We start from the raw sequence: 283,461 nt of genomic DNA, 5'->3' as shown, positions 1-283,461 counted from the left end.
ATGAAACCTCCCTTATATAAGAAACACATGTATGATATATCATTTTCAAACTTCAAACTCATCACATCTAAAATTAAATAAAGCATCAAAATATATCAATTCTTATGATACTCTCAAGTTTTTCCCCATAAAGTTTTGCCCATCTATCCAAAACATTTTACTAGTGGAGTGTTCACATTGGCTGTGAGATACTGTGAGTTCAAACTGAGTGAGAGATTTTCTCCCTGGACTACAACACATCCTGAATCTCTTATCTTAATAAACTGTACGTGTCTCCAATCAACCAATACAGACTAGTTAGTATGAGGTTATTGTTATGCTATGATGTGCCTCTAGCTCAAATGCACTGAAATACTCCTTATAATTTCAGTGTAATGGGCGTGGCTAAACTGCTGTAGGCTGAATAGGTGGATAAATTGTTTTTTGTGACCTCTCGCACACACACACACACACACACACACACACACAATCTACACCGCTTATCTTTCTGGGTCACGGGGGTACTAGAGACTATGCAGGTGGTCTTTGTGTGGAAGGCAGAAAAAACCCTGGACAGGATGCCAGTCCATCACAGGGCCTCACAGAAACAAGGAACTCAAATGTTTTTTGCAGCTTAGTTTTCATACATGGGCTGTGGAGTGAATGGAATAATTAGAAACTTTAACAATGTTTACATCCTGCATCAAGCTCCTTAATTACAAGAAAGTGAGGAAATAATTTTTTCCATTATATGAGTCCTTTAAAAATTTTGATAGCCACAGTGCAAGTTGTGCAACATAGCAGACGATGAGTGCGATCACACAGGCTGCATTTTACAACTTCTACAATCCTCGAAAAACACGCCCTAACTTAATACACCCCTAAATCTAGCTGCTGGATACCTGAAACTTTCTGTGAGTGTTACTTAATGACTTTAATGACTAATTAGTAATTGCAAAGCAATTGTGTTAAAAGCTTAATTATGATTTTTGTCAGAATTCTGCACTGCAGTCAAAACTCATTGCACCACTGGGATTTGATATCCTAGGGTTGTCCAAAACAATGATTAGAAGTATACACTCATTCAGATCATTCTCTAGCGCACACTCCATGTAGAGCTTTGTATCATTATTGTGATAAATTACATCACAGTTTCTAATTGGTTCATGGGTATTGTAAGTACTTCATTTGTTCAGTGGAGCACTGAACAAATGCATGTATCATAAAAAGAAAAATTACAGAGAGACTGCAAGCAATAACCAGTGTACGGTAACTGCATAATCAGCATAGCAGCAATATCTCATTGTCAATCTTTTCTGCCATTATCTTATTTTATTAATTTATTTTTACCAGTTGTTTGATTTTTTTCATGTTCCTCTGAAATAGTTTGGTCAGAGCCTGACCAAGTCCAGCAGGACTGGTCAAAGCTGCTAGACAGCTGAGATTTTAGCAGAATAATGCACATCACTGGGGCTAATATGAAAAAGTTTGATGAAAGATTAGTACAATCAAAGCCTTCATAGGAAAGTCTGTCTGTCCACCAGGCAACCATCCTGGCAACAACCACAGACTGTGTCCAAACCTGCACACTACCATTGTAAATAGTACGTCAATGTAGGGTAGAAAGGTATAGAATAGTACAGAATAGTGTAGAATAGCATCTGATTTTGGTTGCAGCTCGAGTCTCACAAAACTTTGAGAGTGTCAGATAATCTGGTGGGTTTTGTCACGAGACACATCAAGCTGACTTTTAACTATTGTAGTTATAAGTAAGAAGTCTGTCACTAGATTGTGGCAAGATCAAACCATTCAGCTCCTTAAGTCAATCATTACATGGCAGCTAGTGGATGTTATGCATGTTATGGATGTTGTGAAGCTGCAAAGCCAAGACACCAAGCTAAAGAGATCCAACTTGTAAGGAATGCTTCCAGAACAGGCGGCTCTGAATCAGCTGTCCAACTTGAGCAGTCTGCTTATATGACCAAGACAAACACTTCTAATATTCCTACCTACGCTGAACCTGTTTTCAACTCCTCATTAAACTATCAAGACCCACTTTCGGTCCATCATTGTGTGTACTTCTTCACTTCTGAGAACAAACTGGCCCTCAGCTGTCAGGGAATGTTGCACCAAGACAGGCCTTTCTTCTGTTGTCTGTGCTAAAGTATAAAACAAAATGTTCTTATGAGAGGCAACAAGTGGTCCCTGCTGTGCTGGTTTTGTTTTGCAGAAGCATGTACCCAAGCACAATCAACCAACTGACCAAGTCAGTTATTCAGTACACAACTGTTTCTATGTTGACAATCAACAATGTCAGCTGCCAGCTGTCAAATACAGTGATGCAGTCATCGTGCTGGAGTCATTAGAGTCAATGATTGTGCTAGATGGTTATGTAATTTCCAAACAATACAACCCATTGAACAGGACCAGGTGCACCTAATGGTACAAATAATGTTTCTTCATGTGCCCATGTTCCAAAATGATAATGTCCCCATGTACTAAGATGAAGTCAAATGCCTCCCAAATCAACAGCCCTCTAAACATCCTTGATCTTTACAGAATGTTCCAGAGTGCAGATTACGAGGTAGATTTCCTCATGATCTCGCTGGATATTCTTTCTACTATTCCCACAAAGAGATCAGATCTGCTGATTACACAGCTTGGCTCATCTTTTGCACTAAGACAAGGAATACCACTGACCAGTCCTTTATCAAACTGACCAGGTTCGATCACTTCGTGTGATGACTCACCTCTGGTTATCAGCACTAGCAAGTTTAGAGACAAGATGCAAATGTATATTTAGAAAACCTATTCATGGCGGAGAGGTACATACAGGATAGGACAAAATCATACTCAAAGAAAACTAATTTTTACACTATTTTACTATTATAAACATTATTTATAAAATCTCAGAAGGCACATGTAGATTCACAGGCCTTTTGAATAATAAATGAAATGGCTATATTTGAACTGTAGATATTGTGACCCCTGGTTTCTATAACCACCACTGTACAGAAATAAGTTATACAGTTGGTAAGAGTCCCTATGGACCATTTGACATCAAACTCTGATCTCAAATGACTCTGATCTCAATGACTGAAAAATACAGAAATTTTTAAAAAACAGTGGACTTCCCCTTTAAAACTCCCATCTAACAACAGACGTCAGTAATATGAGCACTGCTGTTGTAGCATGCTGGTTCTATTTGTCATGGTATTGCTGCACATCACAAAGTTGTACTTGCGTGATGGGCTTAGACAGAGGTTCTTTCACGGGTGCCAACACAAATTTAATAAAAGGCATGCCTGATTAATTACTTTAGCGGAGACAAATTTATCTGGTTATGCAAACCCTGCTACCTAAGTAGTTGCTTTGGAATGTAACAGAATTCAAAGAAAAAACATCCAGTGTAACAGTTTTTTGCGTGATTATTTGAATTCCAAGCTAAATGTTTGCTATCTTCCAATCTGTTGGGTAACCTAAATGGCAGAACAGTATTTGTGATGTATGTATTGTTACACTCTTATTACAGATGTTATGTATATCTGTAGTATATAGTATTTATTTATAGCATTTAATATGTATTCACAGAATATACACCTGTAGTATACAGTATGTATTTAAGTGCAGTATACATCTAATAATATGTGTTTGTAGTATACAGATACATACACATATAAAAGTATCAGTAGCATATAATATGCAGCATATAGCATATAATATGTAGCATCCATTTGTAGCACATAATTTGCATTTGTAACATGCAAATTATGTACCATGTATTTCTTTTGAAAAATACATTTTATTTTTAGATTTTTAGTATACATCTGCACTGTGTTTTCTGCATTCATGTCTTATAGGTGGTATGCATCTGAACAGTTATGGAGATTCATAGAGCTTTCACAACTCATCATGGTATTCAACCTGTTAGGACTTACTGTGTGGAACTGCCTCACCTTCCGAACTGAATGAAAACAGGTGTGACATATATACACACAAATACGCTCATATGCACTCTTCCTCATTGAGAAAGGATAATGTTTTCTTGCTAGGCACTGTATTTTTTTGTGTCTCCAGGGGCATGTTGAGTTTGATTCAAAGCTGTTCTGTGCTGCTGAAGTATAGTTAAAAGACCTTTTAAGCAGTTAGTTATTCAATTTGTAATTTTTCAGTACAGGTTAATTTCTGTACCTTGTAAAGCACTTCATTCAAAACTTGTTTCACTGTAAAAGGAATTACACTGTTTCATTAATAGTCTGGTTTCAAGCATAATTAGTCAATCAGATGATAGAAAATTCTGTTAAACGTCTCAAAAAGGAATTCCACTGATTTTTCAATATTTCTGCATAATTCCATCACTAAGAAACAAAGATGTTTTTATTTTTTTCACCCAGAGTGGTTTGATATGAAATGATTCATTGTGGAGAAACATACAGACTCAGATTTCTTTATAGTGGTGGTGATAGGAACCAGGGGTCATAATGTCTAAAACACAAATATCACCATTTTATCTACTATCCAAAACCGCAGTGAACCTACACATGTCTTCTGAGTCTTATATGTAATGTTAATGATGGTATAATAGTCATAAATCTGAAAAATAAGTTTTCTTTGGGGACTATTTTGCCTAACAATGCTCTGCATGTATTCCTCCACCACGAATGGATTCAAATAAATGGAATACATACAATACATTTTAAACCAAGACTTTATCAAAAAACAAATCATAAAACAATGTCTCAGGAATCAGGCAGCACATTTATGAGCATTTCATTTAATAGCTTTCTGTGAGAGAGCTTTCGGAAGCAATAAACTCCTCAGACGCCTGGTTCCTATCAGCACCACTGTGAACAATTCTGACTCAAGTTTCTCTGGAATGGAGCAATTCACACCAAACCACTGTGAATGACATTTTTACATCTGAACTATTTAATTATCTAGAATTTTTTGCAAAATTGGTGGAGTTCTCCTTAAGCAACTACAAATTGACCTGATATCCAAAAGTTAAAAATGACACATTTTCAGCAAAATTACTTCTTTATTTTCATCTTTTGCAGTTTCAAAAATAAGAAAAAAAGGAAAAGGGCCTGAAACAAGCATTTGGGCACCTTGCGTGGTCAGTATTTAGTAGCACCCCCTTTGGCAAAAATCACAGCTTAACACTTTTTGTAGCCAGCTAAGAATCTTTCACTTCTTGTTTTGGGGGATTTTCACCAATTCTTACTTGCAAAAGCGTCTTGCACGCACTGCTCTTCTGACGTCTATTCACAGGATTTCGATGGGGACCTTTTAAACCTTTGAAATTTGCATCACCTGACCTTTCCTAACGATGACTGTGAGCAAGCCAAAGTGGCCATGACTTAGTAAGGCATGGGAACAAGATCCTAATGCGTGGCCACAACTTAGTAAGGTGTGGGTACAAGATCCTAATGTGTGGCCACAACTTAGTAAGGCATAGCAACGAGCTAATGCCCTATAAAGCCGTGGTCAAGGCTTAATTTTCTCATTTCCTCGCCTTACTAAGTCGTAGCCGCGCAGTAGCATCTCATTCCCATGCCTTACTAAGTCGTGGCCACAACTTAATTATCTCATTCCCAAGCCTTACGAAGTTGTGACTCTGCATTATTTTAATTTCTAAGGGATGTCTGTCACCAGCAGGGCTCCGCATGATGGAGATTTTAGCGCCATTAAAGGATCCAGCCGTCTGGTTCCTATAAGCGTCGCTGTGAACGAATCCGACTCGGTTTGTCCAGACTGGCTCCTTTCACATCAGATCGCTCTGAGTCTGAATGTCTTTCTTTACATCTAAATAATTTCATTATGCGGTACATTTTATAAAGAAAAAACGGTGGAGTTCCCCTTTAAACTGGCGCTGTTTTAGTCGCACATTTTTAGCGCCATAAAACCGGAATATATACACACAGCGGCGTTGACAGGAAAGCGGCTCTTCAGCGGGAGCTCACCGTGAGAATGCTCGTGCGGTCCTGTGATAAACATAATGGAGCTCTGTCATGAGGCTCGTGCGTAGGCCAAACAGTATGAACCCAAAACGCGGCGGGAATTCCCTTCACTCGACACACTTTTGTACGCCCACATGGACATTTTCATAGCCTCACTTCAACAAACTTCCTCAAATATGCCGTTAAGCCATACTTCCTCTCTTAGCGGTGCACTCACTTCCTACATAGTTCAATAACCACATCCACAGCGCAGAGAGGCTGACTGTGTTTTCGGAGGGATCCGCTACTCGCGTTCGGAAATACGAGTCTACAGAAAGAGCATGTTCGGTAAGACTGACTTCTTTATGCACGGTCGTCGTGTAATGAGTTCCTTCATTTTACTTGTGGCGAGCATCTTGACGTGTTTTAGGTCCGGGCGTTGACTCTCCTGTGTCAGTCCGTTTACCAGAGCAGGAGGGCAGCTGTGTGCACGTAAAGCGCCGAGAGGGGCTACAGCTGTTGTTCATTTATTTATTTATTTTGGTTGATTTACCTTTACTTGATATCGTACTGTCTCCACAATTCTTCCCCCGAGACTTTATCAACAGATTTGGTTTCGTTAAAGTGGTCGGTCCATAGAGAAGCTGCTGCCACTCCCAGACACTAACGCACGGGTTTCCGATTTCGCGATGAGGACCTATAATGACCTGTCATCAGCTCCGAGATTAACAGTTAAAGCCCGCTGTTTGATACCTCCGCATACTCAGATTTCTGTTTTTGTAGTGAACGTTTCGCACAAGTGGACTAAACTGTTATACTACCAGGACATTCATTTCAGGGGTAAACTAGTCAGCATCAGGTCACAGTTTATGATACTGAAGTGTCTGAATGGATTCCTATCTGAGACAAACAGCACAGACCTAAGTTGGTTGATGCTAGTGCTGGTTGAGCTGGCCACCCAGCATGGCTATGTTGGTTGACCAGCATACCAGCATCCAAAATACAACATATGCTGGTTTTGGTGGTCATCAGCATAAGAACTTCCGTTGATGCTGTCCAGCATACCTGCATCCAAAACATAACGTCTGCTGGTGCCCAGCTATTCTGGTTTTCTCTATGAGACAAAACAGACACTGTCTATTCCACAAGGAAAAGTGGAACCATCCACATCCTCATTCTCAAAGTTGCAGTATGTGTTTCGCTGTCACAACTTTGTGAAGTCCATTCAGCTGTTCACATTCACTTCTCTCAACTGAAGCAGGCCGACTATGCCCTGTTTTACAAGCACAGTGATCTGCTTTGGTTCTCCACAATACAGTACTTATGAGAGCGACTGGCCGACTGTGTGAACTAATCTGAGGAGAATGAACCTTTCTAAAAGAACATTCTTTACTCAGCAGTTTATAACACCAGAGGGCTTGTGATACTAAAAGGAGTTCCTGATTAAGGCTTCCTCTTAACATACGCCCTAACTTAGCCCTTCAGCAATTACAAAACAATGGGCTAACTGCAAGTGGAGCTCATGGGTATACAGTCAAATGGTGCATGTTGAAATGCAGACAGGTGGTGTCTTTACATAAGTTTGGTCACTTTAATTTGGAAGAAATTTGTGGCAATAACATGTTTACACATAGTTAATTCACTCAAGACACAATTCACTGGTAACTAAGTGAAAGAACCAATACTTATTTAGTCACTACACTAGTGTTTTAGCCATCATACTGCATTCTTCCTTTTACTGGAATAACTCTGACCTGCTACATCATATTTTCCTCAATGCATTTGCTGTCTTTTACATGTTCCCCCAAAATGCACAGATAAGTTCGGTTTGACACACCAGCTTTCCATAAACCATTTGAGTAAACTCAGCATGTGGGTTGTAGTGAAGAAGTGGTTAAGGACATACGGTATAGCAGACACTTCCAGTTTTTATTTCTTTTCAAAAGCAAGTACGTCTGCTTTAGTTCTCGTTTCTCTTTTCAGATTAATGCTGTATAGCATAGCTTAACATGTGGCCACAGTTTAACACACCCAAGACTTTCAACTGAGCTCATTAACAGTTTAACACCTAAAACCATATGTTTCATTAAATGTCATTTGAGTTTTAGACTATTAGATTTCACTGTTCACAGTCATTATTGTTTTCTCTTTCCTCTCATTTGTCATACAGATCTTGCTAACATGCAGCTTTATTTTGACAGCAAGTATTGTCTCAATGGTGACATCATTAGTAACATTTCCTGTAACTAAGTAGCACTGAACAAAATATGTGAACATAAAATATGCCCCAAACTTATCACACCTATTTTTTTTAAACAAGTTCGCTATAGTCAAAACATTTTTTGGTAGATTGAACTTCTCGCAACATTGTTTATATTTTAATCAGTGTTCCTGTCACACCCTCTTCTCAAGGCTCATATTATCACTCTTGCCTTCAGGCTCAGCAGGCCGATGCAGCTCTGGCCAGTAGAGAGTGAGTGACAGGAGAAGATAGAGGTTCAGGCTGTCTAACAGTGTTGTTTGGCTAAGCTCTTGGCTTGCTAACTCCACTGGCTAACGCCTTACAGAAAAGGGCTGGGCCCTGAACTGCACTCTCTCCCCCCCTGCGTCCCTGGAGATTGGGCAGAGACAGTCTTGCTTCATTCTCCCGTGGTCAATTATCTGCTGGACTCCGGCATGCAGAAAAAGAAAGAAAGAAAGAAAGAGTGAAAAAACAGGGCAGGAGAGACAGAAAGATGTTGTTCTTACCTCTTGAGCAGTGTGCTGAACTTTAAGCTACTGTAACCCCAAACTAAGTAAGATTCTTCCGTGACTGTGCACTGAAAACTGTGATAAAACATATTACATCAGCATAGCTAATGGCAAAAGCAAGGTTTTATAAGATAAAATTGTGACCCAGGAGGATAAGCAGCTTAGGCAATGTGTGTGTGTGTTGATGTTATATCTATATCTATGTATATGTTATTAATGTGGAAAAGAAGTACATATTTCAATGAAGTAACTTCAATACATTACATTTTTCATTGTATAAATAAGACAAGCAAGAAGCAAAACAAAAAACAAAAAACATAGAGATTGAACATATAGAAAAAATGGCTTTAGGGTAGTTTAATAAAACAGAAGTGCTCATTATTTTAAGTTCATCTTAAATGAGCTAGCCATTTGCTGTCCCTGTACTGACCTATCCTTTGTGCTGGACACATCTAAAGCTTTTCTCCAAGGCTTTTCAACATAAAAATTCCACTTCCTCTTTTTAATCTGTACTTTCTACAAAGTTAATGCAGCTCCAAACACTTTTATAAAGTGCACTTGGTACGTCTTTAAACATTGCCTCTAACCTACTCTTGTTCTTCAAACATTTGTGATGTGTAAGTGTTATCTATGACTCTGTGTTACTTCCCCCTGAATATCAGTCAAACAGTACTGAAGGAGATTCTGTGAAACTGTGCTTTTGCACTGTGGTTTCACAAACACAGCTCTAGCAGAGAATTTGGCTCTAATAAGGGACAACGACAATGCATATTTCTGAATTGGAAGACTGTTATGATGTGCTGACCATTATTTTCATACATGCTGTTTGAATTTCTGCTATTAGAGTTTGTGATAGTAAAATAAAAGGCTGCATAAGGGGAAGTGAGAGGAACTGGTTGAATCAAACCATATATTCAAAACATTGTTTCATGAAAAGACAAATGACATCAATGCCAAAACCATTTGCATGAACACAAATATTAAGTTTACCATTACCTTTCCCTGTTGCTACCCAGCCGGTCACTCTGATACAAGAAATACAAGAAATCTCCCGCTTGTCTGCCTGTTAATCCATTCATTCATTCATTTGGTTGTTCGTCCACATGCAGATCTAGCCACGGAAGCAGACCACTCAGCACTCATTTCTCTATGCCTAAAGTGCTGTCCAAGTTGGCCATTTCATTTGGCAAAGACAACACAGAAAGTTATCTGAACCCCCCCTCTCATCAAATGAGAGAATAATATATATATATATATATATATATATATATATATATATATTACTTTTATTTCTTCTTTTTCTTTTAAAATTGTATTTTGATGTTTTTTAGTAACAAAATATAGTGTAATGTTGTTAAATAAATTTTAAAAACTTGTTTTGAACCTATCACTCGTAAAAAAGATGGTTCTTCAAAGGTTCTTAAATAAAGAAAATGGTTCTATATAGAATTCAAAGAACCATTTGCATGATTAAAGGATTCTTTGCATTGTGAAAGTGTTCTTCAGATTGTTGGAAAATGTGCTGTAGATGGTTCTTCATAGAACTTTTTGAGAAAGGTTCTATATAGCACAAAAAGTGTTCTGCTACTGTGAAGATGTCCTGCTTGTAACAATAGCAGAACCCCTGTTGGTACCATATAGAAGCCTTTTCAAAAAGTTCTATGAAGAACTATCTACAGCATATTCTCCATTAATCTTTAGAACCATTTCACAATGCAGAGAAACCCTTAATCATGCAAATGGTTCTTTGAGTGTTGATGGTTCTATATAGAATATTTTTTTTTTACCAAAGAACCCTTGAAGAACACATCTTTTTAAGAGTGTGCCTTCTCTATTTGTATATCGTTTTGGCTTTTTTTGCCCCCTGGCCCAAAACAAGCATTACACTTTAGCCCCCCAAGGCAAAAAAGCTTGAGCACCCCCATTTACTTACTCTGTTATTGTCTTCATTTCTCACCTTACTTTACCAGTATTGCTTTTAAGCCATGAACAATTACTCAATTTCACAAACTCATGAAACAGATGTGCCTTGTGCTGTTTCTTGTCTCATCACGTGATTTGTTCTTTTACAGCACAATTAAACAATACAAGCCAAATTTCCCCAATATGTCCTTTAGTATATTGAAGTCTGTCAGAATGACCATGTGTACCATAAACATGTTACTGAACATAACCCTACTGGTGGTTTCTCTCTGAGAGTAATATGTTGTGGTCCTCTTCTTCCCTCTGTCAGATTGCTGAAGATTAAAGTGCTCCGTCCCCTCCCAGCATGCAGAGCATTAAGTGTGTGGTGGTGGGCGATGGTGCGGTGGGAAAGACCTGCCTGCTCATCTCTTACACCACCGGAGCCTTCCCCAAAGAGTACATCCCCACCGTCTTCGACAACTACAGCTCGCAGGTGACCGTGGATGGCCGGGCCATCAGCCTCAACCTGTGGGACACGGCGGGTCAAGAGGAATACGACCGCCTGCGCACACTCTCCTACCCGCAGACCAACGTCTTCGTGATCTGCTTCTCCATCTCCAGCCCGCCCTCCTATGAGAATGTCAAGCACAAATGGCATCCTGAGGTCACGCACCACTGCCCCAATGTGCCCATCCTGTTAGTGGGCACCAAGAGTGACCTCCGTAACGACCCGGAGCTGCAGAAGAAGCTGAAGGAGCAGAACCAGGCACCCATCACAGGGCAGCAGGGCCAGGCGCTGGCCCGCCAGATCCACGCCATCAAATACATGGAGTGCTCAGCGCTCAACCAGGATGGCATCAAGGACGTGTTCGCCGAGGCCGTTCGCGCCTTCCTCAACCCCCAGCCTGCTGTGTCTAAAAAACCCTGCGTACTCCTCTGAGAATAGAGAGAGAGAGAGAGAGAGAGAGAGAGAGTATAGCCTTATTTTGAATTACACAGAGATTTATATGCTAATGTTATAATAGGAAATGTAAGCCGAATCTAAAAGAATCGAAGTCCTGTGAAAACACAGAAACATATCGCCGCTGTTGTAAGAAAACCTTGTCTCCTTGAAATGGTAACTTTATAGGACAATGTTCTTAAGACAGTGTTCTTAAAGAAACAATTTGGAGGAAGATCTAATTCGCACAATTTTTCCACTCCCAAAATGTAGTCGAGCAGCCAAGTTTGGTGTTCAGCTTTTGTTTCTTTAGTTTAGAACTGGAGCTACGAGATTACGAGGCTAACATTGCTAACAAAACTACAAGTCAATAGACACCCAAATCTTTTCTGTAAATACATGCCCAAAACTTCCCTAAACTCATATAAACTGCATCCAGGTCTTAAGTAAGGTCAGGCAGACTGTCAGTGTGGTGTAGGGTACAGTATGACTTACTGTGAACTATAAAAATGGATGCATTTGTGGAAATGAGTTGGGTGTCTGTTGACTTCTAGTGTTTGTTAGTAATGTTAGCTCTAGTTCCAAACTAAAGAAGCAAAATTTGGACACCAAACATGTCTTGGCTGATCGTCTACATCTGGGGTAAGTGGAAATTTGTCAAAATTAGATTTTTGATAATTCCTTCAATTTAGCATCTGTATATATAGCCAGTAGAGCTCAGGACATTTTATTCCAAGTAATTTTGGGCCATTTCTATTTACCCACTTCTCATGTAATGTTTCTGCAATATAAAGGGCAGCTGGTGTTTTCAATGGTTTAAAAATAAAAAAACAAAACAAATAATATGTAGTTACGAAGTTTCCTTCTAACAGCGACGATATACTGTAGAAATGGAGTAAACTAGCAAGGCAAGAGAAATGTACTCTTTAAGTGAAAATGGCAATAAATACTGTACCCCCAAAGACACGAACTGATAAACAAATAGATAGATAGACAGACAGACAGACAGACAGACAGATAGATGGATAGAACAGTACATGCCAAATGTGAAGGCAATTTGAATCACATTCTTTGACAGTCTCTTTTAATGGAATACAGAATAATATTGTGACATCTATGATTTAGCTGTAGATACCTGTGGATTTCATGACCTCATGAAATAGCCGTGTGCCTTGTTTTGAAACATATCTGAGAAATACATACTCCTTCAAAATAAATAAAATAACATTTATAAAGTGCAGGTTCGAGCAGCTTTAATGAATGAAGTCCCATTAATCCTATGCGGTTTATTGATTTTTATCAAAGAGGCATCTGAGATTGTACTTAGTTTAGTCTAATATTTATGACAAAGTTTTTACGTGCCTCAAGTGTTTGTTCAGCTCTGGGGTTACATCCCTAGCAGAGCAGGCTTCCAGTGCATTCATTGTCTGTGGTCATTTAACTTCTGCTGGAGATAGACGTCAGATTTCAGCAAGTCTGTAAGTACGTCAGTGGCTTTAGCAATTTCTGGTTGGAACCTGCAGTTTTGCATTAACCACACTACTTCCTTATGGTGGGGGAAACAGCATCTTGGCAGCCCATTCAGGAAGCAGAGGCTCCAGCATGCATCACACTCCATTCTACACACTCACTGTTTCCCCACAAGTCTGGGTGGAGCTTAGCTGTGAAGCAGCTAGAATTAGAAAAGCTCTCTCGTTTTCAGATCTTGACTGATTTGGAATTAGCTCACAGTATCACTGCAGGCTAATCGAGGCCACACTTGTGCGTCCTAAGGTAGTTTTATTTATTTAACAATGCTTTAAAAACCCTGAGAAACTTTATTACCTGTTCACTCATAAAATAAAGGTTCCTAAATGGTTCATGGCTTGGATGCATGGCTTAAAAACATTAATATAACATAACTTTTATATTGTATGGAGGTTCTTTGCACTCATACATCTCATTTACTAAAATGGTTCTTCAAGAGCTATGCCAAAAGGAACTAGAAGTTATTTCATGGCATCACTGCAAAGAACCCCTTTTTGGGACCTTTATTTTTAAGAGTGTTTGTGAACTGATGTGGGAAGGTTTTTGAGTCCATTATATATGAACAGTAATGATATAAATTAGAGGTGGGCAATATGATGATATTTATAGTTAGAAATCATATCACATAATGCTTTTTCCAAGCATATTGTCAATATTGTTAGTAAATTGTTTAATTGTTTAAATGTTTAATTGAATTTAGAGCAGTGTGAGATGTTGAATAACAATCACTCTATACAGTTTTAGATGTGAAGTGTTTTCCTGTGGCACCTTTTTTTTTGTCTGTTTCAACTCATCAAACCTCAGAAAAACTAAATATCACGATGGATGTTATGTATCAAGAAAATGTCAACTTGTCAACTGTGATGTTATGTTTTTTTGCCATATTGCCCACCTCTTCTTTAAATGCAGTGTTTAAGCATGTTTCATCAAGTTACTGACAAATGTTCACTGCTTGAGCTGTGTCTATGAATTTGAAGCTACAAACATGTCTCCAAATCAACTTTTCAGCAAATGAAGTGGCAGGCTTCTTCTAAAAATGAGTGTACTTTTTGTGGACGGACAAAATAAAGCTCTGAGTGACTTGCAGAATAGCCATTATTTGCAGAATTGAAAAATCCTAAGAACATGCCAGCATGACTTTGTGAATTTTGATTGAATAGTTTGAGCTGAATCTGATAATATTACATCAGATTCTGTATCTGCCTCTGACTCTACATTTAATGGATGAATATCTTGCCTTTGAAACGGTGTATAGAAGACAGAGTGCACGCCACTGTTTGTTTAACATTTCAAAGCATGAAGTAAATAATAGAACTCATACCGAGAGAATTCCACTTAACTAGAGTGGCCCTTTAGCAGCTGTTTTTCTCTGGCTTATTTTTATATGCTTGTTGTTTTGTTAATCTGTTTATTTACATTGCTAAGGTACCATGCTCAAATGAATCGATTTTTTTAGCTGATCGAAATATGTCATGGTGTCAAATGCAGTAAGAATGTACAATGGTGATTGTCCTTTAGACACTGAACCAATATTAGACACTGCGTCCAATATTAGGTGAAATTCAATGTCTGGGAAATTATGCATAACTGAAACATATTTAGAATACCTACGTGTACATGTAAAGAAGATGCAAGTTGAAAGCATGCGCAAGGGTGAATCTGCTCTATATAATGCATTTACATAGTTATTTCCTGAATTTTTAGTTGTTGTATGCTTAATACATGTTGCCCAACCCAGACACAATAAGGTTTTACATCATTGTAATTGCTCCCGAATGTATGGAGCACTGAAGACAAAAGGCCCTCAGTCCGTGAAGCCGGACACAGAACAAACTTGTGTCACTGATAAACAATCCAGCCTTAGCAGCTAAGAAAAGCTCGTCTTTTCCTCAGGCAGTGACCACGGCATGTTGTGGTGTTCCATGGGAAGTAATCCTCCTCCTGGAAACAGAGCAGGGAAGGGTTTACGTTTCCACACACTTCCGCCCCGATCCGCTCACCCTCCACAACAACTCCACGCCTGGCCTGCCTCAACTGCAATGCCTATACAACTTACTCTGATCATTTATATTACCAAAGTATGCCACGTCAGAGGCACTTTTGTCATTTTAACTCTCATTTCCCCCATCGTCTGTTGAAGCTTTAATGTGAATTACATGTACAGTGTTTAACTGTTTGTAATTTATTCACCTTAATTTTTGATGAATTCCTGTTTAAAATGTCTTTTAATGCAAATAAATTGAACACGGCTTTGATATCATGCCTTGTAAAATGAAGGCCACACTGAATTCACTGTCGCCACAGACTGTAACCTTCTCAATAATATTATTTAATTGACTTTGATTTTGTGAATATGTTCATTTAACTACTTGCCCAGTTTTAATTGCAGTTATCATCTAATACCTGGTTTGGCTAAAACAGTACTTTGGTACATTAAATAAGGTGTGCTGCTGGTGGATTTGAACAGTGGATGTAGGCATTGAGGAGAGATCTGGAACCAAACCTGTGTTTTTCTAACTATCACGAACGATATCAATTATATCAACTACTTTTTAGAACATATTTTTCTAATGGCTATGTTTATGTGTATGTATTCTAATGTTATACAGTGTTCTACTGGCAAAAATTGATTTAAAATATGTATACGATTTTTTCAATGGTGACAATACATATATAAACAGAAGAAAACAGACTACAGTGTATTAAAGCATAAAAAATACAGAATTTAGTAACTGTTTACAGTTAGTAACTGTAACAAACAGTTTCTTGCATGAATGACTATGAAGTGTGCAAGGTTTTATCCACTGAGTCATGCAGTGACTGCGTTGTGCCAGAGATGAGTGTGTAGACTGAAAGAGGAAGCATAGATACTGACATATTTAAATAGACCCACATGCTGCTCTCTGATTTCCCTATCGAACTGTTACTGACACAACATTTAACACAGGAGAGGAACGGAATGGGAATGCACGTACTGTAATATCTGAGCTACTTCCCTCTGTGCTACACAACTTTATTCTTTCTGTTATTTCTCTCTGTTCCTTCTTTCTTTCTCTCTCTCTCTCTGTCTTTCTCTTGGCCTCAAGCCCTTGCATTCAGTGATGAGGCTGTTAACATAAGAGGCATTTTAGAAATACTCAGTGTCTGCTTCCTGAAATTGTCACACTTTTTGTTGTTCTATAGTTTATGTACAAATGCTCAAATTGTGAACAAACCATCTGGTGAAACTCTAGTGATTATCAATAGCATCGGGGTTAAGGTTCAGGTTTTGAGCTGAGGTTAGAGCTACAGTGAGTGTTAGATTGAAGATTACAGGAAAGTTAAATATCACTACGCTGGTATGTAGTGTTAGCACAGTAATACCTAAGGCTTGCTTACTGCAGGAGAAGTTGCATACTGAATAACAAAAAACCTACAAAATAGGTGTTGCGTTCCATTCTGTACAAACATAAGAAAGAAACTGATGCAGACACATGCCCATTGTGGTCTTTAGACCACAAACTAGCAAGAGACACATTCAGTAAATTTAGCCTGCAAAGTCTCTGTTCATGTGGTGAACATTTTTTACCTGATGATTACAAGGAAGGTCTCCAGCAGGATATGCTAAAACCTAAAGCTGCACCAAATAAATTCTTACAGAGGGCTCCTCAAAGAACTGAATCTGAGGTAAACTCTGTTTACTTTCGTCTTCATTGTGCTCACTTACTGTTATGCTCTAAGAGTCACTGGGTCAGTCCAGCATCCAACTGATGCATTTCTTCATGTGTTTATTCAGGTTCCAGCATATACAGTTAAAGCTCATTTGTGCAAAAATGTGGTCCTCAAATTCATAACTGGACATTGTATTGGTTTTCTGAGTTTCTCGCTTAGCTTCTCCATGTACATTTCATTTACGGTCTGTCTGTGTTGTGAATTCCCTTAGAATCGTCTTTGGTCATCTTGCACAGGATGATACCAATTGTGCTCAGGAAAGCAGTGATTCTGGTTCTCCTAAATGGCTGCCATTCTTTTTCGTTTTAATTGTTCATAATAAGTTCATAGTAAGTCATACCTGTATCAACCTGTCTACATGACCTGAATTAAGACCTGGTGCAATTTGAGTAGGCAAGTTTTAAGCAAATGGGTATGGAAACATTTTGGGTGATTATTGACTTTCAGTGTTTGTTAGCAATGTTAGCGTAACAACTCCAAGTCTAAACAAAAGAAGAAAAATATAGACACCAAACATGTCTTAGCTGATCGACTGCCTTTGGGGTGAATGGAAAACCATGCAAATTCGATTTTTTGCCAAACTATTCCTTTAAAGACAAAGTGAGCCTCTACAATGCATCTACAGTGTACTAACCAAAGAAAGTGTTACTGAAACTTGCACTTGCTACAGTTTTTCTAGGGGAAACTTTTCACAACATCTGTGTTACTGTCACTGCCTGAATCTTATCTGCTCAGGCCTTTTTGTGTTTTGAGTGCAAAAGAGGTCAATGATCATTTGGGGGAATTAACCAATGGAGGAATTTCCCCCCCAAGAGCACTTCTGTATGCCCACTTCCTCCATCTCTGTCCCTCTTCATAAGTAAATAAACAGGCTGCCGTTATTTGGCAGTCCACCATCAACATCCCACTTTTCTTGGGACAGAGACAGACTTGCCTGTGTCTATTATGGGTGGAAGTTTGTATTTTGATTTGTATAAGACTTCCTTCTACAATGACAAATGTACACACCTTATGTCTATTTATCCATCAGCACGTCCCTCACTGTAATAAGAATAGTGTTCACTAGCCCCCGTCGGCTGACCAGTTATTTGACAGTCAAATGAGCTCTCAGTACTTCCATTTGTTTTTCAGGTGATAACAGAGATGCTTTGTCCCGGCAGTTTCATTCATTTGTTTACCTGCCATGTGGAGGAGCTGTAAACCTGAAGCTTATTGGCTGTGACAGTAATCCTGTAATAAACAGACAGTAGGTAAACACACTGTGAATACATTATTGTTCTGCTATGTCATGTTTTGTGATCATCAAAAGGATGTCATGAAGTAGATGTAATTCTAACATGCCTACTGGATTTCCTTTACCTCTACCCCATTACATTTAAAATAATTACAGAAATAAAGTAATAATAATTATAAAATATGAAATTTAAATCCTCGTAGAAATAAATGTAGTTTCCTAACAGTTTTTGAAATCTTACTTTCACTTTCAATACTCACACACATTTATCATCTATCATATATCACCAATATCATTTCACGATACTGCTTTAACAATTTGCATTCACTTGTCTTAATCCTACAGCTATGGAATTATGGAAAGACGTGCGGAGCCATAAAATGTGCAGTATACTCTTGAAAATAAAAGGGTTAAAAAGGGTCATTTAGAGCAATAACATAAAAGAACCAACGTTTAGTTCCCTACTGAAACTTTCAATGAAGTGGTTTTACAGCCCCTTCCTGCAAACCCCCTAGCAGCCAATCTGCCAGTGGAATCAAAATTGCTAGGGTCTTTTAATTACTATAATCAAAAAAATATATATTTCCCCCATATCTGTTGTTAGATGTGAAAGGGGGAGGGTTAGAATCTCAATTCACACCTCTCCACAAAGACAGTCACACCGAGATAAAACTGATAGCGCAACTGTAGCTTTCTACATATCATGTACAACTGCCACAATGAAAAAAAGCATTTCAACACAATACAAATAGAACAGTAACACAGCTGTTGTGAAAGCAAAGGAACACATAACTGAGGGACCTTCAAAACAAGCAGAAAATGCATTTTATGGTTACAATGAAAAACGAGTTAAAGAACAATTATTCTAAGGGAGAGGTGTTTTTTACTTTTTCAAGGACCTATACATAATGTCAAGGTTCTACACCATTTAAAGGTTTTTCCTAGAACTATACATCCAAGCCAAGACCCGTTCAAGAACTTTATTTTTAAGAGGATTTCATCTAGTAGCTACATGCTTAGGAACATGTTGGAACACAGAAATTTATTTTACACTTATCTGAAGCGGTTAGGTACATAAAAATTACCAGAATTACCTCACTGTATCAGGAATTACACAGGAAGTGCACCGCTTTGATACTCATACATTTAAAGAATGGTTCACATTGAGAAGTATTTTTAAATTCTCGTATGATGATTGTACTTAATCTATGTGCAGAATTCAATCATGTAATATCTATTAAACTCTAAGGATCTATAGATTACTTTTTGAAATCTGTTTCTGTCCAATTCTCCAAATTCATCAATTTTTTAACTGCCAATAAATTAAGTATAAAAATGGAAAGCTATATTAGTCAGTATTAGTGATTCACACCACTAAATACAAAAGAATTAAACACCAATGGCGTTTTATTAGCTATATTATTAATCAGTGCTTATTTGCCTACGTTAAGTACTTTAATATATACACCGGCAGTGATGGTTGTGCTTGATATGAACTTAAAATACAATCCACTGTCATAGTTCATCTGCTACTGCTACACCTCAGAAACTCACAAATATGAGGTATGTATTACAGAGGAAGTTTGATTTAAATGCAAAGGATTTCAGCAAAAAGTTAGTTCTGGTTATACAGGAGTACCGAAAACAAGATTTGGGACCAAAACGTCTCTATTTTTGTGCTTCTGCTGGGCTACTTTCCAGTTCTCTTCTATAGAGCCAAAAACTAGAATTATTCTTCTCAGGGGAGGAGAGACGGCTTAACAAGCAGAATCTACTAGGTTTGTTATAACTTTCTAATAAACATGGATTCCTGTTGTGGCTCAGCATGTGACACATGGGAGCACTGAGTGGTCAGTTATGAAGATCCATCGTAACAGAAACTGCAACACCTGGAATCCAGACTACAGCCCTGGTGCGTGCATTGGGATGCATGGAGAACAGAGAATTTTGCAGTTATGAGATCTAATCAAGTCATATAAGTTAGACTTGGAATCAAGTACATGAAAGTTTTCCTAAAACTTGTAAATATTCCAGGTAAAAAAATATCAACAATCTGTGCATAAACACTGTAAATACAGGACATCACTGATACAGCAAATAATGTTTATCAACAATATTAATTAATTTGTATATTCAATCAGGTACATTTAGGAATTTTATAAACATTCTCATAAAAACAAAAATACACAAACATGCCACGTCCACTTGATCGCAACATCTTCATCACAAGAGTGGCCTTTTGGGGTATTTAACCTTGGAGCTCTTTTGGTTCCCATGATAATGTTTTTTCCATCTTCTCTATAGTCAGATGCGCTTGCCCTCCGGCACAGTTGCCACCATAACATCTTTACTTCCAAAGTCCCAGAAGGCAGTCATATGGAAGGCCATGTTGGAGAGCACAACCAGGTACTCGCATAGTGCGAATAATGTGTAAACTAAGAAAAGAAGAAAGAAATGAATCAGAATCAGTCTCCAGCTGTTCAGATAGTTTGGAATGATTAAGGATTACAAAGCACTAAAGCCTAAGCCTATAAGGAATGTCTGAAACAGTGCTGGAGGCGCTCTGAAGACGGGATCTACAGGAAGCACTGTGAATATTTTTCCAGGGGTGTGTAACCTCCTACTTTTGTTGTCGAACACTTGATCCAATATCAGAAACCACACTGCCATTTGTGGCAATTCCTAGATGTATTTAACCCCTTTAGCTTTTTAATTAATCTTAAGACGTATCATACAGTAGCCACTATTAAATATTCTGGAACATCTGTGAACTAATGTGTAAATTACACAGTATAGGGCCACATAGAGACCGGTGTTACAGCCTCAGAAGGAACGCAGAACCTCAAAGCTGCTACCGTCGACCAAAGTCAATCAAATTCTAAAATTCAATAAGTAAGATAAAGTAATCTTGAAGAAATTAAACAATGAATACTTGACTTAGCTGACAATAAAAAAACAACTTCCATGGTAACATATTTTGCTACACAGACCATTATACTGAATTAGTTCAAATTGCGGTCCCACAGAAAAATAAAACCTATTTTTAAATAATTTCACATTCAAATATTAGATATTTACAATGATTATTTTATGATATATTTAAACCCAAGGCATCCACTGAAATAGTAATAAGCCAAATATACACAAAACCAACATTTTAAGATGAAGATTTAGATCATGAGTTTAAGGTTTAAACAACAAAAAACGACAACATAAAAAAACGCTATGCTGTCTCTACCATAATACATTCTTTCTGTAACAAAAAACTTTGTGTTTTAATGAAAAATATTATGATTTTATATGTATAACTGTTTAAAGCTTTGTTTGCTAGTAATTTACTGGGTAGTATTTTTGAGTTCTGCTCATAAATAGAGTTCATTCCAAATATGATTTCTATATTTTAAGAAATTTAGGTAATTATGGTTTTTTAAAATGAGATTTCACACTGGACAAGTATTTCATATTTAACCATAGTCTTCTAATTTATTTATTCAAATTTATTTATTCCAACTGATCACCGAAGACATCTTAGGTATCATCTTATTATCTCAAAATTACTTGAAAATCTGACGTTTTGAAATGAGATACTTTCATTTTAGAGGGACTTTATCGATAGTGGTCTGGACATGTCAGGCTAACACCCGATCCGTTTAACAAGGTCAATATCAGTGCATCAGTAGTATTCACAATATGCTCAGAAAAGCATACTGTGGCATTATTTATCACAATAATGACACAATACACTGCCCAGCCCTATTATATAGCTACAACTTAAATCTACTAGCAGATAGTCAGGGTGCCAAGATACCAATTAAATAACTCTCAATACATCTTGATTTTTGCATTCTTTAGCCTATATTATGTTGTAATTAACAAGTACTAAATCTAAATGTAGCCCACTCTCTGCACACTTGTTAAGTCTACAGGCCTGTTTCCTCATCTAATAGGTGTTCTTTGTGTCAGTTATTGTATACATTACTGCTTGTAGCAGTACTGTTTATTTTTCACCAGCAATGTACCAATGAAACATTTCATAAAAAATAAATAGAATTAACTGGAGTACTCCAAGTTGGGCTGTGCCAAATTACCCAATTTTATAATGTCTCTGGGTGTGCACGAGTTTATTTTACATTAAAGAGCTTATATAAAAGAGATTACTTAAAAATCTGAATATGATGTTTTGTGATTCGATTCAGATTCTTTTAAGACAGAATCTGGCCCGCCCTTGTTCACTGGTTTCTATATGGAGGTCCTTTGCATGATGCTTCAGCAGCAGGCCCCTTCTCGTCCTAAATAAGGGCAGACCTATAGTGACTGATACTCAGAAAAAGTGGCAAAGATGGCTAAGAGAACTCACTTCCTGGTTCACAATACTTGTTGTGGCGCATGAAGAAGTAGCCAGCAAATAAACACAAGCCAACGTTGAAGAGGAAGAGGCGGACCTTGTAGCGGTATGATGTCATCTCCTGTTTCAGAGACAGGACAAAGAGAAGGAAACTGAGAGATGCTAATAGAGAAGGAGAAAGGCCAGCCTCAGAAAGACGAGGAGGGAGTAGAAATCGTTGAACGTTTCACCACTTCTCCTCTGCAACTTGCAGTGGTGCAAGCAGCTGGCGACAGGTTCTGTAAAAGCTCAGTCTATCTAAACCACTTCCCTTGCACATTGTACATTACACACATGCTGCAAGTGCACTTTCACAGCCTTAAAATAAAGAGCCACTGCGGTCTCCAACACATCCACTCCCAGTTCACAGATACAGCTACACCTCTCATTATCACAGTATACATGCTATCATGTCAAGGGCAAGTCAAAACGTTGAACAGTAAATAAATGTAACAAACACAGCTTAAAAAGTCAAGTACTTGAGCACACTTAACCATTACAATCACTGTAGTGTTCTGTATGTGCAAACTACAGAACAAATCAATACACTTAAAGAATGGTACTGAATATTTCACAGTCTCCAGTAATTACAAACACAAAACTAAATCTAAAGCAGATGAAGTTTATAACTGTTTTGCTGTTCCAATGTAGTTTTTATTTCTATTTTTTATTCTATTTCCATGACATTCAGTCTAGATTTTCCAAGAGGATTTTTTTAACACATGTTGATTTTCTAAATGAGAATAATAAATAATAAATACACACACACACACACATATATATATTCACTAAGTCACTATTTTCACAGCCTACTTCTCTCCTGTAGTCTTTTCTATCTACTTTATATTTTTACAGACAGTACATATAAACTCAGCACAAGGAGAAAATATCAGCTGTCTATTAATAGTCGTATCAGCTCTATTATTTATCCATCAATTAAAGCACAAATATTTTGGTAACTCTAACATAACAGGTCATAATAAACAGCAACTGAATCATTATCTAATAGTTTGATGACTGTTAATGATTATATAATAGTTACATATGGATTAATAAATGGCAGCACTTGAATTATTAACTACACATTTAGTGACATACAAATAATCCATCATTACTGAATCAGAGAAACCAAAAGACCTTTAGTTATTTGATACTCATAATTAATAAATTACACAACTCGAAATATTAAGCACTTACGAGGTTGTCTGAAAATAATTACTATAAACATGAATATAAAAATTGGATCCCTATTGTAAAGTGACTTTATAATGTATTTAGCCCTTTTCACTGGATGTTTTGGAGGCCCCTCAGTTCAGCCTTTAAATATTCAGTTCAGACTTTACATATTTTTAAGAAAATGTGAAAACATTTTATTTCAATTTTACTTATACTTTAAACAAAAATATATATTTTGATATATCAATAAAAAATATCCAATGAGTCCATTTCTATTCCACCAGCAGAACAGAGTATTTTAATGGCAGTGGTTATTTTCATTTTCTTTTCAGATTTCAAACATATTTATTCTTTAATAGTTTTAGCTTTCATTTTAGTTTTACTTTAGTATAATACAAATTGTATATACTCAGTTGCTGACACCTTCATCTGAGTAGAACAGAAACGGATGAGAAGAACAATTAGGCATATTTGCACTGATCTAGCAATAGATAAGACTACAGGTGCAAAGTAGGCTGTGAAAATTGTGCCCTCTGCTGATCACAGGATCACAAAACAAATGCAGTCAACCAAATTCAAGAGTACAGGAAAGTTACATTACCTCAGCACTAACAGGATACTTCGTAATCACCTGCCACAGCCTGCAGGTGCACATCATGTGCAGCAGGGAGCTCCCAATGAACACAATGAAGCCGTTCTTATGAAGACCTGAGAACCAACAAAAAACCAACCCCATCAGCCAGCTGTCTCTATAGTCTCCTGGCACAAATTCTTATCTGTGTAAAGAGAGGAAGCCAAGTGCATTTAACCTATCAAATAGCATGAGTGGCCAACAATGAGTTTCGGACTTTGGGCAATAGGCTATAAATAATGTCAAAACTTACCGCTTTATACTATCTTGATTGTGTGTACACATAATTATTATTTGCCTTTTAACGCCTAAAACAAGCATGTCAAATTGGGTTCCCTCTAGGATGGAGCTGAGATTGTCACTTTCCCTCATCTAATGCTATTATCCCAATTAACAAAGAACTTGCTAATCAGTTGAGGGTTGAATCAGGTGTTTTAATAAGACAGACCACTGAGGTCTGCAGTGCTGTGGCCCACAAGGACTGGAGTCAGACAAATGTTAGTTAGTAAACAACTTGTTTCTTAATCCTAACTTTGAAGAAAATCTCAAGAAAAGTCACTCCAGTGTTCATCTCGAGGCTCTGATTGAAAAAGTGTGTTAAAATCTAAAACTGTATTACAACTGTGTCACCAAGCCGCTCCTCAGTCTGTCCTGAGGGTCTCGCGTTTGCTGTCTTTTGTGGAAACTATTGTCAATGATCAAAACTAGACATCTGGATTCGTCCATCTATTACTGTGTTATTTATAGCTCAGTTAAGGGAAATAGCTGTTTTGTAAGATCATTATTTTGTACAAAAACCTATTGCTACTTTATAATATTTTGTTTTTTGGAAATAAAATTTGTGCTTTTCTGAGCCAGACCACTTGCGGTAGTATATAATTATTTTTAGTAATAAAAATTTAGTCGAAAATCAGATCAAATGTTGAACTTAAAATCAAAAATCGTATCAAACCTGAAAATTTGTGTACTCTTACACTCCTATAGATTAAATATGTGACAGGATGACAGTAAGGATTTTACAACATACAAAAAGAAAACGGCTGAGCATTGCCTCTATGACATTTTATAGTAAACTGAATTCAAGACCTAGATACAGAACCACTCACTGTAAGTTTCAGTAGAGCAGACATAGGTGAGCAGTAGCAGCCCTGCATTTTCACTCAGGGCACAGAAAAGAGTGAAGATGCTCAGCAGCTGGTCTATGAGCTGCCTGCCAAAGCGGCCTCGGTAGAAGCTGAAGTAGGCTGCCGCCACCAGGAAGCGTGGGGCAGAATGTAGGCCGATACAGAAACGCCAGATATATCGCTCTGGTGTGAGGCTAATGGCCGCACTGATGGATGGGAGGTAGTTGTGGACCTGTAGAAGAGAAGCCACACAGTAGTTAAGGAAGACTGTTGGATGAGAAAGCTTCTTTTTGAAGATGCAGTAACAGCTTAGCTATATGTTGACCAAATTAAGCAGACAGACATGACTGCTACCACTACACACTGTGTGTCTAAAGGTCAACATTTCTTCTGAAATAAAGGACATCATTTTTTTCCTATTTGCTGCAGTAACAGCCCCTACTCTTCTGGGACATCTTTACACTAGATTTTGGAACTACAAGTAGGTAATAGATAGACAGATAGATAGATACTTTATTGATCCCAAAGGAAATATGTTGTCTGTATTTAATATGACAATACGTTATCACTTTGTGCTAAAATTTATAACGATACATAATATGCTTTTTTGAGTATATTGTGGATGTTGTCCGTGTTAAAAGAACACATTAAGCGTGTTTCACTAAATACGAGCATAATTAATGCTGTTTAAGTGGATTTAGTGCAGTATGTGAATTCTGAATAAAATAACTGTGCCATGCAAATTGAGTTTGTATAGCTATTTCTAAATGTGGCATTACAGTAAAGTATATTTTGGAAATGTCTAAGTATAGTGATGTGATATTTTAGCCATATTGCCACCCCTAGAAGGAACATTGCTGTGAGGATTTGATTACATTCAGCTACAAAAGCATTACTGAGGTCAGGTACTAATGTTGGACGATCAGTTCAGGATCACAAATGCACTCCAACACATTAAAGGTATTGGATGATTCTCCCTCACTCTTCCACTGCTCCAAAGTCCAGTGCTGCGGGACTGTATAGCCCCTTAGCCTGAAGCCTGGCATTAAGCATGGTGACCTTAGACTCATGTAGAGGTGCTCCAGAGCGTCCCATTCTGTTGGCAATGCTTTTTGTTAAGAATATACAAGCTACGTGCGCGCAATGCCAGCTACCACAGTACATCTTGTCAGTAACATTAAGCTTGAAAGCTAACGTTAGTCTCTTACAACTGAAGGCGAGCTTTTACTCACTAACGTGGCAGAGCGGACTGGCCTATACTTAGCATACACACCTGGCAGTGGGTATAGGTGGCTTCATTGTAGTGATACAGAAGCGAAACCGTAATGCAAGTGATGAGTCCAAGCAACGGCAGACAGACAGTCACAACAGCGAAGAAGGTGAAAGGCAGGCGGATGAGAGGTTTATCACGGTCAGGAGAACCGTAGGGCACCTGTAGCATCCTGACAGCGACTTTCACCAACTACATATTAGCTACTAGCCGACTCCTTCACCCTAATTAGCAAACAGTTTAAAATGATCCCAACTGGTATTCTGCGCTCCATTTCACTACGCTGGAGCGTTTAGATACACATTTCGCCAGCAAACGTAACCTAGTCAGTTATATCTGAGGGGGAAAATAAACTCCGAGCTCCCACCGAAATTAAATTAGCACCAGTCAGCATGAAGCTACTTCCGTTACTGCTAGCTTAGTTAGCTAATTGGCTACTTATCTTTGACTCCGAATTGTCTTATTTCAGACAGCGAAACACCACAAGCCTGCAGTAAACTAACATGAACAATAAATGCACAGCAGCCTGTACTGATTTTAATATATATCTAATTTCAGTTACAGGCAGTAACTGCTGAAAAGCCTTCCCTAGCGCAGCGTGCAGAGGACGGTGATACAGTAACTTCCGGCTAGCGTTCGGTCAGGAGTTTTAGTCTGACAACCAAACTTCAAAATAAAAGTCCGGCCTAATTACGAAATACGTAAGAATAAACTGGGAGATTTAAATCTGTAGCTTGTAGTTCTATTCAGAGGTGGGCAGAGTAGCCTAAAGCCATACATAAAAATATTCCTTTTTAGAATTAAATAATGACCCAAGTACAAGTACCTTTCCAAACAACTTGAAAAGGATAAAAGCAGAAAAGATGCCACCAATGTAACATTATTAAACAAAGTAAATAGTGATAAATATAAAATCAGTAAAATGTAACTGAGCAGTAAATTATTTTTCTCAGAATTATACTTTCGTGTAAGTACTATCATTTGAAATTCAGGAAATGTAACTGTGTAAACAGAACTTGTTACTACTCACTTCTGGTAATAGGCTGAAAAGCTATTCCTTCATTAAGAGTCCAAGAAATAAATGGCACATTTCATAAGATTATGTAAAAAATGTTTATTTTCACATACAATATACTTTTTTTCCTATGTTCTTGCATGTTGAACTCACTGACCACGTTTGGGAATGTAGGCCATTCCTTTTTAGGAAACACGACCATAATATTGGCTACAGTATTGTGCACCATTTCCAGTACTGAATTTACAAGACAGTACTGATCAGTCTGGGTCCAATGCATTTTCAAAGTGGCTTGCACCAGGGGAAAAGATGCATAAGCCCAGAATTCTGTTCCATATTAATAACCCAATGATTTCTATAATTAGCAATCAGTCTTAACATAAAACGGACTGTTCTCACTGACAGCATACTCACCACAAAAAGTACCGCCTGTAGACAATTTATCACATTGCTTGTTTTTCAGTCTTATACCAAGGCATGAGATCTACTGTAAATTTCAACCTGGTGCAATCGCCATAAAACGCATAAGGGCCCTGAAGATGTGTTAAGATACCACAACCAATTACAACATTTTCTTTCAAAGAAAGACCAAAAAAGAAAAAGGGGAAAAAGAGTGATTCTTCCTTATTGACCCTTCTTTAAACAAAAACTCCAGTATTCCCCCTCTTTCAGGGGAAAAGACTCTTTCTGAGTCAAGTCAGTTAGGTACATATGGAAAGAGAGAGAGAGCAAAAAAGGATGTCACCAGGATCCATGTTTGGACTAGGGCTGGAGAGTGAAGATATCTACTTGTAAGGGTTTCGTCAGCAAGTCAGCAACATATGTTTCATCTCCTCTCTCTTCTTCCTCTTCGACTGACTCTAGTTTTAGTCCTTCGTTCTTTCTCAGGAGTCACTGTCGGAGCCGTTGCTGCTGTCTCGGCTGATCTCGATCTGCAGTGAAGGGAGGTTATCTAGTCGGCTTTTCTTCATTTTGCTGGACTGCTGCTCCTTCTGCTTGATCATGGCCCCCCACATCTTCTGTAGCTGAGAATCATCATCTTCGTCATCATAATCATCGACTCCATCAGAATCCACTTCATCCCGCTGCCGGGTTCCCCGTGAGAGGGAAGCACTGCTCCCTAACCGGCCAGAAAGCTTGCGATCACCTTCGCCATCTTTAGATGGTCCCAATCGGCTCCACAGACCACCTAAGAGAAATTAGAGCAAGGGCAGTTTGAGAGAGTGCATGTGCATAAGAAAGCACAGACAGAAAACAACAAAAGTTGGTCCAAATATGAGAAAAGGAGATGCGTTACCTTTTGCCTTACCTGACTTTTTGTCTTTGGATGATTCTGAGTAGAGGCCTCTTGTTTCTTGTTTAGTCACCCCCAGTCTGCTGTGAACATCTGTCAGAGGTTCTCTACGAGGGGCTGTGTTTCTCTGGGGGACAGGAGAGACAGAGCGCTGTCTGTCGGGAGAGTGTGGTCTCTTCCCCAACCTTTGTCTCACGTCTGCAATGAGAAGAATATGCCAAAATAGGAATCAAATGCCAAGAAAACCCAAAACAATATTTTTAGTTGCTTACTTTTTCCTCCCTCTTATTGTTGTCATTATTTAGCAATTTATGATAGTGTTGGACGATCTGTGGAAAACCTGTGTGATTTTTTTCTGAGCCACATTGTTGCTGTGATTTAAATGCAATTATTTTATTTAAATTAAGCTTCAGCTTTTTTATTTGCCCGAAAGACCAGGACATTCATTTTTCACGCTTGAGGCTTGAACGCTGAATGTGTTGGTTCACAAGTTCAGCATTAAGGTTACATTTCTCCACCTAAAAGTTGTTAAGACAACTGTGAATAATGTAGAACGTAATTATTACTGCAGCTCTTGCAATCTGAAAATTTCATTCTTTCAAACTGTGATTCTGATCTACATCATCTAAACCGCTTATCCTTCTGGGTCACGGTGGGGTGCTGGAGCCTATCCCAGCTGTCATTGGGCGGAAGGCAGGATACACCCTGGACAGGTCGCCAGTCCATCACAGGGCAGACAGACAGACATACACATTCACACAGACATACACATTCACACACACACACACTCACACCTAGGGGCAATTTAGCGTGTCCAATCAGCCTGACTGCATGTTTTTGGACTGTGGGAGGAAACCAGAGTACCCGGAGGAAACCCACGCAGACACGGGGAGAACAAGCAAACTGCACACAGAAAGGACTCTGGTCGCCCGGCCGGGAATCGAACCTAGGCCATTCTTACTGTGAGGCGACAGCACTACCCACTGTGCCACCGTGCCGTGATTTTGATCTAAAAATGATTAATTGTTCAGCTCTTGTTCATATGCCTTTCACAAGGTGGGCAGTCAATCTATGATCTTTCATTATTATGTCTATAGTTGCTTACTTAGTAAAATGGATATTTGGTGGAAACCCCTTGGTTCAAAAGGAGGTTTGAGTGAAAAGACGTCAATCTCACCTGTCTTTCCAATGGAGGCCACAAGGGGGGGTGTTCTCTGATGAGAGGTTCCCTGCCTTTTCTCCTCCAGTAACTGCCTGACATCCGTAACCTTCTCTGAGGTAGACTTGGTCACACCACTACCAATGCGACTCCTTACACTGCTACTGGACGAGCCTGAATCACTCCGGATGGAATTTCTGGAGAGAATGATAAGTTAAAGTTAATAAGGCATGTTTTTGTTAAAAAAAGAAAAAAAAAAAGAAGAAGAAACAACAACAACTGTCAAATAGATGAAAGAAAGAATCTGATAGATCACAATAACCATTAAATGTCAAAAGATTTCAGGAAAAAGTCTGTTAAACAATTATTCACTTACCGGAGGCTCCTGAGGTTGCTCTCAACCTCATCAGCATACATGGTCATCTTCATGCTTTTTTTAGGTGAAGGCGTCGAGATCATCTTCAGCTCTAAATCATAGTCCATTTCATCCGAATCTGAAGATGCTGATGAGGAGCCTCCTAAACGACTGCGCAGCCCCCCTTCCCCAATTCGTGACCCCCGCTCTCTGTCTCCCCGTTCTCTGTCTCCCCGATCTCTGTCTCCCCGATCTCTGTCTCCCCGATCTCTGTACTCAACGACTCTGTCATCAGCGTCCATGTCTTCCTCTCTATCCTCCTCCTCCTCCTCTTCTTCTTCTATTGGCTCTTCTGGCAGATTCACCAGATCAGCTGTTATTGGAAATAAAGATGCCACGAGTTAGTTAAAGTGATGTTACAAAAAAAAAGATCTTTCTGCATTCTGGGATTGATTAATGAGATGTCATATCAAATACCAGAAAACATGAATCTAATATTCAGCCAAACAAAATCCATCACATTTGCATGACCCTCTTCAAATATGATTTATCATACCTGAATGTCTGTGCGTGTAGGGTGGTGTGTGTCCCATACTGTCTCCAATTAATGTCTTTTTGGTCTTTAGAACATCACGCTGGATTCTTCGTGTATGATACCTACGTTTCCTGAAGAAGTGGATTATAGGAACAGAAAATGAAAAAAAATTTAATTATGAAAGGACTGCTGATTAAGCATAACTACTAATATATGTTTAGTTCAACAACAGCTTACCTACCCTAAAACTATAAAACCTAATTTCTGCACACAATACATCAATTATACTTGTGACTCTTAATTAACACTTTATTTGGAGTGGTTCTTTGTAGATGATTAATAAACTCTTAACAGATTATTAGGAACACATCAACAACATATCAGTGAAGTAGCAGTAATGCAGCATATGAATACACTGAAGTAAGTATCTTGTAGATGTTCTGCTGATTCATTACTTACATTAAGTCAATGTTACTTTCATTACACTAAACCTAACCTTACCAAAACCTAAGCCCAACCCTAACCTTAACCTCAACTCAAAACCTAATCCTTACTGCCATGTTTTTGACATGTTACTGAGAGTCCGTTGAGTGTTCATTTCATCTAAAATGGACCACTCAAAATAAAGTGTCACTGTTTCAAGATGTTCAAAAATAGTGTTCTTCCAAAAGCATAATCAACAAGTGACTAAAAAATCTTTACTAATGATCAGCACTTCAAAATTCAGTGCTGAACTAATCATAACTTCCTCTTACCAAGAATTACTGAGGATGCCTTTCATGCCTCCATAGTTAGGATTGCCATATTTCATGTAGTACCGACTCCGCCTTGCTGCACCCAACTCCTTTTTGTCATCTGTTGAAAGCACACATTAGCTACATCACCCCAGACAATGAATTCACAACTGAGCCCTGATTTAAAGCATCTGTACTAATGAGCACTTAAGTATTAAATTGTCATATCGTATTACTGTGTTTTCAGGCAAGTTAAATATTATCTATTGAAAGCCGTAGTGTCAGTTATGAAGCACCAGGCACAAAGTATAGGGCTACTGTGTTCTCTCACCCTGTGTGGCAAAGCGCAGAAACAGCTTGTTGCCTTTAAAGGATTTGGTGGTGGGCCGCAGGTCATTCCGGAGCAGTGAATCTCGCTCTGCCTGAGTGAACAGGTCTGTCTGAGGGCCAGAAAGAACATCACCCCTCATTTCCTAGCAAAAACGCTCAATGTCAGAAAAAACAGACTGAAACCTGGTCAAGTTATTATAAACGTTTATGCCAACTCTGTTGATCCTTTTACCTCAGAGCTTTCCTGTGTTTCTTTTTTCTCTGTCTCCTCCTCACTTTCACTGGCTTTTCCCTCACTGTCATCGCTGCTTTTGTTTGCTTTTTCCACCACATCATCATCATCGTCAACCTCACCTTCCTCTTCCTCATCATCAGAGCCACGGGTTCGAGCAGCTGTAAAACCAAATGGAAAATATCCATGTTCAGTAAAGCTGAAAGTCCAAACGTATGAGAATTTCCAGCCAAAAAGCTAAACCGATTCATTAGTGAAAAATTCAAAACTAAACAGGACTAACAGGACTAACCTCTCTGATTTCGGATTGGAAGGTCAGTGGTCTTTGGGCCATCAGTATTGGAGACCTCTTTGTCAGGCATTCGGCTCATGTTAATAAGAGCGCGCGTTGAAGTCACGTCATCCAACCAAACTACATTACCTAAAAACAGAACATGCATGATAATTCTCTTTGTTTTACATGGTACCTATTACATGAGTGCTTTAACTAAATGGCACTGAACTTACAGGATGTGTCGTCAATCCACTCAATGTGGGCTGGAGGATACTCCTTAAAGTAACCAAACACATCCTGGGTGCTCATGTCATCCACACCAGTAAGGTGCAAGGCCTCCAGTCGTATCTTTGGAATAGCTAAAAAGGTTAAAAAAGACTAAATTAATTTAAATCACTCAACAGGTTTTTCACCAGAACATAGAAGCAAACCACAATAATCAAGTTACTCAACTTCAGTGACATCTGAAGTTGCACTTTAATTTATTTTAAAAAAGCAAGTGAGCTTCTCCTCATTACTAACAATGGCAAACCCATACTTCATTACAGGTTGTAGGAGTGTGTGCATTAATTTCCTGCAATGAAGAACTAAGCATTAAGAGAGACCACATCTAATGATTTCGTTGCAAGGAAACATGTAAATTAGGATTAAATTAAAGAAATCTCCGTGGCATTAACCACAACCAATAACATGTTACTTTGTCACTGAAATATATCTTAAGATTCTGGACCTAAAGCTATCATCATCCTAGCTTATTTAGCAATAAAATCCATGCTGTCTTTGCCTTCTCAGTTACAACCTTAACAACATATCCTTGGCAAAGTGCCCATGTAAAAGCAAAAACCCAGACATAACAACTAACCCACAAATATGAGCAGAACTATCACGTTTTACAGTTGTTAAAAAAAAAAGATGTCTTACTGAATTGTTAGTCTGTAACGAATACCCGAAAAGTGGTTTCAATATTCAATATACTAGCACTTCGAATGGTTAACCAAGTACCTGTGCACATCCCTAACTGAAGTGCCGTGAACTTAAGGCATATTAATATGAAAATAATTTGAGTGAATAGGCTACAAATTTAGAGGTGACACATAACACACAAAATATGCTGCACTCATGACCAAGTGCAGGAAAAATTCCAATTCAACGGTCATGCAACTCATAATGCCCACCAGAAAGAGTTACTTAAGATCTCAGACATTTCATGAAACAAGAAATAATTGTGTATGATTAGTTTTTAAAAAACAGACCTTTGAGTTAGCATTAGAACAAACAGTGCTTCATCATAAGACCTAAAGAAACACAAATGCTGTTCAATTTTACTTCAGCTCAAGTGGACTGCTTACCTTTTTTCATCAGCTCTCTGTCCAGAACCACATTTCTCTGAGTAAGATTGTCCTCTGCGCGGAAATGAAATCGCCTTGCTCTCTTCTCCTTTTTCTCAATCGCCTCCTGAATAAATGTGCATCAGAACATGACTCACAAACAAAACTAAGGCAACTAACATTTGGCTACAGAAACAACAGAGACTTACCTTGGACGTTACATCAATCCCAGTAATAAAGGCGCCAGCCTTGTTTTCATATCGTCGGCTTGTATCCTGAAGAAAAGACAGTACAGACACTAAAGTAGGCAGCTGTAGTAACCACTTAACTATGTAAGCATATCTATGTTACATATCTTAACACATTTAATTCAGTATGTACAATTACAGGCTGAACAATAACGGATTTAGCAACCGTGAACCTAAATATATGCGGCATATACGCATGAGAGACTTGCAAGTATCAAGTGTTGACAGTTCACTGAATAAATAGGTTAAGATTTTAACGATTCAACCAGTTAAAATGGTGTCTCGACCATCGACCACCTGTCTCCTTAGCCGTGGTCCCACCGGAGATAACTTGGGTTACCTTTGCTGAAGGACATGTGTTCGGTTATTGCGTTCATTAAAGAAGAAAGAAGAGTTAAGGCAAAATCACTCTAACGTTAGCTGGCTAGCTACCTAGCTAACGTTAGATGCTGGCAGCGACAGACTTTTATTTCTCACACTACACCACAGCGTTTCTCTGCGTTTTTGGCTCAAATTCTGGAGTGCCATGTTACTTAAATCAGTGAAACGGAAACATTTTATCGTAATGAAAGAGGGAAATACTTGTGAAGGTACATTAAAGACTACTATACAGCAACAGTCTAAATCTCTGGCTAGTTGTGCCAAATCTCTCAAGAAACCGAGGAAGAGAATTTAGCAAGCAGCCAGGAGGTAACGTTAATAGTTACATGTAAGGTCAGACACAGACAGCGCCAAACAGGTCATTACTGGACAGTACTAGACAGTATTGAGCAAAGTACCACCAATAAAAAGCGAATGAACGTTTCCTTTTGTAGTTTTCTTTAAACAAATAATTTTGCGCTATTACCCAACTCTCTGAATCAACAATTAAAACACAGCTAGCTAGCTACCTGGCTAATGCTAATGCTACGTCTGGCTGCGGCTCCCAGCTATCATAAGCTAGCAAGATTGCTATTGGTTAGGTAATGTTAGCTTATGTTAGCACTAGCAACATAACTAAGGGCCGGAGCTTCACAATTCGTGATCATTAACGTTAATATTATGTTACAGTCAGCACTAAACGTGATAAACGCCTTGGTCCCAAATGTAAATGTATTGTTTTTACGGTAACACTGTCAATACGCAACGCATCAGACACAGCATTTTACAGTAGATGTGCTAATGTAAGGTTGGCTGACGCAGCGCCTCCATGCACTGTAGCGGCCGAGCTGCGACCTCCAGTCGGCTTGTTCAGCAGGACACAACCGCGGACTGAGCGAGGTAGTTGCAGCTAAACTTACCGGCAGCAGTTCTTTCAAACTTCGGCGAACGGGAATAGACTCAAACTCCAGCTCTCCCTCCTCCACCTCCATCGGCTCCGCTTCTCTGGCATTTCGATCGGAGTCCGAGTCGGAATCCGAGTCCGAGCGGTCAGAGGCGCTTTCAGGTTTCACAGACACCCGCAAACTGCGAACAGCCGCCATGATATCCAGCTAACAACAGGAGCCCACTGCTAAAGTCTCCCTCGCATTGAACAATGTGGAGTGAAAACCAGCTAACAGTGCTAGCTAAGGCGGAGCACGCTAGCGAGCTTCCTAGCCAACTAGCATTGGGCTGAAGCAGCCAGACAGACGAGGACACCACTTGTTAGAGGGTAACATTACAACCCGCCCTCTTCAAATGAGTGGATCTTTAAAAATGACTTATTCTCCATCAGAGATGAGTAGAGTAGCCTACATATCCTAAAACCACACCCAGGTATTTTTAACGTTGTTCGGTGGAATAATGACTTAGAAGAAGTGAAAGTAGTTACCAAAACAGCTTGAGCAGGAGTAAAAGTATTGGGTCAAACTCATCCAGCATCTGACAGCATAGGAACTGTGTGTTAGGTGCTTTTCTTCTGGTACGTTTGGTCTAAAGTGAAAGGCTAAAGCTTGAAAGTGATGAGTATGAGCAACAGGTACTGTCACCACCAGAACATACATAAATCAATGTTACTATCATTTCCATACATAAGAACCTATCAGCAGATTAACATATTGACGTATTATGGATGGTAGTAATCTACACCAGGGGTTCTCATCCTTTTTCACCCCAAGGCCCATCTGCTTATAACTATAAAGCATAGCGACCCACAGAAAAACTAAAATAGTTTTTTTTAATAGTTTGCTTTTTTTTTCTTAATTGCTTACTCTGAAAACCTGTGAATTATGGCCTGAAAAAGATCAGATCGTCCATTTCACATCAATCACAAACCAACCCCAGATAGCAAAGTAACGTTGAATCAACGTTGATATCGCGTCATTTTCGTCTTTTTTGGTTGATGACCAAAAATCAGCTACACATCAACGTTGCCATAGGTTGAATCCTTAAACCTTGTTTCAACGTTGAAAGCAAGACGTTGAATCAATGTTGAATTGTAGTTACTGTCTTCAACCATACTATCTCTGCTAGCAAATAGGCTGTTTTGCTGAGTGTTGAAACTGACGGCTGACTGAGACTCGCGCAAAAACAGCATCTGACCCATGTATGGCAAAGCTCTATGAGACCTGCTTAAAAAAGGTATTGTTTTCAGTGACGTAGGCATTTCTCTGTGGGCTTGGTATGTATACCATGGTATATGAACAATATGTGCTTCTAATTGCTTGGCTCTACTAAGGTTTTTTGGGTTTTTTGATGGTGCAATATGTATTTCTAAATGTAAATTATGTTGCATATAGTGTTTTCTGACCAAAAACCAAGATGTATTCCTTATGCATGCTAATTTATAAGCATATATTTAAAACAATCAAGCAAGTTTTACTTTGTAAGAATTCTTGAAATAAGCAAAAAAAAAGCAACATTGCTTTCATCTTTTATCAACTTCATAGCACATGTGAATACACTACCTTTGTTAAAAAGGCCGCTTTTAAGAATCATAAAAAACAACTGAATCCCCTGAATTCAGTATTGCCAAATACCATCTCAAAACCATCTCAAAATCCCTGAAATAAAACAATGTAACATGGGGCTACTTCTTTAAACAAATAAAAAAAGTTGACTATAGACACAACATTGTAACAATTTAATCATTGACTTTCTGTACTTATTTTGTGCCATAAATTACTTAAATAAGATAAAAATCCTTAGTGAGAGTTTCAGCGAAGAAAAGATTATTTCAGACCAGTAAAACACGTAATGGGCGGAGCTGTCCGGCCTGACTCCGCCCCCTTGTAGCGCGAGTCTCGACGTGACCGTTAAGCCAAACGCGACCGTTTCGAGCTCTGTATATTCAAATCATACTCACCAAATGAACGATACCTGTTTAACTACCATTTTTATTAAGCTGGTGCAGTAAAACCTCTTCACAACATTCGCTTATGCTCATTACTAAGATGACTGATGCGTGATGACAGAAACTGCAGCTCCAAAACACCGAAGACTCTTCTCACCGAGCGCCAACGCGTATGCGTTACTGGATCAAGTGGAATGAGGACGAACTCACTTCTTCTGCTTGTGGTTTAAAACCACGGTCACAACTGAATTTCAGCTTACATACTCTTAGCTGTGTCTGTCAGCTGACACTACCTTTTGGGTAAGTTAGTTAACGCTAGCATAATCTTAGTTTAGCGAAAGCTAGCTCGCCTGCCTGTAACCCTTGATGTTGCTTAGCAACCCCACAGCGCGGCTACGGCATTTAGGAAGAGCCGGAATCACTCAGAGCTGATGTGGAGCTACAGCTGAGTAAGCTAACAGCTGGCTACGTTTGTGTAGGTAGCAGAAGGCAGATAAAACATTTAGGAAGGTAAATCAAAGAAACATCCCTCACACAGAGAATTAGGATAGTAAATTAAAGTGTCTGATGTATAACTTTATGCTAGTTTAGTCTGCACTACACTGACATTTTAGGAGTTTGGCTTAAAGTACTAAGTTAAGTCACTTTGTGGTAAAACTATTATCAGTATGGTTTGCTGCAGTATATTAAAATGCTTAATGTCTGCATTTTATTTCACAGAGCTTTGGAAATCACCAGCAGAATGACTGGTAAGACTGAAATGACGTTTTGACTAATATGGACCTAACAGTCAAGCTGATTATTATAAAAATGTGTGACAGTGCCTTAGAAATACAGCACCTTCATAAAATTTTAAAGCTACTTTCGTTATTCTAACACTTTGTTGTGTTACAGCCTTAAAATAAAACTGATTACAGTCGAGGGGCAGGAATCTCTTGGCACAATGTGATATGATTTGGTTTGATTGGATTTCAATTTAAAATAATGCCAAGATGCAATTATAAAACCATTCTCGTTCCCTGTTGCTACATGTTGATGTGTCTTCATTTTTATTTCTAAAGTCTATGATTTTTAATCATTATCATTAACATGGTTTGATCCAGCTTATTTTTTGGCTTCTGTATTTTTAACATCAGCTGGTTTAATTAAATTGTTTTATGAAAATCATTTTTTTATTTTTCTATTTTACCTTGTTTTACTTTGTTCTTTAGTTGATGTGCACAAAAGCAACTTGTGTGCTAGAGAAACCTTAGACTGCTACATGGGCTCTGCTTGAGTAAATGAGTAAGTCGATATGCTTAAATGACATAAAAAAATGTTTTCCATTGTTATAGCAGAGTTGCTTTGGAGTTCTGCTACAGATGACTGTAGTAAACCAGCAACTACCAGTACCATTAATTGATTCCAGCACCGTTAATTGATTCACAAAGGGTTGAGATTTTACCTGGAAAGCATTTTTTTTTCAGACCCCTTAAAATCCGAACACTGACTCAAACAAACATATATCCAGAGATTTTTATCGCTAATAACACCAGAGAATTTTGAGAAATGTTGTACATGTTTGCAACTTCATCATTGTTTACAAGCTTTGAAAGGGTCTCTTTCAAGTAAATACGTACTTTATTCAAAACATACTTATTTATATTGATTTCTTAACACAATTGGAAGTGTACAGTAGTAGTATTATTGTTAGTAGTAGTAATGATAATAATAATAATAATAATAATAATAATAATAGAAGGATGTGATTATACTTAAGTAGCACATAGATTATATTCACATAACACTGAGTGAAAAATGTTTGTTTTTTGTACAGATTAACTCTGCTGAAGGGGTACCGTTTCACTAAAGCAGGAAAGAATCAATGGAGATGGAGTCTGAGGTTTAAAGAAAATGACCAACAGGTGCTTGATGGGCAGAAGCTATCCCACCACAAGTGAGTGTATGTATATATATATATATATATATATATATATATATATATATATACATATATATATACATATATATATACACACACAGTCTGCGTTATTTGGTACACCTACCTACACTCAGGCTACACTCACTGTCAATTTTTTAGGTCCACTTACCAAACAGGAGCACTTTGTACATCAGATTGTAGTCCATCTGTTTCTCTGCATACTGTATTAGTTTCCTTTTACCCTGATATTCAGTGGTCAGGACCCCCACAGGACCACCACAAAGCAGGTATTATTTGGGTGGTAGATGATTCTCTGCACTGCAGTGACACTAACGTGGCGGTGACATGGTAGTGGAATGTTATTGCGTGTTATGTGTGCTGCACTAAGTGGATCACACACAACAGCTTTTTTAACTATTCAGAGTCACTGCTGGCTGAGAACAGTTGGCCAACCAAATATGTCCACTGTTTTGTGTCCAGAAACTGACCACTGATTAGATCAAGAGGAAAACTAATGCAAACTGTGCAGCAACAGATGAGCTGTAGTCTACTACTTTACATGTACAAGGTGGAACGACAAGGTAGTTGTGTCTAAAGCAGCAGACAGTGGAAGAGGAGCTAACAAAGTATGCAGAGAAACAGATGGACTACAGTCTGTAATTGTAGAACTACAAAGTGCACCTGTATGGTAAGTGAAGCTGATACAGTGGACAGGGGTTTTACCTAATAAAGTGGCCACACACACACACACACACACACACACACATAGTTGTATGCAAACATTGGGTTAATTTTCTGAGTGAAAATAAGTTCATATTTTTATGCACAAATACTGTGTATTTACTAAATTTAACATAAGATAAAAAAAACAAAATGTGGCCCATGCAAATGTCATAGTGTGGTAAGCGTGGTCAATTTGTGGTGTTGTGGTCAATAAGTGGTCTGGAGGCTCCCCATTCAACACTCTTGGACATCAGAACTCAATTCCACAGTGCTCTGAAGTTTATTGTGGTTTTTGCACACAAAAGTATTTACACTCGCGAGAGAAAAATGAAAAGAAAACAAAACTGTAGCCAAATGACTCCACGGACTCCGCAGTCAGCATCCGGCAGCCATTTGCCTCACACAGAACTAAAGCGATTCTGTTGCATTGGGTCTGAGGCTGCGAAGCCACACAGACCTTCCCCAAACATACTTCAACTCCTCCATTGTCCCCCTTCCCTTTTAACCTGGTAGCTCCGCGCACATTAACTCTGGGTCATACCATTATCCACAGTCTAGGGCTGACAATAGAACAGACAATACACACATAAATCACCTATATACATACATACAATGGCCATTTACTTCATATATACACGTGCACATTTATCTTAGAAATGATTGCTAAACTAGCTATATTTAACATTATATTTTCTTCTTTACAGGTACCAGCGACCTGGCTCCCACCTCGCCTGGGTCCCCCTGGACCTCAGGTAAGTATAAGTTTAAATTAATACAAAATCAAAAAATGTCAAAAAATGCCTGTCAAAATAAAAGTCACCATAGTATTTATTGAGGAAAGGTGAATTGTAGTCCTGGTGATGTGTTAGGGTAACCTAACATCATCACACATAGCACATTTTATATTTTGTGTTTTATTTTTTCCAACATGTTAAACATGTTAAACAGGGATATTCAAACCTTTTGTACACACAGCCCTATGTTGATAATATTATGTTAGTAATATTATACCGAGTGAAAAATGTTTGTTTCTTGTACAGATAGGGGGGAAACAGTACCTTTTCAGTGGAACAGAGGAGAATCAATTGAGATAGAGTTCTTGTCCAAAAGCTAATTCTGAGGTTTACAGCAAAACAGCCAACAGGAGCTTGGAGGGAAAAAGCAGTCCCACAACAAAAGCCCAGCTCAAGACCCCCTAGAGACCAGAGAAGTTTGGAGCTTTAAAAGGTACGCTCTCTGTCTCACACACACACATTGCCATTCGCCTACAATACAGGTTCCAAACCCTGGTCCTGGAGAACCCTTACGCTGCACATTTTAGTGTAATATATATGCCCATTTTGAATTCAACACGAGTCAAAAAAGTTCTGACAGGGGCAACAAGAAGACTGGTAAATTTGTGTAATGCTAAAAAAAACCACAGTGGAACATCTCACAAGTAAAAAAGAGCGTCTCAGAGGCTGAGTCCTCAGAAGTAGAGAGGGGTAGGTGGTTCACCACTCTGTGAAAAACTGCACAATCAAATAGTGCAACCATTCAAGTACAAAAAGTTTCTCAATGTAATACAGCAAAAAACTTGGAGATTTTATCATCTAGGGGACATAACATCATTAAAAGATTCAGAGAATCCAGAGAAATCTCTGTATGCAATATTGGATGGCTGTGATCTACAGGCCCTCAGGCAGCGTTGAAACGGAGTTGATCCAGCATCTAGTTTCAACGGATTTTCAACGTTGATTCAACGTGGAACAGTATGTGCACTTTTCCGTTGAATCAACGTTAAAAATCAACGTTGATTCAACAGTTCTGCGTTGAACTGGACAACTGTGAATCACCTTTGATTCAACGTTACTTTGCTATCTGGGACATTTGCAGTTATGTTTAAAAAAAAAACGTTTGCAGAGATGTATGTCAAAAAGGGGAAAAAGAAAAAAAGGTAGATGTAGATGTGGACTGTGATTTGGAGCTGCAGTCCATTGCGATTTCACTGAAAATACTCTCGTGTCTTTCCCACAGGAGTCACTATTTAGTCTGGAGTCTCTTTAGTTTTGATGGTTTTAGCGCCTCATTTGAAATAAACCTCACTCCACTCACACTTTTGCATCTTTGTCATTGGTTTATCAAGTTGAGTTTAACTACTCAAGTCGCTGATGCTCAGTTAGAAATCAAACGCAGATCTACGATATTATTTTATGGCTCGTCTATCGTTTTTATCAGCAGGAACAATATAAAACTTGTTCCCTCGTTTCATCATAAAACGCGTTCCCACCAGCAGTGAACTAAATAGGGTTAGGTTGGAAGCAGTTTCAGCTGTTTGTTTCAGACCCGAATACAGGCGGAGTGTTCACACACGTCAAAACGGAGCGAACTAAAGAACCGAACAAGGGAGGAGAAACACAATGAGGAACCTATCCGTCTCTGGCTAACCGGGCGAGATTGTCGTCGCTGCAGAACCAAAAGTCCAGGGGGCACGGCTGGATCTGATCCAACTCCTCCCTCGTAGTGTTTTAATTGGTCTGAACTAGATCCGACTCCACTCCGCCCCGCTACACTCGCCCGTCAGGTTCAAGTAAAACGTAATCAAGTGCGAGTGTGAAAGTAAGTACATAACACACATTTTTTCGTGTTTTGAACTAGAACTCGTCTATCATAAGTACACTTGAGATGTAGACCTACAGAGCGGACGTTGTACCGGAATGTGAAAAAAGCTTTTCGGGCGGCTGCATTCTCTGCAATTGATGACGTCTAATTAGCCTGCGACTGCGGTGTTTTTGTTTATACGTCTCTGCCGGACTACTACGACCTCCTGCCTCCCCCCACGAGTTCAGACCCACGGCCCACTGGTGTTCCGCGGCCCACAAGTTGAGAAACCCTGATCTATACAAGTGTTAAAATTACACCCAAATGAACGTGTCTGCAAAACTGGACTAAATTCTTACATTTTTTATGAAAAGATAAAAATCAAAACATATGCAAAATACAATTTTATTCAGGAAAATCAGCAGTCATAAAGATACATCTAAACATGTAGCAGAACAATCATTGTGAAATAAATTAATACATCTGAGGAATTATTCAGAGTACAAGAAACCAAAATCTTCTCAATACAACTTTCTCATAGAATTGAAGGACATTCATTCTCTCTAAAACAATGTCACATGTTAGAGCTGTTTATCAGTATGTGTGATTTAATTTCTGTTTGGCCATATTCAGATCCCATAATCTTGCTTAAATTAATGTACACAATAAATATACATATCAGTGACTTAATCAAACATTTATACAGCAATGTCAGTCATGGAATTAAGTTGAAACGGTGGATACTTCAAGTTAACAATATTATACAGTACAGCCAATAAAAATGCAAGTGATATTTAAACCACTGCTGTGTCGCACTGCATTAGCAGAATGGTTGAGAAGATGCAGTCATATCCATTTTACGGTTGATGTCAAGGGTTGTACAACTTTTGGAATGTGTGCAGATGTAGGTAGGCGTACAAATAAGTTATTTCAGGTAAGAATGACAAACATGACGGTTTCATCAGACTTTCTCAAATCATAGTGCCATTTTTCCAAACAAGTGCTTTCTAATAACTTCTATGTTTATATGGTATCAGTTGTTAAAAAGGAACTATTCAGAAAGCTATGATTCAGTGCTTTGTTGTGCCATGTCTGCATTTGTCTAGATATAAACAATTACTGTGCTCAAAGACAGCCTTTGTAAAACTAGAATAAATACCAGGTGTGGACATCTTGTTGCCTATAGTAGTCTCAACTTCATTGGTCTTCCACAAGAACATCTGGATGCAGTACCATTTCAATGAGTACACTCAGTGAAGTTAATCTCTTTGGAGCCACTGTGTAAACACTGGAAAAGGTCAACTAATTGCATTAAATTCCACATTGCTGTAGTTTTATGGGTTGATAGAGGAAAGTAACTGACATGAATTCTCCAAAATGGGACATTTCGTTGGTTTTATGTGTTCAGAAAATATCCATTTCCTGTGAATAAAACCTATATCTCTTGTAACTTGAATAAAAAAAAAGAATTCTTTGATATATACTGACTGGGTCATTAAAGGGAACACTGACTGTTAAGACATATGCCTTAAAATAGTGCACATGTCTAATATTACTAAAATATAATGTATAAATCAAATGGAAATGAGGACAGGCTCAATCCATCAGTCCTATGGAAAATATGACAATCAAATGTTTTTCTCTTGGGTTATGTCACAGTCCAGCTAAAGTCGGAAAGGCTGAATATCTGAGTTTGGTTTGATGTACTTGATATTAAGGCTTACATGCCTTAACGCCTTATTTCTACTGCCTAAGACATACATTAAACTAAATAATGTGCTATAATGTACTTCATCTCGTTTCTTCGGACTGCATGCCCTTTACCAAGCATAGAAATAGATATAAGGAAAAATCACATAATTTTCTCATCTCATTCCCCTGAATTGGCAGAGGCAGTTTCTCGCTGGCTTGCCCGCCCCAAGCATAAAATGTGACAAATGTGCACAATCTGAACAATGGCTGCAGATGAATGAGTAGATGGGGGGAATGTTTTGTGCTTTTGAATAAAACATATATTGCTTTTATCCTAATTTGCATGACCATCACTGTCCACTGTCAACAAAATATATCTATTGCTATCAAAAGCTCTAACATCATCCTTGTAGGAACTTATCAAAAGCCTTTTTTGTGTAAGAGAAAGGCATAGGCAAAATGTTCCACATAAGCAGGATCTGTAGTGGGGCAACGTTCAAAATTTTAAGCATGGTGTATAATTTGTGTATATAAAGTGTGTGCAACCAACAACAAACGCTGCCTCAGAGACAGCTCAAGCTTTAGAAATATTTTTATGTCCAGTGGCCTCCTCAGTGTGTTATGGTCCCATTCCACAGCCAGTGTCTGGTGTGACTTCACACAGTGCTCCTGGTCTCTCTTCTCTGTCCTTTCATTACTGCCCCTGCCAATCACAGCAACACAGTCATAGGCTGATAATATATTGACAGTCATGAGAAGTTACTCAACTTTTTAGGTTGTTAGAACTAGACTCTGCAGAATTGTTTACTCCAGGATCAGGGTTGGTGACCACTGCTATATATGGTCTCTGATTACGACACTCCAACTAGGTAACATTTGTTTCTCTCACTGATATTTTAATCAGTATTTTTATGTGATATCCAACATTCTTTTAAGGATTGTGCATATTTTTAATTATATTGGTCTAGAAGATTTACAGAATTGCAGTGATGCAATTTTATAACCATCATGATTAAAGTACTGTTTGGACAGGATTAGTTTTATAAGGGGAGAAGGGATAATGTAATCATTACTAGTGTTTCTCAGTGATTTTAGTCCCATCCACATCCAACATTTCAATCATTTTTACAGAGTGTATGGTCCCGGATCAGGAAAGGTTCCGGCAGCTTTTACCTACTATAAAATGAATCACAGAAATGACCTCAGGTTATATTATTGCCGTGTTGCCACAGTGATAAATATTCCATTATATCCTGTGGAAAAGGAGTTTTTGCATTTTTTACAGTATATCACTCAAAGATGCCTTTACTTCCATTATTTGTTTCAGGAATCAAGCTAATATTTTTTGTTCTACCTCAAGTGTTCTACCTTACTAAACATTAAAAAGTAACGTCAGAAATAAAGTTCGATTTTATGCGGTTATTTTCACTGTTGGATAAAAATGTTCGAAGTTAATGGTAGTGCTAATGACACATTCACTTAACACAGCTAGGTAGATGGTTAAGATAAATAATATGAAATGTTTGGATGTGGTTTCAGCTAATGAGAACTTTTTCGGTATGACAACATCATATGTATGTGTAAATCAAGTAGCCACTCTCATCTTAGTAATTTATTTCTTATGCCACACTAATTAGTCATATGTTACAGATGTCCTGTTGTAAAATTACATTACCACACCTTCCCCTGTAAAACTAACCCTGTCCGAATAGTACTTAAGAAACAGTACCGAAGGTGGATGACTCATGCCTGGCCAAAATACATTCTGTTTAATAAAGTCAGAATTGTTTATTAAGGTGCTGATACCAATCCAGTATAATGAATGAGTGCATCACTAGTTTCATCCCTTATTAGGGTTCCCACTCTTTTTTTAGGAAACAATTTTCCAGGCCTTTTTTATTAGGACAAATTTTAGGTCAATTTCCTTGGCTTACATTCACAACAACTCTTGCTTGTGAATCTTAAAATGATGCACAACTTCTGATATCTTCGACAGTAGAGTAAACAATACTGCCCTTATTCATATCCTTATTAACAGAGTGATATACTGAAACACCTTTACATTCACACAAACCATTCATCAACCACTCATTATACGATCACAAGTTCTTCTAAAATATTAGAACTGAGCTTTACATGCTGCAAGAAGCTGGTGTGTTAATGTAGCCTCACTCTACTAGATGTTCTGAAACAGCGTCCAGGTTTCTGTCCATATGTGATATTATGGCATTCCAAAGTACAACAGGTATGAATGGACACTCAAACTGAGCATTAGTAGCTACAAAATTGATGACATTGCTTGACATTGCTTGAAATCTCTTATTTTCCAGGTGTTTTCCTTGACTGGAAAGCTTGTCTATACATTGCTGTGTCTTTCAGGACATATGGGAACACTGCTTCCATTCACTTAAAGGAGGAAAACTGCTGGCCATCAAGGCTCAAAGAGGACCTACACTACTGACAAACACTCCAGCTGTCCATTTAGTCTGTGTGTATCAGTGAACACTGCAAAAATGATCAAGCAGTTCTTTTTGACTGTCAGTGTAAATAGACACATTCACAGGAACGCACACACTCACAAACACACACACGACAGACTCAGGAAATAATATCTTACAGCCGTGTTGCTCAGCTTGTCGAAGCGGAACTTCAGATTGGATCTGGGGGAATTCCTATTCTTGAATTCTTTTGGATGTGAGAGAGAAAAGATTTGATTGTTTAAATAATGTCATCTCATATCAAGGAAACTACATGCTGTGAGTAAACAACAGGGAAGAAACAAAGTACACTGATCACATTCTACACTGTTTTGACAGTGTATGAATAGAAAATACATTCAAAGTAAAAAACCTTTTATATGGGCAATTAATTACCTGTTGGACTGCGGCACATAATAACAGGAGTTCCTACATTCTGACCGTCCACACTCAGAGAGGGACCACATACAGGTGAGAACGTTGGAGAAACTTGGAGATTGTTCTAAAGATAAAAAGAAAAATGACACTTTGCTTTTAAATTCTTCTCTTAAAACGTTTAAAAAAAAAAACAGCGATGTCTGTTCTGCCACTGCTACTCTTCCATGAACTTCAAGTTCAACTGTTGGAACATGCTTATATTTACACTGCATTGCATGTCACAGCTGGATGTTGAGTTTCGATTCCTGAGTTTCGAACATCAAAAAGCTGATGTAAACTCTTCTCACACACCCACGCACACACTCACAGGGTCTCCTTCCTCTAGTGTGTCTGTGTCTCCAGCAGCGCTGCTGAAGCTACTGGTGCTGGAGGACGAGCGGGAAATAACTGGCCTTCCACTGCACTCCTTCAGTTTCAGAGATGGCCTAGAGTGAGAGATATAAAAGAGAGACAGTAAAAATATTCTTAAAAGAAGTATTAAACTATTAAAACATAAATAAATAATTCTAACAAACTTGCTGAACATTAGAGTTGAAAACATGACAACCGACTTGGACTTAAATCCTCTTACTTTGAATGACTCTGTACCTTAATTATGTTTGTTTTATTAAAACAAATGACAGGACTTTCAATTTTGTTACTAACAAAACAATCATAACACTACTGAAATTTTACCAAATGTTTCAGTAGTGAGTGTTTCGGTAGTGACAGTTGTTGCTAATTCTGAGTGTAATTAAAAATGTTAGCCTGTACTAGCAAACACATATTTGAGCAAATCGTAATATTCTTATCAAAACACAAAAAAGTTTTCTTAATCATGTTTTCGTAAATGTATGTTTCAGTAGTGACAGTTCTTACTGGTACACACTGATTTTCAGACTTTGAGACACATTTATTTCTAAGCAATGAGATCTAACTGCTCACCATGTGGCCATGAGGGACAGGGATGCAGTCTTACTTCCTGCTCTAAAAAGCAGGGATATGGCTAAAATAAGGCTCCATCTATAGACTAAGACTCTTTGTGTTACGGTAGCGACATGAATGTGTGGGGCAGCATTTTTTGAATAATGTTTTCTTATTTAAAAATTAAACTCATGATGAATCTAAATATTTCAATGTCACTTTAAAATCAGAAAGATCTTAAAAAAATACGAAATCATAAAAATTATATAACAAATGTAAGTATTACTTTCACGAGTTGAAATTTAGAGTTTAGGGTTTGGATCAGTCTCCTTCCATTAGAAAATACCTTGTAAATGATAATTTTGTATATAATTAGACTATTACTATTTGAATCCAGCATTCAAACACCTGCGCTCTGGAAGCTAACAGAGATGAAATTATGTGATATATAATCTATAAATACAGCACATAAACAAAGAAGACAAGTCTACCATAAATAATACATGCTTTTAGAAATCTAGGACAGGAATGCATGTGAGAGAGTGTGTGACAGTACCTGTCTTTACTCAGGCAGATCTCTGGAGAGCTCGGGTTTGAGGATGTCTCTGACCTCACCTCCTGCGAGAGATGACCGCTGTCCAGACTCCTCTGATCACACAGCACACTAGAGTAATGTGAAAACAACAGAGCAAGTGACTCAGCAGTTTTCTTTCCCACAATGTAAGTAAAAAGCAGTTTGTGTACATCCATTTGTCAGTGTTTTATGTTGGACAAAGGATGAGAAACACAATTCATTTACTGCGTTCTACACTACCTTGACAGTGTATGATTAGAACATATATATTTAGAGTGTATTTTGAAAAGCTTTTAGAAAATCCTTCAGTGAGCAGACAGTGAAGTGCATTCAGTTTGAAGTAAGTTTCTAGTGAGTGAAGTGAGTCTGACCTTCGTGTTGAGCGATCGGACTGCCCATCCATGCTGGTGTGAAGTCGGGGGAAAAGACCAGAGCGTCTTTTCACTGGACTCTTCAGAGGAGATTTAGTGGTAGATGATACGGGGGACTAGAGGACAAAAAACCATGAAATGCAGAGGCAAATGCCAACCTATTCAACGTCAACAAACAAGGCAATATGTACATTAAAGCATCAGAGAAATCACAGTTACCAGTATAAAACTGTATAATCCCAACAGTAAACAGTTGTAGTGGTGCTAACAATTTCATACTTATTTAAATTCTAGTTGCTTTTTGGTATTATAAAAGTCAATTTATGTAAAATCTAATTTATTATTATATTATATATTATATATTTTTTTAACAGTGCAAAGCTAAGGCCATGTTCACAACGACATTTTGGTATCTGTAAAAATCACCCCTCGTCAATGATTTCAATGAGAACTATGCATTGATGGGCAACAGACAGCAACTGTAAAACATAATTTCACAAATTTAATTTGTTTTGGTTCATTCTACTGTTAAACTTGATCATGCAAATCTTGTAACGCTACCTATTTCTAGTATAATGTCTTAGTTACTTAGGTAGATCAAGTTAAGATCGATTCACCTGAAGAGTCTTTTGCCCAAAAAACCTCCCAGCATTCTTAGCAGTTTTGTTGGTTTCTATTAATTAAAGGAGCAACATGTATTACTGACAGCAAGTGTTTTAAATGGGTACTGCACTTCCAATTCAAAACACTGGAGAGAGTTGCCTTCCCCTGCCTCCTCCTCCCCATACTTGAAGCTCATGCAGGTTACCAGGTTGAGTCAGCTTCTTATTCGCCAGCTTTTTGTTCAAATTTGCCTGTTTCCACCTTAATGGTGGTGCAGTCACATTCTGGCACCTCAGCCTATTCGCCAGATTCTTGGTTGAACTTCCCCATTCCTTATTTTCCAGGGGAATAATTCTCACATTTTTGAGTTGGGCTCCAGTTTGTTTCCTTGCTTTCTTGGCTGCAGCATGCTGTGTCTGCCTGCCAATTTGTTTTATATCTGGCAACCTGGGGTTTCGAAATGGTAGTGGGAAATGGCCAGTGGGCCAGATCACAGGTCAAAACACAAACAGACGAAATGGAATGGAAATTTCAAAGAAGAATATACAGGCTGTAGCACTGTTGTCAGTGAAGCCAGTATTTTAACTCAGCACGTTATCTTAATTTCTGATGATTTATCACAGTCATTTTATGATTTAGTACAGTAAATATATTTCATATTGTTCCTTTAACTCTTTATTTTTCATTAGCTCTCTTCACATAATGTTTTTTTTGTGTCTTAGCACATTCATATGCTAAGAATGTGCTATGAAAGAACTACAGTTGATATTAAAGCACTGCACACAGATAAACCATTGCAGCACATTACAATTAAATGAGAGGTTAATCTAACTATACTGTTTCAAGTTAACATAACTAAATCAAGAGTAAACAGAACTATAAAAATTCCATACTGTCAGCTCAACCTTTAAATTTATTGGGCCTTTTGAGTTGAACTTGCTGAAGATGTGTGGATCACTGAAGAATATAAAGTATGTATAACTAAAACATAAAGTTGGTTAAGCTTGTGAACATGTTAAGTAAAATGTTTGCCTGATTTTTTAAAGTAAAGTCCATCCATCCATTCATCTCCCTAAGCCGCTTATCCTTCACGGAGAGTGCTGGAGCCTATCCCAGTGTTCATCAGGCCGAAGGCCGGAAACACCCTGGCCAAGTCGCCAATCCATTGCAGGGCAGACAAACAGACATATACGTTCACACACACTCACACCTAGGGGCAATTTAGCATCTCCAATTCACCTGACTGCATGTCTTTGGACTGTGGGAGGAGACCGGAGCACCCGGAGGAAAGGCACGCAGACACTGGGAGAACATGCAACTCTACACAGGACCCTGGTCGCCTGGCCAGGGAATCGAAACCCAGGCCCTTCTTGCTGTGGGGCGACAGCACTTTTTTGTTAAAATAAATTTCACCAGAATTAAACATTTAACGGAACAACTCTAATGTAATCATGCGTCAGCCAATAGGAGAAGATTTGGGGTGGGGCTTCAGCCAGTCATGTTAATACTGAGCATGATGGAGGAGAAACTAATCACTGCCTAGCTGACATTCAGAGCTCTACAAACCAACTTTAAAGATCTATTAGGACCATGACAGTATTATAGGACCTGGAGAGAGTCATTAACATTAGAACCTATACATGTCAATTGGATTAGCACAGCAGCGCATATATCACCAGAACTATGTGTCTTGGATACCAACATCTTTGTTCATGGACATCTTTTCCAGCATCAAAATGATGAAATAATGAAAAATAATCAAACTGCTTTTTGATGTTTAAGTGCCCTAAAACAAATAAATAGGGCCTGAAACATTGAAAAAAAATCAGAAAAAGAACGTAAAATTTGAATGCAAGTCTGTGGCAAAACATACTTTTTGGCACCAGGCATGATGTATACCATTTGGTCAATAAGCCAGGCACACTCAACCAGCCAAACCCTGTACCCCTGATCAGAACAACTCACAAAGAGCCTTGTCTTTTTCACTTCCTTCTGTAAAGAAAAACAGCAGCCTTCAACAGTTTTCATTTATGCGCATCTGATTACCATTTACCTGGAAAAACGTTGATCTCTGCCCACACACTTACAACAAACAGTGTGTATCAATGCATTTTTGATGGATACCAAGATGTCTCTGTGAATCCAAAAACCTTCATAGTTTTGGTCACTGATTCTCTAAATATCCAGCATTTTCATACTGTTCTATCCCTAAAAGCATGTACTACTATTGTCATCACCCCGTGTGTATAATTGTGCTGCGATCTTTGGCATGTGGTGCTCACCGAGTTTTTATTGCACTCAGCACTGCTATGGGTGAGGCCCGCTCCACTTAGACTGGTGGGCACTCCTCCTCCCCCTGCGGAGGAGCGGCTGTGTTTTTGAGAGCCCACCATCGTGTCCATGGAGTGACTGCGCACACGCATTGCCCGCTGAGAGAGTGACAGAGGGAAAAGGGAGGAAACCTCTGTCACTTTTCTTTCAGAACTGCAGATTTGTCAAGTAAAAAAAACAGCAGAGAATAACTGAAGCTTATAGTTTTTCTGGCTAAGCCTGACAGAGCATGATGGCTATTTTAACTTAAAGACCTGTTGGAAGGTCCAGACTTTCATTTCTCTCCTTCATACAAAATCTGCACAGTAGTTTCATGGTATTGAATGATTAATAGTGGTAACAGAATAATTTATGATAGATACTGAATAATTAAATTGTAACTAAATAATTTATAGTAGTAACTAGACAATTCATAGCAGTTATAGAATCATTTAAAGTAGTTACTAAATAATTCATAGTAGTTAATGATTATTTAAAATAGATACTAAACCATTCATGGTTGTTATGGAATGATTCATAAGAGTTACTAAATAATTCATAGTAGTTACTGAATAATTCATAGCAGTTACTTAATGATTCATGAAAGTTACTAAACAATTCATAAATCATTCACAGTATTTATTGAATAATATGTTAGTAGTTACTCATGAATTTATAGTCGTTACTGATAATATATAGTAATTATTAAATACTTCATACTATTTACTTAGTAACTCATATTAGTTTCTGAAAAAGCCATAGTAGTTGCTGAATAATTAAGTTAACTGAAAAATTTGTAGTAGCTATTGGATAATTTATAGTCATGCCTAAATAATTTATAATACTTCCTCAATAAGTCATATTAGTCACTGAATAATGAATAGCTATAACTAAATAATTTCTAAGAATTACTAAATAATTCATAGTAATTACTAAATAATTATTAGTTATATATTATAACTATATAATATAATATATAATAACTGAAAAACTCACAGTAGTTACTGACTAATTAATGGTAAATGCTGAACAATACACTTTTAAGCTTTATAACTGAATAATAAGCCTAAGGTTTTAGGGCTTAAATGAAATTTGCCTGTTTGAATGTGCACCTTGATAGACTCCAGTATTCCTCCATGTCCTCCATTCTCCATGCGCTCCTCCTCACTGCTCACTGCATGACCCAGCATGGCCTGAGTCTGTTTGTGCAATTCATTATGAAGGTTATCCAGCAACGCTGTTCGCGTTCTCTCCTAAAGCACACAAACAGATACACACGGGGGACATGTATACAAATTCATGCATGCGTGCATATACTCAATTCAGTCAGGTAACAACATGCCTACAGAATTTTACATCAACTGTATTTATCCACTCTTGCTCGAGTACAATTCTGTTGTCCTTTTTATGCTTACCTCAAGCTTGGCAAATCGGTCTGACCGGTAGCAGGCCAGCTCAGCATTGATCAACTTGGTCAGCAGAAACTCTCGAAATTCTGGACCCTATGGATGGACACAGTGAGACAGCAAATACAGTGACAAGGTAAACAACATTCAGAAATGATGTTAGCATAAAATCCTCCAAGAAGCTGAATATTTGTCCTCATTCACCTTTTTGAAGACTGGTGGGTTTGGGAGGGGGGGGCCAAACTGTGGCACATCATCTCGTGCTGTGACAGACACCTGTAACCCATCACCCACATTTAGCCAGTGGATAAATGTACTGTCAAAAACATTTGGTCTGGGTATGAAAGTGCTTGTGTTCTTTTTGAAGCTTGACTGTAAACTGATTTTCTACCTTGTAGGTGGTGTTGTCTGTACAAGGATTCTCCACTTGGACCAGGATGTAGGCATGGAGGAAGTTGGAGGCAATCATGTCGGGAACAAACGGTGTGGCCTCCTCTTGGAAAACTGCTGCCACAATGTCATTCCCTATGTGTCTCTTCCTTTGAAGCTGTGTGTGAAAAATGGCCATGGACATTTTGTAACAGACAGCCAGACTAATAACTCACTGTGCAGTTAAGGCAAGTGCAGTGTAGCATGAGTTTCCTAGTAAATCACTGTGGTGAGTAGTAGCAGATGGCTAGAGCTGTAGGTGTGATCCCTGGCTCAGGCTAAATCTACACCTGTTGTGTGTCTCCTTCTGTGTAGGGCAGCTTAGTAGAGACATGGAACATCAACTCCTGTCCTCTGAAAACAGTGTAAACAGACTCAGAACCTGTCTGCCCATGACAGACATCCAGACCACCTCGGAACCTAACAGAAGAAGAGAAAGATCACTGAGCAAGAAAAGGCTTTGGCTGACTTATCACAATCAGAATAATCTTCATTTCCCAGTATGTATCTGGAATTTGTCTTGCCACTTTTCACCACATTTGTCTTCTTTGTTTTGTTTTCTAAATGTTCACCATATTGAACATTTAGAAACTAAATCACACCATATGTAGTACAGATCCCACCATATGTAGTACATAAGAGAGGTGAATGTTTACCATGCATTTTACTATTTATACAGTTTTTGATAGGGGCCATATATAGATTATAAACAGTATGTGCAGAAGTCGGAGACCACCTTTCATTTATTTAATTTCCGGTCAGAGTCAGGAAAAAAAGCAGAAACATTTAAAATTACACAGAAGCATCAACAACTAAACATATCAAATTTGTCAGTATTTAGTGTTTTTACTTTTTGTCTTTTTATAGCTTCCATTCTTTTTTTGGGAGAATTGCTTTCAGTTTTTGAAACAAATCTGCAGGGATATTCTTCCACACCGCCAAAGTTTAGTCTTAGATGTTGGTTGCATTTTTTGCTCCTCACAATAAAAAAAAACACATTCCATGATGTTGAGGTCTGGACTTTGGGTCAGTCCAATGTTCTAAGAACACCCGCAGCATCTTTGTTTGACTTGTAAATGTTCTTTTTTTTGTCTTTTTGCTTCACTGAAAGCTTTTTGACAGCTACACATCCTTTCAGACCCATTGCGATGTCATCTTTTCACAGTGGACAACAGACAGAATAATCTGTGTATTTTAACTGGGTCTTGCAGGGTTGTTAGAAGTCCAGTTTTGGAAACCTATTTAACTTATATTTTTTTCACTTATTTTCCTTTGACTTTCTTCTTTCTTATGCAAGTGAATTAACTCATCTATATTATCCTCAGAAATATCCCCAGAAAAATTAATAACCTTTTTTACTGTAAATTAAATAGTTAAGGGTGGTTTCTGACCTTCATTTATATGCACTAACTGAATCTCCTGCACCACCACCTTTGACTTTCAACTTTAGCTGAAAACCTAGCACAAACTTAGAAACCCCTTCCTTCGTTTTGTTTTTAATACAGATAGATGCACAAATATACTTTTCATTGTCAAAACCTTTGGAGATAAAAGCTTCCTTCTGAGTGTGATAAGGTGTCATTGTGTCTGCAGGTATCTTTTTCACCTTCTGCCTAACCATCACTCTTACCCTTTAAAATTCTGCAGCTCTACACAGTCTCCCAGCATTTGGAGAAACTCCGTGAAGGCTGGCGTTTCCTCACTGTTTCCAAACAGCTCCTCTTCTGAAGTCTGCACAGATGATAATAATAATTCAATGTCGATTAGCCAAGACAGGGTGACTACTGTAAAGTCATGTGGGGGAGGTCCCCCAAGGGGCAGAAACAGAAGCGCTAAAGTACAGAAATTACAGCGAATCTGAATGCAAAAGTGATTCAGACTCAAGCACTGTAATTTGGAACTGTGTTTTTTGCAAGGGCCTTGAAATACAGTCTACACTGGAATTACAATATTGATTAAATTTAGGGATGCACAGTGATATTGGAATCAAATCGATATTGGCAGACATTTGCTTAAAAAATTGGAATCTAACAGATTTGACTGATATTTCGAAGAGACATTTGATGAATGATGACCTATTGTACTCTGAAAGAGCATAACATTTAGGCGATGCTGGGTTACTGTACTAAAATGTGTGCATTTTATTAATTTCACTGCATTTTCAAACATTTTCTAGCTATAACTGTTACATTTCTCTGTAATGCTAAACCCAGAAAGACATAGTCCCAATTTCTCTTTATAATAAATAAATAATATAAATATTTATAAATGGTTTTAAATCGGCATCGGCATATATGTACATGATATCTGATGTACAAAATATCGGCATCAGAACACAATTCCTATATTAGTGCATCCCTAATTAAAAATCATACAGCTTCCCTGACATTTGAATTTGCATATTTGCACTGTATGTGGAGCTGGATGGTATGCTGTATTCCCACTCACCTGACCAAACTTCTGGTAGATGACACCAAACTTGAACGTATTGTTAACCTCATGCTCATCATAGCTCACTATTAACTGAGAACCCTAGGAAATGAGAATGTTTCAGCTGTTATTTCCTGTATTGTCCCAACTGAGATTCAGTAATCAGATCACACTAAAGTAGTGTTTATTAAAACTTGAATAATCAGATTCATCACAGGGCAAATCACAAGTTCTCAGACTGCTTCCTGTATTATCTGGTTTCATGACACCAGTGTCCTTTGTCACTAAAATATTTGTGCTTACTAGCAGGAACTGCTACCACTTCCTTTTCCTAACACATGTCCTAAAAGGACAGCTAAAAGATATTGCCAAATGAAGAATAATATTTTTATTTTTGAAGTCTTAAAATATAAACATTGTCCAAAGTTCCTTGTTGTGTAGACTGAACTCACCCTTGGGTACAACACAGGACTGAATCTCAGGCCAACAATATCTTCACAAAGCAACTACAAGAAGAGAGAACAACAGCACTGAAATCTGTAACAGGTACACCAGGTTCGGTCCAAACCAAGTCAATGCACTCAAACAAAATATGAAAGTAATAGTTAGTAGTAAAAATCTTCTTACAACAAATGTAGTCAGTCAGCAATATTTGGCTAAGTTTTTGTCTTTAGTTTTACTCTGGAGCTGTAAGGCTAATGTAGCTAAGGATAATGGAAGCTTATACTCTGTTAGCATTATGCTAAACTGCATGCCTATATCATTGTACAATTGCTTTACTCTGCATCAAATTGTTAAATAATTTCAAATAAACTTGCTTATGTAGTTTCCGACATAGTTATCCATAAAAATAGAAAAAAGTTTAGACAAAATTCTGCCTTCAAGATGTTTTTAGCACCCTTTAGCTAGCTTTGTAGCTCCAATGCTAAAGATGTAAAATTACACATCAAACATATCTTGGCTGATCTTTATAGGGATCTAGGAGCAAATTGTGTAAAATTTGATAAACTAAACACACTACTGCCTTACGTTTTGCATGTACCAGCTTATAAGTAAAATGGTTAGAAGTTTTTGAAAGGAACATCCGTTTAAGTCATTTTGGCTTCAAAGGTCAGTAACTATAAATGACAGTCCAGCACAGCAGCATCATCACCTTGGCTAACTGAGGGACACTGGGGAGCTCGGTCAGACCTGCGAGAGAAATCCTGTCATAAATAGTCTTTGATGGTGTCCTGAGAGAAGGGGAGAGCAAGAGAGACATCCACAGAATTTAATGAAAAGATGCAATCAAACATGTAGGACATAATACACTTGGATGTATAGAATGTGTCCCAGGGGTGTTATTACCTCAGTATGATGTGCAGATACTCCTGATCCTTTGTCTCCTCTTGGCGGAGGGACAGTATGAGGTTGCCATGGTTACTGGCTGTGCAGTAGAAGTTGAGGTGTTCCTGTGAAAGGGTGAAGTGTGAGCGTTTTACGGTCACTCTTATCTATCCAAACAGTCTGAGCTGCTTTAATGTCTGTCCTATTAGCTCAGCTCCCCAAGGTCCCCTTTAAAATTAATTAGACACCATATCTCCATTATTGGCACCATATCTCCATTAAATATATTTGCTGAGGGATTATGTGCTTGCAGCATGTAGCAGGGATGTTGCCCAGGCCTCATTTTTCAGAGCTGAATAATCAGTGGTTGCTATGAATCGTTGATTGTCTATTGTCTGTCGTGCAAGTACAATATAGTAGATTTCATTCTTTAAAAACAAAATGCTACTGATTTATGGGATACCAGGACAAGTAGAGAGTGAAAAAGAAAAAAAAACAAACACCAGGTTTACAGGTGTGATCAAAGCTTTACTCCCTATACTTCACAGAACTAGCAAGGTGCCAGTTCTTCTTAATCTGTTTAACCCTTCAGCTTCTTTATATGTACACATCCTATGATTTAGCAAGCATTGTCATTCAGTAACAACACAGGAAACAGTGCAAATTATTGTATTATTATAAACTTACGGAAGTGAAAAATGGAACCCAACAAAGCAGTTCTGGTTACACTCATGTTTCCTTAGATTTTCAGATATACATGATCAGTCAGGAGACTGTGAACTTCACCACACCACTACGTTTGTAACACATTACACCTAAATCTTCGATCTGGAAAACTGGCCCCACCTCTGACAGAATGAATTACAGATTTGCAACTTAATTTACAAATTTACATGCTTTCTTTTCCTTTGTAAAGGTAGGGAAATGCGTTAAAATCACTGTCTGTGGTAACTGACCATATATATCCTACTGATGCAGCACATACAGAAGGAGTGTCAAACTTTTTTAGGTAATTCAGTAATTTTAGGTAACAGACCACATTTCACTTAGTCCACTGTTGGGTGGGCTGGACGCAAACAAAAAATCAGTTTAGTTGGCCAATAATACATCAACAGCTCCTCAAAAATGTGTTAATTTGCAGCTGAATTTTGAATGAACAAACTGATTGACCAAATATAATTTATAAAACAAATTAGATGGTCAGACTAAAATTAATCACTGCATCTTCCGATGATGGGGATATGTTATCTTTTGCACAAGGTTTTTTAGCAAACTTCAAAGAATGTGAGTGCATAAATATTTATCTCCAAATATGATGTTTTAATCACAAAAGTGAACGCTATGGACTGTCAGCAATGCCCGGCAGCTAAGATCAGACAAGTTAACTTAGCTGGCTAACTGATCTCAACATTGTTCTGCAAAGTCATTTATCATTAGAAACTTTAAAATTAAAACAACATTAAAAATGATGTTAGCAAATACAGAAACGTGGATAAAGTTAAGCTTCCCTCAGGGCTGCTTGTTCATAGTTCTGGCATTAGCTGTGATTGTGGTCTTCCACACAGATTAAGCCAAAACTTTTTCAGCATCAATAATGAAATAAAAACATCTTTATTGTCCAGATGATCAGGATGTCTGAATTACATATTTGTCACATCTCTTAGCCTAATAATTGTGTTTAAATTACTACCATTGCCATTCTCACCCCAGGGATGTTCTGAGCAGTTTTAACAGAGTTTTTCAATCGCTTGTTGGAAGAAGTATTGCTTGGACATGGATGCTAAGCAATGATTATTTTAGTGTTGTGTCAATCATTCATTTGCAAATGGTCCAAGACAATTTGAATTTAGAACATGGATTTTACATTCATCTGGCATGCCTGATAGTAACCATGACTGGGCCAGTCCAGGCCCATGGGCCACATGTTTGACACCTCCGCAATAGGGATTAGGATTAAAAACTCTTAAATATTCCTTTAAGGGGTAAAATTGGTTAAAGGTGTTTAGTTCCGTTTTTATGACAACCAATTCACACCTTCTACTAGGTATACTATGATTTCACATTAGTTCCTATGTTTTATTAAACATCAGACAGGCGCTTACTCTGCCCAGAAAGTGCTTGCGGTAGGCTCGTATGGCGTAGTTACTTTCCAGCCGGTATCCAAACTCGCCACCTGGATTCATTCCTTCTTCTTCCTCCTCATAACTGCAACAGTTTTCCCATGTGTTTGGGGTGATGGCCGAAGCCTCGGGGTCTTCTATCCAGTAACCCCCAAACTGTGGAAGGATCACCTGAGGGTATGGCGCACCTTGCTGCAGTACCTACCATGCCGAAAACAAACAGTACTGAGTACTTCAGTGTACTGATCATCTTGGATGATTATCAGCTTAAGCCCCAAAAAGTACAGCTGGCCTTACCTTTTCTATACTTGGATATGGAATATAATCATCCTAAAGAAACAAAAAACAGTGTTATGGTTTTATTCTCACAAAATAACCTTGCATATACTTTCTGTACATACTTTCTCACACATGCGCACACTGAATAAAACACAGACACACAGGTACAAGAAGTATGCCAGACACATTAACACACACACAATTCAGAAAAAGAACAGATAACCACAACAACAACGTCACAAGCTAATGATGGAGAACCTTAAAATCTTATTTTTTAAAAATCATAGAACACAAACATGCACAACTGGAACTGTGTTGGGGTATTAATGGATATGAGCAAGTGAAGGGACAAATATTGGCCCAAAGGGACACTTCAAGGCTGCGTTAGTGTGATTCATGAGAAATCACTAATGCTAAGGTGCTAATAATCAGCTACAGCAGTTAACATAATGTAAGATGTACATATGTAATTTGTAAACAGTTAAAAACCATCTTCAGTTAAAAATAGCATCTTCATACCACTAAAGCAACCTGTGATCTGAAGTGTAGCCCTGGGCTCGTAACTCATACTCTGCAGACCTTCACTCTCTGTGGGCCTGGCCTCATCTCATCCACCTCTGACACCTGCTATAGGTCAAGGTCAAAAGGTCAGCTTTCAAGAGGTCTTGAGTCATGAAAGTCAGGATGAGAAGTAGAGCATTTTCTGAGGCTTTATGGTGATGTTCGTGTTCAATGTAAACTCGTATTAGCAAATGTATAAAAAACTGAAGTTACTGCGAGGGACACTGACCCTGCCTGATGGTAGAATTATTGTAACTGGCTCAAAAATTAAAGATTTTTAATGTTTTACTTCTTACCTCCATCTTTTCTAGTGAGTCAAAGAACGGTGCAGTCTGTGGAGAAAGAGAACAATTAGACAGACAGACAGACAGATAGATAGACAGATATATAGTAGCGATATGCATTGCAACTAATTTTGATGTTCGAGTATGCGCGAGAGTTAATGAACGGATATCCAGTTAACCACGGCGAGGGAAAAACATGGTAAACGGCCAGAAAAATGGGCTGCAGTCCGAATTAACGTAGAGGTGAAGAGGTAGAAGCTTACTCTTTTAGGTGTAAGTGTTAAGAGGTTAAAAAAACAGCAGCACAACCATTTAGCAAAGAGGGGAAAACATTAGAAAACATGTTTTATTATTCAAAAAGGCCGAAGAAAATCATTTTCGTGTTGGGTGAAATGGCTGCGTCTTTGAATAGGAGCTACAACTACAGCCAAGTTAACTGGTTCCAAACTGGATGCTGATAAGAATTCATTGTCTTACATGACATATCTACCCTCAGTGGATGATGTGCCAACATGTTGGTTTGTTAGAGAAATATATTTACACTGTTTGTGGACCCAGCTAACATCAGCCTGAGCAGTTAGCCTAGTTAGCGACAGAGCCGCGCTCCTCAGTCACGGCCTTAACAGCGCGTTTCCACGCTCGCGTGATGTGAAACGGAACGAGTGATTTTGAATTTTGGCGCCTCGAACCGAGTCCTCCTGTGTCCGTATTGCATAATCAGGAATATTGTGTATAATACAAATACCGAGTAGCTCGTTTTACCTTCATCATAGGCTACACATTGAATGAGACCTGCACAGCCTGGCCTGTCTTTATTCTCAGACTGTCCCGTGTTTTGGTCAAGCAGTAAGAAACAAAATGCAATAGTTTGCAATGTCTTATTTTCAGTTAAAGGGCTTTACCCTAACAGAATTATTAATTATTATTTTATCACTTTTGCATTTCTTGATTGGCTGCTGTTTAATGTAGACCTTTCTTTTAGGTGTTCATGACATTTTTAGAAGCAGGCAATGTATTAGATCTTTCAAGGACTACCACAGTGTACTTTCCTTATATATTTTGTCTCTAAGTTCAACTTAACTTTTCTTTAACTCTAACCCTAAAGACTCACTCTAACCTGTACTCAGCCTCTTCCTAAAACCTAAACCTTTACCATGATCCTAGTCTTAATGCTGTGGATAAACCAAATTACCAAATAGTTTTACCAGACTGACTAAAAATGTGTTTTTTATTATTATTTATTTTGTGTCATTCTTATTTTATTTCCCTTATGCCCCTCACTATTTTATTGGTTATTTAGGTTTTATATACATTGTTTATGTCCGACATTGTGCACTCTTATAGTTCTCTTTTTATACATTTTATTGTTTTTTTTGAGGAACCATTCAACATTTACATATGATTTTCAATTCTTAAGCCAACATGACCACATATCTGAATAGATATTAAGAGATAGAGAGATGGACTGCTGATGTGTCTGGAAAGCCCAGTTTTCATCTTGACATATTACATTCTTAGTGACCTTATTTAAAATGTCTTCCTTTCCTTTTTCTTTATCAATACACAGAAGACCACATCACTGGGGACTGGCCAGGTTATGGTCCACTGAGCAAGCAGGACAGCACTTCTCCACCTTCGTAAGCTCTTTTCTCAAGGTAAAAGGCTAATGAGATAATAGTAATGTTTCATTAATAGTGTAATTTAATGAAGAGTGAACAGTTAATAGAGTCTACATGAATGCTTTAACTTTCTGGTCCATCATACTTTCTACACTTTGTGGAACCTTTTTAGAGCTCTTTTTAGAACTTGTATATGTGCAGAAAAAGGTTTTAATAAGATAATTGTTGGAGACTTGCAAGAAATACAAAAATTCAGATACCTAAAAGAAGATATCTGTAGTGAATTTTTGGTAACACTTTATTTACCGCAGATGGGGACTCCATGACACTTACATAAGCGTTAAATAACATATTTATTATTATTATGAACATCTTATGCCGGTATTTGCAAGATGAAAAATGTATCCACATAAGTGCTTTATACAAAAGTGACAGACATTTGTTCCATCTATAACCCTGTTATGAAGCATCATTGCCAAGTAATGGAACCTATATGGCTGGAACCTACTTATGAAAACACCCTGCATTCATCAAATGTTTTGATTTGCATACATATTTTGTCCATATATAAATGCCAGTGGTGGACAAAAGCAGAGATAGCCTTGGGTCATCTTGCAAATACTGGCATATGCTGTTCATAAATCCTCAAAAATTGCTTTAAAATATGTTATTCAGTGTGTATGCATGTGTTAAATGCCTATGCGGGAAGCCTTCGAGTGTTCCTGAATTTTCTTAACCAGCTCCAGCAACTCAGCATACAGTTTGTTGTGAAGGCACTGAGTCAGAAGACCTAGAGGTCCTCAGCTTACCTTCATGGCGGGTGGGGCGGTTCTTGGGGGAGAAGGTGGGCAGTCTGCCAGAGGCACATTGTTGATAGTCAGCAGCTCTTGCTTCCTGTAATACAACATCATCACATACAGTCTCAGCTAAAACACATAACACCCTTTTAGTGACTGCTGCGATAAAAAGGTATACATAGAGAAAATATTTCATCTTAAAGCTTAAAGGCAAGACATGTTTGGTGCCTGCTTCTTTAGTTTTGCTAAAGAGCCTAATGTAGCTAACAAGTAATGGAAGTTTATACCTCATTTATTAGCATCATGCAACTACATGCCTAATTCATCACATTCAGCTCAAACCGTGTTCAGTTATTAAAGCAACATTTGGAGATCTCTCAAACATCAGCTCTGCATCTGTGGTGGAAATGTGTAATTGCACACAGCGTTCGGAAGAACATTTGGTAATGGCGGCTGTGCTTCGAACTCTTTCTCTGAGCGGATTATTCTGATGATTGTGAGCTTGTTGAAAGAGTATTCAAAGAGAACTCAGTCAAAACTCAGTGTAGGATGTGTCTTCTGCACTGTTAGAAATAAAGGTACTTTGCAGGTACATTTTTCGTTCATTAAAGTACAAACAATGTAAAGGTACCCTCAAAGGTACAACAGTGGTTTTAAGGTCCAATTGTGGACCTTGAATAAGATTTTTCAAGGTGAAAGGTACATATTTGTATCTTTTCATGCTACAGCCATCCATGGCCAGGAGTCCAAGAGAGCACAATTGGCCTCGCTCTCTCTGGGTGGGTAGGCTGGCCCCCCCCCCCCCCACTCAACGCGATGCTAGTCAGCGCAGGCGTCTGTTAGCTGACGTAACAGATCTGGCGGTTGGCGCTTTCCGCTGAGCGCGTTCAGCTGTCCAGTGTCGCTGCCTGAGCTGCAGTTTAAAAAGATGCGGTAGCTGGCTTCACAGGTCTCGGAGGAAGCCTGTGTTAGCCTTCACCCTCCTGGTGTTGGTACTATCGTGTGACTGGGGGAGTCCTAACTAGTGGGTGGAATTGGAGACGACTAAATTGGGAAGAAAATTGGGGAAAAATCCAAAAAAGAAAAAAAGAAATATGTCACAAGCGTGTAAGAGTGTGGGGATATAAATGAATTATCTACTGTTGTCATTATATCTTCATCAGTATAATATTAATTTTGCATTGATTCGTAAAGACATATAACAAGGGTTGAAAAACTCCCAGGAATGCCGACCTGATACCTCTGACTGTAGAATTATTATTTTGGGATTATATGTAAGCATATTTTTTTTTTCTCCTGACTCAGTAATGCTACTTCTTTCAAATGTAACAAAAACGTATATAGTGCAGCGTTAAGTAATCTTAAAAAGACTTGCTTAAGTGGATTCTGAAACTGTATGACATACTGTTATCTATATAAACGGACAAAAGTTGAAGTCTCAAGAAGGCTGCTACTCTTTTCAGCTAAGCAAAAGTAATGTACACCAGAATACAGCATAGCTAAAAAACAGTAAGACAATCTAATTTAGGTAACTTAATGTCTCCATACAGTTTGAGGCAAGCATGTTATGATTAGGCATGTAGTTTGCATGTGGCCAACTGGTGACTTGTTTCCATTACTGGTTAGCTACATTAGCCTCATAGTTCCAGTGCAAACCTAAAGAAGCAAACTTCAGACATCAAAATGGCTTGACTGGCATTTGGGGCAAAGAATATAACTGTGTACCTTTGGGTTTTTTTTGCACTATTCCTTTAATATTAAGCTCAAACTGTTCACCATATGGACAGACCTTTAGCAAATGCTTTAAGTAAATTTGCTAGAGGTTTGTGTTGTTTTCTGTTCGTGAACTGTCCATATGGTAAACAGCTTGAGACCTTCACCCATGAATGTAGACGCACCCATCTCTATCTCTCTCTCTCTCTCTCTCTCTCTCTCTCTCTCTCTCTCTCTCTCTCTCTCTCTATTTCGCTCTCTCTCTCAGCTGCCATCTTCTCTCCCTCGAACTGAAATGAACTCGCTGCACTTCATCATCATAAAGTTCATCAAAAAGAGATGGACCTCATTTAGTCATCTATTATTGGGACAGAGCCCTTGAAAAGTCCAGGTTCAGGAGAAGTCTAGGTCTGCTTTACATTCATTTTTCTCCGCTTTGCACCTTCCATAACATGGAACAAGGTAGGGCAAGAGAGGCTATGTGTGTGTGAGAGAGAGAGAGTGAGAGAGAGAGAGAGAGAGAGAGACAGACAGACAGAGAGACAGACAGATAGGGAGAGCGGTACAGAGAGAGAGATGAATATGACTAAAAATATCCACCCAATCCCTCATAAGCTCTCTGTAGAGCTTATGAATAGATTCCGAAGATCCATCATTGGACATGTCTCTAGTTCTTATTAGGAAGCCAGTGCCATATCATATATTACATTTAATATAGAGAAGAGCTGCCATAATTCTATTCTCAGACAGTACTGATGAAAGAAAAACAAAACACTGTGCCACATAGACAGCATCGACTCACATATATTGGCAAAACTAATCAATCCTTTACTTTATAATGATAGCAATGAAAGTATGATATTAATGTGTACCTCACAAGACACAAACCTCCAGTTATCCAATTTTTAACAGCTTAAGCTAGCCAGAGAATTTTCCTTTAAACTCATTGATGCTGTGTCATAATCCTTTATCTTTCATGCCCCAGAAAGATACAGATTAGGGGAAATTCAGGTTTTGACATTTTTTTTTATCTCCTCCAACTTCATTCTGTTGCTGAGGCAATCACAGATACACCCCCCCCCCAGCCAAGCTCCATCAAACCCGGAGATAGTGTCCAGATTTGTGAACGTGTGGATGCGGCAACGTGCCCGCAAGAGCTTTAGAAAGCCATGAAACCAACCAAGCATATACATGCTATGTACGTATGCCATCGTTCTGGAATATACAAGACAGTTCATGTTCAGGAGGCCATTTTTAATATTAAAATCAATCATGTAGTACTTTAGCTGATTATTCTTGAAAGCTAATCCTTAGAAGTTGAGAAATATTACTGTGATTTTGCCAGACTACTATATACATAATTGTGTATTTTATTACATAGTTACAGAAGACGTTTCAATTACATTTCATTTACATTCTGTATAAGCAATTTCAAGTTTGTACTTCCTTCTTTTTTATGTAAACAAGGCATGATATCAGCATATAGATGGTTTTTCTTTCTGCAAAAAAAGACTGCATACATAATAATAACTTTTTATCAAATTTAAATAATAATAAAATATCTACACTTCTATTTAAAAACACAAATGTAGTGCTGATTGAAAGTTTAGTATCTACAATTTCAACTCTCTCTTCAGTGAGAAACAATTCATACTAAAGTTTCACCATGTTTTTGCTACAAGTGTATCTTCTAAGACCTGATGCACACATATTGCCTCTGCAGGGTATGAGCGATGTGGAACGTCTTGATTTTCATTTCAGTGCTCATGTTAACATGTCAGCGCTTTCACACAGGCAGCGCGAGCGAAGCAGCAGAAAGTCCCAGACACTACACTGAAGTGGTGTGGTATATAGAAAATAGACGAGGAGCTGATGTTTTCCACACGCCATGTGCCACACAGCAAAATACAATGAAAAAAGCCATGAAAATCAAAGATGATTAAACAGAAAAAGAAATAAAAGCTTAAAAATTATATAAATAAATTTGTTAATTTATTTAATGAAAAAAATACTCTTTAAACATTCCTTGCTGCACACAGATTTCCCGGTTGGTCTACCAGGCTTGAAACTAATCGCCCAGTCACTGAGCTCTTTTATAAATTATATTTTTATTGAGCAGAGTGACTGATCAGTCACTGCTGCACCACTCACGTCACGCAGAGGTAGTATGTGTGAATCAGGTCTAAGGCTTAATACTGCGTGATGCTCTCTGATGTTGTGTTGTCTTTCTGTAGTCAGCGTAATGCCCAAATTAGGAACTCCAGGCCTCTGGGTTTTTCTCTATGAGAAAAATGAATGGTGTTTTTGAAAATTGCTGCTTTGATGTCCTGTGCTAAAGAAAAAATATTAGACTGTTCAAAAGTCTGCTCAACCTAACATAGGTTAGGTTCACCCATTCACGCTGAAGTTATAAAGATTGTTTCAGACCGGACCGCTTTTTTGAATGAGGTACAATACAGGGCAGCCAATCAGAACAGAGACAGTTTGCATATATCAGTCTTAAAGGCACTGTAGCAGAAACAGCCTGTTTAATTCTAAGGCATAAAAAGAGATTAGAAAGTGCCATATAAAGATAAATCATGACTGTTTTGGTACATAAATCTACACAAACACCATAAGTAAAAATAAAATACAAAAACAACAGGAATAATTTAGAATATGGGTCCTTTAAATGGTAACTGTGATATGTTGGGAGTTGACTTGCACACTGTTTTTCTGTTCAAGGGCTAATCTAATACTTTACTTGGCTTCCAATATGATTTGTATGTCTCCATATTTCATTTACATGTTCACAGGGTTAGTGCCTGAATTCAGTTTTAACTACACTACAGTACACAGTACAACTACACCTTAGCCTCTGACAACAACAGCCGCTTTTGCTCTGGCAGTGACAGACAGAGAAGCAGAGAAAATCAATAGATAAACAAAGAAAGTGGAGGCAGCGAGGGAAAATTACAGAATAAATGAAAATGGCTGAAGGTAATACCGAGGCGCAAACAGCAGATGGAGAGACTGTATTTTGGAGGTAGAAATCAATGTAAACTTCCAATTCTGCTTGTGAAAGGAACACTCACTGCGTTTCAAATTGGCTGGACACGTAAAATGCCCTTAAGCCTCAGAAGACAACGCTTTTAAGACTTGTGAACAAATGTAGGTGTACAGCATGGGGAGAATGTTGCCAACAACAAGTATGAGAAGAGGTTATAATTCACTCATGCAAGCACAGAGTTCTCTTTCTGAAGGGAGACGAACGGTTAATAGTTATTACTCATCTCTGACAGCATTCACAGCAGAGAGGCAGAACAGATATGATCACTTGCACTGAAAAAGTAATTCACCATGTTTACATCATTTCTACATGAATAAAACGTAGCAAAACTGAAAGCAAAATGGTGTTGATGTAATATAGTTTATTCATGTGGAAATAATGTACACGTTTAAATCAAGGAATATTGTCTACAAGAGTATACTGATATAGAATAATACTTAATTGAGCAGTATTGACAGATAGCAAAAACTTTTTGTTAGGCGCTTTCCTTTGATTAATGTAAAAAATATTCTTTAGTGTTCCTTCTGGTGTCATTTTAAGAGAAGCAGAACAGAACAAATCAAAACAGTCCAGTCAAAACAAGCTGTCGTATTTGTTTAGCATAGAGTCAGGAAAAAATAAGTTTGTTAACTTTATTAATACAAACTCAAACATCATATTGTGATATATACTAGGAAAAATATTATGACATTGAATTCTATCAGTATTGTCCAGCACTGCCTCCACATCACACATACAAACCCCCCAAACAGCAGGCTCACCCACCACTGGCTGTCCCTGGCTCGCAGTCTCTCCCTCTCCCTCTGTCTGCGGGAGCGGTGGAGGAGTCCAATGAGCGCAGCGGCTGCCCGGATGCCAGCTCTCCTACAGCGCACTCTGGACCTCAACTCAGACATCCCTTGGCCCCCTGAGTCCCAGGCTTAGACTTAGACTTAATCTCAATCTGCCCGCTTACATTACGTTACAGTATTACTGTTACATTACAGCACTACCATTATATTATAGCGTGACCATTACATTACAGCTTTACCATTAGATTACAGTATTACTATCACATTACAGGCTTTAGCTGCTAAATCTGCACCGTCACTATTCCTCTACCTCCCAGAGACTGTGTGTGGAAGCATCCTTCACCGTGAACACCTCTCTCTCCTTCTCTCACTCTCTCTCGCTTTATCTCTATTTCTCACGGTGCCCCCCCACCCCTCCCTTTCACTGACATTTTATGCACGTCTCTCGTTCTCTCTCTCTCTCTCTCTCTCTGCCTTATCCTGCCTTTAACAGCTTAGCACTAACTGCTTAACCTCTGTTATATTGTCTCTCTGTCCATGCTGTAAACACGTTTTGTTCAGATTCTCTCTTTCCACAGCTTCATGTCTGTTTTACCTCTCTTTCTTGCTTTATATGCTAAACCATTTCCTTTCCCTCCCTCGCTCTCTGCACTATGAAGACTATGCGTGTCCTTTTTCTTCTTTGGGTTTTGTAATTACACTGTGTCCGTCTCTAATTTTCTGCTCATTATCTGAAGCAATCTCTTGGTACTGCCGTCTCTAGCGCTACAAGTAATGGTGCATCTTCTAAAATGGCTTAATCGGAACAATGTTCTGTTTTTAAAACTGACTCCATTAGCATTAAACATCAGGCTGGTCCAGATGGCTTTGCTTTTCGCTGCCAGCAGCCTAGCAGAGGACTGTTCATGAGAAGCAGTAAACAATAAGCAGGATGTGATGTCCACCTGTCCATCAGTGGGTGATCAGTGCAGAGGCGTCTTTTTATATACAGTATTGTAAAAAAGTCAGAGGTCAACACTTCACTTAGGTAATTTTCAGTCAAAATGGTTATTAAGTACAAGTTATTCAGTTTTTCAGATTTTCCAGGGGGGGATTAAATGTAAGATAATTGTTGCATAAGAAATGGGAAAGACAAAGGAAAATGTGAAAAAAGCAGGAATTTCCAAAACTGGAGTTCAAAAATGAATAAAAGATATACAGAAACCAGAACTAACAACCATGCAAGACCTAGTATACCACCAAAACTGTCACCATCAGATAAACAGTACTTCAAGCTTTCATCTTTGACAGATAGGAAAGAATAAAGCTCCACTGTTACTTCAGATATGAAAAAATCAACAGGTGTTTTTGTCCATCCTTCCACTGTGTGAAGACAATTCAATGCAGTTTGTTCTGCAAGGACGTGTAGCTGTCAGCCGATACTGAGACAGGGAAATATACAGAAAGACAGAGTCTAGACCACAACATCACTGAATGTGTTTGGAATTACTTGGATCGTGAGAAGCAGAAAATGCAACCAACTTCTAAGACTGAACTTTGGGGGTGTGGAAAAAGTATCCCTGGAGATTTTTTTTAAATATTGAGTTTCCCAATTACAGTTACAGTTATTATAGCTTCCTGAAAAGAATGGAAGCTGTAATATAGGCAAAGATTGGACAATGAATATTGAATTTAGTTGTTGAGACTTCTGTGTATTTTTATTGTAAACATATGTTTTCTGCATTTTTTTCTCATATTGAATGGCCATTTTGTCTGTAAAATGAATAAATGAGGGGTGGTCTTTCACTTTTGCACAGTATTGTATATTGCACTGTATTGCTGAAACACACTCATTACACTTGCTGAGGGTATGAATAACATTCAATATTACAGTACCGTAAACGAGTCCAGAATGATGAACAGAGCAGTGAATGATTCTAGAACGAGTGAGTAAAGCTGTATAACTTGTTGTACAGAGCTTGTTTCGATTTTGATTGGACTATTTTGCTGTGTTCTGCTTTTTTAGACACTATATAGAACCCTGCGTGATATTGTAATCAGACAGAGAACACATTTCCAGAAAAGAAAATGCACTATTTATTTAGTTTTTTATGCATTTTAATAGTGTCTGAAGTTCAAGATACCTAACAAATTAAAAAATATTATACTGTCTAAACAATATGAACCACCCAGTTTTGTTACCTGTAAGTAAAACAGAACTGTTGTGTGAGGATACATCACCCAGCATTAATCACACTCCCACTGCGGCAGATGATGATTGTGATTGCTAACAGAGATAAAGCAGTAAAGAAGCTTCCACACTGCAGTGCCACAGCACCTGTGCACTGAATCTGTGAGCATATCTGTTATTCTGTCTGATGGGGTTCTGCTGTGCTAGCAGTGAAAAATTCTGCAAAAGAATACATGTCCTAGTATTACCTTTGCAGACAAGCACAGCCCTGGGGTAAATGGGGATCACATACAGTCACATGTCTGTGCTCAAAACATTATCCTAATCAAAAGAATTGTCAATAATGAGATGCTAGCTACATGCAAATGTGTTTCATTCTTGTGTGTGTAGTTTCTAAAGAGCACCTTTCAGTAGCCGACGCAAATTCATAAGATGACAGTGTGCTCTGATGACAGTGTCCAAGAGTGTAATGATGTTCTAGCAGTAAAAATAGCCCTCTCTTTCTAACACATAAAATCCACTTGGCATAAATCTGTCTGGAGTTGTTACGCTGGAGCCTGAGGTGAGGATGTGTGTGTAACTAGTGTAACCCCTGATCAAAAGAGCACTTGTGGCTTTAGAGGATGTGTTAGATAACAGCTAAAGTCTCCATGCAGATGAGAAAACACTGATCGCTGTTATTTCGTAAGCAGGGTCACCATGCCATCAAGAACTGGGTGTGGAAATAAGATGCCCTCAAGACCCATAGTCCAAGAGAAAAAAATTGAAAAATGGATAAACAGGGACAAAATTATCTATAATTTATGTTTGTAAACCACAGGTATTTTACAGTTTACAGAAGTTACCACATCAAGACCATTTGCCATTTGAGCCAGAGGGAGTGACAAACTACAACTGCACATCAAGTACAACTTCACAACTAAAAATGATCCTTAAGTTGATTTTACCCCCTACGGTGTGTTTATCAATGGAACCTTTTACACTGGTTGCGGCGTTAACATGCATGTGAAGCGGAAAAAACAAAAACAGCCTGTTTATTTTGTTTTTGCCACGTGCAGCATGCTAGCAGCTTCTAGCTAGAAACAGCAAAAAATTCAGTATTCTTGCTATATTGTGCAATCAGGACCCATAATCAAAACAAGAGACAAATTTAAGATTGATTGAAGTTGTAGCAGCAATATTATACTTGTAGAGAAAGTGCTAGTCTGTTGGACTGATGAGGAAAATAACTGATGAATCAAAAAATCATTAGCTAATAGCCTACATTTATTTAATAGGTAAACAGAAAAAAAAGACATCTGCAGGTTTTGTTAACTTATCTGTCACTGGAAAAACCGGTGTGGAAAGAAAACACTGTTTATTTCATCAATACTTACTTAATGGCAACACGTGAGTCGTACCAGGCGTAAAATAGCAAGCATCACTAAGTAAATTCGGCCTTCCGTGTGCACTGCGCCACCTCTGGTGTAAAATCATCATTAAAGTACAGGTCAAAAAAAGACATGTTCACACAAACAGCTTGCTCAAGAAGAACAAAAGCTTTATCATTATTGCTTGTAATGTATAAACTTAGATGTTTAAATGTTTTTTGCATAATAACATTACCAAAAAAACCCACAAAAAAACAAAAGGGAAAGGAAAACACTAATGAATTGCTTTGTACGCATCTTTGCTTTTGCATCTACATTTTTCAGTTAGATAAAGCATTAAAAAAGTTATCATTTGATTTCACAGTCGTTTAAAAAAACACAGATAAATTGAGAAGTAGTACTAGCTTTAAAGAAAAGAAAGTCTTAGAAAGTGTACATAAAGGCAGTTTATTTACTATCTGAGCAGCCATTATAAACTAGTCATCCAAAAACTGATATAAATAAAGAAACTATGAATGACATCTGTGGACAACTCCTTACCCTAGATTTAGGTGATAAGTTATGGACATAGACACAAAAAAATGAGACTTCAGGAGGCCAGTACTACTGTGTTTAGATATGCAACGTAGTTGTTAGTTTTAACAGACAGCAGTAGTTATACAGTCCCAGAATCCACAGGCTCAGGTCTATCACTTAACAACTTAACATGGTTTGATGCAAGTGTTCGATGATTTAGGCATGCAGTTACCTCAACGCTAATTCGCAGGGTTCCATTACTTTTTAGCTACATTAACCTTGTGGATCCAGTGCAAAGAGATAGATTTCAAACCTGTCATGGCTGATACATTTGGGGAAAACCGAACCATCACTGAACTATTGCTTTAAGAGAGTCCCACGAGGATAGCTGTGGTTCAGGAATAACCTTATTGCAATGCACAGGCTAGTTGTCAGGAGAGGATGGAGGGCAGACAAAGAGAGCCAGAGGAGGTGTGAGACAGTAAGGTGGATGTGTGAAACCCACCGGGGTGAGGACAACGAGCAGGAAATGATAGAAAATGATCTCCAATTTCACACAGGGGAAGTGTTCATTTTTGAAAGTACACTGGAGAACAGATTTATATATATTGTGTTCATGCAGTTATCAAAATGCTGTCAGTTGTTCATTGCAAGTAATACATTTATAAAGGGTCAGTACTACAGTTATGCTGCTTCATTATGGTGCATACCAGGACTGTTTATCAAATTTGATAAACTAACACATATTACTAGTAATCAAAATACAATATACTGACAGTTTATCTTAGGGTTGCACAATATGGGAATTGTGGGCCGATGCCAATATCTGATATTTTTCATGTACATATCTGCCGATGCCGTTACATGAACATTTATAAAATGTAGATATTGGGGCTAAATGTACCTGGATTGGCCTTATTTCTATAAGGTTTATTTCTATTTTCTCTAGGTTTTGTAGAGGGTCACAATTGCAGTAAAAATGTTGAGTACCTTTTTCTAAATAAGAAATTATTGTTACTTTCTACTGTATTTATTTTTATTTGCATTTACTCTAATGACATGGTGTTTTACAAATAAAAAACATACTTACTGCTGTAATAAATGGTTTTAAAAAATGTACATAGGTGTGTAAGGCCTTTGCCTAGTACTGCATGTACGAGAAATATGGATGAAATACGCGCTCGTATTATACTGCTTTCATGGCGGTGGGTGAAAGGCACCTGTTTCATTAAGCAGTGAACACCTGTTGTCTGCAGGGTGATGGTGAAGTCAAAGAGAAATCAATGCACAGTGAGTGCTGAAGGAAAAATGTGATGTACTTTGCTGTAGGAGAGAAATAGATTGAGAGCGCTTCATTAAGACCATTCATTCCAGAAGAGAGGCAGAGTCTCTCACTCTCTCTGTGATAAAGACTGACAGCTGATGAGAGGAGACATGCCCAGGGCCAGATGCTTTGTATGCAGCACCACGAGCGACTGCCTGACACACACACACTCTCTTTTTCTCTCTCACACACACACCCTAGGCAGGCCGGCCTCCTGCTGCTTCCCTCACACACACAGATGCATGTGCATTCACACACACACATACACACACACACACACAGAGTCAAAATTTCCAGTCAAAACAGCAATTAAGTACACGTTATTCATTTTTCACATATTACTGAGGAGATTTGATATGAGATAATTTACTTACATAAGGAAGGGGAAAGTTGAAGGAAAATAAGTGGACAAAAATAGGTGTTTGTAAAAATGGAGTTTAAAAAATGATTCAGTATCTAGAGAAATTTGACTTGGTAGACCACCAACACTCACTATCAGATAAACCGTACTTAAAGCTTTTGTCTTTCAGAGAGAGGAGAAAATCAAGCTCTACTCTTGTTTGTGTTTCTATCCATCCTTCCACTGTGAGAAAGCAACTCAATGCTATGAGTCTGAAAGGATCTGTAGCTGTCAATAAGCAGTTACTGAGAAAAGGAAATAGATCAAAATAAGAAAAATTGCAAATCAAATGAAGTATCTGCTGGTGGACAATAGACTGACCACCTCAGAGTCCAGACCTCAACGTCACCAAATGTGTTTGGGATAATTTAGATTGTGAGAAGCAGAATATGCAACCAACTTGTAAAACTGAACTTTGGAAGTGTGGAAAAATATCCCTGCAGATGTCATTGAAAAACTGATAGCAAGCATCCTGAATAATATACATCCTTTGCCTTTATTACACTAAATACTGAAATAAAAATTGTTATATTTAATTGTTGCACGAATCATTTCTTTTCTAATAGAGGTCTGCACTCCTGCGGATTCCTGCTAGACCCATGGGACCTGACACAGTATCTTGCGGGACGGGATTAATTTTCAGGGTTTCGCACGGGAGCAGGCAGGAAACCAGCCCGCTGCAGACAGGAGCGGGCCGAAGCACACGTGAAGAGAAATTTCTCAAATTAATGAATAGCCTAAATAAAGTAGAATGATCACTACATCGAAATTATATCAGTAAAACAATTAAAATGAATGAAGTCATTCTAAAGAGTTGGGAAGCAAATGATCATGTGAACAACATGAGATGCCAGGGACTTCAGTCTGACAGCCATAGACTGTCCTTCTGTACTTTTCTAAAGTTTTGTAAAGTTCTGTACCTTTAGTTATATTGAACTCTGTATGCCCTGTGCCTTCAGTCACAGTGAACTTTGTGTGACCTATAAGATAACAACGGCTGAACGCTCTGTACTCCTTGTAAGGTAGAGTGATGAGCTGTGGTGGACAGTTTAAACATTTGAATAAACTAACTTTAACTTCAGTAAGACTTTATAAAACAATGTAAGACAGTTTAAAAAAAATTGAATAAAGTACCACTGGCCTGGTAAGGCCTTGTAAAACAGTTTAAACATTAGTTGTTTAGTTGAGAATAATGAATTGGTTTCTAAATGGAACAAAGGTGGTAATACTGGGCAAGCACTCCTCCTTTGCCCCAAAAGTGTAAGAACTGATGTATTTCTTTATTTCATCAGTTGCTTTTCGAGAATTCAGATAAACATCTTGTAAAAGCCTTAAACTTTAATAAACTTAGAAACATTTCTGCCACTCCTTGATGCTTTGGGATTATTTCGTTTTTGAATTTGGATGTGAGTAGTTTTCACAAAAATAACGACACAAACCTCAATCCTTAGTCTCAGTTTGGAACAGCAGAAGAAATGCTTCTTCAGTTCATGGAAGAGTGGGCTAGAATGGACAGGAAGAGACTCAAGAGACTGGTGTAATCCTTACCTGGGTTAACGTTTTTAGGCAAAGGGACATAATGCATCCAGGTAATTTTTTGTCCAGTAAGCTTATGTTTTCTGCTTTTTTCCTGATGCTGAAATATGAATAACTTTAACTTTATGGCCTTTTTGACAAGAAATTAAATAACAGAAGTATGGTCTCTGACTTTTGCATACATAAATACACACACACTCAGCTGTTGCCCTCTCACATGCACACACATGTGCGTTCACACACACATACACACTGATCAGACCAGCCTCCTGCTGTTTCCCTCACACACACAATCACAGATAAGACCCTGCAGAGACACCACTTAGACAGATAAACACTTGATCTTGGACATGTGAAGGACACGCACACACGCACAGGCCGAGCTGTGAGGGAGGCTTTTGATGTATGTTGCTGTGTATCAGACAGTGGGCTCAGTAGGGGAGCTGTGAGATGTGGCCTTGCCCCCATCACTCTTCATGCTCACATCTCTCTCTGCAAAGGCTTTCATTTCCACCCTCAGAACAGCCTGTGCCTTCACCCGCACACAGACGGGCAAACGCTGGAACCTAAAGAACAGGGCTGACCTTCACTCTCCTCCTTTCTCTTTCTGCCAGCCTGTGTCCAGCCGTTATTCACCTGTTCTCTCTCTGACCTTTTGCAGTGTGTAATTGCCTCTTTTTCTCTGTGATTTCTCCAGGTTAGACGCTGAGAGGTAGTCATACATTCAAATAGATAATGTCAGTTGCCACATACAAGCTGCCACACACTTTTCTGCTCTTTTGTTCTGCAACCAACGAGGCAGAAATGCTGTATTTGAGCAAAAAAAAGAAAAAAGAAACGGAATTGATTCCAGACGCTGGCACAAAATGGGGGGGGGGCATGTCCTCTCCACTTTTTGAAATGACGTGAGACACATTTGAAAGTACGTGGCCTGCATTACTGATGAAATATTCTAGGCAGTGACTTTTCCATGAAATTTCCCACAATGACATCACACTGTCGCTGATAGGCTACAAAGGAGTAGATGTGTAAATGATACATGCCAGCTGCACTCTGAAATGTAAGACAAACTGTCAGTCTGTCTCTGTCAGTGTTCAGTCTCTAATGGCTAACCCCACTACTTTATTACATGATCAGTGTCTGCGCTACAAAAGGTCCTTGTCCACACTGTAAGAAAAGGTCTGCCACTAGAAGCAAATCACTCAGTTACAAATGTAAAAGTTTGAACACCCCAGTCAGATAACGTTTTGTTGATTTTCTAACTAAAAGCAAGCTCTTTACCGAGAACACACTCAAATATGGCATTTTTCTCTGAATTGTAGTGCACAATTTCTATTTATTTGCTCAGTGTAACACAGGGGTGTCAAACTAAACCACTAAAAGGTCCATTTTAAAAAATCTCAGCAAATCTCTGGGCCAGCTGTGTTTTGTTTATTTCATTTTTACTTAACATTTTGCCATGACCCGAACGGGCCATTGTTTCCTGAAAAACTGCAACAGCAAAATAGGAATTGAATACTTATTCAAAAATAATTCTAAATAAAAATAAACTGTTTAGGTAGTTTTTTTTAAACTGCATATTTGCTGCACACCATAATAAGGAAAGAAAATTATATAATATTGCGGGCCGAATAAGACTGTGTGTGGGCCTTGGGTTTGACACGTGGGGTTTACCATCTTGGGGAAAAAAAACTTAAAATCCACCATTAATTGTGCACAGGCCACATTTGAAGTTTTATTTATTTACTTTTTTCAACAAGTTAAATTCAGCAATTAAACAGTAACTGTGCATTAAAATATGTTTTCTCTGTAGAGGTTGTGTATTTATGTTCACTAGAAAATCAACAAAGTTCATTTGACCAGGGGCACCTAAACATTTTCATGTGACTGTACTTCATATGACAGTTGTTTTTGGTAGCCCTTGTGTGTACTTTTTTTCCTAGAGGGTTAACAAACCCCATTAGATATATTACTCTGAGAGAACAAGGGAGGGAGATAGGGAGATGAAGACAAGAGAGAAAGAATGATGAAAAGGTAAAAGATGTGACGGAATCTGAAATACAGTCAGCTTTGGAGAATAAGGAGGAAAAACAAAGGACAAAAAACATCCGGAAAGGGGGTCAAGAACACAGGCAAATTTTCAGGGCCCACATAATGGAAGAATAATGTTACTTGTTTTTCCCAGAAAAAAAATAGTTTGATGTTCTATTTAAAGTTAAAGTTTGGAAACGTACAGTTCATTCCCCAGTCCAAACAGTCCAAATACAAAAACTAAGCTACAAAAACATAGCCTAGTTTGGCTTTTACATGGTTGTGAAGTCACAACCATGAAAACATTTACATATTTTTATGGTATTTTCAAATGCCAAAAAGCTGGTAATATAGACAGCAATAGGACGTCAACAACAAAAACGACTAATGAGCATGAAGATGACAGATAGGCTCTGTAGATGCAACTCAACACAGTTGGTTTTCCTCAACTAAACCATTTTTTCAGCTGTGTATTTAATTCACAGATTCTGTGTGACCCATTCAGTTTTTAGAATAGTGAAAGCACAATAAAAGTTTACAGTCCAACCATCAGCAAGTGCTGGCCAACATCAGTTCTCTAAAAACTGCTATCTGGGTCCCTCTACTGGTATAATGTTGGTAGCAAAACAGTAGAGCTGACATGCTGCCTTATGTTTTCACAAGGCTGTGTTTTTGTACGTGTTGCTGCATTTGATTATTCAGATTGCTCACATTACAAAGCTGAAAAACCTGATCTGAACAATGAAGTACACATACTAACACATAAACCACAAATTTGATATTCTGACATATAGTCAAATGTGCTCTTCATCAAGCAGCAAAAACACTTTTAATTTCCATCATGACTTCATGTCATACTGTAAATCGCTGGAATATAGACTTCCCTTTCAAATAAATGTTTTGGAGATTTGATGTGTATTATTATTATTACATAATATCAAGACAATTAAAAAAAGAAAATCCATTCAAAATGATTTAATAAAATATTTGTCTTTATCAAACTTCAAAGGTCTTGTTAAAGGTTATAAAATATAAACTTAAATAAGTTAAGCTAATGTGCTGTACATGCTGAAAACTGTTACTGTGGTTTAGAGCTGTAGTTAGTGCACTAAATATAGCACAGAACTACCCTCTATCAGAATGCTTAATTTACAAATTTATGACTTAGCTAAATTAATTCTTATAAAACATATTGTAATTATAACCTGTAATTATAACCTGTTTTAAATTGTAAAACTGAACTATTACTAAATTATTACTTCTTTGTTCCAAATGGAATTAGCTAACGTTAGCAACTTGCAATTAACTTGCTGTTAATTCTGTTGTAGATAGCTAGCTAACGTAAGTCATAACAATGCAAAGAATATTCTGATTTTCTGTAAGAAAGCACAAAAAAGAAAGGTAAGCTAAGAGAAATAGGACAATTGGTCACTCAGCAGTAAGAGTCAGAACAGTCACAATCAAATCCTTCTCATGAGCAAGTCACTGTGCTTCTCAAAATCTCATATTTGCTCAGCTGCTCCAGTGCAAGGAGAGAGAAAGAGAGAGAGAGAGAGAGAGAGAGAGAGAGAGAGAGAGAGAGAGGGAAAGCACAGGACAACAGCAATAGGCTCAGGGCAGGATGAGCTGACGTACAAGTGAGAGAGAACCTATATACTTGAACCAAAATCTAAATATTCATTCATTAATACTTGTTCATTAAGTAGGCAGGTCAGTCAATAGAAGATACTCTTATATTCTAATATTACTTGTAGCATCAAACTCAAACTTACACACAATTAGAAATAAGTATTGCATATAATTATATATATATATAATTATAATTATACTTTATGCTAACCATTATAGCTAAAAAAAAAAAGAAGCAATTTTTCACACCACCGCACTTGGTTCTCCATTGTAATCCACCCCCACCCCTATGCTCAATATATGGTTACGGTCTTGTACCAGTATTTGCAAGAGGGAAAAATTGGTGTGCTAAAAGACATTTAATCTGAGATTACAGTTTACCCGTTGAAATAATGTGGTTTGACACTGATGGGCTAAAGCTACTAGCCAGTGAAAAACCACTGTAACTCAGTCCAGCTCCCTGTTGCTCCCTTTTCACAGCAGTGAGAATTGAAAATGCTCAGTGCTCATTTAGGTTCACAGAGTGCAACTGTTCAGTGTTAGGCAACAGCATTTTCAAAGTTTCAGTCGGAAACAGAAATAGTTAAATATCAACGACAGTTTTGTGTAAATTGTTAAGTTAAGTCAATATTAGTTACTATTACAATGGAACTTTCCAAAAATGTGTGAAATGTAATGAGCCTAATTACACTTCAAGGATTTTAGGATTCTGGGTTTTTTAAAGGAATCGCAAGACATATAAGTATAAAAGTAAGAGTAAGACTAATGATTGTGGATATTCAGCAAATCCTTGCATTGGGAAAAATAATCCCTGCTGTACGATGCCGGTTGTGCTCTGGCTGCTGTAAGCACTGTGCTTGTGTAAGATTTTCTCCCTGAGAGAGCACCTCCGACTTCCAGCTACGCATCTATTTTTCATCAGAGGAAAGCGCTACTATCAGCCCACTCTTATAGGGGAGACTGGAGGGGGGGAGAGAGGGGTAGAGATGGGGAGAGATGGAGAGATGGAGAAATGGAGAGAGAGCGGGGTGAAGGATGAGCACTGGAGTGGAAGAAGAACTGTCAGTGGTGAGGAGCAGCAGTCTAGAAATAAACGGCTGCAAACAGCACTAAAAGGGGGGAGGAACTCAGCTTTAGAGCCTGAAGCTCACGCAACACACTCGAGTTCTGCTGTCGAAAAAACAAAACGCTGAAAGGGATGGGTGGTGGGAAGTGGTGGTTTGGAAAAATCTCAGATGCTTTAAAAAAAGGAAAGAAAAAAAACAAGTTTGAACTAAAACATAATTGAGGGAAACAGAAACAAAAACAAAATATTTTCCAATTCTACAGCTAAAATTACAAAAGGGTGTACTGTAATATAAATAAACATTCGTAGTATAAGGAAAAACAGTTTAAACTAAAAAATCCTACATAATTAATACATAGGGAGCAAAGTAGCAGGTACTATTTAATGAGTTAAAATCACAGCATAAATCAAATCCCAAAATCAAAGATGGCCCATGCCCCAAGGCAGATGATGTAGGTTTACAGGCCAAGAGGAAGCAGAGCGTATGACAGGCTTTACACCTGCATAATGAAATGTACTGTCATCTCTCTGGAGTCCAAGAATCTCTTTATATCCAAGAGCTAAGACCCAAAAGTGAATTTATCAAAAGATTTACCCACTTTTAGATTACACTTTCAAGTATAAATTAATCATAAATTACTTCTACTAACTCGTCTGAAAAACCGCAACAAGTGATACATTGGAGTTACTTTCAACCATTCAAACATGTACATCATTAGCTACATGAATAAAATCTATTACATCAATAAAATGTAGTATTTTGGTTTTCTTACTTTTGGTAATAATTGTGTTGATGTTCTATAGGCCTAATTTATTCATGTGGAAATGATGTACACATCTGAATTCAATGCAATACTTGTAGAGATGTCACGATACCGCTCTTTCTTTTCTGGTACTGCTACCAGTATTGAAACCTTGAGCATGGGCAGATACTGAGACCCATCTGATACTTCTTTATGGAAAACTTGAACTGAAAAAAAAGGATAAAAGAAATTAACTTTTTAAAATTGAAGCTCTTCACTTAAAATGAGCATCTAAAAGTAGGCTATCATGCCATTTTTTCTTACAAGATTGGATCAGATTCATTCCATTTTTTCCCTCCAGTATCTGCTCCAATATTTTCCTCTATCAGACTGACCTTGATACCCAGCAATCAGTGCCATCTCTAATTACTTTAACACATCCACCTCCAACTCTGCATCCTAAAAAGGAGTACTGACACAACTCATAACTCATCCTTGTTTGTATATGTGCCTGTTCTTTAGCCACAAACTGTCACTGTTAAACAAGCTGAGATTAGGTTAGCAAGTGAAAGCACACTGACAAAGTAAACTCAAGCCAGTTAGCAATACAGACATGCATGAAGCTGTTCATATACACAGTGAACTCACCACGGTCTGCGCGGCATGTTTGCAGCGTGCTGCAGTTACTCAGTCTCCGGCTCTCACTCACAGGTGGAAAATTTGCACAGAGAGAGGTGCTCGCGATGGCTACTGATTACACAGCTGTAATCCAGCGCTGTGGATGATGCATAAGTACAAAGCGCTTCACTTTGTTGTGTCTGAGGGGGAGGGAGGGGACAGAGAGAGAGAGAGAGAAAGATAGAGAGAGGGGAAGGAGAGGAGGGGGATGCAAAGGGGAGTGACATGCTAGCACACCCGCTTAGACCTGTTTACCCACTCTTTCAAGCTTAGTCTGATAAACAACATGCAGAGCTAGGTCAGAAGGTTGTGGAAATAGTGCTCTGACTTCACCCCAACAAAAGATGCTAACAGTACATAGCAGGCTGAAATTATGGTGCTTTCAATTTATATGGTGTCAGTCAGTTGCATATCAATAAAATTGACACAGTTGTCAACACAACTGATTTAACACATTTCATTCACGTTCTACTTATTAACACATCTGAATCAGGAACATACAAAGCACCAGTATACCAGAACTTTGAATAAATCATAGACTAGGCAGAGCTGATCTTTGACACACTTCAATAAATCATGAACAAACCAGCATACACGCACACAGAGACACCAGCATGAATTCACACATCTATCACTAAAGAAAAAGCACAAATATAAACTCATACACTGAAAAAGTGCACTGAGTGTAATTTATTTAAATGTGTACATCATTTCTACATTACTAACTTACATGACATCAACATGATTATTGTCAAAATGAATGAACCGAAAGACAACAGTGTTCCGATAAAGTAAATTCAAACCATTACTTCTTTTCAGTGTATACTCCCAGCTGGGCTGCATTTCTGAGATGACAGAGATGCTGTAGCCCACGTAGCACATGACCTCCTCTGATGTGGTCCATCATTCACTTATACGCTAAGCTAAACTGAACTGACAGGGTTGTCGGAAGTGTCAAAGACAACATGTGTTAATGAAGCCACCAAGACTTCCTTGAGGTATCACAAATGCCTCAGAAACATTCAAGCTAGCGTCCAGGCTAGCTTTGACCTTCTCATGTCGCAAACTTACAGGCTAACCTTTGCCACTCCAGTTCTCTCAGATCAGTTCTGGTGTGCTGCAGAGTGGCTAATGAACACAAGCAGAAAGGAAATAGCATATGGTGAGAAATACTTAGCTAAAAAAATAATGTGAGAATAATGTATGTGCTGATGAAAGAGTGTAGGAATTCTGTTTAGCTAAACATAACTAGGGCTGTCAGGATTACCCTTGATTGCTGAATTTTAAACATCAATTAAAATGTACCATCTCAATGAATGGGCAGTGATTAGTCAGTCAACAGTCTATTAGACAATTTGCATGATTATGCATATTTTGTATTTTCCTACTAGTCTCTCATACAGTAAGAAACAAGGCCTGATGGACACACACAGAAGTCCTTATAGGAAAGTCTGTCTACATGGCAGCCATCTTGGCAACACACCCGGGCAGTTATGCCCACTCATACAAAATCAGGCACACGTCTCTTTCAATGGGAAGAGATTTATAAACCTCAAACTAAAAGCCACATTAATGTTTCAAAAACATGTTTTAGAATCACAGAAAAAAAATCTGACAAAAACAGCATAAATAGTTTGCACTGTTTGGCTCAAATAACGCAGAAAAACATTATTTTTCAGATTGTTCTGGCTGCTGTGCTCCGCAACAAGAGGGAGCTTTTGCTGCTTGAGGCTTAACAAGCAAGCCGTTTGGCTCATCCTATTGAAGGGCGAGATTTTCTCCATAAACATATGCCTTGTTGAACATTACAAGCTTTCCCATTCATTGGCAGTGTTCAAAATAGCCTAGTACACACTGCTCGCATACTGCTTGTACCCAAAAGTAGTAAGTAGTATGCAGTATGTGACCAACATGAATTTGCCCAGTACATCAAAGATACATAAGATATATTTTCGTTTAAAATGTTCCACTACACGAGCAGTGCTATCTCTGTGATATACTGTATCCCAGTAGCCATGGATTCAGCCTTTAGATACATTAATATCGGCATAATCATAAAAATATGTTTGCACTCTACTTATAAAGTTAAGAGGGTTGGGCGACTGGCACAGGGCTGTTTTGTGGCCTGCTTTGTTCCGTCCTGCAGGCCTCCACTCCTAGCACATGGAGCGGTCCACACCTTTGTGTCGGACGCTGAACAGCAGGTGAAGGGAAAGATATGGAGATGCCACCTGTTAGCAACTAAAATGCCTGCCAAAGTGAATCTCCCGGGTTTTCGCTTGCACACTGCAGAATCATCAGACAAATATCCACTTCTGATATCCAAACGATGAGCGTTCTTATGATGACCAAATTGGTTTTCTGATTTGATGGCACTATTACAGCTTTGCTACAGTGCCTGTGGATGCAGTTTACTCATGCTGTGGTGTAATGATGGACTAAAAGGCATTACACGTTTAATCAGCACAAAGAGACAGACTGGCTCAGGGCTTTAATGAACACTGATTCATCAGCTGTGCATAAACACATTCGGCATCAGAGGATCGACAGCCACTACAGGTTCAAAGAATTCACCTTCCCAATGGGGTGTGCTATGAATAGAAACACACTTGTAATCTGCTCTTTCTGTGGGCATGCAAGCACACGCTAGAGCAGAAAATGTTAATGACTCTTTCCTTTTATCATGTATGGAGGTGCTTACGGTTTGCCAATATCAACCAGTGCCTGCTAAAGAGTACATCATTTCCATGTGTATAACAGCTAATGGACCTGTAGTCACGACCTCATTCAGCCAGAGCAGCCCCACTCCACTCCCTACTGACGAATACACTTAACCATTCTTCAAAGCTTTCCATGAAACACTGACAGAATGAGAGGCAGAGAACGAGGTGGAGAGAGAAAGAGACATAGAGAAAGGGAGGGAGAGAGTGACAGAGTGAGGAAGAGGGGAGAGAGAAAGGAATAGGGAAAGAGAGAGAGGCAAGTATACAGAGAGAAGAGAGAAAAAGCGAGTGAGTGAGTGAGAGCGAGAGAGAAAGTGGCAGACAGAGAGAGTGAGAGAGAGCACCGCCAGGGTCACTCATGAATAGTCATAAAACCATGAATGAGAAACGGATGGATGTAGATAAACAGATATAGATTGACAGATGAGGTAGCTATCAATAAGGGATGACTGAAGTAAATGAATATAAATAAAGCATAACATTAACAGCTACTACTAATGTAAAAAAACAAAAACTAAAGCCAACACTGGCTCCATCAGCAGCTGTCAGACAGTAGATGTGGCACCAGGGTTATGCATATTTAATATGAATTAAAATTTTAGATGATTAACCTTCTACTACATGCTCGTCTGTGCTGATATATTGATTTGCTCTGTATTGAAGGACTTGCAAGTTATTAGAGTGGTTTGATGTTGAATGCTCCATTCTAGAAAAACTTGCCAAGTCAGAATTGTTCACAGTGGTGATGATGGGAACCAGACGTCTGACGTTATTACACAACATGATTACAAATATGACTCCACTTCAATAAATCTCCTCTTCTATTTATAAACACAAACTGATGGCAATGAGTGACTGTTTAGAATCTGCTTATTTGACAGAATTTCTCTGATTGTTTCAGTGAGGTATGAGCGAGAAATAATTCATATCGAATTACAGCTTTTAATTGCATTACTTTTTCTGATGGACACCAGCTGCTTCCTGATTGGCTGACGAATGATGGTGTTCACCTGAAAAGGCTCAGAGTGAGATGAGCTCTCTCTGGTGCTCTTGAGGCTGGCACCACATGGACGCTGTTCATTTATCTCTTAATGTCTCAAAGACCAGACTTAATGTCATATTTAGCTTTTATATTGTGGGGTTACCTGTTATGCTTAACTAGATCATGAACAGATCCTCATGACTGACTTGGTATTTTCCTATATGTAGGTTGTCTGAACTGAGATTGAGGCCAATATGAACATATCTTTCAGGAAGAATTTTGGTAAGTGCTATTTTCTGTTTTTTTTTCTTGATTTATGTTTCACAATGATTAGAAATTGTGAAGTTAATCTAGTTTTGGGTTATGGTTTTTTATTTTGGCAGAAAGCCCACCCCAAAGCCACTGCCTTCCTGTGACTGACACCCAGTGTGTGAACTAATGGAAAGAAAATATAAACAGGACTAACTAACCTTTCTCACAAAGCAGGACTTCTTGCTTAGCCAGCTAACTTTAAGCTTTGTTTAACTTAAGATTTTTTGTCTGGATTCTACCATTTTATCTTGGCAGCTTATGTTGCACACCTAACCTGCTCCAGGACATGTTAAGTTTGGAATTGTGAACCATAAACAGCTCTTTTGACCAATTAGGGTAAGTTCTGACCAGTGAACAGATTCCTGACATCAATAATCCCTTTTGGGTTGCTTTTTTGGTTCCTTTGTGATATTTACTTGAAAAATATTGAATAAATCATGCTACATGATATTAAGGAAATATTATTACTCAAATAAGCACTGACATAGTGGCACTGATGACCATGTTGATTTTTGCCATTATATATGTCTTTCTACATATAACCTTATGATCATGATTCTTAAAAAGTCCCCTACACTCATCCACGTTTCATGCAAATGGCAAACTTAAAAAACCTAAACCTAAAAAACGCTGCTATTTCCATTTCACCACAGCAATTTCTTTGTAGCCAGCAAGAATTCTCATCACACTTCGTGCACACTATGTTTACAGTTTTCTGCCTTCTGACTGGCCATATCTTCACATACATAACAGATTAGACTGTGTGTGTGTGTGTGTGTGTGTGTGTGTGTTTAAGTAGTACAGATAACTTACCGGTTTCGAAGAGCCATGACAGTGGATTTGTCAATCCTGTATTTGAGGAGAGAAAAAATTTAGATTTTAGGATTAGACATCATAAAATGTGATATTCATTAATGAAATTGATGTACAAGTTTGTGATTTCCCAGCTCTAACAGACCTGATTTAACTGACCAGACAGTTATCCACCCTTTCACATGTGTGAGGTGTGGTGTGTTAGAACAGAGAGAATGCAGAAATAGGCAGAGTAGTGCATATGGGACCTACAGTGCACTGTTAGAAATAAAGGTACTGTTCATGTACATTTCTGTTTATCAATATAAAAACAATGTAAATATACCCTCAAAGGTAAAACAGTGGTTTTGAGGTCCAACTGTGTACCTTAAATAAGTTTTTCCAGGTAAAAGGACATATTTGTACCTTTTCATAACCTAAGTTTTAAAACAGAACAATAAAATAAAAAGCCTGGAAATGAGACAGGGTGTGTGGAGCCAATACAACTTATGTAATTTCAATGGATTATGATACAGTTATGTTAATTGGCTAAAGGTACTGAGATGTATCTTTGAGGCTTCGACCCCAGTGACAAGAGTGCCCCAGTGACAGTTTCACACCTTTATGTCTGAGAGTGTACTGTCCAATACTCAGAGACCACCCTTTCATTTACATAATTTCCGGACAAAACAGATATTACAAGCTATTTATTTTTTAGTGTCAGAAAAATACAGGAAACATATATTTAACAGGAAAGCCTCTGACACTAGCTGTAATTTCAAATCTTTCATTATTTACTTTGTCCTCTCTTTACTTTTGTGCACCTAAGGCAACTTCAACTCTTCCATTCCTACAATCTTAGAACCAACCAGTTACAGCTGTGTTCTCCCAACAAAAGCTGTTTTCAATAACACAGTGTCACTGACATTAAATTTTCCTTTAGACAGACACTGACATTCACACAAGCAACTACACAAACACACTTTAGCTGGTTTCCAGATTTCTCCTCACGTACATCTAAAATGCCTGAAGTATATATCCAGCAGTTTCCAAAACTGTAATTCAGGAACTTATTAAAAGATATAGAAAAAAATGGAGTCATAACAACCATGGAAGACCTGGTAGACCACCAAAACTGTCACCATCAGAAAAACAGTATTTAAAGCTTTCATCTCCAAGAGATAGGAATAAATCAAACTCCAGTCTTGCTACAGATCTAAAAGAAAGTGTTTATGTCCATCTTTTCATGTTTTAAAACACCTCAGTGCTATGGATCTGAAAAATGTGTAGCTGTCAAGAATCCATCTCTGAGTAAATGGAATAGACAAAAAAAGAAAAAAAACTTGCACTTGAACACTGAAACCAGACATCAAAGATGTGAAGTAAAGTTTCCTGGACTGATGAGTATAAATATGTATCAGTATAAATAGGAGAAGCAGAAAATGTAACCAACTTCTAAGACTGAACTTTGGAGGTGTGGACAAATATCGCTGCAGATTTCTGAAAGCAGGTCTCCCAAAAAGAATGGAAGCTGGAATGAAGGCTGAAATAAAAGAGTGGACATGCTAATACTGAAAAATATTTTTATCAGTTGTAATTTTCTTTTACATATAGTCTTTCTGCTTTTTCTGACACTGAAAAATGAATTACTATGAAATTCAAATAAATGAAGGGTGGCCTCTGTCTTTTGCACAGTACTATATCAGCCAATGATACAGCTATTATATACTTAGTATGTAAATAATACGATTAATACATCGCACACACAAAAAGAGTTCATTGAAGTTTGGCTCATGAGTTTTTTCCCCCCACAAATTTTCATTCCTGTTACTTTGTTGTGACTGCTTGTTAGAATGAGGCGGCTACAGTCCTATTCAGACTGACATCCAGGAAAGGTCATTCACGGTGAGTGTGTCCTCATACACAGCAACACAGAAAACGTTAACTCACCTGCCACACATAAACACACACGCACCACAAACCACACACTTGTCACCAGAATAAGGAAGCAATGCTGAATACAGCCAGTTGTCTTTTTAGTGACCATATTCAGTACCTATAAACATTCTCCTGCTCCTATAAACAAACTTCATAAGGATCCATAACCTCCATTTTAGGCAGGCTGTAAAAACACATTAAGGAGGCATGATGTGTTCTGTGGACAATGGAAGCACAGAAAAAGCTTGAATTTTGCTTACAGAAATGCTGATAGAACTTTGAGTGCCATAAAAGTTGACGTACAGCTTTTTGTGATATTGTTCCTACTCTGTTGATCAGAGGGGATTCCTCAGGGCCTTCTAGGCCATTAGAGAAGGCCTAATGATATCCGTGAACTGAAAAATATATGTCTTTAATTTTTTGTTCATTTTTATTCTGTAGAATCATGCATGTGTTGAAACCATGGTAATACAGTATACTCTTATTTCATTGTTAAGCTTTCGCTGGAAACAAAAGTTGCATCTCCAGGTACTTTGTGTGGCTTTGGCTTCCACTGTTTGCAGGTTTTGTAATCACTGTGGATAAGAGCATTTGCTAAATGACTAAGTGAAACTACTGTGAATTATCCAGTAACTATTATGAAAATAATATGCGGTTATGAGAGTGAGGAATTGAATTGTGGGCTCACAATTAAATTTCTAGGGTTTAAGTGGTTAATACAGACAGTGATTACCATCCTTACTTTCCTCCAGTGTTCAAAATCAGCCTGTGCACCTGTCTGAGGAGAATACAGCCACAGACTCACAGTGAGGTGTGTGTGTGTGTGTGTGTGCAAGGGAGAGCTGTGTTTAGCAGAGAGAGCGTTAACAAACAGAAACAGTGACAGTGCACACAGCAGCCTTTCTGCTTTCTCATGTGGCAGGGAGGTAGAGGCAAAGAGAGGTTCAGCAAGAGATAAAGAAAGAAAGAGGAAAATGTCTTTTTTTTATTGTAATTGAAACAGAGACTACTTACATCTCTAAATGTTATAAATGTTTGTGCTCAACCCTGGTCCTGGAGATCTACCACCCTGGTGGGTTAAGATCCAACACATCTGGCTCTAATATTCAGATGTCACTGAAGGCCTTCATCACCTGGATCAAGCATGTTAGACTAGTATTAGAGCTACACTGTGCAGAATGGTAGATCTCCAGGAACAGGACTGGGCACTCCTGATCTAGACTATTTTTTTGCTTTGCATTGTTTCAAAGTATTTTTGAGTTGAATGAAACCAGTTAAATTGCTGTTACTAATTTTTAGGTCAAACTGATAAACATTTTTTTTTACAGTGTAGAGAGTGAAAGAGAAAGAGGGAAAGACATAGAGTAAGAGGGAGTGAACGAATGAGCAAGAAAGAAAGAAAGATAGATAAAGTGAGTGATAGAGAGAGAGGGGTACATAGCGAGAGAAAGAGAGTGAGAAAGTAGAAAAAGAAAGAGAGAGAGAGATTTCAGTGAGTAATGCTAAAGTAAGCTTTGGATGAAAGTGAAGTTTTAACAGGTGGCAAACACGCTTTAAGTGGACATAATTCCTCTGGTAATAAACGCCTACACAGTGGAAATTTGCAAGTGATTTTGAAAGCCAATAGTTAAGAGCTCTTAGACATTTAAAATAATGTATAACTGATTGATCTTTTGTCCATCGTATATACTCTTTATCTATCAAGGTCAGATGTGAACGCTTCTCTATTTCTCTTTTTAATAAACACTTCAACACCCCGCTACATCTGTGGATGTATGTTTTCCAGCGTGTGTTTTGACTGAGGTAACTGGCGGTGTCAGTGTGGGGCGTGTGGTTTGGCTGGGTGTGGTGGGGATGTGGGCAAAAGTGAGAGAGGAAGGGTGTGTGTGTGTGTATGTGTGTGTGACAGATTTTCCCACAGCATGAAAAGCTGACTCAAATAGATGCCACAAACAGAGCACGCTGGTTGTATTTTCAAAGAAACACGAAATGCTGATGCCGTGCATCAGTAGACAGCAGTGAAGCAGCACGACCGTCGGTAGCCCCACTGTGTGCACACCTCAGTGGCTCTTTAGCTTTTCAGTGTCATTGCTCTCTGGTGACTAAACTTATTTATTTATTATTTATTTTTTTTAAAGAACAGTAATTTCTTCAGTAAAGCTAATGCTAAGTGTGCAGGATTTGTTATGCCCATTGACCTAATTTAACATGCTTAGTGGTAAGTTCAATAGTAAAGGTGGTGACAGTTCAATAGTAAAGGTGGTGACAGTCTTTCCTGCTAAGCTTCCTGTTCAACTTCTGTCTTCTCACTCACACACACCCTACACATCAGCAGAGTAATGGCTTTTCTGAAGGACAGTAAGAAAGTAACCTTTATAAGGCAATAAATAATGCTATGAGAAACGTTATGATATAGAAGAAGAGAGAGACAGATGGCTGGGCGTGGGGTGGGGTGGTGGGGGAATGGTAGCACAGTAAGCACTTAAAGTTTCAGAAAAGAAGCAAGTTCCGTGTCAGCAGCATCATAAATAAAGCATTCACTAACTCTAATGGCTAAGACTGAAACAACTGCGTGCAATATTGCGCTGTGCAGGGATATGTCAGCTACACACACACACACACACATACTTTTGTTTTCACACAATAACAGGATGTAAGGTCATAAAAATGTCCCATTATTATTATTATACTATACAGCATCTAATCTGTATGTCCAGATGTTTGCGCAATATTGCATGCAGACACCACCTCATCTAACATTTCTTCTGGAATCAAGGGTAATAATAAGGATTTTTGCTGCAGTAACAGCTTCTACTCTTCTGGGAAGGCTTTATACTAGATGTTGGAATATTACTGTGAAGATTTGATTGTATTCAGCCAAAAGAGCATTAGTGTGGTCAGGTACTGATGCCAAAGCTATTGGATTGAGTTCCATCACTCCAGAGAATGCAGTTCTGCTGCTCTACAGCCCAATGCTAGGGGGCTTTATACCTCTTTAGAGCAGTGGTTTTCAACACCAGTTTTGGGAACCCACTGCCCTTTACGCTTTCAACTATTCTCTGCCCCAACACACCTCTTCCAGCTCATGAAGAGTTGCCTGGTGAACTGGAGCAGGTGTGTTGGGCCAGAGAATAGTAGAAACTGTGCAGGGATGTGGGTCCCCAGAACTGCAAGCATGGCGACTCTAGGCTCATGTGTAGCTGCTCCAGAGCATCCCATTCTATTGGCAATGCTTTTCTATGGTGATTATACAAGTGTGAGCCTGTGTCAGCAAGGGTGCACCTTCAAGTAGCTGAATTCAGTAATCAGAAGGCGTGTCTGGATACCTTTGGACATAGTGTTTTTTTCCTGATAGCCACATTAAATATTAAAGTCTTGTATTTGAAACATGCACATAGAAGTGTAATTAATGAGATCACTTGTACAGTAAAAATAAAAATAAAAATAGCCTGTTTTGAATTCACTGTTTTTGTGATGTCACAAAAAACAATGCATTTACATAGTTTAGCCTTGCCAATTCACGTTGAAGTTATATTTCAGCCACAGCTGCTTTTTGAATAAGGCATAACAGAAGTCATTTATATATAACAGTCTTAAAGGCTTGGTAACAAAACCTTCCTGTTTAATTCTAAAGTATAAAGAGAGGGTGGAAAATGCTCACATTAAAATGAAAGATGATTGTTTTTTTAATACATAAAACCACACACACAAGTGTGCCGCGGGTGAAAAAAACAACGAATATACAAACTAACAAGGAGAGGCATCAGTATGAAGTGAGGAGGAGAATTTAAATATGTGAGTTTCCACAAGGAGAGAGGGAGGAAAAGCAGGATGAGATATGAAAAGTGCCACGTGTGTGTGTGTGGGCTGGAAGTGTGGAATGATACTAATATCTTCTCTAATATTTCTCCTACATTATTAACCAGTCTGGCTGTCCGAGGACAATGTGAAGAAAAACAGTGGGTGTGCCAAGCTGAACAGAATGCTCGGTACAGTGTTAGTCAGCGCATGATGTAGTGTATGAGACACATCACCTGGCATCAAACACACACACTCAGTCTGTGTAGTCAACAGTAAAACCAGGGGCAGCCTGATCAGAAAGAACTAGAACACTGTATAATTGACAGGATTAGCCACAAACAGTACAGTCGCTTAATTTAGTGTTAGGATTTCTTGCCAGAAGCTGAAAACTAACACACTATTTGGCAGACGACCCTCGTCATTAAACCTACAGCTTGAAGTTACCACTGGAAAATCTTGGTGTAATTCACTCTTGATTATCTCTCACTTGTAGCTGAGCAAAGAATTTTAGCTGAATGTTTGGACTGTAAACTTTCAATCAATATCACATTTGTATTCATAAGTAGAAGATATTTTATTATGAAAGGTGTTGTACAGTACTGTGCAAGTCAGAGACACAAAGTAACATCAGATATCAAATCCTTCAATACTTTTGTGTCGCCCCTTTGCCTTTATTACAGCTTCCATTCTTTTCCTCACTTTCAGTTTTTCAAAGATATCTACAGGGATATTTTCCCACACTTTAAGTTAAGTCTTAGAAGTTGGTTGCATTTTTCTGCTTCTCATGATCAAAGTACTCCCAAACACATTCAGTGATGTTGAGGTCCAGTTCATTGTTCTACAGCAGCTTCATTGATTGATTTGCAAATTTTCTTCTTTTTTTGTCTGTTTCCTTTTCTAAGTAACATCCTTTCAGACCCATAGCAATCACAGTGGAAGGATGGACAGAAACAGCTGTGGATTTTTTCAAATCTGAATCAAGAGTGGAGCTTGATTTTCTCCTCTCTCTCAAAGATGAAATTACTGCTTATCTGGTGGTGACAGTTTTAGTGGTCTACCAGGTCTTGCGTGGTTGTTAGGAGTTATCTTTTAATTATTTTTTGGAAACTCTGAAAAACTGCTTTTTTCATTTATTTTCCTTTGACGTATGTTTCTTATGCAAGTGCAATCATATCTAATCTTCTCAAAAAAATCTAAAAAATGAATAACTTGTGTTTAATAGTCGTATTGTCTGGAAGTTAAATAAATGAAGGATTGTCTCTGACTTTTGCATAGTACTGTAGATTCTTCCCAGGTTTTCTCAGAAGTTGTAAGTGCAGATTCCCAAGTTGTCAATTCAGAATTAAACTGATTGTAAATGTAATCTATCGTGTAACTCAGTGTGCAATTTGATATGCAGTTATGTAATTAAGTTTGAGTAGTAAAACTGAACTAAAGTAATCACTCTTGACTTCTAAGGACCTCTTTAACTATGTGGCCAACACTTCAGCTCCTTACTTTCATGATTACATCACTTAGTAGTTTTATAGTGGTTAGTCAATAATTCTTAGAAGTTACTGGACAGTAAGCACTAAAATTAATACCTGAACAATAAAATTGTCTTATGTTTGATGGCTCAGGTGGCACTACTGTGTCTGTGTGAAAAAGAGAGTACCAATTTAAATTGTGCTGCATCATCAGCATGAACAGTCTGGTGAGCGAGCAGTGCTTCATGATCTGTGCCCTGAAATGCATGAGCAGACACAGAGCCAAGATAACACTAAAATATTAATACTTCACTTTAGAAAGCTGACTGTGGCTGTGAGCGTAGAGCTTTATATATCCTACAGCATCATCACTCACGCTGACTATCAGTACTTCAGTGAACACCTTCATTCTTTTTAGGTCACTGTTTCTCTTTGCATCTGAACATCTACTCTTAAAAATGCTGGACTGAATTTTTGCACCTCATACATTGACAGGATTAGCATCAAAAGATGTGGAAACTCTAGTCATTCAACAGTGATAGAATCTGTTTCTCTTGTTGCCCGAAGCTGAAAACTAATGCACTCCTTTTGACAGACAACCATACCCATTAACCCATTCATTTCCATATATAACATGATAAAGGGAAAACTTTAACCACTACTACATCTTACTCACATCCTACAGCAGTAACACAGCAGCCTTTAGAGTGAGATTTTTCAAACTAAGACCAAGAAACTCCGCTTCATCTTTTGAAAAACGTCAGCTGCTTCGGGCAGATTTTTCAGGCTGTTTGGAAATGTCCTTTTTTGTTAGCTGCCCAATGCAGAGAGCAGATTACTCAGACTACAGCAATGTTTGTCAGATGAGAAGGGCAACAAGCTAAAAGCTAAAATTAGCAATCTAGCTGGGCTGTCTAGATATCTCACCTCGGTTTTGATCTTTTTGTCTGTCTGAAAAGGTAAAACCCTTGTTTCTGGTGCCCATTTTGTGCTGAATAAAGACACAGAGTTACACTAATGCATGCTTGGCTGTGTCTATTAAAGTTTGCCTATAGATCACTGGCTAGGCTAGCAGTCAGGATTGGCTGACCCCACAGTGACTCCCAATGATTGCACGAAGTGCTTGTGTAATGCATGCGGGGTGAGAGAACATGGATGAATGAAAACGTGAAAACAATATAAAGTCGTGAATGCTGTCACTGCTGAGGCTGAGGTATGCAATTCTGCGCTACAGAATAATGCATATCACAACAAATAACATTAAAGCTGACTTCTAGGCCAGAATGCCTCTCTGAATTTTGGTCCATTTGTTCTCCAAGCTTGTGTGACTACAAATGTGAAGAAAGAGTTTTTATCACTTGTCACATCTATTATACTGTCTTGTCATATGGAACTTCTGCTTTTGAACAAAACAATAGAAAATCTTCATTTGATTGTGAATAAAAGTAGGAAAATACATGTAAGTTTTCTCTACTCTTTGAAATACAAAATTTCATCACTTTAGACCAACCAGAACAAGTTCTGTTTCTTTTTTAAGCAACACACTCAATGTAGCTGTTGGACATGAATGGGTTAAACAGAATGGAAGAAGCTGTACTGATCTCTGCTGAGATACATTCTCAAACAGCTAGTACAAAGAAACATGCCTCAAAGGTATTTAACACAGCTGATTTGGCCTGACTGTGGCTTAAAGGAGGGCCTTCTACAAGTCTACAGAATCATCACTCAAACAATCAGTGGACACTTTATTTTTTTAGGTCACTGTTTCTCTGTGCTTTTATCCATAGATAATCAATGCTATAGCCTTCATAATATTTGCTTATTAAAACTCCAAATTAGGGTTGGTCAAAACTATGATATTTATTGTTATTGTGATAATTTGTCCCAATACAGTTTTCTGAGCATACCGTGGATATCGTCTGTATTTAATGCACCACTTTGTAAGATTTTTTTTTCAATTAAAAGAAGTAGCATTATTGAGTCAGGAGAAAAAAAAACATGCTAATATATGATGTGTGTGCACTGCTGTGAGTCTCCCTGTACAGCCTGAAATAATATTTATTTTAATAAAATTTAAAAGAGCTTCTGGGTCAGAGAGTTTTTCAGACACCATCATACATCTTTATGTAGTAACGTCATATGCACAAGCTCAAAAAGAAGGTCCGGCTCAATGTTTAGGTCTCAAATGCAAAATCAACATTATACCGATGGATTCACTGACATCCTCAGGAAACACATCCTTCACCAAGTTTTGACCGAGTTCTCTTTAAACGCACTCACAGTCACCAGGTTTATCCACTTGCCTAAAGCAAAATCCTGATACAAAATGTTCTTCTGCCCATTACTTGCAATTACACATTTCTGCCAGAGAGGTCTCCAAATCCCCAAATCTAACATAGTGTAGCTTTAAAGAACACTGAGCAACTTCATGTTTTATTTTTTCTCTATTCTTATCAAACCCCAGAATAAAATGAAGATTGTATACTTGTCGTGTGTCATGAAAATGTCTTGAAGTAACATTTTGTTATATTTTTTGCCACATTGCCCACCTCTACTCTGAAGGCACTAAGATGGACCTTTATTTACTTCTTGAAGACAGAGATACCTGTATATTTTTAGTTAACCCCTTTAAGTCTAAGGGTCTGTTTGTGGGCCGACACTTCGATTCCTCACTCTCATGACTTACACAACTTACATATAGGCTCATGAATAATTAATTGAAAAATAAGTCTTAAGATTAATGGCTGAAAAATATGCCGTGAGATTAAGAGAGTAACAATATATCATTGGTGATATACACATACATGCTTTCACACGGCAATAAAAAACTCTTATTCAAATCATGTACACACTCTCTCTCTCACACACACACAGCATCTGGCACATACATATGGCACACACTCTGGCTAGCACACAACTGGCAGCTGATCCTGCTCCATGTGAGACACCTACCATCCAAATCCTCCGAAGGATACGCTCCTCTTCCTCCTCAGCATGCTTGCACTCTTCCAGCTCTTTGTTCTCCTCTCTCGCTCTCTCTATAAATGCAAGTCTCCAACTGTTTCCCTAACAATCCCTCTCTTTCTCCCTCACTGCCTTGTGCCTGTCTCTCTCTCTCTCTCTTTTCTCTGTGCCACTCTGTCTCTGAATAATTTCCCCACAATCAGTGTCTCTCTTTCTCTCTGTGTCCTCACTCTTACTCTCTCTCTCAGTGCTTCCTCCCTTGTGTTTATTGCTCTCTCTCCCTCTGTGATGTATGTATCTTTTCCTCCGCTGATTTTACATCAGTCTCCACCCTCTTTCTCTCTTCAGTGACAGTTTTTGATTCCTGCACCTGCTACGCTGCTCCCTCCTCACTTCAGCGCTCAACTCCACACACACTGAGAGCGAGGAAGGAAGAAAGAGAGGAGGGGTGAGGGAGGTGGGGCCGAGCTGAATGCAGTCATTTCTCTCTCTCACTCGCTCTCTCTCTCTCTCTGTCACCCTCTGGGCCCTCCACTCCTGGTATGAAAATAAAGGCAGCGTTTGTTATTAACATGACTTCCTGTCATCCTGTCTGTCATTTTAGCAATCATCCATGTTTTTCACTGCTAGTCCATAGCAAAGAGGAGTTGGAAGGATGCATGTGCAGAGTACTTACTATTTATACAGAGTTTTATTCGGGGCCTTCTGATACTCGTAGTCAAGGCAGACAGAGGTCAGCACACAGACAGGCAGGGAAATACAATGAGGATCTATGATCAGAAAACAAAGGGCAGGGTTCAAAACAGTGAAACATGCATAACTACAAGCAAAGAACATGGCACAGACAATGGACAGACAAACGTCAAGACTTTGCAAAGAGTGAGCACAAACAATGGGGTATATATGCCAGTGACGTGGTCAAAATTTCATTTCAGGGAGCCTGGTTACAGGTTGAGGGAGTCTGCTGGCAAGCATTTAGGGCTGCCACTTGTCCATGATTTCCCTGGATTGTCCAGGTTTTTGGCTGCCTGTCCAGCAAAAAAAAAAAACACATTCCTTGACACAAGATGTCCAAGAACCCAAGCATTTTCATATTGTCACTGTCCGAAAAAAACACGTCTTTTAATTTTTTTTTTTTTTTTACATCATTAAAACATGGCAGCTGCCCCTTACAAATTTCATAATGAGTGAACCAGTAGAAATGTTCCAAAATCACCTAGAATAAACTTCTTTACATTAACTTACATTAAAAGTTAAGAGCGTTTACTATTTTGGAGAAAAGCATGTTTCTTTGGGCAGCAACGATATGTTAGTATTTCTTATGAAGTTTAAGCTGCTTCTTTTTATCCAGTCAAACTATTTGTTTACAGAGAATGAATTTGATTAGTTCAAATCAACCTCAACTTAGAGACAATTGTTTGGGAAAAGTGCACTGTTGGTGTCATGTTTAGGTGCTAGGCAGCACTCCAACGCGATAACTGACTACATTAGGTACTGTAGCTGAACTGACACCTATGTACATATTGCATTGTGAGCATTGCTACTTGTATACCTGAATTTAATAAAACATTAAGCCACCGATCGAGTGTCAGGGAATTTTTTAGGGCTGAGATGGTAACCCTACCATCATTATGTCCTAGAGACCTCTCTATGGTAAGGATGACAACCACCAGCTAGCCTGCTTCACTGTAGCTAAGTCATTAAAAATCTCCCCTCCCCAGGCCCCTCTATATCTACACTCTTGTTACAGCCAAGAAAGGAATGGTGGGCCCTTGGTAGCACTGTCTTATGAAGTATTAGCATAATGCAAAATGGAACAACGTACCAAGGCTGCTTTGTCATATCATCGGAAAAGGAGTCAGTGTGCTACAAACTGTTTAGCTCACTGTTTAATGCTGGTGCATCTAATTTACACCCTCTTAAAAAGATACACAACAAAAGAAGTGTGCTTTATATTTGACTGTATATTATTACTGGCCCTTTTAAACAACATGTAGTGCCGTTTGCGTAGCACTTTTAGCTATAGCATCTGATGGGCTAAGTTTAGCCCAAAACCTAAAATAATTCTGACATGTATAAGCTTTCGTAACAAGCTTTTGTATCTTCCACTAGTAATAATAATAATAAGTATAGTTATAATATTTAATTATTTACTCTGTTACAACACACAGGATGTTACTACCAATACGCATGTACAAATGAAAGAAAGATTTAACAACATTGTAGTGCATTGTCACTGCAGTGACAAACATGACAGCAGGCTGTGCATGCACACAGTGGCCCCTACAGGTCTCATCTTGCTATTACAGGTTACAGATAATTTACACACAGTTACTCAGGACTCCTCCTCTGTCTACTCAGAACTCTTTGCACTTTCTAGGAACTTATATTTTTATACATTTATTATTAACGTCCAAAACGTTATTATGTTGTCTCATGTGTATTTACCGTTGTAGGGCCTTGAGCCTAGTTGTGCTGTTTTTTTTTTGTTTTTTTTTTGTAGTGTAAGTTAGTATTGCACTGCATAGTCTTGTATATTTACAATGTGTGTAGTCTAGATTTTGTTTATTTGTTCTGTATACACAGTACATAATTAAATTTTGGGGGCCTTTGTGAAAAAAGGAAAAAGACAATTTTGCTCATACCGCTTACATTAATAGTGTTTCCAACAAAGACCAACAAAGAAGAGTGTCCTTAGACTCAACTATCACTGGAGTTTGTAGTTCATTATCAAGCACTAAAGGTACACTCTGTAATTTTACATTAACCGTTGACCCAGTTTGTTGAGTATAAAGAAAGCATAAACTGAATTACATCTTTTTGCAATTTGGTTTGCATTGTATTCGCTTTCTGTAATTATTTTTTCCAAAGCTCAGACCTTCAAAAATAAAGGTCTGCAAACATTAAAGCTCAAATGTAGTTAAAATGAGAGAGCAGCTTAATGGCTGCTTTCATTGCAGTAAGAAACTGATGAAAAAAATCTGGTTTTATTAGTCTACAGGGATACACAGTAGAGAGATTTAATTCTAATAAAAATCCCACTAGTGCCCCCACATGGCGAGAAGGTACACGTGCAAAGCTGCGACTGTACAGAATATCAGTATTAGTTTCTGTGGTTCAGTCTTTATAAGGTTACTGATGTATCGCGCTGTCATTGTTCTCACAGTAACTGAGCGCTTTACTGTAAATGCCAGCTTGTTTAAGCGGCGTCCGAAGCTGTGACAAAGCAGAAATGTAGAATGGCGCTAGTGTGGAATATTTTAATTACATCTGAATGTATCATGCAGTACCAGACTATTTAAACTCACTTATGATTTGACGAGAAGACAGTGATGTTGAAACAATCAGCATAAAAGGCAGTCTTGCCGCAGCGCTGCGAGCAGGGTTCGAACCTGCGCGGGGAGACCCCATTGGATTTCAAGTCCAACGCCTTAACCACTCGGCCATCGCAGCTTGCTTACCGCGCCAAATCGACCCTTTACAATGGTTTGTGGACGACGACACTGACCGACATGAAAACTAAATTCAAAAAGACAGCAAAAACATAAAATTATTCATTTTTCATTCGACTACTGTGTAAACCAAGCTGTACTTCACAGGCTCATCTACCCGGTTATTTGATTGCAGTGCTGCCTGACTGAAAATTACACCAAATGTGCATCTTTGGTGTGAAATTTCATTACAGTGCCTGTCAAATTTTTCCCGAAAGTCTACTGTCTAAACCGAGGAGGACTAAATGTTAGTTTTTTCTCAATGACTTAGATACTAAAAGTGATTAAATGAGCCAAATATTTTAAACCATTTAATCAACAATCAAAAGAAAAACTCGTCTCCCAAAACTCAACAAAACCAAATAAAGAAACAAAACGAAAAACGTGCAAACAGAATAGCACAGCGTTATTGACAGTACAACACATGGTATCTCCATTTTTGCCGTTTTAATTTTTTTGACACTGTTTGAAAAGGCCAGTTGCCTTTATGTGTCAACATTTCATGATGAACTGACCAACAGAAATGGCCCAAAGTTACTTGGTATTTTTTCTTATCCGTTTACATCCATTAAAAGTTAAGATTGTTTTTCCTTGTCCAGTAAAGTTACGAGGCTTTTGTTCCGATAACAGCGACAGGTTACACACTGTCCTCATTTAGCACAGGCACGCAAATCTGAATCCGAGCCTGAACTCAGTTATCACACAATTATCCCAGTGTGAACAAGTAAAACTGTTCACACAGAGATCAGAACCTCACGATGAATAAATAGGACCAGGGTTAATCAATAGGACCAAGGGGGATCAATACAGTGTTTGTATGCTTTCACAATACAAAAAAATGTGATGATGCTGCTGAAATCTATCTCTACCTCCATTTTCATTTAGAGTTATGTAATAGTTTTGAATAGACCTCAGCAGGGTTTTAGTCCTCAGTAGTGTGTTTGTGTTTCATGGCTATAAAAGCAAAACAAATAAGCCAATTTAAGCTTTATGTTTAAGCGTTTCTCTGTAAAGTGTACTATCTATTAAGCACAATTTACTACTAAAACAATATATTAACAGATAAAAAAATGCATCTTCAACAAAAGACCTCTCAGACCAGAACAAAATAAATTGTCACCCGCCGAGACTTCCTTCATCACGTGGGGATGTAGCTCAGTGGTAGAGCGCATGCTTCGCATGTATGAGGTCCCGGGTTCAATCCCCGGCATCTCCACTTTTTAACACGTTTCGTTGCTTATTGTCTTTTTTATATACGAGATAACCAAAAGAATAAAACACCACAGTTAATCAATTTAACCACGTTATCAGTTATCATGTGCAGTTTGACTGCAACCATATTAGAGGCAATAAAACCTCCTCAAATACATTTTCTCAGCTTTATGCCTTTTTCATATATTTGGTTTTGTGAAAATGTTGCGAGACCTTTCCTAAATCTGTATCGTTGATGTGCCCCCTCACTCTCTTCTGAGGGTCTCTAATTTGCCATTTGTAGAAACCACGATAGTTGACACAGCACCATATATTATTTTCATTTCCATTTAATCCTACAGAAAGTTTTAGAAGTTTGAAAAATTTAAAACAGAAAAGTTCTGAGAGTTAAAATGATGATTTCTAGGCCACTATGCAAATTTAAGCAAATTATTGAACTGACCATGTCCAGGCCTTTGTACAAAAATGTAATATGTATAAGGCACTTCAGGTTTTTCATGTTGTTTACAGCTCGGTTTCACTGTATTAAAATCACTGTTTTGCATGAGGACATGCTACTTGGCAGTCTTTCATTTTGAAATTAAATTTGTATTGTTCTGAGTCAAACCAATCTGTGTTATATGTGATCGGAGCTCTGTAGAATCGGGACATTTTAACCGATAAAACACTGAAAAGAAAGAAAGAAAGAACCTGAGAATGTGTTACTTTTACTTTTAGATGGGCTCAAAACTAACAGTGTCACTGGTGAGATTAAGTCAACAAAGATACTGTCCCTCATGCTCATCTACGTCATAATAACGTCAGCAAGCGTCGCTCTCAGTCAGGCCAGAGACCTTCCAAATGGTCATCTGTCACCCAGTTATACGATGACAGAAATACCCAGTTCCAGCTCCTGAACCACAGGCTGCCACCATGTCTGGTAGGATAGACTGGAGATGGGCATAAACAAGTCCTTACCTCATGTCATAGTGCACTTCTCAAGGAACATGTCACAAGCCAAAGAACTATATTTCCTAGAAATACATTCTTAAGAAAAATATTCTACATTAAAAAATTGTAAATTGATTATGGGAAATAACCTACATCCCTTCACTACAAGCACTGAAATTTGACCACAGTGGAAAAATCATTTTCTTGTCTTACTGTTAATTAACCCTCTAGCATTATTATATGTAATTAAACAAGCTTTACTTTATTATTAATAATAATAATAAATAATAACAATAATAATAATTCCCTCTTTGCCAGCCCAAGACAAAGGTACAAGAGTGGAGAGATGACACAGGAAGAGAACAATGGAAAGCATATTTCTCCTGGAGCTGATATAAATTACTATGCACATGTATTAAACATAATTACAAGTGCACATAAGTTTGTAGCGAACACAATTTCATTTTAAAACACAGTAAAATATCGAGTGAAAAACATCTGGTTCCACTGGGGCTCGAACCCAGGACCTTCTGCGTGTAAAGCAGACGTGATAACCGCTACACTATGGAACCAGCTGCCTACAAACCGCAGTCATGTCTAGATAAATACACTGGTTCCGGACCTGGTAGCCGAGAACAAGCCATTTCTTAAATTTTACCATTTTTTATATGTTAGTAACAATTAGCGAATTTATATTTCTGTAGATGTTTAAATAGAAACGGCTACCAAGGCATGAAGAGGATGATGGCGTATGTAGCATTAGCTCCCCCAGCTCTGTGTCTTTATTCAGAGAGCTGTTGCCGTAAGAGTGATATTTTAAGTAACGTTACCGCCGCGTATTTATCTGAAACAAAATACAGCGAACTAATCCGCACTGCGGTGCAGTAAAAGAATGTCCTTAAATAAATGTGATTCAGTTCATAGCAGCACACTGCATGGACAAAATGCAGTTACGTTCGTTTAAGAACACGAATGATTTAACGTGTCTAATTAATCCTAAAATAAATTTCAGCCCATCTTTGACAGAGTACAGCCAGCTCTGTGTCGAGAGCAAAATCCTTCCATCCTGGGTGGCTTTTTCCTCAGATTTCTACCCGCTCCAGGTAAAAGAGGGGATTCCTACAGAGCAGACCACCTCAACGCTGAGAGACACCATCCTGCAGGATTAAGACAGCCGCCCGCAATCTTGTGTTTGCTCTCTTTCAGTCTGCCAATCAGCAAACGCAGACGGATGAGAGGTAAATAAATATGGCGGATTTCCACCACGCAGCATAATAAGCAGATAATGACCGTAAGATAAGGGAAAACATCACTTCGCGAGGAAAATCAGCACGTAAACTCGTCACGTTTTCTTTTTTTTATTATTAACGGCGCACGAATATCACGACTTGCACTCTACTCAGTAAATGAATGGGTCTTTCTATTCTAATAACACCCACTGGACCAGCCAATATATTTTTAAAAATCAGTAAGCGGGAGGTCTGTATGGAGACAAAAACATAAACAACGGTGATGGGACTAAAGTAGCTCATCTTGGAGAAAACGACGTCAGAAGAAGATGGGATACAAGGTAAGAGCAGTCTTATCATCAGCACAGCTCCGCATGCACACAGAATTTGCTGCATTTCCCTACGGCTGAACAATGCGTGTCACATGCTTCGACACATTTTACATCCTTTTCGGACTGTCGTTTTTCCTGTTTAGGCACAGGTAGATCATATTTGCATCTCTCACTGCGGTTACTGGTATCATAAAGTAGACAATGATGCGTTTCTCATTCAAAAACAATGAGATTATTGAATTTCATATGCGGCAGGCTCGTTTTTGTCACTGATGCAAATTCTGAAGCTGCAACAAATTCATCTGACGGTTCATCCACAAACGTGCACTGATGGATTAGAGGCAGAATGCGGCATTAGGCCGGTGTAACACTGACTCATTCAGAGGGCTGAGAGCAAATCTCGGTCCATTACGCTCCTTATTCTGACTGTAAGACAGGCCTGCGGTCCTCTGAGCATCCACATCGCATGGATCCACTCAAACCATCTCTCCAGTGCTAGTGTTTTATGTGTTGTATAAGTCCTGAGAGCCAGAACGGTAATTATAATCAAGATAATTTCAAAAATCGAAACACTGTCGATTTAAATTTGCATCGTTGATGTGCCCCCTCACTCTCCTCTGAGGGTCTCTAATTTGCCATCCGTGGAAACCACGATAGTTGACACAGCACCATACATTATTTTCATTTCCATTTAATCCTACAGAAAGTTTTAGAAGTTTGAAAAATTTAACACAAAGAAAAGTTATGAGAAGTAAAATGATGATTTCTAGGCCACTATGCAAATTTAAGCAAATTATTGAACTGACCATGTCCAGGCCTTTGTACAAAAATGTAATATGTATAAGGCACTTCAGGTTTTTCATGTTGTTTACAGCTCGGTTTCACTGTATTAAGATCACTGTTTTGCATGAGGACATGCTACTTGGCAGTCTTTCATTTCGAAATAAAATTGTATTGTTCTGAGCCAAACCAATCTGTGTTATATGTGATTGGAGCTCTGTAGAATCGGGACATTTTAACCCATAAAACACTGAAGAAATCAAGAACCTGAAAATGTGTTACTTTTACTCCCCTATTTATAATGTAATTAGAATAGACTGTAATATAACTATAATAGGTTTTAATGTAGGTGGAATAGCCTGTAATGTATCTGCTCTTTTTGTGATTCACCGTGCTGTGACTAACATGACTAACATGATGACCCACATGCATGTTTGCAAAGCATGTCATAGGATATTTCTAACATAAAGCTGATATAAATTAGGGAAACATGCTTGTACAGTATTCCAGCAAACTGATTCATATGATCAGTGCACTCTAGAAACCCTGAATCAGCTTTTAGTTTGTATGTCGTTTGTAATCTGTCATCCACCATCAATGCAGTGATGTATGACTGAGGTTCCTAAAATCAATGAAAGGGTTTAAAACAGCATATAATGCAGATTCGTAGCTCCATATGACAGTAAACAAATAAAACAGTTTTTCTTTTATAAATAAAAGTTTTCTCATGAAATGTTGAAGGGGGATGTTTAGCAGTACACACAGGTTTCTACAGCACATTGATGATATACAGCAGAACCATAGCCAACTTTGTTCAGTAACATCAATATGTTCTCTGTGCACCCATTAATGTGTCCACTGACAGTCACAGGAACCGAGGGTTAGATCTTGCACATTTCAGATGCTGCAGTGCTGATCAAATTAGTTGTTTGTTTGTTCAGATCATTTAACGCAACTTGAAGAAAAACACCTACAGAGAGAGATGTGAAATAATAGGAACTACTTTCAACTCAGGAAATACATTAATAAGTATTAATAAGTGTGGATGAACTGTAACTAGTTACATTAGGTTTCATGCACTTGTTTTGATTTTGTATTTTCAAACCATAGACCTTTTTACTTCTTCTGTATTTGTGAGTTACTCAGTTACATTTCAGTCATTAACACTCCATTATGAATTCTTTTGTTGATTTCACTGTATTATGACAGCAGCTGGCCTGCTTTGTGATTGGTCACACCATTGACATTTGTACTAAGACGTTTTGTTGCAGCTGAGCTGGTACTCACTAATAGTTATTTCTTTTACTTGAGCCATTATTTCATGGAAGTAATACTTTTGCTTGAATAAGAATGTAGGCTATTCAGTCAACCTCTGAAATGATCACAACCTTTGTTTTTCAAGTCACCTAAGACTTCACCTGCATTGTCCAGATAACATAATCTTTGTTTGTGATCTTGTTATATTCCTGTTCAATTTCAATCAACTTTTGTCTCCTGTTTCCATATCATTGCTATCAGGAAAAACACATTTTGATGAATTACATTTTTTTTTACATAATTTAGATTTTATTAATTAAATGCAATAATTAGTATTAATAATCAAATACGATTTATTGTTAGCTTACATAAAAAGCCCAAGACAAACACTTCCCAAAACAGTCCCAAGACTCCCAAAGGTCATTCACTGTAAAGAGTAACCGTCATCATCATCATCATCAGTTCAAAGACAAACCTGATGAAACTGTAACTGCTTTTATGTATGAATTTTCCAATAAAAGTGAACTAGTTTAATGCTTTTTGGGATCCTAAGTGCAAGAGAATAGAACCTCAGAGGAATCAAATGTGAATGAACTGAAAAGGCTTGTAACATGCCTCAAAATAAAACTACATGCTGACCTGGCTGACCATGTTTTGAACACATTCACACTGCATGTGCAATGAAGCTCAAACTTTATCACTTTGAATCTGTTGTCCTGTTCTACTGCATTGTTGTTATTATTATTATTATTATTATTATTATTATTATCACATCCAACTAATCTAATAAAGGGCTTTATAATGAGGAAAACAATTGAGTCAGATATGTTTGAACTTGAACCCTTATTGACAGCTGTTTGTAGTTATTGATGTTTGCGTGACAGATACACAGTGTAACCCTATACTACTTACACAGACTAGTCTAGCCCTTGATCTGTTTATCTTTAAATGTAGGGGTGTACATTTTCCTACGCTTACAACCATTTCATAATGCGTACAAATTAAATGCACCAATATAACAGGAATATTACACACACCATCCAAACCTCATACAGAAGTTAGGTTATGCACCACAGATATAAGGGCACTACCATTTTGTTAGTGCTACACCTCCGGTGTAGTGACAAGGCATAGCTCAGCTGCTTCTTACTTTTAGGTAAAGAGTTCCTTTAACATTTAAACAAAAATGCTCATAGCTGATGAAGAGGATTTATTTATGAAATAACAAACTTTGGCTTTATTATGGCAATGAAAAATGCCACATTTGTGTTGGAGCAGTCGCATCACATTCAATTTAGTTATTATTGTGTTGCTTTTAAGCTCAGAGTATTGTGTAACATCAAGTACAGTGCACATCTCAAACTTCATGTGCCTTCTCAGTTCTTGTGTTCTTGCAAGTTTGTTCTAAGGTAACTCCCTATTAAATACCCTTGCTTTCTGAAGAAACACTGGACGGACCGTTGTCTGCACACTTCTATAGACATATACATACACTCTTTGGTGCTACAAAGGGTTTACTGAACGATGCCATAGAAGAACCACTTTTGGTTCCCTAAATAACCATGCCTGAATAGAGATTGTCAACTTTTTAATAGCTTAAACAGCCTTCACATAATATAAAGGTTATTTACCAGTTTATGGGTTCTTCCTAGAAACTTTACATTATGTGGAGGTTCTTTCAACTTTAAAAAGGTCTTTTCTTGCTCATACATCTCATTTACAAATATGGTTCTTTAGAGATCCATTCACTGAAAGGTTCTCTTATTGAACCAAAAGTGGCTGTTCTAGGGCACTGTGCAAAGAACTCTTTTTGACATCTTTATTATATAAGAGTATAGTGTAATTGCAAGAGAAATCCATCTCTCTTATGTGTTGGAAGTATCCTACATCCTAAATCTCTTAACTCTGAGCTGAATGCTCCAATTCAATCTGGGTCATGCTACAACTTAGCATTACTGTCCATCCTCCTGAGTCCACTTATTTAATCTGTTGCAATTTTCTTTATTAAATGATTGCAGTCTCTGGTCGTCCTCCCAGGATCAAGAGCTGAAGACCTAATTTCACTTACAAAGCTGTTCTAAAATAAAACCAAAATCCTTTTAACCAGCTTTTTTTTGGACATTCCACTTTTACCTTGATTTTGCCCTCAAACTTTATCACTCAACACCATTTTCCCAGAAACAAATTCACTTGCTGACTATCCCTGTCTTTCCCAGATCCCAGGCGCTGCAATGGATCGTGTAAGCCTGCTTTGGCGGTTACGGCGTCGAGCTCGTCGAGGAGCTTTGTGCATGGCATTATTTTGCATGACCATGGCTGTGTTGTATACACTGTGTGCTGAAAACAGCGTACCTGTTACTGATGCTATCTTTGGGGTGAGGGCAAGAACTCGAGCACAACCTCGGACACACTCCATTGTAAAGGTACAGGAAGGTCCTTAACCTCTTATAAATTAATGTACATGCAGATTACATTCACAGATGCTTTTATTTCAGAATAATTACAAAAGACAAAAAGCAAACTATGTAACTACTTATAAAAAAGTCATAAGAATGCATTCTATGCAATCTGTGTAACTAAGAATCATCCATGTTCACTGATCAATTACAGGTCCTGAGGGGAGTAGGAGCTAAAACCATGTACGTGGACCCTCAAAAGCTCCCAGGAGTCATTCCGGGTGACCCTCAAAAGCCTATCCCTGTCCTGTCATCCTCCACATACGCTATGGAGGGAAGCCGCAAGGACCACCCCTTCAGAAACAGAGACAGGGAGCCACATGGGCTTCTGTCCTGGCTCTTGGGCAGACCCTTAAGACGTGCCCTTGAGACTATCCTTGGAGGCAGAAGAAGAGCAGATGCAGGCGGTCTGAAAGGAGATGCAGAGTTCTTTGGACCTCATGGAGCTCTAGGAGAGATATGGGATGATGAAATGTCCAGCACTATGCTTGGAAAACGACTGAGGAAGGTGGTACAGAACTATCAGGTGAGGAGAGTTTGGGGCAGCAAGACAAAAAGAAAGTCGTCTTTTCAAAAGCAATAGTTAAAGATTTTACACAAAAAACTTAGACCATCTGTATGTCAGTCATATTGTAATACGAGCCTATTTTGTGCTGTTTGACATTTTATATTCAGTAATACATGTCCTGCAAGTTAGCCAAGGTTGGTCAGTTTAAACCTATACACAGATACAGGCCTATACTTTTTATGTATTGTCGGGACTAAGTGCGAATTCCTGCTCACTCAAAACCCCAACATACGGATGATTAAACACTAAACTGTTCTATAACTATGTTTCAGTTCTTCAATAAATCTAATCACTTGTTCTCGTCATAAACGCAAAATAAAATAAAGTTCAGTCAAAAATAAAAGAAAGTTGAATAAAAGACTTCAGCCACTGAGTTCTTTTGGAAGGAAGGAAAAGGCTTTCTTCTTTATTGAGCTTCAGGTGGCAAGATGGCTTCCGGACAACCAAATGCAAAATACATCATAGAAACATCCTTTTTTTATATCGTGTTTGGGGGCGATGAAGTAATCGCCCCCTCCCTCTCACATTGTCCTATATCATTCTGATTCCCATTATTTTGTGATTCTACACTTTATTTGGAAACCCTTATTTCCGACCGCACCTGACATTGTTTTTTTTTTTAAACTTTCCATGCTTGGCTGTACCACGCCGCCCCATCCTCTCAAGGCTATCAATTAACTCTTGCTTTATTAAACTGGCTCCAAAACTGACTTTGACTGGTTCCTTATCAGCTTACCTCACTCTTTGGGGGTCAGCTTGCCCTTACAACAATGTACACTGGCTTCTAGATGCTTCTGAATTTCAGGGACTCTCCAATGCCAAAATCCCCTAACTTACACATAGCAAAGCCTATCCTTAGTGAGAGGATTAATACACTTTGTTAATCAACTTTATGCATATAATTATGGATCTCTTAATGATTAAAATATTAATATTTTTATTAAAATACCACAGTATTTAAATATTAAACAAAAATATGAAGTTTTGAATATATGCTACTCAAACCCCTCTCCTACTCATCGCTGTGTTGAAAATTTGCCATAACAGCAGCCCCTCTATCAACAATACACTCTAAAACTGTCCGTTCTACAAATGTTAAAAATAAAATCTGTAAACAAATTGGCTAACGGGAAAAAAACATCACTGCTGCTCTCATTCATTTTCCATTCAATTATGTTTTATTTAATAGCCTAACATTAAGGCTGATTAATGTTGCCATGATTTGTTCAGAAAAATTAGTATGCAGAGTTGGACAAAGACCAGATGATAATATTACTCTGAAAATGTCTCATTCTGGTCTTGGTCTTGACTCAGTCTTGCCTCTAACAGTCTCAGCTACAATTTCTACATTTCTACAGCCAATTACTAAGAAACTACATACTTACTTAGTAAGACAGTTGCTATGGGCTAAACTGTGTGATATAGATGCTACATGTCTGAAAGTATATCCATCACAAATAAAGAAACAATCATGTAAAAATATAACTACTCATTCATCAGTCGTTTTTAATTCAAACATAGGAAATTCCTGACTTTGTGGTAATTTCATGCCTAATTTAAAGCATCTCTCATTTAAATCTTTCATTTATTAGATTAAATTACAATGGCATTGAAATCATTATAAATGCACAGCTTTTTTGTCTAATTATAATACATTTTGTAAAAATTCCAAAGGTGTATTAGTCTGTTGAAAATTTTCGGATTCGGATTCCGAAGATATTCCTATGACTTGGCAAATCAATTGTGGTGAAATTTTTACATGATGATATAGCTTCACAGTGTACTGCTTTGTAGAAAGTATTTGATGGATCCAGTATCTAAAGGTCACTTCATGCGTCTTGAGTACCAGGAATATATCTGGATAACATCAAGCCACATAAAAATGCAAGTCTAAAGGCCCCTAAGAGCCACACGTCACAGCAGTGTAAACGCATCCGTCTCTCCAAGACACATTTGACAACTGAAACTGCTCCCTATGCAGTACCTCACTGGGCACGTGATCCGTGTCTGCAACAAGATAATCATGCAGAACGCACGTGGTTGAGGACCGAATGAAACAAAATGCTTAAAGCAATATGAACAGACACCACTGCAAAACAAACCGCAGACAAAGAGGCTGAGTGGATAAACAATTGGTAATTGTTTGCATATTCCGTCCCAAACAGCAATCACATTTCAGTCCGACTAACCAGAGACGCATTTTACATGTGGCTAAAATTCTGCCAGGATACAATCCAGATACTAGTCACGTGAAGTGACCAGGTATAAACAGGGTCTGTTACCCCCCCAGGTTTGCTGATGAATGTTAGAATGCTAGAAGAATGTCCTTCCAATGTATGTTTGGCTGTACTTCAGTAGGTAAAGGACTGTAATTTGTTTTCTCTTTTTAATAACTTGTCAAGTTCACATAATACCACACAGTCTAACCAGCGTGTAAAAATCACCCAGTTTCTTTCTTTTTTATTTTGTAAACAAGCATGTGTGATCTGTGATCTGTACTGTTCCGATATAAAACTGAAATTAGACTATGATATCGCCAAAGCTGCATTTGCGTCTCTAAAGTATCCATGAGGATATTTCCATTCCTTAAAATAATCCGTTCATATAATCCTCAGGAGATTAAACAGTTGCATAAATTGTGTATCACTGAGATGATTCCACTGAAGGATAGTTCATCAGAGGACATGCATCATGTGAACTGAAAATATTTTTTTTTCTCTGGAAGTTTCCCTTCCTCTGTCTAATAATCATTTCCTCTCTTTTAGGCAATGAATAAATATGGGGTGCAACTTTCAGGATCAGAGGGTGCAACGAGACGTCATAAACTGAGTGGCCCTGAACTCCTGTGCCAACTCAAAGAGATGGTGCAAATCACCACATTAACACCAGAGATGAAACCATTTGCTGGATTTTCCTGGGCCTCCCTGCTGCCTCAACGACCCCTGACCTCAGACCTTGGTCCATTTAAAACATGTGCAGTCGTGTCATCTGCAGGCTCTCTGCGAAACTCCGGATTAGGAAAAGAAATTGGTGCATATTATTAATTTTAATTATGTATATTATACTTTATAGCTTGCATTTATGTATATATTATAGTTTCAGACAGTGCTCTGAAAGATGGGCTAGTTAAGACTGTAAAATAGTTCAACATAAGGTCAAAACGTCAAATTCACAAAACTAAAACAGCCTAAATACAAAACAGTATCTTTATCATAAAGGATTATATGACAAGCCCCATGATTAACCTGCTAATTTAAAGCCTAAAGATCAGCACAGCTTTAATTCAACTATGCTCTTTCTACCATGGGATTTCATTTTTGTCATCAGTATAGAAGTGAGGGGACAAAATCTAAAGATATGTAGAACCTCTGTTACCCAGGCGCAGCAAAAACATACTTCTTGAACTTGGTTGTGCCTTTAAAAAAACTGCTTGCACTGAAGGCCAACACAAAGATTATACAGGACAGCGTAAGGAGGACAGACAGTTAACAGCTGGTTAACTCTTTAGAATTAGTAAGATTTCTGCATGAATGGCTGCTAAAATGTGATACAATCCTCCCCTAATATAATGGACGAAGAAATCTTAATTATCAAACAACAGACTCAATGCTTTACATTGAACAAAAGGTTTAAGTAATCAGGGCCACTGATGGAATAAGTATGTGGACATTTAGCTTAACAGCTTCTAGAAAAGCAGATAACTGGAGTCAGGTGTCACAGTCAATCCAGTCATATTTTTGAGTATTTAACATGCTCTGCCATAAAAAATTCATTACCTGCTACTCCCAGATCAGAAATCTGTTTCTGAAGGGCCTTATCAAAAGATGGGAAGATTACAAAAGGATTTCTGAGAACTTGGTTTTTCATCAGCCCATATGCGAATTCCCTAGGGCTATACATCTTATAATAATCACTGCAAGAGTCATAAAACCCTCAGACCACTGACAGCGAGACATTTACTATGTACATCTGTGAAAGTAGCGTTAATGAGGCCGGAAGTGACTGAATTTCAATTGTGCCTGGGGCAGCGGCATGATATGAGCGATCTGAGTAATGCGTCGAATTTGAGCTCAGGTATTGGCTTGCCTGGCTATGCTTAGGTCAGAATGTCCGTTGGCAACAAATCAGAAGCCGCAAGAGTAATGATGAGAAATGGAATTGCAGGCAGCATATATGCATGTTTTATTTAAGGGGGGCTACGCTAAGGATCTTGCACTTAATAACATTAGTTTAAAACAATATTTTTGGGACGTTGCTACACAGGAAACCCCTCATTCAAAACCTTGCTGTCTGTTGAATACAAAAGACCACCTGGATGTGGTAAATGCTACCTTTTGGTAAATGTATAGCGTGTTATGTTAAGAGAAAACAAAACACTGCATATCAACATAAAAACATTAACTGTGAAGCTTGTCAAAGAGAGTATAACCACTCAGAGCTGCTTTGCTGCCTCAGGGCCTAAATGGCAATCATTGAGGTGCTAATTAATTCCAAGTTGTATCAGAAAGGTCTACAGCAGGTTCTCAATGATGATCAAGACTACTACAGAGGTTGCTTACTCAAACAGAAGAAATGTTGTGGCCAAGTCAGAGTAATGACTTTAGTGCTACTGAAATGAAGTAGGGTTTTCAAGCAGAACTTCACATACATGAAGTGAAATGGTTTAAAATAGAAAAAGGTAATGAAACTATTAAACACAGACATAAATAAAAATACCTTTGTCTAACTGCTGCACAGCATTGATGAGCAACTACAGATAGCATTTGTTTCAGCAATAAAGTTTTACATACTTTTTTCTATCAATTACCTTTACTGATATATAAAAATTCCCGATGCTCAATAAAGAGAAATAATAAAGAAACCCAGGCAATTCCTTTCTCACATTTTTTAACACGGAAGGGTTTGCATTCAGAAAAGACCAAATAATGTCCCCAAATCACAATGCTTGCTGATAACTTTTAAACATGGATCCATGATGGTATGAGAAGCCAACCTTGGAAAGACATTAGATCTGATGCTTGACCTGCATAGTCACATAACCCAAGAAATGTGAGGTCTTCCTAAAGGTGCAGTGTGTAAGTTTTGGTGGGATATATTAGCAGAAATGAAAACCTCATCAACAAAGAAGCGAAAACATGAAGCAAAACAAAATTGGGACAGGCGAAATCAGAAAACCTGACAGCCACTGTAGGTGCTATTACACGCTTGGAAACGGAGGGGTGAGGGAGGAGTATTTGGTTGTTTGCAATCTGCAGCCTCACCACTAGATGCCACTAAATCTAATACACTTCACCTTTAAAGGAAGGAGTCTGTCCTGCTAAGTAAATTCATTATTCCAAAAAGAATTAAAGCTGTTCTGAAGGCATACGGTGGCTCTACTCTTTTTCAGGTGCTTGACTGATACTGATAGTTCCAAAAGTATTTAAATAATTATATTAAGCAAGACTATAATTAATAATTCTTAAGCACAATAAAATGCAAATGTCTTTGAAAATACTGTTTTTCCAGATTCTCATGATGCAGTCGTAAGATTCAATGCTGCACCCACTGCTGGCTTTGAGAAAGATGTGGGCTCTAAAACTACAGTACGCTTGATCAATTCCCAGGTATTTATAAACCTTCAAAACATGCATAGAAAGTTAAGGGAAAAAAACAACTATTCACTACAGCGTAACAATACAGAATAACAGCTAATGACAGTTTTATTCATTTTAAGGTGATGGCATCAGAAGATCATCATTTCCTCTCCAGTTCTTTATACAGTACTGGGATTTTAGTAGCCTGGGATCCTGCACCTTACTCTTCAGACCTTAATGAGGTAAACCGTGGCATTCTCCTTGTCTGTGTAACTTTCCACTATGTTATAAATTCAGAGTATTCTCAATGTCAGTTTATATTTTTACTGTATTTCTAAAAGGCATTTTTCCATCAGAAATTCATAATCATAGAGTGAATATTTGATCTAACAAGTGTAGTACTTTCAGGTGATTCCTTCTTAGTAATTTCTTCCAGTAGAGCTAGTTATCTAAATGCCATGGCCTGGAAGGCTGCAGGAGATTCCCAATGTCTTTATTGTAACTACTGCTACATGCTTCTGCCACTTTCATAAAATACCTGAATACCTCACCAGCAGCAAGTATGTGCATGTAGCAGTAGCTGCGGCAGAGGCTGCAGAAGGATATGATATTTAGCTAGCTAGTCGTTCTGGATGAAATTCTGACAAGAACGTAACATAAGTAGTTATGAGTTGTTCAGATATTATATAAAAAACTGCTTGACATGAACTTTCAGTTTCAACCTCTGAAACATTTTTTGGCTTCATGTTTTTTTTTTCCCCTTCTGCAATCACATAGCCTTCACTAGGCTTTGGACCAAGATATAGATATAGATATGTCCAAGATATAGTCCAAACTGCATGTGTTCATATTAGGAGGTAGTAGCAGACTGCAGCATCTTCTCAATCATATTCAGTCAATAATATCATCTAAACCTATGCAGCCTAACAAGTCTTTCTGTACTACCATAATGGCTGTGCTCCTCATCCTTGTGTGTAGACGGCATAACGTAGGGAAGGACGTTGTGTGTTTGTCTCTTGCATCACCACACTGTTTTAGACAGTCATTAAAACACAGCGTTTTTGTTAGCAGATGGCTGAGCTATCATTGTCTTGCATTCAGTGTGACTGGCTGGCCCAAGGAAAGACAACATTGCAGAACATCTGCTTTTTGTCTGCTGCTGCCTTTCTTATTTTAGTTTCCTCCTGCACAGTTCTCTCCATGGAATCATGGGTGGGAAGTGTGTAAACAGTGGCAGGTGTCCAGTATTCAGATTACTCTCTGGCCTTCAGGAGGGTCTCCTCAAGACATGCACAGAGTTATGGCATTTTCCACCATGCAGTATGGTACAGGACAGTACGTTTACAATTTCAAGGCCTAAATTATCTGTAGCATGATCAAGTAGTTGTATCCGTTTCCCAGTGCACAACAGAATCATGAAACTAGGCTGGTTTCTTTGGCTTGCATGGTCACATGTAAACACAAACAACAGTAAAGGAAAAGGAGCTTCAAGTTCAGATTTACCCTTTACTTGCAGTTTGGTTTTATGTGATGGTCTGCAGTATTTCCAGCTTCACCTATGTCTTACATCTTGGCACACTTTGTACCCCAGTAAGAAGGCTAACCAAATTCTGTACAGGTACTCATGTACTTTGCACCTGTGCTGGTCTCTATGTGCGTGTTTCTGGGTCCATAGCTCGATAGCCTTGCTGCAAAACCCTTTATACCAGTACACTGTGATACTGACATTCTGTGCTTCTAAGTTTCAGCAATATTTTTAGTTAAATACTTGCTAGATAATGAGCATTAAATGCATGATACAATTCTCATAAAATAGCCCTATCCTTGTTGTCATGCAGTTTGTTTTCAATTTTTCATTCTATATTGTGAAATCTTCTCTGGTATCCAAGGCCATGACAATTAACTGACATGTATGTTATTTGCTATGCGATTCAAATTGTTTTGAAGGAACAGTTCAAAATCTGTGAAAAATAAATATTACATTTCTCTGCGTAAAGTAGCGCTACACAGGAAGCATTGGGTCATTAACTTTATTAAGACAATCTTACATATGGTCTGTCACCATGACATATTTAGATGATATCAGGGTAGTGAATTTTATTAGTAGCATTCTCCACTATTTTCCACTCAGAATCTTACCTTTTATGTTTCAGTGGTACAACAAGACAGATTACCCAATATTTAAACAATATCAGCGCTACCGACGGCTACACCCTCAACAGCCTTTTTATATCCTACATCCCAGTGTGGAGTGGCAATTATGGAGACGGGTACAAGACAATATGGGTGAGCCTATCCAAAAGAACCCACCATCTTCAGGCCTATTAGGTAGGTGATGTTGAATTTTACTCAAACAACTAAAATATCATTGACATAAAAAGACAAACATGTGAAGAGGTTTGATTACTTTGAAACATTTCATATTTATATAAAATTGCTGACATGTTGACAGTTTATTAAATGATTATATATTTATAAACATTAAGACTGTAGCTGCGTTCCAATGCCTACGCTGCATTTCTCGGTCACTATATCATAGAAGTCTGTTCCAAATTGACCCCTCATAAACAGCCTTGAAATGCTGCCTACATTCGGAGTGATTTCTCCTGATATTGCAGAGTGAGCCGTGGCCCTGGGTCAATATGGGAGGCGCGTGAATTGAATTTGTTCAACCAATCACAAAATTCATGCTATGACATCACCACATGTGACTAGTTTACTTTTTATTTATTTAGTTTGGTTAGTTAATGTCTGTTAGCTACTGCAATGCTAGGTAGTTAAGCAATCTGGCTACCCTATAGGTAAGCCTGATTACTCATTTAATGCCCTTTTAATACTGTTAAAATTTAGCTTGGAACAATTTCCAACATTTTTTCATACATCTGAAGTGACAAAGTTATAGAAGTTGAGCTTTTAGCCTGTTTGCAGCCTGTTTGTTAGCATGTTATGTAGTCCCAAGAACATCATCCAATCTTGATCTGGGGGCATCATGCAGTTGTGCTGACCCAGGGATGAACTTTGTAAATGGTTGAACAAATTCAATTTAAGCACCTCCCCTTCTAAACCCAGGGCCACACCTCACTCTGCAACATCAGGACGACCCTCCATTTTCTCTCTCCAGTTCCCTCACGAGTTTCGCGCTGCTCTGGTGATGTCACCACACCTCCTTGTTAGGACTGTTCCATTTGTGTGACCAGTAGGCTACTAAGGAGGAGTCTTCATAAGACAGTCCTATTGAGGACCCGCACTACCTCAGCGGCAGCCCGAGGCTTTGGAACGCAGCTAATGTGAGGAATTATATCTAAACCCACTAAATTGAGGTTCACAGATAAAGGGTCTGCATACATCTAAATTTAAATCAATTTGTGTAAATGTAGGGGTTGCTTTAAGAACCAAGGGGTTACTCTCACTAGTCCTGTAAAGAGATCTTCTGTTTCACTCCAGGGACAGTACTGATGATGTCACTTTGTGATGTGGTTCATGTGTATGAATTCTTGCCATCGCGTCGCAAAACCGAGCTCTGCCACTACTACCAGCGCTTCAGTGATGCAGCCTGCACACTGGGTGCCTACCACCCACTGCTCTATGAGAAGAACTTGGTGAAGAGGATGAACCAGGGTTCTGACCGAGACATCTACACTCATGGCAGAGTCACTTTGCCTGGATTCAGCACTTTTAACTGCACCCACACTTTCACTTCTTCCACTTTTTCAAAGACATAAACTAAAGACTGCGTTTACTCAACTTAGAATTCAGAATGTAACGGTATTAACGGTGCATGATTCATTGTATGATCACTACAGCCCACTCTAAACAAGTGGACCTACACCGCTCTCAGGATGTGTGTAGGAAGCTCTGTAAACTGTAAGTATTTTTAGTCATTAGTAAGCGGTTAATGAAATTCCTAAAAGGTATGATCACCACTTGTTTACCTTCTCTAGTCCAAAGAAGTGTAACCTTGTCTTGTATTCAATCCTTGGACGAGTAAGTGCTAAACAACTGTAAGATATAGACACCAAACTGCTTTACTTCTTAGTTGAATAACCACAAATAGCTGTATAAGTAAATTATGGTGAAGTACACAACACTGCAGTTTTTTATAGCTGCAGTAATAATCATCATGTGTAAGAAGGAAACATTTAATAGACTAATTTACCCAGGTTCACTTTTGATCTTGTAATTGCCAAATTTCAGTTTCTTGGTAACTTCACAAATTGCTACCCAGTTACAGTTTTCATTTGATCTGACAGAACGGATCTATTAGGCTACTTAAAAGAGAATGCAAGCCTATCTATTTCAAAACGTTCCAAACCGATCTCTATAAATTAGGCCTATAATTTTTAAATATCTGACAATCAAGCACCTAAATTCACTGACAATTACAACTGAAAAGCTACATATCACCACTGGTGGCCAAAAAAATTAAAATAATGCAGAGTGCTGAATACTGACTAAAGCTCACTAAACCTCACTGCCACTCCCCATAATAACCTGACTCATAAACTGATCAATTGTGACTTTTATATTTGAATTAAATATTACATACAAGTAGCATGGAAACAGTACTTGCAAATAGGGGCCTACTTACCTTTGTATGCACACTCACACTGCTATGATGTCTCTTTAAAGGGAAATTCCACTAACATCTTACAGGTTTACATGTTCACATTTATGACATCAGAAATACGTTCTATGAATGTAGCAAAATGCATTGCTGAAGACAGTACAGAAACAAAAGAACACAAAATCTATAGCAGATAAATGGCAATGCAAAACTGGCCACATAAACTGTTTCAACATGCAAGATATACACCATAATCTGTAATCATGTATTGTTGCTATTGTTGATCCACAGCTATATAGCTAGCTCGGCTATATTGCCATTTCCTGGTCTAACAGAACAGTTCAGATTCAGAGCAGAACATTAGACTTTACTGCTATCCATTGTGGTGCTTGGTTCCTGGGTGTTTGGATTAACAGAATGCTAAGACTAAAGGAGTGATGTTTTGTTAGTTTCCATCCTCAGTTATTTCATCTCTAAAATCCTACATAGTATCTTGCATGCAGTACTATTTTTAATCCTTTTTGGTCCAAAATAGCACGTATACCCCAGACCTACTCTTAGGGCAAAGTGTTATTTTCCTGACGTCAAGCCCAGGCACAAAGACCTTCTTTCTTGCAAAGAGATCTTATGTCATCCCACTTTAATATAAATAGACTTAACCCAATTACTAGGTTAATACAACTGACTGGATTTTTGTTTTTGTAACAAATAAGGACAAACAGCTCACTTGTGACTAGTAACTGCAAGTCAGACATCAGATAGATCAAATCATTACACATGGAACATTATGCATGTAATAGAATATAACTGCTTACAAATGTTTGGTTTTTACAACTTTTGAAAATAAATACTGGCAGGCCTTCAGTCACTCTAGAGCTAGACTGGAACAACTGACTCATTTCATTTTCACACTGTTGATTTTGAATTGTTAACAGGGGCAAATCAGGGGTAAATTCAGGCTAAAAACTGTGTAGTGCACACTTCTATATCTAGCAATTCCCTGACTGAAAAAGGCTTTCCAATAGTGTGGCCTATTTAAACACAGATTTTTTTGGTGGAATTCCCCTTTAACAGGCCACAACACAAGGCATGGTTTTACTGTATATATGCATTTCTCATTACACTGTGAGGGACTGGCAGACTTAATACCAACAAACACTGAAGAATCAGTACTGGGACTGTTCAACCTCATTCTTTAGAGAATGTTCTTGCATGCATCGCTTAAATTGCACTGCACCTTATCCTTGGTAAATTTCTGTTAATTGTGTTGTTCTTGTTAAATAAGTTCAGTGAAAGTGCATGAATGTTGTTTCATGGCCATCAAGAAGATCCCCCATGCTCATTCATAATACTGTAGCCTAGTTACTGCTTATAGGCTTCTTTAAGATCATAAAAGATACAGATTCACAACAGTGTCCACTTAGCTATTAACTACATCCTCATTAACCTAGTTCAGAAATCTAATGTTAAAAGCCAGCAAACTTCATCACATTCACTTTGGTTCTTGGTTTGTGCTAGAAAATCAGATCAACTAAAAAATTAGGCTATGCACATTCATTACCATTTATGAAAATGAAAACAATATATTTTAATATCATTCAAGAAACTTTGTACGTAAGAATATTATTATATTCTCATATTTCTGTTTGGACTTTGACTTATTCTGTATATCTACAACACTAAATTATTTTAATATTCTCTCAGCAGACTCTGTAGACATTCAAATACCAAAGTTCCTGTTGATGTATTTCTATAGGTTTCCTATGTTACCAAATTAGAAAGACCCAAATATGATTTAACCATTTAAGTTACTCTATTCTGGGAAAAAAACATAAATAAGCAGAAAATCATAAAAAAATGATAAAAATTTGAAATAATTTGCTGCTAGTCCTAGTTTTAAGCATGCATGCTCTGTCTTCCACATCACATTTCACTCCTACTGTGTACAGAAAACTGAATAGGAGCAGATAGAACAAACTGTTTATTCGCAGCTTTGATTGGATATAATCTGGTTAAAAGCCTAGTTTTACTTAGAAGAGGGTCAAAATAAAGCAAGTGTGATGAAAAGAGCCAAAGTATAGCTTAGTCATATAAATACACAATTTTGGCCCATTTCTAATTTTCAGTCTTCTATTTGCATCATTAGATTTAGCTGGTCTTTTGTATTAAAAAATTGGCAAAAGCAATTCCATACTGCCATGATTTAGCTAAACGCAACTTCCACTGGCATTTATAAGCACAAAAACATCAATCCGCACAGAACCTCTGTGACTAATGGAACAGTACAGTGCAGTATAGATTGACCTCAATTTGAAAAACCACACTAATCAGTAATACAGTTGCAATGGTTTTAATACTGTATCAAAAAAATGAAACGCAATGTTTATAAAGTATATAATTAGAGATCTGTAGAATCAACACATTTCTGAAACATAAAATATTGAAAAAAAATCTGGAACTCAGATTTGAAAATCTTATCAAACCCCTATTAACCCTTTAGACCCAACAGTGGCCTTTGCCAGATGATGTGTTTTTCCTGTTATGACCATGGATGGCTGTAATTTCCTGTAGTGAATTCTGACAGAAAGCAGAATAACTACAGAAACCTTTGGTACAAATGACATTTTAGATCATCAGATTTTTAGCTTTTTAATCAAAATGTTCATGTTCCATCACAAGTACCATAACGGACATATAGTAAGTGAACATAATTCTATTTCAGTATCTATGACTTTTCAGGCTTTGACACCAAATTGCATCAGTTTATAGCGACAGTTAATAGCCAATAAGAATCAACTAAAGCAGTTAGCTAGAATGATTTCTCGTTTAACAAAGTCAGACAAACTTGTATTTGCCAATTGCCATTGGTGTTCCTTTTGGTTATTATTTTAACATTTTTGGAAAACGTGTCTTACCAACAGTCTTTCGTAGAAACAGAGAAGCTTATGAAATTGTAGCTTTATTTTTAGGCTAAGTATGCAGCCTTTAGCTACATGGGTATAACTTTTTTCCCCCATTTTTGCCTAGTAAGCCATTGCTTTCATCGTTAAGAAACGATGGTGTTAACATTATTAGTTGTTGTAGTCAATTTTGAAGGAACACATTTTTATTACGTACTTGCAATATTACAATTACAAAGTGGCAACACTAACCATTAAAAAGAAATCACAGTTTGTTTAAAACGGTGATCAGCCCCAAACTTTGAAGATGTCTATGAATCCACTAAAGTGTTGTAGAATTCTGCTGGGGTCTGGAGGGTTAATACAAGTTTAGATTCTTACTGAACGAAATAGAAGGACACTACGTTTTGACAAAAGCAAATCATACTTCAACAAGGCAGCATACTCACTGCTATCAAGATTTGATTTGGGCAACTTGCTAGTGTTTTACCTCATGGTCTCATTACTGCCATTTCATCTGTTTCACAATCAAAGCTCTGCAGTCCTGATGGCAGAGAAGCACAACACAATCTCACTACATTCCAAGCTTTCTGTTCTCTCCTAGTGCAAGTAAATATTTTGTAACTACATTTTGAACAAAAATGTTTTCTCCTGCCATTAGGCATGACAATTTTGCCACTTACCACTGTATAATAAAACTGTACCATGTATGTCAAGATGAATAAATTATATAAAACTGTGTGTATATATTTTTTTTAATTTTCAGTTGAATTCTCTCATCCTTATGTGAAGACATTACATTTCAATCTCCCTGTGACCTGTATGTTCTTTTACGTACTTTGTAATTGAAAAATGTTCTCCATTGAGGACAGATGTGTGTGGCTGTCTAAAGGAGTCAGTAGTACATGTGCTTTAAGAAAGATGACATCCATATCTGTAAACTTGTTTTACAGGAGAAGCACATACAAAATTGTTATGACGTTCACATTTTATTTATGAAAGTTTATTTAAACCTATCAAAGATGCAGTAATTTAACACTTGTGACACCACGAGCAGCCAGTTTATAGTATTTTAGTTTACAGTGTTTCCCACCAGAGAAAAGCAAAACAGCATACGCCTTTAGGCCAACAACAAAACGTATTACTTTATTTGTTCTATCTACGCACAATCCCTAGCACTGCCAGCTAGAGTTGTTTGTTCATTAGTAAGGCAGCGTACACTCAGCTTACGCCACATGGTATCGGATGTTGGCACTGGTGAATTTTTTTATGTTTATGAGTAAATGAGCATTGAGAATTATTATGGATGCATTCCTAACAAATAGCATACAAGAACATCATTTTGCCACAAACTACCTCCTTTTCAAGGAGGTCAGTTTTAAAAGAAAAAAATAGGTAGTGCTACTAGTTACAAATAGCAGGGAAAAGAAATTATACAATAAACAAACAAATTGTAGCCAAAGCCATTTCAAAATGACATGGCAGGTTATCTTGTATGAGAATATTTTGTAGCTTACCAGAAAAAGGTGTCTTTTTGGTTTCTTGGGAAAAGAAAAGAAAATATGAAACAGAAATCTGTGTTTTAAATAATTAAAAAAAATCAATATGTAGCAATAATTGTCCTGATTTATCAATTTTTCAAATTGAGTGAAAAAGCCCTAACGTATTAGTCCCAAATTACTCTGCCTCTGAGAAAGTTCATTTAAACCTATTAAAGGTGTTTTAAAGGAGACAGAAATGCCTGAATTTAAAGAGAACAGAATCACTTCCAAAACGACAAAAGACATCAGGACTCCCCGTCGGGGAATCGAACCCCGGTCTCCCGCGTGACAGGCGGGGATACTTACCACTATACTAACGAGGAGGACCTATTCCTCAACCTGAAAAACAAGGCCCATAAGAGTGAAACCACCTGAGGTCGCGCCATTTCACACCCACAGAGCGAAACGTAGTCAGACCTCGGAGGTGTAAAAACGCTCGTAGGCACCGATATCCGGTTGTGTTACAGCGACCAATGCAACAGATAAAGCCCAGCGTTAAACCATTTACAACCTTTTAAATGAATACCTTAAATCATTACAATAGAAACACTGGAGAAAACAAAGGACCAACACAATGATTTCAACATGTCAGTTATATAATTAGAAAAATGTGAACTCCCCGTCGGGGAATCGAACCCCGGTCTCCCGCGTGACAGGCGGGGATACTTACCACTATACTAACGAGGAGAACCTGGCGCGGCTCTCACCAGAAGCAGTTATGAAAATGGAGCCTGGACAATTACGCGATCAAGCAACTTTAAACGGCTGGCATTCAGTCGATCAACAGCTTCAGTAGCCTGGTCACTTCAGGATACACTGACAGAGCAACATTTTGTACCGTGGCCTGAAGATCGGGTCGAGGCATAGGAGGATGAGGATCAAGACTGTTCTCTGATCAGCAAGTGAGACGAGTTCAGCAGCTCCAATGGCTACAGCTTCACTGAGCTGCTCATCAGCTGTTCAGTGAACATCTCCAAGCTAAAGCTTAAAGTATTTGTTGACTAAAGATGCATCTACTGAGGTAAGCCGATGTTGGCTTCGTATTTGCCAACTTGCGAAATTTGTTCTATGTTTAGGGTGAATAAGAAGCTGACTTGAACCTGATATATATGTATGAGTTTATTATTTAAGAGCTTAAGCAGTTTTTAGTTCTTATAAAATATCACACACTGGAATGCTCTGAACTCTGGAGAAATGCACATTATACGTATCCAGTCCATCAATCTAGCTAATCTTCTACTCGTAGCGTTTTTTTCTAGAGGCTGCATCTAAAGCAACTACGCATCTTTTCATCTTTTTCATGGTCACTCTGGCCTATTTTGCTTGTTTTCTATCCACCTGCAGGGTTGTTGCTGCAGTAAGAGTGAGGAGACAAGCTTTGTCAGAGCACAGTCAGAGTTGCAGCTTGCATACCAACATGGTGACATGGTCTCCTGAATGATGTAATCCAATACTATGAATTGACAGCATAACAACTTTTTCTCTTTTTTTTCAGTTTTTAGCGGTGTGTGGTGAAAACTGGCTTTGCTCACGTCAGCTGTCATATTGGCTGACGCAAGAGTAAAGATACTTGTCAAATGTAGCTCCTTACCAGAATGACTGATGGGAGATGAGCTGCTGTCTGATGTAGATGTCCATGCAGTGCAGATGCAGCTGCGCCTCCACTGAACTGAAACAGCACCAAGAAACTCTAAGAGATATAAAAAACAAAAAGTTATGGGCTATGGAAACTTCTTAGGCCCACATAAAAATAACACTGCATTATCCAAGCCCTGTTGCTTGGCAACCAAGTAACTACATTTCTTGGCAGAGAAATGTTTTTTGTGATTAAACTGTTTATTAAACTTATGTATTGTATCATATTGAAGTTGTTGCCATTTCCTAAAAGTAATATGCCGGTGGACTTGCGTTGTGCTTAACACTACCCCTTGGTAAATTGAAGTAGTGCATCGCAAGTTTGCATTTACACTGCTCTGGCGTATCAATGCTCTGCAACTCATTCAGGGTTGCCAGATTCCTTCTATAGTTTCCAGCCACAAATGTTCAAAACCGGCCAAAATGCATTAAAAAGCCATGCAAAAAATACACATCAAAGACCATCTAAGGTCATATTATCCACAATTTGAAATAATACAGTATTTAACCAACATGATATTGATAATAGGTTTCTTACATTATATTATTTGCTGCTGTCGTACCTTAAAAAATTTGCAGATTCAGGTATTCAGGCATTCAGGTATTCATCAGAAGGTTGTATATACCAGATGGTTAACTAGTAAATACAACTTCACTTTGCTCGGTTGCTCATTCATAGATACACCCACTACATGAAATTTACACACAATGTAAAGGGCAACAGGCTTTTTTGAATTATGTCAAAAACTGAACAATGACAAAAATGGAGATGGGTTTTGTTCCGACAGCAGCTATACATACATACATACATACATACATACATACATATACACTATATGGACATATATGGATATATCTCCTAATAATTTAATTTTGTTGTTTCAGCCACCTGTAGACACCTATTGCTAACAGGTGGGTAAAAGTAAGCACGTAGTCTTGCAGTCTCGATAGACAAACACTAGCAGATGAATGGGTCACAGGACGCCACCTTTGCCACAAGTCAGTTTGTGAAATTTCTGTCCTGCTAGATCTGCCCCAATCAACTGTAAGTGCTATAATTGTGAAATGGAGGCAGTTAAGATCAACAACAGCTTAACCACGAAGCGGTAGACCCTGCGAACTCACAGAGCAGGTCCACAGAGTGCTGAAGCGCACAGTGCCTATCCTCTGTTGAATCACTCACTAAAGAATGTGAAATTGCCTCTGGAAGCAACATTAGCAAAAGATCTTCATGAAAAGGGTTTCCATGGTCGTGAAGCTACACACAAGCCTATCAAAATGCACAATGCCAAGCTTCGGGGGGTGTGGTGTAAAGCACACCGCGCTATGGGAACGTATTCTGTGGAGTGACAAATTGCATTTCTCTCTGGCAGTCTGATGGACAAGTCTGGGTTTGGCAAATGCCAGGAAAATGTTACCTGCTTGACTGCATTATGCCAAGTGTAAAGTTTGGTGGAGGCGGGATAATGCTACGGGGTTGTTTTTCAGGGGCTGGCCTAGGCCCCTTAGTTCCAGTGAAGGGAAATCTTAATGCTTCAGCATAACAAGACATTTTGGATAACTGCATCCTTCCAACTTTGTGGGAACAGTTTGGGGACAGTCCTTTTCTGTTTCAGCATGACTGCACCCCAGGGCCCAAAGCAAGGTCCATAAAGGCATAGTTGGGTGAGTCTGGTGTGGAAGAACTTTACTGGCCTGCACAGAGCCCTGACCTCAACCCTATGAAACACCTTTGGGATGAACTAGAATGGAGACTAAGCCAGGCCCTCTCGCCCAACATCAATGTCTGACCTCACAAATGCTCTTCTGAATGAATGGGCAAAAGCTCCCACAGACACACTCCAAAATCTTGCAAGAGTGGAAGCTGTTATAGTTGCAAAGTGGGAAACAACTCCATATTAATACTTTTGTCCATATAATGTGTGTGTGTGTCATCATACATGAAGAGTCAAGTATCTTATATATATATATATATATATATATATATATATATATATATATATATATATATATACATACATACATACATACATACATACATACATATATATATAATCCCGAGTTTACGAGTTGTAAATACGACTCTGTCGGCTGTTTAAGCACAAGTTACAGGTGGAGAAAATGGTATTTCCCAGGTTCTGATACCCCAACGCAGCGTTACACCCATTACTTTAACATGTAAACCGCTGATGTCGATCGCGACCGGTACAGATGGGCGGGTCAAATGTCTTCCTCTCAACAGGAGTGACTAAAATGTGTCAGTCAGTTTTGATTACTGACTGGATGTGGGGAGAAGTCTGGCCTATTCAAACTTAAGCTGCATTATTAAGTAAAGTTTGTTAATTTAATATACATTTTTTAAACACGCCAAAATAATGTCAAATTTTGTCCACTCACCACAGTTTTCACTCGCCAAGTCCAACCCAAATCCGCCCAATTTGGCGGGAAACCGCCCAATCTGACAACACTGATCTCATTCGTTTTCAATGCAGCTGGTGTTTGCGTGATTCTTGTCTGCGGCTCAAAGTACGAATATTAGTTCCGCTTTTGAAACGTTCCCTCCAAAATCTAAAATTCGAGCGGGAAAATGATCGGCTGGCTGACAATAAACCGAAATGACTGATGTGGTAACCATCGACCTAAATCCTAATCTTTCCGAACTCAACCTTAATAACGTTTTGGAAAATATTAGTTTAATGATGCATACTATGTTGACTTTATTTGTATTATAGAAGCCTTATAACATAGCAAGACTACATTTCAGTTGGATTTTCGCAGGAACTCCCTCGGAACACCGACCTGCATCCAGTTGAAAGGGTGGTGATGCGCTCATGTCCGTCCAAACGCCGGAGCAACGCAGTAATCCTCATCGTATTCTTGCAAATCCACCTGTATGTCAAAGGAATGAACAGCCAGCCGCAGCGTGAAATCTATAAAAACCCACCAAGTGCTAATTAGCTGCTCTGTCCAGCACTGATTGGCCAGCTAGTTAAGGGTCTTGCCCTGTAGTGGTTGGCTAAGAGTGACAACAGTCGCTAACGCTGCGTGGCCAACTGGGCTAAGAAGCCAGTGTTTATATTATTTGAACTGATAGTAATCCACTGTACTTAACATTAATATTCTGAGTGACTGATATCATTTAACCTTGAAAGTATGACTGATTAAATTTACCCAGAATGTAATGGGACAGACCCAGGTGCTCAGCAACACTCTAAAAAAATTAAGGTAACCAAACCTTTTTTTTTTGCATAATGCCACAGAAGAGCCATGTTGGTTCTCTAAATAACCTTTAAATGTGTGGTTCTGTAAGGACCTGTTTTTCTAAACAAGATGTATGAGTGTGAAGATCCACATAATGTGAAGGTTCTTGGAAGAACCCTTAACCTTTTAGAATTTAACCTCAGGGGCCTGCAGAAAGAGGCTAAATTGTTAAAGGCCCATAACATTGTGTGAAGGTTCTTTAAATCTCAAAAGGTTCTTCATGCTCACACATTTTGTTTACAGAAATGGTTCTTCTATGGCAACACTTGAGGAACAATTTGTAGTATAAGGTTACAAAATATTTACAATATTTTTGGACACTTAATATTGTAAAATAAATGCTATTATCTAGGCTACATTAATGTGTGACTTTTGCAGTGTTCAAACAGAGCAAATATTAGGCCTGTGTAACTGAGGGTAGAGCACCTGGAGCTTTGTCATGCTTATTTCACAGTTTTAGTTTTGCCATTATCTACTTTATTTCAAGAAAGAATATCCAGTGAACTATCTTGCATTTAACCTTGAAATGATCTTGAATTATATTAAAAGAGTGCGTGCATACTGATTGTCCATTTTTATGAAATTTTATTTTTTTTTTATGTATGATTACATCAGTTTTCCATATGTACACTCATTGTTGCATGATTCATAAACAGGATCACAGAACTGTAGCCAAGCTGCATAGCTGGGAAACTACTTATTCATATAACATTTACCTTGAATTTAAACTTGTATTTTGTATTCGTATTTTGGGGGGTCTTGTGGGAAATTGGAAAAAAGAGCATACTGTATTATAAGCGTATTATTAAAAAATGAAAGCACATAAAGTAATGCGTTCAAATAGCCACACTGTTTTCAATGTTAATGGGGGAGAGATAGGGGTACGGAAGCTCCATTTTGCTGTTCCTCTTGGTGATGTCCTCATCGATGGCTCTCAGCTCTTTCTGTACTGTCTCTACAAGCTTGCAAACATCACCGCTGCTAAAGTACTGCTCACGGTAATGGCACAAGGGCACCTATCATGGAATGAACAACAACATGGATATTATCAACACTATTCCAGTAAAATCCCAAGCTTGAAATAAAAGCCATTTATAGAGCTAGATCAGTGTAAAAGAAGCTTCTCACCGGGGTCAGGACACTACGTATCTTTTAGATACATTTTATCAGTAAATTGATCTCATCATTACCATTATGTATATGTGCATCATAGACCCACTGGTCTAATAATGGTAATGATGAGATTAACATAATAATAAGCATCTTACTTATTTGTATGGATCCTGCCTTTTGGCTCACCCTGTATAACAAAAGAACTGCTCAAAAGTCTGCCTACTAATCACTGATTAACATATACACTCAAAGCAACACAAGCTCTAAGACAGAGAAGTCATGACTACACTCACATAGTCAGCAGCAGGCTGTGACAGTAGTAACAGTATGGTGAGCACGCTGCAGGTTGAGTTAATATCCGGGAGAAAAGACAGAAGCTCTTCCTCAGTCACTGACCCTTTGACCTGAGGAGGGGGGCGTGACATCACAGCTGGGCAGTTTGGTATCCACAGGTTGAAGTCCACCTGAATTTTTCATAAACAGAGGCATAGTACAGTAATAATATATTAAAGGAATAATTCAGGGAATAATCTAATTTACGCCTTTTTCCACTTAGAAATGTAGTCGCTCAGCCAAGACGTGTTTGGTGTCCAAATTTTAGACTTGCTAGGCTAATAGTGTTAACACACATTGGAACTCAATAGTCACCCAAACCGTATCCACAAATATAATAACAATAAACCTATCAAAATGAGGTGTTGCATTCCATTTCGCAAAAACAGAACAAAGAAATCTACATATCGTCCTGGTACGTTACCATCGATTTCGTATTGATGCAAACACATGCACGCTGTGGCAAACTAACTAGCAAGAGAGACATTCAGTAAAGTTACAGTGCAAAATCTCTGCATATACGGTGATCATATTTCACAAAGATGATTACAAAGAAGAACTCCAAAAGGATGTTCTGAAATCTACAGCTGCAGCACATAAGTTTTTATGGATGACATTTCAAGTAAGTGAATCCGAGGTAAATGCTGTCTGCTTTTTTTTTTTGTGCTCACTCTCATGCTACATCTACGCTCTAAATAGTGACGTGTTAAATAACAACACACTTACTTATGTTACCCGTTTTAACACTTCTTGTGCCATATTGTTATCTGATTTAACACATTCTGTGTTAAAAGTTACACAAAATGTGTCATCTGTAACTGGGTACAGACATATTTCAACACATTTTGTGCCTAAAGTAACTCAAAATGTGTTGTCTCTAACGAAACACACTGATATGCCTAGTTAGAGACCGAATGTTTTGTTTAACATATCTGTTTTTGGAGTGTACACTCTTAAAGACAGTTCTTCAAGGCTTCTTTAGTAAACACAATAATGAACCATGCACACTGAAAGATCAGTTTCTGTGCTTAAAGGATCCTTTGCATGGTGAAATGGTTCTTCAGATTGATGGAGAATGTGCTATTTATGGTTCTTTATAAAACCTTTTTGAAAATGGTTCTATATAGCACCAAAAAAGGTTCTTCTATTGTTACAATGTCAAGTGTTTAACAATAGAAGAACCCTTTTTGTTGTCTTTAAGAACCATCTTTTTTTCCATCCAGGATGTGATCTGAGCAGGTTGAGAGAAGTTTTGGGCATTTATTTTTTTGGGGGTGTAAAAGTTTGTCCTTCAGTTCTAAACTAAAGTAGCAAAATTTTTATCCTAGTGTGTGTGAATTAACCTTGTGTCAACAATCAGAGGTTAAAAGTCTAAACCCAGGTTAGGTTGTGAGCTTGACCTGGCTGTTAAAGCATGGTAATATTCATCAAGGAAACATACCATACATCAGTGAAGCAAAAATGCTTCTTTGTGCACTCTTAAGCAGGCTGTCTCTGAATACTGTGGTGATGGGGTGGAGCTTCCCAGCATTCCTTGTGGTTTTGTTAGTTTTTGTTCATTAGCTTTGATCTTTTCTTTTACTTGTTTTGGTATTTTAACTATAATGATGTTTTGTGGTTTAGTTAACCAGCTTATGCTGGAATGTGATAATAAAAAGGTATTTGGTTACTACAATCTTTGTGGTCTTAACAACTGGAATAAGTGCATGTACCTGTGGTAAACTGATGTTCACTGATGATGTAACAGTATTTATGAATGTTTGTGCTTTTGCTACCAGAAACTAGACAGATAGATTTGTCACGTTTAACTATATATTTTCTGGTTATACTATATAAGGTACCAACACTGAAGGCCCTCAGACAACTGTGGGTACACGACAGAGCACATATGAATTGTACATTATAAATACAGGGGTTCTACAAAAAAAATGGCACGAATACAGTAATGTACTGTATTTACAGTAAAGTATGATAATTTTATAATACAGTATTAGTACTATAAATATACACTAAATTACCATACAAAATGCCACTAGTAAATCACTGCAAGGTATCACTATTTTTTTACAGCCTGATAAGCACTGGCCATTTTTATATTCAGAAGTCATCTCTGTACATTCATTATAGCAAAGAGAACACACCTGTGAAAAGTTGACAGCTGCATGCAGTGCCGAGCAGGAGAAAATCACCATGGTGATAAACTTGCACAGTTCTGCGGTGGTCTGAAATGACTGTGGAAAACCTGGGAGAAATGTTTAGTTGGGTGACTTACAGATATTCAGTCAGATATACTGACTGGTGATTATGGCACATGGTAACTGTATATTGTCGTCATCACATCAAAGCCTTGTAACCATTTTTTAAACACCTTTTACAAAACGTTAATTGCGCTACACATTGTTTTCATGATGAATGGACCAGTAGAAATGGTCCAACGTTACATTTTATTATTATTTCACATTAATCTCATTACATGAATGTACATTAAAATTAAGAACACTTCATCCATCACCCATGAAGTTACCATTTTAGAGATACAAGGTTCTTTTATGGCAGTGATTCACAATTTTGTTATCAAATTTAGTGTTTCACCTGTGTGAGTAAAGCTAAGCAACCCCTCAGTGAAGATCTCTTGGATCCAGCTCTGTAGCTCACAGTCCTGTTGGATATCCTGGTCACTATTGTAATAGAGGTCCACCCAGCTCACCACAAACCTGCCAAGAACATGCATCAAAGACATACACATACTCCAATTGATATCAGTGCCACATTAGTGAAGGTGGGATTGAACTATCATGTAGCTAAATCTCTTAAAGCACCTGTGAAGGGCATTCCACACCCTAAGAGCATCTTGTGCATAGTAACAGTTGGCTAGTTTGTCCAGTCCTCTCTCTTTCAGGTCATCTGGGACACACATTGAAGTGTAGCGTAGTTGGTCTGTGCCCCGAGCAAGCAGAAGGGGTGCAGCCTTCAGGCCGCAGCCTATGGCCTAATGTAAAGAAGATAAATTGAGTTCACTGGTAAACAAATGAGCAGTTCTGGTCAGAAGTCCAGCAGTCTACAACTACTAACACATTTGCTTAAACAGACACTTGCCTTATTCTACCTTTCACACATATGTAACTGTCTTGTGAAAATACCTTATTAGGGTTATTTTTGAATGATCTATTACCTAAAACAAAAACACATAGTGGAACATATATCCCAATGGGGATTTCCCAATGTGGATTTTCCAAGCTCTAATTTCTCCATAATATCAAATAATATCAAAACTGTTTTTTTTACAACCCACAAGACTGACACAACACTACACATACACTCCCACAGATTTAAATCAGCAGAGTTATGGAATATAAAGATATCAACCTTGTCAAATACTCCATTAGCGGCTAGAAGAGAGGTTCGAGCCTGGATATTGATCTGGAGACAGGTCTTTACATGAGGCATCAGAAGCTAAAAAAGAAGTGTAAAGAAAGATCCAAACACATATTACAACCATAAACAAATTTAATGAGTATTACCCACATCATTAATATAACAAATCCTGTCTATTTACAGTTGCACCCAATCACAGGGTAGAGTTCATAATAGTTCTACAACTTAGAATAGTTAAAATATTCTTTGCAGACTGCATCTTTTAGTAGCATCATGGTGCTGGGTACTTCTTCCTACATACCTGGTGCAGAGGGTGTATTTCCGGTAACCTCCTGAGAGTAGCCACGCAGCACATTTCTCCTATCATGTGAGTACGCAGGAAATGAGAGAGCAGCTGGTGAACGTGGAAATCTGAGTTACGGACCCACATCTTTGCTAACAGCCAGTCAGGTTCAGGGTCGGAAGGCAGGAACAGAGGGTTCTGTGGACCAGCAGTCCTCTGGAGCTAGTATCAAAGAAGCAGGAGGCTAATTTACTCAAAAACATCAGATTATTAATTCTTACAGTATCTGACTTTGTTGATAAATTGCCTAAGACTCAATAACAGCCAATTAAAAGATGTGCTGCACAATGATTCATTTGAAAGTGAATCACATTGTTTGGTATTCAATTTTCTCCCACTTCAGAGCTGCGAGTATTGACACATGCTTTAGTCGTAATATGTCTGTAACTAATCTTATTAAATGATTGGTTACAATATACACACCTGGATAGCAATGGGCTTCAGCTGTCCATGTTGGTTGTAGTGCAGAAGGCACAGGGGAGCAGCCAGGTACGTCTGTTTGCCGTTGATGACATTACCAGGCAACTGATCAAGTATCTCATAGTCCAGGAGAAATATAGCTCCTCTCTATTGTGCAAATAAATCACATAGAAATATTACACTGAAATTTGCAATTACATATTAACTTCAATGTGAAAAAGAATTAACACATCTAAATGTTTTAAAATATGTAATTTGTATTCAATGTTCAATGTATTCAATGTTCGTTTTATAAAGTGTTTAATATTCCATATGATTCAATTTCATTAACAAATCTGATTATTCTGGCTATCAATTACATTAAAATGCTGTAGAAAATTACTTTATTTGTGATGTGTGCATAGTGGTGCAAAAAACCTTATAGCTCCATTTTTTATGTTTTTTTTCACATGAATTTAAAATACCATCTGCCCTTTACACTGCGTCAAAAACGTCATGATAAACAGACCAATAGAAATGCTCCAAAATGACTTAAAATCTTGTTACATTAACTTATATTGAATGTTAAGAGAGTTTTTTCCTTCTCTGTAAAGTTTTGTTTTTTTTGGGAACAAGGTTTGGTTCTGGCAGTGACTACATAGGCATATATATATATAAGGATTAGGGTTGGTCTCACTATTGCTGATACTCAGTCTTTGAAGTGTTAAACTCTGTACAATGCTCATTCTCTTGGCCCCCTAGAGGCTGTGCCCTTGAAAGGCCTTATGTATGGCCCTCTATATGGACTATTCTACCCAATCAGTTCAAACTGTGGTCCAACAGTAACAAAACAATAACAAAAAATAACTATTCAGACCTTAGATATTTACAAGGATTATTAAGTAATAAGCTAAATATATACAAATTCATCATTTACAGGGTACTTTCTATTGAGAGGCTGTTCCTAAATTTCAACTTGTGAAAATAATACATTTTCAATGCTCTTTTTTTAAAGATCTTTTTATTTTCTTGAATTTGTTCTTGAATTTAGTTTTATTCCATATGTAGAGCCTTATTTTAGCCAGACCCACGCATTTTATTTGAGGAAGTGAGAATGCACTGCTGTCCAGTTCTTGTGATGTAATGAAAAATATTCTGATTTTATGTGTGTGCAACTGTTCAAAGATGTGTCTATGAAACATCTGGTAAAGTTGCGGCAGAGTTATGGTAGCGCCGAAATGGAATGGTTAATCTTTTTTTTTAATAAACTAGACATAATTAAGGTATAAAGTCACTCAAAGCAGGTTTAGTCAGTTAAAAGTCTGAAATGTGTTTTAAACTCTGACTTTGAACCAATTTGGTAAAATGATCCATATTGTCAACCGCAGTCTTGTAGTCAGAAAGTTGTCATCATTGGTCAGCTTCTGACTACAAGACTGCTGTTGACAAGATTATGTTTGGGTAGTGGACCATTCTCAGGAACAGCAACATTGCTGGAGTTTTATCCAAGTCAGTGTCACTGACTAGTTTGAGAGTGCCACCTAAAAACATCCAGGCAAATGAGTTGACCACTGATGAAGTGATAGATAATGGGTAAACTGACATGAGCTGTATATCAGAAAAACTGAGCTACAAACACATACTTCCATCTCCTGCTCCAGAGACGAACCCACAGGCAGGAAATCCCTCAGCATCTCAGACGTAACAGGTAGGTTAGGTGGAAGGCTACGGATCTGTCTGATCTGTAGGGGATTGCATCCATTAAGGCACTGATAACCAAAGAAGGTGTCATCTCTCCAATGTGCCTGAACATACCCTGAAAACAAAGCACAAGAGAAAAATAAACACAGAGTAGTAGTAATTCTAGAGGTGTGATGGTGTCATATTATTTGCATTGGGGTTATTAGTAAAGCAGATAAGACAAAACCGTCTCTGTCTGGCGTACTAGCAACTGCATTATCTTTTCCATTGTGGATGAACAGGATCCCCAGCTCTTCCAGAGTGCTCCAAGGTTCTGCTCTGTCCGTAAACCCTCTAAGATAACTTAAGTTGGTACCCGGGCTGGGAGACAGACACAAGAACTTTATCACTGACGACCAAAAAAGTGCTGCAATACTCTCTTGGAAGAACAAAAATAAATAAACCATATTGAAAACATGCTGACTTTTCCGCTGCACAGACCTTCTTGGAGAAATATGTCTAGTCGTATGTGTCAGATGTAGGTTTACCTTTGTCGAGTGTAGCTCAAATTGGGGCCAAGGGATTGTGAGCTGGTCATATCTATACAACGAATGCCACCTTCAGCAAAGGTGCTCCATCTACAGTAAAAAAAAAATAAACAAGCTGAACACTAATTCTTGTGTGCAAGAGTGGTTTGAAGAGCAGCGGTTTGAGTGTGAAAGTGGCCTGATGTCATACCTGATATGTTGTTGTTTTGTCTGCAGCTCCCTGGCTCTGTGCTCTCTCAGTATCTGCAGATTTTCCCCCTTCAGCAGGCACACTAATGGTAATGAAAGAAGCAGACAAAAGGAAACGAGAGATAATGTTTTAAAAGGCAAAAAAACAACGATACTATTTCAGGGCTTCAGATCCAACTTCCTTGTTTAATTTGTTTATTGTTACCCTCTGCTTCCTGTTTATTTCCATGTTTAGATATCAGTGACTTCTCTAGGCACTACAACATTCTAGCATTATCAAAGATCATGTGTCATAGGCTTATTTTGGGTGTTCTTTAGTAATTCCTTAGAGTTACCACTGTGAATCATGCATAATTAACCTGACTGTAAGGCAAGAAAAAAAAAAAACAGCTCGGCATGGAAGTGACACACAGCTTGCCTCTATTGCTGCGAAGCTCAACATCACCATCTGCAGTCCTGATCCACTTGTTGCAGGGGAAGTGCTCCACCTCTGCAGCGTCAGCACTCCGCTTCAGCTGCACGTCCAGACAGTGCCAGTTCAGATTGGGAAAGCCAGGCTGAGCCTCAAGACGCAAACGCACCAGAACCACTGTGCCAACCTCCTTTTCAGGCTTGACCACAACAGTGCAGGTCTATATCAAAGAGAAGAAAGATGATTAAACCAAATACATGCATCAGCAGTGTAACTAAGATCTTATTGGTCCCAGTGCAAAAAAACAGTTTACGCCCTCCCAAATAAAAACTGTCAGTGACTAAAAAACAACATCTTAAAGAGGAATTCCCCCAAAAATCAATTATTAAGATGAAAACAAACTCATTCTGAGTGCTAAATGCTTGAAATGAGATGGAGCACTACAGCAAGACTTATTGAGTCTGATTTTGGTGATAAGAACCAGGGTTTGCAATGTCTACAACACAAATATAGTCATTTTATTTACAATCCAAAACGACCAGGGAAACTACACATCTTCTGAAGTTTTTTTATTTATGGTTGCATCTTAATGATTTAATCATACAGACATTCTGAAAAATTTGCAGAATTCCCCTTTAACCAGTTTGGTGCTCTTATTTTGAGATTCAAGTAATTATTGTGCCTAGCAATGAGTACATAAATAGCAGGGTGCAGTACAGATGTGAAGCACTTGCTGGTAGTTATGTCACCAAGAAAAACCAAGACTTTGCTCTCTTTTGTGTTAGCCTGATCCAAAGTCAGCGAGAAAATGTGCATTTTTAAAAACAAATTGAAGGACTTACTGAGCCAGGCAGGAGGCACTGTCCATCTGGAACTACTCTCACTGGTGGACATTCACACTGAGAACCGATCAGTGAGACCCAAAGGGTGTTATATGATCCTGCGAGAGGCCCAGGTGAAGTTCGAATTGTCACATGAAATCCCTCCATTTGACTTCACGTCAACACCTCTAAAATATGAAAGACAGAAATTATGTACATCCTAATCTACATCCTAATGTACATCCGGATTTCTGCATAAACACCTACAAATATGTAATCAATTATAACCTGGCAGGTCTTACAGTTTTTTAGATCAATGTATGATTGCTCCTATAAGCTAGGATCAGTTGGAAATTAATTTTATTCATACCCTAGAAACAATCCGGAATACCATCATTTGCATATAGAGCTGACAAGAGAGACCCACATTTGAATTGTAAATAACACATGCATTTCATCAAACAACATACACAAAGGGCTACTGAAAAACATTAAGGTGAAAAATAGCAAATCTAACAGGTTTCAACTAAACTATAAAGTGGGACTATTGTTGAACTCTTGAAGTTGTACTACTTTACCCAGTTAATTTAATCATTAGATTCAGTGGCGCAGGTTTCATTTCAGCTCTGTGGGGATGCACTGGTCATACCACTTGAGTTGTTTTATACGATTATCAGTTTTAAGCATGTTACATTAAAAATGTGTCATTAAACAGTAATTCAATATGCGAAAAAATATTAACCTTAAACATTTCATATTACTATAATTATATTTGAATAGTCTTGCTGAAGTATCAGTCTACCTGTCACCAGAATTATTCACATTTATAATGCAGATCAATAACAGTGCGGTAACTGGCACTTTATTAACTTTATTAACATTAGTGTTACTGTTCATCAACCTCAGGTCTAGAAACGTGGGTTATAATTATATGCACTTTAATATTGCTGTACTTATTATGACAATATACTTCTTAACCAAGAGCTTTTTCCCCGTCAAGCATAAATAAGAGATGCAAGTATCAGGATGAAAATAATAATTGATCTATTTTGGACCTATATATAAAAAACATATTAAACAACTGAAACATATAGGTAAAGCTGTTATACTGTTCAATGTAATCCACTGTATGTCCTGAAAACTTGCTTACCTGGTTGTGTATTCAAGTCTATTAAGATGCTGAGTTGGTTAACCAAGAACTGAGGAGTATATCTGACTGATTTTCTGATTTTTCTGCAGTTCATAAACTCCTGACACCCACATTTTGCCTTTGATGCACAAAAAGATCTGATATCAGACTTCCTTTGGTGATATTAGGCTTCCTTTACTTCATCACCGTTTACACACACGCATATCTCTGATCTAACACAGATAAGGGTATATGTTAGGGGGCTGAGAGAGAGAATCGCATGGAGAGAGCTAAAACAGCACTTCATCTACTTCAGCTAATTAAATGCCTTTAGACTGAGACTCAGCCGGACGTTTTACCGTTTGGTCGGCAAGACCAACAACGAAGCTCAAAACTGGACATCATTAAAGCGTGTGTTACCCAGATAAGCAATAGCAACACAGTGTTAAAAAGCAAGACCTAAGGGATAAAACGTTATTGTGGGGACAATTCAGTCTCTTCCTAACGCTGAAGCGAGCATGCCCCGACACGCCAACCCCAAATATATGCTTTGATTCCATCTAGTACACTAGAGTAGGTGAAGTGACTAACCTGCTGTAATGCTGGCAGTCTCGGTTGTACGATGTGACTCTCCTGTACTCTCCTGAGCTCTGCACTGAGTGTGTGGGTGGGTGAGCATACTTTATACACTCTTCCTGTATCCCGAGTTATATGACCTTTATGAATATAGTTGCTTCATTTTCCTACCACGGATCGACTGTGGTGTGACGCTTTTTGACGATCAGACAGACCCAGCGATTCCCACTGTGTGCTACGACATCCTAAACGTTTTCGTCCACCCGAAAATATCGCAAAACGTCATTCCCTGACCGGGAATCGAACCCGGGCCGCGGCGGTGAGAGCGCCGAATCCTAACCACTAGACCACCAGGGAGAGCTATACAGCGCTGATAAGACAGACATTATAAAGGTAAAGTCACATAAGCCGATAATTTGTTAGTCTTACTAAAATGAGCGAAATGCAGGAGCTCTAACTGCTCTACCGTGAGAAGAGATCAGAGCACTCCTGGGATGTGCTGGTCATGATCCAGCAGTCACATGAAACCACTCAATTAAACTTAACTGTTACTGCCCCAAGACTCTAATAATAACACAACTTTGTAGCGTTAAATGACTTAAAAAACAATGTTTCATCCAACTCCATGGTCTAATGTTGCTTAAAGATAGAGGTAACATTAGTATCCTTTATCGTGGATAAAACGACATAATTAGACCAGTAACGTTACAGACGTGAGGCGCTACAGGTCCCGTTAAACTGCTTCGCCTGCACTCGTTCCAACTGTTAGCCAAACGAAACCGCTCCGGAGGACTTACAGACTGCAGCATTATCCTGACCAGTTTGAATCGCCATACAAAACTAATCCACACACTGACCTCGTGGCGCAACGGTAGCGCGTCTGACTCCAGATCAGAAGGTTGCGTGTTCAAATCACGTCGGGGTCAATTCTTTTCAATACAGTTAATTCACCTACTTGTTATAACGTTATGGGAAACGACACCTACATGTAGTTGTTGAGTGAAGTCACTACCTGCCACAGTCTTTCTAACAGTCAGCTACGCTTTTCTCCTGGGACCACCGAACAGCCAACAAAGTATATTATACAGGACATTTAATCAAAATCCTACCAAGAATCTATGATGAAGCTTCAAACATTTCAGCAGGTCCCTCCATTTACTCATTCTCTCTTCAAGTTACTGATTCACTGGTACTCCTGACCACAAGATCACCATCCACACATGTAGAAATTTCTAAGGAATTGCAGTTGAACACAGTTCAGTTGGATATTCATGAAATTACTGCACAAGCACACTACTAGCTGACTACTAAACAGTGGGAGGCATTAATCAGCAAACTCACATTGAATATTTTTTTTAGAATATTTAGAAACTGAAGACGAGCTAAACTCACAAAAGGCAAAGTTTTGTGGAGAAAATAGAAGTGATTTACAGATCCAAATTTAGAGCTGTACTTCATTCTCAGCATGTCTGTTAATAACAATAACTATCAAAATGTAGATGAACATGCGCAATGGAAAAAATGCACAAAATGTAATCTTAAAATAAGAATTTTTAATAAATATTTATTTTCTTCAACCAAGACACATAAAACAAATTACGGTACTGGCCAACAGGCTGTTTAGGTAAATTGTGTGTGAATATGTTTTCAAATGCACCTGATGTCATCCATAGGCAGGGAGGGCTGACGCATAGGATGAAATTTCAGTGTAATGTCTTAAGTCTGCTTCCTATATGCACCTCAAAGGCACAATTCAACTGTTCATGAAAGGTGAATCAGGTCTTCCATCTTGGATTAGCTAGGATGAAACACATCTTCTGTGTTTGCTTTGCCTCCCTGAAGCTGAGAACACGAGAAAAAAAAAAAAAACATAATAGTCAGAGTATGTGCAGAACATTTGCTTCCTCTTTCAACAGTTTTGTGTAGGGGAAAAAAAGAAAAAAAAACAAAAAAACATCCAGCATCAAAGGACCCCTTTCAGACAAGATCACTGCAGTCAGCAATTCAGCTCAACCTTGCAGAAACAAGTGTCAAGAGAGATTAAAATTTCTGCAGGGCGAGAAACATTTATCTTTAGATGGGATGCGTGTTTAAGATGCATGCAATCTAATTTCTAAAAAACCGTTATGCCTTTATGAAGAACAGTGGAACTACTGATTAAAAAGATCCCAAGGGTGATTGGACTATATGTCCAAAAGTTTGTAGATACCTGCATATTCAACATTTCTTCTGAAATTAAGGGTATTAATGGGGAATATTAAGGATATTAATAAGGATTTTCCACACTTGCTGCAGTAACAGCTTCTACTCTTCTGGGAAGGCTTTACAATAGATGCTGGAACATTACTGTGTGGATTTGATAGCATTCAGCCATAAGCACATTGCTGAGGTCAGGTACTGACGTTGGATAATTAGTTTTGGATCACAAATTCCACTTCAGCACATTCCAAAGATATCTGATGATGCTCCATCACTCGAAAAAACAGTTCCACGATTCCACAGCCCAATGTTTAGGAACTTTATACCACTCTAACTGAGGCATGGCAATTAGCATGGTGACGTTTGGCTTGTGCAGCTGCTGCAGAGTGTCCCATTCTACTGACAATGCTTTTCTATGGAGATTACACAAGGTGCTTGATCAATTGAAAACTGGTGTCAGCAATGGGTACACCTTAGAGCAGCTGCATTCACTAATTACAAGGAGTGCCTGGGTACTTATGGACATATAGCATATTTCTCTCTTCTTTTGAAGCACGTCTTTGATCTTACCTGTTTAGTATTGTTCAGTGGTAAGGTGTCTGGCTTGCCATAGTCTGGAGGGTTGGCGAGAGGGTCATAACCAAGGCGTCTTAGCATTGGTGCAATGTCAGCCATGTCCTTCACCACATCATCTGGAATTTTGCCCACCCACTTAGACAGGGCCTCTGTATTCACTGGATTGACAACTTGGTCCGTTGACCGTTCAACCCTGCAACAGAAGTATACTGGCTGAGCCTAAAAAAACGAGTAACTAGATCAAAGGAAATAAATACTGCTTTCAGTACATTGTACTTCTGAAAATACTCTCAAGGTGGTTTACAATTCTTTTGTAAGAAGACAGGAATTACTGACAAATAGTTGACAGGAGAGGTATTGCAGTATTAATTATAAACATGACTTTCTAATTACTGGTTCATCCCCGAATCAAACGAAAGAACAGAGCACAGCATAGTTAGCAAGTTAAATAAGCGGCCAAGTTGACCATGCCACCAATGAAAACCATATTATTATTAGTTTACTGGGTAACTTTGAAAATAATTTCAGCGATATAAATATTTCCCCATACTATCAACATAAGTGGACATCAATGTTGACATTATCCTATATAAGGGTGTAAATGATCATGTATAAACATGCAAAACTGCTGCATTAATAATGAATATTAAAGTTAATTACGGGTATTTTTCCAATCTTTTATGAGCAGATGTGTGCATGTCAGCACCGTCCTAAACACACTGTGAATTTACCACCATGTTCTAATCTATGACTAAAAGCAGGTGTGCATGACAAAATCAGAAATATGCATAATTCTTACTATAGGGGGGCATTCATTCTACATATCCTTCCATACATACAGCCCCAGGCTGAGGCTATTTCCACTAAAGACTAAGTAACAAAAGTCAACCATGGCAATCAAAAGTGAACCAAAAGTAAACTATTTAAATGGCTGAACCTGTTCTAAACGTTTGTCTAGCAACTGCATAACTGCAAGACTAAGCATAACTACATGCATGTTCAGATCTATTATTAAGATCAGTCTAGAGCGATCTCACCAAAACTGGACAGTGAGACATTGCCAATTATATCTGGTATATAATATGTAAAACAATTTCCAAGTAATAAAAAAGTAAGTTGCAGATTTTAAGATATAAGGTTATGACTAAGCATTACACATTTTCAAAAACAACGACATTAACGTAATTAACAGAAAATGTTTGGGTAACTACCAGGGATCAACTGGGATTAGTCTGAATTTGATCATTAACTAGCACACTAAAATCAAGAACATAATTATAGGGTCCTTGATTTTAGCGTAAATCTCTGATGATTAAGGCCTGATGTCCCTCCTCAGATATACAAGATTCAAATTATTAAAGGCTAGACAAAAGCAACTACAGCAGGAAAAAAGTAAACTGCATATTGAAGACCTGCTGCAGGACTGGAACTGCTTTTCTCTGCTCCAACCCGGATTCATCTTATGAGCGGAGGTTCTATAATGTAATTTGTAAAGGCTTTGCCTGGTCAATTCACACAGTGTGCAGTGTCTGTACAGAAATCCTGGAATGAAATGTCACAGCACAGAGGTATGCATTGCCGCCGCTATGTCAGGAACCACACTCAGCGACAAGAGCACGATGCACAGCTGTGGCCATAACCAGGTTTTGTTATTGCATTACTGTGAGGTTGATTCTAACAGAGCTACTACTACTAAAGAAGCTCTAGCTTTCATGATTACAGAAAGCGATGTTTTCCAGAGCTCCAACTTAGTGTACAAACTACAGACATTGTACAATAAACTTAAGTTAAAATCATGGATGTGGGTAATCACTTAAATTCTAGAAGCTTGAATAGCGTATTATATCCTACAATGCTCTTTACTTACTTTGACAGCGACACCCCTCCAACTTTCCCAATGAGTTGCTCATGGTGCAGCACTGACGGGTCCCAGGGAAGATCCAGGAATTGGAGCAGCTTTCGCATCACTTGTTCTGGATGCAACACCAGCTGTTCATAGCGCACAGGCAGACAGCTCCTCTCTGAAGCAGCCTGGCACTGGTCGTACATGACCTCTACGGCTCGGTTCCATTTCACCAGGCAGTCCCTGTAACTAGTCAAGTCAAATCCTGTGATAGTCACCTTGCGTGAGATCATGGAATGAACTGTGGCCCGGCCATCGCGAAGCATCAGCACAAATTTGGCATTGGGAAAAAGTTTGGAGAGGTATGTAAGGGATTTTAGCGCAAAAGGGTCTTTGTTACACAGCCGCGGCGCAGGTTCACCATGGCCCACAATGATCTCCAGCAGGAAGGCGCGGATAGCCGAGTCCAGAACCTCGTCCGTAACACCAGCTTCATCCAGACGGACCCTCTCCCGGGCTGAGCGGCTCCAGGTGGCCTGCATGGCTAAAAGACGTGGGATGACGCGGGTCTCCTCTCCACAACGCACCTCAGGGTGGGCGTCCAGCATAGCCCGCATTAAAGTGGTGCCGCTACGAGGTACCCCACCGACAAAAATTAGAGGACTGTCTTCACTGTATTCTACAGGAACTGGCAAGGGGTAACTGAGATTCCTGTGAAGTTGTTGGCTTGCTCCCCATGCACCCCGAGACCGCGAGTTTGGGCATTCTATGGCACTAAGACTGAGATAAAATACTGTGATTGAGCTGATGACCACACAGGCCAGTAAAACACGATGAGTCTGTTTCCTCATGGTTTATGTGTGTGTGTGTGCGTGCGTGTGTGTGTGTAGGGAGGGATTTGGGAATTCAGGAATTCAGTAAAAATCCAGATGGTGGGAAAAGGGCCACTTTGGACCTTAGACAGTAGGAGTTGAGAAAGAAAACGTGTGGAGAAAAGAAAGTAGCAAGCGAGAGAGAAGCAGTGTAGCAAAAGAAAAAAAAAACATGCACTAAGGTAAGGAAGAGACGAGACAAAGAGTAGAATAAAGAGGGGGGGGGGCGGACAGAAGGGAAGAATGCAGGCTAACAGAGGTAAGGGGTAGGGGGAGGGAAAAACAAAACAGTTAAAGAAGGTAAAAGCCTCTTAGATCTTTGCTTAAGGGCTGACTGATGAATCTAGGCTTGCTGAGTCAAGCCTCTGCTTGCTCATCAGCTCCATTGTCTCTGGAAAATGAGAAGAAAGAAAGCAGAATATTTAAACATTTTCATTATTTAGGACCCATGACCATTACTACAATATGACCAAATAAGCAATCTGTAATTCTAGGGGCATTCATTATTTTTAAATGAACATCTCACATTTGTTAAAACTAGCAAAAATAAGTGTGTTCTGGTCGAAATTTAATTTACAGATGGTTTTATAGAGATGCTAGAAAACACCAAAGATCCAAACTCACTAAAGTTAATTTGTGGTGCAAAGTCAATGAAAGTATCAATAGGTCTTATACAAGAGTGCAGCGAACACTGGTTCACTGTAGAGAAACTTACTGACTCCTGCGTCTTTACAATAGTGGTGACAGAAACAAGGGATCGAGATGTAGACAGCGCAAATCTAGCTACATTAACGTGTTGACAACCCTACAACACAATACAAAAAACATGTTTTCTCTGGGTATTATTTTGCCTTGTAACGACCTGCATGTACCTCTCCGCCATGAATGGAGTCTAAAATACATTTTAGGCCAAAACCTAACAATCAGTGGAATTCATCTTTAATTTACTGCATCTGTGCACATCCTGGGTAACCAACATCCCGCCAAAGCAACAGGTTAAATAACGTGAATCCGGAAAACCTACACGGAGCTGATGTCTGCGACACACTGCGTTATCATGCACCACCACGCAACATATTTTCCTATATTGGACATAACGTTACTACCCGTTTTTCACGGAGCTGCGGTCAGCTTTTTATTCGTCAGCTTCTTGCTCGAAATTTCCCGGTCCACCTTAAATGGTCCAGCAGTTACAGGCACCAGAATGCAACTGCAGCACCATTTAAGGTGGACCGGGAAAATTCGAACGAGAAACTGACGAACAGGAAGCCAACTTTAAATTCGTTTTATTTTAACAGTCTGCAAAAGGCAAAATGATGGACTGATGGCGACACAGCTGCAGTGAAGTCTCAGTGTTCGCCATTCGCCACACATCCGCAGAAGCATGGTGTCCAAAAACAGCGTAACGTGCTAAGCTAACGTTACCTCCGGCGTTATTTACCGTCAAATCTTACCTCGACGAGTTTTCATATTAATGTAAGGTAAAAAAATGTCTCTGCTCTGCTCACTTACACTGCAAGCTAGCTCGCGTGCTAACGTCAACTTACTGAAGTTGGGACGCTAATAGTCTCAAGATAAAACAGCACACTGCGGACAGCACCGTGACACAAAAATGCGTGTGAGTGTGGATATTTATTTTTCTAGCTTCAGTTTAAATATTAATACAGATGTAAATTCAGGGGGTTGTGTTAACCTGGCGGGCGACCATGCTGGAGCGGGAACGTTGCTAACCTAACTACATCATGAAGGTTTGTTAACTTAACTTTTTACCGCAGCACAGGCTAATTAATGAAAACAAGATGGTTTAACTTACCGTAGTCCGACAGCAACTCCAGCTACATCCTCCAATCTCCCACACTCACACGCTGAGGTGAAATGCAAATATTCAGGGCAATCTTAAGTGCTCGTATGTAAATGAAGGTAAAACGGCTAAAATCTAAGACGGAATGATTTTGTGAATCATTGTTTCCACGGTTTCGTTTGCTGTAGCTCACAGAAAGCTCTCCTCAGAGCGAACTTCGCCCGAGTTAAATTACGGACGCCGTAGCTCCTCCACTAAACTCTGCTCTCACTGCTTCCAGCAGCCGCCTGCGACCTTAGTGCTCACTAGTGGCTGTGCAGACGCGTTACACTCACCTGCAGGTTGCATGAAAATGAGAAAATTACATTTCGTTTGTTGCAGCCTGCAGTGACTTTTGTGTACGATCACGGACACACAACAGGCACAAGGCCAAAAAAATGCATATATAAACGGTTAAGTGTCACCTGACCGCTGACCCACAAGCGGTGAAACAAGAAGCAATAAAGAGCAATAGAGAACTTAGTCAAAAGAAACATTGCCTGCTTCATGTACAGGCTGCATGTAGACAAATGAGAAAGACATCGCAAAATAATTACAGGTCACATAAACAGGCATGAAACTAAAGTTCAAAAGTTTTCAGTACTAGTACTGTAACTAATCCAGTTATGTACTCTGCATTTGCAGCTAATAAGAGAAGGGAAGCATGGAGGGAGGAAGTATCTGTCTGCTGCTGCTCTGAAGGCACACATCCTTTTTCTCCTTTGACCCATTTTACCACCACAGCAGTCTTTCCATAAAGGTCCCTTGCCGCTGCACTAGAGAACACTTAACGGGCCCACATTTGACATTTTTCTTGTATTTCTGTAACATTTGTGTGGGTTTTTGGGTTCATTTGTACATGACCATTTTCCTACCTCTCTTTATCCCTTAGATTTAAATAGACTGTATCTTGCCTCATTCAATAAGCAGTCTAGGCAGAAAAACTGCTTATAACTTCAATATAAATGGGTGGAGCTAACACTAATAGGTGGATATATGTAAATATGTTGACCTTTGTGACATCACAAAAACAGTGAATTCAAAATGGGCTGTTTTGGTAGCTTAGTTTCCATATTTGGACTGTATGGACTGGTAATTGACGGGTACATTTTGAAACTTTAAGAATGTTTACATCCCACCTCAGATTTTTATTTTTAAAAAAGTAAGGAAAATGCAGTTTTCCATGATTAGGGCACTTTAAGCTCATGTTAAATATTTAACACCCAGAAAATTTCCTAAAACTACTAATGACCCATGTCAAAGTAAATATCCTTTACAACCAAGATGCTGTGATGTTTCAGGTTTCATTATTTATTTATATACAAACATAACATACATGACAAACTCTCATTAATGTAATGAAAATCAAAATGCACCCAGTCAACAACATCACCCTCAATCTTAGCTACCAACAGCGTATCTTCTGTTTTTAAGAAGAGCCCATAAACCAGACTATGTAAATGCAGATTTCAAAACCAGGGGATATTATGTGTAAAAAGGCATTTCCATAAATTCTATCACTGGTCTGTGCTTGCATCCATCTCAGCATCTCCAGGAGCATCTTCTTGCTGTGGATCTCCAGGGAGGATATCTGTGACCTTCTGAATAAGCTCATCTATCTGTTCTTCAGTCAACCTTTCTTCACTTTCTTCTACCATCTGTGCAAGAAAGAACATATTATTGTTGCCAACAACTTGATACATGGATCTTCGATACTTAAAACCAGATAGTCTGATCTACTAAACCAGTGAGAGTCACATACTAAGGCAGAGAAAGAAAAGGCACAAAATAAAGAGAGAAATGAAAGAGAAAGCATATAATATCAAAGGCTGACCAGTTGGATCTCAACTGCTGTTTGTGGTCTGTGGTTCAGGAGTTGCAGCTTCTCAGCTCTGAAAAAAGACAGAGAGGAAAAAATACGAGATCACAGTCAGCTTATGGTGGCTGCAGGTTAAAGAATGCAAAGTTAAGCAAATAGATTCTAGACATTGGCATATTCCATACAATGGTGACAATAAAGGACAAGAGTTGGAATATGTACTGCACCACATGACACAAGTCAGCAAAGTTCATTGTGCTGTAGCTCACAGAGAAAATTACAGAGCTCATCAGTACAGGGCAGACAAACCACACTCTGTAATTAGAAGTACAAAGTGGACGCACACCGCAGCAGCCATATATGACATGGCAGATAAATTATGTCATATACAGGTTTAGAACAAACGTCTGACGATTTTAAATAAGAATGAAATGAAACTCAACACTGGGCATGTGTGGAATACTGTGAGGCAATATAAGAAACGGACGAACACTGACAGCATGATTTTTTGCTATACTCACTTGGTGAGCTTGTGTGGCAGCATCGCAGTGAGGAACTCTTTCACTGTCTCAGGACTTTGGCGAGCACACGGTGTCTTGGAGAGATACTTAAGAGTCTTCAGAGGCAACAGACAGAGACAATGCAAAACAAAGCAAACAAACATTTTATGGGTTATGAAAATCTTTTCCAACACAGCACAATATTTTGATTATTCAACATGAAATTCAAACACATATATTACAAAATAGTAACAAGAGCCAAAAAACAGATATTAGACCCCAAATAGGGTAGGTGTAAGCTAAATTAATTTCTCAAGAAAATTAATCAGTCACCATATATAATAAAATATTATTAGTATAAAATGGCCAATATCCTACATGTTTCTTGCATTTTTACTTTCAGGTCCATTATAAAGTTTGTGTGGTTTTATGTGCAAAAACAGTTATAACAGTCATTAATTTTTACATGACCATTTCTGACCTCTCCTCATCCCCAAAAATTAAGCAGGCTGTTTTTTGTTAATGCACCTTTAAGACTGAGATATGTAAATAAACTCTGTTCTGTTTGGCTGCTCTGTATTGTGCATCATTCAAAAAGTAGTCCAGGCTGCAACAGATTGTATAACTTCAGTGTAAATGTGTGGAGCTAAACTGCTGTAGATTGAATAGGAGTATATATGTAAATATGTTGGTTTTGCCAAATCACAGAAACAAGGCAAGGCTGTTAGTGGTTTATCGTTTATTTACCTTTTAAAACACACACACACACATCATGGCACAACAACATATCCCTATTCACATTTATATTGCTTAACTTCTCAAAAAACAATGTTTGCAAACCGCTAAGGAGACTGGATGGCATTACCTGGCTGCTAGGGAAAAAATGAACAATGTGAATTCACTGTAACACGCGTGCCGCATCGCATCTGGTGTGAAATGGGCGCTGGGTCACTAACCTCATACATTATTGTGTTAAGGTTCTGCTGTCCAGTGCTGTGCTTGTTTTTTACACTCTCTTTTCTCTTTTCTTTCAGTTCTGTTAGGAGCTGATAGACCTAGAATAGTGAAAACACACACAGACGCACACAAACAAACCCTCAGCAATCTAACAAGTCTGAAAATATAACTGGTGTTCTTTATTTTCTCTGTGTATGGCTTAAGCAAACTGCATGGTTTTCAGTATGATTACTATTCAATATGTTAATCAAAATTTTTTTATTGTATTATATTAATGAACATAAACATTAGTAACATTACTTACCTCATAATTGCTGAGCATAGCAGCGTTAGCATCCCTCCTGCAAAGAACACATGAAATATTATTAATATATCTTAAACAATGGATGGTTAAGTTGACCGATAACCAAAATGCTAACCAAATTCAGTTGATAAGAACTGACAGCAGCAGTATCCCATTTAAAGGGACATTCTGGCCAAAATGAAAAATGCAACCATTCCTACATCTGTTGTAAGTATACTTACATGGATCCTACAGTGGTACCTCAGTAGTATCTAGAGTGAGATCTGTTTGGTTTAAACGCTCCAAAAAACCCTTCTACTGATGTATTCTGAAGGTGGGAGTAACTTTTGAAAAATCTGCTTTGGGGTGGATTTCTGGGGGCTGTTTTGCAACATTTTTGTTGTTAACTGTTGACCGTAGAATTAAGGCAAATGCCTAGTGTTACTGCTAGAAAGCAGAATCTTATTGCAGTAGTTATTGTATAACTGTATTGACTGTCTTCAAATTATTATCACAATGAAGAAAATGGAGCAAATGACAGAAACGACTAGTCAGTTCAGGAGGACAACCAGCTAAAAGCTAAAGTTAGCAAGGTAGCTCGATATCTACAGACATTACATCAGTGTATATGGCTGAAAGGGTTAAAAAAATTTTCTGTGGAATCCATTTTGTGCGGAATGATTTTGTTTGACGACCCAGGTAAGCACTACAGTTATGCTAGCTGAGAGATATATGACATAACAGAATATGACATAGCGTGACAAATAACATTAAAACTGTAGTTTTAAGCAGGAGTTAATGCCCCTTTAAATATGCCATTTCCGACCCACAACTGAACACATCTGTCCCAAATAGTATAGCGGAAGTACATAGTCATGCAACTGACAAGTAAAAGAGCAGTGTAGCAAATCACCAAAAGCTGGGCAGCAAAAAAGCAACAGAATCATATGACTGTGCTTCAGAAGCTTCACACAGACATGAACTGCTTTAGCGTGTCACTGTTAGTCAATGTACACATCTGTAAAAAGATCTACACTGCAGTCCTCGATTATAATCACCGATATTAAGTCTAATATATGGAAAAAAATTGCATATTGGGAGCCGCGACATTTTATTAGTTATTTGAACAGCTCGCACTAAACTTGTGCAGCCAAGTTACACGCTGATTAATTCTCGTAATTTATTCTTTCTTCACATCTCATTATTATATTACTCCAGTACTCCGGTGTAGGTAACCAAATACACAAAGGACCGATCGGTAAGACATTTCTAATGAAGTCATTTTAGAGCAGAAAGACTTTAAACGAGCTCTTACACTTCCATTCCGCTGGCCTTGACGGTTCCGCTGCTGTAAACAGTCGGGCAGAAACAGTAGACCAAAAATGTTCGTTCCTAGAGCGAATTTGATTACCTTAAATTTAATTATAACAACACCAATAATAATAATAATAATAATAATAATAATAATAATAATAATAATAATAATAATAATAATAATAAGAAGAAGAAGTAGAAGAAGAAGAAGAAGAATGAAACAAAATTACAGACTTAATATTTATTTTTCATTGACGATGCTGCCTGGTAGATACATCATCCATCTCGTTGTAGCAGAGAATTGTAAAAAGCACTCATTTATTTTATTTTTATTATAATTCATTACCTGATGTTTTTTCACCCACATATAATCCATCTGCATTGTGCATATAGTGTAGTTATGTATATGCAGTTATATATAGTCAATTCTATGTATTTAAAAAAAAAGAAAAAACATTTTAATCAAAGCAAAAACCAATACAGGGCACCACGTTGAACAAAGATAAACGAACGGACTATTTAATAGTTATTAATTATATATTGCCATTAAATTAGTAAGTAGTTTAAATACTTTGTGTTTCTTTAGGCCTCAGGCTCCGTTTCGGCGTGTCTGTTTAGTCTTTTGATTAGTTGAGTGAAGTGAGCGACTGTGGTTTCGGCCTATCACTCACTTTTCGGTCTCTAATAATTTGAACATTTATGGGCGGTTTGCCTCGAAATAACTACGGCAGAGGAGCGGCGTTTTGGAGAGGAGGGTTAGGGGAGGAGTGTTTCAGAGGGGAGGAGTGATAAAGATGATAGATTTTTTAGAGGGGAGGGGTGTTTTAAGGGGAGGAGTGTTTCAGAGGGGAGGAGTGTTTTAGAGGGGAGGGATATTTGGGATATTTTTGAACCCTACAGGCTACAGCTGTTGCATCACTGGCTCTGATATCTGAACTTGCACTAGTAGATTTGCTCGTCTGATTAATCTTAATTAATCTTAACTCATTACTCTCCTGTATTTCTGGATATACGGTCTCCACTTGCTGCATGTTCTAGCTAGAAAACAAGTTCTGGTTCAAAATACTAAGACAGCTCAGTTTGACATTTCGTAGCTAACATTAACTGAAGCACAGTAGCTTAGTGCCTCAGCTCCAGCAGAGACAGCGGAGTCCGAAGAGGGAACTATGGCAGGATCTGAGGTAAAGACCGCTTGTCTTGGTCACAGATGTGTCTCTGCTTCCTTATCTTCATCTTACCCGTTATGAGCCGTTAGCCATGAGCTAAAATTGACGGCAGACCTAAAGCTAACTTAACGCGGAGTGGTCTTTGTCATTGTTTACGGTCTTTGTTACTGTTAACTATGTTTTTTAATGCTGAGCAGGGGACCAAACTGTGGGGCGGCAGGTTCGTCGGGGCTACGGACCCTGTAATGGAGAAGTTCAACGCCTCCATCGCATATGATCAGCGAATGTGGGATGCAGACATCAGGGGAAGCAAAGCCTACGTGAAGGCACTGCAGAAAGCTGGCTTGGTCACTCAGGAGGAAATGGATCAGATTCATGACGGCCTTGACAAGGTTAGTTAACTGTAAACTTCAGGTTTTTTTTCCGTGAAACCCAACAGTTGTGGTCCAGCAAGAATAGTAGCATTTGGGTGTGTGATAGAGAGAGAGAGAGAGAGAGAGAGAGAGAGAGAGAGAAAGAGTATGCAATAAAGAAGAAGATCAGTTTTCCACTTCACTTAAAAAAACATCACGTGCCCTTCTCACACTATATGCTGTTGCTCTGAAACTTTTTTGTACTTTAACTAGATTGAACTTGTTGCCGGTGCCATAGTCCATTTTCCCTTTCTCAGTAGAGCTTAATGAATCCCAGACAAAAGTATGCCCTGGCACAGTTCACAGCTGTACTTTCATATGGACACAATAGCAAACCCTCAGTCATGTGACACTGCTGCTAGCAGGTGCCCATTGTACACCACACTTTGCCAAAAATGTGTCTGTTTTGGATCGCTGTTGTGTTGTCATGCTGACTCATAAAAACCTATCAGGCTTTATTTTTCTAATTCATGTTATTTGAGACCTCCTAATTGAGGTAATTTGAAAATTTTGTAAGACACACACATTGTCTTGTGTTGTTGGTGCTTGTTCAGAAATATGTTAATCTGTCTCTGTAATGTAAAATCAGGTTTTTGGTGAATGGTCCAGCGGTAAATTCCAGATCAAGCCTGGCGATGAGGATATTCACACAGCCAATGAGCGCAGACTAAAGGTAAGGCTGTGCTTGTTTGTACACGTCACCACTTGCATTTCTTGATCAAACCATAATGACAGGGAACATTTCACAAGGAAGCTTGGTTTCAGCATAAGGAAGACTGTGTTTAGCTTAAGGTGTGATTGTAGGTTTTGATAAATGAAAAAGAATCCTAAAAGTTAATGGTGAAGCACACTGAAGTGCAGGTCATAGTTGACTTGTGCCCCCGTGTATAGCAGGCTTTATGAGAAACGAACAAATCAAAGGCAAAGTTGGCACTCCCTCCTTTTTGCTAGGAGCTGATTGGAGAAGCAGCTGGAAAGCTTCATACCGGCAGGAGCAGGAATGATCAGGTGAATTTCAATTTGAACATGTCAAAATTTAGAATTTAGACACTATTAATTATATTTATAAAATACTAAGTGGGCTTTATATTTTATTTTTTTTTGTTAACGTGTTGCTTTAATAGGTTGTCACCGATATGAGGCTGTGGTTGCGGGATGGAATTGACACACTGAAGGGAAATGCCATAGAACTTATAAATACGATGGTGGAAAGAGCAGCAGTGTAAGAATAAACAGATGTTGTTATGCAGTTCTCTTTTGAGGATGTGTAGTTATTATTAATTTTGCATGGCTGTACATTATGCAATTACAACATAGCTCAGTATGTATAAAAACACATCAGTAGTTGCTTGATGTGATGTTGTTAGAGTTTGGCCTGCATTACTTTGGAGTACAATTTTTCACATTCATTGGGTCATGTTAATGCCTGGATTCATGCAGTTACTCAAAGAAGCTGGCCAATCACCTCTGTGATTGGTCAGCATCAAAGTGCAAAATACAGGGTTAATTAATCTTATGGACCCATTGAATTCTGGAGGGTCCTTGAAATGAACTTACTATGATGTAATGCTGTCCGTTAGGGAAAAATCTGCACTCAAATACAAATTTAGAAAAAGGTCATTGTTTAACTGCTTCACGTACAGTCAGCGCGCTTCTGTCTTTGGTATTCTCAACTAACTACAGATGCAGCACTGGTCTTCCTCAGGGTGACGCTGTAGCAGCCCAGGTTATCTTGCATATTTGCCATAGCATATTTTTAAATCTGACTAATTTCCCAAGAGATCAGAGAAGAGTGTGAATTTTTATTTATTTCTCAAGCTGAAGACAGCTGCATTACCAATGTAGAAAAGAGCAATTCCCAAAGAAGTATTGTTAAACCTAACATTTTGTTGCCATTGAAGTTAGTATCAGCACCGCTATGGTGAGTAAATTTGCAGCCAGTCAGCATAGGACCCCCCTGATTACCTAGGGGTATTTTGCACACTGGTCAGGATACTCACAGCACACAATTAAAACATCTAGGACTGGTTTCCTGGACACGGTCTAGTCTTGCAACATCAATACTGATTCTCCATAAACCTAATGGACGGGAGTCCTGGACATTGATTAAGCCTAGTCTTGGTCTAAATAGCATTGTCAGTGGTGAATCACATTGAAAATTCTTTCTAACTTTATTGTGGCTTTGGAAAACGTAGTAGTCTACTGTGCAGCCCTAACAGACACAAATCATAAATTCATATTAGTCATGGAAAGGGGAATTCCACCAATCTTTCAAAATTTCTGCATTATTAAATCTGTAAGATGTAAACAAAGTAGTTCAGAGTGGTTTGATATGAAATGCTCCATTCTAAAGAAACTTGCTGAGTCCAAATAAAACATCCACATGACAGCAATATGAACCAGATATCTGAAGTGTTTAATGCCCTTCAAAGCTATATCACAAAAAATTATTACACGAAATTGTTACGTTATTCCATATTGACTGCCTTTCTTTTCCCATTAGAGAGATTGAAATCCTGTTTCCTGGATACACTCACATGCAGAGAGCTCAGCCAATCAGATGGAGCCACTGGATCCTCAGGTAGACAAATCAGGAAAAAGAGAGGGTGATTTAATCTGACCTATTAAAACATTTTCTGTGATATCCATGATGTAGCTGGCTAAGTGTTTATATTGTTTTTTATTTCAGTCATGCAGTGGCTCTGAGCAGAGACGTGGAGCAGGTGGAAGAAATCAGGAAGCGTGTCAATGTTCTGCCTCTGGGAAGGTCACTGCTAATGGACTGGATATTTAGGTGAATATTTAATCTGAATGAATAACATTTGTAATATATGTTTTTTTTTAAACAGTGGAGCCATTGCTGGGAACCCATTCAACGTTGACAGGGAGCTTCTTAGAAAAGGTGATCAGTTTTGAAATTTTGTTGCTTATTCAAATATTATATCTTCCTGTAAGTTATATATATTTTACACAGTAGCAGGAGACTTTGTAGGTAAATGTGCTGTATTGTTTCTCGTCTTCTTTGCAGAACTAGACTTTGATGGAATCAGCATCAACAGTATGGATGCCACTGGACAGAGAGATTTTGTTGGTATGCTTGTCAGTTTTCAAATTGAATTTCAGCACAAAATGCATTCTACCTTATGCATATGTCGTTAATATGTATGTTTTTTTCGCGGCAGCTGAGTTCCTGTTCTGGGGATCAATGTGTCTGACACACCTCAGTAAGATGGCAGAAGATTTGATCCTGTACAGCACCAAGGAGTTCTCCTTCATCTCTCTGTCTGATGCATACAGGTACCTTTATTCGCTCTGAAAAACTGATTCATTATGATTAAACTTTTAGTGCCATTTAATCATGACTCTGATTGTACTCTTCTCCATTAATAATGTGATGTCTCAGAACTGTTGTCACATTTATTTTGATATGAAAAAACATGACCTAACAAAGATGAAAGGAGGTTAGTAGATTTGTATTGCGTTTGTGCCTTCTGTGTTGAGCAAGCAGAAACATGAATAGGACTATCCTTCACACTTCAGTCGCTCTTTGTTGTTGTTCTGATGAAGCATCAATATAAAGCCCTTAGTGACTGAGTTCTGTTCTGCTCAGAAACTACCACCGTGAATCCAACAATAAAGGCAGCATTGTACTTCTTTTATATAGTGATAGAAAACATAGTAGCTCACAAACAAAGCTTTAATTCCATGTGCTGATCCATTTTACTATGCCCAAAGTGGAGTACTACTCTGGTGGCAGATTTTTGAGTTATAGTAGACAAAGTAAAAATCTCTGAACAGACCACTGACAAGATCTTGTGTAAGATTTGGTTAAAACGATAACACTCAGTACTTAACAAAAGTGACAGTGAAAACCAACTGCAGAGAATCTTGTAACATTTGGTAAGAGCTGGATTCCAAAGGAATTATTCAATTTAGTAATTGCCTACTAAGAAACATATTATAAATAAATAAATATATATATATATTATTTATTTACATTTTATGTATTTATGTTTTTTCCAATATGTTAAACTCAGCAAATAAATAGAGATTATGCACTAAAATTTGTCGGAAAATGCTATATTTACGCAAGTTCCTTGTATAAAATGTGTTAACTTATTTTCACTTAGAAAATCAACAAAACATGTAGTTTTACTGATGGTGCTAAAAATTGTCTATACTATAGTTTGCATACTGTAGTTTGTATTCTACTGTGTTAATATGTAGGTTTCAACTTGCTCTTTTCTGCTGTATTCGTCTGCACTAGCATGCATAGAGAGCACTGTGCTAGTTAGAACTCTGCTTGTGTGTTTGGTGTGAGCAGCACGGGGAGCAGTCTGATGCCGCAGAAGAAAAACGCTGACAGCCTGGAGCTCATCCGCAGCAAAGCAGGACGAGTATTCGGCAGAGTAAGACACTCTGAACCTGATTCAGAAAAGAGCTCACTGTTATAACGTTTACAAAATTTAAAATGATAGACTAATCGCTTTGTTTCTATTACTTTGACAGCAGACAGTTTGACAGTAGACAATTGTCTGTTCCAGAAAAAGCTAAACGCTGCATTTAATGAAATCATATCTTAGATTAACATTCTGTTACTCACTTGCTTCAAAATTATTTATTTGAAGGTTCTTAGAGCAATAAATCTGACTTAAACCTTTTGATGAAGCTTCCCATATTAACCATTTAATTTTTGCTTAGTGTGCAGGGTTTCTAATGACTCTCAAGGGCCTCCCCAGCACATACAACAAGGACCTACAGGTACACTGATGACAGTGAGAGAACAACTTGACACTCTGATACTGTGTGAGGGAGTGTAGCTTCTACTGTAACAGTCACTGTGTGTATTTTTTGTAGGAGGATAAAGAGGCCATGTTTGATGCCTATGATACAGTACACGCTGTACTGCAGGTAGCTACAGGTGTCATATCTACACTGAAGGTGAGGTACTAATGCAATCTAGATTTTCCTTTCTCAAAGCAATACAATTTACCCTTAAAATACCCTGAAATACATAATAGACATAAAGACAAGCCTAGAATTGGGCATACCCTACACAAGTTTTTAAAATCCTTACAGAGAACAGAGAGAGAAAACAGAACGTCACACGCTTAACATCCGTCTTTAACAGAATTTCCTGTTATTTTGTCATGAGGGCACACATACTAGACGATAAAGGCAAAAAAGAGGTTGCAATCAAAAGTACAACAACAAATAACAAGATTAGGCTACAAAACGCACTGAAAAAAACATATCTCTACCATTATCACATGATACAGGAGAAACAAAGCTAAACTGGACTGTGCTTTAATGCATGCACAAAAAGCGTCACAAAAACACAAACTGGGGATGAATCTGGAGTTAAAACTGAACTGGCTGCTGACTTAAAATTGTAAAGAAAAAGCAACTCGTCAGTCTCCATGGGGCATGCACGTCTCTTCACCTTTTTCCTCCTCTCTCCTAGCTCTCTCATTGCCTATTGCCTGAGTCTTTCCTTCAATTCATGACTTCATTGACCAACTCAAACTACAGGACTCATGAACGTTTTGAATCAAACATGTTTAAAAATATCAGATGGCGTCCGATCACTTAAGAGCTTGATCGGAGGGCTAAAGAATGAGCTCCTAATCTGGAGAATTGCTGGAGAAAGTGAGAAATTACACTAAAGCAGAGAATTAAGGGGAATTAAACAGGAATTCCACTCATTTTTCAAAATGTCTACGTTATTCAGTTGTTAATATGTAAAGAGTCATTCAGAGTGTTTGATGTGAAATGGTGCATCATAGAAAACCAACTCAGATTTGTTTTTACAGTGCTGGTGATATGAAACAAGTCATGATGTCTACAGTCATTTTATTTACTATCCAAAAGGATAAATCTACATGTGTCTTCTGAGTTTTATGTATAGTGTCAATAAAGGTAAAATAGATTCTTTCATCCCTGTTTTGCCTTACAACTTCTTGCATGTACCTCTACCATGAATGGATTTTTCAAAATAATGTTTTTTTTAGACCAAAACTGCATGCAGTATCATAAAAAAAATAAAATAAAACAATGCCTCAGGCATCAGGTGACATATTTATAACTATTTGGTATAATAACTTTGTGTGAAGCTTGTTTTTATGAGCATTAAACTCTGTAGGCATCTGGTTCCTATCACTATCACAACAAAGTCTGACTCGGTAAGTTCCTCTAGATCTCCCATTAAAATCACTCTGAATGACTTTGTTTACATTGGTAACGTCATATCAAATGGAAAATCATTTGTTTTTATAAGACCTTCTTCCATTATAGATCAGTAGGTTTTAACAAAGTTTGTATAAGAACATTGAGAAAACATAAATTTCCATAAATTGCAGATTAAAATATGTATTAATATATATTAAACTTACTTTAACTGTTTGTGATCTAATGCAGGTAAATCAAAAAGCCATGGAGGCTGCTCTCAGTCCAGACATGCTGGCCACTGATCTGGCCTATTACCTTGTCAGAAAAGGAGTGAGTAAATTGTCTTCTCACAGTTGTGCCATCGTGAGGGTTTCATATTGGTTCATTAAATGATATTGACCTACTTGGTTGCCTTTGTTGTAGGTGCCATTTAGGGAAGCTCATAGCTGTTCAGGAAAAGCTGTCTATCAGGCTGAGTCTAAAAACGTCCCCCTGAATCAACTTACTGTGGAAGACCTCCATTCTGCCAGGTCAGCACACATCCACATACCAATAGACAGGTGCTTTTTTGTGAGAATTAAATGCTGCCAGTTCTGCATAGGTAAGTGTTATTAATAAAAAGCTTTCTCCATTATTTTCTGCAGTCCTCTGTTTGACAGTGATGTGTCCTCCGTGTGGGACTACACCAGCAGTGTGGAGCAGTACAGCGCCCCTGGTGGAACTGCGAGAAGTAGTGTTACAGCACAGATAGAATACATGAGAGCCTGGCTGAAGGCACGTAGAGAGTAACCTCTCCTGTGCATATACAGTACAGTGGTACAAAACTCTGTATACTGATTACACTAGTACAAAATGGTGAGTTTACCATATATGACTTGATAAGAAACTGATGTGACACCAATTTTAAGTTTTCTTAATTATTTTGTCTATATATTCTCAAAAGCTCTCAGATTCACTGCCCGAAAATGGAGTAATTAAAATGAGAAATAAGAAAACATGAGTTCAAACACCAAAAGAGAAACCTTTATTTTTTTCATATAATTTCTCAACTTTTCTGTAAGCAAACTTGTAGTATTGTAAACATAAAAAGAGATGGGAAATATGTTACATATTGCTGTCCAAAGAAAAAACAAGTGCCTCTAAAATAATAACTTTACAGGAGAAGGGAAGTTTGTTCTTTATTTTTAAAGTAAGTTAATGTAAAGATGTTTAATTAAAAGTGATTTTGGAGTATTTCTATTGGTCCATTCATCATGAATTTTCACACAATGTGAGGGACAGCTGCCATGCTCAAATGATATAGAAAAACAAAAAATAGAAAAAATGATGCATAAGAAGAGATGCATATTTTTCTTTGGACAGTCACAATATTCTTCTTGGCTGCCTATTGTTAACACATGACAAATTCATCCCTTACGAATCCATCTAAAATAAAGCACTTTGTCATTTTTAAACACAGATTTGCGTATTTTTTAGAGGAAATTGTAGAAAACTAATGAGTTAATAGAAAATCTGGTGAAGTACTAAAAGGGCTATATCAGATAGTGCTGCATATTAACAAGTCAATAAACAATAGCTTCAATTTAATGTGCTAAGAACCTTTTTTTTGCAAACTACTACCCAGGACATTGCCTTTTGTAAACATAATACATCATGTAACTGTGTGTTATATCGTTATCACACTAGTTCAAATATATAGAGGAGGCACAGTACCAGAGTGATTGGACCCGAAAACACACAGGGACATGCCATGGATGTGTACACAATGCGGCCATTTAGATTCTGCACCGGACGGAAGATGTCAATCATGGGCGTTCCAGTTGGAAATAACATCTGTCGGGTTACCAGCGCCAGCTGTGAAATAGAAATAAAAGGACAACGGGGAAGGGAAATGGAAATTAATTTCAAATATTTCTGATATTTCAGATTTACCACAAAAACCTGAAGTTTTCAGTTCATTTCTCAAGTCTTATTTCTCAAGACAGTTCATGAGCAGAGATGCAACCATTCATTTCCATAGAAAAAACTCAGTCCACCTGTTGTTGGCTGATGGGGATAGACTGTTGGAAGACGGTCCAGATGATGGCCTCATTACAGCCTGGTGTGGTCAGAGATCCTGTGTAACGGTAATAACTGGAAAAGTTCTCCAATGATGTCAACATGTCAGTCAGCTGGAATCCAGTCATTACAGTGCTGTTCCCTTTGAGAGTAAAATGATCATTTAAAATACTGTATAATTCTACTTTTTTGAGAGGTTTTATTCTGATTTGTGAGGGGCAGTCTGGTCAGTAGTGTACTTTGGTAAGAACATTCTATATACCATTATAGTAAATACAAATAAACACCAAAACAGTAAAAACTATCAATATCATAGTTTTCATAGTTATCAAGTTTTCAATGTCCTATTAAATAATTAGATCATAGAGTTAGTTCCTCTTCTCAGTGTTTGGATTTATTCAGTTTCATCTGTGTACACCTTATTTAGGCTAATGAAGTATAACTTAGAAGTATTGATTAGCTGAGCCAGGTATTGTATAGAAACTACAAATACTGGGCTTTTTTTAAAGGTTATGCTAACACAGACATTAAATCACAATTTAATGTATTAATGTTTATTTGTATTTATCAGTATCATTTCAAATAAAATAAACATTTACTGTCTGGATGGATAACTTTTAGGTGCCCTACTTTTGCACAAAGCTATTTCTATAATGTGGAATGTAGAATGAATACAATTGTCTGAAATAAACACGTTTGACATTGTACAAGAACTTACCATTGTACCGAACTCTTCCTAAAGCCTCAATCACTTTATAGAATTGCCGATTTTCATGGGGAGACACCTGAAGAAAGGAATGAGAACATCATTTAGCTGCACATGCCATGGCGAGGTGATGGGCTGGAGCTCATCATGAAATCAGACCAAATACTTGCACAACAAAGCAACTCAAGTTTCCACGTTGTAGCAACATTGTATCAAAAGGTTCCTGTGTACTGGTTTACTTTATCAAGACAATAAGAAATAAAAAGACTTTATTACATAAAGAAGATGTCTACATTTTCTCCACAGCAGCTGGAGTTTGCTGGAGTTTCCCTATATTAGGATTTGGACTTGCCCTAAAGTGATAATTTGGTGAAATTTTCCCACCCCAAATGTAGTCAGTCAGACAAAAGTGCCCAGAGGTTACTTCTGTAGTTTTGCATGGAGCAATTATCTTAATATAGTTAATGGAATGGAAGTAATGGAAGCTTATACTTCACAGATTAGCACTGTGCAAACTACAGGCCTAAATCATCATACACTTGCCTCAAACCATGTTGTGTCGATAAGTAATCTAAAATAGACTTGGTTGTATGGTTTCTGACGCTGTACACTCTCAGAAATAACTGTAAGCTTTCCAGGTACAAGCTCTGTGGCTGTGGTGGTATCTTTGAGGGTATCTTTAGGACCTTTTTTCTAACAGTGTATGACATAGTGTTATCTATAAAAATTGAAAAAATGGGAAAAATGTGCAAAAAAATGTGCTTTCATTTTAAGGCATTAGGTTCTTGAGGGTAGACTGGAATATGTAGCAGCACTATATTTTAAGACTTAAGGACTTCCACAGAAAGAGTCTGTTTCCCAACCTTAAGTACATCTCATGAAAATATCAACAAAGTGTAAAAAGATCAGCCATCTCCGAAACGTGTTACCTCAAAGAAGAAGCCAAGAGCTGCTACCCCCACTGGGTCATTCATGGCTTCGCTCAGAGTGTTGTATTGCTGTTTTATATGAACAATGTGGACCTTTGAGAAAAACACACCAAATAAATAAACAATAAACAAATAATAAACAAACTAATAAATGAATACTGAAAGTTAGGAAAGTGTGTTCACTTTACAACACAAGTTATGCACCTTCTATCACTGTTAAAAAGTCAAAGCTTAAGACATACTTCTATACATTAGTGGTTCGAAATACTTTTGGCATGTGAATGTTGTGGTCATGGGTCTGTGCCACGTTCATATTTGTTCTATTTATTGATGTTATACATGGACTGGCCATTTCATGATGTATACCTCCTTTTATCTACACTCATTGTCCATTTCCGGTCCACTTAACGTATAGGCACACTTTGTAGTTCTAGAATTACAGAATTTAGCCCATCTTTTTCTCTGCATACTTTATTAGCCCCCTTTCACTCTGTTCTTTAGTGGTCAGGACCAACACAGAGCAGGTATTTTTTGGATTGTGGGTCATTCTCAACACTACAATGACACTGACATAGTGGTGGCGTGTCTAAGTGTTTAATAGAGTGGACAGTAAGTGGAAACAGTATTTAAAAACTCCAGCCGCACTGCTGTGTCTGATCCACCAGCGCAACACACACTAACACACCACCACCTCATCAGTGTCACCGCAGTGCTGACAATGAACCACCACCTAAATAATACCTGCTCTGTGGTGGTCCTCTGGGGTGCTGACCCTTGAAGAACAGGGTAAAAGGGGGCTAACAAGAGTGCAGAGAGACAAATAGACTACAGTCTGTAACTGTGGTACAACAAAGCACACCTATACGATAAAGGGACTTGGTTAAATGGACAAAGAGTGTAGACATAAAGAGGTGTACTTAATGAAGTGGCCAGTCAATGTAGATGTTCTGTATTGTATGTTCAGTATATCTTTACTATGTACAGCACTGGGCTCAACGACTGTCAAGTGTTTATGTGCTTTTTGAATAAAATTGGAACTCACCTCCATTGGGTACTGCTCTCCATCCACAGTGTGTTCTGAGCCTGGCCCAAAGTCTGTCCCCCAGTGCAGGTGAAACTGAACAGCCTTGTAGGTGTCAGGAAGGCCCCCGCCACGGATCCGCATAGATGACGGGAGAAAAAAGACAGCTAAGGGAGGATAAAATGTTACAAGCAAGAATTTGGACATCAAAATAATACAATGCAATTCTTCTGCTGCTATTTGTGTTTTTCCAGATAAAGACAGTAAATAAGTTTAATCTGTCTGTAAATTTCATTTCTGGAGATCAAAGCACTCAAGCGTTAAAAAAAGTACTACCAAGATGGTTGGCAGCAAATATCCAGGGAATGATTAGAGGGGAATGCAAGTGGAAGCCATCATTCTGGTAAAAAGAATTGGCTAAAATGATCCCCCATCATTCTCTTTTATGCCCTATTTGGCATGTGAATCACCAAAGAAGTTTACTGTCAATATTTTATCCATATTTGAGACATCAAGTTTACCATTAAACATGGAACTAGCAGAGAACTGCTAAATCTGACAGAGTAAACTGAATTTAACCTGAATTTAACTACCAGGGCTGTTATGTGGGCCCACATTGCAATTTAAATGGACTTGAATTCACATTAGTTACTAAATCTTTTTAAAGTAGTTACTGAATAATAAGTTTTGAGATTAATTTTTAAAAATTCTGCAGTTTAGAGTGTTAACTGAGATGAGGTTTGTGTACTGACTCACCAGCATATCCGATGTTTATCACAGTGATGTTCATTACTTCTGTGTAATTCTCAAAGATGATGGCGGTCAGATTGGGGTCATACTGGACCTTGCGTGTGACGATATTAACAGGTGACTGAATCTGCCCTCCACACTCCGGAGAATCTCTGACCCACTGACTGGGCCCTAAAACAGTGAGTACTGTGCATGTTTCAGCTGTTTTCATGAACAGAACAGGCTGTTATACATTAATAAAAATGCTTTAATGGCTGGAAGTTGAAGCGTGGCTGGTTCAGCTTACCTTGGCATTTATCCTCACATGAGTACTGACTCTGATAGCACCACTGAGCTGGAACACAGAACACAAGCTGATGACCCCGACATCACAAACACTGCAACACACAGGACTTTCTTTCTTTCTTTCTTTCTTTCTTTCTTTCTTTCTTTCTTTCTTTCTTTCTCTCTCCATCTCATCTCTTTATTTTCTCTCTCCATCCACACTCTTTCCTCTCTTTCTCCACTTCTTTCTTTCTTTCTTTATTTCTTTCTTTCTTTTCCATCTCTCTTTCCCTCTCTTTCCTTCTCTCTTTCTTTTTCTTTCTGTCTCTCATTTATTTTTCCTCCTCTAATCTCTCTCCACTCTCTCCTCTCTTTTTTCTCTTTCCTCTCTCTCTCTGCCCACACTCCCCTCTCTCTTTCTTGTTTTTCTTTCTTTCTTTCTTTCTTTCTTTCTTTCTTTCTTTCTTTCTTTCTTTTCTCTCTCTCCCTTCTTCTCTCTCCTTTCTCCTTTCTTCTTTCTTTCTCTTTTCTCTCTCCACTCTCCTCTTTTTATCTCTCCCTCCCCCTCTCTCTTTTATTCTTTTTTCTCTCTCCTCTCTCTCTCTCTCTCTCTCTCTCTCTCTCTCTCTCTCTCTCTCTCTCTCTCTCTGTCCAAATCCTGTGACTTCAAGTCAAGGGTTGAAGTGAGTAATCTTACTGGTGGTCATTAACTGAACTTTAAACCATGCTCTTTCTAATAAACGATCCTGAAGTGTTGCCTTTTAGACAAAAATTGTATAAAGCAATTAATAATTGACATAAATACATAAAGACTGTTAAAAACGCTATATTTCAATTATCAATAAAATAAGCATTCTTTACTTCTTTTTTACTGTTTTGCCATAGGATGTAATAATGCTGGGAACTTAAGGGGTTAAACCACTAACTTATGGCCTATGTTGGGCATTTCTGTCGTCATCTGTTGGCTCTGGTTTGATCTCAACTTATTTAGACAGAGAGATTAAGTCAGACAATACTCTCAGTTGAGGTACAGAGTGCATACAATACAAACAGTTCAAAAGACAGTCAATAACAATAGACCCGCTAAACTGTATGACGCTAAAATCCATTGTGAACAGGAATCAAATCTTCAATGCAGAATAAATAACGGCTATCAGGTGTAAACAGGCTATTGAGCGTATTCACAAAAATCCAGAGGTGATCATTATGTCCAACAATAGAGTCATTTATGAGGCATTTTTCACACAGGCAATCACATGTAAGACTTATATCACTGGACTTACATAAGAACTTGTATAAGGATTAATGTGTATCAGAGAGAGTCATTCTATTGTAAAAAATTGGTAGATATCCATAAACATATGACAAAATTAATTTCAAATTAATTTAACACTTTATTTTCTTGAGGTTGATTTTGATCACTGTTTTGTTTATGTAAACACTAGCAATGAAGGTAATATTCATAAGCAATCCTAAAGCTTGATTTTTTTACTCACATAGTCCATCATTATAACAAAATAAATGACAACATTTAGATTATTTAGAAAAAGAAATGTCTCATAATTTAGTCTTACCAGAGCAGATATATGGAGCAAAGAGAAGACAGAGGCGGAGAAGAACTGAGCTCATGACTGCAAAACTCACAAACCCACTTTGCCATGCTGGACACAAGTGTACCTATAAGGACCTTAGAGAGAGAGGGAGAGAGAGAGAGAGAGAGAGAGAGAGAGAAAGAGAGAGAGAGAGAGAGAAAGAGAGAGAGAGAGAGAGAGAGAGAGAGGGAGAGAGTCCACTCCAGAGTCAAGTGTAGGATATCATGCTGCAGTATGATGATTTCTGGAGATGGTGAGTTAAACCAGGCAGATTTGAACAAAAACATCTGTATTTTTGTGATGTAATGTTTTCCTATTAGACTTTAATATGTATTAGTTATTAGCATTGAAATTAAAATAAACCTGTCCATTTCTATATTTGGGGTAAAATTGATCTAAAAAGTATGTTTTTATCACTTAATTTAATGTATTTTATCAGACTTTTGGTCACATATCACTACAGTGGGGTCCACAAGTCTAAGGCCACTAGTGAAAATGTTTCTTTTTGCATTCTTTTTTTAATAGTGTTTTGTGTTACAAATTATATTATCAGTGTATACATTTGAGTGGAAAGTATAGTCTTGGAAATATTACATGAATTTCAAATTTCCTTTTACTGTTCATAACTGTTCATGATTTACTGTTTAAAGATCTAACACTTTCTATTGTTATTTCCAAGTTTAATTTGGACCACAGTGTACTTAACAAAACAACAGACAATCCAAGTTAGATCATGAATAAAAGTATGAAGAATGCATAAAATAAAATAAAATTAAATTAAGAAAAAACAGATGAGTAATTCTGAGTAATGTTAGATGTTCATGCAGTTTATTACAATACAAAAAATGTATTCACTTTGAACCAATCAGAACAAGTTCTCTAAAGTTGCTCTAAAGTTCTATGTAGTTGCTGAATATAAATCAGTTGATATCAGTATATTTGTTGTTTAATGTTATAAGGTTATTCAGTAACCACCATAAAACTGATATGTAAGTTATGATTATATATGGTGTATAATGTAGTTATAAAGTAGTTATGAGCGTGGGAAATGGAAATGTAGTCCTGCATACAGACCATTAGGGTTCAAAGGGTTAAAAAGTAATGCTTTCTTGTTGGAATTAGCACAAACTACCTGTAAACTCTGAAACAGAGTGAGCGCAAAGGAAAAAAATTAACCCTCTAAAATCTGAAGATTCCTTATCAGTTCTTGTCTTGGATACACAGTTCTATGAAAAACTTGAATGGATTCAGAACTTTTACTTTATGTGGCGGTTCTTAAACCTTAAAGAAAAAAGGGCTTTGTCTATGATGGTGGCACTTCTCATTTTATTAGTGACTGAAAAGCTACACAGAGAGTGATAAATCTCTTAAAAGACAATATGATGTTTATCACACTTGAAGAGGATCATTTCACAGCAGTGGTCACTGTTTTCTCTCCCTCTCTTTCTCTCTGTCTCTCTCTCTCTCTCTCTCTCTCTCTCTCTCTCTCTCTCTCTCTTAGTTAAACTCACTAGCTTTTTCCTTTGTATTTCATGCACACTGATGTACTTCCAGAGAATCATTTAAACATGTCTGACCTTTACACTACTGTTCAATGTAGTTGCAGATACAGATATAAATCAGTTTGTCATCAAATATAAAACTTTCAAATAATTAGTAGTACACTAGGAAACTTTAAATAGAAAATAAGACATTTTAAATGTGTCTAGAATAATGAATGGAGCTCTAGAATGATTCTAAAATGGCTTAGAAAGCTGTGTAACACTGACAATGAAGTTCTACTAAAACTAATAACCAAAATTCATCATATTTGAAAATCAGATTCTGGGGTAGATATCTTGTCAAAACTCACTGTAAATAGATAATTACAGTATTCAAATAACAGTGTATGTTAACTCCAAATCACTGAATTATTGAAAACCATGTAAAACACCTTTTACATGGTGTCTAGTTTATAATATCTAAATCTTTTGAACACTTTACAAGATTTTTTATGACAGAAAAACAATGGTATAAGCTTTAGGTACTTCAGCAGCCAATGGGCTTCATTTCCTGACATGGAGTTTCTGTGAGGCTCCAAAGCAATATGTCTGCAGGCACTAATGAGACGTATTAATTGATAATCTATTTGAGCTGTGTTACAACCTAAATGTCATGAGGAGAAAATAACACTCTTTAGTCTCTTAAGTCAGAATATATATTTTTCTCTCTCTTTTTGATGTGTTTTTATTGTCAAAAATCTAATCTAAAAATCTATTTTCTGAAGTTTACCTGAACATATAATCATCACAGTGTGTAAATACTAGACAATCACTTTCCCTAACTCCCTAAGATGTAAAGCAAAAGAAAAGATCAAAGGGATCAAGGGATCAAAATAAACTGCACACACCCCTACAACTCCTAAAAGTCTTAAGTGCTATGCAGGTACATTTTTGTTCATCAGGTTACAAGCAATGTAAATGTAGCCTCAGTGGTACAACTATATTTTTAAGGTCCAACTGTCTTCTTTAAATAGGTGTGTATTTGTACCTTTTCATAACCTAATGTTTCAAAAAAGAAAACTACAACAAAAAGCCCGGAGTGTGGAGTCAATACAACTTAAAATAATACAATTTCAAAGGAATATGGTACAATTATTTTCTCTGACTAAAGCTACTAAGATGTACACTTGCATGTACCACCCCAGTGACAAGAGGGGTACCTCCCCAGTGGCAGTTTAGTTCCTTACACAGGCTCTGGTCACATACTGTATGCTACTTATCACTTGTGGGCACAATCAGTACTGATTACGCAGGTTTAGAGAGTAAGCAGTAGTGGGAGAGCCAGCTGTATCACACATATTACTTCCTTAAAATGAATCAGGAATGTGTTTCTAAGCACAAACTACACTCTGTTACACTGACTCTCACTCTCTCACTCTATGAGTCGGGCAAGATTAATCTCCTTAAATCCTTGGCTTATTATCCAGTTATTACACTCTTAAAATGGATGTGTTAAAAAAACAACACATTCTGCCTCTAACTAGACACATCAGTGTGTTCATCTGGAGACAACACATTTGTGTTACTTTTAACGCAGAATGTATTAAATTAGAAAACATTATGACACAAAAAGTGTTAAAACAGGCAACACAATTAAGGGTGTTGTTATTTAACACATCACTTTTAGAGTGTAATCTGATGGCTTGGTATTTAGAATTATTAGGTAACTCAATACAGGTCTATCAAAACAACCCCCCCCCAACACACACACACACACACACACACACACACCTTTTTTCAAACATGTAATCTGTAATGCCAACTGCTCTTTACTGTTAAATGTGTGAACATTTTAACATTTTAGGACGTCTTACTGGGAATACAGGCTTGGAATTAATCCTTACATTAACCCACAACTTGAGAATAGCTCCTTCAGTTTACATTGTTTTTATGGAGCCCTGCTGGTGACATCCTGTTTAAATAAAAATAATGTGTGGCCACGCCTTATTAACGCGTGGGAACGAGATCCTAATGCGTGGCCATGACTTAATAAGGCATGGGAATGAGATAATTAAGTCGTGGCCATGACTTAGTAAGGTGTGGGAGTCGTGGCCATGCATTAGGATCTCGTTCCCACGCTTTACTAAGTCGTGGTCACGCATTATTATTATTTATACAAGGTGTCACCAGCGGGGCTCCGTAGCTTTTAGATGTAATTACGGAATAATAAGACTTAATAGTCTGATAATAGTCTTATCAGGACGTCATAAGCCCGGAAATTTAAGGTGTTAAGAATGTTCGAAGAGTTTCATCCCAAAATGCTGTACATTCATTTATAAAGAATATTGGATATAATGACTTTTTGAAAATAACAGCCGTGGTATAATGGGAAAATGGTAATTTCTCTAATTAAGGTGGTATGAATCATAATGTAGCACTGCTATCCATTCTATGTGTAAAAGCCCACACTCAACGACATATAAACAAAAGAAAATTCTTGAATGTAGTCTATAAGACGTTCGGAACGAAACCCTTCATTTTTACAGTTTCCTCTGAAGTTTCAGAAGAAATGAGCCGTAGGTATGACAGCGCTGAAACCATGAAACTAGTCCGCACGTTCAGTAGAGTGAAAAGCTGAACGGCGGATCCACATACGTGTCCTTTTAGTTTATAAGGGGTTAACTTTATCACCGTGTCACACATTCAAAAATCTTGTATGACTTGATTGAGAAACCTTTTCTACCGCGAGCACTTTCTCTCCTTCAGCCAATCACTGCTCAGCAAACAGGTACGGCGAGGAACACCACACCCGCGAGAGAGAGAGAGAGAGAGAGAGAGAGAGAGAGAGAGAGAGAGAGGCCCTTAGCGTGTCGGTGGAAGACTCGATGAGAGAGTTCAGTTCAGACTGTTCCAGAAACTTCGAATGAACCGATTCACTTCTAACAGAAACACACACCGTATCTGTCTTATTAGGTTGAAGTAAGGAAAAGAAAGGGGACAGAAACGAGGCAAAAGTGTAGCAATAAAAAGTAAGGAGTGAAAGAGCGAGAGGAAGAGAGAGAGGAGGGGAGGTGAGTAACTGACAAGCAGTGGAGGATGGACGGCTGGCTGAGCGAGGTCCAGCAGCGGCCGGCTCTGTACGTGTTCTGCAGTTCGATGACCTTCAGGCTGATCCACAGACTGCTGCAGACCCTGCCCAGACCCAGGACAGTGGACGCTGATCCCAGGAAGAGCTGGAAATGGAAGAACCTATCAGTGTCCCTCGTCCACTCCCTGCTGACCGGCGTCTGGGCCATCTTCTGGTGAGTGACAGTATGGTACAGAACTTTATTGACCCCTAAACTGTAGGCTTATTATTCGGTCATTAATCTTATTAGAGAATAAGTGAATTATTTAGTTACTGCTGTAAACTAGTACTAAAAAACAAATCGTTGTATAAACTTTGTCACACGTTTTCATTCAATCAAATATTCAGTTCACTTTTTCATTTTCATGTCAGAACTTCGTAAATCCATTTAGTTCTGTTTTTATGTTATATTTTTATGTGTTCACACAGTCATTGACATGTCAAGTATTACTAAATTTAAGTTGTATGAAATTAAATTTTTTCCACTTTAAAAAAACTCAAAGCAGCTGTACTTTACATTGTGTGAAATTACATGATTGGACCAGCAAAACATAATAAAAAATGACGTCTCTTAACATTAACTTGCATTAAAAGTTAAAAACATTTTAGCCTTCTCTTGTAAAATTGTGCTTGTAAGATATGTAATGTTTATAGTTCAGAGAGTAAGGAACCTGCCAGATCCTGAGAGTTTAAATAGGCTAAAATAACTGCTGTGTTTTCACCCACATACATCTCTATGTGGTAAAGGTAAAGCTACTGTGTCTCAGTCATGCACAGATTTCTGCTCTGAACTATCACACCATCAAGTGAGTTAGAATCAGTGACTTGATCACAACACACACAACAAAAGTCACAGTAATACTGCAGAACTGATTCCATACTTCAACATTCATATCCTACAATAAGAGTAAGAGAGTAAGAGTTCAGTGAAAGTCCTGTATGCTTCATGTAAGTACCTGTACTTTTCTCTTGGTGAATAGATGAAGATTCAACTAAATACAGAAACCAGAAAAACTTGTCAGGCAGGCATGAGTCAGAAATGCACACATTCAATAAGAAGAATCGTCTGAGGAAGAAGAAACACTACAGTGTTTATTGAGATAATACTCCAACTGACACAATATAATTTAATGTCACTCTTATCTCTATATACACTGACCAGACATTTCAATAAATATATTACCTTGTTTCTGAACCCATTATCTGTTTTAGCATGTCCCTTTACCAAATAGGTGCACTTTGTAGTTCTACAGTTACAGACTGTAGTGCATGTTTTTCTGCATACTTTGTTCATATTATTTGGGTGGCAGATCATTCTCAGCACTGCAGTGACACTAACGTGGTGGTGGTGTGTTAGTGTGTGTTGTGCTGGTACAAGTGGATCAGACACAGCAGTGCTGCTGGACTGAGATTAGTCCACCAACCAAAAATATCCAGCCAACAGCATCCTGAGGAAGGACTAGAGGATACCTAACACAAACTGTGCAGCAACAGCTGAACTGTTGTCTCTGACTTTACATCTACAAGGTGGACCAACAAGGTAGGTGTGTCTAACAGAGTGGGCAGTGAGAAGACACAGTGTCTAAAAACTCCAGCAGCACTGCTGTGTCTGATCCACTTGTACCAGCACAACACACATTAACACACTACCACCGCATAAAAGGGTAAAAAGGGCTAACAAAGAATGCAGAGAAACAGATGGACTACAGTCTGTAATTATAGAACTATAAAGTGGAGCTGATAAAATGACAAATGAGTATATATATATATATATATATATATATATATATATATATAAAGCAAAATACAAGAAAAATGTAGAATGAAGAATATTATGTAAAAGTAATAGTAACTGTAGGATATTAAGATTATCTTTTGCTATTATTATTTATTTTAATTTTTTCTTCCTGCTGGCCCCAGTGTACATCAGTATCCAGTGATGGTGCATGAGATCCGCTCGTCCTTCACTCCACTTTCATATCTGCTTGTGATCGTCTCAACAGGTTAGTCATGTTTTCCTTTCTCTTAACTCAACACTGACATTCCTCCTAAAAAGCAAACACAGTGCAAAGCTACTCATTGTGCTGGTACAGTTCAGCACTGCAGCATAGAATAAAGCAGTTCATTCATCTAAATTAAATAAGTTTAACAATCATCTCACATTTTAAAAGGTGAAGCCGTGTGTGTTCCCACTTAAGTACAGACTTTACAGCTCTGCTTTGCCTTCTAGCACTGATGTCTAGATAGGAATGCTAGTCTAGAGCTTAGAAACTGTTTGCTTAGTGTTACCAAGGCTATAACTGACATTGAATAGTGTTTTTAGACAATGATTAACCTCACAAGTAGCATGCTTTTTAACATGCCAAGCCATTCATTTATTATGATTGTTCTGTTGATATTTTTTATTTGTCATTTTTAATGACACACCACAATAAATGCATGCACATACAAGTTTTATTTTCTGTGCAGAATTACATTATAGAACTATGAATTCTAAAACCTTTTGATTTTATCAATAAATCAGTATAAAAGAGAGTGATTTTTGTTTGAGAAGTGTTTTTTGACACAAAAAAAAACAACAGAACTGGAAATTTAGGCTGTGAAATCACAATATTTATACTTGACTATAAATAAGCCTTTTGTAAACATTGGAGATTTGGATGGTAGCAACAACCACTTTATATATGCGTTGTTCAAAACATAAGGAGATCTCTTGTGATTAGTTCGACAAAAGGCATCTCTTTGGTAACCACACTAAACAGTGCAAGAGAACTGCCTTACCTGCTGGGCCTCCTGAGCTCCAGCTTGTTTTGTAGTCCTGAGGGAAAAGAAAAACCATGTTTCTGATGTGGTAAAATTGACGCATTTCTTAGAGATTACCAATCAAATTCTCAAGGAGCCCTGCTAGGGCTTATTTTTATTCTGTTATAGTTTTAAACAGAACTTTGTCAGGCACCTCCACTGGCTGCTTGCATAACTATATTTAATATGTATCTTAAGTTACATTTAATCCTGCTTTTGTTTTTTTGAAACTGTCAAAAACTCTCATTTCAATGAACCACAAGTACACTGTGAAAGTATGATGTGCCCTGTGCAAAATTACACCAAAGATTGATCTGTAAATAATCAGAGAATTAACTCTGAACTTTCTTTGTCAGGGTACTTCATTCAGGATGCTGGAGACATCATCTTTAGTGGCTATGCCAGAGAATCATGGGAGTTTCTGCTTCATCATGCTGTGGTAAATCATCCTGCCAGTCCAATCTGTCAGACTAGCTCACAAAATTACATATTTGTTAAATTTCATCAGTAGCAGAAAACATCCAATTCTAAATGAATCTTAATTTTTTTAATGTCAAAAAAAAACAACAAAAAACAAACAGCATATTTACATAACCACCCATTCACACTGAGGAAGTGTTTTAGCCAAGACTGCTTCTTGAATGAGGCAAAATACAGGGCAGCATATCAGAAGTAATTTATATATATATATATATATATATATATATATATATATATATATATATATATGCATACATATATTAAAAGCACAGTAACAAAAACATCTCGTTTAATTCTAATGGATAAAGAGTGGTTGGAAATAATTTATAATTTAGGATTTTTTTAGGTACATAAAACAACACAAACATTATAAGTGATCCTCGGGGGGTTCAATGCTGTAAACTCACATGAAATGTTTTCCTCACAGGTGATCGGGACTTTCGTGTATGCTGTGATTACGAGTCACTATGTGGCAGGGGCTGTGATAGCCCTCTTTGTTGAAGTCAACAGTGTATTTCTGCATTCTCGGCTGTTGCTCAAATTAGCTGGAGTGACCCAAGACTCACGCTTCTACTCCATAAACAAGGTGCTCAATGTTGCAACATATGTCAGCTTCCGACTTGGAGCTCAGTTCTACCTCACTTGGTATATTATCTATAACTACTCTTGGCTAGACCATGCCCTGTTTTTCCTCATTTCTCTGATGCTAATGAACATCATGATCCTCATATATTTCTACCGTCTTCTACGAGCTGACTTCTTCACAAAATACACTCATCAGAATGGTGTCCACAAGTTTGCCAAAGACTAGCAACCCATAAAACAATGACCGTAATGCTCAGCAGATACCCAAAGACAAACTACACTGATTAACCTCGTAATGGACATTCGTCCACAAAGGTGACTCCTCACTGGCTGTGGACAAACTGCTACACACAAGACTTGTGAATAAAATGGTGCTGACTTTTTATTACTGTACATAGTAAGGAATTGGCTGTATTAATTTATGAATTGGATTAAATTCTGAACATTTTAAATGTGAAATGCTCCATTCAAAACTTGACCATGTGACGGTAAATGATTTTTTTTTTCTTGGGGGTGGGGGGTGTGGTTACAAGCCAAAACCTCATCTAATAGCACTGTAAACTTTTTATCGCACTGAAAGGATCAGCCTGGGATGAGCATTAAAATGTTACTTCATACAAAGTGTAACTGTTGTAAGAGACAAAGTATTTTTATACAACATACTGATTGTTAATTATGACTGTGCTTATTATATCTGATGCAGTGTACAGATATTTGGATGTTCTCATTTAAAACCATCTATATTTGCACATGGAATGTGGATCAACTGGATCCAAACAGTGATCTTTATGCAAATGTTTAAGTGTGTAAATTTGAAAGGAATCGACTAAAACAAATTGCCTAAAATTACTTGGAAAAATGTCTGGTTACACTGACTTACATTTAAATAAAGTATTTCTTTCCTTCTTCTGTAAAGTTATCATTTTGGAAATACGAGGTTTTGATCCACCAGCAACTATGTATCTTAAGTTCTTATAAAGAGAGGTTGGGAAATCATCTATAATCCTCCTAGGCAGAAGTGGTATCCAAACAGCTTTAAGACGAAAGCACTTATATTTTGTGGGCAGGACAATGTAGGCAGGACAATGTAGGCCTGTGCCGCCCTATATTGAAATAATCAGTGTAACTGTACGGGGTGGCACGGTCACATACAGGTGAAATTAAATCAAAATTAAACACTGAAAAGTAATTCCATTTAACGTATTATCATTCTAAGGGCTTTGTATTAAAAGGGTGCAGCATCAATAAGACTAGTTAAACCAAGGTACTTTTTTGCTTTAAAAGTTTTGTATGTGTGCCAATTCTCATGTGATAATCGTCTCCCACTAATGTGACAAAAGCCAAGCAGGGAGTATTAAGGGCAGAGCATGCAGAGTTGCTTTACAAAGTTTTTCAAGATCTTAAAGACTTTGGCAAAGTTTAAGTATCATTTCCACCACAAAAGCTCAAATGTGTCACACATACTGTACTTTAACTCAAATTGATGGTTTGAAAAATTTCACGGTTGTACACTTTTGAGACTGCAAGCCCTGCACGGCCTGCTTGATTACCATTTCTGCAGTCCTCTAACCTCTTCATCAGTGGTTAGTTTCTGACCAAAAGACAACTGTAAGCAGGATATGTTAGGTTGGAGGTCTTATGAATTAGATTAATAAAAGTTACTCTGGTTTTGGGAATAGTCTTACACTCAAATTCCTCTAAAAGTAAGAAATACTACATTTTTCAGAAAAAACAAAACCATTTAACATTTTTGATTGTTTTCTTTAAAACAAGGCCTACTTTTCTGGAGTACTGCATGAAAGCTGGTCGTATGCCAGACAGCCAGTTATCACGTGTGTTTAGTTGCTTCTGAGAGACCTAACTCCTCCACAGGCAGTTCACAAGCTAAGCGTTATCAGGTAAATTTCCCCACTTAAAACATTGTTTATAATGCAGACCATAATAAAACTGCAACTCCCTAAATGTACTTAACATACTACTTATACGTATTTAAAATCTTTAGTGTACACTTAAAAATGAATGCCCAGAGTAGGCAATGAACAAACGAATCAATACCACATGTATGTTTTTACAAACATTTATTCTTCTGTACACATCAAGAGCAGTTTAGATGATGCCAATCTGCAAAAGAAGAGAATCTTATTTTAATATGGGTTAATATGGGAAACACACATTGTAGCATTCTGCTTCAAACATCAGTGGTTCCTTTGAATGCATCACAATCATTCAGTTAGAAACAAATTACATCATATGCTCAAAATACTTTGAAATATGAATATAGTACATATATTTCTGTTCTGTTCACAACCTTACCAAGTATTCCCCAATTAGCATGACTTGAACTGTTTGAACAGTACCAACCTATTTGACTTTCATTCACTGCTAGCTACATCTGCATTTTCACTGAACTGTTGCTTTAAGATAACCTTTGATTACTACCCCAAACATTCAAAAATGTGCCACTTGAGACCACTTACTTTGTTTGCAACATCCAGCGCATCATAATCTGGTGCAAGACGAACATATGCCTTCTTTTCACCGTCAGGCCTAAACAGCACAACTTGGTTAATATTTTAACTGCCACTGCATGTCACAAAATCACAAGCAACATGAATCCCATGAATCAGTGGTTCCTTTGAAAACATCACAAATCAGTGTTTGCATCGTTACATCATTACACAGGAGAATTCACTAGAACTATTTCACCCTAATATTTAAGGATGAAAATGTTTGTTATACCTGATCAGTGTGTTTACTTTGGCCACATCAATGTCGTACAGTTTCTTGACGGCATGTTTAATCTGGTGTTTGTTGGCTTTGACATCAACAATGAACACCAGCGTGTTGTTGTCCTCAATCTTTTTCATGGCTGACTCTGTGGTCAGGGGGAACTTGATGATGGCATAGTGGTCCAACCTGAAGAAATATTGAAGATATGATTACAAATAATGCCACACTAAATCCAAGACACTTACATGAAGTATGCAAACGTGTTAGGATGCATCAGTATTGAAAAAAATATAATCACAAAACATCATGCTTTGATCGCTATTTCCCATCATTTGCATCCTGAATATGTGAAATTAGCTGTAATGGTCTAAGACACTTAATAGACTCAAAGACAAGCAATAAGTGCCACAGAGCATACACAGAAATCTCTATATTCTACTATTCTGCATATGTAGGTTTAAATAGCCAAACTTTTATTAAACTCACTTGTTCCTGCGTGGTGCGCTCTTCCTGGGGTACTTGGGCTGCCTCCTCAGGCGCAGAGTCTTGGGCCTGCGGAAGGTAGGGCTGGTCCTGACCTTCTTCTTCCTTTGGCTGTGGACACCTTTCAATACAGCCTTTTTGGCCTTCAGGGCCTTAGACTTGGCCTCAGTCTTGGCTGGGACAGCTGTGAAAATAAAGACCAAAAAAAAATAAACCCCAGCAAGTTACAACTAAGAGGTAACGTCACGTAACGACAAACTGATAATTATCCGTCTATGGTTCTATCTACTAATACAGGTGTGTGAAATAATAACCCCAAAAATGAAATGTAATATGTCTGAGCTATGAACAGAGAACTGGAACAGCAATATAGAAGCGAGTGGAAAGCTAGCCTTGGTACTGTATAGGTATCACAACTATCAGGACCATACGCCGTGGAACTGGAGGGGTCACAAATGTTAAAACAGATATAAAGATGTTAAAATGTTCGTGTATTATCACTGCGCTTAATGACATATCTAACTGTCCGGCGCACTGCTAGCTCCATCTTTAATTCAAGCAACGTTATAGTAGTCGACGTTAGCACGCAGGAAGCTAGCTATGACTTCAAACAATTCAGTATTCAAAGCTTTCGTATCAAGATGTAAAAACATACATATGCATCCATACTCATGTTACAGCAGTAGTATAGTCGCTTACATGGGAGCTACTGGGCATGACATTACTATAACACTTAGCTGCCGGCTAACTCTGAGAGCCAGCTCAGTAACGTGTGCGTCCGTAGTGTGGACATGTTTCACCACTACGACCCTTAATACGACTAAAACACGGGCACTAAGGCAGTTCGGCTAACCAAAGAAACCATCATGTAGAATCACAACTACCTCAATAACGTTCAGACCAAATATTAAGAGTAAAATGTACGGTATAATAGTTATTTTAATAGCAAAATCCATCAAAACGAGCGCACCTTCCTTCTTCGCCTTCGGAGCCATGTTGAGAAAGGAAGAACAGACGGGTTTCCTCCTCTATTTCGCAGGGGCTGGGAAGTGCGCTCTTACCGCGAGAACACAGCGACGCATTATGGACCTTGTAGTTCAAAGCGGCTTGTAGTCAAGACTGTTCACCACCAGCAGGAGGCAGGGGGGGAGTGTTAAAAGTCGAACTGCATACGGTTAAATGTGTTTCTTTGCCTTTCAAGAAAAACTGTCCGATCGCTTAACATCAAAATACATCAAAACTCAGCACCAGAGGAAGAACTATCTTTACATTGTTTGGCACTGCGAACGGAGACAGGGTGAAATCCTATGATGAGCAGTTCCTGACTCTTGAGGTATGTAGAAAGCTAAATTGATTGATATACTCAGAACTATCTGGTACGTATTGTTTTTACAATTTTGCTGATTTGAGAATTATTTAGAGGTGTAGGCCTACTTGTACTTTAGCAAATAAAAGTTGAAGTACTAGTTTTGTTTTAGGCGCATTTAAAAAATATCAAAACACAGAAGGTTGAATCTTAGAGCTGCTCTGTTAGTCTATATAAGTATTAATATATATTATATTATAATATTTTAATATGTTAGGCTATATAAGGGATCTTAAATATTTTGTTCTTTAATCTGCCTTGAAGACGCCATTAACTGTAGGTTAAACATCTGCATTTTTGTTTGTGTGCTGCTGGCCATCTCACTACTTCTCAAGGAGCCCGATTATGAGTTCTCTACCACCTATACGAGAAGACAGGATCATCTGTGAGCTCCCTCTGGTAACGCTCACTGCTGTTTATGGCATGTTATTAGCTCTGCTGGAAAAAATCCACTAAAAGTTTCTGTTGGTTCTTAGTGGTGTCCTATAGCCTCTAATGTGTTTTGTTCACAGTGTAAAGGATTGTAATGGGTTAACAAGTGAGACTCATTCCCGATGTACTTGATGTTTTCCTAATGGGATCTAAAGGTGTCATACAGGAAACTAGTGGTCTCTAATAGTAACAATTAAGTCAATTCCCATTAGAAAGCAAAATCATCAGGTTTTAATCCTAACAGTTCTAATTGACTTTTTCAGCAGGGAGGCTACATGTTTTTAAGTGGATATGACACCGTTTACCTTCAATATGATACATTTGGTTATTTTCCTGGACCCAGATTAAACCTACACCTATACCAAATACAATTTTCATGGTGAAACACCACTAGCATTGCAGTTTTGTCCTAGAATAAGATTAATCTATGGCCAAGAAATCAGCCCCTTTGTTACATGGACACCAGTAGCCCTTGGCGATCAATGATTTTCTAGAAAATCACCATTAGCCATGTAGCTTTAGAGCATGACTAGGCTTAATCGTTGTTAGGGAAATCAAGACATGTTATTCATGTATAAAGTAAAGTAAAGTAAATATGATATTTAAATGTTTATAGGCTGCTTTCCTAGATTAAGCCTATGGATTAAGACCACTCTTGCACTAAATTGCAGTGCCAATGGTGATTCAGCTGTTATTTTTAGTCAAGGCTTAGGCTTAATCTGTCTCTGAGAAACCTTATAGGTGAATTTAATACCTGATACCGAATGGCTTTGGTTCTTAAATTGTTAGGAATAAGCTGGAGTACTTTATCTACTCTTTTCCTGGTATGTTGTTCAGTACTTCACAAAGGATGCTGCACTGCACACCAAAGACACCTTTCACGTTACTGTTCAAGATGCATGTCAGAGTCAGAAGTCAGACCCAGTGGGGTAAGTTGCATTCTCCCAGTCTATCACTGTTCCATTGGGACTCTTCACTAGGCTTATAGACTTATATTCATAACTCATAATGAAGACCTTTGAAAAAACATAGCAATCTTTCATTGTTTTTGTCTACAGATTTAATGTAGCCAAGGTCATTGTTGTGGGTGATGTAGGAGTGGGAAAAACATGTTTAATTAATAGGTGAGTGGTGCAAAATATTCCTGATTAGTGTATTTCATAGAAATATTTGTTTGTGAGATGGTTTGTTTTTGTAATAGTATTTAATTACTTGCCTTAAGGTTTTGTAAGGACTCTTTCGACAAAGGCTACAAAGCCACTATTGGAGTGGATTTTGAGATGGAGAGATTTGAAATCCTGGGAGTGCCCTTTAATCTGCAGTTGTGAGTCATGATTCTTTGCACAGGAAATTATATACGTATCAGATTAAGCAGATATAATAAAACAGTAATTTATAGCAAAACAATGTAATAATGTAATACCTAAACGTGTAATATATAATTTGCATAATTCAGCTAAAAACTTCCCACACAGTTAGTTTACCTGCTTCTGTGCAAAGTTTGAATATTTGCTCTCTCTGTAGGTGGGACACTGCAGGTCAGGAGAGGTTTAAATGCATTGCCTCCACCTACTACAGAGGGGCTCAAGGTGATAACATTTATATTTTGCTATGTTGGGTGTTCATGACTGCTTTCATAGTAACATTTTTGCCTCTTTTTCTAAACTGCAGCCATCATAGTTATATTTGATCTAAGCAACTACTATTCTTTGGACAATGCGAGGTAAGTCATAAAAACGCCACACATTTTTCTGCTTATTAAGTTAGACACACCTAAATGCTGTGCGAGACTTAATTTGACATTGCTGTGTAAGCAGGCGTGTTTGACCTCACTCGTCTCTTTTGGGTAACCATGCAGACAGTGGCTTGAAGATGCCATGATAGATAATGATCCTTCCAGTGTACTGCTCTTCCTTGTGGGAACCAAGAAGGATCAGAGTGTGAGTTCATTTTCAAATGAATACACCTCGCATGCTTGAGCGGTGAACTCAATTTAACTGTTTCTGTCAGCATCCTGACCTGTTGGCCCAGATGGAGCACGAAGCCATCAAGCTGTCAGAGGAGATAAAGGCTGAGTACTGGGCTGTGTCTGCTCTGTCAGGTAGGTCAGGTCACTAGCTTCTGTTTGTCACATCCAGAGGTGGGTAAAGTAGGCTTGACTCATACTGAGGTAAAAGTTGGTAACACTTTATGTAGAAGTACTTCATAACACATGTATAGGCACGGAATAATGTACTTCAGAGATCAAAAGTATTTATGAACAGCTTATGTTAGTATTCCTCTAATCATTCTATTAAAAATATTGATGCTCTCAATCTTAAATGATAATTTTCATATATATCTGGGTCTTTTGAGTTTGAGATCATCTGATATGTGGTGTTCTTAGCTAGGCTTCTTAATTATAGTGTTAAACATGTGTACTTGTCACTTTAGCAGAAGGGCCCTCATCTGAATACAGAGTCATTTACTTTATACAACTTGTGATTACAGGCATAAGCTGTTCAGTAACACTCAAGTATTTCTTGTTATTGTTGTTCCATGCTTGTGCATGTTCCAGTCATTGCCTATGTATGTAGCCTTCAAAAAAGGGTTACCGGGTATGGTTACTCAAGTAAAAGTACAATTTGAAAGTACATTTCCAAAAAACAATCTTATAGAACTGCAGTGGAACTTCTTAGTACATCCAGCATATATTAGCATTGTTACTGTCCACCTCTGATACATCACTGATATGTTCAATCATCTGTTGCAGCAGGAAATCTTCATTACAAAATAGATTCTGACATCTGATTGGTTGAGTCACAGTCAAAGTTGTTATAAGGTTCTCAATATACTCATACATGACTGCACACAAACTCAATACTGTGTCAATGTATCAAGGTATTATGTTGCTTGGTAACCTTAGTGTACTGTTAAGTACCTTGCTAGGCATAGGAACAGTTTATTGCAATTTTTATTATCAATACATACTGATTTACCTTCTTGTATATATTATATTTTGTTGCAATTTTATTAAAAAACTGCTACCCCTCACTTGTGGTAAAATCACTGAAGTGTATTGTGGTTTATTGCTTTAATTCACTGAATGGTACTGTCACAACAGTAATACCATAGCAAATTGCCTCTGATTTTATGCCCATGAACAGGAGAGAGTGTGAGACAGTTCTTTCTCCGGGTTGCATCACTTACCTTTGAGGCTTCTGTATTGGCTGAACTGGAAAGGAAGAATACAAGACAAACAGGAGACGTTGTCAGTAAGTGATCTTTAGTAATTAAGCTTTGGGAAGAAATATTTTTTAACAGGTAATTTGTTAATTATAGTAATAAAAGTGTTAACAGGTAATTTGGACCCTTTCAAAGTAACTTCTGTTCTACTGATCCATTTGACATGAACGTCTATTGGTGCATTTGACATGAAAAACCAAGGTTACCAGGTAACCAGGAAACCAAGTAACCAGGTTAGGAGGTAACCAAGGTTTGATATGACAGCAATATCAATGATACAGTTTTCTGTAGCATTAGATTCTGAATCCAAGCATTAGAAACCTCCAGTCAGTCTAAGTAAGCTAAAAAGTATTCTCTAGCTCTACTAAAAGGTGGGCTTAGGTGAGGGTCCTGAATACTTGATTGGAAACCTACACATTAAATAGCAGCTACAATGGCAGCATCTTTCTACATTGACTGCTTATGGAAACTAATCTTATCAACCTGCTTTCTCACAGGAATCACTGATAATCACAATGATATCAAAGCGTTAAGGAAGAAGCAAGCCAACTGCTGCAATTGAGTGTAAGAGCATCACTGAGGTGTGAATGGATGTCAGAGAATAAGAACAGAGACATAGATCAGCTCAGTCCCGCACCAAAGCACAGACTGCTGATGTAAAGTGCTATCACCAGCTGCACTGGACTGCTCAGCTTTGGGTCACTGGACTGAAGAACAAACAGCTGATGTCAAAGCTGTATGAGAGCTTCAGAGGTGGTTAGTTCATCTGGACAATGAACGGCTCTGACAAGAAAATCACCTGACACATTTTGCTACCCATTGTGCTCAGGTGCACAAGGATAAAAGAATACTATTGTTTCGCTGAAAGAAGTCTTATAGTATATATGAGCTTGCTAACAAGATAATGCATATATAAAAGCACAAAATGGATATAAAAAGGATAACACATTTATCTATATGCAAAAAAATGACCATTTATTACCAAATACTTCATTTAATGTCAAGAAATGTAGCTATTTTGGAGTAAGAAGTCCTAAAGGAATAGCCCAATATTTAATCCTTAGAGCATAGTTTTTAAAAACTTTAAAACATTTTTTTTTAGTTTTTAATTTATTTCCAGTTAATGATTTATTATTTTTTCCAGGAGAAATTTCAGAGGTGATTAGATTTAAGATAATTCACTTGCATAAGGAAGTAGAAAGTCAAAGTGAAAAAACAGGAGTTAATAAAAACCAGAGTTTAAGAAATGATTAAATGAGACAAATGGGACAGAAAATTCAACCAACTTCTAAGACTGAACTTTGGAGGAGTGAAAATATCCCTGCAGAGTTCTATGAAAAACTGAAAGCAAAATCTTCTGAAAAGAATGGAAGTTATAATAAGTAATAAAGAGTCGAGGGTGCACACACTAAATACTGAAAAAATGGCTTCTGTATTTTTCTGTTTTTTTACTTGATGCTGAAAAATGAAGATTGTAAAATAGCATAGTCCCTGACTTTTTCACAGTACTCTAAATACTGGCTTCTTTGAACTAATCCTTTAGTAAGTTACATATTGTGTTCAGTTCTACAGAAAACTTATGCAGAATAAAAGCATGTCTCCTTTAGTAAACGTTTTGTAACTGGGTTGTTTAACTAGGTGGTGGATTGAACTTTATTTTAGCGAGAGTCAGAAACTGTCTTGGCACTTTTATATACTTTGATTTGAATATGTTTACAAGTTCTGTGTTTCAGGGTACGCTCACATATTTCCCACTTGTCATTCGGTTCTAGTGTACATTTATGATAGCTGTTTACATTGGTGGATGCTTTTCTATTGTTTTGATGATTTTTCTGAAACGTGCTCTCAGAAATAAGTTCCTATATAGTAAATGGTTTTATTAATGTAATTGATCTCAATTAAAACCTGCTGTTGATTAAAGCATTTGTTGTAATGCTCTGGCCTTCACAGTACTGCATTTGGCGACATGGTTTATGTGTAGCCTACGCAAGAGATCACATCATTTTCCTTAAATGCCCTGCGAGCATTTTTATGGCAAGATTCTTAAGTGGAGTCTTTGTTCTTTCAGCTGCATCATGTGTTTCTTCAGCTAATATGATAGCATATGCCAGCACCCATGACCAGAAACTGCACGACCTGTCAGATCACTGGATTCCCAGACTGAGCAAAATGGTGGGACTGTTCTCCCAGAGAGTGGAAGAGAAGTTTCATTCAGACTGAAAACCAACCAAATTATAGTAAAATACAAAGCAGTGAGACAAGGACTGTTATTCATGTGTACAAAACATTCTTTATTCTTAAAGGGAGCTCATTTTCCTCAGATCTCATTTCAAGTGTGATGAGGAAGTATAACAGGGATTACAGGAAGAATCATTTTGCATAACAACATTTCCTGAAATAATGTGTCCTTTAGTCCAGTGGTTCTCAAACAGGTCCTCAAGGCCACTCAGACAGTCCACAGTTTTGCTCTATCCCTGTGGTTTGGGAGTTGGGGTCGGCCTGTCTCACAGTGCAGGATTTATGATCTAACACTGGATCTCCTGTCTCACTTTTTATCGGGTTAGACTGCCATGCTGATGTAGGCTGCACACCTTCTGAAGGGCAGGCTAAGTTCAGGATTCCGGATCATGAACAGCTCTTTGACCATTTAGGGAATGATGTCACTTTTTTTCTCACGACACTTCTGATGCAAATTGTGTTAAGAATATCACTTTCAGCAGGACAATCATTTTTAAAGGAGAACTCCATCGATTTTAAAAACGTCTGCTTAATTTTAAGGTTAAAAATTTCAACAAAATCATTCACAGTGGTTTGGTGTGAAATGCTTTGTTCTACAGAAACTTACAGAGTCAGATTTGTTCACAATGGTGGTGATAGGAACCAGACGTGTGAGGAGTCCAGTGCCTCTAAAAGGTCCCATACAGAAAGTTTACATGAGTAATAATTGTACAGTAAATTTGTGAGAAAGTTTTGGTCAAAAACGTATTTCAATCAACTTATTTTAATCCATTCATGGTGGAGGGATACATGAAGGGTATTCTAAGGCTTATTTTACCATCATCAATGTTACATAAAAACCCGACGAGTTGTGTAGGTTCACTGGTGATTTTGGACAGTAAATAAAATCACTATATTTGCATTGTGGACATCAGGACTCCTGGTTCCTATCATCACCACTCTAAAGAAATCTAAGTTTCTCTGCAAATGAACCATTTCACCTCAAACCAATCTGAATGACTTTGTTCCTCTCAACTACTGAACTATATAGAAATGTTGAAAAATCAGTGAAATTCCCCTTTAATGTTAAGAATGTAAAGCATTGGTATTCCAAAAAGCACTGATGTGCTGGCAGTGGAGATATTTTACTGTTATAAATGCTTTACTTTCTACATATTTACGTAGACCCCCCCTTTATGGAAAAGAGCCGCTCAAATAGTCATGTTTCACGTGATTGGCTGTTCGCCGTAAATGTCATGCTTTCATGCAGGTATGTATTCCTGCAGGCTGATCTGCACACAGCCCTGTCTGAACTTAACACTATTCTGTTCTACAATCCCTCAGTATCTGTTTATCATAATGATATGGTTATGTTGTACTACTTTTTAAATGATTTAGTGTAGTAGTGATGTGTTGTAAATGTTATAATTGCTTCAATAAAAAAAAACAAAAAACAACCAAACAAAAAGCATGCAGTACTACCCTACTCCTTCAATGTGCTCAAGCATGAGGATTAATCACTGTTTGAGAATCTAAACTTCGCTTAACAGAGAAAGTTGTTAACTGTCCTTGTGAAAGGAGTTACGTGCAGTTCCATTTGTTAAGCTGTGTGAAGCTGAAACTTAGTCAGGACGTCCATGTTAAACTTGCTTAGTGAGAAAAAGCCCTGAGGACTAGTTTGAGAACCAGTGGTTTAGACAGCATTTAAATCGAGTTTAGAGTTAAATCAGATTATTTTACTAGATGGTGAATTTAACTTTTCTTCATCTGAATGTAAACTGATCTTCAAATATTCTTACTATGCTTCATAGTGCACATACTCAATGAATTTTACTGTAATTCTATGATGACTGGTTGCTACATTTATAAATGTAACCAGTTTATTAGACCTGGGGGGTGTTTCACAAAGCAGGGTTTCTGAGTTAGCCAGACAAATAAGCCCAACGTTGAGGACTTTCCAACAGCAATGTCCCTCATATCTCTTCCTATTGGGCATGCTTAACTTTAGGCTTAACTTATCTGGCTAAACTGAGAAACCCTGCATTGTGAAACACCCTGAACAGCTAGAACACGTGCATATGGTGGCACCCTCTTCTATGAAGTCTTGGTCTCCTGGGGCATCATTTATAAAACATTCATCCACACAAATCTGATCTTAACCACACGTGTGTAGATGGCAATTTATAGAATGTAAAAACATTTTTTCAATAAAACTAATTGTAGGTAAAATCTTAAGAACAAAATTCAAATACATTTTACAAATGAGGCCCCTGGTCTTTACTTTTTGGTGCCACAATCAAATCTCTGTGTGCCATAGGATCACTTCAATGAGGACATCGAGTCTGCTCACCATTTTACGTTTGAGAATTTTATCAAAGGAAAAAAATGAAAGTGATCTCAGCAGTAAATTACACTGAACAGCAGTCACATTCTTTTGCATTCACTTCCCGCCATCAAGGTCACACTATAGCTGCATGGTACGACCCCTGTACAAAACATGAGTGGGCAAGTATACATTTCCCAGAATTCAACAATACAAGATAAAGGAATGACTAGGCTACTTGTCAGCTCAGGGGGAAAAATGCTAAAAACAAACTATAAAAGGCCTTTTCACCATAAGTAGCATTAACATAACTAAGTTTTCAACATGAGGACTGAAGACTGTCACAGTATATAAAGAACTTCAGGTCACAACAGGACACATTCTGTTTACACTCAACTGCAAGAACTTGCATTTATGGCAGTGTATGGTGTTAGCTAGGAGAGGAGGCATGAACTAATACAGAACTACAGTAAAAATAAAAATATGCTTGTGCCACAAACAAAGAAAGCAAGGTGCATGGTCACAAGTAAACATTGCTCATGACCAAAATGTAAATACGTAGCTCAGCTGAAGCCAACCACATTTGAACAATAAGGAGGGGGGAAAAAAAAACAAAAAAAAACAAAAAAACAGAAATTTGAAGAAATGCTAATTCATATCAAATTTAAAGGGGAGGTTCCAATGATGGCCTCTAAATATTTGCCCACATCAGAAACACAGAAACATCAAACTCAAGCAGAGATTAATGAAAATGACATCAAAACTAGAAATGTACAGAGAGCTTCTGATATTGAATGGTTTCTGCTAAAAACTGCCTTGGATGAGATTTTTCTGTTAGACTCTCTGAATTTCTTACCATCTAAAGACAGCTATTCCTTTAAACCTAATACTCCTATTTTATGCATATGTAAAATTCATTAAAATGAATATAGCACACTATAACATGAGATGAATCTTCAAAGGGGTGTAACTGCTTTTTGAGTGCAGTGACAAACTGACAGGTGATGCAGAGCATATTATACAAGATGTGTGCATTGCAGTGTAGTAGTTCATACTGAAATTCAGTTTTATTTATTATGATAGATGAATACAAAAGAACAGGTCTCTATTTTGTGAAGCATGTGGTGGCCTCCCATTCATATCCACTTTTAATACAGGTACGGGTTGGAATGGGCCAGCTTACAAAACTTCAACACCATCGGCAACGCAACAGAAACCATCCGCCATTCGTGTTTTTATTCAGAGTCTCGTCTTAATGTTTAATTCTTGTTAAAACCAAAGAAAAAAGGAAAGACGGTGCTTGATTGCGCTTGTTTCTAAAAAGAAAATAAAGAAAAATGTTTTGCGACAAACTTCTCCACAGGTCCATTTCCTGAATCAGTTTGTCATCTGCTCATTTCTCGAGTCTGTCTCACATCATTATCACTCAATGACCCATTTTCTCAAAATGAAATACTTTGAGCAGTGGAAATGTGTGCAATAGAGAGAGCATAAGATGATAAACACATGGTGATGAAGAGGTTTTTTTCCTTTTTTTGGTGTTTGTGTCTGTGTATGTTTGGGAAAGGGGACATTAGGGGGTGGGTGACATGTGGATGCCTCCTGTCCATTCTTATCGGTCCATCTCATCCAGCAGGGGTGTGGCATCTCCAGCAATGGACATGGGCGTGCTCTCAATCATGGGGCTGGGTGATGGGCGGGGCGTCATTCGAGGGGTCTTCTGTCTCCGTCTCTCTGCCTCCTTCTCCTGCAGCCACTGCTCAGCCATTTTACCCCAATCCACAGCGGTGTGGGTGCTTGTTCTAAAGAACAAACAGTTCAGAGGGGAAAGAAAAAAAAAAAGAAAAAAAAAAAGCTTTGAGTTGAGGCAACCAACCAAACAAAATACTCTACAGCATTTATATCTATAATAATACAAGTAGTTATCAGTACGACAAATTGAAGTGGGGCCAATATGGGTTCTATTATCTGGTTGCACCATAAAAGAAGGAAATCTACAAAGCAGGAGGTATGCTGGAGGTAGCTCCGAGCGCTCCTTTGCCTGGTGCTGTGGTGTACACTCACTTAGGCTGTGGTGTCCGAACCCTGGATGAGGATGAGGACGGCGTGGAAGAAGGGTGCTGGTGGTGTCCGTGGGAGGACTGCGGCGTGCTGCTAGTATACTGTGGTGTGGTCATAGCCTGCTGCTGGCCTGGGGTGGTGTACGAGTAGCTTGGCGTCATCATAGGCGTGGCCATAGGCTGCTGCGGTGTGGCAAACACCTGCAGGTCAACAAAAGGAAAAATAGTTTAGTTCAAATACAGTAAGATATGAGGAACAGTCCTTATTATACTGCACTTTATTAAGATTGTATGCTCAAGTGTGATCAAGCAAACATTGGTTCAGGATGCGATTCCCTTACGTGATAAGCGCTGCTACTGCCTCCTCCTCCCGCACTGCTGCCTCCACTATATCCATACTGGCTGGAGGCCCACTGGGCTGGAGTAGTGTTGGGATTCTGGCCCTGCCCCGTTACTGCTGCAATGGCGTTAAACATCTGGGACGTCATGTTCCTGGGCAGAGAGTTGACTGCTCGAGTCAAATCTGAATGAAACAGAGAGAAGGGAAAACTGTTTAAATCAAGTAAACAGATCAGAGAAAGAATTTAAAAAGGAAGTTTTTTGGGTGCAGAACTGACCTGCAATGTTAATATTGGCTGGAGTTGCATTCACAGACGCCGGTGTTCGTGTTCTGCTACTGCTGCTAGGCGTAACGCCTTTAGACACAGAAAAAAAAAAGAAAGTAAAAAAAAGGAAAATAGAATTACGCAAAAGCACAACTGCGTACTTAACATTAAGGGTATTATAATTCCACTAGATGCTGAAGACTGGGTAGGTAAAATTTTAAGTGAACTAGGAATACCAGTCCTTCTGCAGTTTTTACATACCTGGCACAGGCTCCTGGTAATGGTCCTTAAACCAGCGGAAGAGTCCATTGACTGTGGGGAATATCTGGGAGCGGTACCTGAAACCATCTGGAGTGATGGTGACATACTCGATCCTGCAGAGACAAGACAAAGTAGTCATATAAACGGATTTTAAAATGTATTATGGATGTGCTATGGAGACTAAATTTACTGGTAATGAAAATAGGAGATAGTGATTTAAAAACACTCTGTTTCTTTCACTCTCCAGTGCACATCTACATTCAAACGGTCTGAGAAGCAGAGTGAAAATGTTCGCTGTGTGGAACTATTTGCTGGGTTCTATGATAGACAACAAGGGGCACAACCCCAAGAATATCTCCACTATGTGCAAGATACCATGGGAAAACAATTTCCTGCTCTACATGCAGGCCACATGTAGCCTACGGTTTTGAAATGAAGGAAAAAAAAATCTTAAATGAAAGTACAAAGTATAACTACTGAAAAACAACAGAGATCATTGCCTTGGATGACCAACTGTTCTCTGTTGAGGAGGATGCTGGATTTCATGGTGCACTCAGTAGCCGACAGACTATAATACCTGTAATAAAAGTCTATTTTATGTAAATTATTTTTGTCAGTTATCAGTTTCATTTTTGTATGTTTTGAATTTCAGTTTGGGTTCATCAATAAAATACATGTAGTTCCCATTGCAAAAGTCAGCAGTATCTAACAGAAAAGTACCTTGGCTTCCCTCTAGGCTGGTATCCCAGCAGGAACTTTCCTGGCAGATCTCTGCAGGCTGACACAAAGTAGGGGATGAATGTTGGCTTCTCTTTCTTGGTCCTTATTAGGAGCTCCTCCATTTTCTTTAAAACAAGACAAAGATGCATGTAAATAAGGCTTCTGATGAAAAGAACACAGCATAATGCATAAAAAAGACAGAAAGCAGAAGATATCGCACCTTCCTGTCACCACCATTGCATTCCTGGAAGTATTTGTGGCCGAGCAAATCCCGAGCAAAAGCTGCCATGGGCTGCACATAACGGGCTGTGATTTCATCCAAATCCTCAAACTCCTGGCCACGGATGAATGAAAAATCAAAGAATTTCTGTTAAACACCGATTCTACATCAAGCACAGTAATACTAAAAGTTATGATCTCTTGGCTGCCCGAAAGTAGCTACATTGTCTCTCGTATAACAAATGGTGTGTAAAATTAAAAACTCCCATGCTGATTGACAGGATATAGGAGATCTACTACAGATCACAGAGAAATTTATCTACACAAACAGCAAAAACAAAAACAAAACCAACAAAAGGACTCTGTCTGAGCACTCACTTCATTGTTGATCCACAGTGTGTGCCCCAGACTGAAAGCATTCTCTTTTCCCTCTTCCCGGACGTCCACGTGCTGGTAGATTCCATCTGCTACCTTCCAGGTGACAGTCAGATGGTTCTCTCCCTTACTACTAGGCCGGATCACCACATCACCCTGATCCATTGTTTCCATCATCTTCTCAGCCTGTTTGAAGTTGATGTTGTGGAACGATGGATGGGCAATGACTCTCTTGATATAAGCTATGAGGAAAAAATACAGGCACAACACAAAACATTCATGAGAGATATTCGCATCACCAAACAATCTGTATCTGAGTCCAAGGGAAGCCCTAGCAACAATGCAGTGAGATCAGAGCATAGCAAGCTTTTTCATGTAATTTACATGTAATACAAAGATCTGAGGTTAGTGTACTGACTGGTTCTCTGCTGTTTCTTCTTCTGTTCCTCATCGTGTTTGACATCCTCAGCTTCAGCATCAAAGTCATAGTAGGTATCCTTGGGAAGCTTCCACTCATTGTTCTTGTCAGCCAAGTCAGATGTCCTACAGGTGAGATCCACGTTGAATTTCTCAATGTCGATCTTCATGATACGACAATGCACAGTCATGCCAACCTAGAAAACAGATTAAGTTATGACAAGGATGCCCAAATGCAGAACAATGATACAGAACCATAAATATGCTACTCTGCCTCTAGATACCCTGAAGTACCCTCCTGACTTCATAAACCCTGCAGTCACGAATAGTAAAAAAATTTAAATAATGAGAAACATTTGTCTACTTTTAAATCTGAGAAAATAATAAACTCTTAATTCTGCACAAAGACAACCTTACCTTTACCCTCTCTTCAGGGTGCTTAACCACCTTGTCTGAAAGGAACTTGGTAGGGATGAAACCCATGACACCATTGTCCAAACGAGATCGCACACCAATAGCTTGGCCAGGACAGGAGCCGCTGTCAAAGTGGTTCCAAACCTGAAAAGAAAACCATAACCATTTTGCGGGACCCACATAGCCTGATGTGGCTAACAAAAAGGAGCCTCATTTCAGAGACTGTTAAAGAAAAGACAATGTGTCTCACCTCGCTCAGTTCAGGGAAGTTGTCCTGCTGACAGAAAGGACATTGCCACAGTCCAGTCTCATCATTACGAATTGCTTGGTCATAACTCTCCCCCTGTGGCCTTCTGTGAGCGATGCCCGTTACAACACTGGTTATCAGCTTACCTACAAGGGGAAGGAGGAAAAAAACTCTAAGCAAAAATATTTTTAAATTAAAAATTAGTAATGACCACTTGAAATATGCTGCACTAAAATAAGATGTTTCTGTTTAATGCAAGAACACCAATGTACTATTGGATCTATTGGATGAAGCACAGTGCCTACCAATGTAGAAGGTCTCTGGAGTTTCTTTGGTAAGCATGTTAAAGACTTCCTCTGTGTTGGGTGGTCTGTATGGGGCTCGGAGGTCTTTATACCTACAGCTGAGCTCTGCACGAATGTCATACAGTGTGATTCCTTTGTTGCCATAACCCTGGTGTGATACAAAAACACAAAGATGGGGTGTGAAAAGTTAGAAATGCTTCTTTTACATGCAAGAGACAAGTCCACAATAGAAATCTAGATACGCAAATTAAAAACCTTATGACCATAAGCCTTTGAGAAAAATCATGTCTTTTACGGAATAGTGAAGTTCTGTCTCACAGAACTGGAATTGTGAGGACGGACATTTAAATAAAATCATCGACTGCTGCCGTAGTCTAGAAAATGCAGACTATACTCAAGAATGGATGGATATATTATGTTACAGTGAGTGACTCACCTGTCTCTCCAGCTCCTCAGCGAAAGCATCCAGGTCCAAGTCTTTCAGCCTCTCTGGGTTCTCCAGGATCTCCTCTAACGCTCCAGCAGGGTTAGCATCCTCTGCTGACTCATCATACTCCAGAGCATCCACTGCCATTTTACGTGCCCATTCATAAGTCTCAGGATGCACACGAGAACCATCTAGAACCTCGATGTAGGAGTCAGTGCTACAGTGTGATAAAACAGGTGATTTTTATTTATCAACCAATGGAATGCCAGGTGAACAAGCAAGGGCAAAGCCACTTAAATATATGACTACGTACCTGTCTCCGAGAGAAGCAGTGTCAATCTTGATAAAGCCAGCACAGTTGATGAACACTTTGGGTCCCATATGGCACATGGTGACCAACTGTGTTCGATTTTCCAGACGAGTATTGTTCTGTTTCAGAATCTAATTGAAAATGTGGAGACGCGTCAACTGGACCTCAATTGACCCAATTTTTTAAGCCAGTGAATCAAAGAATTAGTCCATGTCTTGCAGCACACACTCTGTGCAAGATACAGAAGAGCTGCTTACCTTGAGCAGATGTGAACCTTTCCTTGGTCCCAAGCCGCACACGTACTGGACCAGGCTCTGTGTATAAGGATGAGCAATGGCTCGATTCACATCCACACCAACCTCATTCACCCGGTTAATGAACTCACAGTACAGAGCACTCAGCAATTCCTCCTTTACCACATGTTCCTGGAGAAAATCAGAGTATACAAAAATCAATTAAAAAAAAAACAAAAAAACAACAGAAACGAAAAGATTTACTATAATTCCTAGAACAGCACAAATATACATAAATGCTTTTACAAAATAAAGTAAAAAGGGATGCACCAAAATTTCAGCAACTAATATTCCAGCCAAAAACAGTCAAAAGCGCCACTTCTGGTTTTTCAGCTGAAAAAGGGAAAAAAGGTAGAACATTGTGGGGGAAAAAACTAAAGATTAAACAGGATTTAAGTTTCTTTAATAGATATCAAAATGTCAAAATCTAACACTTAACAAATCATTTGAAGGATGATGAAAATGAGAATCTGTTTAAAAACGCTCCGGTGTTGGTTGGCATAGAGGCGTCTGGGCAGCAGCATATTAACAGTGGGGAACTGTTCGATATTTTGCGAGTTCTATGTGGAACATTGGTCAACACTGAATCACTGTTTATCCCAAGATTCAAAACAGGGCACAATGCTCAAGAACCTCCCTACTTTTAGTTTTCAGTTTCAGTTTTGGCAGGTGTGTCTTAATTTTCGGTTTCGGCTAGGAATTTTTATTTCAGTGCATCACTACACAGTAATTTTAAAAAAGGTATGTAAATAGTGTTAATCTAAGCAGTATACACAAAAAGCTCTGGTGAGGGTACAGTACCTGTAGTGGATGCAGTTTGAGGCACAGGATGTCCTCATCGCTGCTGCACACTTGGGCAAACTCCACCAGGGGATCCTGAATCTTACGGGCTACAGACACAGCCTGACGAAGAAGGGGAGGGTAGTCCCTGAAGTCCGTCTGTGAGAAAGAAACAACACTTGCTACAGTGAGGAGCTCTGACAGTGAGCAACTGTTAACATCACAGGATTTTGATATGCATCTTAAAAGGTTTAAATGACTTAAGCATTTGCCTACAGCCTTGATGAAAATATAGAAGCTCATCATACTACAGTGAGTCACCTCAGACTTTTTGCTGTTCATGTACAGTGTAGCCAACTCGTTGTCCACAAGCTCAACTCCCACTGCAGGCAGAGAGGAATCCTGCTCCAGCTCAGCAACTGTACGCTTGATGTCCTCCATCAGCATGTGAGCATCCCTGGAGAGAAAAAAAGGAGAGAGAACACAACATCAGCATACAGTGGTTGCTAAAAGCAGGTTAAACCTAAAACACACCCAAGAAATTACAAAAACAAAAAATCAAAAACATGGAGTTATTGACAAACTGATTAAACTCTCTCATGCGCAATGAGACAGTGATGTAATTACATTACCAGGAATGTAGAATTAGAGGTTCTCCCGCACGCAAAGGGCGTGCACAACCACTCTGTTGTTCAGCCAACTACAAAACACACCTACAACTACTAGTAAAAATACTTCAAACATAATAACGTAATGGCTACTATCACAACAAACCGGCATCACCTTAAGGATCTTTTTAACGAATTAAACAAATGAATTCATTTTTGTAGGTCTGTAAAAAGTTGTTCATGGAATACTGATTCTTTTTATAACAGCCTCAAAATGCAGCTGTGATGGCATTAGATTTCAGTCAGGTGCCATAATGTCATGAACATCAAGCATTTGATTTACAAACTGTCAAAAACAACTCTGTACTTCTTTCTCTCAGGAACATAATAGGTACTGTGACAATATACACAGGCAGGACAAAGAGAAAAATCTTGCGTACAAAACAACCCTATTTCCTTCCCAAACCACTTTTATATCTGAGGTCAAGGCATCAATGGTAAATTTGTGTTTGAGGTTTTTCAATGCTCATGCTCAACACTGATGCTGTCTCTTCCATATGCACAGACACTTTGCATTAGGCCAAGGAGGTATGCTTGAAATTGTCATGTCAGATTATACAATATTTATGAATTGGGTTCACCAGTAGTGATGAGTTTGTTAATGCTAGCTAGTTAAATGCTTAGCAAATTTCTGGCAAGCTATATTGATAATTTAGCTAGTATTAGCTAGCTAGTGAAGTCTAGTTCAATCTGGCCTAATGACAGCAACCAGTGTTCTTTAACCCAAATCCCCCAAAAAACCCAAAGAAGGGGGCTTGCTAAAAAGAATGTGTCACAAGCATTGCTCTCTAATGCGTAAAGCAGCAGAAAACAAACTAAGTTACACAAAATCAATATGCTATTGCAAGCCAATGAGTATTGGCTTAAATAACAAGTCTTCACACAAAGCAAAAAACTTACCGATTTTCACCAGCCACAGCCACAACATGTGGTTTCTTACTAAGAAGAAATTTCTTCAGGTTTTCAATGTCTTGAAGCTGAGAAAAAAAAAAATAACAGTAATTGATGCATTTTTTAAAATAATATCAAGTAAAAGCTCTAGGTAGAGAAAAGGACTGCTTTTGGAGAAATTCAGCATTTTTTGCTTGAAAAACCTTTTTCTCTCGTTCTTCCTCTCTCCATGCATTCCTCCTCTTTAAGAAATAAGGAAGCCGGAGGAAATCCACAACCTCTCCTTCACCATTGATGAGCGCACAGAACACAGGAGTGTCTCTATAAGAAAACAGACACAGACAAACTCAAACGTATAAGAAACAAAACATGAAATGCATAGCTGTCTGAGGTGTTAGTGGCAAGAGCAGAACCTGAACAACAGTAGAACTGAACCATGTTTGTTTGGAGTGTTGGCTGGTGGCTTTAAGTAGATCGTACCTGCCAGAGGCGAAGGCCACTCCCAGCACACGGATGCCCTTGCCTTGAGTCTCATCCATCAGGTCATCATCCTCTTCTATCTGTTGGTCTGGACGATACGGCGCAACCTTCAGCCAGTTATACAGTTTCCTGCAGCAAGACTGATAAAGCAGAATGAGAAAATTAGAAATCAACAACTACTTCAATGTGGTTGTGAAGTACAGATAAAACGAAAAACAAATATACTTTAACCTAACCTTGACTATGTTCTCCTTGGCCTCAGCAATGAGCTTATTCTTTAGCTCCTTGGCCATCTGAGGATAGAGGAACTGCTGGAGGGCACGCTCTATGGCCAACATTCGCTGCTTGTTCCACTCCTGCACTTGGTGACTGAACTCGTCTCTGTAGTAGAACTGCTTGATCTCGTCAAAGTAGGTCTGGTCACCCCCATACCTGCAAATGCAACAGAAACAAAAATATTCATGGACTAAGGGAAGTATAAAACAATTTTTTTTATTACCTACAGCACTACCAATTACAACTGAACCTGAAGTAATCTGGTCTTATCAAACCACTGTCTATGGCTTAGAGACGAAACAGATAGCTTGGTAAGATAGTTTTACCCTTTAACTCCAACCAGGTCAATGCAGATGTCTATAGTGAGTAGGCCTTCATCCTCTGCCAAGCACATCTTCAAGAACTGGTCTCCACTCAGCTCCTTCACAGGCTTGTTCTTTAAGTACTTGAATGAATATGCATAGTGTGCCTCGTCAACGTCCTAGGACACAGAAAAACAATTTATTAAGGTACTAAAAAAGACATATTTGGGCATAACTAAACGTAGCTCATACACCTACTAAGAAATCAGTGAGAACAAGATAAACACAAGCAGAGTCTATTAAAACTACTAATAGCCTGGCAAAAGCACAAAACGCTACTCAAAACTAACATCTAGCAGGAGGTTGTAATGGGAATGAAAAGTTGCTTTTTTGCTGATACCCTTTCCTTGATGACATGCATAGGGCAAAGTAGAATAAAATGTAAAATTAGTAGATGATTTATTTAAAAAAAATAAAAACAAAAACAACAACAACAACAACAACAACAACAACAAGCAAATAAATAAAGGCCAAAGAGTGAATCTCAACAGATTATTTACAAAAGCTTGCACATTAACTATTAGGCATAAATTTAGGCTAACGTATAAAGGCATCTGGGGGCACACACCTTCTTGCCCTTCTTAGTGGGCTTAATGTTGATTTTGGCCCTTTCCTGGAAGGTTTGTCTCAGCACATGCCTGACAAGAGGTTCACGGGCAATCTGCATGGCAACCATGTAGCGTGTGCCTTCCAAGACAGCTTCTGGTGTGTTAAACTGGCTGTGAACACAATAAAGGGAAAGAAAAAGCAGAAGAAAATGTCGGGGGGGGGACAAAAAAAACAAACACCACACACACAATAGCATTAAGCCTAAAAATCCCACCACCATAACCAAAAAGATGGAGTTGTTAGTCAAGGAGATACTGCTAGATTAACTGAAGTAACCAAGGACAAAGATTTACTAGAACAAATTCTACTGTGTGGTCGGTTACCTGCATACATAGTCCTTTGCCAGCTCTAAAGGCTCTGCAGGGAACTGTTCGGTCTCGTGTCTCTGGTAACTGTCACGCAAGTTTTCACCAAATTGCTCAGGAGTGAGACCAAACTTCTTGGCCAGTCCATCTGTTAAAAGTAATGCTTGTAAATGTCAAATGGACAAAAAGAAGCTGCAAGATTCAAAACTATTTGTAGCAAGACAGATGGTAAAACTTCTTAAAGAAGTTCCAGACTTTCAGGTCTACACTGAGCAGGAGCATGAGGCTTCAGGCTTTCATTAAGGCAATGTTGCTCCCTGTTAACAGAAGTTACATCAGTATAGTGACACACCAAGGCAAGCACTCTGGCAGATGCTGTACATGTCTCTGCGGGAGGCTTGTTTAAGATCTGGTCCCTTTTGCTCCTCTTCCTCCTCCTCCTCCTCTTCTTCCACCTCAGCTTCTTCACCTAGCAGAACAAAACAACATAGTATTAGAACTTCTGAATATTCTAGTAAACAAAACAACAAAGTAGAACAATCTAAAAATTCTAGTCAATAAAACCTAATCCATAAAAAGAATGGCTGTACCGTCTTCCTCCGACACCTCCTTGATCTTCTTCAGTTTCTTCTTGGTGGCTTTGGCTGCATTCTGCATCCTGGGGATGTCTCGTCCATAGTAAAGCAGAAAGTGGTTGTAGACGTCACTGAGCTCATCCATAGACTGGACATCTTTCAGCCTGCCACAGTAAACATCACATTTAATTGAGTATCAGTACTCTGTTGTTTGGTGGTCTGATACAGCAAAACTAATACTAAGATGCCACATATCTTTTTAAGATTAACTACTTAAGGCAGGGAGGTGTATGCAATGTTTCGTAACTACAGAATCATGCCAGGTTGGGATACTTTAAATAAAAAGGCACTTAAGAACTTATAACCTGCAGAAAGCCTGTACTGAAAATGTGTTCTGTGCGAAGAAATGCTTATTGGATCATTTGTGCTGTGCAGTGAGCCATACTACTAGAAAACTGTATGTTCCATCTGGAAGCTAATGTTTCAAAGCACCAAACTGGCAGACATGTACAACTCTTGCCCATTTCCAGTTTTGTTACGTCTCTTAAAATACCTCCTACAACGTATCTATAAGCACGTAGTACACTTTTTTTTTATTTAAGGATCACAGAAACAGAACAATTTAAGTATTCCAGAATCCTCGACAGTTTATTATATCACAAGCAGGCATGCTTGATCAGGAGTGTCCCACTTTCTGTATAGGACCATGAAAAATCTTTGCTGTGGGCAGATCCCTACCTTTCCATGTCAGCAGTGTCCAAAGGACGAACAGCATCAGCCAGTGGTTTATCAGGGTCAGCTGAGATCTGCTCAAACTGATATGACTGCATCCTCTGGAAAAGACGTGTCAGGTTCTGCTTACGTGTTTTCAGCTGGGTCCACTGGGAGGGAAAAGAAGAGGCACAAATGGACACAGCAGGATTATTTGTTAGCAAGTGAAGTATGTGAATGGCATGAATGATAAAATGAATGGTATAATATGAGAAACTGAGTTGGTTGTACTTACCTTCTCATCCCACTGCCACACCTTCCACAGATCGTTAATGTTGAGCTCTGGTTCCACATACTCCTTCCTGTAGAATGCAATGAACGGAACCTGGAAGATGAAGCAACCAAAGTTGAATTCACACCATTCGCCCCAGTAGCCGCTGCCCTACCATAAAACATAACTAAAAGAACTCTCCTATCTCATCTTTTTCATGTTAGATGTTTAGATGTTCAAATGTTACCTCAAAGTGTTGGTTCCTCATGAAGTTAAGGGCCTCTTTGATCTTTGCAATGGTACTGGGGCCTCTCCTGCTAAAGTTAGTGGTGGTCCCACGATCCAGGTAGTCTGCGCTTTCCTAGTCCAAAAGGAAACAAGAGAAAGGTTAAATACATACAGAAACAGCACAAATGGGATCATAGCAGATACCCATGTTTCCTTGACAAACTTTATAACACCTGCATGGAGATGGTTGGGGTGGAGAACGCATTTCTATAGATCCATTCAGCCTCTTCTTCCAGTTCATCATCCTCAGCAGGTTTCACAGGTATAGCACGTAACTAGAAAATCACAGACGACAAGAACAGTTAAAGGACACAAACACTTCTCAGACACAACCAACATAAGCTAACGATGCAACTCATACTCGTGCTAGGTTTTATTACACACCTGGAATCTCTCTGGCATGTCTGTGGAACGTATTTCATTGTCCTGGTCAGTCATGTGGCTGCTCTCTAGCTCACTGGGCTCGTAGATTTCAAAGATGCTGCGGCGGCCCACTCTCCTCTTGGTCTGCTTCTTTGGTCGATCCCATGCTTCATCATCCTGGTCCTCCTCCTCCTCCTCAGCATGATCATATGCCTCAGTGTCAAATTCAGCAAAGTCGAAGTCGCCACCAAAAATCTCCTGAGCTTCTTGTAAAGCACTACAAGGCAAAAGGTCAAAGGAGATCAAAAACGGGTTACAGTACTGAAACGCAACTGTGCTAGACCTTTACTTCTCCTTTTTAAATAACTGTAGGCAATGCAGGAAATTAAATCAGCCGTTCAAACATTAAGATACATCACTACTCCAGCTCTGGCTGCTCCTAAACACTACTCACAAAAGAAATCAACATAAAAAAATTAAGGGACAACATCAACACAAACAAATCTTTTCTTTCCAAGTCTAAACAGGAACTCGACTTCACACAATACTTAGCTTATATAATTTTGGTTCTTAATCAGCAATAATTATGTTGTTTCATAACACATCTAACCACTACCGTGAAACACACAGTGACGGCTGGATTTTGTGAACAGAATTATTGAGAAAGTTAGGACCATGAAAGTTAACACACTAAAAACACCAATCCGTTCAGCTACTTGTGCGCCACATGTTGCTATAATAGAATCACAGACTGTAACCCAATGTCCAAACAGCTTTTACATAGCTTTTATATCTTTGACAGATTAGGCTGGGCAGATACATCAACAAGCAGCAAACCTACAAAAGTAAAAAGCTACAGTTCCCCTTGAGAGCATCTACCGTAATAAAAATCCACAAGCTGTATGAATCAGAGTGAAAGGACTACCATTATGGAGTTGGAAGCACTGTCTGTATATATGGAACACATACGCTCATTGGTTAGAACATGCAGCCACTGTAGCTCTCACTGAACACAGGTGATAAACTTGAAACCATGTGCTGTCTATGGAAATCACTGATTTTCATGTAAGTGAACCCTGTACTCACATTAGAAAAGTATTGTTGTTGAATTACTGAACTTAAACACATTCTAATGAAACGTTTCCCACTTATGTAGACACAAAAAAATAATTAAATGGGGAAAAAAAATCTTAATGGTCAAATTTGTGCAAAAATGTGCGATCAAACCACAAGTAACTATAAAATAGCGTGATCAATGACAAATGCTTCACCATTTGACAGCCTGAGTTCAAAAACACGAACCTTGCAACTTTAATGCTGAGTTTACTCTAGCTTGTAATACCAGACAAAGAAACTGGACTGCTTGTATGAGAATGTGAATCTGAATGTAAGCAGCATGTTTTTATAAACATATAAATACATGACAACTTACGCATCAGTGTATCCAGTAAATTTCTTCCCCTTCTTTTTCGTAATGGGCTGTCCATCATCATCCACAATGAAATCATCTATGTCTGTAGAGATCAAACCGAAATGCCTGTCAAATACACCTTATACTGTGAACATCTCAGTATTTGGGATCCTGTGTAATCAGTAATTTGGGATCCTGTGTAATCAGTAATCTGATCCTTGTGCTTTAACTTTGAGCACCAGCACAAACTTTGTGTTTTCATAATTAAGATACTAGTCTGCCAATTAATATTACAACAACATTAGTTTATTTTAATATGAGCATCATGTGACATACTGGCCAAATGTTTTGTTTTTTTGCAAACATTTTTTAAAAGGACTTTTATAGTGTGCTTAATATTAACTTATGATAAAACGTGACTGACTTCCCTAATGACTTAACGACAAGTTACATCGATAACACCACTTCATTTTTAAATGTATACAATAGTATGCATTCTGAACTTGTTATCTGTTATTTTTTGTGGAATACTTATGAGAAATAACCATTTTACAGTGTTACAAATACATAATCATTCTCTACTTTTCTCACAGTTTTGAATGTGCCGTTTTTTTGCCAGCAGTGGTTTAAAGCCAGAAGCAGTGCATGTGGTCAGTAAGCCAGAACATATGTGATACTTTTGTCTTCCATGAAAATACACCTAGATCAGCTCTGTCAATGCCTCAGACAGCCCTATAATGTATAAACAACAAAACAGCCTTTGAAAGTCATGAAGCGTAGTTTGAAAGTCCCATCTTTCCTACCTGATTCCTCATCCTCCTCCTCTTCTTCGTCATCTCCTGGACGGCGCCGTTCTACAGCTTCTCCTTCTTCTCCCTCTCCATCACCATCTCCAGTAAAGATCTCATCTGCAATTAGGTCTTTTTCATCATCTTCACCTTCATCGTCCATCGTTTTCACTCGTGAGTACTTCTTTTTCTATATTGGTAGAACAAGTAATGACTTTGAATTATCTTGTCACATAAACCAATATGATGCTCATTAAGCCATTGTGATTAAAAACTGCTTATCCAAACAAAGTATCAAAACATATTACTTTCATATGTCTGCATTATTAAAAGTGATCGTAAGGCAAGTCTTGTGGAGCACAGTGGAAATTAGGCTTTAGTTGACTTACCCTCCTCTTTACTTTGACCCCCAAGTTCTCTTCAATAAGGTCCAGATCATCATCATCTAAGCCATCATCAAAAACTAGGAGAGACAGACACAAAGATCTATCTTGCGATCCAGTAAAAGCCTGAAGATGACCACTTCTCTGTTTTACAATTCACTGTCTTCATGGGAGTTGCATTTCATTTCAAGCCTCAGAATCAACAAATGAACCACTGACTAGGAGGATTTGAGCCATTGTGAGGTAAAAATAATACTGGTCTTTTTGTGATATTTTCCCTGCTTATTTGAAATCAATAAATCCTCCAGAATTCTAATGGTTACTTACCACGCTTTCTGCGCCGGCGACGGACCTCCTCTCCAGAGTCGCTGTCTCCTCCTGCACTTTTGTTTTCCTCCTCCTCCTCTTCCTCTCCCTCTTCCTCTCCTTCATCACTGCCATCATCAATGAGCCCTCTCAGGTTTCCATGCTCATCCTGATCTTCTGTGTTCTCCTCTTCTTCTTCTAAAGACAAAATTAACAGAGATTCACAAATACTTAAACATACACATTCTGCTGCGGCCAGTGCTTCAACTTCCCATATAACGTTAATTAAATGCAAAACAGACGTTTAACCCAAGTCCTTACCATCTTCATCATCCTCCATAAACCTCTGTGTCTTCTTGGGTTTCAGGTCCTTCTCCTCAAACTCCTCCTCAGACTCCTCAGCCTCACTTTCAATGAAGTCAGACATGTTTGCAAGGGCTACTGAAACACACAAGTAAAAAAATTAAGATTATGTGACCACTTCAATTAGCAGGTTGTCTATACATTGCAACCAATCTAAGCTTTTAATCTGAAAGCGTTTTAGATTCTCATATCATGAAAAAAGTCTATCTAGGCTTAACATCCTAGCTCAGTAAAATTCCTGGACACTCGATCAGTCACTTGATTTTTCATTAAACGCAGTGGATGGGTAGCTATGCTCACAATGCAATCTGAGGCAGACAGATGTCAGATCAGCTACAAAGCCTAATCTTATCAGTTGTCGCATGAGTTCTGCCTAGTGCCTAAACTTCGCCAATGGTGCACCTTTTCCTAACAACAATCTTAATTTTTTGCAGGTTTTTATTTTTCTACACCATCTGAGCTCAGCAGCTGCCCTTTGCATTGTGTGATGATTTCATGATGAACAGACCAATAGAAATTCTCCAAAATCACTTTCAATAAAACCTCTTTTCATTAACTTACATTGAAATTAAGAACGTTTTTTCCCTATCCTGTGAAAATACTACTTTGGAGTCATTTGTTTTGCTTTGCAGCGAAGATATGAAAATTCTTGGATTCCTGGACATTTTGTGGAATTACTTTTTTACCTAGACAGACCACCATAAACGTGGAGAATCCAGGGAAATCCTGAACAGGTGGTAACCCTATGTCTAACCAACATCAATGTCCTGATAACGGCTTATCATTAGACCCCTGAAAACAGGGACTCCAATCAGGGTGCAAATGCAGACAATTACATGCATTGTGAGCACAGCTACCCATCCAAATCAAGCCATCAAAGACGGCGAATGCAGGCACATTTTGTACCAGATGCAGCACTTCATGTGATAACATTACCACTATGGCAGACCAGAACCGACTGGAGCTGAACAGGGTTTAGCTAAACAGGGCACCAATGTTAGCTGACTACCTAAACAATAATCGGTTCTTCTCTACCAGATGCTATTTAGAATAATAATGCATAGGTTAAACATTCCAGTGTCTCAAATAACACCGCGTGGAATAAAGTAATACTTAAGATTTTTTTGTTGCTGGACGTAAGTTGGCTGCTTGCTAACGTACAGCTAGCTAGCTAGCTGAAGCTACCCACACTGATGTTAGGTAATAAGCTAGCTCAGTATTTCGAAAGAAAACAGTAAAGGCGCATACAAAAACCAACATTTAAACCCAGCTGGCTATTGAAGCAGACGTTTTACACCCGACTGGGGTTAATCTGATAACAGTACAAGCTTCCCACAGTAAAAGGACAGCGGAGGGAAAACGTTACCGAGTGAGCTTTGCTGAAAACAAGGCCTTCAGCAGCACGGCTAACCAAGTTAGCTGATCAAAGCTAAAAACGCACATTTAGTGTATAAACTAACACTTTCCCCGTCTCGGGTTATTTTCAAAGACAACTAGACAATACACTTACGTTCCCCTGCGATGCCGCTGGTTTAAAATCTTCGAAAATACTGACAGGGATGAAGAAACGGTACGTTTGGAGCAGCTAATAACAAAAATGGCTGAGAGAACGCAGCGTGATTTTGATTCCGGTATGGAATTAAGTAACGTCCGGTCAGCAGTGACAGCTCTGGAGCAGACCCGTGATTTTGAGTAGTTTACGGTGAGGGCAGGCTAATGACAGTCCAAACGGTAGTGATTAAATTATAGCTGCATCAAGCAGTATCAAAGGCAACCGAAATTTAACGACGAAGCGAAGAGAGTGTGGAAGGAACATGTTCCTGTTTACCGATTCTCCAAACCACGGGTGGGCGCTTTACTCCAGCTGCGTGTTTCTTCTTCACTCTTCTCTGTTAACGTAGTCCTGCGTTACTGTCTGGTATTATGGCAGCGGCTAACTCTGTTCTTTCTTTGGCCTCTTTGTGCCTTTCGGTTTTATTGTCATGTATGTGTAACTTCTCTTTGGGATCAGAAATAAGTTTTGTCACTTGTGGTTCGGTCGTCAAGCTGCTTAACGTGAAGCACAACGTAAGACTACATTCTCACGATGTCCGGTATGGCTCCGGTGAGTAACGCTCAGCTCGGCTTTGGTCCCAAAGAGCTGGTCTGTCGAGTTTCTAGTTCAGTCCTGTCCGGATACGAACACTCAAAACTTTAACTCTGATTTGGAATCGGACTTGGAATCGGTGTCTTTCCTACTAGCTGAATACACAGATATCACTTGCTTTCTCCTGCACTGATAAAAAAGATGGTTCTTTACTGAAGAGAAATGGTTCTGAATAGCTAAACAGAACCAAAGTTTTATATAGAACCATTTCATGCTCAAATGGTTTTTCAGATTGCTGGATAATGTGTTGTAGAACTTTGTGTAGAATCTTTTTGAAAATGGTTCTGTATAGCACCAAAAAGCATTCTGCTATTGTTACGATGTAAAGCTTGTAAAAAAAGTAGAACCTTTGTGGTGTTTATGTAGAACCATTTTCGAAAAGGTTCTGTAAAGAGCCATATGCAACACAGTCTAAAGAATCATATTACCATGCAAAGAAGAATTTAAGCATGAAGTGGAAACCATTCCCTTTACTAAAGAACCCTTGAAGAACCATCCTTTTTAAGAGTGTAGACTTTAAGGGGCTCATACACTACATTATGATATTTGTGTGGTCTTTTATATCAAAAACATTCAACATTTCAACATTCAACATTTATGAAAAACCTCCTTCAACATTTATGTTTACCTGTCCATTTCCAGCCTTTAACAGGCTGTTTTTGTTACTGTTCCTTTATATGGGTCTATATATAAATATGAGGTCTGATTGGCTGCACAGTATTCAGTATACAGGCTGTGGCACTCTTTAAGACTTACACATAAGTAGGCATTTCTATCCTACTGTTGACTGAATAAGCAGATGTAAAAGTACAGGTTTTTGTGGCATCACAAAATGGCTTCAAAACGGGCGATTTCTGGAGCTTAGCTTTCATATATTGGCTAGAGTGTGTATGGTACATTTTGAAATAGTGTACATCAAACTTTGCTTTTTCTGTGTTATGGCCATTTAACTCTGTCTTGTCTTTGGCCATCCTGAGCAGCTGTTACTGTATGAATACAAACGTTTTTATATCTCAGGTAGTGGCCAGCAGTCAGTGACTGGAGTCACCACAGTAGAGGACAGCAACAGTTACTGGAGTGTCCGTGGCACCAGTGGAGCAACATGTCATCGAGGGACTCCTGTGAAATGTGGGCAAAACATAAGGCTCACGCATGTTAACACAGGCCGAAATCTGCACAGTCACTACTTTGCATCTCCACTGTCATCCAACCAGGTTTGCACGCATGCATCTGTTTTGGCCTACTTTCTTCAAACAGAACCAATGTCAATGATTCAGTTATGTGTGATATGTCGTCAAACATCTCTTTATCATTTAGGAGGTCAGTGCCTTTGGAGAGGATGGTGAGGGTGACCATCTTGATGAGTGGACTGTACTTTGCGGAGGCTCTTTATGGCAGCGTGAGGAGTCGGTGCGTTTCCGCCACACAGCCACAGAAGCTCTGCTCTCGGTAACAGGGCGAGCAGTACGGCAGGCCCATCCATGGCCAGAGAGAAGTACACGCCATGACCAGCTCCAGCCAACACAGTTACTGGAAAGCCATGGAGGGTATTTTTATGAAACCTAGTGAGACAGGACCCAGGGACTTCAGCAGCCCTCCACACACTGAGTTCTGAATGGTTTCTCTTCAGCAAGCCATTGCTCTGACAGCGCAGTCGTTAAAGTTGTATTTCCATTCTAAGGAGATTAGGAATTTTGATCTGTTACTGAATTTACATTCATAAGATTGTACCTCATACCGTTACACTTGAAATACGATGACTGCACTACAGTATGAAGAGAAGATGGATGCTCCTGACAATTTTTTTGTACCACAAAAGACTTTTTTTTTTTTCCCTCAATGGATTTGTACTTAAAGGGTCCATATCATGGAAAACCAAATTGCCCATCGTGTTTTTGAAATAAAGAAGTTTAAAGGAATATCTAAACATTGGTACATTTGAAAATTTTAACATTCACTGGCTAGTCTATATGGTCCATATCTGGAAGCTATGCTACAAAATATGAGGACCAGCTGATTTTTTTATATATATATCCACCTATTCAGCCTACAGATGTTTAGCCCCACCTATCCAGTTCATTAAAGTGAGTTAATTAAATCTTAGTGCTTTTGAATGAGGCACAATACAGGGGAGCCAATCAGAACAAAGATTTTTTGTTTTAAATCTTAAATCAGTCCTAAATGCACAGTAACAAAAATGGCCTAAGGGATAAAGGGGGGTTGATAATGGTCATGTAAAAATGAATTATAACCATTTTTTGTGCATAAAACTGAACAAATGTTATAAATGGACCTCAGGGAAAAAATAAAAAAGTAGGATATGGGCCCTTTAATTTTTCAAAAGCTTAGTAATTTGTAAATTACAGGTTATACAACAGCAGTAACTAGCATAGTAGGTAATACCTTAGAAAATTTTTTTAATTAAATATTTCTACAAAAGCACTGCCATCTCTTTGCTCTCCACATGTGAGGCAGTGTATCTTTTGCTGCCTGGAGTTTTGTTTATGAGCACTGCCTTCATTTACAACAGGAACACCAGAATGGCTGGGTTATATTAAACATGCAGTATTATTTGTATGATTGTGATACTACATAAACCTTCTTAGAATGTGGTGAGTGGGTTGCTGTAGTTGACAAAGCTGTCTGACATTTAAGGTGTTGATTACCGGATGAAAGCAGTGTCCATGTCCAGGTAATGTTATACCAGCTCACCCATCAGTATTCCAAACAGTCCTCCTCTATTTGACCATAATCCCTTTATTCTTTATACAGACCATACAAATAAATCAGTTATGCATCCAACAACAGAGGTGTTTGGTTCAATCTGCATGAACATAGATCTGCTGTCTTTCACTTCCCAAGTCTAGCCGAAAAACAAACATACAAAAACCTTTGAACTTTTTTCTTGTGCCTCTAAAGCTGTCTTTGTAATTCTGTCTAGGTGTCATTCTTTGAGATTAGTGGTACATAAAATTAAGTGAATGTATGCATGTATGTTTTTGTCACTAACTGATAGAACTTGAAAGCAATTCATAAAAAAATCATAAAAAAATGCCCATAAAGTAGGGTCTTTTCTGTCATAATTTATTTAATAATAAGATACAGATTATTCACATAGTAATACAGTGTTTGATGTTTAATTCTTTAGGCTGATCAAGGCAATGGGAAAGCAGCAGAACACTTATTTACAGATTTTCTGTGAAATGACTAATGGCTAATTCATTTGTAGAAACACATCTTACATTTCCAAAAATGCACCTCAAAGCCCAAAACACTGTAGACTATATGTTTTCAAAGTAATAGATTCCACTTTATAAACTCCCTTAGAAGACACTCAAAACCTTTTCAAATACAAACATGCAAATCAGTTAGTATATTGTTATGCAGTAACAGGTCATTTGGTTTTCGAAATGGACTCAAACATTAAACTCAATATAATGAATGTATTGAAGTCAGTATTGAATCAGAATCACTGAAAGTAGTGTTTAGCTGTGAATCACTGTAAAGCCTTGATCCACGTTCATTTAAAAACAAAAAGGAAAAGAAAGTCCCAGTCTTTCCTCACTGAGGGCCAGAATGCCTCCCCGCTGCCTGCGAATTTATACCCAAACCAGCAAAAGACTTCATGTGTTAAAGCTTAGAATTATGCCTTAGAATTACAGGCCTTCAACTTCAACCAGAATGCTGACTGTAACGAGTTTGATTGGGATTAGCACTGGTCCTATATGCTCATGAAAGTTTTTTCCTCATTGACAAGACATGCTGCTTACATGACCACTTAAGTGAGAAAAACTGTTTGTAATCACTATCAGATTATTACAGGAATTGCTCCATTATAAAGCAGTTTTGTATCACAGGCAGGGCTGTTTTCCTGCTGTAAGCAGTATAAACAATCGCTTAGGGCCCACAAACCACCAGGAGACTGAGATTATGTACTTTTTAACATACTCAATATCTTAATATTCAATGTCTGTAGCAAAAGCACAGTGAGTTCAGAGATTTTGCTATTTTTCTCCAACATGAATTATGCATATATTTGTTTCTTAAATAAAGAGAATATGATTGAAGTGGGTGGGCTGCCCCCAAGTGTTCTGAAACAACCCTGATCCCAGGCTATATCTCACAAATGATGTCATGAAGTATTTATTTTAATATGTCTATGCTGTATTTTTGCATGGTGGCATTATGACATGCTGTTTTAAAGAATATATTTTTAAATTAAAATAACGTTTGCATTAAGATAGACTGGAAATCTTACTGCAGAATATTAATTACATATATTTACATAAAATTTTTTATGTAACTGCTGGGAGGCAGGTGGCACATGGTGCTTAGAGGTGACTGAAAACTTTGCTGTGTAGCTATGTGGACTTCCAACTGAACTGATATATCACTAAGCAATGGACAGAGAATGACCCCTAGCATTCAGTCCTTCCTCACTAGAAATATTACCAATTCCCCTTCATGACATGAGTGCCCAATGGCACTGCAGGGTAACTAAAAATTGTGATAGGAATTACCAAGTCTTGAGGCACCGCATTTAACACTTTTACATTTCAAATGCAGAAGGATACATCTTGGTGTTGCAGTATTACTGCACTCTGCAGAATCAGGTGGACATAAATGCATTACAATGAAGCAATTAATTAACTGGCTTTTGAAAATGGTTTGCATGAAAAACAACAATGAAGACAAGTCCACAAGAGAAGCATGCATATAGCAGTTCCAGAAAAAAAAACACCACACAAGCTTAAAAGTAGACATAGATCTTATGTTTGCAGTTCTTTTTTCATTCTTTCTTAGTGTTGGGGCAGACGCGGCACCTTCCACCCTTTCTTTCCTCAGGTTAATGCTCACTTCATCAATTGCGGCCTTAATACTGTGAAAATGAACAGGAATGGAAAGGAAAATGTTAGTATTTATTGTGTTAGGACCTGATGAAAAATGTTGGAGAGGTGATAAGCAAATTAATTCTTAATTAAAGGCCACATTTTAAAGAGCTAACAACAGTCAAGAGATTGATCAGGGTTCATCTCTCCCTTGAACATAGAATTGTATGATCCTCACTTTCTTTTATATGTTATAAGTAAGAGACCACAGGACATTACCGTTCCACTGGAACCTTCTTCTCAAGTAGGTTTGCAAAGACATACAGATGTTGTAGTGCAGTTTGATACTGAAAAAAAAATCAACAAATAAAACAACTCTTTCCACAAATTACTGTAAAACAAGTATGTTGAGGAAATATACACCTATTACTATGAGTTAGAGATTCCCACCTTTGGATCATGCCAGTTAAAACCTTTCTTTTTGAAGTACTCAACAACCTCCTTATATGTCTCGCTGCTATGGGCAGAGCTTTTTCCTTTTAATACTTGTTGAGCTTGTTCAGGAGAATCTGTGCACTTTTCCACAATTTGGTGCACAGAGTCTCTGACTATTTCTCTCGCCTTAGGAAAAACATACAAAACACAAATGATTAGAGTGAAAAAACATTGGAGAACTGTAATCATGAGAGCCAAGCCATTAGTCAACAAAAATTAAGAAAAACACCTCTACATCGAGGTTAATTTCTGCTAGTTCCCCCATGGAATTCTAGTAGTATTTTAGTGCTAAGCTAACACCAATTTACATGAACATTTTTGGCAGTTCTAGATAGCAGATATTTGAAGCTTGTAAAAGGACATCACACATGTTTTATTTTAAACTTTTGACAGACATATCAACATACAGTCATATGCAAAGGTTTGGGCACCCCTGATCAAATTAAATGTTTTATTGATTTTCTGAGTGAAATACATAGACATCCTCTACAGAAGACACACTTCTGCACAACTGTAATGCACAATTGGCTGAATTTATAAAAAAACTATGGCCAGTGTAAAGGTTATGGCACATTTTATATTCTATTTCTAATTTGTTAGACAGCATAGAAATTGTGCACTAAAATTGCTGCGAATGCCGTATTTAAGTTGGCTCCCTGTAGAGGTTAACTTATTTGAATAAGTTAGAAAATAAAACGTAATTTGATCAGGGGTGTTCAGACTTTTGCCTACAGACTTAACCCTGAACTAAAAATTACAGACATGTATTTTTATTTCACAGAAATAGGCCCCTGAGGCCCCTACTGGTGAAAACATCACCCAAGTGTTTGAATCATGGCCAATGCCTTGTGCTGAGTTATTCTAACAGGTGTTCAGGTAATAAATATTTAATGATTTGTGGATTTATTCATTAAAACCTTGATACAGCTCAAGAAAACGATACCTGTATGAGTTCATCTAGTTCCTTCTCAAATCTTGCTTTATCCTCTGGGCTTTTTGCAGAAAGAATCTTTTTCTGTAAAATTGCCACAGGGACATCGTGGCTGGCAACACAGTCTCGGGGCTCCATAGCTGCTGGCTGAGGGAAATACCAAGTGTTTCAAATACGAATAGTTGATTTTCTTCTGTTATTTCATCCACAATCTTTTTGCAGAGATCAAGCTGTAATAAGGACTAAGGAGATACTACCACTTGAAAATTGAGTCTGTTCTTTTCTATCCATGATTATGCTCTTGGCCTTTTCTGTTTATGTACAACTGACTCAGGAAAATCTATTGAAAGCTATTTTTCAAACTGTGAACTGCTGACATGCATTCACCCACCAACTGGTTTATCAGGGCAGCCCTAAAGTATGTTTACTCTTGTGTCAATTATACCTTCAGGAATGTTTCCCAGTTTTTTTTTAAGGCAAACTTTAGGAGCATCAGGTGCTGCTTTTTAAATCTGTATCAAGCACCTCACATGTTCCCATATAGTGTGCAGGCTATATGATAGCTTGGCTGTGTTTGACTGAAAAGGGGTTTGAGTGTTCAGTTTAATGGAGGACTGGCTTATATGTGCTGAGACCCATGAGAAAGCCCTGTGTTTCGTGCTGCTGGGCCGTCGCGCTCTGATTCATCCGTGTTAAAGGTTGCTGAGTCTTATGGCAGCAGCTGTCACTGCACTGCCTCTTTGATTGCTCTACAACCAGACATGGTTCAATGCGCAGTCCAACACCCAGTGTTCTCACCTGGGTCATTACTTGTCTGGGAAAGCTGCAGGTATCACTGCTGATTCTTTTTTATCATGAGGGCAGCGTTTCAAACAAAATGACTGCAGAGCTAAGAAAGTGTGGAGGCTCTTATGAAAAAGAAATCAAGCAATTTCTGCACAGGGACAGATTACCAACTGAGCTTACTAGGTACGTACCTAGGAAGTCCAGCCACCAGAGGGCCTCAACCAGCACAGATTTACAGTAGTATGACCAGTAGCCTGGGCTAGATTTTTAAAAAGGCACATAATAATGAGCCCATAAGCCCTGCAGAGGTTCGTGTCCCAGGGGCCCATGACTCAGGATTCCTCTAAGAATCTTAGAGTAAATTAAGAAAGTTATTGTAGTTTACTACAACATAAATACTATATAACAAATATTATACTTTACTATCCAATACCAGCCCGAAAACAGCAGAAAATGCAAAGGGAAAAAATTAATTCGATCAACTCTTGTAACAAATCTAGCCTGAAACAGCACATTCACTTTGTGTTATGATGTATTTCTTCCTGAGGGGCAGTAGATTGTTTGAGAAGTCAGAGCATGATTTACTCAGACTATTGTTGAGCAATTAAAAACAGCTCATTTCAAAGCTAAGTAGCTTTGAAACTACTACATTATCGCTATCGGCCTATACTTACGGTTTCAATGTTGTTATTGTTGTGCTACTCTAATTACAATAAGACAGCACTGCAGGAATATTATTCAGTGAAAATATTACTTATTATTACAGAGGTATTATGCAAAACCATATCTTATAATTTCATATAGTATTATAGATCTTTTTTGTAAGGTAGCAGCCAAACAATACTGTCTATTTGGTGAGAACATAAGTAAGTTATTTGCTACAGAAGACTGTCCGTTAGTCAAACACCCCACACAGACGGATAAAGCCCACAGTCGCTTCCAAGCAGGAAGTACGCGTTTTCGAGAAGTAACAGTTAGGCTAGAAATTAGCACTGAGCATTATATTATATTACCTTATGCTCCAGTTCCCACAGGAATATCAAAATCCATGTGTACGTGTGTACCGCGTTTGTAAAGAGTACACTCATCGCGCGGAAAAAGGGGAGCAAGGCTGTTCTTCTGAAATCAGCTCTATTTAGCAGTAGCTAAACTCATCTGTCAGTGCAGGCGAACACGGCTAACACAGCTAGCTGTGACTGTCCGCATTTCCACACCGACTGTATCCTACCTCAGTGTGAGATCCCAGCGTTTTGTGTTCGCTTTGGATGTTCAGAGAGAAACTGCAAGTGCCTGAACTCTCTCGGCGCTAACACTTTCCACGGTGGGCGAGTTTTATCCTCAGAGGCGCTGTGTTTCTACCCACCCGTACTCCCGCTCCGCCCCCTGCGCCAGGATTGGCCAGTGCTTACAGATTACGAGCAGTTCGTTGTAAAGCCAAGGGACACTCCGCCCAAAATGAAAATTTTACTATTTCTACATCTGTTGTAAACATTTTTTTATACCCTTTTTTAGTTCTCACAATCAGAAATTATTTAATGCCAAAAACAGTATGAGGAAACCAGAAACAGAAAGAGAGAGAAAAACGGAGAAATATTAATAAACAGCACTCACAATCGTTTTAAAAAGAAGAAAAGTCACAGTAATTTTGATGTATGTTGTAAACACGCTTACTTGCATACAGCTGTGTCACAGTAGTCTATTGCGTGAGATTTTCTGATTTAAAGCCTCTTTCTGATGATGTATCCTGGGGGTGGGAGGAAGTTCTAAAAAACTACAAAATCGATTTTTGGGGTGGATTTTTTGGGGTGGGCTGTTTTGAAATGTCTTTTTCCCCCATTTTTTTCATTAGCTGATAAATGCAGAAGGAAGGCAGAATGAAAGTCTAATTGCAGCCATATAACTCTGGTAACTGTCTTCAAATCATCTTTATGATGGAGAGAATGGATTACTGTTATGACAGGAATGACTTGCCAGATAAAGGGGACAACAAGCTAAAGCTAAAGTTACCAGTTTAGCTTCTTTTCTCTGGCTGAAAGGGTAAACTTGTCTCTGGCATCCATTTTGAGCTGAATAGCGACCATCACTGTTGTCTTTTGTGCAAGAATCAACTCTTATTAAGAAACTCCAGGATCTGAAGTATAATGATCCACCCACCCCTATTAAACATCGTGTGCAAATTGAAAAGCATGCTAAATAAGACAAATATCAATCTGGTTAAACTGCTACTGTGTGTCCTCTGTTTGAGGAAGTCATATGTAAAAGTGAATTATATTGGGATTATACAATAAAATGGATCCTTCTAACAATTTCTGTAACTTTCTTCAACTTTAATGAATAGGAAACTTTAAATCTTTGCATGAACCAGAGTACTCTATACTGTGACTTATACAAGATATTTATTTTCACATTCATTTAATATACAAATAACAAGTTATTCATGTTTTCTTACATTTTTATTTCTTTATTTATTTCTATTCAAAAATGATATTGCTATAAGTTCACTGTCAATCCATACCCCGCATGCAAAGTATATACTGTTTTGCATATCCATGACCCTTCTTTCTACACTTCATAAAAATATGTACATAAAAACCTCAATAACTTCACTTGGCATGCTAAAGAGAGGATTCTGGATTGAGAGCAAATTAAAACTCTTTTGACTTTTTTCCAGATTAAGAAAATATCAAAGTAATATAAACCATAGGAATATCCTACACAAAATAGTAACAGCAGTAAAGAAAGATGTCCATGCAATCAAAAACTCATATAGTCAAATAAAGACATATTAAAGTTTACAATTTTTGTGACTGAAGATAGTGATAGAAAGATGTAGATGAGTGGAGTAATGTATAAACAGACTATTGCACATGGGGGTCTGGTGATTCTGTCCACTATTTAGCCTGCATGGCAATCAACAGGAAATTAAGACAGATAAAATGATTAAATTAATTAAACATTTCAAAAATTGCATATTTGTGGTCGTATGTTTTGCACTTCAATTAGTAGATTTAGGTAGATTAATAATTTATCAATAATCATTTTAAAACACACACGCACACACACGCACACACAAACACACTTTCAGTAGTTGTTGTTGAGTGTAGGGTCTGTTACTATTTAAAGGGGAATTCCACCAATGTTTTCAAAATCTCTGCATAATTCAGTCATTGAGACGTAGACAAAGTCATTCAGTGGTTTGATGTGAAATAGTTAAAAATTGAGAACCTTATTGACATTCTTTAAAGTGAAGATGACAGGAATCAGGGGTCAAGACGAATGTCTTGACATGGTTTCTATGACAAATGTAGCTATTTTATTTACAAATCTACCACTGAATCTATGTTAGTCTTCTGAGTTTTTGTGTGTAATGTTGATAAAGTTTTCTTTGGGGACTATTTTGCTTTAGAGTGCCCTACATATATCCCTGTGCCATGCATAGATCTTTAGAAATACATTTTAGGCCATTGTGTTATCTCAAAACCATTGTAAAACAATGCCTCAGGCATTAGGCAGTGTATTCATGTCTGTGAAGGAGCTTTTTTCAGACATCTAGTTCCTATCACTATAACTGTGAACAATCTACAGTGTATGTTTTTGTTCTAGAATGCCACATTTCACAAAAAACCCCACTCAGAATAACTTTGTTTACATCTTAATGGTTGAATTATGCGGAATATTTGAAATACCGGTGGAATTCCCCTTTATACAGTATCTATATTGCAGAAGAAGGAAGGCTCACTAGATGGAGCCACCGACCAGATTTTTAAACACCGATATGCAGATTTAACAGTGCATACAACTCTGCAAAGCACTTTAAAGTATACATAATCCAGCAAACATCTCAAATGACCAATTTCTCTATGTATTATTACATTTTCTTCAAAATATACAGACATGTCCTCTTTTTCTTTTTGTTTTTGCTAGATAAAGCTCTGAGAGATGACAGGTGGACATCGTGTAGTCAGCTCATAGCCTTGTTTTAAAAAATCCAACAAACTCAGTGCTTTACATATAAGTGTAGGAACAGTGTTTGGACATGCAGGGACAACATAGTCAGGTACACACCCTTTAGACAGTTCTCCTACATGGAGTTATATACATAAACATGCATGCAGTAGGCTACATGAGAAAACATGACTTAGTTACAGTATTACACAGAAACAGAGTGAACAGGCGAAGGGAACTCTGATGTAGGCTATAGACACATCTAAGTAGATATGAACTGTTGTATTTACATTACAGATTGGGGTTACATATAGTAACGTAAAATGAAAAGACGAAGTTAAAGGAAAACTCCAGCATTTTTCAAACTAATCTCTGTCTGCCGCATTTATAGCATATACTTTGGTTAACAGAAACCAATGAGCAGTTGCTGAATCACCTGCCCGTTGGCTTCTATGAACTGTCTTTTCTGTTCTTTTCTATTCTCCATCAAATTCCACGTCAATTAAACATATGCTACAGATGTGTCAGCATAGATTAGGCTGAAAAACACTGGGGTATTTCTTTAAGAGACAGACTGATTTATTTCAGGTGCACTAGAGCACTGAATGCTGCATTCGCTGAGCCTGAGAGTGAATTGAAGTGATAATCAAAAGTGGACCAAAAAGTCCAATAACTAATCATAGACACTTCTGCAGAAGTTAGTCACTGTACTGTTACTCAGACAATATTCTTAGACTTTGAGAAGACCTCAATACTCGTTTTTTAATCAGCAAAAATGATTACGCCAACCGCTTGTTTATCTGGCGTGTCCTTAAGTTGTTTCAAATGTGAAATTACTGAAATGAACCATTTTTGTGATAGGGGATGTGTTAGCATTTAATCTGTGTACATTCCAGTATAATACAATGTATCCTAGTGACATCATATCAATGTTACATATATATATATATATAGGTGTTATGATACACAGTTTTTTTGTATTCAGGGCTGTGAGACAATATGCGCTAAGAATTAAATACAATAAGATTTTATGTATATCAGACATACAGACGTAAACTGGAATGGTTTCCACTTTTCCATTAAAAAACACACCATGATATTTCTAAAGAGACAACCACAAAAGTAAGGAAAATAAAACCCATCTGTGCTGCATGCTAAACCATTTAAATTTATTTAAATTTACTTGTTTGTCTTAATTATGCACCAGGTGTTGTGGTCTTGTTTTTGGCAAAAAATGAAAGCAACATAAAAGCTGGCATTTCTTTTTTTCTTTGTTATACATTTTGATGGTGCAAAAACCAAAATGCATACCTTATCACAACAAATGTGTATCATTACACCCCTTTTAATATATATCTTTATATATCAACGCTGTCAGATCAAAATATCATATCTCCAAAAAAAACTTTACAGGACATTCTTGATATTTATAATTGACGTAAGTTAAAGTGACCATATTTTATTTTATTCTAAGTCATTTTCTCCATTTGTCCATTTGTCATGAAATTTGATACAATGTAAAGAGTAAGTATTTTCATATTAAACCAGTCTCAATGACTTTGCTTATATTTGTTTACACTTGATGTTATTAATTAAAATTAATAACATCAAAAATGGAGATCTCTCTTACTCTCTATCTCTCTCTCTTTAAATATATATATATATATATATATATATATATATATATATATATATATATACATAGAGAGATAGAGAGAGAGAGAGAGAGAGAGAGAGAGAGAGAGAGAGAGAGATTAATTGTTTACCACAGCATATTGGAGTGAAATTAAATAATGAACAGAAAGTGTTCATCAAAGTGTAGATTGTTAGCTTCAATTATAATCATCTTCATACACAACAATCTCCCCTCCCACCATCACTTTTTAGGGGCTCAAATGTAATTGGACAAACTAAATAACTGACCCAATAAATTGTCATTTTAATGGTTACGGATGGTTATTATTATTGGTTGCAAATCCTTTGCAGTCAATGACTGAAGTCTGGAACCCAAAGACGTCACCAGATGCCAGGTTTTTTCCCTGGTGGTCCTCTGACAGGCCTTTACTGCAGCAGTCATCAGTTCCTGCTGGTTCTTGGGTTGTTTTAAATTCAGGTTTGCCTTCAGTAAGTGAATTGCATGCTTGGTTGGATTAAGGTCATGTGATTGACTTGGCCATTTGACATAAGAATATTTAACTTCTTTGCCCTAAAATATCTTGGATTGCTTTGTCCATCTGCACTGTGAAGGCCTGTCCAATGAGTTTTGAAGCATTTGGCTAAATCTGAGCAGATAAATCTGAGCCCTATAGCCTTCAGAGTTCATCCTGCTGCTTTTGTCAGTAATCACATCATCAATAAGCAATTCAGCTATTTGGTACATTTTTAGAAAGGGACCCACTTTGACTGGCAGCCATACATGTCTACACCATAACACTACCTCCACCATGTTTGACAGATGAGATGGTACGCTTTGGATCATGAGCAGCACTTTGCTTCTCCATACTCTTCTCTCCCCATCACTGTGTTACAAGTTGATTGACTTTGTCTCATCTGTCCATAATATGTTGCTTCAGAACTGTACAGACTTTTTTAGATGGTTTTTTGTTTGCATTTTTCTTTACCAGTGAAAGAATTCTTGTGTCATCCACCACAGCTATCTCTCTGATGGATTTGTTTTGATTTACACCCTCAAATGGCTTGCTTCATTAGCAACCCTTTGGACTTCGCATTAAGAGGTAACCGCAACAGATTCCAAATGCAAATGCCACAATTAAAATCACTTTAAAACATTTTACCTGCTTACTTGTAAGTGAACAACACACCTGGCCATAGAACAGCTGAGCCAATTATCTAATTATTTTGAGCCCATAAAAGGTGAGGATATGTATGACTATGGTTCTAATTCCTACACTGTTTACCTGAGATCCCCAAATTAAAATTGCATGTCTGCACTTTGAGCTCATATTCATTATTTGGTGGTTATTTCAACTCTGATACGCTGCTGTGGACTGCTAAAATGAAAATAACTTTGTTGATGTCCAAATATGTAAGGACCTATAACTGTACATTCATAAAGCCTTCAAAAGCCAAACAAAATGCCCATTCATTATTTAGTGTGCTTTGATACAGGTTATGTGACCCCTCTCTTTACTCAACGCTAAGTTTATTCTCGCTTCTATTCAGTAAGGACAAATACACAAGCATGCGTGTGCGTGAACAGACAATGAATTTAATTCAATGAGAGATATTTGTGGGTATCCACTGCCAATCAGTCTCCTCCTCATTACTCGTAGCTCAGATGGTGTGGAGTCTGATATCATCCGGACAGATGTCTTTGCTTTCACAGCTTGTAGAGACAAATGTACACACAAATGCAGGTAAAGGGACCCTGGGTCTTATTGCATTAAAGGGACACCAGGGAAGAGCCCTTGTGTCTCTCTGATAGAGAGATAAAGGGAGGGTAAACACCTCTTAGTGTAGTTTCATTAAGTTGTCAGTGTGGGTCTTTTATTACATCCAAGTGGTGGCTCCAGTAGAGCTGAAAAAGTGGTACTTCATCCATACTTGAAACCTGGATGTAAGTCTTACGAGTTTTACCACACAGTTAAATCCAAAGACTTCTTCAAGCCTGATTACAAATGGGTGTCAGTGTATTTTTTTGCAGTTTGCCTTGTACGTGGCTAGATGTTGTTTGCCATATGAAGGTTAAATGGAGCTCAGGTAAGAGTACTCAGAGTTCACAGTGGGCGGGGCTACTCCATGCCATTACGCAACATCTGATTGGCCGCAATTAGCATGACGCTGATAATGAAGGCCATCGCAAAAGCGCAGATGAGGCTCTTGCGGACGCATGTCTGCCGATTCTTCTTTTTAGAATGCACTGATGGAGTCACATAGAAGAGAAGGAAAATATAAACAAACGTGAAGCTGCAAGCAGATATTGAAACAGACTTGAAAACAGAGAATTGGACATTGTGGAGGGAGCACACAGTATGCATAAGCATAAGCCGTCCAAACAGAGAGAGCGATCAGGCAGGGCCGTCTGTCGCTGTGCATAATGAGCCTTTGAATGTGCAGAACAATGATTTGGAGGACACAATACACATGGCTCCACTGTATGGTCTCAATGGACTCAATAAACATAGTTTGAATATAATAACCATTTTTCCTCTCATCCTCTCTTGTGGTCACATGAATACATTACTACAGCTGAGTTAACAACATGTAGTGAAATTCTCAGCCCATTTCCACCCATGCATTTTCACTGTTTAATTGCAAACTAATGCAAATTCAGACTTAATGATGGGAGACTGGTCTGACTATAGACCATATTCAACATAAAATCACTGTTGTAACAAAACCTCATTTCTATAAAAAGTGCCAATTTGTTACATTTCATGTAATAATTTGCATTCTTTGTGCATTTTATTTTAAAGCCATTGCCAAGAGTTGAACCACAATCAGTCAGTAAAGCAGTAATAGCTGATCTTCTGCCAGGCTTTACCGCTTACCTCCCTCAAATTCAGTCTGGCAGTTTCCTGAGTTCTCCTTTAGGCTCTCCTCTTCATTCACAATGATGTTTTCAATGTCCTTCATGGTCAGGTGGTCCCGAAAAGCATGGAAGAGGACTTGTTTCAGCTCCTCCAGAGACATCTGCTGCATGTCAAACTGTAGGGAGCAAACACAAGTGTGGAATATTACAACACTTTATAGCCAGGTGCTCTTTTTTCTGTGAAGAGGGGAACCAGTTCTGAGAATGGAGAACAATATGCTGTTATAAACCAACTGACACATAGCCTTGCTGCTTTACAGCACTGTGACTCACTTACACAACTCAACTAAATCTAGTCAAATCAGAATTTATTATGGGATATGACAGTCAAATTAAAATAGCTGAACTTTCTACAAGAGAATGTGGGTACATTTTCTTGTTACTGGAGATGGCACCATCTGGTACTTGTATTAGTTCAGTATCAACAGAATCTAGTGTAATGGAAATCAGACAAATAATTACAGATTCTGTAACAAATCCAGCCTAAAGTATCACAGAATTACTTGTTGCACAACATAAAGCACATGTAGCCTTACATTAATGAGTTTAACTGAATAAAAAAAGCTATAGCTGTGTTTAACCCTTTAACAAGCCAAAGTTTTATTACACACTTCTATAACCTAAGAATAGCTCCATTAGTTTGTATTGAAGTCCCTGTAGTTACCAAATAATAAGACTTTGTATGTAATAAACCTGGAATGTTAAGAGGTCAACACATTTTGTTGTCTATGTATTTCATGCTGTAGGCTAGTAGTGTCTGAGCAGCTGGAGCATAGAACTTTAAGATAGCCATCTTAAGTGAAATGCTTCAACTAAAGTGACACATTTTTAAGTAGGATTTCGAGGCAGGCAGATATCATTACATTTTGATGGTCACAGATTTCCTGTCCTGGCTCTGCTTTTTCCAATCTCCTCCTATGTCTTCTCTTCCCTTCTCAATGTTTGTCACCCCTCTGCCCTTTCCAGTCTCCTCCCATGTATTCTCTTCCCTTCCCATTGTTTGGCACCCCTCCTTTTCTGGTTTTTAGAGTCTTGTTTTTGGTCCTTGGTATATGTTAGCCCTCCTTGACTCTTTGTACTTCACTCCTTAAGATGGTTTTTGATTGTGTACAAAATGAAAAATCTTAACTATTGTAAACCATTTTCTGACAACAGGTTCTTTTCCAGATGCTTGTAAAACTGCCCTGGTGAAGCCTCTACTAAAAAAAAGTAGCATGAATACTTGCATGCTAAATCATTTTAGCCCAATTTCTAACCTTTCTATTTTAAGTAATGTGTTTAGAAAAGTTGTTTTCCAAAATCAATGTGTATCTAAGATCAAATCTGTTATTTGAGAAGTTTCAGTCAGGTTTTCATTCTAATTATAGTACTGAGACAGCATGGGTATGTGTTGTCAATGACCTCAGGCTTCCTTCTGTTTTGGTCTTATTGGATCTTTGTACAGCTTTTGATATCATTGACCACAAGACTATAATCCACTGTCTTGAGTACTGGCTAGGCCTCTCAGGCACAGTTTTAGAATGGTTTAAATCATATTTAATGAATCGACAGTTCTTGCTTTCACTGCAAAATCATTCTTAAAAAAAATGTAACATTTCTTGTAGAGTCCCACAAGGTTCACTTTTAGGGCCTTTCCATTCCTTCTGATAATCAAGTTGACAGATTTACCAGCTATGTCAGATATTTGTCAGATAAATCAAGAAAAAAAACTGAAATACTGATCCTGCAACTTAAATTTAGCTACTAGTTTTTAAGGCTCAAAATGACCTTAACACAACCACTCACAGCATAGAATGTCTGTCTGTGTATGTTCCGACATGTGATCTGTAGATACTGGCCTTCTGCAATTACCTTCCGTAACATACAGAAAACATGGAGAGTCATTTTCCTCTTTCAGTTATTATGCTTCTAAACTGTGGAACTCAATTCCACCTTTTATTAGACAGTCAATCTCAGTGTACACTTATAAGAAACATTTGAAAATGTATCTCTTTAACTTAGCACTTAATTAAAATTCTACGTCTCTTGGTATTTATCTCTTAATTTGATCTGTGTCATTGCCTTATATAAAATTTAAATTAAAACTCATACTTTCTTCTATTACTCCTAAGCTTTATTATCTGTCTGTAAAGCACTTTGAGCTGCTACTGTATAAAAAGTGCTCTACAAATAAAGACTATTATTATTATTATTATTGTTATTATTGTTATTATTATTATTATTATTATTATTATTATTATTATCATCATCATCATCATCAAATCATTACTTATTACTTATATTATTTACAACAAGCCTTTCCTTTTTGATTTTCTTAGAATGGTGCAGGAAACTAAACAGAAATGGCTGCCAACAGAGAGAATCCCTACTTTTCTCTTCACGTCTGCTTAGCTGATTTATGAGATCAGTCTAATTGGCATCAAGAAAAGGACACTCTACAGTCAGCCGTTTTATCACATTATACATTTGGGAACATATTCTCCAGTACAACTGTCCTTTGCTCAACTGCTGAGCTGTCCTCTTACATTCTCTCCTGTCACAGAGCAGCTGCCCCAGAAGAATAAAGTATTTATATATTTATACAGTATATATGGAGATATACTGTCCTGCAGCTGCAGATGGAGAGACTCATATATGTAACATTTAGCTTGGAAAAAAAAATCCATTTCTGTTTGAAAAAAAGAGAAGGAGAGAAGAAGGAAGAGAAACAATAGAGGAACAAATTAAAGAGGATCTTACAATGATTTAATAATGTATTACCGCAGAGAAACAGAGCCAAACTCTATCTGTTCAGCAATGTTGTTATCTAGGGATCTCACAAAATCCTTGAGCCAGCTTTGCAGCGATTGCAGGATGGCGTTAGTCCCTGCCCAGTCAATGAATTATTGAATTGCAAGAGACATTGCCTTCATCATCCACTAGTCTTTGCTTCAAATAAAGGATACAAGAAACAGCTGCCAACTATACTGCGCTGAAGCACATAAGATATGCAAGAGACCGATAGACTTTAATCCATTAAGCACAACTCACTTTGAGTTTGCAGAGATGCCAAAATGTTCCCAGAGCAGCTATTTGAATTTGTGTGGTAATTACGAGATATTACATGGTGGAAGTAATAGCGTAATAACCAGTAAAATATATTCTTCCTGGGAAATCTAAGCTTGTTATAACTATAACTGTTTTTATTAATCTCCACACATTTCATTTACATCTGCAGCAAACTGCTGTTAAATACAGCCAGCAAATTAGCTCTGAGTGAACACACACACTTGTCCAAACACATTATAGATAGTGTCTAGTTAATATAACAGCAAAAGTTGATGATCCATGTGTCTCACTCCTATATCGAACCCTAACCCATTCATATCCTGCAAAGTACTTACATCAAAGAGGAAGGAAGCAGTGACTTACAAACAAGTGTAATATATGTTGTACAGTTAAGAAAATTTGCCAAAAATGAAAAAAAAGATGCATGTCTATGCATCATTATTCTGTCCAAATATGGTTCAGCTCTACAGTAAATGGACCTTGTTCTTAAGGGGGGGCTTCTTCCTCCATCTTCCCATACATCAGGCATTGCACTACTTTTAAACTGCAATATACGCTACCTCATGCAGACTCCCTTTTGTGTAAACTATCATTCTATGTGATTTAGCCCCAAGGCTATCACTCTGGTAGTGGGAGGTATTCAGGTTTTGTCTCTCGCCTCTGCCCCCTAGAGTCCAGCTGCAGAAGCAGTGCCAGTCTCTTATCAGCGTGGGCTGACAGCGGCTGTCAGAAAGCAGGGCTATACGTCTCTGTGGAATAGTATCAGTGAGGCGGGCTCTCCTGGACTAGGAGAACAGGGTTGGAAGTGTCTGCTTCTTTGTTCAGACAGAAATCAGACATCTGCCCCCCTCTTACTCTCACCCTGGGGATACTGTTCCACCCCAGTCAGCTCTATTTGTTATGAATGCAGTGAAATATAGGAAAGCCAGACATATTTATGCGTCTTTTGTGAGGGGATCAATTACATTAGATGTGTTCTGTTCCCTTCATTGGCCTGTCTTCTCTCTGTCTTCCCTCCAAGTTTGTCCTAGTTTGCCTTTTGTTTCATCTACTCCAGTGACCTTCAGAGGGAAAGCAAAGGCACAGGAGATAAAATCAGCAGATCTGAACAGCGGACTAACAGGGCAGTGAATAGGAGAGTACATCAAAGAAAGTGATGCATTTAATCTACTTGGTTCTAATGTGCACATCATTATCACACGAAAAATGTTATTACATCAGCACAATTTTATCTTTCAGTTTACATATTTTTAGTGCATATTTTTGCAATAACTATTTTAATATGATATACAATAATGTGCAAAAGTCTTAGGCAGTCATGAAAATTGTAAAAGTATTTAGTTTGTCAGTATTTGTGTTTTTGTAATAACACTGTATACTATTAGAATACATTAGAATCAGCTCAAATAAACATAAATGCAGTAAAACGAAATCGTTAATAAATCTTGGTTAGAAAAATGCAGATAGAAGAACAAATGTTTGGTTTCTGACTTTTAAGTACGCTCCAGCCATTGCATGGATTTGTTAAAGTACAATAACAGCAGACCAGATTTAAGCCTATTTCACAGTAGCCATACAATGCAATTTGCTCTTTTTTACACTTTGCGTTTTTTTTTCTTGGAGCAAACTGGATTTTCATCTTTGTAGGCGAGCAAATATTTGAAAAGTCAACATTCATGAAATTGTTTTTATTGTGTTTAATTGTTATTTTTGTGGTAGTTGATTAAGATCATATCAACAAAGCTATAGTTTTGCTGTCTGTTTTATCTCAGCACAGCCATCTTTGTGGAGAGGTGTGAATGGTTTTCACAGCAGGGGGTTCTCACCCCTCCCATTTCATCCCCCATTGCTCACTAGCAGCTCAACACAGAGTCACAACATTTCACACAACATTGTGAAAATTGAGCCAACAGTACCCTACATACTTAAAAATGATGGTTCTTCAGGGGTTCTTTAGTAAAAAAAATGGTTCTATATAGAATCATGAACACTCAAAGAACCCTTTGCAGGATTAAAGCGTTCTTTGCATCATGAAAGGGTTCCTCAGATTGATGGAGAATGTGCTGAATATTGTTTTAAATAAAACATTTTGAAAAGGGGCTCTTTTATTGTTACAGTGTCAAGCTTTTAATAATAGAACAACCCTTTTTGCTGCTATATAGAACTCTTTTTAAAAAGGTTCTATATGGAACCATATTTAACATGTTCTTCATCAATCTGAAGCACCAGCTCACCATGCAAAGAACCTTTTAATCATGCAAAGGGTTTTTTGAGTGTTCATGTTTCTATTTAGAACCATTTTCTTTACTAAAGAACCATTGAAGAACCATAATTTTTAAGTGTGTAATTAACTTGATGACAGTTATAACAGAGAAAAATAATCTATGTGATTACATTACTGAACATATCAGAGCTGATTTCACTAGGGAGTCTGCAGAAAGAAGCTATTTAAATGAAGAACTGATCAACTAAACTAGGTACTGGATAGTATTCATGTGAATAATATGCATACATTTGAATCAAGCCATATGGGGGTGTGGGATTAGTCTGGTAGTACCTTCAGGTTGAATTTGACTGACAGATTCAAGGCCCTAATGCTGGTCTGATCTTACGGGATTCAGATGGTTCAGGCAGGACTTCATTATGATGTAGATATACAGGAAACCCAAAGCATAATATTGTGGGTTTTTTCATTTACTGGGATGCTCCTGTGAAATTCTTTGAACTGTGGAAGGTTAGGTAGTGTAGATTAGTTTAAAGCAAATTACTGGGTTTTGGGAGAGCCAGTCAGCAACAAAATGACAAACGAGATGTCAGATGGGAGAAAATGAGAAAAAAGAAAACACTCTGCAGTGAATTACAGTAACAACAGTGTCTGATCTGCACTATTCATGAAATGTAACCTTTATTTTCCAAGTACCCTTTTGTACAAATAGCACTAGTCTTGGCATAGAAGTGATTTTATCTCAGAGGTAAGATGCACTTCTGCATTCCTTATAGCATGCCTAACAAATTGTTCCTGGGAGAACACTCTCCTTAAGTGGTCTTAAGGAAAAAAAAACTCTAATAGGGAAATGACCTACCTTACAGTTTAAAAGTTTTCAATTAAATGTTTCCAAGCCTATTCCAAGCCAATTGGCCCATGCACAAAAGTGATTAAGATGGCAAGTAATTCCACCTTTTGTATGCTAGTGTATATTTTACCACTGTAATCAAGGTGTATTTCAGACATCAATACCAGGTCAGTGGAGCAGATTGCTTAAGGCTCCAATCAAAGCAGCATATGACATGGAGGGATCAGAAACATAATCCTTTGGCTGATATCCAGGTTGTCTGACCTCTGTGTGGGACTATTTAGTAAGTAAGTGAAGAGCTAAACGTAGGAATAGGCTTGACTCTTCTGTACCAAAGTAACAGTGAAATATGCATGGATTACCAATTCTGATGCATCAGGCAAGGCACTTCAGTCCCCATCTGCTTCAGTGCTGCTGCTGGAGGAAGGCTAACATTAGCTAATGTGTGCTTGATGGAGTACATAAAATCTGCTGGACCCCAGAGAAGAGTAGAAGCAGCAAACAAAGTACTCCCATTAAAGGAATAACTCAGTGAACATGTTTATATGGTTTATGACAAATGGAAGCTGATAGCATCAACAACTAGCATGGTGTCATTGGTGTAATGCTATTTATCTGTATCTGTGCAGATTCACTCACTATTACTTTCACTAATCCTTTACAGACTGAAATAAGTAGTTTGTTATTGTTATTGTTATTGTTTATTATTATTGTTACGGTTATGTTTATGATATAAATGTACACAAATGTTTGGCTACCCCTGGTCAAATTACCCCAGACAGCAAGCATATATCATTCTGCTGACTTGATAAGGTCGGCACCCAGCTGACTGTATGCCACTGCTGGTACACCCTCAGATCACCCAAATTAGTGTCCTGCAAACAAGGTCTAACTAGTCTCCTCAAAAAAATGTTAATTGCACAAAGCCTTTTATTTTGGAAAATAAACTAAGACAGACATGACAAACAACTGAGAGAAAAAAGATAATCACTACACCTAGTTTAAAATGATTTTGTTGAAAATGTAATTTTGTCTAATACTCTGCTTAACTACCAGTGTGCTGCAACAATATACATTGTTTAGTTAACTTGACTTTAGTCTGAATAGGTAGAGAAGAAGGGACAGACAATGCCCTCACTATCATTTACTTCCAAAAGTTACAATGCAAAGTTACATTCTGAAAAAATTAACCTGGTCTCAGTTTTCTTTTGGTCTTGCCACTCCAGGTCTCGGTCTTGGCCTTGACTTGGACTAGACTGCAACAAAGTCATGGTCTTAACTCAACCTCAGAGTGTCCAGGTCTTGGTCTTGACTCTGACTCGCCTCTAGTGGTCTTGACCACAACACTACAAAACATTGTCTACATGAAAGGGTCATCAGAAGGTACCTCAACTGTGATCTCAAAAGTCTACCTCTGAAGTGTGCAACACAACACTTCGATAAACCAGAGGCATTTTGGAAACAAGTGCTGTGAACTGGTGAAACAAAAAAGCAACTCTTTGGCTACAATGAAACATCTTGCCAGGTGTTGAGCAGGGGGATAGGCTTGACCCTTCTGTGCCAAAGTAACTGTGAAATATGCACGGATTACCAATTCTGATACATCAGGCAAGGCATTTCACTCCTCATCTGTTATGCTCTGTAGTTGTGTAGCAGCCAGTGGCACAGGAAATGTATCAACATATCCTGGAAGTTCATATCCCACAGTCAGTGAAGAAAGAAAAGAGGTTGGATATTACAACAAGACGATGATCCAAAACATACATCAGAATCATCCTTGACCTACTATGAGAAACAAAAGATTAAGGTTTTGAAATGACCTTCACCACCCCTAGACCTGAATATTATTGAAAATCTGTGGTTAGGTCTCAAACATACTGTTTATGCAAGAGGACCTATGAATATTTCTGAACTAGAAGCATTCTGTGAGGAAAACTGAAAAAAAAACAAAAAATCAAGAATAGTAAGACTGTTAGCTGGGTACAAGAAATATTAAAAGGTTATGGAGGTCTCATTAAGTTAACTGAAAGGGTGCCCAAACTCATGCACATAATATATTTTTCCTAATATGTTAAATTCAGCAAATACATTAAAATTATGCATTAAAGTTTGCAGAAATGTGTCATATTTAAATTTCTTCCATGCTGAGGTGATGTGAACTTTTCATTTAGAAAATTAACAAATTATGTAATTTGACAAGGGGTGCCCAAACTTTCACATACAACTGTAAGTCTTAATATCTGATATAATCTCTCTTGCTATGAAAGCTAATAAGCTGTCACAAATGTAGACTTTTTCTCAGACCCTGAGCTAAAAGACTCAATGATAAAACAAATTACCAAAACAAAATCCCATCCTCAAATCAATAATACTTTAACACACTGACACACTTTTTCCAGTAGGCTACCTCTCTTGTCCAATTTAATGACAGCTGGTGTGATAAATAGGGTCCAGCCTGAAGTATATGATCAGTAAATTACACTGCAATCAAGGCTGTGCTCTGCACATTTAACCTGATAGACATATGAGAGCCTCTTATTAAATAAAAATGTATAATTATTACATATTGCATGTTGTGCCTGAAAGGCTGTATTGATTCCAGTCCTGCTGCACACCATCAATCCCGCAGAACTACTCAGCAGCCCAGCTGATTTACGCTTCAATTACTTGCGTGCCTGCATGCATGTTATCGGTAGGTGGGAGATTAATGTGAGAATGGAAACACCTCAGCAAATTGATTTGAGAGCCCACAGAGAGCGGACAAGATAAAAGAAAATACAAAGCCATGACATAGAAATATGAGGAGCACATGTTCAAAAAACACCACAATAACCAGTACACAAACTGGCCAGTTTTGTGTTGGTCATAGAGCAGGATGACACATTCAAATGATTTGTTATAATTCTTTATTTGATATGTTTACAAATAATGTGTTCCTTTGTAGCATTAAGCTTATATTTTGTTATATAATGATCTGTGTTCGTTAAAGAAATACTCCAGTGTTTTTCAGCCTAATCCTCTTCTGCTGCATCTGCAATGCACCATGGACAATCATTTCGACATTTCCCTGTACTTAGCAAGGAACAGAAAATCCATTGATGGGAAACTCACTTATAACTGAAGCCCTTGGGCAGTTGCTGAATTCTGTCAGTAAACATTTACGCAAAACACTTTCATTAATTCTTCAGCCAAAGGTACACATAAACTAAGCTTTTAATCTGTACTTTATTCTTTCAGAGATGAAGGAAGAATTTGTGATAATACTTTAGCATTGGGGAACACTATGTACTTATAAGCCCTTATTAAGCCTTATCAAGGCAGTAGTTGGTAATTAACTGGATTCTAATTACTACATTATTAGGCAGCAACTAGGGTGAATTAAACATTTTCCAAAGCACTTTTGTTTGTATATTGTACATAACAGTCTTTGGCACAACATCTTAGGTGTTCATTATTATGCTGTTATTAAGCCTTATCAAGCCAATAACTGATAATGAATTAACTATTTTGTTAAGCAGTAACTAGGGTGAATTAACATTTTCCAAAACACTTGTAATGCTCTTACTAAGACTAAACGAACCAGTGGCAGCTAATTAACTGGCTGCCCATCATTATGATGTTGAATACTTAAATACATACATATAAGTGCTATGGAAAATGCCTTGATACTCCCAGGTTATTGCTTAATAGAGTATTATTTTCACAGCCAGTTAATTACCAACTACTGGCCGCATAAGGTTCAATAAGGATTTTACAAGGGCATTATTATGTGTCACCCAATATGGAAGTGACATTTATGGAGTTTTCAAAAGCCCCCGTCTGATCACACACAGATATCCGAAAGTGAATATAACTGAGTTTTTACCATGTTGCAACAATTTTCAAAAGTTGGATAAAACTTTGGAACAGCTTTGGTAAGATTATTTACTCATGTCTATCTTATCATCTGTACTGCTTCCAATTTTCATTATATAGTTTAATGTTTATATATAGTATAATGTTTATTCATCAAATTCAGCTACTGCCCAACGCTACCTTTTTTTCTAACTTTGAGAAAATGTGTCTATAGGAACTGATGGTATGACACAGATGTGGCAGATTGTGACTGAGTTGAAAAATGCTGGAATATTCTTTCAGATGTACTGACATCAGCATATACGGCATGTTTGTGATCCTGTAAACCTGCTTGTAATCCTAAATATCAGCACACAATGAGACAGGCTTCTCCGCATGTAACAAGTCAGGGCAGATCTGACTGGAAAGAGAGATGGAGCGTGAAGAGAAGTGTCAAAGGCTGATGTCTTTGGCTGACCTGCAGAGCAAGGGATGAGTGCGAGAAGTGTCATGTTGAAGGTGTCCAGACACATTTATCAGCATGAGATAGGGCCTCATGGTCCCTCCCATTCAGCCCTGCCTGTCCCGCTCATAACTCACAGCCACACTCAAGCGTGGCCATGGGCAGATACATAAAAACAAATTGGGAGATGTAGAAAAAGCATTAAAGGAATACTCCTGCATTTTTCAAACTGATCTCCATCTGCCGCATCTGTATGATGCTATCAGTTACCACAGACAAGTGTTTTGATACATTTCTCTTTACTTGAATTCTCTACTGTGCAAAAGTCAGAGACCACATTTTAAGTAATTTCCAGTCAAAATGGCCATTTTGTATGTCGTTTATTCAGGAGATACTTCTGAAGAGATTAGAGATGGTGAAAGTCAAAGTATAAATAATATACTTTAAAAGTATTAAAATTTTTTTTTTGAGTTTTCAAAACTGGAGTTCAATAATTCTTAAAGGATACTGAAAAAGTGGGACTCCTAACAAACCTGTAACAACCTGCTAGATCATCGTCAGATAAACAGTGCTTAAATCTTTCATCTTAGACAGGACCAAATTAAGCTCCACTCTTGCTTCAGATCTGAAAAAATACACATGTGATTCTGTCCATCCTTCCACTGTGAGAAGACAAAAAACAATGCAAAAGAAAATGCAACCAACTTCTAAGACTAAACTGTGGAGGTGTGGAAAAATATCCCTGCAGATTTCTTTGAAAAACTGAAATGATGTTTCCTGAAAGGAAAGGCTGTAATAAAGGAAAGAGTGGACACACTAAGTATTGAAACATTTGGTATTTAGTTGCCATGGCTTTTGTGTAATTTTCTGTGCAATATATATATTTTTGCTCATTTGCCTAATCCTGAAAAACTGTACTCAACAGCCGTTTTGACTGGAAATTAAAGAAATTGGGAGGGGGGTCTTTGACTTTTGCACAGTACTGTATATATCATTAATGCTAATTAACTAAAAACTCTAACAATGCAGGTAGGATGGGATGGGATGAGACAGACATGAGAGAATGTCGTACCAAAGCTTTTGTGCACAGGAAAAACACTGGTTGTGTTTACTTTCTGTAAGGTTTTGTGGTCTCTGTGCATGATCAGAAAACTCCATCCACACGACTACACTGGTAACTTTTACCACAAGTAGTGCTCCCTCATGTCTGAAGGAATGAATTATAAGATTATAATGAATGAATTATAAGATTTACACCTTCATTTACATACTTATTTGAAGCAAGAATGGTCGTTTACAAAAATGTGTTTTATATAAATGTTTACTGAAGAAATCACAACTGCACACTGGCTTCTATTATAAGTGTGTTTCAACTGTTTTTTGTAAGTACAAAGAAACATACTGAACTTATTTTCAATAGTAATCGACCACATGCTACAGGTGCTGCAGATAGAGATTATGTTTTAAAATACTGGGGTATTCCATTAAATATTCACTGTGTTACAAATTAGCACAAATCTTTGTTTTTTGGGTGCACAGTTGCATCAACAGATGGCAGGCAACGGATGCAGTAACACCCCACTGTAACAGTGCTGCTCTTTGAAAAGACATTTTTCATTCAGTGTCGTCCATGGATACAAATAGAGCTGAATCCGGATAAGCTAATATCACATCAGACGTAGCAGCAGAGGATGATTAAGTGCTGCTCATACAGGCAAGATTCTGCTCCTAATCTCATCAGCCGATCAATACCGCATTATTCCTTGAAGATATCAGAGGGCACTGGCTATAATGGCTTATCAAAGACGGTGACTCAACAGTTCATTTCCATGTGGTTTTGCCCTGACATGTTCTGGCAATAACTTAATCTTTGACCTTGGAATAAATACACACACGCACATTTTCTAGGACTCCATTTCCAAGGCAGTAACAGCCTGTAATTCAGTCCCCAGCGCTTCAACTGTCACTTGGGGAAGTGTGAATTGGACAGATGGCGTTTCGCAGTGAATGGTGTGTCTGGGAGCGAGGCAATTATAGCAGGGAGTCTGGGGTTTATCAGCCCACCATAACACTGCATATTCTCATTCTCATTCAGTGATACGCTCGTCATGACCATTATTACTTCCACTTACTCCCGGTCAGATCAGCTCACGGCACCATGACCTGACTGCCAGCTCCTGCTAACTGCTAACCGCTAACTATCTGACACCTGACACGCTCCCACACAGCCCCAGTAATATGACCGCAAACAGCAACCGGAAATGCTAACACATTAGCACACACAAGTAGGCACAGATGTACTGCAATGTTCATGTCGCTATTATCATGCTCCATTACTGAACCGCATGCATGTTTGTTTTACTCTCACAAGCTTCAGTGAATCTCTGTGTAAGGAAGCAATGTTCACTGTGCACAGCCTAAAGATCGGTGTTAAACAGTAGGTAGTGTTGGGATGGTGTGAAACAACAGAATAAGTCCCAAACAAGCTAATTTGAAATGAAAGAGTTTGATATAGTACGTTAACACTGTTAAAGTGTCTGAACGTACTGCACAGCCAGTAAATTCCACAGATGGAAACTTATCCACAAAACCAGCCTATGTCAATTCACTGTTTTTGTGTTATCACATAAACAAAGGCATTTACATATATTTACCTATTCAGCCTACAGTAGTTTAGCTCTGTCGTTAAGTTGGTATTTCAGTCTGGCCTCCTTTTTGAATGAGGCTCAATACAAGGCAGGCAATCAGAACAGAGCTCATTTCCGTATCATTTCTATCAGCACAAAAAAAAAAGTTTTTTTTTTTGCATAATTGGAAAATGTCGGCTGCCCTTTACATCGTGTCAAAATGTTACGAAGAATGGACTAATAACAATGATCCAAAATGACTCAGACTAAATTCTTGTTACACTAATTTATGAAATTTGAGAATGTTTCTTCTTTCCTCTGTAAGGTTACTTTTTTGGAGATATGAAATTTTGTTCTTATGTCGACAAAAACGACCTCAGGTAATGTAAAAAAGTAAAAAATTATGACTATTGTTGGCACATGCAGGCTTAATCCCATTTCATCTCTTGCTCCTACAACTTGGCCCTCACCCCCCCGTTTTGCATGTTCACGCCTGGTAAGGTGTCCCGATTTTTGTTGAGATAGAGGGGTAAGGTGAAGTGTTAAACTGGCAAGATGGCTACACGAGCGACCAAAGAAACCCACAAAAGTCAGTATTTTCTCTGTTAATTTTAGTGTATCACAGTCCTTTTCTTCATAACAAGCATAAAAAATTGCTAGTAGTATGCTAATGTCTCAGTAGCCAGCTAGCTAAATTTCCCATTCTATCTTAAATAGTGCAGCAGTTACATTCTAGCAAGGCTGCCTACAGAGCACCGCTAGCAGTCTGTTAATGAAGTAATGCTCTTTTTCATTTGAGGGTTGTCCTACTTCATAGAGGATTTCAACCCATACCCCTGTAACTCGGTTCCAAGGGCCAAGGTGACACTCGAAAACAAGGGGTAGGGGTGAAAATAAGAAATGGGATTGGTCCAAAGTCTCACAAACATCATAACTGAACATCTGGGGAAAAAGTTTTTTGTCAAGTGATTTTAAACCATTTCTATTGGTCTAGGGCAGCTAGTATTTCAAAGTAGTGTAAAAAAAGATATATATTGCTAATTGGTTAGTTATAGAGCCGCAATTCTTTCACAGCTTCTTGAATCAGCAGTACAGCAGTAGACAAAATTAAAAGAACATTACACACAAAATCAATAGACTATATGAGCATTCAGGACTTTGGGATAGGGACGTGAATGCTATTAAAAAGGCCATTTCCTACATTTCTCTTGTATTTCATATTTTCTCTGTGGTCCACTTGTGCCATTTATTTGAATTTATCAGAATTCATCTGTAGATAATCATTTACAACCTCTATCCTGTAGACATAACAGGTTATTATTGTTACTGTGCATTCAAGATCTTTTTTGTGAGACATCAGAAAAACAATTAATTAAAAACAGTGTTAAAGCAAGGAAGCTTCATTTTTTTGAAGATATGGGCCTTTTAACAGCCAGTGACTAAACTTCAATATAAAAATCACAGCAGCAGAACAGTATACTACACCTTTTACTTTTAAGCTGTACTTCCTCACTCAACTCAAAAAGCTTAGCTGAATGGAGACACTATTAAAGACATAACGAGATTCTCTCTGTGTTCCTCATTACACCTCTGCTGTAGGGTCTTATGCTAATGAAGAGCCTGAAAGAAGCATTCAGCCTGGCTCGCTCTAACTCTCTTTTCATTTGATGTTGTACAACATGTACGAGAAGAATGCAATTAGCAGGGTAATTACGGACTGGTGGGCATGACCGGGGGAATCAAGCACTGCATACAGAAGCTAATACTGCAAATAACAAACACTTGCATCTGCAAGTGCAGTCTATTAAAACAGTAAAGACATTTTATTCATATTCATGTGGATTCAGAAGGAAAATTGGAGTGGCTGCTGTATTTGTGTTTTGAAAAGAAAACAGTGAGATCGTTAGGAGTTCATTAGTGATTCTGTCTGTGAAAGTTCGTCAGAACAAAATGGTGTCAGAGGAGATGCAAAGGTAATTCAAATATCAAACAAGCAGAACCATTAAAAAAACCCAAAACACAGCAACTTGTTTTTCACCAGCAGTTTACAGCATACATGATACTGTATTTTGTGTACTACACTGTAAGCTTCATTAGTTCTAAGAACAGCCTTGAGCTTTGTCAAATGTACAAATTTAAACAAAGTCTTTGAGACACACTAATGTTTGAAAGTTTGGAATCACTGTTTCATTAATTTCATACCAGTTTTCAGAGAGGAAACCTCAGGGCCTTCTGGGGCCTGATGATTTCTGTGAAATAAAAAAATACTGTAATGGGGCCTGTAAATTTTACTTCATTTAAATGAAAAATATAATTATCATGCTTGTTGTAATTAAAATTTGCAAATATTGTGGTGCTAATCTTATTTCATTACATTTTGATTGAAAATAAAGTGTTAAATTCTTGAAACACTCAGAGAAAATGATCCAAACAGGATTTTTTTCCTCTGTGGTATCAAGGTTGATATGACCAAGCAAGCTCTCCCTTTGGTTAGGACTTCCGGAGCTGAACTGAAGGCCTAAAAAGTGCCAGTGGTCTCAACAAATCACATTGTAATTTCCAATAGATGGGGCCAATTTGTAAAAAAAAACATCACTCCAGGTCTCTGAAAGTCCTAGTTGCATCACTGACTGTGAATATGAGTGGTAGCTTGACCAATTAGGTTTCTAATTAAATAAAAAGTGATTTAACATTGGCTTAGTGTTAATATACCACTGGAATCCCACAGAGGTGATAGCAGAAATCAACGTTATTATAGAGGTGTTTTTCACTGAGTTTTGACATTTATGGCCCAAACAGAAGGCCTAGCTCTAACTGTCATAATAATAAAATAAAATAATAAAGGTTTATACTGAATCCCTTGAATTGAAAAATCATTTATCAAATCTTGTAGCAAATAACTTGACAAGAATTTAGATAACTACAGCATATTATTTATCGTGTATAACATTTTGTTGTTCCCCCTCCCAAAAAACTTCAAATATTTAATAAAATATGTAAAATTACATTCTGTACTTTTATTTTAAATATTTCAATATATACTGCATAAATTGGTATTAAATGAAAACACACAAACAGTCCACACAGTGTGGCAGTAAATGGTCCTGTAGGTGCTGAGGAGTGTAATGCCTGCAGTAGGGAGTGTCAAACAGCTCTGAATATTCCTCCTATCAGCGCACTGCCACTGCTCCTGCTCTGTTGATGCTGTGGGCCATGAGAGCGTGGGTGGGTGGCATTAGGAGCTGGTGTCATTCACCCGGGTGGGGCAACACCGCAGAGAGAGGAGGCGGATCCACAGCAAAATTGACTTGTCATCTTCGCTGTATCAATAGAGGACCAAAATTCTTGCTTCTCTCTTATTTGAGATCGCTTCCTTGATATATGTTACACCATTCTTTCATTTGCTCTCTTGTAACTGTGATTAGATTTCACAATAGAAAACACTATAACTTCAGTTTTAGAGATGGTGAGCATTGTTATGAATGCTAATCAAACACATTCATAACATTCATAACTTGGCATGCAAATACTACAATTAACTATTAATATAATTATTAATAACATACTATAACTATATAATTACAGTCAATTATTTTGTTTGTTACACTGTATGTCCAAAGGTTTGTAGACACTTTCTTGTTCATATTTCCTCTGAAGTCAAAGGTATTTGGGAATTTGCTGCAGTAACAGCTTCAACTCTACTACTTCTACTGCTTCTTAGGAAGGCTTTATACTAGATGTTGGAACACTGCTAAGATTGCTTTCAGCCAGACAAGCATTACAGAGACTGATGGTGGATTAGTTCTGGATCACAAATGACACTCCAACTCATCCCAGAGGAATTGGATTGAACTCCATCACTCTAGAGAAGGCAGCTCCACTGCTCTGCAGCTCAATGCTGGGGGGCTTTATAGCCCTCTAGCCAGTGTCTGGCATTGGGCACAATGAATTTAGGCTCATGTATGGCTGCTCTAGAGTGTCTCATTCTACTGGCAGTGCTTTTCTATGGAGATTATACAAGTGCAATAGAATGCCTGTGTCAGCAATGGGTGCACCTTTAAGTATAGGTGCCTGGATACTTTTGGATATATGACATATTACAGAATAAAGCAACAAAAAATAACAGTCATGTTTGTGGCAGAACATATATTTGAGGATAGTACATTTGTCCATTCCAAGTACTTTTGAAAAAAGTAAGAACTGAAAAAATTCTTCATCTTCTTTGTTGCCTACTCATATCTATTAGCTGTAGTGAGGTAACCAGGCTTGCCAGCTAGTATTAAAATGAAAGCTAGAAAAAGCTTTTGTGTTAAATATGGCATAAACATGACAGTTAATGTGCTACAAAATAATTCTAGCTATCTTAGTTTCTGTCAGCATGTTCTACTGCCCACTTGCTTGGATATAACCCATATTTCAGACCATTTAATATACTTTCCTTAAGTGCTTTTAAATTCTTCTCTTCCTCTGAATTCTTGCCTTCTTTTGTTTTTTCCACTTTTCCACAAAAACACTCCCAACAGCAGATATATCATAAAAAAAGGAATTCTTGAAAGCAGTCTAAAATGCTTCATATGTTGTTAACCCACAGCACAATACTGGCCCACCAGGAATTCTACCAAACCCCCTGATTATCTTTTCCATTACTACCTAATGATATACTCTAACATCTTTCACAGTAGTATAAGCTTTATTTGAGCTTCATTCACCTTTTAAAACTGACTAATAAACAAACTGTTGCACCAGTTGTTTAGGTGCCACAAAGACCCTGAGACAGCAGTTAATATTAAGCCATACACTGTGAGCCATGAAAAAGCCCAGAACTCGTGCACACACACACACACGTTCATTATGCAGGCAGTCAGAATATTCCACTGGCAGGTTGTTGCTGTTGTTTCAGTTTGTGCTGACCTGTTTGTCCCCAGTCATTTCTACTGTCAGAATGGGACCGCAGGAAAAAGCTGTACAGACAGGTTGTTGCTTTTCAGCGTGGGCAATGCAGGCCTGCTTATGTGTGTGTGTGTTCAAGAAAACCCTGATCGCTGCCAGTAGCTCCTGGCTCTTCTCTCACTTCCTCTCCGACGAGCTTGTTAAGAAGTTTCTGAAACACCCCCACTAATAAGTGCACAGTCTTTCATGTTTTACTGAGTGTGTGAGAAGCCCTGAATCAAACACATCCTTCCAGCACACACGCACGCATCCAAACAAACATGACACCTGCTGAGGACATGCATGTCAGCGATGATAGGAGCTAGAGCTTGTGATGGCTACAATCCAAATATAGCCATTTTATTTACTATCCAAAATGACCAGTGAACCTACATGTGTCTTCTGAGTTTTTACATGTAACGTTGATAATGGTGAAATAGAGGTAAATCATGTTTTTTGGGGGGACAGTATTGCCTGATAATGCCTAGAATTAATGATTTTTTAAAAATACGTTTTAGGCCAAAAACCTCATCTCAAAACAATGGTGAAACAATGTTTCAGGCATCTGCCAACATATTCATAACCATCTCTTTATACAACTTCCTGTGAGGTAGCTTTAAAAGGCATTAACCCTATCCAATCTTGCCAGTGGTCAGTTTTCTTAAATTCGATGATGGCCCCTTAACCTTGTTTAAACCTGCCTGCCAGAGGAGTTATGGTGCATGCATGTCCAGCATGTAGAAGAACTGCTTTCTATGTACTGCTGTGTTTCCTACAACTTTATAAAAAATGCAAGAGGCTTCCTTTTTGCTGGATGTAATGTGATTTTTTTCAGAATGAGTTCATTTAGACTGCAGTTTGTATCGGTAAGGGCTTATTATTGACTGGAACCATCACCATAGGCAAGTGTATCAGACTAACAATAAACACAACTTAAGTGTGACATATTTCTATTCATGTGTTTGTAAGATAAACTAAACAAAACCAACATATTTTTTGGCTTTGTTAGATCATGTTTTTCACATAACAAATAAATGCAACAACAGCACTAAGAAATCACGTAATTAATGGAGAAACGGTAGAAATAATTTCATTTTTGTGTTGACCTTATAGGGGTTAAACACTTTAGATGTCTGGTTCCTATCACCTCTGTGAACAATTCTGGCTTGTTTTTTCTAGAATGGTGCATTTCACATCAAACCACTAAACTTCATTGTTTCACATCTAAACCATTTCATTATGCAGAAATTTTGAAAAATGAGTGGAATTCCCCTTTAACTACAGAAAGATTTATAGTCAGACATGCACACACACACACCTCTCAGTCATGCAGTCTCATGCACTTAACACATGGGCAGATTTACAGTCAGACACACCCAAGGACACACATATTCAAACAGAAGTTGTGCTGAAAACACAGCATGACTAACAGCATGTGACTGGCATATAAATTCAGCTGCTTACCAGAGAGTCTAGGATCCATGTGCTTCTCTAAGCAGCTTGGTTGTAATGAATTTCAGCCTCACTGAATTGCTCATGACATTTACCTCTGAGGATGCTGTCTAACGTCTCAATGTCAAACAACCAGTTCATCAATGTACAGTAGAGTGCTTTAATAAAGAAAACAGCATGTAATGTAATTCAATTGGTCGGAACCTCATGGGTCCTCTGTAAGCACATCAGAAAAGTTTGAATCTGCTATGGCATATGACCTTGCCTGACTTTCTGTGATGACTATGAATGAGAGCACAGCAGAATATTCTGTCAGTTTGGTGGGGCTTAAGAGTGCATTGCATTTTCACTCTATTTGGACAAATTGACTAAAACCAGGACTGTTGAAAAAAAAACTTCTTAAAAGGTGAATTACACCAATTTTTCTAAATTTCCGCATTATTACATAATTGAGATGTAAAAGTCATTCAGAGTGGTTTGATGTGAGATGCTTCATTATAAAGAAACCTACTGGCTTACTGAGATTTCTTTACAGATGAATGTAAATATATCCATTTTATTTGTTATCAAAAATGACTAGTGAACCTACATGTGTCTTCTGAGTTTTTATATGTAATGTTGAAATGGGTAGAATAGCATATACATTTTAGTCCAAAACCTTCTCGAAACTACTGAAAATGAAATGTAAAACAATGTCTCGGGCATCAGGCACCATATTCATAATGATTTCATGTAATAACTTTCTGTGAGGGAGCTTTTAGAGACATTAAACACTTTAGAGCATTTCACACAACACCACTCTGAATGACTTTGTTTATATCTTAACCATTTAATTATGCAGACATTTGGAGAAATCTGTGGGATTCCTCTTTAAGAAAGACAACAGTATTTCTATTCACAAATGTCTGTTAGTTACTTTTAACAGTTTACAAAAGATTTAACAAAGATCTCTAACTAAATCTCTAAGGAAAAAAGTTCCAGTTAACATCTAATGTGTTAAGAAATGTCAAACATTTAAAAAGTTTCAGGGAGGAAATTTATTTTCCAAAATCATTATCGTGTCATTTGAGGATTGACCTTATCCCTCATTAAACAGGGATGAATCTCTGTTGTAATTTTTGAAGGGGTGAGTCTAAATCAGGGAATATTTCCTCCCCCATAAAGCCGATAATGCTTGTCAGTGTGGCGTTATTAAACCCATATGGGAGCTTCCACTGCAATAAAAGGGGCAGTGTGTGTGTGTGTGTGTGTGTGTGTGCTGGGGCTGCTGGGTGATTGGTATTCCACTCAGTGGGTGTGATGATATTTTCTGAATTACTTCCATTCATGAGTCATTGTGTCCCACTAGAGGTGTGCTGAGGTGAGCATCTAAATCACCCCAGAGACAAGGGTGTCTACGCCCTTGCTGTTACACACACCACACAAACAGTGCTCATACACACATACACGTGTGCACATGCCACACACACACAGTCACACTTACACACACCACACACAGTCAATAGTAGCTTTAAATCAACCATAATTGATGCTGAATTCCCATAAGAAAATGTATTAGATAGGTGTTAATACAGCACTGTGCAAAATTCAGAGACCACCCATCAGTTATTTATTTTTTTATTTAATTTCCAGCTAAATTTATTTATTTTTCACTTAAAACAATTATTAATTACAAGCTTTTCATTTTCGGCAAATAAAAATGAATAAAAAAAAATTAAAAACCTCAAGTTTCAGTATTGAGTGTGTCCACTCTTTGCCTTTATTACAGCTTTCATTCTTTGCAGGAGACCTGCTTTCAGTTTTATAAGACATCTGCAGAGACATTTTTCTGCACATTGAAAGTTCAGTCTTAAAAGTTGGTTGCACTGAGGTCTGGAGTATAGCTTGAGTGTAGCTTGATTTTCTACTATCTCTCAAAGATGAAAGCTTTAAGTGCTGTTTATCTGGTGGTGATACTCTTGGTGGTCTTGCATGGTTGTTAAAAGTCCCATTTTCTCTACATCTTTTGATAATTTTTAAAATTTTAGTTTTGGAAACTACTGTTTTTTAATGAAAAATGAATAACTTTAAAGTATTTAAACTTTTGACTCAAAATTAAATAAATGAAGGTCTATGAAGTCTAAAAATTTTGCAAAGTACTGTATATCCTAAACTCTATAGCCTAACAACACATTTTCAGTATATCACAATATAAAACAACAAGGCTGATGCAGCTAACAAGTAAAATGTTGTTTGGGCCAGCCCTCATCCACAATAATGAACAGAGATGTAGATGATTCTAAAAAGCTGTTTCATGAAGAATGAAGTAAAATTAATATCCAGAATACTTGTAGTTCAAACATGCTGACCAAATTAAAAGACAGATAACTTGGTCTTAAATATAGGAAATTGTTAATTAGAGTATATTATTTATACTTTCACAGCTTAATGTTATTACTAGGGATGCTGGTATTGTCATAAAACCATGCTCATTTACTTGTACTTGTCCTCATAAAAATGCATTGATACCAACTTCTGATACCGCCTTAGCAAATTCCTGCTAGACACACACTATGTGATTTTAGCTTATTTTGAAATGCACAAAAAACACAATCACAACCACTTCACCAATACAGGTGGTCACATGCAGGCTAACTAAACGAAGAGAAAAAACTCAAGCAGAGTAAAAGTCCGTCTATACTGACTTTACTCTGCTTGACTGAATAGAACTGTGATGCATAAACTTTAAGTGACTTTTGAAAACTATGAAATGTAATTTACTTACAGCTCCATAGAAGTGCTTTTCTGATGTGGCACAAAACCCACTCTTTTCCACTGCAAAATTACTCGATCCAAGATAACAAATATAGTATGGCTGGCTAATGCCCTGCATTTAAAATCAACTAGTTTTTACTGATTTGACTGCAAAGGTACATTGCACTCATTTACACTGACAACTACTTAATTCTAAGTACATTACTCAGTATAGCATAGGGAACAGTACTGACAAGTACTTGAAAACATGTACTCGTACTTGTGCTTGGTCTGAAAAAATAGTATCCATATATCACTGATAACGATGTTTTCATAATGTATATAAAGTCACTAAAATTATTAACAGTTTTTCCAAACTTTTGAGTGGTATCGTACATTTGGGGTGAGTGGAAAACTGTCAATTTGATTTTTTCCCCAAACTGTTGCCTTAATTATCACAAACAATGGTTAGAGAGAAATAGTAATGTGCATGTGTGTATAATTAATTTCTGCCAAACTATTGATTAAAGGCATTCATTTTACTCATCTTTTACTCAAAATCACTAAGCACAGCTATCCCAAAACCCAAGTCCAGATTTTGAAGCTACCACTGAAACCCAGTCAAAATTAGTTGTGCTTTCCTTTCAAGTAACAACACACAGTCAATGAATTTGCTTTTCTCAAACCAGTTAAACTCACTCTACAGAATGCTTGGCTATGAAACAGAGAATTAATATCTAGATGAGCTTCTCTTTACTCTATAATGCTGCACTCTGTCAAGGCCTTCCTCACTTTGAAGCCTGGACTCGGGAGAAGAATCAGTTTGGCTGGCCGTCATGGGACGGCAGAAGCAGGTAGGGGGGCCAGAGGGTGTGCCATAATCCAGAGAAAACAGGCTTTTAGGGAGGAGTGATCTCCACCACATGCCCAGAATGTAAAGGCATGCTTCAGTAAAGAAGCAAAGAGAGAAGCAGAAGAGGATAAAACGGAGCAGGATACAAGGAGAAAGAAAAAAGGAAAGGAAAGGAGGGTTAAATGAGGAATAAATAGTGGAGAAGAGAAGAGAAGAGAAGAGAAGAGAAGAGAAGAGAAGAGAAGAGAAGAGGCAAAACAAAAAGGTAGGCTAAAGGTAGGACTGAGATTGATGAAGGAAAAAAGCAGAGGGGTCATTTTCTGTACCTGCCAGAAGATGTTGTCTATAGTGCTGCCCAGAAAGCCTTCTCTGGTCTCATTTGAGATGAGCTTAGGTCCCAGTATCGTCATGAACTCATCAAAGTCCACCTGTCCGTCACCTGCAGTGAAGAGAGAATGTTTTTAATGCTAGTAAATAGTGTTGAAGTGTTTTGTAGTGATGATGTGGTCTATGGCAGACTATAGTCAAAAAACATCTCAAACGTTTACTCATGCTTTCAATTGAGTGTTGTATAACCCAGACACAGCTTGAATGAGGCTTTAATATTTCAACACAATTCTGACACTACAATGGTTTTCTCCTTAATTCAGCTGGTTATTTTAGACTTCATCACACAGATTGCAGTCATTCCATGAAAGAAATGCCACAACATTCAACGGTGTATGTAAGAGACAAAAATGTGCTAATAAGTGTTTTCAAGCTAAACATATTTATTCAAATTAACATGATATGAGAAAATATGAAAAAGGTATGCTTTCTATTTAATAGGAATACAGGCATGTGTATGTCCGCATAAACAGGTATCGGTTAAGTTGCATCTCAAATATTACTATATAAAAGTTGTATTGACATATTGCCCAGCCTTACTGTCACTTTCAGTGATGTGACATAATTTAAGTCTTCAGAGGAACCAAGTTTAAAAGCTGGTAATTTTTCCTTTTTTTCAGCAGCAGTATTTTATTGTTTTTTCTATCCACAACAGGGGCCATTAAACATGTCCACCCCATTGCACCAAAATAGACAGAGAAATGGGCAGAATATTTTGCAATATTTAAAAAAAAAATTGAATTATTAGTAGAATGGATGGAAGGTCTAAACTTGATAACAACCAGAAAAACTGTGATTTCTTGATGTGGAAAAAAAATGCATTCATTTGGGAACCAATCTTGTAGAATGGCTTATCACATGATTTCAGTTATCCCTTCACTTACCCCTTAAACAACTAGGCTTATTATGCACTATGAATTACTCCGAAACTACTATAAAATTAATAAATAAGTTAAGGAGTTATGTAAGTTGTATAGGCCCTGTAAGGGGGTAAAACCTGGTCGTTCATGTCTGGCCAACTGCTTGTCCTCACTGTCTTGTAGTTTTGGAGGAAGACTCATTGCTCCAGGATGAACCTGCCTTGTGGAACAACAGACCTAAAGAAACTCCAACCTAATATTGACAGCTGAACCTAAAACCATCAGGTAGAAAGAACAATTATTGCACTAGAAGGTCCTCACTGCCCAAAACCTCAATGTACTCTCCAATCTTCTCCTTGCCTCCATTGAATACTTATTACTGCAGCACTATTCCACACCAGGACTGTACAGGCAGCACCTAGGAACACTCGAGAGACAACAGACATACATTTATATTATATCTTACAAGAGAAATATCTAATTGCCAGATCGCCAGTAAAATTAATGTTCTCTGGAAAATGTATACGTTCCAGTACATTAGGACCATTAAGGATAAATCGTTCACTATATTTTACAACTAAGCAAGAGATGTAACTCCTAAAACTCTTCATACACTCTTAAAATAAAGCTTCCTTAAGGGTCAGACTCCTGGACATACTGTCCTAGAAAAAAACTCTAACTGGTGTAGAACATATGTGAAGTCCTTAACACTCATGCATCTCATTTATAAAACTGGTTCTCGGACAGGCACATGCACAGATAGACCCCGGGGTTGGCTGAGCCCCTAACCCTGTACAAGCGCCCTCTTAGCGAGTGTGTATATTAAATGTATTGTATACTGCATCTGCCATTCTTCATGGTCTGTTTCAGTGAGATGAGGCTTAGCCTCACCCCGTGAATAGAGCTCATAGGTTGGCTTGAGTTCCACTGCCCTGCAAAATGTCTTTGCACAGACCTGTTCTAGAACCATCCATTGAAAGGTTGTTTAGGTAACCAAAATTGCTCGTCTATGGCATCTGCTAATTTTGGTTACATTGGCATGTTTGTAATACTCAGCATATCCTGCAGACTTGCTCTCTCATAGGTGTTGATACAGAATGTAAATCATATATGAATGTAATTCCTCATGTAATTAATATGTAATTACATTTAAATAATAAAGCAAACAAACTATAATATCAATAAGAGTCTTCTATGGATTAAAGTAATATTAACCCCTTACATGGAGGGGACCCACTGGCAGGTCCAAAGTGTTGGTAGACACTTCTATAACTTTGGAATAACTCAGCCAGTTTGCACTGTAGTCCATGAAATTACTACATAATAAGCCTTAGTATGTAACAAGCTTGGGATTTTAAGGGGTTAAACTATGTTTCAATAGTTCCATAATGGCTCTATAATGGCTTTAGAGCACATTCAGCAGAATGGTCAGACACTATCTGGCGACTAGACCATATCTCTAATTATAGATCAGGCAGTCAGATTTTTAAAAAAATATGTAAAAGCCACCCAGAGTGGTCAAATCTGGGACTATATTTGTAGCTCAGAAGTCTGGAGACTTTCACTTGAGATACTGATTTTATGAATGTAGTCCATAGCTGTTTCATTTAGACTTGGTTGTTTTATCTTCCCGGTGTTTTAGTGATTTTCCTGTTTGAAACACTTTTAGATTTTGGAAATAAACAGTCATACATAAATTAAAATGTATTTATTTGTTTGTTTCTATAATTATGATATGAGCATGTACAGCTTAGAAGGAAGTACTACTTGAAATAGTAAAGGTATAGTGGGGCAGTCACAGGATGTATGCTGTTAAAGGACACTGTGTGGGAGATGGGATAGAGAGAAGAGAGACAGTTTTCAGAGAAATATAAGCCTAAGAGAAAAAGAGAGTCTGAAAGGGGATTAGATAGAAAAAGAGGAAAATTCACCGTCCATGTCCAGCCTCTGCATAATGATGGCCAGCTCCACCTCACTGGGCATGTAGCCCAGCGAGCGCATGGCCATGCCCAACTCCTGCTTGGAAATGAAACCGTTCCCATCTCTGTCCAGCACCCGGAATGCCTCACGGATCTCTGCACAGGAAGTAAGAGGAAGAATATTTGTACTTGAACAACGGGGTCCTACAAGTGTGGTTTGAATGGTGTAGATAGATAGATAGATAGATAGATAGATAGATACATACATACATAATACATAGATAGACAAAGGTATGTTACATAGATACTTTTGTTCATTATAGATAGCTGTAGCTGCAGTGCAAAGAAAAAGAAGCAAACATTTACCACCAAACATTTCTTGGCTGATCGACTGCATTTAGGTTAAGGTTAAAGATGTGAAAATTTGATTCTCTGCCAAATCATGACCTTAATACACTTAAAGCAAATGTTTGCCATCTGTACTCTGACTCAGGCATGTGGCTGTTAATTTTAAGAGATGTTTGGGTCGTGTTGGGGCTCATTTTTCAGCAGACTCTCTAAGTCTAGCAGACTCTAAGTACCACCTACAAGGCCACACGCACACTAACGACAACAACAACACCAATCTCTCTGCTCAGCTCCCATTTCTCCTTCTCATTTCCAGCGAGCATTACTCTTTTTTTAGGGCCTCTTAAAGAAACCCTGCGGGGTGATTGTGCAAGTGGAATGGCATTGGCACTGTGTGCTCTGAGATGCGATTATGAGAGCACTTCCTGCTCTTAACAAAGCCCACGGGCCACTCACCTCGCCTCAGATGCAGCCGCCATTAGTGGTGGCCGTGAGGTGAACTCATCACTCTCCACAGCTCCTTTAACTTCCCATAAGCCTCTCTGCCCAGACCATAATGAACTGTTATTCATCTGAATTGAGTTAACCGCTTTTTTACACATCCAGGGTTGATAATGAACTAAGTGACTCAACCAAGGTCTCCATTTATTATAACTAATATGATATTCCTTAATAATTAGCTGATCTAGCTTTTTATCTTCCTGTGCATCATCTACTTTTTTTAAACACCTGCATTTCTTATCCATGCTTTGCCCACAGCATACTTTGTAGCAACTGTTCGGAGGTAGCCAAGTTTTTATAGAACGCTGTCAAAAATCACATTTAACCTTACTTGATCTTGCTTCACTTTTTTGTAGACAGCATCTAAACATAAAGTGAACAAGATGCACCTACAATTAGAGTTTGGTGTTCAGTATTTTATATGTCAAAAACATTGCCTTGTGTCAACAAGTACAAACTATTTTGGGTTAAATTACTTGTTTAAAATGTATGGGATTAATTGCATATGTCCGGCAGCCCTTTCACAATTATCCACATCATTCTGAAGAAAGCTATATGTCTATTAATTGAATTTTAGTAACTAAGAGAAATACATTTTTCCATTATTGTATGAATTAAGTTTTGCTGAGAAGTTAATGCTCCATATGTAGACACTTTGTAGCATATGCAGACAATAATGTTAATACAAATAAAAGGTACGGAAGTTAGCTGTTAGGCTAGCTTTATGGCTAAGCACTGCTGCACACTGCTAGAGAAGTTTTTAGCCAAAACTCAGTGTGTGTGCAGCCCACAGACCCACTTCAACACTCAGCCACCCTGTTTTAGATTGCAAAGACAGCACATTATCACTAATGTGGATGATTTTATGGAAAAGTCTTTCTTAAAATATTTTATTAGTAATAAACTAAAATAAACTAAAATTATCTCTTGTAGTTTCACAAAGTGGAAGGGACATGTCCGCCCATCTCCCCTGATTTTACACCAGTGCCGTTAGGATAGAATGAGTGTAGTTTTTTGGGATGTAAGCTGTCTAACGTTAGCATGGTGGAAAATTCATTTTTTTGATTCCAATCTACCAGTTTTGATTAGTTACAACAACATAGTGTAGCTTCTTAGTGAAGCACTTAAACTGGAAATTGGATTTTATGCTAATCTAAGATCAATCCTAAATTCATTAGCTTGAATAGGATCTCTGGTAGTAATCTTTAAAGTTTGTCCGACCTCACAACGGTCACTATAGAACACATTTGTAGGCGAAACATGGATAGCTCAATTAAACTGAGTTAGTCAACCATCACACAAATTCACATTCCATGTCCGATCTGTTCATGGAAGGAATAACACAACACCCTCTCTGTAGAAGCATGTAAACCAACTCCTTTCTTTTCATAATATGATGAAGCTCTTTCACATAAGCATTTACATATGCAGTGCAGCTTGCTTTATCTCTGTCTCCTGAGGACAGGCTTTTGGTCATTCAAATACATCTTCACGTCAAGCATTATAGTGTAGTCTTTCCACCAGTGCCAGTTCGCTAATTTAGGACATCTGTCTTCTCTTTGTATGCCCTTAGGCATCACTGTGTTAAATGGCTGGGGATACAGATCAGATAAAATGAGATTTATGGTATGAGAAAACTGGAGAAAAGCAGAGGCCACACAAAGAAGGTTAATGTGATGTATATATATATATATATATATATATATATATATATATACACACACACATATATATATAGTGCTGTGAAAAAGCCCCTCACCAAATCTTTTTCTAATTTTGCTAATTTGTCATATTTACATGTTTCAGATCATCTAATTTTAATATAAGACAACATGAGTAAACACAGCAAATGCAGCTTTCAAATGATATTTCCATTTATTGAAGATTCAAAATCTTTTTGACCCATGTGAAAAATTAATTACCCCTAAGCATAACTGGTTGTATCACCCTTGGCAGTAACAACTGCAATCAAACGTTTGCGATAACTTGTGTTGAGTCTTTTACATCACTGTGGAGGAATTTTGGCCCAATCTTTTTTGCAGAATTGTTTTAATCTGGCTACACTGGAGGGTTTTCAAGCATGAACTGCCCATTTAAGGTCCTGCCACAGCATCTCAATAAGATTCAAGTCAGGACTTTAACTCGGCCACTCCAAAACCTTAATTTTGTTTCTTTTGAGCCATTCAGAGGTGGACTTGCTTGTGTGCTTGGGGATCGTTGTCCTGCTGCATAACCCAACTGTGCTTGAGCTTTAGGTCACAAACTGACAGGCAGACATTATCCTTCCCGATTTCTGGTAGAGAGCAGAATTAATGGTTCCATCAGTTATGACAAGTCGTCCAGGTCCTGCAGAAGCAAAGCAGTCTCAGACCATCACAGTACCACCACCATGTTTTGACTGTTGGTATGATGTTCTTATGGTGGAATGCAGTGTTAGCTTTACATCGGATGTAACAGGACCCATGTCTTCCAAAAAGTTACACCATTGACTCATCAGTTCACAAAATATTACCCCAAAAGTCTTGGGGGTCATCTAGATGTTTTTTGGCAAATGTGAGCTGTGTTCTTTTTGGTCAGCAGTGGTTTGCCCTTTGTAACTCTCCTATGGATGCCATTTTTGACCAGTGTCTTTCTTATTGTGGAATCGTGTGCCTTAATCATATCTTAGTGTGGCCAGTGAAATTGAATCCAATTGTCAATTGATTTTGAGTAACTGGTTGATTAGGAAGCTAAGGGGGCAATTACTTTTTCACACAGAGCATTTTTCTTTCGATAAGTGAAATCATCATTTGAAAACAGCATTTTGTGTTGTCTTTGTCTAAAATTAAAAGTAGTTTAATCATCTGAAACCTGTAAGTGTGACAAATACACAATATGGACACAATATAGCACAGCACTGTGTGTGTATAAATATATATATATACATACATATATATATATATATTTAAGGTGACCGGGGCCCCTAGGCTACACTTGCTGCAGCCAGGTACTACAGATACACAAAAAACTTAAAATACATGAGAAGAAACAAACCTCCGACCTTCAGAATGTTTTCTTTCTTGTATCCATTGTAGAGAAGTCTTTTTTTTAAGCTGATGAAAGAATGTTACTCTTTTGACATCCAGGCCACAAGTGATTCAGCCTGCTCTGATCCACTGTTGACCTGAATTGCTCGCCATTTGGCAGTTTCCGTACACGAGTACATATTCTGGTGTTTATGTTGATGATCTGACACGATTCCTGGCCCAGTATGACCACATCTATTAATCAATTTTAGTCCAGCATTCTGGGCCCAAGCTGTAAGAAGCAGGAGCTGCTGTTGCTGTCAGTGTCTCTTGCGTCCCCTATTCTGCAGCGTTTGTTAATGTGAGCTCTGCTGCAGCAGTTGGAATTGTGGAGGCCGTGGCAGCTTCTGGTGTCTCTGCCTCTGCCTCATTTTCTTTGTTGGATTCAGTGGCGCCACCTGGCTTTCCATGAGCGCAAATAGTGTAGTTTGCGTCAAGCCTACAGTGAGCTGCAGCTAACCCTCTTAGCGTTTAGCCAATATACATTTAATAGACATTTTCTACACACTACAAATCTTTCCAAACTAACCAATCCTGAACTCATTAAGTCATTATAATGAGCCAATGAGGGCTCAAGTTTTTTGTTACAAATATATATATATATATATCTGGCCATTCAGTGGGCCTCAATCCCTGTGTGGGGCCACAGGCTGAAGTGTAGATTAGCCTGTGTGTTAATCCACCCCGGTAGAATATATGTAAACTCTAATGTTGCTAATATGAAACTGATGGACAACGAGCTGTAATAAGCTGAAAGAGAGACACCTAACCTCACCAAACCAGGCCAACTTTGAGTTTCATTCAGCTTTATATTTTACTCACGATTGTTTTTTTTTCAAGGCTGCTGATTTGGAACTGCTTCTACTGACTAGATTCTTTCAAATTGCATTAGCATCAGCTGTTTATAATTTTAATCAAGCATAACTGGAAGGGCAAGGCTTTTAAATGATGTTTAATGTGATTGGCTGTTTCTAGATAAAATACTAAAAAAAAACTACTAGATTTTCCTTGTACTTTCTAGCCGGTAAAGATTTGTGTGGGTTTTAAAGTGTAACACATAAGTAAAGGAATGAGTAAAGAGGTTACATTTTTCTGAGTTACTACCCCAACACTGGTAATTGTACACTTACAAAGTGCACTTATATGGTAGGTGTAGTAATCAACACACTCACAAACATCACTCACCACCAAGCTCTTCAGTGGAGATGCTGGCTAGCTGCTCCTCGCTGATTTCAGAGAGAGAGTGGGTCAGGTAGTTGTCTGTGTACAGCAACCCTGCTCTCACATGGTGAAAAGGCATCTTCTCCCTAAAAAAACAAGCAAACAACTTCAATAAATTGACTGCAAACACCTGCGCAGACCCTGCACAGACACACAGACAGACGTACACACACTTTCAGTGCCAAAGAACAAAAGCACACACTGAGTCAGAGCCAAAGTGGCTCATCTGAAGCTTCCAAACCGAGTGCTGAACTCCTGAGTGCCTCTGGAAGAAAGCAAGTCGATTGAAAAACAAGTTCCACACAGAAACACTTCACTCCACTAATACAGTGAAGCACTAAGCTACAGTATATTGTGATAGTGCACTGTAGGAGGAATTTTAATGGCTGCTCAATAAGACTGTAATTTTTTTCGGTTATTTATTTATGTACACCATTTGAAGATGCTCATTGCCCTTTACGTTACATAAATATTTCATGATCAATGTACTAATGTAACTAATTAAAATGATAAAAATTCTGTTACATTAACTTACATTAAATGTTATGTTTTTGAGTGAGATACGAGGTGATATGACAGTGATGATATATGAGTGATGTGTGAACAAGAATTTGTTATGAAATGTGTGAGTGCACTAAAAAAACAAAAATGCTTTTTAGTGATCAGTGAGCTTAATGAAAATAATCAGTATATTAGGTACAGTGCAGTGCAAATGTAAGAGGCCAGACTTCATTTATTTCATTTTAAGTCTAAACAACCATTAACTGAAAGTTAATTATTTTTCAGGAGACATTTCTGAGGAGATTAGATATAAGATAATCCACTTGCATAAAGAAGGGGAAAGTTAAAAGAGTGTAAGTGAAAAAAGAAAAACAAGGAAAAAAACTGGAGTATAAAAATTTTTTAAAACATAGAGAAAATGGGACTGTTAACAAGAAGACCTGGTAGACCACCAAAAACTGTCACCATCAGATAAACCATATTTGGCAAATAGGTGAGAATCAAGCTTCACTCTTGCTTCAGATCTGAAAAAACACAGAAACCACAGGTATTTCTGTCCATACCTTTAGTGTGAGAAGACAACTCAAGACTGAGAAAAAGAAATAGACAAAAAATAATCAAACTAAGAAGCTGCTGGTGTTCTCAGAAGAAAAGACTGACCATCACTGAATATGTTGGGGATTACTCGCATTGTGAGAAGCAGAAAATGCAACCAACTTCTAAGACTGAACTGGAAGTGTGGAAAAATATCGCTCAGGTGACAGCAATCACCTGAAAAGAATGGAAGCTCTAATAAAGGCAAAGGGTGAAAACAATAAATACTGGAACAGTATGACCTTGTTGAGGTTTCTGTGAAATTTTCTGTGAACTATGCGTGTTCTGCTCATTTTCCTGATGCTGAGAAATTAATAACTTGTAGCTTTAATGAGCAGTGGTCTCTGACTTTTGCACTCATGACTAATCAACATATTTTTACTCAACACATTCCTCAGTGTGCTAAGTGGTTTGCTTCCATGTTTATATTGATGTTTGTGTCCGTGTTTGCTTATTCATTTTTGTACAGAGGATGTGTGTGTGTATTTAAGCCAGAATTTATCCACGCCTAACTCTCCAGAGACTCGAGCCGAGCGTCTCCCTCCTACACACTTTACAGCACAACATAAATTCACAACACTGCTTAACAAAGCCATCCGCCCAGCTACTGTGAAGATGCCTCACAGACGATTAAGAGACTGCCAAGTTAGCATTAAAAGCATGTGCAACAAAAGAGCATGTTCACACACACACACACACACACACACACACACTCCAAAAACACATCTCACAGTAGCTGGCATAATGGCCAAGAAAAAAGAGAAATAAATAAACAACAATAGCCCTGTCACTCTGATTTATTCGGCCACAGCGGACGAGTGTTTCATTGAGTGGCTCTAAACTCTTGTCTCAAATGTCGATAGTCCAGACAGAGGGCTTAAAAGATCTCTCTAGCTGTGAGAAAGAGATAAATGTGAGTCTTTCTTTGTACTGTCTGTCTTCCTTGAGAAGAGACAGCTTTCCCTTATTTATATTAATGCTTTCACACAATGTGTTGGCATTTTGGTATTCAAGTGTGATGTAGTAGTAAAAGAGATTATTACCTGTGCTATAGTGCTTTCTGTGATCTAGTCAGATGTAAAGATGTGACAGTTCTTTTGACTTCTCCTAAAAGCATAGCCGTGTCCTATGCATCTTATACACACAAGGCTACGAACTGCTGTCTATTCCAGATAAGTTCCTTCACAGTCCTTGCATGTCTGAAAGAAAAGAATGTGAATCAGCTTCTGCCAATCCACCCAGCAACCCACATTCAATCTAAAACTAGGATGTGACAGAGAATTACTGAATACAACTGCTTTGAAAGGCAGAGGCCTCTGTGGAGTTTCTGTATACATCAAAGAACCATTAAGAGATGCTGACAGAGAAGCAGCTCATTTCTGGCGATGCTCACCAAGGACACACTGTGCAAATGTAATTACCATTGATATTAACAGCCCTGCCGGCACCTAATGTTAGTTTAACGTTTGATTGATACAGAGCTCCGTTCTGGTGACTTGTGTATCTGTATCTAAACAGCACAATCCTACATAGTCCACTTATGATGTTTAGATAGTTTTATGAACCAAAAATGTCATTCATTTTTACATGACCATTTTTTTTTGACATTTTTAACATCTCAAAATTAAACAGGCTGTTTTTATTACTGTGCCTTTAAGACTTATGTATGTAAATGAGCTTCATTCTAATTGCCTGTCCTGTAATGTCCTTCATTAAAAAAGCAGTCCAAGCTGAAACACTCCTCATAATTTCAGTGTGCTGGTTTTTGTGACATCACAAAAGCAATTCATTCAAAAAGGGCTATTTACACATATGGACCATGTGCACTGGGAAGTGAACGGTACAATTTAAAGTTTTTATAATTGAATTCCACAAAACTATCTTATTTTTAAAAAGTGAGGAAAATTAGGTTTTCCATGATATGCAAACATATCGTCGCTGTCCAAAGAAAAACAAGTATCTCCAAAATAGTAACTTTACAGGAGAAGGCAAAAACACTCTTACCTTTTAATGTAAGTTAATATAAAAGGGGTTTAATTCTAAGTGATTTTAGAGCATTTCTATTGGTCCATTCATCATGAAATTTTCACACAAGGTAAAGGACAGCTGGGGTGTTGAAATGATTTAGAAAAATAAAAATCGACAAAAATAGAGATACATGTTTTTTGGACAGCGATGATATGTTAAAAGGTTTTGTTGATCACTCCCTGGTTATCCTTTAATATTTACTCTCACCAGGGCTGGCTCTAGCCTTTTGGGGCCCTAAGCAGGATTTTTGGTGGCCCCCCCCATCTTGCTAGCTGAAATACAGTAAAATTAGAAATTACCTCAGTTTATGACTGGCTAATTGTGTATTGCTGATGATTGGATGTTAGTTTGGGGTTATAATAAGTTAGTTTAAATTACAGATAATCTTCTCGGTGCTCTCGATCCAGGGCTCTGTCTCCCAATGCAGTATATCTTGCTTACCCAGCTAACGTTAAGCTTAGTGTGAGCTAACCCTGGTGGCAGTGGGCAGTAGCATTGCTTTTTTCCGATATAAATACTTCTCACATTTTACATGATTGGCTGTTTGTAATAAATGTCATGCTTTCATGTGCACACGCACGAGGAATAACAACAGTATCTAAACCTGGATTTACAAAGAAAGTTTACAAAAACACATAAAAAGCATACCTTCATCATTAGGTTTTCTCTCCTTATCTTCCCAATTAGCTCTAAGTAGCTGCTTATGTCACTTATTAGGTAGAGTCGGCACTGACTCTTACACTATCATGGGTCTAGTCTACAATGATCATAATTTAACATGGTAAAGTTCAAAGGCTTTTGAAAACATCCCTTTAAAATGATCTAGATTCATTTAAAGACTACAGGAAATCAAAACTGGTGCATTTGATGAAGGCCCATGTGAATGATGTTAAATACACATCCAGAGAAGGAAACAAGAGACACTGCATATTGAGCTCAACTAAATATCAGAACAAGTGTTTAACTAAGTAACTAAGAGAGTAAATCTCTGACTTCATAATGATTGGATTACTATTTTCTAGTAAATTATTCAATGCTTCGAATACGTTGTTACAATCCACAATTATTTTTAAAAAATACACTGAATAGGCGTATATGACTTGACATACATTCAACATTACACAGTTGTGGAATAGAAAGTAAAAACCCATTCCAATCCTTTTTTTCAATTTCCCCGCTAGCTAGGATAGACAGCTGTCTCACCCAGTAGCCCTTGGCCTAAATATCCTATTCAATACTACTACAATCAATTACAATCAATTATAACATTCTAAAATCTATGCAGTTGAACCACCACCTTGAGATTGGTGTATTGAGATGCATTGAAGCATTTTACACCCTCCACCCGCCGATCATCCACCTCAGACTCCCTTACCATCAGTATTGTTAATTGTACTGCTGGGGTCTAAAACCAATTTCATTTATTTATTTCAGAACCTGAATACTTCAAAAATGTTGCAAGATACAGTACATGATTGGCAAGCCACGGCTACCTAGTGACAGCAGCCAGAGTAACTGCACTCCTTCTTCTCCTCTTCAAAACAACTTCTTTCCCCTGAGCTGGCACTCTTATTGGAGTGAGCGAGTAGACAGGCTCTGCTGAGTGTGCAGCCTGAATCCATGACTATTTTCATGCTTTAGAAACCATGACCTGCCCAGAGTCTCACATGGGTGCTGTCACACTCTTCCTTCTTTTGAGGACTCTCATACGTCCATTAATCAAGTCCATGGATAACTTCTCAGTGCCCGTTTTCCAACCACAAAACATGAGAGGGAACAGGGAAAATCTGATCTCAAATCCGTCATACATGAAGAATTAACCTTCTGGACCCCAAAGCTTTATTTGGTCTGATCTCCAGTGACATTTCATTTGCATATCCTTTTACAAACCTTACATATCAATATCAACACATATCTTCCTAAGAGTGAAGTGGCTCTCAGTGGACCTGCTCTGATAACCTAAATTACAATTACCTTTCTTACAATCATTGAGTACATTTCTTTTCCTGTGATGGTAGACTATATTTTTGAGTAGTACTGTATTATAGTAATTTTACTTTGGGTTTATTTCTAATGAAATGTTCAAGTTTGCTTTTTAAATTCATAATTATAATATTACAAAGTGAACAAAAATCTCTGCTTTTCACAAATCCCCACCTGAAGACAATCTGACTTGCTAACTAAGCTTAGCTAAAACTGTGCTGTCCACTCTGCTTTTCATTTTGTAATTTTATGATAAAAAGCAGTTTTTTACTGAGCCTAAAGTACTTAACATTTTAGCTAAGATAAACTTGTAAGCGAACACTTGGAGTAAGCTAAGGGGTTAGCTTGGGCAGACCCAATGAAACCTTCAGCAGTTGACCTTCTTTCTGTAAGGCAAGGTAACTTAAAGCAAACTTGTTAACTTATATAATTACCTTTTAAAAACCATTTACTCAGTATCATGTAATACCTACCTTACTCAGTGTTATATAATACTATCTACTTAGTATCATGCAATAATATTTACTCAGTGTCATGTACTGAAATACCATTTACTCAGTATCATGTAATGCTATTTACTCACTGTCATGTAATACTATTTACTTAGTGTCATGTACTGGAGCACTTTTAGATAGTGGCATATACTCAAATGTACTTCTTTATACTTTTTGAGTATTTTCAAATGATGATACTTTTAGTTCTATTCCAGTACATTCATGAAGAAGGAAATCTACTTTTTATTCAATTACAGTTTAGTATTTATTATTTAGTTAATTTGTTTCTTGAGTTTAATTTAATTATGATTTGTTTGTAACAGCATCTGTACTGCTTTGTGACTGGTCATATTTCTGACTTATGAGGTTTACAACTTTATTTTAAACAAAGAGTGCATGAATGGAGAAGAATGGAGCTTTAGACACTTCAGTTTCTGTGTTACCAGATGCTGGATACCAAGGAGTTAAGCAGTATTCTAGGAAATTGCAATTACAAAGTATTTTTTGACCTGGCAATTTTGTACTTCTATTAATGTTGCTTTTATGAAAAAATACTTGTGCTTTTACTCGTGTCATCATTTGACTGAAGTGGACTCTCTTTATGAACTTTAGTACACTTCTTCAGCATTCTTCCTACCCCTGTTAATGTCTGTAGAGTGTCAACAGGGGCATTAGAGGGGCAGGATGGGTATTACAGGGCAGTGAGCTGATGAGGAGATGAGGCTCGAGTGTTTGTGAGTTGCAGAGCCAGTGATTCTGTTTGGTCCAGCACATCTGCTCTTGGCTCTGCTCCAGGATCAGCAGCAGAGCTGTGGGTGGCATTTGGGTCACAAATACTGCACCTACCTGCCACAGCTGCCAGGCAGCTCATTAAACCAGCCCCCAAAAAGGCACACATGTGCTCGTCATGATAATGACCCCCTACAACAAATCTACATCTGCACAAGGTTAATTGCAGTGCATGTGCTGACAACTACACTGCATCAAAGTGACTCAGGTCAAAAGATGGCACTGAACACTGCTGTTATAAAAAGGATCGGTGATGAACTTTTCATACAAAAGATCCCTGGGGGGCGTGTGTGTGGTGGGGGGCATACTCACACTGCATTTACAAAACATGCTGAGGAGAAATGACACTGATGAAAAAGTAATGAAAACTTTATGAGTAGCATAAAAGGAGGTGGAATGAGGGAGAGAGTATACTTGTGAGAGAGATAGGATGAAGATGATGAGAGAGAGAGGGGGACAGGGATAAAGCGAGAGAAAGAAAGGGATAGAGAGGAACAGATACAGAGATGTTGAAGGTGATTTATATCGTATTTTTTTTACAATTTTCCAGTCAAAATGGCCAAAACAAGTTCAACTTATTCATTATTCATTTTCTGCATATTTTATTTTCCATTCTGAGAGACTTGCTCTCAGTTTTTCAAAGCAATTTGCAGAGACATATATCAGCACCTCCACAAACACATTCAATGATGTTGAGGTCTGGACTCTGGTCTGGCCAGTGCTGAGAAAATCAGCAGCCTTTACAGATCTGAAGCAAGAGTGGAGCTTGATTTTCTTTTCATCTTTCAGAAATGACAGCTTTAATTATAATAATAATAATAATAATAATAATAATAATAATAATAATAGCTTTACTTTTTTATCTGATGGTGACAATTTATTCATCTACCAGGTCTTGCATGGCTGTTCAGAGTGCCATTTTCTCTGTATCTTTTAATCATTTTTTAAACTCCAGTTAACTTTTTAAACACTTATTTTTTTTTCCCCCCTTCCTTATAACTATTGACTGGAAATTAATGAAGTGTAGTCTCTGACATGTGCATAGTACTGTTTAAACATATGGCGAGAGAGAGAGAGAGAGAGAGAGAGAGAGAGAGACAGAGAGAGAGAGAAAGAGAGAAAGAAAGAGAGAGAGTGAGAGAGACAGAGAGAAAGAGAGAGAGAGATGCTCTCGATTGTACACTTTTTGTTGCACTCTATGATAGATGTTGCTGTAGACGTGTCAGAAATGCCAGTGGAACTCCAGGGACACATGGACCTTCTCACACCATAAAGCACTTAGCACTTCACCTAATGTGTGTGTCTGTAACTGCCCCCTACCTCAGAAGAGTCCGAGCTGTGTATCACTGTCAGAAATGTAGAGCAATGTGTATGTACCCTTATACACTGTGTGCACCTAAGAACAGCTTCTCATTCATGTTTGAGTAAAATACAAGAGATCATTTCAGAATCAAAGCCAGGACTTAAGTACCTCTTAATAAAACTTTAATAATCTGAGATGTAAGGTGAAGCAGGCTTCTCATGGGGTACTGTCTTGGCTACAGCATCTCAACATTTTTAAAAATAAATCTGCCAATAAGGATTATTTGGAGTGATGCCATTGAAGAATCTCTTTTAGTTCCCTAAAGCAGTGTTCCTCAAACCAGTATTCAGGGCCTCCAGATGGTCCTTGTTTTTGCTCCAACCTAGCCCCCACTACTCCTGGACCAAAAATGTGGGATCTTTGAGACTAGATTGAAGAATAGTTTGAGAATCACTGGCTTAAAATATGGATGGCTCCTCAAAACAATGTGTTTGTAAATGAGATGTTTGAGTGTGATGAATGCTTTTAAAGTTCAAAAGTATCTACAAAATGTAAAGGTTCCATATCAATTAAAGCTTTTCCTAGAACCATATGTCTATGCCAAGAACTATTCAAGAAACTTTATTTTAAAGAGTACAAAATCAACGAGTCAAATTTGAATACCTGTCACACAATTAAAAGCCAGAGTCTAGGAATATGCCTGTTCACTCAATAAAAGGAATATCATCTAATCAGTGGAATCAACCAGTCATGTTAGGATTTGCCACTGGTGGGAGCACTTTGTGTGAGAAAATATCTGGACCTTCTGGAAGTCCTAGATACGTCACTGACTGTGAGTATGAGTAGAAGCTTGACCAGTGCTTTTGAGCAGCAGCTGTCCACCAGGACTCTTTACTGAAAGAGTCTCTGTAAAACTGCCCCAAGGTAAAATACATGATAATAAGTCTGTTAAAAGCATCCAATAAAACATGAATTGGCTTCAAATGTTAGTGTTTAATCTAGAATAGCCAAAAATTGTTCATGTGAATTGCTGTTAGCTTAGCACTTAAAACACTGAAAAAATCCCATAGAGATTCTAGGAGAAATGAGCTTTATCATAGAGGTGTTTTTTTTCCTTGGTTTTGGCTGAGTTTTGACATTTACAGCCCGGACTAAAGGTCTAACTCTAAAGTCAATCACACTCTGGACATGACACAAATAAAAATCACAAAAATGTGAAATATTTGGACATGATTTTTACACATCAAAACTATACCCACTGGCTTCATGGCTTCATTAGAAGCTGAAAATTTGAATGCTTACACATATAAACCTGGATGTCTGTAGCCCAGTTTGAGATGCTATTGCTATTTCTAATAGTTTAGATGTTTGTCTAAAAGTTCAAGTTGGTGGACATCTGTCGTCTTGGTTATCGTTGGTTGCCGTTGGTTAGAGAGTTTATGATGCCAGTGAAATTTCGCAAAAATTGTATAGAGGGAAAATAAATCAATGTTGCATTGCACCGTCTGAAAATCGCATTTAGTGTGAAAGATATCAGTTTTATACATGATCTAATTAAATTATTATCTTTGTTGTCTTTACTGTAATTTATTGTCCAATAATTATAAATCACTTAAAGATGTCCTTTCCAATCTTGCAGAGGTCAAGTATTTCAAAAAATAAATTACTGCAAATTCTGTGAATACATTAGATTATAAAATGCATTTTAATTTTTTGACTTTCATGGAACTCTCTATTTAGACTATAAGTCCTGGTATATTATGTGCATTGCGAGATGTTATTTCACTTGTCCAGTCTTGAACATTGTGACTATTAACCTTCATTTCTTCATATCTGCTGTACATCATTTCAGCACCATACAGAATAAGTGTTTCCACTGCTCTACCAAACCTAGTTCCAAAAAAAAAAGGTGTTTGAGCAGGGAAATTACTACATTATATAGGGATCAATACAGTGCACAACAACAGGGACACTGACTGACATTCTTTTCTTCACTTACATCCGTCAAAGCTGTGCTCATTTTGGCTAGCAGCCATGATGCTGCTTGAGACCCACCTGGGTGAGATCATGATAATGACCCCCGACAACAATGTCGAATGGAAATTAGACATAGTGCAATATTAGGCAAATAGTTTATACAGTTCAATGTACAGTTTAACACCCCTAGACTTTCTATTCCTAATCTTTTGGAAGGTTATAACAATTACCCATGAAGCAAATATTGTAGCACAGAACAAGGACTAACTGAATATAATCATCCATTTTATATCTCCTTTTGGGTCATAGACAGCTGCCAGGGCCTTTAAAAAAGGAACAGATTTTTCAAAATTTCTGCATATTTCAATGATTACAATGTAAACATAGTCATTCAGAGTGGTTTGATGTGAAATTAGCCATTTTAGAGAAACTCACTGAGTCTGAATTGTTCACAGTGGTGGTGATAGGAACCAGTGTTTAATGCCTCTAAAAACTCCCTCACAGAAAGTTACTAAATGGAATGGTTAAGAATGGTTTATAGTTTAGGCTTAAAATGTATTTTTAAAAATGCATTAATGGCAGTGAGATACATATAACGTGTTGTAAGGAAGAACACTATGCAAAGAAAATGTATTTTGTCAGATTTAACCCAGCTGTACCATCATTAACATTACATAAAAAGATTCAGAAGACACATGCAGGTTCACTGGCTATTTTGAGTAGCAAAATATTTGCATTGACATTGTAAGCCCTGGTTCCTATCATTACCATTGTGAAGAAATCACAGAAAGTGTCATCTCACATCAGTGTCATTTCACATCAAACCATTTGTAATGACTTTGGATTGCAAAGACTGGATTATACAGACATTTGGAGAAATTGGTGGAATTTGGGTTTGATTTGGTGTCACTAGGCATCATTGCCTGTAACAATGTATTTGTTTAATAAATTCATTTGACTCAGGACAGTAAACGAGCCATTCTGAATGTGATGCTGAGCTCTTGAGCAATGCACCTGCAGTGCTGAACAGCAAACACAGCTTGTAAATAAAAAATCTGTAATCCTTTAGCCCACAAGCAGACATAATCCACATATTCACCTTGAGATTGCTCTGAAAGACCAGCAGAGGAACAGCAAACGATTTAAATCACCCAAAACAAATAAATAAAAAACTATAAATGGTGATTTAAACGTTTTAAAATAAAGCATAATTAATATTCTATTTTATGTGGAATGACCAACAGCAGAGCTAATATTCACGATTCCTGCCTACTTTATATCTCAATATCACATCTTTCTCTATTTTAAGTTCCACTATTTTTCAAAATGTGCATTAAATTAATTCAGTTAAAAAACAGCCCACATTGCACGAAATTGTCATTCATTCCGCGAGCACATGAAGATGGGATTCCATTAACCTTGCAGTGGGGGAAACCACAAAGTTCAGCCTGTCCTAGGACTGGAGTCTACAGTCTACGAATGATAATGAGCCCTAAATGAATGATCAGCAGCTAAAAGACGGCTGATAAAAACCTGCAGTTCGACTTAATGGAGGAATGTGTCTGATGTTCTTGACTCGGGCTCGGGGCTCCAGTGAGAGCAGGACCACTCTCCGTGGTGGAATGGCCAGAAGCTCGACTGTTTTGCTTACCCGTAAAATCTGCCCCCAGCGGCCAGCTGCGCCCAAAGCGAGTCTCCCGAGTCTCCGTCCTGCTCTCCGAGAAGACCCGAGCTGTTCAGAGGGCTCAGCGGCAGCTCCGTGTCTGACATGTCCGGCCCCATCTTCCCAGCAGAGCGAACGTAAAGGCCAGCGCTTTACCAAAGGCACTTAGCGGACTGTAGCGGGGTGGGCTTTTGGAGAGTGGAGCGGGCTGGGAGACCCCTCAACACTAGAGCGACATACAGTCCATCACGGACCTCTCACACGTCACTCAAGGGGTCCCACAGACAAACAAGGACCAAGCGGATTGTCTGACTGTCGAAATGAACTGCAGTTGTATTTTATAGAATTTTATATTAACAAAGGCTGGATGTGCTGATCAATTTGATCGAATGAAAATGTGTTTATTTATTTATTTGCTTGTTTGTTTGTTTGTTTGTTTTTTTGTTTACTGAGTGGACGGAAATAACAGGAATGACCTGAGGTCTTTTCTACAGGCCTGGACATGCTCTAAAACAGCGCATCGCAGTGACTACTTACGCAGAAAAGCACATGAGAATGAACATACAAAATCCACACCGACACACAACACAAAATAACAGTGCAGTACAAACAGAACTGCACAAAAATAAACGATTAAACTCTCTGTAGCTTGCTTAACATTGCAGCTGTCACGTTAAATCAGTCTTTATTGACTTGCAAACCAAGCATCAAGAAACAGGTCTCCATCACTCTGTATAAGACCACCTGGGCTATATTTGGGACAGTTGGCGCACCGCCCCCGCCCCGCAGCACATCTCCACATTCCCCATATAGCTCCCTCGCCCAAGAACGACAACAGGTGCCAATCCTCCTTTTTTTCAAGCCCACCAGACCATTGGAAGCACCTCCTACCTCTTTGAAGGTTGAGTCCTGTTGCAGAGGAGGGCTCAGTCCGGTTTGGGGTCTCCAGTGTCTGGTGAAGATTATGTATAGATTTCCCCTGCTCGCCTCATGTATAGTTTTGTTCCACTGTATATCATTACTGATCACTCAAGAGCAAATCATGGAAACAACGAAACATTTCAGTGATCCAGTTGCCGGCTCTTAGTCCCACTGCTGTGTGAAGACCCCACAGCCGCTGCAGCAGATACTTCATTCACACTGGGCGCTCCTCCATCAGCCCGCGTCTCCATATTGCGAAGTTCTGAAGAGGAACTGTTGGATTCAGAAAGCCCCCGCCCGTGACACTTTGCGCCACAGCTGCTCCCCTTCGCGCACCCGGAGCCGATTCCCACCTGCCATCCAGCATTCACAGTAATCTTCAAGACTGTTGACGCATCTTCTTCGCTGGAGCGATGCTGAGCGCCTCAGACGCGCTGAGGGAGCAGCTCTCCTCTCGCCTGACGGCTGGAGATCTTGACTGTGAGCCCCGTTCGCGCTTTCCCTGCCATGCCCTCCTCCCGCTCAGTGGAAGGGCAGGCTGCCCGGCAGCGATCACACTGCTGAAGCCGCGCAGCCGATCTGGTCTGGTCCGGGGTGTTTTCCCTCCTTCAGAAATATGGCAGGTGTGTGAGTGAAAGTGGTGGGGGCGGAGCTAGGAATAGCGTCGAGGACCCAAATCCTCCAATTGTTAAAAAATACACGGAGACATAGATACCAAGAGCCGCACATGCATTTCATTAGAGCAGATTTCAGCAAATCCTGTCAATACATTACACTGCAAATACGCTGTTTAGCGGTTTTCACAGCTGACAATGACTGGTCCTATAGCAAAGTTAAAGTGTGCTATGTGGGTCATGAGATTTAGATTAGATTTAGATTAGATTCAACTTTGTCATTGTGCAGGCAGGGCCATTGAAATGTAGCTAGCATCTAACCAGAAGTGCAAAATCCAGTATTATTTACATATAAAGTGCAGAAGGACGGTAGAGAGAGCCTCAGGGAAGAAGCTCTTCTTGAGCCTGCGTGGGAGCGGTGAGGTGAGGGAGCTGAGGCACCTGTAACGGCTACCAGATGGGAGGAGGGTAAAAAGTCCATGGTTAGGATGAGAAATGCCCTTGATGATGTTCCACACCCTGCCCAGGCAGCCGTTATGGTAAATATTGTTAGGTAAATAAACACTATATCGCTAAAACTGGTGAGATGCTGAGCCTTGCAATGCACACACAGTGATTACATTTCACCAAACTCACACTCCTAAAAATAAAGGGTTCTTTTGAGTGATGCCATAAAAGAATCAATTGGTTCCCTTAAGAACCTTTCAATGGATAGAACCATTTTTGTAAATAAGATGTGTGAATATGAAGAACCTTTTTAAAGCTTAAAGAACCTCCACATAACATAAAGGTTTTAGGAAGGTTCTACAAGCTTTTTAAGGTTCTTCACATACACAAATATCTTTTTCAAACAGGGTTCTTCAGGGAACCAAAAGTGGTTCTTCTAGGGCACTGCTCAAAGAACCATTTGCAGCACCTTTTCATAGTTGTGACTATTAATGTTTATGAAATCATAAAATTGAACTAACATCTGTATATTTTCTACATAGCATTTTGGCCCTACCTTGATTTAAAAGGGAACTCCACCATTTTTCAAAATTTCTGAATAATTCACTCATTGAGACGTTAACAAAATAATTCTAAGTTGGCTGATGTGAAATGGTGCACTGTAGAGAAACTAACTTAGTAGTGGTGATAGGAACCAGGGGTCACAAAGCCTATAATTCAACTACAGCCATTTCATTTACAACCCAACACTAACAATAAACCTTTATGTGGCTTCTGAGCTTTGTAATGTTGAAAATAGAAACATTGTAGTAAATACTGAAAAAAAGTTTTCTGTAGGAACTGTTTCGCCTTACAATGCCCTGCATGTAACCCTCAGGCACAAATGAATAAAAAATACACTTTAGGGCAAAACCTTATTTCAAAACTAGCATAAAACAAAGTCTCAGGCATCAGACAATGTATTTGTAACCATTTTATGTACTAACTTTCTGTGATGTAGCTTTTAGGGGCATTAAATTAAAATCTGGTTCCCATCACCACCACTGTGAATAATTCTGACTGTCTTCTTTAGAAGTTCTCACTTCAAACCATTCAGAATGACATTGTTTACATCTTTAGGTTTTGCTAAAATTTAGAAAAATCAGTGAAATTCCCCTTTAAGTGTTTTCTCTGCTCTACCAAACTTGTTGAGGGTGTTTAACTGGGGAAATCACCACAGGGATCAATAAAAAGCTTTAAAGAAAGTTGTAAACACAGAGATTGACTGATATCCTCTTTCTTCATTAATCCATCCATCAGAGCGCTTATTTCTTTTATGCATGACGGCATTTGAGACCCACCTGAGCAAGACATCATGTCCGAACCTCATCTGCAGTTAGCCAGAGTACCACAGGCTTTATTTCACAAATGTAATTAAATTGTTCTTGAAGTTAATAGGCTCGAACAGGACAAATGGGTAGGCTTTTGTTTACAACATTAGGATTGCTTTTAGTACTTTACATTTTAATGACAGTCAAAGGTCTGAACAAAGTGATGCTCTTGAACTGTGTTTTGGATTTACATTGCATTACATCACAATCCTTCATTTTTCTCTTATGTAGCTGCTTTCACTTAAAGGCCAAGTGCTTAGCATAGTACATTTCCTTATGTACTATTCATTATCAAACATGAGGATCTGTTACAGAATCTCAGAAGAAGAAAACAGGGAGTCTAATGTGATTTTTTTTTTAAATGATGATGAATTGATACCTTTGAGTTGGCATCAATCCATTACATACAGCCATGTAAAGTGAAGTGATGTATACATTCATCACTATTTAAATTACTAAATGTAATCTAGTCTTGATCACAAAAATGATTTTTTCATTTAAACCTAAAAAAACCCAGAAAATTTTAGAATTTTGAAAAATGTGAAAGTTGAGAAAACCATGAGAAGTAAAATGAAAAAGAAATATGCATGATTATGCATTCTGTGATTAAAGCAAAAGAAGGACAAAGACACAAAGAAATTCTGAAGTTCATGTAAATATTTCAAAGATTCTACTTTTCAGTCAGATTGATATGCTGACGATATCAGTTGTAATTAAAAAAACTGTATTAAATTTAAGAAAAATGCAAAATAGAAGCATTTTCACTAGTGATCTCAGACACATACAGACTGTATGTGTGAGCTTTAGCATTCTTTCCAGCTACTTTCTCTAAGAACTCCTGATCTGTTTGGAGTTTCACCTTGACCTTCAGATTGTGTTTGAGCTCTGGGTTGCGTAATGTTGTATGTGAGAGAAATTGCAAACTTACGCTGTAATCTTCACCTGATTATGATCTCAACAATGCAAGGAAAGCACTCAGGAAGATAATTAACTTTCAAGGTGTTGGTGAAGTCGTGTGACTCTGTGAACACCAGGAGTACATGTCATGAAGTTTACTGTTAAAATGCTTTGGACTGTTGCTTGGTCAAAATAATACATCTCTCAGAGTTAGGGATAGCATATCACTCTCTCACATGAACGTTGAATCACTCTATTCCTCTGTCAGAAGGCTGGTGTGACAATCATAGGAGGTTACTCAGTTCCACTGTTTATTAGCGCTGAATAGTTGTACAAAGGGGTTTTAGTTTTGATGCAAATCTTCATGTAAATAACTCACAGTGGGACCTGGCAAGACTAAAGTACAGCCTCCACATGGCGGGGTGAGTTTTCATCAAAAACATACTACAGATAGAATGTAAATAACATATGTTTCAATTTATCATGCTAATATTTTCTACTTAATAGTAAAAAAATTAATTTGATGTTTTTGATTTAGGCTTTCACTCAACATTTTTATTTTGAAGCATAGAGTCATATGGAAAAGTTTGGGCACCCCTAGTCAAATTATCTTTTATTGATTGTAAGTGAAAATAAGTTATCACATCCTCCACAGAGAACATATTTAACCTATCCCAGCGGTCAATGGGCGGAAGGCAGGAAACACCCTGGACAGGTCGCCAGTCCATCACAGGGCAGACAGACAGACAGACATATACATTTGCTCATACACTTGCACCTGGGGGCAATTTAGTGTGTCCAATTGGTCTGACTGCACGTCTTTGGACTATGAGAGGAAACTGGAGCACCCAGAGGAAACCCATGCAGACATGGGGAGAACATGCAAACTCCACACAGAAAGGACCCTGGTCGCCTGGCCGGGAATGTATTGGTTGCTTGTACAAAATTATTATCATTATTAGCTCTAATAATAATTGTTAAGCAAAAAACAAAACAGGTTGCACCATGCTCTCCGCTTTATAACATTTTGATAAATGCATTCATTGATGTAGTAAAAAGTAACAACTATTTCTTTTTTTTAAAAAAACAGTAGCTGATATCTTGTTAGCTTGAAGAGTTAGCATGTTTGGTTCCAGACTTTTCTTCCAGTCCCTGAGCTATCTTATTGTTTTGTTTTGCATAGGTTTGCATGCCTGATTTAATGTAATAAAGTCCTGATTAGCCAAAACAGGTATTGTATGATGACTATAAATAGCACTGGGCTTCTGCAAGGAGAGAACATAAAATGACTACTCATTGCATCAATACTATTCATATTTATTTTAATATTAGAGTCTTTTCTAAGCAAATAAGTGCTTACTGCATAGATATATAGCTTTTTAAGTATAACATAAAACTTGTGCACAGTACAGCAGTATTTGTGTGGTATTTGGCATCAACACACATGAAAACCGCATGAAACATGAAGCAGAAACAATACACTGAGCCATACATAAACTGTGGCTTCAGTAGAGCTAAAGTTAAACCTAAACGAATCGCCTAAACGAATTTGGCCACAGGGAGTGCACGGACGTCCTTATCCATTATTGCCTTTATGAATGGAACATTTATACACAGAAAATTGTCCTTGACTTATTGTCTTGGTTATTACTTTCTGAATCTTCTGCCAAAGACTGAAATCAGTTTAAATCCACCAGTAGTCACTATAAAATCTCCACTGGGAAAACTGGTGGCATTCAAACCTACTACTATTGATCCTTCAGTGATCTAGCCTTTCTTTGGTTGTTTACATTATTATCATCAACTTTTAAATGCCTTCATCATGCATGCCACTCTGATTCTGTTCTGTTGTGGGGTTTGGAGACAAAGACAACTCCTTTGGGAATTGAGGAGAGGAGGCACTCAAGGGAGAGAATCGACTATGTGTTTTAATTAAGAAGATAATGAGATAGAAAGGGGAAGCCCATCACCTTATAATTGGCTTCAGATTGTAATCATGTGCTCAGTGTGTGGCACTCACTTCTCCTGGATTAGGATTAGAGACCTCAAACAACACTGAAGACAAATGGGATGCAAATGTCCTTGCTTTGGTAATACAATCAAATGATTCCTTGGCAATGCTTTAGCAATATCACAATTAACCTACCACTGCTACCTGTCTGCTGATAGTAGGAATCATTTTATACAGTGCTACACTGAGATATATATAAAATTCCATGCAAGAGAAATAGATCATCAGATAGGCTCAGTCATTTACTCACAAGATGTCCAATTGTTGCACAAGAAGCCCAAATTATTAGATTTTCCTAGCACTGCCTTATCAGTGCTTGACCCTAAACTGACAGATAATCAAGTGGTACACTCAATATAGAGCAAATGTCCAAATTGTGAAGTTATGAATGGAACATAACTCGATAACTCTGGTAGTAATAAGCATGCTAGATGGCTGTCCCAAAGGGCTGAAATATTAAGCAGAGCATATATCTGAGGTAGAAGCATGTTAGACAAATGATCTTATGCTGTATCACTCATTATGCATGAACACAGTTTGCACACAAGGACACATCCTTATCCTAATATTGTCTTGATATTAATCCCTAACATTACATTTAGAGTGACAATGCGGTCTGATGGCCTTTGTTCCATCATGGTTAGACTCATAACTCCACATTCTATTTCATTCAAGAACAACTTCCAGACAAATAGCCCAAAGAGCTGAAAAACAGTATACTAAAACTTAGCAGAGTACAGGCATATTTGCACACATAAATTAGATAAGAAGACAAAATGCACCAATGTGGAGTTGTATACTCAGAGAAGCTGTGCAAAAAAGCTCATAGGAACTGAGCTCGGGTCCCAGTGAAAGGACGTAACCTTCTAACGACTCAAGAGCCCACCACAATGCAGCAGACTGGAATAATCAGTAATAAGCATGCATCTTATTCAACAAAATTAGAGTCATAAGCAGAGGTGAGAAACTGTTCTGCTTCACCCACTGGAACCTCACCAGTACTCAATTTGAGAAAATACTCCCCCCTTGTAATGTTATATTACGAGACATCCTGAGCCTTATACTGTGCTCTACAAAAACAAATGATTCACATTACAAAACAAAATCTGATAGAGGGTTTTTCCTAAAACAGGGTGTACAGTTCATAACCATACCCTACCCCAACCCCCATATAGAGCCCAGAGGGCCCTTGATGCCCTGCCGTTTTGCCCTCAGATTGAGTGCCCTCTTGGCCAGTGTGCATAACAATAGTGTTTTATATGGTTATTCTTCAAGATCTGTTTCAGTGTCACTCCGTGAACAGAGCTAGTGGGTCGGCTCGAGTTCAATAAGCTTCATGGCTCCAGACACTATGGAGATTTCACCTCAATAACATTGATCTGCACGTATCACCATAGCACTGGAAATCATGCCAATAAAGCTCCAATAAAGTCTCTTTAAGTAAGTGTCACATTGCCCAAGTAGTTATTTTGGCAAAAATGTATTGTGGGCAGCATGGGGGACTAATACCATACTGAAAAATGGAAAGCATTTTGATTAAAGAAATTGCACAGTAACCTGGGGAAGAAACACATGTAATCATTGTTTTGACATAGTCTAGTTCAGATGTATCATATTAATATTTCAGCCCTTTTGCCTAGCCGTCCAGCTGCCTTTCCTGAATGAAACAGAACCCATTATGTCATCCTCCTTGATCTTTTATATAAAGAGTTGAGGACACTTGATTGATAGTGCTTTTACCCAGTAAAAGCAGAGCATTTCAGTATTTGGCTAATAAAGGCAACACAAGGCAATATAAATGAATAAAGTGAGAAAATGTAAGTAGCTTCTGAAGGTTACCTCAAACACATGAATAATGCAACGCAGTGTGAATATAACATGAGACCTTCACTGAGGTCAAACACGCTCTTCATGCTATTCTGAGTTGGATGTATACCCGATTTATCTACACCAATTATAACCCTGATTTCATTTTTCATCTTTCTGAGGCAGAACATATAGAGTGCATGGTAATAAAGTGCAGGGCAAGCTATCAAAAAGAACTATCAGCCGCAACAAATTAATTTTCATGAAAGTTAATCCAACATTACACTTACACTATGCATATGTTAGCAAAGGGCTTTTAAAAAGTGGGAAAAGTATGAACATCAGCAAATGGTGAGCCTGATCAGAATTGGGAACATTAAAATTACAGTTTAGATGAAGATAGATTCAGCAGAGGAGGGACACAACAGAGGAAAGACATCACTGCAAATGTGAATAGAAAGAAAGAGCAAAGATAAACCTGAAGAAACAGCTTCAATCCCTTGACAACTAAATGAATGAAGCATGGTGGCAGCGTGGAATTTCTCACACTATCACATTATGCTCTCATTTGAATGCAAATTGTGGCATAGAAGGGTAGTCTTCTGGGTTTCAAGACTCTGAAAACTGTGGCACTGACATCAATAATGGTCTCACTTCATATCTTTCATATCTTTCCATATCTTAACTTGATTCAAGACGCCTTGTTTTTACAATACTGTTCTAAAGTCAGAGGTCACCCTTCGTTTATTTCATTTCCATTCAAAACAGCCATTGAGTTCAAGTTTTTCATTTTTTAGGAGATATGAAATAATCCACTTGCATTAGCAAGAGGAAAGACAGAAAAATAAGTGAAAAAACAAGAGTCTCTAAAACTGGAGTTCAAAACATTATTAAAAGATACAGAGAAATGGGACTCTAACAACTCTGCAAGACCTGGTAGACCAACAAAACTGTCACCCTCAGATAAGTACTATTTCATCTTTGACAGATATAACAAAATCAAGCTCCACTTTTGCTTTAGAAGATAACTCAACACCATGGGTCTGAAAGGATGTGTAGCTTTTCAGAAAAGAGAAAATAGGGCTGGCCACCCCAGAGAAAATGAAATAAATGTAGGGTGGTCACTGACTTTTGGACAGTGCTGTCTGTGAATGGACAAAGTTCACTGACACTGATCTGGAGTTCAGCTCCAGCCTTGAGCAGATCATGTGCAAAGTCACTGAATATTTCGAGGGTATAGTCCTCCAGAGCCATGCTGAGCTGTGAAGCAACTCTGAAGGTCTGCGCTCCCTCGTCACTACCCCGCTCACGCTCTTGCCAAACTCCATCTGTTTATTTACTTCCACTGCCACCATTTAAATGGATCTTTTTGGACTCAACATGGGGGAAAGTCTTCTGCAGCCGCTTCTTTGCCCTTGAGCGAGGTAATTCAATTAACTGGCTCCAACACATGTACATGTTGCATAAATGAATTATGTATCAAATGATTAGCTTTGCAAAGAGAGAGTGTGGCAAAGAAATCTGTCCTCATCTGGGAAGCTTAATATATCAAACCAAGAGGCCAAAGCCATCTTCGGTTTAAAGGCAGGCCAGTTATCTTTATGTACGGAACTGCTCTGGAAAGGACGAATGCAAAGAATACGAAGGAAGGGAGTGCAAATTTCTTTCTCATTTCTTCTCATTTCATAGCAATCCATTACAAATCTCTTGTAGTGTCTCCACCCTTTCCAACCAATCCATCAAAACATTCTCGTAACTTGTGCCCTAAACCGCAAGGAGCGGAGATCAATAAAATGCTACACGGCCATGTAAGAGGGACTACTTGATTAAATTCACAATAGACCCCAGTGAGACCACAGGGAAGCTGAGGAACGAAGGCATATCGATATAAATCCAATTGGGCTCAGGTCATACCGCCGTGTGTGGAAAGTGAAAAAGCATTCCTGTTAGAAATATTGCACCTGAAATACATGGAGTGAAAAAATGGCAATTGCATCACATGGAGTGACCTAGAAGATGCAGGCTCAGGGCCATATGCATGTAAATGTAGAGCAACAGCATGCATGGAGGAGAAAAAAAACATAAGGCTGAAGACAAAGTGAAGGTTAACGGGTTCTTAAGCATGTGAAGTTTAAAGTGATTAAGCTCAGAACATTCAAAAAGTGCAGCTTTTTAGCCAACAGCCATAATGTGGCCAATTTATAGACAGCAATAATGGAATCCCATTTTCCCATGCCAGCAAACAAACTACACAAATCTTGACATGGAAAAAAGTCTTTAAGCAAACATATGGCTCTGTCATCATTATAATGGAAGTCTAATTCATTTTCTCAGGCAGACTCCCCGCCCTCCATTTCACTCCATTGCTCTGTCTGCATAAAACCGCAATCATTCCCCAAAGGGAAAAGCTTCCCACAGTGAACTTTAATCGCGAAAACCAACTGAGTTATTTGTAACACATTATTGATTATTTTATGCTTCATGGGTTCATGAAAAACCCAGGCAGCGGTAACCAAGTAGTCAATAGGTGAAGGTTAACACCGTTCACTGAGAGTTGACAGTGAATTCATTAAGTAGTCTTCAAATAAGCCTTTGTAAGCATTCTGCTCCCTGAGTTTGAGCAAGATGTATTACCTTTTATTATCTTCATTGATGGATAAATCTTCTGTCACTAAAATAAGAGACATCAAAATGCACATGAATTGATAAAGAAATGATGAACATGCTGAGTTGTCCACTATTATTCAGTGATCAACTGAACGAGGAGCTAAAAATGCTCAACAAAAACCGAATACACTCCTAAAAATAGCTCCAAAAAAGAACTCTTCAGAACAATGGCATAGAAGAACCATTTTTGCTTCATTTTACCTTAAAACCATTCAATATATGGTTAGATTTTTGTAAATAAAAGTCTGGAGAAGCTTTTTAAAGTTTAAAATTCATGTTTTTTCTTGGCACAAGAACCATTAAGGTACCTTCATTTTTAATAATGTAGGGCAGGAGTGCACAATTCCAGTCCTGGAGGGCCGGTGTCCAGAATAGTTTGGAGGCACAAGGATATTGACTGCTTTGTTGTCACACAGTTGTGCAATGCACAGTGCAACAAACAGCCCTAAACTGGGCCATCAATGGAAGCATCTCAGAGACATGAGAAAAGCAAGAAGCAGCAGTGGAACATGATGACGCAGAGCTCTCTCCCAAATCAAAGTAACATGCTTTCACATTTCAAATAGTATCAACCGCCTCTGTAGCCCCAGCTGTCTGGATAAATAATGCTCCGCACTCAGTATTTGCTTATTTGAGGTGGCAGATGAAGACAGATGCAGACAAAAGAGTGGAATGCCATGGCTGTCAGGCCAGCTTCCTGCAATCTTTGTCAAGCTGTTGTGTGTCATATGCCTCTTCTTAAATAAATGAAGGGATATACACTTAGTACCAGTTTAGATCAATATTACTGTGTGGCTGATGAAGCTAGGGTAGAGTAAGGAAGGGCACAGAGTGTCAGAGTCAGTTAATAAGCTTGCTAATTTTCAGTACCTGCAGACTTTATATGACTTAAACTCTTAGAATGTGCAGTCCTCATCTGCAATAACAAATGTATGCTGTAACATGACATTAATTATTGCTCGCTTACATCCAAAAAAGTGGAGAAATTCTTTTGAAAGTGTATAAACTTTCGATCAGCATCACATTTGTGTCTGTAAGAATAAGATCGGCAATTTTGTCATCAAACTGAATTTTGAGAAAAGGTATTGTTTGAGGTAACCTAAACTTCCTTTGCATATTTGACATGTGTTTAGCATTTGTTGACATCTAAACAAACAGAAGTTGCAGACTCAAACCTATTGATACAGAATGTAAATTGAATGTAAATGTAATTCATTATGTAATTAACGATGTAATTGATCACATCATTGTGTATTGCATTTAAACAATGATACTAACTCTAGGCTTATAAAGGTTAATAATAATAATACAAACTTTTATTTATATAGCACACTTTCATGACAGCATCAACTCAGTGCCGTTTGCAAAAAAATAAACACAAAATTAATTCATGAACAGAAAAGGCTTAAGATTGTTCTTAACAGGTAAAGATTCAGAATTTCTTAGAGACTCAAGTAACTCATTCCATATCATTCATGGACCCAATACACTAAAAGCACAGTGGTCCACACTGTTAGAAATAAAGGTTCTGTGCAGGTACATTTTTTATTCATCAAGGTACAAACAATGAAAATGTACCCCCAAAAGTACAACAATGGTTTTAAGGTCCAATTGTGTACCTTAAATAATATTTTTTTCAGTGGAAAATTACATATTTATATGTTTGATAACCTAATGATTTAAAACAGAACAACAAAATGGAGACGAGACGGGGTGTGTGGAGTGAATACAATTTAGAGCATATAATTTCAATGGATTATGGTACAATTTTGTTCTCCGACTAAAGCTACTGAGCTGTACCCTTGAGGTTACCACCCCAATGACAACAGTAACAGTTTCACACCTTTATTTCTGAGAGTGCATAGAACATAACTCTGAACATGGAACTACCATCAGGTTTGAGGATCCAGACCTAAGCGATACTGGAGAATGAATCTGAGGAACCAAAAGAACCTGTAGCTTGGGCATGTAAAGATTTATAAACCAACAATAACATGTTTAAATGAATTCTTTCTTTAATCAATGCAAAGACTCTAAAGCTGGAGTGATATGTGGAAATCTTTGGGTCTTGGCTAAATACGTGCAGTGCAATTCTGAACATACTGCACTCTGTATGCTCTTATTTGGGAGTCCAGGCAAGACAGCATGAGCAGAGATTAGAGATTCTGACTATCAGGTAACTGACTGAAGTTAAGATTTACCTTATTCATTTTGTGAAATGATAAACATGTTCTTTAAAGCTTAGTGCCATATTATATCCTCTAATCATTAACTAATCTCAGGATCAGGCTGTGTGATGTATTTAACCAGTGGCATATTAGCAAAGGACTGCCTCAGACTTTCCAGTAAAAAAAAAGAACAGAGATGTGCAGTGCATTCAACTGTGTGGTGCTGTGACTCTCCAGAGGCAGGTTGTACTAAGATGTTAACTGTTAAATAGGTTATAGCCAAGACTAATTTATAGAAAGAATGTTATGCACCAAACAAAGTATTGCCCAGGTGAGACCAAGAACAATCTTAGCTGTGCACATCATGTGCAAACATATATTACAAAGTAGTCTGCATCACTAATGTACTTGCTTGTTATGCATGTTTACTACTGGCTAAATGATAACATAATAACAAATAACATAAAATATAATAACGAATAATAAATAATAAATAAGTTAATACATTTAAAAAAGAAATAAAACAACAGATTCCATCAGTGAATCCACAGTTTAGCGAGGATGTTTTATATCCTAGGAGATGCAAGGAAAACATTGAAACCTATCCAACATACAAAGTGTCTTCAATTTCCCATCCTGACTCCACAGACTTCTCCTGTGTCCATTATTGCTACATGTTTGTGTCACCCTGTCTCCTCCCTAGTGTGCCACAATAATAAAAAAAAAAACAAGGAATAAATGCTGCTCCTCTTATTCACTGTTCCCCAGCCATGTCTAGATAGTCTCTGTGTATATGCAGTTTTGTTTGTTAGGTCTTTTATGTTAATGTGTTTATTCTCTCTATGTGTAGCTTCTTGTTTCTTCTTCAGTATTTTTCAGTTCCAGTTCTATGTTTGCTCCTGCCTGCTTGTTTTGTTGTATCTTAATAATGTTGACTACAATGCCTAATAATGATGCCTATATCCATTGAGGATCTCCAACACATAAAAAGGTCTAGAAATTGACTTTGTACATCTACTCTCAGTGTAAGTTTAGTTTACAACCAACTAGGACAAGGATCTTAAGAAGAAGCTGGAAAGGAGAGAGTGTGTGAATGCGGGACGCCCGCAATCTCATGAGGAACGAGGTTCCCCACACAGTGCGGTTGCCGTAAAATGAGGTCAAGCCTAGCCTGGCGGGTGTTCTCTGATCTCTACTATCAACCAGTGGAATTGATGGTCCTGATCAGCCAGCAGAGAGGCCTTCAGAATAATGATCACCCACTGAGTCCCACTGATAAATCACTGTTGACTGTGGAGAGCAGGAGCTTGCTGATTGTGTTCAGGCAATGAGGAATCAAAACATGTCTCTCAGCGAGCTGATATTCTCTCTCTGCCTGCCTGCTGTCCACCAACCCGTCTCCTCAATGAGACACTTCACTGGTCACCAGCCTCTGACTAAGAGAGGGATAGAGTGACAAATTCAGAGAAAATAATGGAAATGGAAAGAAGGAAGGAAAAAACAATGTGAAGAAGACCCAGAGATGTAGAGAAAAAGTGTATGGTAAACAAAGCATGGAAGTGGAGCAGGAGAAGGCAGAGTGAAGAAGAGGTTTCATGGGACTGGACCATAACAAAAAATAGGGACAAGGATAGAGAGATAAATGCAAGGACAAATGGAAATGGAAAGAAGGAGAGAAAACAAGAAAATAAGAGAAAAGGCCTAAACGGAAGACCATGATAGGTATAGAGAAAAAGGGCTTATGGGAAATCAGAAATATGAAAATGGAACATTAGCAGGTCCAGAGTGAAGAAGAGGTTTCAGTGGATTGGGTCATAACGGAAAACTTGGCTTTATTTAGCAGGTTCTAATCTAACCTTTGATTTACCAGTTTAATTTGCAGATATGGAAAGTGTTGAAGCAAAAAGAAAGAAAATGACTAGTCTTAAAAGATGATCTGACAAGCTGACAAAGCTTTCTCTCTCCTTATGACACTCTTCATGTCCATTCCGATTTGTGCCCAATAGATTGAACAATTCATAATCCTGCTCTAGCAGAGAAAGAAAAATGACACGCTATTCTTGCTTGGCTCTAAATCAAGTAATACATTTATGGCCAAGAGTAAGGAAAGATTAGATCACACTGAAAGGAAGAAAAACAATTTAGAAACTTGCTAATTCTAATCCTACTTAAGTCCTACTTATAAAACAACAGATCCAGATCTAAAATCTAATAGGCTGAAAACACTAGATATACACAGACATGACTGCACTCACCAGTACAATTTTGTATTATGTGACAAATTATTCAAAACCATTGTACTGTTCGTGTAATAACCTTTGACTGTTATGTTGCTTGGTAACCATGACATGCTCGTGAACTACATTGGTTGGCAGAGGAATTGTTGCAATTATCATTAATAATACATTTTATTTATTGAGTATCAGTTTTTCATATTGTATTTTGTTGTCATGGATAAAAAACATATTCCAAAACCTTCCAGTGACCTTTTAAATTTTCTTCATGATAAGATTTAAAAGTTAAAGTAAACAAAGTCATTCAGAGTGGGTTGATGTGAAATGTGCAACACTAGAGATTCCAAGAGTCCAAATTGTTCACAGTGGTGGTGATAGGAACCAGAACACAGAAGGTTATTACATGAGATGGTTACAAATACACTGCCTGATTCCTGAGACATTGTTTGAGGTAAGATTTTGGACTAACATACTTTTAAAACATATTCATGCTGGAGGAACATGCAGGCCATAAAATGACAATACAAGGGCTATATTTTGTGCTGTAGATATCATGACCCCTAGCTCCTATCAACACCACTGTAAAGAAATCAGAAAGCTTGTGTGGAACAGAGCATATAATGTCAAACCACCCTGAACAACTGTTGTGATGCTAATCAGTTGCTATCTCAAACATTGGCAAACAGGACATAACAATACTGACTTACTGCTTCTGTGAAACATTAAAAATAAGTTGATGTTGCCCATCTGCCTTTCAACTCCCTATGAAGCTGAAGTCAGCTTCTTATTTGCCAGCTTCCTATTTGCCAGATTCTTGTTCGATTTTCCCATTCCACCTTAAATTGTGCAGTAGTTACATTCAGGTGCCTTAGCTTCTTGTTTGAATTTTCCTGTTTCACCTTAAATGGTGTGGCAGTTCACCATTCAGGTGACTCAGGCGCAGAATAGAACTGCTGTACGATTTAAGACGGAACAGGAAGATACAAATAGGAAGCCAACTTAAGTCTCATCAACTTTGAGGAATATTCGGTGGAGTAATATTTGGGTCACTTTCACCTGAAGGTTTCCTACTGCGCTCTGCCATCTTGCATGTGTGTTTGTCTCATGAGGATGGCAAGACAAATCGTAGGGATGGCCGACATTTTCACATGGCAGGACTAACATGCGCGCGTGCCGGACCGGATATGAAAAAAAAAAAAAACAGATTACCTCGGATTACAACACACACTGAGGAAGTATGACTTCATTCTCTGCTCAGGACACAGTTACTTAGTTTGCTGCTATATTAATGTTTAAACTGCCACGCGTGGAACCTTTAATGCTCCTCCTATAACCAGGCAGCTCAGGAGCTTTCTCACCTTTTCTTTTTATATGCCTTACTCATAATGTGAGAGGATAATCAGCAGTATTACGGCAAAAGAGACCTCATTGTGATTTTACAATATCAAGCTGATCTCAAAACGGATCTGTATGAATTATAACAAGCGGTAGCGATTTTGGTGGATTTAATGTGAATCAAGATATTAGAAAGGCTATAACTACTTTGAGTTGGCTTGTGTAAGTTCTAACAGACTTGCAGTTGAGGCCATGTTGATATCCTTGGCACACTCTTACAAGTACCAGAGAAGGTTATTTAGTGTGATGCTGTAGAACCATCCCTGGTCCACTAAAACCCGTTCAGTGGATGCTTCTTTAAAGACTTATTTTTGTAAATGAGATGTGAATATGCAGAACCTTTTAAAGAACCAACCAACTCAACACAATGAAAAATTTCTATACCAATTAAGGGTTTTTCTAGGACTGTTCAAGGCAAGAACCATTTAGGAACATACAGGGGCATTAGCTGAGGCTGTAAAAGTCTGGGATTCAGCCAAGCCCACCGTAGAATTGTTTTGGAATACCATCTATTGGATTTTTTATAAATAAACTGTAAAATGTGTAGTTGCTACTTTTTTATTTAATATGAGTATTTACACATGAACAACATATGCATTGATTCAGTAATGATAACTGGCCTATCATAGAAACAAAATCATAAAAAGCAAAAAAGAGGAATGAACACTATTTGTGGCAGAAAATGAAAGAAGACGTTAAAAACAAAAATGTTTCCCCAGAAATGCCATTTTTAAAGTCTTCTCCACATTCTTCTCTCTGCACATCAACCATCTCTTCTGTATGTCTTCTTTTAAATGTCCTGGTAACACAGAAACCTTTTATCTATAGTCTTTATATATTTTAAAACTAAAACTCTTCTTGCTTAAAACCAACCAAGAAACAATATTTTACATAGAAAAGATCACCCTAAAACAAAACATTCTGTCATGGTCATTTTGTGTGCTGATAAAAATTAGTGCTCTGCAACCCAACCTGAACCTGACAGGCCCTTCAACATACCAGGTAAATGTAATGTTATAACTTACAAGGTTCAGGGCTGGTTAAAAAGCCCCAGAAGCCCAGGCCATGCAAAGCCCCTGGGAACTGCAGCCTGTTTCTAGTGGCCATTTCACTGTCAGAATGGAATTTTTTAATTAATATAATTCAAGAAATTTATGTTTGCTATCAGATTAAGTAGGACACTGTTGGCTCTCTGTGTGTAAAATGTTATCTGTGTTAGCTGCTAGTGAGCAATGAGATGTGAAAGGGGAGGAACCCCCTGCTGTGAAAGCAGTTCACACTCTCCACAGAGGAAGCCATGCTGAGATAAAGTGGATAGCACAACTGCAGCTTTCTTCATTTCAAAAAATAGTGTACAACTGCCCCAATAAAAATAGCATTTAAACACAGTAAAAACCTGACTTGCTTGCTCACTTACATAGATGAAAATCCAGTTGTGTGAATCATATCCACTGAAATACATTCCATCAACTTTACTGAAGGAAAATGCACAGGGGCACAACTGCGGGACCTGCAAATGCACCCATTCACGCTGTTCTGATCCCCCCTGAAAAGAAACTAATCCCACAGTCTGGCTCTTTCTAATAAACAGACAAAGCTACACATGCAGTAGGCTGTTATAACACACACGCACATGAACTATATTCTCTGCTGTCCCGTGAGAGAGAGAGCAGGCTTTATTCAGAGCAATACGCAGCAGGGTCCCTCCTGCACGCAGAAATATGCACATGCATTTGGTTAAAAAGGGACACACACAAACACACCTAAATCATTCCTATACAA

General features: G+C 38.1%; 17 protein-coding genes and 9 non-coding genes across 37 annotated transcripts; 8 read left to right on the top strand and 18 right to left on the bottom strand.

Moving 5' to 3' along the window:
- Nucleotides 1–5,899: 5,899 nt before the first annotated feature.
- Nucleotides 5,900–15,296, top strand: rhogb (ras homolog family member Gb). The gene is made up of 2 exons (XM_036588182.1): nucleotides 5,900–6,266; nucleotides 10,903–15,296. The coding sequence occupies exon 2, from the start codon at nucleotides 10,939–10,941 to the stop codon at nucleotides 11,512–11,514; it is 576 nt and encodes a 191-aa protein (XP_036444075.1). The 5' UTR covers nucleotides 5,900–6,266; nucleotides 10,903–10,938; the 3' UTR covers nucleotides 11,515–15,296.
- Nucleotides 15,297–18,952: 3,656 nt separating this feature from the next.
- pgap2 (post-GPI attachment to proteins 2) lies at nucleotides 18,953–27,207 on the bottom strand. The gene is made up of 5 exons (XM_036587911.1): nucleotides 26,575–27,207; nucleotides 25,284–25,533; nucleotides 24,148–24,254; nucleotides 22,344–22,452; nucleotides 18,953–20,421 (listed from the first exon to the last, which is right to left on the bottom strand). The coding sequence occupies exons 1-5, from the start codon at nucleotides 26,740–26,742 to the stop codon at nucleotides 20,291–20,293; spliced, it is 765 nt and encodes a 254-aa protein (XP_036443804.1). The 5' UTR covers nucleotides 26,743–27,207; the 3' UTR covers nucleotides 18,953–20,290.
- Nucleotides 27,208–28,403: 1,196 nt separating this feature from the next.
- ncbp3 (nuclear cap binding subunit 3) lies at nucleotides 28,404–35,728 on the bottom strand. Of its 5 annotated transcripts, none has more exons than XM_036587908.1 (13): nucleotides 35,356–35,728; nucleotides 34,037–34,102; nucleotides 33,849–33,954; nucleotides 32,733–32,858; nucleotides 32,518–32,646; nucleotides 32,226–32,386; nucleotides 31,995–32,103; nucleotides 31,685–31,784; nucleotides 30,951–31,060; nucleotides 30,416–30,767; nucleotides 30,058–30,236; nucleotides 28,884–29,078; nucleotides 28,404–28,775 (listed from the first exon to the last, which is right to left on the bottom strand). In XM_036587908.1, the coding sequence occupies exons 1-13, from the start codon at nucleotides 35,536–35,538 to the stop codon at nucleotides 28,471–28,473; spliced, it is 2,121 nt and encodes a 706-aa protein (XP_036443801.1). In that variant the 5' UTR covers nucleotides 35,539–35,728; the 3' UTR covers nucleotides 28,404–28,470. The 5 variants fall into 5 exon arrangements, with proteins under 5 accessions (XP_036443801.1, XP_036443799.1, XP_036443802.1 ...); XM_036587906.1 differs by having other exon boundaries at nucleotides 31,995–32,136; nucleotides 35,356–35,726; XM_036587909.1 differs by having other exon boundaries at nucleotides 28,896–29,078; nucleotides 35,356–35,726.
- Nucleotides 35,729–42,941: 7,213 nt separating this feature from the next.
- On the bottom strand, nucleotides 42,942–97,570 carry rap1gap2b (RAP1 GTPase activating protein 2b). Of its 4 annotated transcripts, XM_036588450.1 has the most exons (24): nucleotides 97,154–97,570; nucleotides 87,018–87,053; nucleotides 63,184–63,268; nucleotides 60,768–60,803; nucleotides 60,490–60,537; nucleotides 59,929–59,961; nucleotides 59,614–59,832; nucleotides 57,533–57,636; nucleotides 57,339–57,417; nucleotides 56,638–56,691; nucleotides 56,204–56,287; nucleotides 55,386–55,486; nucleotides 54,046–54,175; nucleotides 53,718–53,873; nucleotides 53,531–53,602; nucleotides 53,336–53,422; nucleotides 53,033–53,173; nucleotides 51,893–52,039; nucleotides 49,008–49,123; nucleotides 48,619–48,726; nucleotides 47,467–47,584; nucleotides 47,118–47,223; nucleotides 46,862–46,929; nucleotides 42,942–44,947 (listed from the first exon to the last, which is right to left on the bottom strand). In XM_036588450.1, exons 1-24 carry the CDS (start codon nucleotides 97,195–97,197, stop codon nucleotides 44,939–44,941), a joined length of 2,181 nt encoding a protein of 726 aa, XP_036444343.1. In that variant the 5' UTR covers nucleotides 97,198–97,570; the 3' UTR covers nucleotides 42,942–44,938. The 4 variants fall into 4 exon arrangements, with proteins under 4 accessions (XP_036444343.1, XP_036444344.1, XP_036444341.1 ...); XM_036588451.1 differs by lacking the exon at nucleotides 60,490–60,537; XM_036588448.1 differs by lacking the exons at nucleotides 87,018–87,053; nucleotides 97,154–97,570 and adding an exon at nucleotides 68,699–69,344.
- Nucleotides 97,571–100,536: 2,966 nt separating this feature from the next.
- On the bottom strand, nucleotides 100,537–100,618 carry trnas-uga. Its single transcript has one exon. It is a non-coding gene; the product is annotated as a tRNA-Ser (tRNA).
- A 1,182-nt stretch (nucleotides 100,619–101,800) lies between these two features.
- On the top strand, nucleotides 101,801–101,872 carry trnaa-cgc. The gene has a single exon. It is a non-coding gene; the product is annotated as a tRNA-Ala (tRNA).
- A 1,425-nt stretch (nucleotides 101,873–103,297) lies between these two features.
- On the bottom strand, nucleotides 103,298–103,370 carry trnav-uac. Its single transcript has one exon. It is a non-coding gene; the product is annotated as a tRNA-Val (tRNA).
- A 669-nt stretch (nucleotides 103,371–104,039) lies between these two features.
- st6gal1 (ST6 beta-galactosamide alpha-2,6-sialyltranferase 1) lies at nucleotides 104,040–119,209 on the top strand. The gene is made up of 8 exons (XM_036589058.1): nucleotides 104,040–104,368; nucleotides 108,613–108,819; nucleotides 109,007–109,378; nucleotides 112,186–112,450; nucleotides 114,929–115,026; nucleotides 115,137–115,238; nucleotides 117,150–117,324; nucleotides 118,441–119,209. The coding sequence occupies exons 1-8, from the start codon at nucleotides 104,357–104,359 to the stop codon at nucleotides 118,716–118,718; spliced, it is 1,509 nt and encodes a 502-aa protein (XP_036444951.1). The 5' UTR covers nucleotides 104,040–104,356; the 3' UTR covers nucleotides 118,719–119,209.
- A 5,043-nt stretch (nucleotides 119,210–124,252) lies between these two features.
- On the bottom strand, nucleotides 124,253–124,324 carry trnad-guc. Its single transcript has one exon. It is a non-coding gene; the product is annotated as a tRNA-Asp (tRNA).
- Nucleotides 124,325–124,616: 292 nt separating this feature from the next.
- trnad-guc lies at nucleotides 124,617–124,688 on the bottom strand. The gene has a single exon. It is a non-coding gene; the product is annotated as a tRNA-Asp (tRNA).
- A 4,809-nt stretch (nucleotides 124,689–129,497) lies between these two features.
- On the bottom strand, nucleotides 129,498–140,168 carry zgc:152891 (uncharacterized protein LOC767741 homolog). 2 transcript variants are annotated; one of them, XM_036588142.1, is made up of 15 exons: nucleotides 139,831–140,168; nucleotides 138,132–138,298; nucleotides 137,296–137,509; nucleotides 136,879–136,960; nucleotides 136,689–136,778; nucleotides 136,406–136,521; nucleotides 136,104–136,276; nucleotides 134,485–134,628; nucleotides 134,020–134,223; nucleotides 133,710–133,796; nucleotides 133,163–133,332; nucleotides 132,936–133,057; nucleotides 132,485–132,585; nucleotides 130,304–130,474; nucleotides 129,498–129,913 (listed from the first exon to the last, which is right to left on the bottom strand). In XM_036588142.1, the coding sequence occupies exons 2-15, from the start codon at nucleotides 138,276–138,278 to the stop codon at nucleotides 129,734–129,736; spliced, it is 2,001 nt and encodes a 666-aa protein (XP_036444035.1). In that variant the 5' UTR covers nucleotides 138,279–138,298; nucleotides 139,831–140,168; the 3' UTR covers nucleotides 129,498–129,733. The 2 variants fall into 2 exon arrangements, with proteins under 2 accessions (XP_036444035.1, XP_036444037.1); XM_036588144.1 differs by lacking the exon at nucleotides 139,831–140,168 and adding an exon at nucleotides 139,261–139,566.
- Nucleotides 140,101–140,172, bottom strand: trnae-cuc. Its single transcript has one exon. It is a non-coding gene; the product is annotated as a tRNA-Glu (tRNA).
- Nucleotides 140,173–140,669: 497 nt separating this feature from the next.
- Nucleotides 140,670–140,741, top strand: trnaw-cca. Its single transcript has one exon. It is a non-coding gene; the product is annotated as a tRNA-Trp (tRNA).
- A 631-nt stretch (nucleotides 140,742–141,372) lies between these two features.
- Nucleotides 141,373–148,031, bottom strand: tpst1l (tyrosylprotein sulfotransferase 1, like). The gene is made up of 4 exons (XM_036587813.1): nucleotides 147,119–148,031; nucleotides 144,458–145,696; nucleotides 142,585–142,783; nucleotides 141,373–141,657 (listed from the first exon to the last, which is right to left on the bottom strand). The coding sequence occupies exons 2-4, from the start codon at nucleotides 145,282–145,284 to the stop codon at nucleotides 141,610–141,612; spliced, it is 1,074 nt and encodes a 357-aa protein (XP_036443706.1). The 5' UTR covers nucleotides 145,285–145,696; nucleotides 147,119–148,031; the 3' UTR covers nucleotides 141,373–141,609.
- A 401-nt stretch (nucleotides 148,032–148,432) lies between these two features.
- Nucleotides 148,433–152,069, bottom strand: LOC118819860 (calcitonin gene-related peptide-receptor component protein). The gene is made up of 6 exons (XM_036587816.1): nucleotides 152,020–152,069; nucleotides 150,726–150,762; nucleotides 150,421–150,519; nucleotides 149,486–149,580; nucleotides 148,980–149,037; nucleotides 148,433–148,803 (listed from the first exon to the last, which is right to left on the bottom strand). The coding sequence occupies exons 1-6, from the start codon at nucleotides 152,025–152,027 to the stop codon at nucleotides 148,663–148,665; spliced, it is 438 nt and encodes a 145-aa protein (XP_036443709.1). The 5' UTR covers nucleotides 152,028–152,069; the 3' UTR covers nucleotides 148,433–148,662.
- Nucleotides 152,070–152,874: 805 nt separating this feature from the next.
- On the top strand, nucleotides 152,875–161,347 carry asl (argininosuccinate lyase). Of its 2 annotated transcripts, XM_036587812.1 has the most exons (16): nucleotides 152,875–153,199; nucleotides 153,382–153,576; nucleotides 154,187–154,270; nucleotides 154,549–154,605; nucleotides 154,722–154,819; nucleotides 156,101–156,178; nucleotides 156,287–156,364; nucleotides 156,447–156,499; nucleotides 156,626–156,688; nucleotides 156,780–156,894; nucleotides 157,922–158,006; nucleotides 158,299–158,358; nucleotides 158,455–158,538; nucleotides 160,015–160,095; nucleotides 160,189–160,295; nucleotides 160,410–161,347. In XM_036587812.1, exons 1-16 carry the CDS (start codon nucleotides 153,185–153,187, stop codon nucleotides 160,552–160,554), a joined length of 1,398 nt encoding a protein of 465 aa, XP_036443705.1. In that variant the 5' UTR covers nucleotides 152,875–153,184; the 3' UTR covers nucleotides 160,555–161,347. The 2 variants fall into 2 exon arrangements, with proteins under 2 accessions (XP_036443705.1, XP_036443704.1); XM_036587811.1 differs by lacking the exon at nucleotides 152,875–153,199 and having other exon boundaries at nucleotides 153,361–153,576.
- A 95-nt stretch (nucleotides 161,348–161,442) lies between these two features.
- Nucleotides 161,443–167,163, bottom strand: ca4c (carbonic anhydrase IV c). The gene is made up of 8 exons (XM_036587814.1): nucleotides 167,068–167,163; nucleotides 165,516–165,563; nucleotides 165,236–165,400; nucleotides 164,501–164,646; nucleotides 163,459–163,551; nucleotides 162,542–162,608; nucleotides 161,802–161,965; nucleotides 161,443–161,619 (listed from the first exon to the last, which is right to left on the bottom strand). Exons 1-8 carry the CDS (start codon nucleotides 167,120–167,122, stop codon nucleotides 161,443–161,445), a joined length of 915 nt encoding a protein of 304 aa, XP_036443707.1. The 5' UTR covers nucleotides 167,123–167,163.
- A 4,062-nt stretch (nucleotides 167,164–171,225) lies between these two features.
- Nucleotides 171,226–175,798, top strand: tlcd1 (TLC domain containing 1). Its single transcript, XM_036588227.1, has 4 exons — nucleotides 171,226–171,868; nucleotides 173,614–173,696; nucleotides 174,852–174,934; nucleotides 175,403–175,798. The coding sequence occupies exons 1-4, from the start codon at nucleotides 171,663–171,665 to the stop codon at nucleotides 175,784–175,786; spliced, it is 756 nt and encodes a 251-aa protein (XP_036444120.1). The 5' UTR covers nucleotides 171,226–171,662; the 3' UTR covers nucleotides 175,787–175,798.
- Nucleotides 175,799–177,621: 1,823 nt separating this feature from the next.
- rpl23a (ribosomal protein L23a) lies at nucleotides 177,622–179,865 on the bottom strand. The gene is made up of 5 exons (XM_036588493.1): nucleotides 179,744–179,865; nucleotides 178,777–178,957; nucleotides 178,300–178,476; nucleotides 178,038–178,107; nucleotides 177,622–177,681 (listed from the first exon to the last, which is right to left on the bottom strand). Exons 1-5 carry the CDS (start codon nucleotides 179,766–179,768, stop codon nucleotides 177,667–177,669), a joined length of 468 nt encoding a protein of 155 aa, XP_036444386.1. The 5' UTR covers nucleotides 179,769–179,865; the 3' UTR covers nucleotides 177,622–177,666.
- LOC118820724 lies at nucleotides 177,751–177,816 on the bottom strand. Its single transcript, XR_005008270.1, has one exon. It is a non-coding gene; the product is annotated as a small nucleolar RNA SNORD42 (small nucleolar RNA).
- LOC118820728 lies at nucleotides 178,558–178,629 on the bottom strand. Its single transcript, XR_005008274.1, has one exon. It is a non-coding gene; the product is annotated as a small nucleolar RNA Z17 (small nucleolar RNA).
- Nucleotides 179,866–179,905: 40 nt separating the features above from the next.
- rab34b (RAB34, member RAS oncogene family b) lies at nucleotides 179,906–184,936 on the top strand. Its single transcript, XM_036588491.1, has 11 exons — nucleotides 179,906–180,106; nucleotides 180,475–180,538; nucleotides 181,409–181,500; nucleotides 181,630–181,695; nucleotides 181,794–181,895; nucleotides 182,096–182,160; nucleotides 182,243–182,294; nucleotides 182,430–182,511; nucleotides 182,582–182,672; nucleotides 183,718–183,825; nucleotides 184,294–184,936. The coding sequence occupies exons 2-11, from the start codon at nucleotides 180,485–180,487 to the stop codon at nucleotides 184,356–184,358; spliced, it is 777 nt and encodes a 258-aa protein (XP_036444384.1). The 5' UTR covers nucleotides 179,906–180,106; nucleotides 180,475–180,484; the 3' UTR covers nucleotides 184,359–184,936.
- Nucleotides 184,937–188,359: 3,423 nt separating this feature from the next.
- On the bottom strand, nucleotides 188,360–206,488 carry supt6h (SPT6 homolog, histone chaperone and transcription elongation factor). 2 transcript variants are annotated; one of them, XM_036588986.1, is made up of 37 exons: nucleotides 206,330–206,488; nucleotides 204,778–204,897; nucleotides 204,478–204,654; nucleotides 204,157–204,230; nucleotides 203,783–203,957; nucleotides 203,001–203,082; nucleotides 201,590–201,845; nucleotides 201,379–201,480; nucleotides 201,165–201,278; nucleotides 200,942–201,031; nucleotides 200,674–200,816; nucleotides 199,951–200,099; nucleotides 199,713–199,829; nucleotides 199,379–199,508; nucleotides 199,015–199,165; nucleotides 198,411–198,565; nucleotides 198,045–198,240; nucleotides 197,809–197,948; nucleotides 197,532–197,649; nucleotides 197,338–197,414; nucleotides 196,091–196,226; nucleotides 195,791–195,928; nucleotides 194,954–195,121; nucleotides 194,700–194,827; nucleotides 194,396–194,603; nucleotides 193,960–194,107; nucleotides 193,658–193,800; nucleotides 193,411–193,551; nucleotides 192,995–193,190; nucleotides 192,580–192,818; nucleotides 192,203–192,316; nucleotides 191,983–192,107; nucleotides 191,263–191,375; nucleotides 191,014–191,091; nucleotides 190,738–190,919; nucleotides 190,401–190,597; nucleotides 188,360–190,138 (listed from the first exon to the last, which is right to left on the bottom strand). In XM_036588986.1, the coding sequence occupies exons 2-37, from the start codon at nucleotides 204,881–204,883 to the stop codon at nucleotides 189,949–189,951; spliced, it is 5,196 nt and encodes a 1,731-aa protein (XP_036444879.1). In that variant the 5' UTR covers nucleotides 204,884–204,897; nucleotides 206,330–206,488; the 3' UTR covers nucleotides 188,360–189,948. The 2 variants fall into 2 exon arrangements, with proteins under 2 accessions (XP_036444879.1, XP_036444880.1); XM_036588987.1 differs by having other exon boundaries at nucleotides 189,949–190,138; nucleotides 204,778–204,894.
- A 20-nt stretch (nucleotides 206,489–206,508) lies between these two features.
- On the top strand, nucleotides 206,509–209,767 carry sdf2 (stromal cell-derived factor 2). Its single transcript, XM_036588990.1, is given in 4 exon segments — nucleotides 206,509–206,923; nucleotides 207,983–208,179; nucleotides 208,283–208,420; nucleotides 208,422–209,767. Coding segments are annotated over 4 exon segments (675 nt in total). The 5' UTR covers nucleotides 206,509–206,742; the 3' UTR covers nucleotides 208,581–209,767.
- A 266-nt stretch (nucleotides 209,768–210,033) lies between these two features.
- Nucleotides 210,034–215,384, bottom strand: LOC118820610 (legumain-like). Of its 2 annotated transcripts, none has more exons than XR_005008262.1 (5): nucleotides 215,235–215,384; nucleotides 213,233–213,367; nucleotides 212,245–212,415; nucleotides 212,074–212,141; nucleotides 210,034–211,844 (listed from the first exon to the last, which is right to left on the bottom strand). XR_005008262.1 is itself a non-coding variant. In XM_036588988.1 (5 exons), exons 1-5 carry the CDS (start codon nucleotides 215,092–215,094, stop codon nucleotides 211,463–211,465), a joined length of 831 nt encoding a protein of 276 aa, XP_036444881.1. In that variant the 5' UTR covers nucleotides 215,095–215,228; the 3' UTR covers nucleotides 210,034–211,462. The 2 variants fall into 2 exon arrangements, 1 of the variants encoding a protein (XP_036444881.1); XM_036588988.1 differs by lacking the exon at nucleotides 215,235–215,384 and adding an exon at nucleotides 215,020–215,228.
- A 4,332-nt stretch (nucleotides 215,385–219,716) lies between these two features.
- Nucleotides 219,717–266,296, bottom strand: caln2 (calneuron 2). Its single transcript, XM_036589102.1, has 6 exons — nucleotides 266,041–266,296; nucleotides 253,782–253,903; nucleotides 248,695–248,838; nucleotides 245,843–245,955; nucleotides 222,463–222,619; nucleotides 219,717–221,831 (listed from the first exon to the last, which is right to left on the bottom strand). The coding sequence occupies exons 2-6, from the start codon at nucleotides 253,894–253,896 to the stop codon at nucleotides 221,704–221,706; spliced, it is 657 nt and encodes a 218-aa protein (XP_036444995.1). The 5' UTR covers nucleotides 253,897–253,903; nucleotides 266,041–266,296; the 3' UTR covers nucleotides 219,717–221,703.
- Nucleotides 266,297–283,461: the final 17,165 nt, after the last annotated feature.

The sequence above is a fragment of the Colossoma macropomum genome, unplaced genomic scaffold, assembly GCF_904425465.1.
Source record: "Colossoma macropomum unplaced genomic scaffold, Colossoma_macropomum, whole genome shotgun sequence".
NCBI lineage: Eukaryota > Metazoa > Chordata > Actinopteri > Characiformes > Serrasalmidae > Colossoma > Colossoma macropomum.
This window is presented reverse-complemented; position numbering and strand designations above follow the sequence as displayed.

What these genes read in the sequence shown, in the direction of transcription:
- rhogb (XM_036588182.1), top strand. Translation starts at nt 10,939, where the DNA reads ATGCAGAGCATTAAGTGTGTGGTGGTGGGCGATGGTGCGGTGGGAAAG.
- pgap2 (XM_036587911.1), bottom strand. Translation starts at nt 26,742, where the DNA reads ATGCTACAGGTGCCCTACGGTTCTCCTGACCGTGATAAACCTCTCATC. An exon ending in CTGCTCTACTGAAACTTACA is followed by an intron (nt 24,255 to 25,283) that starts GTGAGTGGTTCT and finishes GTTGGTTCTCAG; the next exon opens with GTCTTCATAAGAACGGCTTC. An exon ending in AGTATCCTGTTAGTGCTGAG is followed by an intron (nt 22,453 to 24,147) that starts GTAATGTAACTT and finishes TCTCTGAAACAG; the next exon opens with GAGATGACATCATACCGCTA.
- ncbp3 (XM_036587906.1), bottom strand. Translation starts at nt 35,538, where the DNA reads ATGGCGGCTGTTCGCAGTTTGCGGGTGTCTGTGAAACCTGAAAGCGCC. An exon ending in GTTTGAAAGAACTGCTGCCG is followed by an intron (nt 34,103 to 35,355) that starts GTAAGTTTAGCT and finishes TCTTTTCTTCAG; the next exon opens with GATACAAGCCGACGATATGA. An exon ending in TCTGCGCTTTGCCACACAGG is followed by an intron (nt 31,785 to 31,994) that starts GTGAGAGAACAC and finishes TGCTTTCAACAG; the next exon opens with ATGACAAAAAGGAGTTGGGT.
- rap1gap2b (XM_036588448.1), bottom strand. Translation starts at nt 68,829, where the DNA reads ATGTCTGAGTTGAGGTCCAGAGTGCGCTGTAGGAGAGCTGGCATCCGG. An exon ending in GTGTCCCTCAGTTAGCCAAG is followed by an intron (nt 56,692 to 57,338) that starts GTGATGATGCTG and finishes CTCTTCTTGTAG; the next exon opens with TTGCTTTGTGAAGATATTGT. An exon ending in ATCTGCCTGAGTAAAGACAG is followed by an intron (nt 47,585 to 48,618) that starts GTACTGTCACAC and finishes CTCTCACTCTAG; the next exon opens with GCCATCTCTGAAACTGAAGG.
- st6gal1 (XM_036589058.1), top strand. An exon ending in CGGATTAGGAAAAGAAATTG is followed by an intron (nt 112,451 to 114,928) that starts GTGCATATTATT and finishes CTGTTTTTCCAG; the next exon opens with ATTCTCATGATGCAGTCGTA. An exon ending in ACCATCTTCAGGCCTATTAG is followed by an intron (nt 117,325 to 118,440) that starts GTAGGTGATGTT and finishes GTTTCACTCCAG; the next exon opens with GGACAGTACTGATGATGTCA.
- zgc:152891 (XM_036588142.1), bottom strand. Translation starts at nt 138,278, where the DNA reads ATGGAGGGATTTCATGTGACAATTCGAACTTCACCTGGGCCTCTCGCA. An exon ending in GTGTGGAATGCCCTTCACAG is followed by an intron (nt 133,058 to 133,162) that starts GTGCTTTAAGAG and finishes TGTTCTTGGCAG; the next exon opens with GTTTGTGGTGAGCTGGGTGG. An exon ending in CAGCTGTCAACTTTTCACAG is followed by an intron (nt 130,475 to 132,484) that starts GTGTGTTCTCTT and finishes TGAAAAATTCAG; the next exon opens with GTGGACTTCAACCTGTGGAT.
- tpst1l (XM_036587813.1), bottom strand. Translation starts at nt 145,284, where the DNA reads ATGAGGAAACAGACTCATCGTGTTTTACTGGCCTGTGTGGTCATCAGC. An exon ending in GGAGGGGTGTCGCTGTCAAA is followed by an intron (nt 142,784 to 144,457) that starts GTAAGTAAAGAG and finishes CTTCTGTTGCAG; the next exon opens with GGTTGAACGGTCAACGGACC. An exon ending in CACTGAACAATACTAAACAG is followed by an intron (nt 141,658 to 142,584) that starts GTAAGATCAAAG and finishes TCGTGTTCTCAG; the next exon opens with CTTCAGGGAGGCAAAGCAAA.
- LOC118819860 (XM_036587816.1), bottom strand. An exon ending in CTATGCTCAGCAATTATGAG is followed by an intron (nt 150,520 to 150,725) that starts GTAAGTAATGTT and finishes TCACTATTCTAG; the next exon opens with GTCTATCAGCTCCTAACAGA. An exon ending in CAGCAGTTGAGATCCAACTG is followed by an intron (nt 148,804 to 148,979) that starts GTCAGCCTTTGA and finishes TTTCTTGCACAG; the next exon opens with ATGGTAGAAGAAAGTGAAGA.
- asl (XM_036587811.1), top strand. Translation starts at nt 153,361, where the DNA reads ATGTTTTTTAATGCTGAGCAGGGGACCAAACTGTGGGGCGGCAGGTTC. An exon ending in CAGGGAGCTTCTTAGAAAAG is followed by an intron (nt 156,500 to 156,625) that starts GTGATCAGTTTT and finishes TCTTCTTTGCAG; the next exon opens with AACTAGACTTTGATGGAATC. An exon ending in CATACAACAAGGACCTACAG is followed by an intron (nt 158,359 to 158,454) that starts GTACACTGATGA and finishes TATTTTTTGTAG; the next exon opens with GAGGATAAAGAGGCCATGTT.
- ca4c (XM_036587814.1), bottom strand. Translation starts at nt 167,122, where the DNA reads ATGAGCTCAGTTCTTCTCCGCCTCTGTCTTCTCTTTGCTCCATATATC. An exon ending in CTCTTGGCTTCTTCTTTGAG is followed by an intron (nt 162,609 to 163,458) that starts GTAACACGTTTC and finishes TCCTTTCTTCAG; the next exon opens with GTGTCTCCCCATGAAAATCG. An exon ending in TCCCCATCAGCCAACAACAG is followed by an intron (nt 161,620 to 161,801) that starts GTGGACTGAGTT and finishes TCTATTTCACAG; the next exon opens with CTGGCGCTGGTAACCCGACA.
- tlcd1 (XM_036588227.1), top strand. Translation starts at nt 171,663, where the DNA reads ATGGACGGCTGGCTGAGCGAGGTCCAGCAGCGGCCGGCTCTGTACGTG. An exon ending in GCTTGTGATCGTCTCAACAG is followed by an intron (nt 173,697 to 174,851) that starts GTTAGTCATGTT and finishes TTTCTTTGTCAG; the next exon opens with GGTACTTCATTCAGGATGCT. An exon ending in TTCTGCTTCATCATGCTGTG is followed by an intron (nt 174,935 to 175,402) that starts GTAAATCATCCT and finishes TTTTCCTCACAG; the next exon opens with GTGATCGGGACTTTCGTGTA.
- rpl23a (XM_036588493.1), bottom strand. Translation starts at nt 179,768, where the DNA reads ATGGCTCCGAAGGCGAAGAAGGAAG. An exon ending in TCCGAAGGCGAAGAAGGAAG is followed by an intron (nt 178,958 to 179,743) that starts GTGCGCTCGTTT and finishes TTATTTTCACAG; the next exon opens with CTGTCCCAGCCAAGACTGAG. An exon ending in AAAGTAAACACACTGATCAG is followed by an intron (nt 178,108 to 178,299) that starts GTATAACAAACA and finishes TGTGCTGTTTAG; the next exon opens with GCCTGACGGTGAAAAGAAGG.
- rab34b (XM_036588491.1), top strand. Translation starts at nt 180,485, where the DNA reads ATGAGTTCTCTACCACCTATACGAGAAGACAGGATCATCTGTGAGCTC. An exon ending in CTACTACAGAGGGGCTCAAG is followed by an intron (nt 182,161 to 182,242) that starts GTGATAACATTT and finishes TCTAAACTGCAG; the next exon opens with CCATCATAGTTATATTTGAT. An exon ending in TATTCTTTGGACAATGCGAG is followed by an intron (nt 182,295 to 182,429) that starts GTAAGTCATAAA and finishes GTAACCATGCAG; the next exon opens with ACAGTGGCTTGAAGATGCCA.
- supt6h (XM_036588986.1), bottom strand. Translation starts at nt 204,883, where the DNA reads ATGTCTGACTTCATTGAAAGTGAGGCTGAGGAGTCTGAGGAGGAGTTT. An exon ending in ACCCTGAAGAGAGGGTAAAG is followed by an intron (nt 193,191 to 193,410) that starts GTAAGGTTGTCT and finishes TCTGTTTTCTAG; the next exon opens with GTTGGCATGACTGTGCATTG. An exon ending in CACTGTGGATCAACAATGAA is followed by an intron (nt 192,317 to 192,579) that starts GTGAGTGCTCAG and finishes ATCCGTGGCCAG; the next exon opens with GAGTTTGAGGATTTGGATGA.
- LOC118820610 (XM_036588988.1), bottom strand. Translation starts at nt 215,094, where the DNA reads ATGAGTGTACTCTTTACAAACGCGGTACACACGTACACATGGATTTTG. An exon ending in AACTAGATGAACTCATACAG is followed by an intron (nt 212,416 to 213,232) that starts GTATCGTTTTCT and finishes GTTTTTCCTAAG; the next exon opens with GCGAGAGAAATAGTCAGAGA. An exon ending in AAGAAGGTTCCAGTGGAACG is followed by an intron (nt 211,845 to 212,073) that starts GTAATGTCCTGT and finishes TCATTTTCACAG; the next exon opens with TATTAAGGCCGCAATTGATG.
- caln2 (XM_036589102.1), bottom strand. Translation starts at nt 253,896, where the DNA reads ATGCCTTTTCACCATGTGAGAGCAGGGTTGCTGTACACAGACAACTAC. An exon ending in CTCCACTGAAGAGCTTGGTG is followed by an intron (nt 248,839 to 253,781) that starts GTGAGTGATGTT and finishes CTTCCTGTGCAG; the next exon opens with AGATCCGTGAGGCATTCCGG. An exon ending in TAGACAACATCTTCTGGCAG is followed by an intron (nt 222,620 to 245,842) that starts GTACAGAAAATG and finishes TGCTCCCTACAG; the next exon opens with TTTGACATGCAGCAGATGTC.